General features: G+C 37.5%; 19 protein-coding genes and 3 long non-coding RNA genes across 31 annotated transcripts in view; 14 read left to right on the top strand and 8 right to left on the bottom strand.

Moving 5' to 3' along the window:
- LOC311083995 (protein NLRC3-like) overlaps positions 1-55,490 on the bottom strand; it is a 441,701-nt gene extending 386,211 nt beyond the window's left edge. Inside the window, exons 1-4 of one of the 2 annotated variants that reach the window (XM_084115780.1) lie at positions 55,300-55,490; positions 54,719-54,815; positions 50,696-50,809; positions 50,078-50,203 (exon numbers count right to left, since the gene is read on the bottom strand). In XM_084115780.1, coding sequence (XP_083971906.1) covers positions 50,078-50,203; positions 50,696-50,809; positions 54,719-54,768 — 290 coding nt within the window. In that variant the 5' untranslated portion in view covers positions 54,769-54,815; positions 55,300-55,490. The remainder of the gene's footprint in view (positions 1-50,077; positions 50,204-50,695; positions 50,810-54,718; positions 54,816-55,299) is intronic. The other variant, XM_084115781.1, reaches the window with a different exon arrangement.
- Positions 55,491-56,518: 1,028 nt separating this feature from the next.
- LOC311083951 lies at positions 56,519-57,986 on the top strand. Its single transcript, XR_014606397.1, has 2 exons — positions 56,519-56,772; positions 57,541-57,986. It is a non-coding gene; the product is annotated as an uncharacterized lncRNA (long non-coding RNA).
- Positions 57,987-58,695: 709 nt separating this feature from the next.
- On the top strand, positions 58,696-61,025 carry LOC311083834. Its single transcript, XR_014606369.1, has 3 exons — positions 58,696-59,227; positions 60,099-60,131; positions 60,910-61,025. It is a non-coding gene; the product is annotated as an uncharacterized lncRNA (long non-coding RNA).
- A 14,070-nt stretch (positions 61,026-75,095) lies between these two features.
- rilpl2 (Rab interacting lysosomal protein-like 2) lies at positions 75,096-80,990 on the top strand. 2 transcript variants are annotated; one of them, XM_084115793.1, is made up of 4 exons: positions 75,096-75,486; positions 77,445-77,596; positions 77,763-77,888; positions 79,529-80,990. In XM_084115793.1, exons 1-4 carry the CDS (start codon positions 75,190-75,192, stop codon positions 79,548-79,550), a joined length of 597 nt encoding a protein of 198 aa, XP_083971919.1. In that variant the 5' UTR covers positions 75,096-75,189; the 3' UTR covers positions 79,551-80,990. The 2 variants fall into 2 exon arrangements, with proteins under 2 accessions (XP_083971919.1, XP_083971920.1); XM_084115794.1 differs by having other exon boundaries at positions 75,103-75,463.
- A 145-nt stretch (positions 80,991-81,135) lies between these two features.
- Positions 81,136-86,431, bottom strand: kmt5ab (lysine methyltransferase 5Ab). The gene is made up of 8 exons (XM_084115784.1): positions 86,256-86,431; positions 85,964-86,040; positions 85,456-85,576; positions 85,210-85,372; positions 85,018-85,108; positions 84,766-84,825; positions 84,504-84,694; positions 81,136-81,931 (listed from the first exon to the last, which is right to left on the bottom strand). The coding sequence occupies exons 1-8, from the start codon at positions 86,263-86,265 to the stop codon at positions 81,721-81,723; spliced, it is 924 nt and encodes a 307-aa protein (XP_083971910.1). The 5' UTR covers positions 86,266-86,431; the 3' UTR covers positions 81,136-81,720.
- Positions 86,432-86,471: 40 nt separating this feature from the next.
- On the bottom strand, positions 86,472-88,836 carry mtrfr (mitochondrial translation release factor in rescue). Its single transcript, XM_084115795.1, has 2 exons — positions 88,382-88,836; positions 86,472-87,406 (listed from the first exon to the last, which is right to left on the bottom strand). Exons 1-2 carry the CDS (start codon positions 88,661-88,663, stop codon positions 87,182-87,184), a joined length of 507 nt encoding a protein of 168 aa, XP_083971921.1. The 5' UTR covers positions 88,664-88,836; the 3' UTR covers positions 86,472-87,181.
- A 3,349-nt stretch (positions 88,837-92,185) lies between these two features.
- Positions 92,186-100,405, bottom strand: arl6ip4 (ADP-ribosylation factor-like 6 interacting protein 4). 2 transcript variants are annotated; one of them, XM_084115778.1, is made up of 7 exons: positions 100,289-100,405; positions 98,271-98,407; positions 97,143-97,427; positions 95,812-95,929; positions 95,649-95,718; positions 93,361-93,567; positions 92,186-92,762 (listed from the first exon to the last, which is right to left on the bottom strand). In XM_084115778.1, the coding sequence occupies exons 2-6, from the start codon at positions 98,383-98,385 to the stop codon at positions 93,511-93,513; spliced, it is 645 nt and encodes a 214-aa protein (XP_083971904.1). In that variant the 5' UTR covers positions 98,386-98,407; positions 100,289-100,405; the 3' UTR covers positions 92,186-92,762; positions 93,361-93,510. The 2 variants fall into 2 exon arrangements, with proteins under 2 accessions (XP_083971904.1, XP_083971905.1); XM_084115779.1 differs by having other exon boundaries at positions 98,271-98,485; positions 100,289-100,404.
- Positions 100,406-101,072: 667 nt separating this feature from the next.
- mthfd2 (methylenetetrahydrofolate dehydrogenase (NADP+ dependent) 2, methenyltetrahydrofolate cyclohydrolase) lies at positions 101,073-110,788 on the bottom strand. The gene is made up of 8 exons (XM_084115767.1): positions 110,522-110,788; positions 108,373-108,557; positions 105,840-105,962; positions 104,593-104,745; positions 103,423-103,530; positions 103,252-103,344; positions 103,028-103,153; positions 101,073-101,960 (listed from the first exon to the last, which is right to left on the bottom strand). The coding sequence occupies exons 1-8, from the start codon at positions 110,599-110,601 to the stop codon at positions 101,812-101,814; spliced, it is 1,017 nt and encodes a 338-aa protein (XP_083971893.1). The 5' UTR covers positions 110,602-110,788; the 3' UTR covers positions 101,073-101,811.
- A 5-nt stretch (positions 110,789-110,793) lies between these two features.
- On the top strand, positions 110,794-115,343 carry mob1a (MOB kinase activator 1A). 2 transcript variants are annotated; one of them, XM_084115777.1, is made up of 6 exons: positions 110,794-111,211; positions 111,990-112,156; positions 112,239-112,332; positions 112,934-113,067; positions 113,161-113,324; positions 114,450-115,343. In XM_084115777.1, the coding sequence occupies exons 1-6, from the start codon at positions 111,198-111,200 to the stop codon at positions 114,525-114,527; spliced, it is 651 nt and encodes a 216-aa protein (XP_083971903.1). In that variant the 5' UTR covers positions 110,794-111,197; the 3' UTR covers positions 114,528-115,343. The 2 variants fall into 2 exon arrangements, with proteins under 2 accessions (XP_083971903.1, XP_083971902.1); XM_084115776.1 differs by having other exon boundaries at positions 111,047-111,211; positions 112,934-113,324.
- A 135-nt stretch (positions 115,344-115,478) lies between these two features.
- Positions 115,479-122,980, top strand: dguok (deoxyguanosine kinase; the record flags this gene model as incomplete). 2 transcript variants are annotated; one of them, XM_084115775.1, is made up of 7 exons in its annotated part: positions 115,479-115,620; positions 115,839-115,945; positions 116,967-117,163; positions 118,189-118,336; positions 119,308-119,423; positions 120,339-120,438; positions 122,432-122,980. In XM_084115775.1, the coding sequence occupies 7 exons, from the start codon at positions 115,479-115,481 to the stop codon at positions 122,456-122,458; spliced, it is 837 nt and encodes a 278-aa protein (XP_083971901.1). In that variant the 3' UTR covers positions 122,459-122,980. The 2 variants fall into 2 exon arrangements, with proteins under 2 accessions (XP_083971901.1, XP_083971900.1); XM_084115774.1 differs by having other exon boundaries at positions 116,964-117,163.
- Positions 122,906-130,942, bottom strand: gtf2h3 (general transcription factor IIH, polypeptide 3; the record flags this gene model as incomplete). 3 transcript variants are annotated; one of them, XM_084115772.1, is made up of 13 exons in its annotated part: positions 122,974-123,154; positions 123,249-123,285; positions 124,780-124,915; positions 124,994-125,062; positions 126,387-126,440; positions 126,536-126,610; positions 128,058-128,086; positions 128,289-128,318; positions 129,691-129,753; positions 129,941-130,071; positions 130,339-130,445; positions 130,554-130,633; positions 130,801-130,942. In XM_084115772.1, the coding sequence occupies 13 exons, from the start codon at positions 130,808-130,810 to the stop codon at positions 123,085-123,087; spliced, it is 891 nt and encodes a 296-aa protein (XP_083971898.1). In that variant the 3' UTR covers positions 122,974-123,084. The 3 variants fall into 3 exon arrangements, with proteins under 3 accessions (XP_083971896.1, XP_083971897.1, XP_083971898.1); XM_084115770.1 differs by lacking the exon at positions 130,801-130,942 and having other exon boundaries at positions 122,906-123,154; positions 130,554-130,649; XM_084115771.1 differs by lacking the exon at positions 130,801-130,942 and having other exon boundaries at positions 122,906-123,154; positions 129,691-129,750; positions 130,554-130,649.
- Positions 130,943-131,112: 170 nt separating this feature from the next.
- On the top strand, positions 131,113-140,731 carry eif2b1 (eukaryotic translation initiation factor 2B, subunit 1 alpha). 2 transcript variants are annotated; one of them, XM_084115769.1, is made up of 10 exons: positions 131,113-131,228; positions 131,310-131,449; positions 132,256-132,357; positions 133,849-133,985; positions 135,206-135,322; positions 135,821-135,933; positions 137,577-137,645; positions 137,745-137,820; positions 138,788-138,913; positions 140,471-140,731. In XM_084115769.1, exons 2-10 carry the CDS (start codon positions 131,437-131,439, stop codon positions 140,621-140,623), a joined length of 906 nt encoding a protein of 301 aa, XP_083971895.1. In that variant the 5' UTR covers positions 131,113-131,228; positions 131,310-131,436; the 3' UTR covers positions 140,624-140,731. The 2 variants fall into 2 exon arrangements, with proteins under 2 accessions (XP_083971895.1, XP_083971894.1); XM_084115768.1 differs by having other exon boundaries at positions 131,113-131,449.
- Positions 140,732-140,766: 35 nt separating this feature from the next.
- vps33a (VPS33A core subunit of CORVET and HOPS complexes) lies at positions 140,767-151,854 on the bottom strand. Its single transcript, XM_084115766.1, has 13 exons — positions 151,699-151,854; positions 151,407-151,472; positions 150,443-150,570; positions 150,057-150,240; positions 148,968-149,084; positions 148,113-148,284; positions 147,831-148,024; positions 146,811-146,937; positions 145,318-145,385; positions 144,432-144,569; positions 144,039-144,176; positions 142,429-142,597; positions 140,767-141,973 (listed from the first exon to the last, which is right to left on the bottom strand). Exons 1-13 carry the CDS (start codon positions 151,798-151,800, stop codon positions 141,780-141,782), a joined length of 1,797 nt encoding a protein of 598 aa, XP_083971892.1. The 5' UTR covers positions 151,801-151,854; the 3' UTR covers positions 140,767-141,779.
- A 168-nt stretch (positions 151,855-152,022) lies between these two features.
- On the top strand, positions 152,023-178,226 carry aldh2.2 (aldehyde dehydrogenase 2 family member, tandem duplicate 2). The gene is made up of 13 exons (XM_084115055.1): positions 152,023-152,413; positions 154,377-154,481; positions 161,291-161,431; positions 162,101-162,180; positions 163,402-163,513; positions 166,383-166,511; positions 169,549-169,662; positions 170,272-170,374; positions 171,073-171,257; positions 174,543-174,707; positions 177,049-177,206; positions 177,332-177,446; positions 177,697-178,226. Exons 1-13 carry the CDS (start codon positions 152,303-152,305, stop codon positions 177,727-177,729), a joined length of 1,551 nt encoding a protein of 516 aa, XP_083971181.1. The 5' UTR covers positions 152,023-152,302; the 3' UTR covers positions 177,730-178,226.
- Positions 178,227-179,445: 1,219 nt separating this feature from the next.
- mapkapk5 (MAPK activated protein kinase 5) lies at positions 179,446-201,906 on the top strand. The gene is made up of 14 exons (XM_084115765.1): positions 179,446-180,106; positions 185,971-186,044; positions 187,237-187,312; positions 187,812-187,909; positions 188,008-188,116; positions 189,853-189,942; positions 190,404-190,499; positions 191,222-191,302; positions 192,242-192,429; positions 193,096-193,216; positions 198,252-198,382; positions 199,060-199,175; positions 201,104-201,212; positions 201,613-201,906. The coding sequence occupies exons 1-14, from the start codon at positions 180,071-180,073 to the stop codon at positions 201,701-201,703; spliced, it is 1,416 nt and encodes a 471-aa protein (XP_083971891.1). The 5' UTR covers positions 179,446-180,070; the 3' UTR covers positions 201,704-201,906.
- Positions 201,907-207,514: 5,608 nt separating this feature from the next.
- Positions 207,515-214,112, top strand: kiss1rb (KISS1 receptor b). Its single transcript, XM_084113420.1, has 6 exons — positions 207,515-207,608; positions 209,600-209,876; positions 209,955-210,079; positions 210,312-210,447; positions 211,197-211,435; positions 213,109-214,112. The coding sequence occupies exons 2-6, from the start codon at positions 209,612-209,614 to the stop codon at positions 213,487-213,489; spliced, it is 1,146 nt and encodes a 381-aa protein (XP_083969546.1). The 5' UTR covers positions 207,515-207,608; positions 209,600-209,611; the 3' UTR covers positions 213,490-214,112.
- A 1,075-nt stretch (positions 214,113-215,187) lies between these two features.
- On the top strand, positions 215,188-217,707 carry LOC311083566 (dual specificity protein phosphatase 14). Of its 2 annotated transcripts, none has more exons than XM_084115181.1 (2): positions 215,188-215,785; positions 216,993-217,707. In XM_084115181.1, the coding sequence occupies exons 1-2, from the start codon at positions 215,733-215,735 to the stop codon at positions 217,540-217,542; spliced, it is 603 nt and encodes a 200-aa protein (XP_083971307.1). In that variant the 5' UTR covers positions 215,188-215,732; the 3' UTR covers positions 217,543-217,707. The 2 variants fall into 2 exon arrangements, with proteins under 2 accessions (XP_083971307.1, XP_083971308.1); XM_084115182.1 differs by having other exon boundaries at positions 215,670-215,781.
- Positions 217,708-220,544: 2,837 nt separating this feature from the next.
- Positions 220,545-225,354, bottom strand: LOC311082871. The gene is made up of 3 exons (XR_014606166.1): positions 225,215-225,354; positions 221,038-221,156; positions 220,545-220,682 (listed from the first exon to the last, which is right to left on the bottom strand). It is a non-coding gene; the product is annotated as an uncharacterized lncRNA (long non-coding RNA).
- On the top strand, positions 224,308-234,434 carry tmem116 (transmembrane protein 116). Its single transcript, XM_084114037.1, has 11 exons — positions 224,308-224,578; positions 224,923-224,969; positions 225,076-225,139; positions 225,226-225,354; positions 229,652-229,756; positions 229,866-229,915; positions 230,690-230,773; positions 231,664-231,799; positions 232,155-232,299; positions 233,206-233,285; positions 233,375-234,434. The coding sequence occupies exons 1-11, from the start codon at positions 224,513-224,515 to the stop codon at positions 233,555-233,557; spliced, it is 1,089 nt and encodes a 362-aa protein (XP_083970163.1). The 5' UTR covers positions 224,308-224,512; the 3' UTR covers positions 233,558-234,434.
- Positions 234,435-238,543: 4,109 nt separating this feature from the next.
- On the top strand, positions 238,544-248,771 carry psat1 (phosphoserine aminotransferase 1). The gene is made up of 9 exons (XM_084114028.1): positions 238,544-238,778; positions 240,150-240,210; positions 240,290-240,359; positions 240,882-241,087; positions 243,645-243,817; positions 244,243-244,412; positions 245,913-246,041; positions 246,554-246,691; positions 248,340-248,771. The coding sequence occupies exons 1-9, from the start codon at positions 238,722-238,724 to the stop codon at positions 248,440-248,442; spliced, it is 1,107 nt and encodes a 368-aa protein (XP_083970154.1). The 5' UTR covers positions 238,544-238,721; the 3' UTR covers positions 248,443-248,771.
- A 1,716-nt stretch (positions 248,772-250,487) lies between these two features.
- On the top strand, positions 250,488-283,991 carry tut7 (terminal uridylyl transferase 7). The gene is made up of 30 exons (XM_084113629.1): positions 250,488-250,769; positions 251,354-251,655; positions 252,556-252,659; positions 253,620-253,727; positions 253,820-253,997; positions 254,641-254,729; positions 255,350-255,401; positions 255,674-255,743; positions 256,399-256,525; positions 256,801-256,920; positions 257,857-257,982; positions 258,830-259,007; positions 260,032-260,360; positions 262,059-262,331; positions 262,887-263,037; positions 263,333-263,419; positions 263,963-264,063; positions 264,974-265,031; positions 265,353-265,456; positions 267,466-267,555; positions 268,167-268,280; positions 268,644-268,721; positions 268,936-269,113; positions 271,761-271,808; positions 275,620-275,711; positions 275,796-275,911; positions 278,722-278,903; positions 279,013-279,062; positions 279,168-279,234; positions 283,350-283,991. Exons 2-30 carry the CDS (start codon positions 251,361-251,363, stop codon positions 283,412-283,414), a joined length of 3,630 nt encoding a protein of 1,209 aa, XP_083969755.1. The 5' UTR covers positions 250,488-250,769; positions 251,354-251,360; the 3' UTR covers positions 283,415-283,991.
- A 2,962-nt stretch (positions 283,992-286,953) lies between these two features.
- The window catches only part of isca1 (iron-sulfur cluster assembly 1), a 3,273-nt gene continuing 1,868 nt past the window's right edge, over positions 286,954-288,358 (top strand). Inside the window, exon 1 of the mRNA XM_084115895.1 lies at positions 286,954-287,107. Coding sequence (XP_083972021.1) covers positions 287,027-287,107 — 81 coding nt within the window. The 5' untranslated portion in view covers positions 286,954-287,026. The remainder of the gene's footprint in view (positions 287,108-288,358) is intronic.

Raw genomic sequence — 288,358 nt, 5'->3', positions numbered from 1 at the left:
AGAAATCTCTCAATTTCATCAAAAAGTTCTTCATTTGTGTTCCGAAGATGAGTGAAAGTCTTACGGGTTTGGAACGACATGATGGAGAGTAATAAATGACAGAATTTTCTATTTTGGGTGAACTAACGTTACCTGTTTAATAATTATGCAATTATTATTTTAACCTACTTCAAAATATATAACAAGAATGAACACCTCAATAAAGTATAAAGTGCTAAAAACAAAACAAATGCCTGCTTGCTTTTTTCCTTTGCAGTACTTGCAGTAGCCTATATTAAGTTACATCAAAAATGAGTTTTTGTCGTCTTCCGGTCCTCAGTGTGGACTATTTTGGTCGTAACTTCAGTTTATGCACTTGGTCTTTTGGTGGGACATAATTAAAATAAAATGTGGTGGGTTGCTAATAAAATTTTGATACTCATTTGCAAGTAGGCCTATTGATAGTGTGCGGGAGTTCATTATTTTTTTTTGCACTTGGTCTTTTGAGATAATGACTATAGGCTTCATACTGTGTTGCGTATCTAGCTCACTAAGTGTTTACTTTACTTTTTTTATGGTGTAGCGCCTGTTTACACCTGGTCACTGCATACGTTTTTACTGATCAAAACGATTTCATGCGTTTTTACTGATCAAAACGATTCCATTTACACCTAGTCACATTGTGTGTTGTCGCAAAACTAAATCGGATCTTCTATTCCCGCGTTATATGCAGATTTAATGTAGGCCTAGTTCACGTCACCAAAATGACCAGGGGTGCGTTTCCCGAAAGCATCGTTGGCCAACTATGGTCGCAAGTTCATCGCAATGTCCATTGAACTCTATTGGTAACGAGGGAACTTGCGACCATAGTTGGCTAACGATGCTTTCGGGAAACGCACCCCAGATCAATAAAATGATCATCATAAGCTCATTTCAAAATCAGCGATAGGTAGGGTGACCAGATGAGATTGGCTGAAATTCGGGACGGGGGGGGGGGGTTGTTTGGGGAGGTTTTGGACGGACGGGGTGGGGGGGTGGGGGGGGGGTGTTGTTTGGGGAGGTTTTGGGGTAGTCCTACTATGATATTTGACTACATAGCCTATAATAAAATGAATTTTCACACCTGAACCAAACATATTTTTATTCAAAGATCAACAGTCTGTCATTAATATTTAGTCTGCCACAAAAAAAACAACATTAAAATCATGAACTCAAATGTCATTATGACCAAAAAAAAAAAAATTTGTAACAGTGCGTAAATCAGACATTCCAGGCTATAGTCTAATAAGCCTTATGCCAAAATTATTATTATGACAAAATTGTCGGTCATTAAATAAGAAAACTAAATAATTGTGTATATGATTTGCCTTGTGTAACCCAACATCAGACATTAGGCCGAAGTTTTTTTTTTAACACAGTGCCGCGACCATAGGTCACTCCTTTACTGGCTGCCTGCACATTCACTGTGCTCGCGGCTGCGACAACTCGCGCTCGCTTATCAATGCATTATAATTCGCGCCTACGGTATCTTTGTAGAACTTCAAAAAAAGACAAAAAAAAAAGATGCTGCAGCCAATGAGCAGCCGGCGGGGGCTGGCTGCAGGACGACTCAACCTCCACGGACAGTTTTTAATGTTTTATCAGACAATAACTACTCAAGAATTTGCTTTAGTATAATTTTCGGGACAATTAGGGCCGGATTCGGGATTCGGGACAACAGCTTAAATTTCGGGACTGTCCCGAATTTTTCGGGACATCTGGTCACCCTAGCGATAGGAGAGAGCGACAGCAGCACTGTAACCGTTAGCCTAATATCATTATTTTGTTTCTTTTTACTATTAATGAATATGATTGTGTGATGAGCGTCTACGACTTACTTTCACTTTAATTCGCGGCAGTTTGCGCGTTAGCTTGATGAATAGATCGCTCATCTGTCGTGATGCGTGTTGCAGTAGCGTCATCATATCTGGCTATAACATGACATATAGCCAATAACACGCTCTCACACGTTTATTTTTAGCACTGTTGGGAGGACTCTCTCACTTAAAATCCAGCAGTTCCCGCACATTCCCACACTATTTCAGTGATTGGCTCAATGGTTGCGAATCGTCGCTCCCATTTGAATAAAGTTAAGCACGTCATCAAATGTTCACATCACGCAGTTGCGACCCCGTCCTCTTGCTTGCTTTCCATGTGAAATCAATGCTATGCTTCGCTTCATCGCGCTGTTGTCTTCAGTGTATTGAGAACAGCCCGTCACTCGCGCACCGTGCTCGTAAATTATTTTTCAAGTTCGCACATAACTATTTTTAGGCGCAAATGCGAGTGAATTACTCGCACTGTAGAGCCCTGATATGGAGCTAGGCCTATATGTTTAGTCTTCCGCTTCTTGATTCTCGCGCCGCGCATTTGGTTGTCATGACAGTGACGTAGTTTAGAGCGGCACAAGGTCACGTTCATTTACACTGAACCAAAACAATATCAGACATCTCTGATACTAGTAGACGGTGGGCCGAGTCCGTCTATCTCGTAGTTGATAGTTACCCAGCAGCTGTCTGGCTCATTTTTTAAATTTGGCTGTATGAATAATTCACAAAAAGATACCGATTGTTTCCAACGTCAATTATTGCACATTAAAGTATAAAATAGATTTAATTTCGCTAGCTGATCACAAACATTGGCCGGAGTGAGATCCAATCAAAGCTTGTGTTGTTACCTTGTTGAATTGATTTGGCCAATCACGTTATTCGTTGAACCGGCGTCATTCTGAAGCCATGAGTCTACAACCCAACCTGGAGAGACCGGTGTATCTTGGCAAGACAACGTCAAGGTAAGATTTGTTTTACAATGATTATACACCCCTATATCTTAATGCTTTCATATAAGTTGTATTTAAAGACTGCAAGCTATACTTCGCCGTGAATATATGCGTTGTCGTTGATTAAAATGCAGTATTTTTTTTCTTTTCTTTTTATCTTGATGTATCTTTTCTGCATGTCTTTGTAAAGCGCTTTGAGATGCAACTTTTAAAGGCGCTATATAAAATAAAGTTTATTATTCTTATTCTTCTTATTAAGCTGAATTTAAGATTCTGATGATCTCAGACAAAATATTCACACACACACTTGGTGTTACTGAACCAGGTACAATTTACTTATATTTCTAGTGAGTAAATCAGCCATTTGAACTTTAAAAGAAAATATGATGATGAAAATCGTTAAAAAATATTCTTACCATAGTCTCTCCAGTTTATAATGTGGATCATCCTCTAGATCCTTTAACAGCTTCACTCCTGAGCCTCCTAGTTTATTCCCAGACAGACTCAGTTCTCTCAGGTGTGAGGGGTTTGATCTCAGAGCTGAAGCCAGAGCAGCACAACCTTCATCTGTGACACCACACTCCCTCAACCTGTAGAGAACAATGACACACATTAAGCCTATATCCAGAGATAAACACGACACTTAAAAAATAAATAACATAATGCTGTCATTATGAAATACTAGTGAAAAAATGCCCGTGCAAAATCAGTTTTTGTGTGTGTTTTTAGTAATTGTTGGTTTGGTGCCCGTGAAAGAGACTGTGAACGCATTGAATTCAGGGAGCAGGCTAGGTTACTACAAATGATGGCTGTGAATAAAATATAATAGTAAACAGTGTAGCTGACAGAGTGTTTATATCAGAATGTTTATTTTTAAACCACAACCTTCTTGGGGCTTCTTTTACTGGTATTTTTAACGATATCTTTTGCATTTCTCATCCAAACAACACCAAACTTGGCACTGCACTTACTCGTGCCCGTAGCGAGACACCTGTCAAGTTTGAAATCGGACTAACGGTTCGAGAGATATGCGAATAACAGACACACAGACAGACAGACAGACAGACAGACAGGCTACACAGTGAACTCCAAGCTAACAATGTCAAACTTGGCACTGCACTTACTCATGCCCGCAGCGAGACATCTGTCAAGTCTGAAATCCATAGGAATAACGGTTCGAGAGATATGCGAATAACACACACACACACACACACACACACACACAGAAAGACATTCCCGTAATTTATAGATAGATATAATATACAGAAGTAAACGGCGTAGGTGACTTACAGATTCAGTTAATATTCACAAATGAATAAGCGCGACGATTCAGGGAGCAGGCTACACAGTGAACTCCGAAAACATGCTACGCTTGTGAAAAATTTGTGAATAGGTTACTACCATAGACTGTAAAAAAAATATGGACGTAGTGTCCGTGACGTCACCCGTAGGTTTCTGAAGACCGTTTTTGAAGCCTAAAGTGGGCGTGGCCGACCGTCGCCATCTTGGCAGCGCGTCACTCCCGAATTTATTTATTTTTACAGTCAGACAATGAGCTGAGGTAACGTGACGGCTAACAGACAGCAGACAAACGGCTAATGTTGACTAATGACCACATCAGCGGGAATCCACCTGTCACTCAAAAGTGGACACCCTTAATTATGCAGAAATTTAAGGCTTAATATAATTTAAACGGATGAGTTATAAAAAAAATCACCCCCCTCACAGTTGTCATGAAGGGCAGAATTAGCTGTATAGACCACAGCCACTTTTTGCACCAGGCTGTAAACATGTTTTTTTTTCTGCTGTAAAGTTGGGCATTTTAACATGGGGGAGATACAGATTTGACTCACTTCTGCAGCCGGTCTCTAGTGGGCAGTTGGTTAATTGCCGTTTAATTCACTTCTGTGTTGGTTTCAAGAGAGAGACAGGGAGGTTGTCGCTTGGTTACTACAAATGATGGCCGTGAATAAAATATAATATTCAGAAGTAAACAGTATAGAGTGTTTATGTCAGAATGTTTATTTTTAAACCACAAACTTCTTGGGGCTTCTTTGACCGATACAACCCATAATGTCAGAATGTTTATTTTTAAACAACAACCTTCTAAAAATGATATATTTAACGATATATTTAGCATTTCTAATCCAAACAACGTCAAACTTGGCACTGCACTTGCTCGTGCCTCTAGCAAGACACCTGTCAAGTTTGAAATACATCAGACTAACGGTTCGAGAGATATGCGAATAACACACACACAGACAGACAGACAGACAGACAGACGTTTCTGTAATTTATAGATAGATATACAAATATTCATTAGAAACAAGTTGTTAAAGACATCAGTTATGATTAGGGGATTCAATATACAGTTTGTACAGTATAAAAATCATTATTTATATGGAAATGTGTGTGTGAGCTAATGTTTTTGTTTCATCTGACCATAGAACCCGTCACGTTTGAAGTTCCAGTAGTGTCAGTTACTTTTCAAATGTTCTATAGTCAGATGAAACAAAAACATTAGCTTTTTTGGCAGCAAACACTTAAGATGGGTTTGGTGCACACAGGGATAAAAAAGTACACCATGTGTAAAATGAAATACTCTGCTGTATCTTTAATGCTGTGGGCCTAATTTTCTGCTAGAGGTCCTGGACATCTTGTTCAGATACATGGCATCACGGATTCGATCAAATACCAACAGATAAAAAATCTAAACCTGACAGCCTGTGCTAGATATCTTATAACGGAGAACAGGATGGAGAGATTCTGTATGGAGGAATGGTCTCTGATCTCTTGTCAGGTGTTCTCCAAACTCATCAGGCATTATAGGAGAAAACTCAGAGCTGTTATCTTGGAAAAAAGAGGTTGCAAAAAGTATTTAATAAAAGGGGGCAAACAATTGTTCCCAACGTGTTTTGGAGAAAAACATTTATTTCATAATGTGATTTTCCCCCCACTTTCAATTATTTTACTTCAATGAAAGGTTAGATTTTTGCAAATTTTTTAAATAAAATATCAAAAGGATTAAAAATGCAGATTTATTTTTTACAGCCATATTTGATCATATTTACCAAGGGGGCAAACACTTTTTCACACCACTGTATAATTTTAGTTTATGTAATAAACTTTCAAACTTATTTAGTTCTTTATTGTCTCTTATTGAATAATAATTGCTATGCTTATAGATAATTATTGTTGTTATATGTGGGAAAAAGATTAGACAAGGGTTTAAAGAAAATCCAGAGCTTCCCATTCATATTTACGACATTAGCCGCTTTTGCACTGTCGGGCTGAATGGTTCTCATTGCATAACCATTCCATTCCGTGCCGATCCGGGTCAGCTGGTACGGTTACGGTTTCATTTTCCACTGTGGGTTTGACAGCAGCCGCTCTTTGGAATGTAACACAAACGCGTCAGTTGTTGCCTTGGTAACGTGGCGGTTTACTGATAATTAGGGCTGCACAATATATCGAAAAATTATCGTTATAATAATAGTATATGCGATATCCGTATCGCAGAGAGGTGCGATAAAGTGCATTTATTTTATGTGCCAAGCATTTGTGTGAGGCATGCATGCATAGGTTGTTTATCCAAATTCGACCAATCAAATGGGGCCTTACTATATTTATACCCGCCTCCCCAGTAGGTGCTATTATGCTATTGGCTAGATCGGGCCCAAAGGGGAACCTAGTGGCTCAGAGCAGAGAGTGGAAAATAAAAACTAATGGCGGGAGTAGAGACAAGCGAGGAAAATGACAACAGCGAAGAACCTGTGCTTAAAGAGAACTGTACGTCAGAAATATGGCAATATTTTGGCTTCAATGGAGAAGACGTGTCATAAATGCAGGTACTGTGTAAAGGGCCGTTCACATATCACGTCTAATGACCATGACCTACACGAGCTTGTGGAATTCTGAAAAGTTTAGACGTTCTCATCTCGTCATGGCATAGGCAGTCCTGGAAAAATGTGCTTCCATTTTGAGCGCGCCTGCATTTGAAATAACGAATTTGCACGCGCAACAAACGCGAAATGTGAACATAAGTGACGGTGTCACTAAGTCGTGCTGAAAAATTTTGGCCACGTCGAGAGGAAACTAATCTCCACTGTCATCTGGAACGCAACCTCAGGGAGCTATATGAAGACAATAACAGAGTCTCACAGACAACCATTAATCAAAGTGTTGCATGTGTAAGGTTAACTCCTTATGAAATAACTGAGATATTCTTCTGAAGATCAGAAGAATATCTATTAGCTTACATGTTTATTTTAGTATGATCATTACATATATAAATTATTTAAAAAACTTAATAAAAATAGCATTTCACTAGGGAAATATTATATCACAAGAAATATCGTTATCGCGATACTCAACAACATCGCATATTTTCCCAGTATCGTGCAGCCCTACTGATGATATGAGATGTAATTGCTTTTAATTTTATTATTGCTTTTAGTTCACTCAAAGAGTGTGCTTAACCAGCTACAGAGAAACTGGCAGCCAGGCAACAGAGAAGTGACCAATCCTGGCGACTTCACGGTTTCTACCAGCATGGTTCGGCTGAGGATTCATTACCATTATAAGAACCGTTCGGCCCGACGGAGAAAAAGCGACTATTGTGGAGGCGTTCATGTGCGTTCAACTCGTAAATGAACGCACCATATGAACACCATATGAGTGTTGAGTGATGTAATATCCCTTTCAAGTGGACGCGTGGAAGAGACGTGAGACTGAAAGCACTGAAAAGCCCTCGCGCTACTCATATGCTGAGAGAGAGATTAAGACAGTAGAGCTGCATAATTAATCTTTAAAATACTGTGATCTCCATTCAAACACCCACACGATCTTTCAATTTGTCTGTCTATTAAACCTTTGACAAAATCATGTCGCAACATTTTAAATCTGTGTTGGCGCTGCCTCTGACCCAGAGTGAGTTGTCATGGAACAGCTTCACAAAGGGTCTTTAAAACCTCATAATAGTATCGTGTGTGTGTGTGTGTGTGTGTGTGTGTGTGTGTGTGTGTGTGTGTGTGTGAGAGAGAGAGAATGTGTGTGTGTGTGAGTGTGCTTAATGTATTTGTAAACATTTTAAGGAACTCTTAATATTAATGTAATTAATGTCCAATAAAGGCTGTATTAAAGCACTTAATGCCATTTGCTGATTCTCCGTGACCTAATCTAGAGTGAGAACTATTTATGGTTAATAAGTTGTTTACAAAGCATTATCTAACTTTAAATAAGAGCTAATTAAACAATAATACTTACTGTGACAGAGAACCAAGAATTTGCTATTTGTATATAGTCTCTTAATATATTAACTACAGCTTATATACTATTATATACTATTCATTAACTATAAACTAATAGTTTGAAAATGATTTATATGCGCTGTGTTACTGTATACTTGTGATAAAGTGTTGCCATTATTTCAAACCGGTCTCATTAAGTGTAATTGTTCCTTTTGTATGTGATGGAGTGATTCTTCTTTTTCAAAAATAACACAAAATAAAGTAAAGATGAATTTGACTGATAGCATTATTATTATTATTATTTTCAAGATTTCCATAGATATGGTGATATATTGTTATTGTGTGTTATTTTGGCCATGATAATCATGTAGTGATAAATCTGATATGGTGACAGTCCTGGTTCAGGTGAAACACACACCACTTCCCTCTTTTCAGCTGCACACACACATTTTGAGGCAATGCTCAAGCTTTTACAAGGGTCTGTTTGCACAAGCATTACAAGGCAAGTTGATTTACAGCAAAGATTTGTAATTTAAAAAAAACTCTTCACTGTATCCTGCATCTGTTGTCTGGTTTGTAGTTCGTCCGGTTTATTTAACTGTTAGTTTTAATAATATATGAAGATGTAAATGTTCCTCTTCAGGGAGACTCCTCACCGCTGCCTTCTACCGCCGGCAGGATCTGACGGCTCAAGCTGGAGTCTGTCGCTGAACCACCGGATGGGGCTTACACCAAAGATATATTGTATACACTATCTACTGTACATATTAATCCTTATTCACTCCGAGTCTTTATGGCAGAGATGATCTTACCACAGTATCTCCAGTTTACAGTGAGGATTCTCCAGTACAGCAGAGAACAGCTTCACTCCTGAGTCTCCTAGTTTATTCCCAGACAGACTCAGTTCTCTCAGGTGTGAGGGGTTTGATCTCAGAGCTGAAGCCAGAGCAGCACAACCTTCATCTGTGACACCACAATCCCTCAACCTGTAGAGAACAATGACACACATTAAGCCTATATCCAGAGATAAACATGACACTTAAAAAATAAATAACATAATGCTGTCAATATGAAATATATACAAATATTCATTAGAAACAAGTTGTTAAAATATATCAGTTAGGATTAGGGGATTCAATATACAGTTTGTACAGTATAAAAATCATAATTTCTATGGAAAATCCCCATAAAACATGGAAACCCAACATGTGTGTGTGTGAGTGAGTGAGTGAGTGTGTAATTAATGTATTTGTAAACATTTTAAGGAACTTGTGTGTGTTAGGACTGGGAGGAAAAAATCGACTCCCCAAACTATCGCAAATTTTTGGTTCACGATTTATTCCAGAATCAATATTGATTCAAATTAAATTGCTTTAGTTTTGTCCTTGCTTATTGACGAGGTTGACAGAAGTTAGCCACTTTTGTTCCAACAGAGGATTTGTTATCATCATTTCAAGTGGACGCGTGGAAGAGACGTGAGACTGAATGCACTGAAAAGCCCTCGCGCTACTCATATGCTGAGAGAGAGATAAGACCGTAGAGCTGCACGATTCATCTTTAAATTTTTCACTCGATTCACTCGATACAATACTTCAAATGATCATAGAAGTACTGGGATAAAAGTTTAAAGTTCAAATATAAACACTGATGTCTACGATAGCGATCAAAATAGAGCAAATCAGCCTTTGATAGAAACAATCGCAAATCGCAATTCTTAAAAATCACAATACATATTGTATCGGCACCCAAGTATCGTGATAATATTGAATCAGGAGATAGGTGCATCATCCCAGCCCTAGTGTGTGTGTGTTTGTGTGTGTGTGTGTCTGTACATGTGTGAGCTTAATGTATTTGTAAACATTTTAAGGAACTCTTAATATTAATGTAATTATTGTCCAATAAAGGCTTTATTAAAGCACTTAATGACATTTTCTGATTCTCCGTGACCTAATCTAGAGTGAGAACTATTTATGGTTAATACATTGTTGACAAAGCATTATCTAAATTTTTACATAAGAGCCAATTAAACAATAATACTTGGTTAATTACAGTGACAGTGAACCAAGAATTTGCTAATTAACTACAGCTTATATACTATTATATATTATTCATTAACTATAAACTAATAGTTTAAAATGATTTATAAGCGCTGTGTTACTGTATACTTGTGATAAAGTGTAGGGCTGTAATCTCCCAGTCGATTATTGGTCGATACGCTCTGGCTCGACCCAAATTCTGATTGGTCGATTTTTTGCCGCGTTCATTTCATTAGTTTTGCCGCGTTTATTTCATCAGGTGGAAAGCACTAATTGCTAATGGGGGTGTAAGAATTGATAAATTAGGAAATTCCAGACAGTCTGTTTCGGGGGGTGACCAGACCCTGAGAGGACAAAAGGACCTCTCTGGAGATTACCATTTGAACTGGCTCTCATGCACCATCAAGACGAAGGTCTCACCTCCGAGTCATCCGAATCTACTTCTCTTTCCCTCTCCCCTCACCCCCTCTCTCTCATGCTCAGATGATCACCTGAATTCATCCAAGAAAATGTATAGTTTAATGTGAATGATTATCACCAGGGACGTGCACAGGAATTTTGAGGGGCAGTTGCTCTGACATGAAAAAAGGGCACCCCTGAAAAAACTCACGGGCTATATGAAGGACTGAGAATAACAGGGTCTTTATTAAAATATATATATATACAAAGAAGTAAAACACTGAAATACAGCACTCAATCACCTTAACTACTACTAATAATAACACAGATTTTATCAATAATAATGCCACTGACGATTCTGATTATCGATCCGATTCTTTAACGATTCTTCTTGATAGCACTGTGTGGAAAAATGTAGACAGTCATATGCTTTTCAAAAAAAACAAGTGGTTTTATTTATTTTAAAGCTTAAGCTTGAGTAAGCAAACTGTACCTTTTATGTAATTTATGTAATAACCTTATTGTAAAGTGTTACTGATTAGTTATACACCGATTCAGACGTCTCCTGAGTTCACTGTTGGAAAGATCAGTTGTTTTAACCATTCATTAAAATGAATCGGTTCAAAGGAGTCATTAGTTCGCGAATTGGACGTGTCGTGCGCGTTGTGTGATTATCCCAGCAGTTAGGACATGGACACGTCCAAGATTTGTGTCAACACAGAAAACATTTCATCACTGGATAGTTTTTTTTTTCCCCGTTTAATTAAAGTTTTGTTTTATGTCAGCTGAATGTCCGGAACGCGCTTTTCAGAGAAGATAAGGCAACTTATTTAGCACAATTCACACCCAGCGGTAATTCAGGAAAAAAAAAATTAAAAAATCTCCGAATGCTCCACATGAAACTTCCGACCGTGTCGATTTATTTTGATTAATATGTGCGAGGGAGAGAGAGCAAGACAGCGCTTAGTTTGGAGATGGTGAAGTCTTGTTTACACTTTCGCCTGGCTCCGAAGAGATAGAGTGCGTGCTCGCGACCGGCTCTCTCTCTCTCTCTGCTCGTTCTTTCAGTTAAAGATACGCCTTGTCACAAGCGCAGCAGTTCTACATTACTCACCGATCAAATAAGACTTTGGCGGGACAAAAAATCACTTTGGCGGGCGCTAAATCAAGTTCAATGCAGGAAAATTGCGCGAATTTAACTGAATAGTACAGGACCATGTACTCGCACAAATGCGACCACATAAAATTTTAACTCGCACATTCTCAAAAAATGGTCGCAGTCTGGAACCCTGATGATGATCGTTCGTTTGTTATACATCACAAACTCACCTTTCCCGACAACGTTGAGTCGTCTCACCCGACAACCGCGACAATCTCCTTCTAGGGCCGTTCATGCAGGCTCAGCTCAGGTGCCGGTCGCGTGCAGCGCTGCAGCCACGTAAACAGAGTTTGCCCTTCCCCTACTGACTTTCACTTTCGGTGCCCGAATGGAAGTGAATGAGGCTTTGCGATTTTTTTTATTTTTATATCTAGGCCTACGTGAAATTCTGCATCTATTGTAGGCCTACTTTTTATTTATTTATTTTTTCCCCCTCGGAAGGGCAAAGTGAGTGAGAAGGGCATATGGGCAGTTGCCCGGGCAACCTGAGCAACCCCCCTGTGCACGTCCCTGATTATCACAGAGTATTTTCATGTTTGGTATCATTTAAAATGTCACAGTGCGACTGGTACAATTGTCCTATTTCCAAATAAGTAAAACAAAAGGTAATAAGGTTTTTGAAGGTTTATGGATAACTAGCACACAAGGAGGGGTTGGCCTCTAGACAAATGGTCTCCCTACACCCAGAGGTGCTACCTCTGAATGCAAATTTCTTTTGTTAGCACATGTTTCCATGTGAAATAGGTTTGGCTATTTAATGAAATTCAGCAGGGAGTTCGGGGGCCTTTTCTGTACTTCAGATTGGTCTGCGAGGCTGAGAGAGAGAAATCTCTCAGCCTCATGTATTTCTTAAAGTTGGGTTTGCATGTTCTCTCTATTCCAGAGGATTTGATGTTTTGTATCGATTATCTTTGAATTGATTATGAAATTGGCATGATACATTTACCTGACATAATAAATTGTTACATTTGATTATTCTAACTGACTTTGATATTTTCATTGAAGAGTTAAACTGAATAGTCAAACATTCACTCATAATTAATGATCCACAGATATCATTAAAACCTTTTCATTTATGGAGTCAGATGAAATAAACGAGTAAATATATGATTAATATATTGCATTTAATCAAAAAATACTTTGCCTCGAGAAAAGGACAGGAACACGTTAAGACCTTCCGCGCTGGTCGGACGCCGGACTTTGGGCCGATGTAGCGCGAGCTTACAAGTGGTGACCTCGGCGACGTGATCTCCCAACACAGGCGAGCAACGTCCTTTCCGGCAGCAAAGTATTGGGATTTTGAAATCAACACGAGGTTTGAACATCTCTTTCTTCCGCCGCTATGGTAAGTAAACTTTTCTGCCCTTTATAGAAGTGTTGAAGAAATGTTTGCATTGTTTACGGGTCGGAATTCAAGCCCTTTGTTTAGAAACGTGATGCGGCAGCCAGATGAAGAATGAAAAACCTTGTGTATTAGATTTTAAAGATCTCCTTGTTTTGCCTAAGCAACAAGAAACGAAACCTAAAGTGAGAATAACATCTTCCAAATAATTAATAACTTGATGAAGAGCTGAAAAAATAAAGCCTAAAAGTTTTAAAATTAGCCGCATGTTTTCTCCATTGTTGTATTGGCTTTGTTTAAACACTAGCAAAACGTGATGAGAATGAGCAAACAACAGAAAGAAAAATCTAAGTTTGTAAACGATCGGGAAACATGTAATTGGATAAACGAAGAGGCAGATTGATGCATTGTTTATGAAAAGAAAATTTTGGGAAAACAGGATGATATGATTTACAGGCTAAAACTCAAATATCAAGGCTAATGCTAAATGCTATTGTCAATGCTAAGCCATGCTGCCCCCAAGGCTAATGATAAATGCTATTGTCAATGCTAAGCCATGCTGCGCCCAAGGCTAATGATAAATGCTATTGTTCATGTTGCTTTCAAAATGCTCAAGGCTATGCTAAATGCTAAAGCCATGCTGCGTCTAAGGCTAATGCTAAATGCTAAAGCCATGCTGCGTCCAAAACGATTAACCCTTGTTTTGTGTCACTGGCTGACTGGTAGGCCCAAAAGCCACATTGAAAACATTAATATCCTATACTAAACATAAACTAATCTTGACAAACTCTATATTAAACAAAAAGACAAGTCAATGCATTTGTTTAAAAGCAAGGTTGAGAAAAACAGGATGATGTGATGCATATTCCTGTTTGCAATGATTCTGTTTGGATTTTCAAATTTGTAGTTGTGCTTAACACATTGTGCTAGAACACACTTTATAGTTGTTTGTGCTACGAAAATGTGCACATAGGCTAGTTGAGTTTATTGCTTTACTGTAAGTGTTGTATAAAACACTTAGGTAAAAGGTTGTAGATGCCATGCATGCTAGGCCACGTGTCTTGTGTAAACTGGATTAAATATCAAGTGTGTTTGTTGAATTTGTTTGTCTCCTTGGTGGAAAACTCTGCTATTTTTGATATAGCTGCAGTAAAACCATAACAGGAGCATAGGATTGCCATGTGGCTACAATGTAAATCACAAGACAAAGAAATCTGAAAATCAGAAACCGCGAACGCATCTCATTAATTCCAAAACAAAAACCTTTTCATATTTAAGGCTTCAGAGAACGAAATATTGTCACGTTTGAACTCATTCTGGATTGCTCTGCAATTATTTTTCCCAAATAGATTACCGGATTCGTATATATTACCACAAGGTTGACAGAGATTAGTGACGGTTAATAACTGATATCAGGAAGTGTGCAGACTACTTGGATGAGAGGATGGGTTAGTTCGACTAAGATCAGCAAGATGCTGGTTGATCAACCTAGCTTGAATGCTTCCGATGACTTCTGTTCTAATTTAATGTTACTTTAATGTTGTGCGTGAACAATCACGGGCCTGGCTAATCCAAAGCTATTAAAGAGAAGTAAAGTTGATCTACTGGCATCTTTAATGGTGGCCAAAACCTACTAAAGTAAAACGGTTAAATTAAGTTCCTGAAGGGCATCCAAGGGGGCTACTGAATATATCTTTGATTGTTGCGCGTGGGAATTACGGCAAAATCCTAGATATTTATCCATTGACTCAGCTTCTGATCTTCGGGACTGACCACTTGTGTCGTGCATCCTTAGAAGAAGGACTGCAAAGCGATATAGTTTCCTTATCTATAAACGGAAAAATATAAAGTAAGAGTAAATAGAAGAATCAAATGTTAAAATTGCCATTTAAAAAGACTAAATGAGAAGAAAAGGTATTTGAAACCTAGCAAAGAAAAAAGAGAAACAGCAAATGTACATCTTATCAGCCCTGAGCCAAAAAAGCCTTTTCATATTAAAATGTATTGACATGATAAAGCAGTGGCGGTTCATTGAGTGTTAACAACGACAGAGTCCCTCATTGGCTTTCAGCCTGACCTGTGTTGCACATACAATGCACTGGCCAGTACGGCTGCGACTACAGGGCCAAATCTAAAATAAATCGTCTTTTGAAAAACAAACACTTTAACAAATAAGCCGTGCCAGAGACTCTTCAGAGACAAGAGACAATAATTGAATTTATATTCTTAAATATAATATAATTGCATTATAACTCGAATTATAATATACATTATATTAAAATCGCCAAGCAGAGCATTAATTGGAGAAGCGTGATATTTCATTGGTGTACTACCCAGTGCAGGAAGGGGAGGGGTGTGCTTTTATTTTTTGCCTTTAAAAAACACGGCTAGGAGTGTGGCACAGGTAATGGCACGCCAAATCATCCTTGACTGGGGTGCACCAACTGAATTGAATCTGATAAGTAAATTTACAAGGAGGGTGTGAATAGCAAACATCAGACAGAAGTACCGTAGCCTTTTGCAGGTCACAAAAGATCTACACTAACTAAATGTGCGAACGACACCATAGCAAATGCTAAGCAGGCAACCCACAGAATCTGGCTTTAATGAGAGCAACTTGAAGTAAAGCCATGAGCATTGACTCACTGGAACTCATAACACTACGAGTGATAAAAACTCTGATTAATCTCTAATGCTCAAAAGACACAGCAGACTGTGAAGGCTGAACTGCAAGAGCAGCTTCAAGTGTCACACAATGCACTGAAACAACAGCAATAATTCAGACCTGGTCAATGAAACTCGGTTTCCTGTGACAACTGGAATTAAAATTGCAATGGACATAATAATGGAGCAAGTAAAAGAATTCCACATGTCTGAATTTGAAGTTGTTGAAAATATCAGAATTAAATGTGGTTCTCTCTGCATTTGCTTCTGTCTCAGGTTTACTTCTGCAAATTCCTCGAAGGACGGACGCCAGGATGGGCCGGACCCCACCTGGATCAAGGCCAGGACAGTGGAATTGTTAGAACATAACCTCAGGAGATGGGTGAAAAGACACTTCAAGAGGCCATTCACATCTCACAATAGTACATCACTGAATAAATATGGCCTCCCAGTTTAGAACTGGAACTAAATTTGCTGCACAATTGTTATAGATTATATTCCACCCATCTCCTAGACATGAACACTGAACACACACCTCCCACACTACACATCATAAGAAGATAAAGATGACAGAGTCCAAAAGTGTCACTTCACTAAAGATCTACTGTCCATCTTCACACTAACAGATCCAGATAGCTTCACACACATAGGATGGTAAAGCTGATCCCATGATGACAGTCTAAAAGAGACACACATAGCATATGCTATTCACAACACACACTGCCAACTCATGGGAAAACACTGAAATATACATATGAATGGCTACAGTCTCACAGAGCAGCTGAAATGATAGTGTCTGTCAGTTATTATAATACATATGACAAAAACAATTGTCTAAATTATGTTGCATATTCCTCAAAAGTTCTTGTGATGATATCACTAGTTGACAACATAGTACTATTTTCGGAAATCATAGGCTATGATATTGCACAGATGCACATGATGCAACGCTGTCAGAGCCGACAGACTCGTGTGTCAGACTCATTTCAGTGCAAAATTAGGTAAAAAACTATTTAATATACTGCAAATAGCCTACTAGTTTTTGTGTTTATTTATAATTCACTTAGGTGGACAACAAGGCTAACAAGTACTGCGCACAGTGCGCAGCTAATTAATTTAACGTTATTTTTTCCTAATGTCATTTTTAGTCGATTTATAGTAAAAAATTTCAGGACTTCAGTCGACCAAGATTTTCTTTGGTTGATTACAGCCCTAATAAAGTGTTGCCATTATTTCAAACCGGTCGCATTAAGTGTAATTGTTCCTTTTGTATGTGATGGAGTGATTCTTCTTTTTCAAAAATAACACAAAATAAACAAAGTAAAGATGAATTTGACTGATAGCATTATTATTATTATTATTTTCAAGATTTCCATAGATATGGTGATATATTGTTATTGTGTGTTATTTTGGCCATGATAATCATGTAGTGATAAATCTGATATGGTGACAGCCCTGGTTCAGGTGAAACACACCACTTCCCTCTTTTCAGCTGCACACACACATTTTGAGGCAAAGCTCAAGCTTTTAAAAAGGGTCTGTTTGCACAAGCATTACAAGGCAAGTTGATTTACAGCAAACATTTGTAATTTAAAAAAACCTCTTCACTGTATCCTGCATCTGTTGTCTGGTTTGTAGTTCGTCCGGTTTATTTAACTGTTAGTTTTAATAATATAGTAAGATGTAAATGTTCCTCTTCAGGGAGACTCCTCACCGCTGCCTTCTACCGCCGGCAGGATCTGACGGTTCAAGCAGGAATCTGTCGCTGAACCACCGGATGGGGCTTACACCAAAGATATATTGTATACACTATCTACTGTACATATTAATCCTTATTCACTCCGAGTCTTTATGATAGAGTTGATCTTACCACAGTTTCTCCAGTTTACAGTGAGGATTCTCCAGTACAGCAGAGAACAGCTTCACTCCTGAGTCTCCTATTTTATTCCCAGACAGACTCAGTTCTCTCAGGTGTGAGGGGTTTGATCTCAGAGCTGAAGCCAGAGCAGCACAACCTTCATCTGTGACACCACACTCCATCAACCTGTAGAGAACAATGACACACATTAAAGCCTATATCCAGAGTTAAACATGACACTTAAAAAATAAATAACATAATGCTGTCAATATGAAATATCAAATATTCATTAGAAACAAGTTGGTAAACAATGTGTAATTAATGTATTTGTAAAAAATTTATGGAACTTGTGTGTTAGTACTGGGAGAAAAAAAAATCGACTCACCAAACTATTGAAATTTTTTAAAATATTTAACAATTTTAAAATATATTTTTTTTATATATTCTAAAATCAATATTGATTCAAATTAAATTGCTTTAGTGTTGTTGTAGTGAGTTTGACAAAAGTTAGCCACTTTTGTTCCAACAGAGGATTTGTTATCACCATTTCAAGTGGAAGAGACGTGAGACTGAAAGCACTGAAAAGCCCTCGCGCTACTCATATGCTGAGAGAGAGATAAGACAGTAGAGCTGCACGATTCATATTTAAAATACTGTGATCTCCATTCAAACACCCACACAATCTTCTTCCATTTTGTCTGTCTATTAAACCTTTCACAAAATCATTGAGTTTTTTTTTTTTTTTTTGCAACATATTTTTATTGAAAACTGAATCGAGTTACATAGAATTGACAACTTTTACAATTTAGATTTTAAACAGATAACAGAAAACAAGAAAAGAAAAAGACATAACCAAACCACCCCACCCCACCCCGGCTTACTTAAAATCATATACAAATATAAAATATAACAGGACTTAGTCTGGTAAGACTTGCAAGTCTGCAAAATATGATAGAAAAGGCTGCCAGATATAAAAAAAAACTTGTCAGTGTTTCCTCTCATTGCGTACTTAATTTTCTCAGGTTTTAAGAAATGCATAGCATCAGTAAGCCACTGTGAAACTGATGGAGGATTTGGAGATTTCCACTGTAAGAGAATTTGACATCTGGCCAATAAAGATGTGAATTTGAGAATTTCTTTCTGTGCCCAATTAAATCGATCTGATTTGTCTGGGGTCCCAAAAATAGCAATTAAGGGGCAAGGTTGAAGGTGTATTCCTATTATAATTGAAATTGTGTTGAAGAAACCAGACCAAAAGTTGTGTAACCGTGGACAAAGAAAAAACATGTGGCTCAAATGACAACATGGGTTAAGACATCGTTCACATTTATCCTCTACTCCAGGGAAAATTGCAGATAATCTTGCTTTGGAGAAATGGACCCTGTGTACAACCTTGAAATGAATCAGTACAAGACGTGCACAAGATGATACAGTACTCAGTCTATCAATGACCTCTTGCCACCACTCCTCACTGAATTGTTGTCCCAGTTCCTCCTCCCAAGCAGTCTTTGTTTTTGAATTTGTGTAGTTACAAAGATCCAGAATACAGTTATAAATTTCTGAAACAATCCCTCTTTGTTGTGGCTTAAAGTCAAGCAATCTATCCCATGGTTGTTGAGAAGGTAAGAAGGGAAAATTAGAAAAACTTTTTGAAACAAAGTGCCGAACTTGAAGGTACCTAAAGAAATGGTTCACAGGTAATCCATACAATGATGAAACATTGGTAAAACTTCCAAAGATACCATTGGAATACAAATCAGCAAAACAACGTATACCTTTGTTATGCCATATTAAAAAAGTAGAATCAAGAGATGAGGGAGGGAACAAATGATTCCTACACAGTGGACCACAAAATCATTGAGTTGTCATGAAACAGCTTAAATAGTACTGGGATAAAAGTAGGGTTGGGAATTTTCCGGTTCTGGTTCCAATTCATATAAAACATAATAAATAATAAAATTATTTATAATAATTATTTATAATTCATAATAAAACAGAAGTAAGGGGAAAATGCACAATCCTTTGTGTATTTATTTCTTATACTTGTCAAATGAGTTTAACAGACTGGTAATGTCAACAAATTCAACATTTAGCAATTTTTGTCTGTACATGTGTGAGCTTAATGTATTTGTAAACATTTTGAGCGAATTGCTTAAAGTTATTGAAACTTTAGAGCAGGAGTCACCAACCTGTCGATCGCAGTCGACAAGTCGATCTTGGAAGCATTTTAAGTCGATCGCGAAGAGTTTTCAAAATCAGAGAAAAAAAACAAACAATATTTTTATTCATTATTATTTATAAATTTGAAATTTATTTAATTAATTAATGAGAGCCTCCGCTGACTGCGCGCGCACCTCCCCAAAGAGACGATCGCATTTATACTTGACGCAACTGTTTTAGACTGAAAACCAGACTATACAACTGATTTAGACGCGCAAACTGGGTGCCGTTGTGATGAGATGTACTAATAATCGTCTGCTCGGGCAGATTCGGTTCAAAGTCGTGCATCTTCGGATGCGGAGGCGCGTGCGCTGTTACAATGACGTCATTTTTTGCCGCGCGCTGATAGTGTGCAATCACAGCCATCATATTGAATATATGTGCGGAGAGAGAATCTCATCTGAGCCCTCTGAGCGAGGGAGTATTGCTAGTTTGAAATCTGTTGGCTAATTGATAAAAGTGTATGTGTTTTATGTTGTTGAAAAAGGGAAAGAGAATCAGTGCTGTACATGATTGTTTTAGGCCTGTAATTGATTGATTATTGAGGTAATGAATGTAGGTCTGTAATTTGTGTGAAAATATTTTTGAAGAATTGAAGGATGACTGTTGTCATAATATTTTGTATGCTAGTTACACTAACCTGAGTATTTCCATTTTGAAGTGTTTGAAATATGTTTTAAAAGGGAAAGTGAAACAGTACATTATTGGCTTACGCCTGTAATTGACTGATTATTGTGTTTTTATATGAGTAATAAGCCTGTGGAAATACTTAATGTTATATTACTGTTGGAAATGTTGAATTATAGTTGACAGTTTGTATAGTTAAATAAATATTTTGCTAGTGACTAACAGGCAACAAAGAATGTCAAAGTAGAACTACATTGTGGCCTTGTTTTTTCATAATTTTTTGCTAGTAGATCTTGGTTTACATTTGGACTTTGGATGTGATCTTAGGCTTGAAAAGGTTGGTGACCACTGCTTTAGAGTGATTAAGAAGCATGGATAAATGAACAATAAGGAAGGGACGTGCCTGATGATTTAAAAACACATTAGAACTCAAATCGGCACTCACACAATGGCTTCTTGTGCCGCCTGACAGTGTGTTCCGCTTTGTGGCATTTTAATGGTCAAATACACACAAAATTACGTATTTATAGACAACTGCTGGTGTAATTATGCAGTTGTGGAGACGAATGATAATTCCAAAGCAATACATGCATATACACTACCAGTCAAATATTTTGGATCGGTAATATCTTTAAGGTTTTAAAAGAAGGCTGATTTTTTCCTTCTAAGAGAGTAAACTGTTACTCCGTAATTTATGGTCATACAGATAAAAGCAAGACATAATTTATAAATTTACAAAAGATATTCAGATTTTGTAAAATAACGAAAACAAACGGAATGTCTCTGTTTTCTTTATAGATTTTGGGAGCGCGCCACAATGAACTGAAACTCAGCACGTTTTCTTTCGTTTTTTAATCTGTAATATTTAAGTGAAATTTATTTCAGCCTTTTTTAGAAGAATCTGTCTAATATTTATTTTTCCCAACAAAACATCAAATAAATAGAAATAAAAAGGTTTTAGTTTAATTCAATTATACAAAAATATGACAAAATGGTCATGTCAAAGCTTTTTTTTTTGGCCCGCCACAACCTATCACAAGGTATGAAGTGATAGCTGCAGGGGCAAAAGCAAAAGAGAAAAGAAAAAGAAAATATATAAACTTATAGAACAGAAGGGGGGAGGTATGTGTCTGGTAATGTACACGGCTTGTAGTTATGTTTGTGTGGTATTAAGAAATGGCAAAAACGGGGACCAGGTGTCTTCAAAGGCTGATATTTGCTTCCTTCTGTGTGCATTGTGTTTCTCCATTGAAATGTATTCTGAGATTAAATTTGTCCAGTGATTGATATGGCAAGATTTCTTCGATTTCCAGTTTTGGAGAACTACTTTCTCAGCGACAGCTAGAGAGATGAGCAACAGATTCCTGTATTTTTGCGGGATATGGATTTCGGAAAAATCGCCTATGAGACAAAGTGTTGGTGATGATGGGATTCTGTGGCTCAGGATGGTGGACAGTGTCTCAGTGATTATAATCCAAAAAGAGTGAACTGGTTGGCAGTGCCACATGGCGTGCAAATAGTCGTCTGTGTTACCTATAGTGCATTGTGAACAGATATCGGTGTTGTGTAGGCCCATTTTGAACATTTTACTTTGGGTGATGTGAGTTCTGTGAATGACTTCATATTGTATAAGCTGCAGGTTTGTGTTATCGGTCATGAAAAATGTGTTCCTACAGATTTGTTCCCAGTACTCAGGGTTGGAAGAGACGGCCAGGTAGGTTTCCCACTTGGTTGTTGGGAGTGTTATTGTTGTGTTTTGGTTGGAAATCAATGTATATAGTTGGGAGGTTAATTTTTTGAAGTTATTCATTTTCATAATTTCTTCTATAAGCTGAGAAGGTTGTAATGTATTGTTGGTAAGTGTGGTTTTATCTTTAATTTGAAGTCTAAGTTGTTGATATTGAAGGAATTGTTCTCTCCCAACCCCATATTTCTGTGTGAGTGTGTTAAATGACATGAAATGGTGGTTCTCAAATAAGTGGTGAAGGTGTGTGATTCCTTTTTGTGCCCATGTGGGGAAATAAAGAGGTTTGTTCTGTATCATGAATTCTGGGTTGTGCCAGAGTGGGGTGAACTTGTTTAATTCTAGTGATGATTTTGTGATTTGGTTAGTTTTCCACCAGGCTGTCAGAGTTGAATGGATGGTAATGCGTTGGCAGAAGTTGGATTTCTTGATTGATTGTGAGTGGAAGGGGAGGTCTGCAACTGGGATATTTGTTAGTGATCGACCGATATATCGGTCGGCCAATAAATCGGGCCGATATTTGCGGGTTTGCGCGGCTGCTGCGTTCGCCGATAGTTTTTTCCCGGCATTAATTACAGACAGGTGTCCGCAGGCAGCTCTGTGTTGCTGGAGACGCTGCAGTTCACGTGCAGCCCATGCACTGCCCCTCCCACACAGAGTGCTGGAAGCCTCTTCAAGACAACGGTTAGTTTTAAACTTTCAAAGCATCGTTTAACTGTTTGACTTAGCTGAAATATTGCCATACACTTTGAAAGTGGAAACACGTTGCTCTATATGTGCGTGCAACTATAGCTAAGCAAGTTTGTGGGTCCAAATGGAAAACGCGAATGCCGAATGCCTCATCTATAAAACTGCTTGTCATTGTATTTAAGGAGCTGCAAATAGCTAAGTTTGAGGCTATCATGCATACTGCAGCTGTTACGAACACTGGTCATAGGATTAAATAATGCAGACGTTGTTCCGTGATTCCGTGATATTTGTGGGAGTTTTATTCAGCGACCACCTGGCTGAGGTTTGGACGTGTGCTCATAAAAGAAGCAACGCGGTTGCGACACGCATGCGATGCAGCGCGCTCGTTTGTCCCATAGACAGTATATAAACGGTTTGTCCAGGCGCTCCTATGCCGTGGTGAGATGAAAACATCTAAACTTTTCAGAATGCCGCAAGCGTACGCAGGTCATGTGACAAAAAACAACTGACCTTTCCATGACAACATCGAAAGCTCGGCCGAACAGCTGATCATAGCTGGACAGAGCGGGTTTTTATTTCTCATCTCCATAAATATACAGTGAGGAAAATAAGTATTTGAACACCCTGCTATTTTGCAAGTTCTCCCACTTAGAAATCATGGAGGGGTCTGAAATTGTCATCGTAGGTGCATGTCCACTGTGAGAGACATAATCAAAAAAAAAAAAATCCAGAAATCACAATGTATGATTTTTTAACTATTTATTTGTATGATACAGCTGCAAATAAGTATTTGAACACCTGAGAAAATAAATGTTAATATTTGGTACAGTAGCCTTTGTTTGCAATTACAGAGGTCAAACGTTTCCTGTAGTTTTTCACCAGGTTTGCACACACTGCAGGAAGGATTTTGGCCCACTCCTCCACACAGATCTTCTCTAGATCAGTCAGGTTTCTGGGCTGTCGCTGAGAAACACGGAGTTTGAGCTCCCACCAAAGATTCTCTATTGGGTTTAGGTCTGGAGACTGGCTAGGCCACGCCAGAACCTTGATATGCTTCTTACAGAGCCACTCCTTGGTTATCCTGGCTGTGTGCTTCGGGTCATTGTCATGTTGGAAGACCCAGCCTCGACCCATCTTCAATGCTCTAACTGAGGGAAGGAGGTTGTTCACCAAAATCTCGCAATACATGGCCCCGGTCATCCTCTCCTTAATACAGTGCAGTCGCCCTGTCCCATGTGCAGAAAAACACCCCCAAAGCATGATGCTACCACCCCCATGCTTCACAGTAGGGATGGTGTTCTTGGGATGGTACTCATCATTCTTCTTCCTCCAAACACGTTTAGTGGAATTATGACCAAAAAGTTCTATTTTGGTCTCATCTGACCACATGACTTTCTCCCATGACTCCTCTGGATCATCCAAATGGTCATTGGCAAACTTAAGACGGGCCTTGACATGTGCTGGTTTAAGCAGGGGAACCTTCCGTGCCATGCATGATTTCAAACCATGACGTCTTAGTGTATTACCAACAGTAACCTTGGAAACGGTGGTCCCAGCTCTTTTCAGGTCATTGACCAGCTCCTCCCGTGTAGTTCTGGGCTGATTTCTCACCTTTCTTAGGATCATTGAGACCCCACGAGGTGAGATCTTGCATGGAGCCCCAGTCCGAGGGAGATTGACAGTCATGTCCATTTTCTAATGATTGCTCCAACAGTGGACCTTTTTTCACCAAGCTGCTTGGCAATTTCCCCGTAGCCCTTTCCAGCCTTGTGGAGGTGTACAATTTTGTCTATAGTGTCTTTGGACAGCTCTTTGGTCTTGGCCATGTTAGTAGTTGGATTCTTACTGATTGTATGGGGTGGACAGGTGTCTTTATGCAGCTAACGACCTCAAACAGGTGCATCTAATTTAGGATAATAAATGGAGTGGAGGTGGACATTTTAAAGGCAGACTAACAGGTCTTTGAGGGGCAGAATTCTAGCTGATAGACAGGTGTTCAAATACTTATTTGCAGCTGTATCATACAAATAAATAGTTAAAAAATCATATATTGGGATTTCTGGATTTTTTTTTTTGATTATGACTCTCACAGTGGACATGCACCGACGATGACAATTTCAGACCCCTCCATGATTTCCAAGTGGGAGAACTTGCAAAATAGCAGGGTGTTCAAATACTTATTTTCCTCACTGTATGTAGTCGTAAAGGGCTAAAAATAAATTAATCCTTACTTCCTCGTCATCATGGAGTTCATGGTTGCATAGCAACGACAGACGTTTATTATGCTGCTTGCTTGTTGCTACTGTGTGCAATAGTGTAATTATTTTATTTATGGTTAAATATTTATTTTCAGAATTTTCAGCACTGAACTTTTTTTTTTTTACTTGTTCTACCTCACATTTTTTTTAATATTTGTCAATAAATGTTCCTTTTTTAAATTGAGACTTGTAATATTTGTTATCATCATTGTGTCATTTTAATGATTTAAATTGAGTGAGCAAAAGCAGTATCGGCTCCAAATATCGGCCCAAGAAAATTTGGCAGCCCGTATCGGTCATCGGCTAAGGCTGATGAAAAAAAATCGGTATCGGCATCGGCACTAAAAAATCCATATCGGTCGATCCCTAATATTTGTGCATTGGTTTTGTTCCAATTCCAGCCATGGGAAAATTATGCTTGTGTATATTGATCCATTTAACTAGGTACTGTAATTGATTTGCCAGGAAGTAGTGATGGAAGTTTGGTGCCTCAAGCCCCCCATGTGATTTTTTATTTTGTAGTGTTGAGAGTGATATTCTGGGTTTTTTGTTTTTCCAATAAAATTGTGTTGTTAATGAATTAAGAGTTTTGAACCATTTATCTGTAGGAGTGGTGGGGATCATAGAAAAAAGGTAGTTAATTTGGGGTAGGGTTTTCATTTTGACAGCAGCTATTCTTCCGATGAGTGTGAGTGGGTGTTTAGACCAGCGTTTATATTCGTCTTCAATTTTTTTTCAAATATTTCTTTTCAATATAAAGTACATCTTTCTCTTTTCTTTCTCTTTCGTTCATGTTTTGTCATTAATAATATTAAACAGAATTGTCAACTGAAATCTGCGCAGATTATCAAAAATACAACACATTTATAGGACATAACTTTTGCCAGTACAACTTGAATATTATTATTATCATATTCATAACTTTTCAATAACTTCGGTAGGCTGTACAACAAGGGATTGTAATTGGCTGCTTTTCCTGCAGAGAGCCGATCTCTGTTGATGCGTCTTAATTTTTTTATCGTTTGTTGGTAAAGGATGAGAGACCTTGGTTCCATGGAGCCTTGGAGCCATAGGTTCCCAACCACTGGTGTACACGAATCAATCAATAGATTAAAAATTACGTGAACTTTCGCGAACTGCCGTGACCCTGGGCTGGTCTGACAGGGTGGGGGGGGGGCGTGGCATCACGATGGTGGCTCTCCATCGTGATGTCGGTCAGCCATCATCGTCCATCGGCACAACCCTACCGGATGTTGCCTGTGTGAAGGTGGAGCGATGTGTCCTGAGCTCCAGAATCCCATGCATCATCTGAAAGTGGTAGTAAAATTGACTTGTTCCAGTTGATAGTGTAATGTGAGACAAGGGAGAATCTGCTGATAATATTGAACGTTTCTTGAAGTGATACTCGTGGGTTCTGTAAATAAAGTAAAAGATCATCTGCATATAAACTGATTTTGTGTTGTACGTTGTCTTCCTGAATTCCTTTGATTATGGTGTTTTGTCGTATTGCTGCTGCAAGCGGTTCAATGAAAATGGCAAAGAGGGAAGGCGAGAGTGGGCATCCCTGTCTGGTGCCCTGATGCAGTGTGAAACTCTGTGAAGTAATTCCGTTAGTGGTAATGGTGGCCCTGGGTGATGTGTACAGTATTTTAATCCAGTGGATAAACGACTCTCCAAAACCGAACTTGCGAAGTGTATTGAATAAAAGAGACCAGTTTACCTTATCGAAAGCTTTTTCTGCATCAAGTGAAATGATAATGGTTTTCTGTTGTCTTTCTTGTGCTATATTAAATAGGTTAAAAAGTCTGCGGACATTATCTGTGGCGTGTCTATTTTTTATGAAGCCTGTCTTGTCTGGATGAATGAGTGTGGGGGTGACTGTTTCTATTCTGGTTGCTAGTGCTTTGGTGATAATTTTTAAGTCAGTATTCAATAGTGAGAGAGGTCGGTAGCTAGAAGGGTGAGATGGATCTTTGTTGGGTTTTAGCAGTAATGTCATGGCTGCTGTATTCATGTGTGTGGGTATGGTAGATGTCAAAGCTTTTATTTTTTGAAAGTGGTCTTACATTTACACTACAGATTTTTGTGTGTGTCTTTTGTGGCATTACACTGCAGTTTTTAGCTTCAACATTCCAGTGTGTCCACCCTGATTCTTAACCACAACTGGAATAACTTTATGTTATTATGCCTATTTATCTATTTGTATTATATATTAGAGATGCGCGGTTGGCGGTTACAGCCGCGGACTCTGCGGATAAACCGTGGATCGGGCGGATGACGTGATGAAAAATAATATTTTAATTAAATTTGAATGGCGGGAGGTTGAACCAATCAAATGAAAAATATATGTATACATTGTTAAATATTGTTATCTGACTATACCTACATCCAAAAAAAAAAAATCGAGCACACTTTGAAATAGTCCAATTTTCATCAGGCAGTAATATGGCCTAGTCGAGTCTATGCAGACTGCTTGTTATTATCAGAGATGGCAACGTCGGCGAAGGAGGTACGTGACAAACTCAAAAAAGGAGAATTAAAAACAAAGGAAATAGAAGGTCAGAAAAGTGTTGCCTGGAATAAGTTTTACAAAGTGGTAAATCAGGATGACACCAGTGCAGGCTATGTAATTGGCAAAACCTGCAAAGCAGTTTATGTTCACGACAGCCACAAGACGGGTACGTCTAACATGTGAACATGCACTGTTGTGCGGTGGAATTTCATCGGAAATTTTTTTCAGAATGAATAGAGTCAGCGTTTCTTTAATATCGAGGCTCTATAGTTTATTGTATGATTGTTAGGCCTGTTGTTGGTATAAAATGAATTGCACTGTGCACTCTCCGCTCTCTTCCCGTGCATTCAAAATTAACGGGAGTCTTCAGAACAGGCTTGTCCTATAGTCGACACCCTGACATGACAGTGCGTATAGTTAATTAGCCTATAATGTAAATGGCTTGTTATTATGACCGCCGCTAGCATAGCTAGCGAAAGCGGTCATAAAGGGATTGTCAAAGTTTTTTTTTTTTTTTTTTTCGTCAATCTACTGAATTTTCCGTCAACGATACCAGGGACACCGAAACACCGGGGAACATGAAATTTGGTGGGCATGTAGCCCCACTAGACTTTTACGGAAAAATTTCGTTTGGTCCCCGGGGGCCACTCCCACCCCGCGCTGGGCCCCCCCAAACCCAAAAAATGCAGTTTTTCCTAAATAACTACCTGAACCGTGGCACCGAGGATGAAGAAATTTGCAAAGTATGTTGGTCTTAAGGGCCCACATCAACCTAGCTCATAATCGATTGTCAAAGTTTTTTAGTTTTTTTTTCCCGTCAATCTACTGAATTTTCCGTCAACGATACCAGGGACACCGAAACACCGGGGAACATGAAATTTGGTGGGCATGTAGCCCCACTAGACTTTTACGGAAAAATTTCGTTTGGTCCCCGGGGGCCACTCCCCCCCCGCGCTGGGCCCCCCCAAACCCAAAAAATGCAGTTTTTCCTAAATAACTACTTGAACCGTGGAACCGAGGATGAAGAAATTTGCAAAGTATGTTGGTCTTAAGGGCCCACATCAACCTAGCTCATAATCAATTGTCAAAGTTTTTTAGTTTTTTTTTCCCGTCAATCTACTGAATTTTCCGTCAACGATACCAGGGACACCGAAACACCGGGGAACATGAAATTTGGTGGGCATGTAGCCCCACTAGACTTTTACGGAAAAATTTCGTTTGGTCCCCGGGGGCCACTCCCCCCCCGCGCTGGGCCCCCCCAAACCCAAAAAATGCAGTTTTTCCTAAATAACTACTTGAACCGTGGAACCGAGGATGAAGAAATTTGCAAAGTATGTTGGTCTTAAGGGCCCACATCAACCTAGCTCATAATCAATTGTCAAAGTTTTTTAGTTTTTTTTTCCCGTCAATCTACTGAATTTTCCGTCAACGATACCAGGGACACCGAAACACCGGGGAACATGAAATTTGGTGGGCATGTAGCCCCACTAGACTTTTACGGAAAAATTTCGTTTGGTCCCCGGGGGCCACTCCCCCCCCGCGCTGGGCCCCCCCAAACCCAAAAAATGCAGTTTTTCCTAAATAACTACTTGAACCGTGGAACCGAGGATGAAGAAATTTTTATGGTATGTTGGTCTTAAGGGCCCACATCAACCTAGCCCATAATCACTCATTTGTGATTTGCGCCCCTCCCATAAAAAATGAAAATGCAATATTATTCTGCTTTAATCGCCCCTATCTTCAGTGGAGATGTTCAGAACTGCACCATATTTCATGTGTATGATTAACTTGACATCCTCTGGGGGTATGCTAAGTTTCGTAGAATTTCATCCATGGGGGGGTATAAAATAAATTCATTTATGTGCACATATAGTGACTGTACACTCATCGGCCTGTAGATGGTGCTGTTGAGCGAAGGGTTGCTGGTTTAGGATGATACTGTCACACACACACATGGAGGAATACAAACAAACGCAAGCATGCACACACACTGACATACACACGCACAGACACACACCCATACACACACATACAAATCCACATGCACAGACACACACACACAAACACAAACACACACTATTCTGTCCCTCTATGTTCTATAGTATTGTATTAGTTCGCTGGTGCATTTCTTTATTTTCCCACTTGGGGTCAGTATCTCCTTTAGTGTTTCTTTTGGGTTCTTCTTCATGGATTATAACGCGTGTTCTTCTCGGTGCTCTGTTGTGATGTGCTGACGCAGCAGGAAAAAAGTTTGTTACACGCGGTGTGAGAAAATGTCCGGAGGTCAGGTGTTGACATTCCTCACTCTTCTCAGTCCCCTTATATCTTTGGGAAGCTTGGACATGCCATAATCTGTAAGTTATTAGTGGCCAATTTTGTATTTCTAAATGTTTAGATACTTTTCTGGTACTTAATAGGTTATTTTAACTCTCTCAAACAAAAAGGTTGTTTGTGATCGAAGTCAAGCTAATGTTGCTAGCTTTTGTTTAGTATGTGGTTGTACAATATCTTATAAGTCAATGTGAACACAGCTTTTACTGAACTTAGGTCGTCAGGTTGTACATAGTACAGGTTGTTAAAAGTAAAACAGTAGCTTTTGTTGGGGGGGGGGCGGGGGCTTTAGTCCTACTATGATATTTGACTACATAGCCTATAATAAAATGAATTTTCACACCTGAACCAAACATATTTTTATTCAAAGATCAACAGTCTGTCATTAATATTTAGTCTGCCACAAAAAAACAACATTAAAATCATGAACTCAAATGTCATTATGACCAAAAAAAAAAAAAAAAAAATTTGTAACAGTGCGTAAATCAGACATTCCAGGCTATAGTCCAATAAGCCTTATGCCAAAATTATTATTATGACAAAATTGTCGGTCATTAAATAAGAAAACTAAATAATTGTGTATATGATTTGCCTTGTGTAACCCAACATCAGACATTAGGCCGAAGTTTTTTTTTTAACACAGTGCCGCGACCATAGGTCACTCCTTTACTGGCTGCCTGCACATTCACTGTGCTCGCGGCTGCGACAACTCGCGCTCGCTTATCAATGCATTATAATTCGCGCCTACGGTATCTTTGTAGAACTTCAAAAAAAGACAAAAAAAAAAGATGCTGCAGCCAATGAGCAGCCGGCGGGGGCTGGCTGCAGGACGACTCAACCTCCACGGACAGTTTTTAATGTTTTATCAGACAATAACTACTCAAGAATTTGCTTTAGTATAATTTTCGGGACAATTAGGGCCGGATTCGGGACAACAGCTTAAATTTCGGGACTGTCCCGAATTTTTCGGGACGTCTGGTCACCCTAATCTGTGCACTGAAACTGCAATTAACTGCAGTATATTCCCCAACCATGGTGGCAAACTGAATCATTTAAAGATGTATGCTGAGTCCCAATTCGCCTACTTATACTACGACCTAAAAGAATGTACTTTTTTTGTGAGGAAAAAGTACATACTTTTGAGTGTGTAGCAAAAGAGTATGCACGTTCTGGGACATACTTCGATGACGTCATGCAACGTGAACTTGAACGCGGTTGCCTGGTTACGCACACACACCTCGACTGTTAACAAAACATTTTACATTTCATTCATTCTTGTCCAATATCATTTTATTTACTATTCCCATCTTTTTTTCCTCAATACATTTACAATTTGAGGAGTGAAGCAGGGCGTCGTCGTAGATCAACCAGACGCAGGTCGTGAGGCGGCTGGTTCTGACGTTCATGTGCAAATGTGTGTACTGTGTAACGAAAGCTACTTATTTTCTGAGCTAAAATATTTAAAGTTTAAAGTGTAACTATTGTTTAACGTATTTTATACTTAATCTTATACTCTTAATCCTTATACTATCAATACTCTTACTCTTAATCTTATATAATACTTAAAAATACCCCGATGAAAATGAACCATGCTTTTACTATAGTAAAAGTGTATTAACCATGTTTCTTTGGTTGGACTGATAAAGTTAACATTTGTACAGCCACAGTATTACTACAAATAAGTCAGACAGAAACATCAAAATAAATACATAAAAAAGACACTTGAATGACACTGTATTAGAGCCTTTTTATTTATTGTTTTGTAGCCTGCAATGAGGCGCTCAGTATCTTCATCGGACCCTACAAGATAAACCCATTAATATTACGAGACATTAAAATATAACTTTTATTAGGGTTAAACTGAATTCTTACACTTAAAAACTGAGGGCGCATCCGCTGCTGCATCCGACTGCCAGGTTTACATCGTTTACACATCACCAGCACCATCACCGCAAAGCTCCTCCCTCCCGCACGCGATGGGTTGTGGGCAATATTAGCCGTTAGAGTGTGCATTGATCTGCACTTCGAATTCTAACCGGAAATAGTAGACCATCCGGGTATCTTTGGAACACTCATTTCAACATACTACGATTTGGGACGTACTAATTCTAGTTTTGCATACTATTTAGGACGGATAGTATGCGAATTGGGACTTGAGCAGTAATGTTGTGATTCTTATATCTTGAACTCTGATCACTTCAAGTATTTAAATTCACAGCAATGAGTCTTGGTTTGTTAAATAATGTATTTTATTGAAATTTGCTTGTATGTTCACAGTTTTACAATCAAAAGAGAGGTCTTCAGTAAAGACACTAAGAAGAAAACTGTGTCCTGTTATTCCTGGAACCACCTTCTCTTACTGTTTAGCTCGCTGCATAGGCTGAGTAGCCATACACTCAACCGAGGGCAGAAGACACACACGCACACACATGTACACACACACAGACACACACATGTACACACACACAGACACACACATGCACAAACACACATACACACACACACAGACAGACATGCACATACTACTACTTTTTTTAGGTATATACATAAACACGCAATACAGCCAAATTACTCCACGTCATTTATTTTTGTGGAAAGCCAGTGCAGGCCTGAGCGGCGGTCATATTTTGTACCACCATGCGGTACATCTAGTTTTATTCGAGCTTTCTATCTGTTTGCTAAAAAATAAAGTGAAATAGGCATTCATTAGTAGTAGGCTAAATAGCAGAATGTTGAAATGATGTGCCAAAATGCGTTTTCTATTAGGCTACAATGAAAATATTTTAAGTATCAGATAAGGTCAGGTTTGCCGAAGTGCGTTTAATTTAGGCTATTTATTTATTTTTGTCCCTGTGCGCAGATCGGAGACGGACTTCACTGCTGATATTCTGAGGTAAGAGCTTTCTAGTCTCACGGCTGTCATCAGCAGCGCCTTGCATGCCCAATCAGTGGATGGCGGGCGGGTGCGGTTTTGAAAATTGGTCAAAAACGTTGGTGCGGATGGATGGCGGACGGATGATGAGTTTTGTGATGCGGTTGCGGATGAAATAATAGCCCATCCGCGTATCTCTATTATATATTCAGAAGTCTCGGCCTAATAGTTCAGCCTGATCTCAAGGCAGTTTGTACGGTGGTGCATTGCTGCCATATACATATTATTTTTTCCACTCAATTATGTCTTAATAACGAGATGTTATGTCATTTTAACAACATCTTTTCTCGTAATAACAAGATGTGTGTAACGAGATGACATAAATGTGTGTGTGTGGCTGTGAGAAGAAGAGAGGGAGGGAGTGTGTGGGGCAGAGCAAGACAGGAGAGAGAGAGGGACGAGCAACAGTCATCTGTCAGCGGCCCATGCCGGCTCTCACTACATATCAGGGGGAAACTGGAGGATTTTACAGCGGACAGTGAAATTCCTACCAAATCATTGAACACAATCTAATTTCCCTTTAACAGTATAGATGTTTATATACATTCACTATAAATGCATCTATATAATAATAATAATTTTCTCATACAAATGTCATAAAAACGGTTGCGTAGATCACAAATCTACGTACCTTCAGGACAGATAGTGACAGAGAAGATAGAAATTCTCGTAGCTCTCCTCAGAAAAACGCTTGTTACACACACACATTTTGATTGTGTCTGTAGTTTCTGGCCAACCAAACGCCCGCAGCGAGTCTCAGCCTGACAGCATCACTGGGGAAGCCTGCAACACCCTCAACTCTTGCACCATGGACACACACACTTGCGACCCATGAACGCCTCTCTAAACTACTGCGTGATTTTGCAGTTTGAAGCGTCTGTCATGAAAAACAGAAATGTCTTCTCATAGGATAAGAACCTCCAGTCTCATTAATAATACACACACTGACGTGTCATCGATGTACTATAGTGCTTCTCCAGGTCATAATCTGTGACATTGACATGATGTAGACTTTAAACCTGGAGTAAATCTCTACAGTCTCCAGTTTCCCCCTAAAATTAAAATGAATGGACTGTGTTAATCCTGACTGTGCTGAGATTGAGTGTGTTTAAAGTAAAGGGTGTTAAATGTATATCACAATGTCAAAGTGTCAGAGATGGGAAGTAACGAAGTACAAATACTTAGATTTTTCAAATATTTTTACTTTACCATTTATTTTTGTGCCAACTTTTTACTTTTTATTTTTAACACAAATATCGGTATTTTCCACTACAAGACGACTCTACAGATTCGGCGGCATTCATTCGCAGCAAATCATTGCGGCTTGATGGCAGTAACGTTAGCACATAGTAGTATGGACGGCGACATTATTGAAAATGAAGAAAACGGAGATCCCAGAGATTCGGCAGACAAGCAGCAAGACATTCCCAATCATCCTTTGAGGTTTACATTTGATCACTTATGGTCTCTCTCTCCCTGTCCATCCCAGACACACACACCCGTTTTTTCACTCACTAACTGCACACACACAATTACGTTATGACACGTTATGCATTATAGAAGGTGTGTATATCTGTGCAATACACAATTACGTTATGACACGTTACGCATTACAGAAGGTCTGTATACCCTCGTTGCTCCCAAGTTCTGGAAGGGATTCAGGACAAATCCATGCACATCTACAGATTTGAGGGCATACATCACTTGCCATTTTTCTTTTGCTGGATGTCTATTTGCATATCAATAAAGATTTTTTTAATACAATGCACATTGAACTTTTATAGCACTTCAATTGTAAAAATTGTGAGCCTGACATATTACATTTATTTTTATTAGCACTCCATGTTCAAAGATTTACAAGCTGCCAGTTTATTTCTTATATGATACTGCCATCTAGTGGTTGTTAGTTGTAACTCTAAAAGTTTGGGGAACTTCTTAGGCTACGTCTACATTAATCCGGATACATTTGAAAACTGCGTTTTCATTTATAAACGCTCTCCATCCACACTAGCGTTTTCGGACGTTTCAATGTGGATGAGAAACTTTTGAAAAATGCCTAAATTCACCTTACTGCGCATGCGTAAAACCCCACAAAAGATCACTGATATGATTCAGATGGAAAAATAAATAAGTTATCGCGCAATTCTTCTGACAGGATAATTTTATTTAGTAAAATATCTCACCATTCACTGATGCGGTCTAGGTCACACGCAGACACCATATGTTTGGTTTAAAACATGACTGCTCTCATGTATTGCCGCAGGACAGCAAATGTGAGTAAATTCTGTCATCTTTTCAGGACTGTGATATGAAAAGTGTGCAATGAAGAATATTTTTAGCAACAGTGTAAAAGTGAATAGCACATAACAGGCACAATACTGGTATAAACATGAATATCTATTGGTACAATATGCGTCACATGCGTAAATTTACGTCATCGTTTTTAAATTCCACTGGTTTCACAGTCCACACTACAACGCGAAAAAGGCGTTTTCAAAATTCAAATGTATCCACTTTAGAGTGCGTTTTCAAAAAAGCTTTGTTTTCATTAATAAAAACGCCATCTCAGTGTGGACGGAAGGCCAAAACAGAGAGAAAAATATAAGTTTTCAAACGAAAATGTATTAGTGTGGACATGGCCTTAATTGGCCCTGGCCCTGGGGTCAGCGGTCGCTTCATCACCAGCTCGCTTTTTTTCTTATCAGTGTATAATACTCTGTTGATTTGAATCTTACATATAAGTGTTATACATCATTCGATCCTGTTAAGTGTCTATTCATTTGTGTATACTCACAGTAAAAACAAAGTGTTGTGCTTTTTGCCAAAATAAAGAAAAATAAACATGATGACAGTTCTGCTTTCTCTCTGTCAGTGAAGTCCATTCTGAAACGCGACTGAAAATAAACTAACTCAGCGAATACTCAGTCACACAGGCATAAAGCTTGAATTCTTTTATTTTAAATGAAGTAATTTATATAAAAAACAAATATTCGCAGTTTATGTAATCTGTATGAAAAGAGAGATGTCAGTCGTTCTCATTATAGCTCATTATCTGCTAATGTGAACACGCCCATGGAGAGCACGCGCTATTCAAACGCAAATGATCGGAGGCAATCCATGCAAACGGGTCAATGCGCACATCTGTTGGATAAAACACATCAAGTTAAAGAAACACATTCTTTACTTGTGGTACCCTCTCAGTGACACACCTGAATGAAAGGCTCATTATGTGGGTCATTGTCTTCTCATGTGTGAACCACATCATTATTCATGATCATTCACGCCCAGGCCCGTCGCGACAAGGCAAGCAAACCAAGCAATTGCTTGGGGCCCCGAGCTGGCCTGGGGCCCCAAGACAACGACTGGTTAAGAATAAAATGCAACGACAAACTGTGTGAGCGCCCCTTTGATAGTCAATGCAGTAAAGTGCAATGACACTGCCCTCAGTAGTCGCTGACAGCAGCCAGCCAACCACGTGATCTCTGCTGCCGGCAAAATACAAAACCTCCTCGGCAGTCATCATGAAGCGGAATTATGCTTCAGGAAGCCAGAAAAGAAAGAAGAGAAAGGTAAAACAAGATAGTGGTAAGTGATTAAATTACACTGGATAAAATAGCTCTACTTGTCTTGTACAAATGGTGTAATTTTGTAGCAGGTAGGCTAGCAAAAATATGTTTATGTTAGCTACCTGCCTGACGGCAAATGCTGCTTGTAACGAACAGTTTGTGCAACTTTTTTTTCGAACGGACAGAATATGGTTACATACTATAATATGTTTTTTTAACGGGATAAGGAAGATGCAGATCTGTTCCAGAATCACTGTTTATCGTATTTAATGACATGACATTGCTATAGCTTTGTAATAGGTTTTGATGAAAGTGGCACATGCTATACTAACTATTCCACCGTGATAATCTATTTAACAAATGGGGGTTAGGAAAACCACACAATAAATTCCGTGCATCAAACATTAGTTTGGGATGTTTTTAAGCATTGGTAGTTGTGAAAGCAGCTGCATCCCTTCCCTTCTAATATCAAAATATGGTTATTTAATCTTTAGTTAATTGTCATTTAACTGTTAGCAAACAGTCTTTTTACTTCATAAATGCTTTATAAACATTATTTAACCAGAAAGAGGCAGAGGAACATCATTTTTTCATAGCTTATCTTAATGTGCTAATGTCGGGATACGGTAGTGACAGTTTATGCAAATATGACATTATTTTTATAAGTTACCAATGGATCTTGAACAGTTACTTCAAGGTTACTGCAAATGTTCAATTGTTGAAAAAATTCAAAATTTTATGCACAGTATATGCAACAGCAGTATTTGCACTGTAAACATTTTTTATTTATATAAAGTGTGGGTGAACTATATGGCTATGCTGTGGTTCCTGTAGGCTTTGCGTGCATGCGTGCGTGCGGGGGTTGGGGGGGCCTCCATGTCCATTTTGCTTGGGGCCCCCAAATTCCTTCAAACGGCCCTGTTCACGCCCCCACGCATATTGCCTTTGCAAACAAAATGTGTCTTACAAAATTTAAATCAATGTATTGTGCCCTTATTTCAGAAACTTTGATTTTTTTTGTTTTTTCAATAACCATGCATAAACATTATTCTCTCGAAAATACAAACATGTACATACATGTTGCTCACATATTATGTGAGTGTAATGACACCTTTGCCATTAATATGTTTATAAACAACTGAAAAAAGCACAAATGTCAGGGCATGTCAAAACATCTCAAGGACCCCAAAAACCCCTTAGACCCCAGAGGGTTAATGTCTGTTTAGTAAATCATATTTTATCCGTTCCAGAAGCCATATTTGAGCACACACATACATGTAGATTCCTTTAAATGTTAAGGGCAAGATTAAAAAAGAGAGACTGGATCTGTGAATTCTCACAGAATCACAATTGAATTAATATCTTGCTACTCAGTCAGAATCTTATTAACCTGGAGTCCCAGTCTCTGTCACAATAATCATATATGTAATGTTTTAGGCCTCACACATCTGTTTAAAATGAAGGCAATGGCATATAAAGAACCTTTTTTCCATATCCACTTAAGTTTCTCAGATTGCACTCTAGTAACATTTGTGTGGTCCAGGCAGCTTTGCATAAAAAATGGTTGTCAAGGCTACTTTTACTTTTATACTTTAAGTAAATTTATATGCCTGTACTTTGTTACTAGAGTAAAGAAGTTAAATCAGTACTTCTACTTTTACCAGAGTATTTTTTAACACAAGAATCTGTACTTCTACTTGAGTACGGGAAGTGAGTACTTTTGCCATCTCTGCAAAGTGTGTTTTTCGGTGTGACTATCAGAACTGCAGAATCACCTTAATGAGGAGCAGCTCATGTGTTCAATCATTTACAGATCAAACACATGAACAATGACACACTCTTCACTCTCAGATCAAAACAGAAATCTTTGTTTTTCTTAATTGTGTTTATAATTTGTGCATTATCTATTTTTTTAAACAATGAATTCAATATATCAGTAAGTTTAACTGTTATTCTAGGAGAAAGATTATATAAAACTGATAAAATGAAATACATTGAAAACATCTGTTTTTTCACTAAATATAAATGTATTAGGCTAACATATAAATTAAATTTAAATTAATATAAAAAAAAGTCTACATATAAATGTTTATATACATACATTATAAATGCATATATTTTAAAATAAATTTCTCACACATATATCATATAAAAACGGTTAAGTAGATTACAAATCAGGTCAGATAGCTGGAGGGTTTAAAAGCGAAAGTGTGACTCATATTTTTTTTTTTTTGTTAAACCATTAATTTATAATGTTTAAGTAAGAACTGTTATGTTTTAACAGTGATGCTTGTTCTCAGTGTCACTTACCGAGCTGATCTAGTTGCTGTAACCACAGGCATCAGCTTCTGAAGAACTTCATCTCCAGTGTTCTGTGTGACACTAATTGAAAATAAAAAATAAATAAGTTAATTATTCATGCTAACAATAATAATAATAATTCATATCATAAGTAAATAATACATTATATCTTCCTAAATACCCTCAAATATTTTTTTTAATTACACACTGCTTTATAAAGGACATGTGAAAAAGTTGTTTTAGTATCTATAACTGTAGAAGCCTCTAGGGGCAAGAAAAAAAGTATTTTTGTACCTGCATCAGCAAATTATTTGTAAAAAAATTAAGCTTTAAACGAAATAATTCAAAACGAAAAGAAAAAGGCTACTCTCTGATTATGTAATCCATTATGTGTATTTCTATCTATTGGCGCGTTCACTACGAATATGGCAATCGTCAACTTCATATTTGCAGCCGACACTGTCAGAAAACACTACTTTATTAATAAAAATCAATGCACGCGTCACCGGATTTACAAATGCACATCTTGCTTGTTGCACGCACACATATGGGGCCCTATCTTGCACCCAGCGCAATTGACTTTGTACACCGACGTATGTATCATTCCTATTTTGCACCCGCGCAAAGCGCGCTTTTCCCTCCACAGAAGCACGTCGCTAAACTAGGGAATGAACTTGCGCTCCCTGGGCGGTTCAAAAAAGGAGGCGTGTTTCGGCGCAAACGTTCCCTCATGCTATTTTGCGGGTTTAGAAAACGTCTCCGGTTACTATCGTAACCTCGGTTCCCTGAGAGGCGGGAACGAGACATTACGTCACTGACGTATATGGGAACTCCTTCCTTCTCCATTTTCACTGAAATCTTATAGGCTAACGCCAGCTGGAGACAGCTGGCCAATTGACGCGAACATGCAAATGCTGACCGGTCCGCGGGCAGTATAAATAGCAAGGGCGCGACAATACGTCAGAATCAAGACTGAACGCTAGCACAGCTGATCAAACGGCGAGCACGGCGGCTGACGTGATGTCTCGTTCCCGCCTCTCAGGGAACCGAGGTTACGATAGTAACCGGAGACGTTCCCTTTCAAGGCGGTCACTTCGACATTACGTCACTGACGTATATGGGAACTGTATAGAATCCCGCCGTGAGCGCAGTGAAGATAAGCCCTGAACGGGGTCAAGCTACACTCCCACGAGAGACAACAGTTCTAAGCCAGCAGCGCCGCTAGGAGCACTCGAACTGATAGGCGAAACTAGACCAAGAAACGTCTGTTCCGACCTTACCAAGTTGCATATCCAATGCAATGAAGCGAAGGCTGCACTGGACAGGGCAGCACAATACCATAAGCACTCAAGCACGAGTTAACACAGTGTCGACGGCAATAGCGGTGACAGCTGCATAACCTTATAGCCATACACAGAGTTAACAGACATTGAAAACTACTGCGTAATGCAGAACAGCTATGTAACATTATAGTCATAACACAGAGTTAGCAGTAATGGTAACTCTGCATAATGCAGACTACTGCACAGCTGGTGGTAACAGTTCATGAGTACATGAATAAAACTCACCAAACCCACGACGCTATAGGCAGTGCATCAAACTTGAAACCCTGGCGAACATGTTCTGAGAAGACAGCCAGCATACCTAAATCCCGTAGGCATTAAGCCAACATTGCAAGCGTCGAATTCAGTGAGAAAGTCTCAGTATAAAACAGCACGTCCCTAGTACCATCCACCAAGCACACAAACAGCTAGTCAGACTGCTGCCTAGTGATCCACGCACATCTGCAAAGCCCTTACAGGGCCAACAGCACTCTGAGCATCAGCATCATGTGAGGCTGACGGTTTAGCAGAAGGCGGGCAGGGATCAATCTGTGCTCTGAACGGTGTAAGCGACTTCGGAACGCAGTTTGGTATCGGACTGAGAGTGACACTGCAGTCACCAGGTCCGAGACAATGCAAAATCTTTCACTTAGAATGAGCGTAGGTCTCCAAAGTGCTTCGCTGGGGCGAGAGCAGGTGGAAAGGCCATCTCAAGGAGAGCTCTCAGCACTTATTAGTGTGAAGTGTCTTGTTCAACTATGGACCCAGCAGCGGACACACAAGAAGGTTCCACAGCTTGGGGCTGGGGTGCCAATCGTGCCGATCGCCTGTAGAAGCAGGACCTTCCTGAGGGGGATTGTCATGGGGGAGCCCCATAACTCTCTCAGGTCCGTGAACCGGGGATGATAGGCCAGTAAGGGGGTCACGAGGAAACTGACACTCCCTTGTAGAACATAGCCGATGTTCTGTAGCCGATGTACAGAAGTGCAAATTAACACATAACTGAATGTACATAAACACAGTGCTAGTGGCCGTAGCGACAACAACTGTGAATATACGCAGTTAGATAATAGCTCCATAATAGCATAGCACCTCAGTAAGTACACAAACACAGTCGTAGCCGTAGCTAGAACTATGAGTATACGAGTTAGTACAGAATAGCCAGTTGCACTGAAGGAAACGGGGCAACATAACAGCGTAGCACATGTACGTAACAGCATCGGTCGCTGTAGCGCCAACTTAATATACACAGTAGCTCAGTATAGGCACTGAAGGATACGGGGCAACACCGCAGCATGAACACATCCATGTGCAAATAAAAGCAGCGCAGGTCGCCATATCGAGGGAGACTGTGAATATGCACAGTTCGATTGGGATAGCTAGTTGCACTAAGATACAGGGCAACATGACAGCATAACAAGTGCGTAAGAATAGCGCATCCATGTATGTACATAAATGCAGCGTAAGTCGCCATAGCGACAGAAACTGTGTAGAGACAGAAACTGAGATGCACAGTTAGATCAGGATGGCTAGCTGCACTGAAGGAAACGGGGCAGCATTACAGCATAACACATCTGTGTACGTACATACATCCAGAAACTGTGAATATGCACGGTTAGATTAGGATAGCTAGTTTTGCACTGAAGGAAACAGGGCAACAAAATAGCAAAAACACATCCTTGTACGTACATAAGTGCAGTGTAGTCGCCGTAGCGACAGAACTGTGAATATGCACAGTTAGATAGGACAGCTGGTTGTTGCACTGAAGGATAGAGGGCAACATAACAGCATAACACATCAGTGCGCACATTTAAAACATGCGTGTATAATGCAGCGCAAGTCGTCGAAGCGACCGAAACTGCATGAATATGCGCAGTTCAAACATAATAGTCAGTTATGTTGAAGAGCAACATAACAGCATAACGCTTTAGTGTGTACACAGATGCAGCGCAAGTCGCCGTAGCAACGACTGTGACTATGCACAGTTAGATAGGATAGCTAGTTGCACTGAAGGATATAGGGCAATGTGATAGCATAGTTACATTAATGTGTACAAAACACAGCGTCAGAGGCATAGCGACATCGACTGTGAATACGTAGTTAATCAGAATAGCCGGTTGCACTGAGGATACAGGGCAATATATAACGGCATAAATCATAGACACATATCAATGTACATAACACAGCGTCAGTGGCATCGCACAACAACTGTGAATACACATTAATCAGAGTAGCCAGTTGCACTGAGGAAACAGGGCAATATATAGCGGCGTAATCGTAACACATATCAGTGCATAGTGTGTACACAGCATCAGTTGCATCGCACAACAACTGTGAATACGTAGTAATCAGAATAGCCATTTGCACTGAAGGATACAGGGCAATATATAATGGCAAAAATCATAACACATATCAGTGTGTAGTGTGTACATAAACACAGCGTCAGTTGCATCGCACGACAACTGTGAATACGCACTGCGTAGTAATCAGAATAGCCATTTGCACTGAATGACACAGGGCAATATATAATGGCATAAATCATTACACATAACAGAGTGCGGTGTGTACGTAACACAGCGTCAGTTGCATCGCGCAACAACTGTGAATACGTAGTAGTCAGAATAGCCATTTGCACTGAAGGATACAGGGCAATATACAACGGCAAAATTCATAACACATATCAGTGTGCAGTGTGTACGTAAACACAGCGTCAGTTGCACCACGCAACAACTGTGAATACGTACTGCGTAGTAATCAGAATAGCCATTGCACTGAAGGATACAGGGCAATATACAACGGCAAAATTCATAACACATATCAGTGTGTATTGTGTACGTAACAGCGTCAGTTGCATCGCGCAACAACTGTGAATACGTAGCAGTCAGAATAGCCATTTGCACTGAAGGATACAGGGCAATATACAACGGCAAAATTCATAACACATATCAGTGTGCAGTGTGTACGTAAACACAGCGTCAGTTGCACCACGCAACAACTGTGAATACGCACTGCGTAGTAATCAGAATAGCCATTGCACTGAAGGATACAGGGCAATATACAACGGCAAAAATATAACACATATCAGTGTGTAGTGTGTACATAAACACAGTGTCAGTTGCATCGCGCAACAACTGTGAATACGCACTACGTAGTAATCAGAATAGCCAGTTGCACTGAAGGATACAGGGCAGCCTGACAACATAAGCTGTAAGCACATCAATATGTGATGTTACGTAGGCCCAGCGTCAACAGCATAAGCGGTAACGACTGCGCAACCCCGTAGTCAAAACTGACTAGAAGGGGGGTAAACACTCACCGGATTGCGGCTGTGCACTTTCCATTGTCAGAGCGGGGCGTCTAGAGACTCATAGCATCCGCACTTCCCTTTTAGACACGGAGCCATGGCCTTTGCCTCGTCTATCTTGATGCGCGTCTTGCGCACGACTATCCATAGGACGTCGTGGAAGACGGAGTCTTTCTTGAAGTAGCCTGGCTGAGATACCGGGCTAAGTATCCTTATCAACAGAGCCTATCGCGTCGAGTCCTTCTAGCGAGCCCGCGAAGAGGACCGGAGTGGCGACGGGCAGCGTCAACTCGTCTTAGGGCGGGAGAGGGCCCACCAGCGGCCTGCTGGCGGCAGTTGGCCTCATCCCCGCTGATGCCCGGGTTTATTCCCCTGAGGGCGCGCACTGTCCGGCACATGCCTGTCGTCCGTGAGTGCGGCCTCGGTTGATCCTTGTTAGGGTAGAGCGAGTCAATAGGACCCGCACATATCTGGCATGTAAGTTAGCAGCCATCGGATGCGGGGAGGAAACATGGTGAGTAACCTCTATTGCAACTTCCACGATGACTTCAGATAAGACTTTTAGCGTGAAGAAAGATTCTGACGTATTGTCGCGCCCTTGCTATTTATACTGCCCGCGGACCGGTCAGCATTTGCATGTTCGCGTCAATTGGCCAGCTGTCTCCAGCTGGCGTTAGCCTATAAGATTTCAGTGAAAATGGAGAAGGAAGGAGTTCCCATATACGTCAGTGACGTAATGTCGAAGTGACCGCCTTGAAAGGGAACAATTCCGCCACTAACCGAAATAAACTAGTTTAAAGTCAGTGGCGCGTTGCGCATGTTATTCATATGCTATTTTAAGGGCGCATGCTTGGCCATAATCAATGTAGCGTGTGCACAACGCGCATACACTTTGATTCTCTCATCTACACAGAAGCAGCAGTTTTCATTTTTGCAAATCATAGATAGATAGATAGATAGATAGATAGATAGATAGTTTATTATAAAAGCATACATCTAGCTTATACATTTGCCCAAATTATCATACGCCTGTTTAACCGAAGCTAATTTGGGTGTGTTTCTCCATCCCCAATGTCACTTCTCTGTGTTTTACGGCCCTGACGAGAACGCCGGTCTCCTCGGCTGTGAACCGCTCCTGGCGCGCCCCTGGCAAATCCGCCGTTATAATAGGAATTTGCTTTAGAACAAGCGCTCCTGCTCTTAAAGGGAATGTGAGATTACGCTCTGATTGGTTTATTTCACGTTACGCCCAAACCACACCTATGAATAATGAAGCTACTTCAGACCAACCCCTTTTAGATTTGCGCTGGGCGCAAGAGTCATTTATCCCGCCGGGAAAATAGCAACAGCGCCCAAGACCCGCCCACAAAGTTACTTGCGCTTTGCGCTTGACACTTGCGTTTCAGATCGTTAAAATAGGGCCCATTATGTCGGAATAACGAGATATCATGTTGAAATACAGTAACATTTTTATTCATAATACATCTTTTCTATTTGATTGAATGCTGAATGTTGCGCTTGTTCAATTTAATAAAATTAAAACTTTAATTGTGGTCATTAAAATAATTGAATATTAAATATTTAGTGGGCAAGTTTTGCTCATTTGCCCTCAGCACATGCGTTAAAAATTCTCTGGCGCTGCCGCTGGCCGTGACGGGACGAGCCGTGACAGGTCGAGCCATGACAGGTCGAGCCGGGACAGCCGCATATACCCGTGACAGGCGAGTATAGCCGTGACGGGTCGCGGGACAGCCACATATACCCGTGACAGGACGCGGGACAGCCGCATATCCGTGACGGGTCGTGGGACAGTCACATATACCCGTGACAGGACGCAGGACAGGTGAGTATAGCCGTGACAGGTCGCGGGACAGGCAAATATAGCCGTGACGGGTCGCGGGACAGCCACATATACCCGTGACAGGACGCGGGAAAGCCGCATATCCGTGACGGGTCGCGGGACAGTCACATATAGCCGTGACAGGACGCGGGACAGCCGCATATCCGTGACGGGTCGTGGGACAGTCACATATACCCGTGACAGGACGCGGGACAGCCGCATATCCGTGACGGGTCGTGGGACAGTCACATATAGCCGTGACGGGTCGCAGGACAGGTGAGTATAGCCGTGACAGGTCGCGGGACAGCCATATATACCCGTGACAGGACGCGGGAAAGCCGCATATCCGTGACGGGTCGCGGGACAGTCACATATAGCCGTGACAGGTCGCGGGACAGGTGAGTATAGCCATGACAGGTCGCGGGACAGGCGAGTATAGCCATGACATGTCGCGGGACAGCCGCATATACCCGTGACAGGTCGCGGGAAAGCCGCATATCTGTGACAGGTCGCGGGACAGTCGCATATAGCCATGACGGGTCGCGGGACAGTCGAGTATAGCCGTGACAGGTCGAGTGACAGGCGCATATAGCCGTGACGGGTCACGGGACAGGCACATATAGCCGTGACAGGTCGAGCGACAGGCGCATATAGCGGTGGCAGGTCGAGTGACAGGCACGTATAGCGGTGGCAGGTCAAGTGACAGGCGCGTATAGCGGTGGCAGGTCGCGGGACAGGCGCGTATAGCAGTGGCAGGTCGAGTGACAGGCGCATATAGCGGTGGCAGGTCGAGTGACAGGCGCGTATAGCGGTGACAGGTCGAGTGACAGGCGCATATAGCTGTGGCAGGTCGAGTGACAGGCGCATATAGCAGTGGCAAGTCGAGTGACAGGCGCATATAGCGGTGGCAGGTCGAGTGACAGGCGCGTATAGCGGTGACAGGTCGAGTGACAGGCGCATATAGCTGTGGCAGGTCGAGTGACAGGCGCATATAGCAGTGGCAGGTCGAGTGACAGGCGCATATAGCGGTGACAGGTCGAGTGACAGGCGCATATAGCTGTGGCAGGTCGAGTGACAGGCGCGTATAGCGGTGACAGGTCGAGTGACAGGCGCATATAGCTGTGGCAGGTCGAGTGACAGGCGCATATAGCAGTGGCAGGTCGAGTGACAGGCGCATATAGCGGTGACAGGTCGAGTGACAGGCGCATATAGCTGTGGCAGGTCGAGTGACAGGCGCATATAGCGGTGGCAGGTCGAGTGACAGGCGCATAAAGCCGTGACGGGTCGAGTAACAGGCGCATATAGCGGTGGCAGGTCGAGTGACAGGCACATATAGCGGTGGCAGGTCGAGTGACAGGCACATATAGCGGTGGCAGGTCGAGACGAGTGACAAGCGCCGGAAAGATTTTACCCTTACTTGATGAAATACAGTGAATGACCGCCGTCTGTGTCTCCCAGTGTCTTACATTATTGTCAGTTTAGTGTTCAGTGATTAATTTACACAGAAACAAAAGATAACATGTATGCCTTCATCTCCGAATACATTATCTGTGTCTTATATTTCATAATGAACTCAGATAAACTCAGTGCCGACTCGTTTTCCATCAGTTCTTTTACATGAATTAGAATGTGTGCAAAGGATTGTGGGAGATTGAAGAACACAAAGGATATACTTCAAAATCAGCTGAATTAAAGACACAAAATGAAGTCTGTCTTAAAAACATCCTTCTAACTGAGACGGCCTTCAGAGGCGCTTGATGACGTAGCAGTCGAGATATGCAGCCTTACTAGGACACAGCCATGGTTTGAGAAACACCTGCAAATTATGTACAATATCCCAGAAATCAATCTGTGTCCTGTGATTTAAACACCTCCGATCTCTTAGTTTCTCTTTGTTCATAATGTTTTAGACTGTAATGATTGTACTCAGTGTTACTTACTGATCATTTCTGTCTCCAATTAATCTCTTCAGTTCAAACATCTGCAGTGTCTTCTCTGAGGACAACAACACAAACACTAAAGCTGACCACTGAGACGAGGAGAGTTTCACATCACGTAATCCTCCAGACCTCATATGAGGTTGAGCTTCGTTCACTAGAGAAAGATCACCCAGTTCATTCAGACAGTGAAACAGATTGATGTATTTATCTGGAGAGAGATTCTCACTGATCTTTTCTTTAATATAGTCAACTGTTCTCTCATTGTTGTGAGAGCTGTTTGCTTTCTGTGTCTTTAGTCCTTGTAAGAGACTCTGATTAGACTTCACTGACAGACCCAGAAGGAAACGAAGGAAAAGGTCCAGATGCCCATTTTTACTGTCTAAAGCCTCATCCACAGCTCTCTGATGGAGATCAGATAGTGAAACTTTGTCTCCATTAGTTGGTTTGGTAATCTGGTCAAACACATTGATGTTATTGTTGATAAAGGAGAGATGCACATATAGAGCTGCTAGATGTTCCTGAATGCTCAGATGAACAAAGCAGAAGACTTTCCCCTGACACAAGCTCAACTCCTCTCTGAAGATCTGAGTGCACAATCCTGAGTAAACTGATGCTTCTGTCTCATCAATGCCACACTCTCTCAGGTCTTCCTCATAGAAGATCAGGTGGCCTTTCACAAGCTGCTGGAAAGCCAGTTTCCCCAGTTTGACAATCATGTCTTCATCTTTCACTTTCTTCTCATAGTTCTTCTCATGTTTGATGTTGGTCTGAATGAGCAGGAAGTGTGTGTACATTTGAGTGAGAGTCTTGGGAATCTCTCCTCTCTCTGCTTCACTCAAAATCTTCTCTAGAACAGTGGCTGAGATCCAGCAGAACACTGGGATGTGGCACATAATAAAGAGGCTCCTTGAGGACTTCAGGTGTGAGATGATCCTGTCGGCCAGACTCTGATCACTGATTCTCTTCCTGAAGTATTCCTCCTTCTGTGTGTCACTGAAGCCTCGTACCTCTGTCACTCGATGGACACACTCAGAGGGGACGAGATCTGCTGCTGCTGGTCTGGAGGTGATCCAGATGAGAGCCGAGGGAAGCAGATTCCCCACAATGAGGTTCGTCAGCAGCTCGTCCACTGAGGCTGATTCAGATTTATTACACAGTTTCACTTCGTTCTTAAAGTTCAGAGTCAGACGACACTCATCCAGACCATCAAAGATGAACAACACTTTATATTCATCACTGGATATTTCCATTTCTTTTGTTTCAGGGAAAAAGACATGAAGAAGATCTGAAAGACTGAGTGTTTTGTCCTTCATCAAGTTGAGCTCTCTGAAAGCGAGTGGAAATATGAACTGGACGTCCTGATTCTCTTTCCCTTCAGCCCAGTCCAGGATGAACTTCTGCACAGAGACTGTTTTTCCAATGCCAGCGACTCCCTTTGTCAGCACAGTTCTGATGGGTTTGTCTTGTCCAGGTAAAGGTCTAAAGATGTCACTGCATTTGATCGGTGTGTCCTCTGTTGCTGCTCTCCTGGATTGTGTCTCGATCTGTCTCACCTCATGCTCATTACTGATCTCTCCACTTTCACTCTCTGTGATGTAGAGCTCTGTGTAGATCTCATTCAGGAGTGTTGGGTTTCCCTGCTTTGATATTCCCTCATACAAACACTCAAACTTCTGTCTCAGATTTGATCTCAATGTGTTGAGGACTTCAGCAGGTTTAGAGTCATTGCTGTATGATTAAAATATCACATTATTACACAAGTTAGAGAAGTAAATAGCCATAATTTACAAAACTATTTATGGGACACAGAACATCATTAGGTTTCTGAAATGTGTTAATCATTAATCATGTGTTTGAGTGATTTGTGATGTGAATTGCAGCACCTAAAATTAAACAACGACAACAAAAGTCCTGCATTTTACCTGAAACCAGGATACATGCTTTCATTAAAGTCTTGTGGTTGAATCACAGGCTTGTACACAGTTTTGTTTTTAACTGGTCTGGATAGAAGGTTTGACCTTAAATCAGAATGAAGAGGGTTAAAAATCAGACACACTGATATTGATGTAATTGTGTCATTAACTGAGAGGCTGTTTACACCTGGCCACTTCATGCGTTTTCTCAGATCGGATAGCTATCCGATCGTGAAAAGACCAGGTGTAAATGCCCTCCGAAACGCATTCGAGACAGATTTGAATCCGATCGCTCAAACCACTTCAGGAGGTGGTCTGTGCCGCATTCCAGACGAAACTGGACAAGTGTAAATGCATCTGGTTGTTGAAACCACATATGTAAATTGTACTCCTCCCAAAAATGCTAAAAAAATAAATAAATAAACGTGTGAAAGCGTGTTATAGGCTATATGTAATGTTATAGCCAGATATGACGGCGCTACTGGAACACACATCACCGCAGATGAGAAGCTGAGCATCTATTCATTAAGCCAACGTGCAAACTATCGCAAATCAAAGTGAAAGTAAGTCGCAGACGCTTAACACACAATCATCATCATTAAAAGTAGTGAAACGAAATGATCTTACCAGGGCTGTTGCTGCTCTTGCGGTCTTTGATTTTGAAATTTTAGCTGATGATCAATAAAATGCAGCTCATATCTGTTGCTTTCGGTGACGTGCACTCCAATAAATCTGCATATAGCGCGGGAATTGAAGATCGTATTTAAATCCGTTTCGCAAAAACACATTTATGTGACCAGGTGTAATTGGAATCGTTTTGATAAATCAGATAGCTATCCGATCTGAGAAAACGCATGAAGTGGCCAGGTGTAAACAGCCCCTGAGTAACAAAAGCTTTTACAGTGAGTGAATGTATTAACAATACAATACATAGAGCTTTACACAAGAGCACAATGATAATCATTAATAGTGACTGAAACTAGCAAGATTGTAACTCATTAAACTGCTGTATATTAATAACAATTTCATAAAAATCAAATACAAGAAGCACATATTTTATAGAAATGATATACCTGAGATCAGACTGTTTGTCTCCACTCTTAAAGTTTAGTGGCGGATCCATAGAGCGGTTACTTTTCATAGACACACAGCTGGACTCTGGGTTTGATCTCTTCTGCTGGACTGAACTGGTTTCAAAACTAAGTAAAATATAAAGAATACAGACTTATAAAAGACCACATAAATGTTGTGTACTTTTGCTTTAATGTCTGTAACTGTTAACTCACTGGCTTGCAAATGTTAAGCATGATTCAACAATTATACCAAAGCGACTGAGAAAACAGGTAATATTACGAATTGGGAATTCAAAACAATCCAATTGAAATCAATTATAGAATTATAGAATGATTCAACTCAGGTGAACATCAACCACGATCACATGACTCTTTATCAAAGGCACAATGGAGGACGAAGGCTCAACTGACTAAAGAGACCAATGTTTTGCTGATCTTTAAAGATAAACCACCTTACTGTACTCTTGTAACGCCCAACTACTCCATTATATAAAGGTGGAAAAAATCTCAGCTTACACTTACTTGATGTCATTGCTAGTATTAGACTGACTGACAAAAATTATGACTCTAATTCAAAAGTGTCATACTATAAGCACATCTTTTATTGAAATTATATACCTGAGATCAGGCCGTTTGTCTCCACTCTTAAAGTTTAGTGGCGGATCCATAGAGCGGTTACTCTTCATAGACACACAGCTGGACTCTGGGTTTGAGCTCTTCTGATGGACTGAACTGGAACAGAGAACAGATTCAGTTTAATCCTTTAGATTACTGTGATTACATCCATCCAGCATCAAAAAGAACTTTGAGGAGGTAGTAATGTAATGTTTGTGTTATGTTGGTAAAAAATAGCGACTAGTTTCACTTTCAATGCATCAACTCACTCGTTTATTTCCCAGAACACAAAACAAAAACGCACACCTACGGTGGCCTCACAGTGTCAGAATGTGCAACGTAAAACAAGCATCCTGAATAGCAGAACTAGAACTGTATATATGTATACTGTATGTATTAAGTGAACACAACATCAGACATGTGAGCACGCAGTCCATTTTTCAGGGATTGGTTGAATCGTTCCACCCCTCCATTGGCTTGGGGGTGATAGACGGAGGTTCGGATATGGGTAACACCCTTGTTGGCGAGGAAGGTGGTGAACTCCAAGGACAGGAACTGAGGACCATTGTCCGTAATTGCACGAGGCAAGCCCCAGCGGGAAAACAGCTGGTCGAGAAAGTTGACCACAGCAGCAGAGGTAACCGTACCCATGGGAGCCACCTCAGGCCACTTGGAGTGCAGGTCGTAGACCACCACGAGGAACCTCTGATGGTGTGGCACATTGTACAGTTCACCACAGATATCAAGCTGCAAGTGGTCCCATGGTGCAGACGGCCAGCCTACTGGCTGTAGTGGAGTTGAAGCGGGTGGCCCAGTCTTCCCACTGGTGAGGCACGCCGCACAGGAGCGGATAAGTCCCTCCAGGTCACGGTCCATGGCGGGCCACCACACGACGTCACGGCACCGTTGTTTGGCTTTGACGATGCCGATGTGTCCCTGATGTGCCATTTGCAAGACACACCCTCTGAGGGCCACTGGGATGACAGCACAGAGGCCACAAGCGATGCAGGCCTGACCCCAGCATGACAGTTCATGCTTCACTCGATAGTATGGTTCCAGTTCTGGTGGGACGCGGGCAGGCCAACCATGTCTGATATAGTCACGAAGCATGCTGAAGACTGGCTCGGCTGCTGAGGCAGACTCCAGGTCACGGAGGGAGACCGTGTCCTTCAGTGGTGAGTGGACAAGGTGTACTACCTCCTCCTCATCCTCTGGAGAGACAGCAGAGCACTGGGTGGCGGCAGGGCAGGATTTTCTGCGCAAGAAAATCTGCTACAACATTAGTCTTGCCAGGCGTGAATTGTAACTGAAAGTCATACTGCTGCAGGCGGTCTGACCATCTGTAGAGGCGAAGTGGACATCAGGGCTGTCAGGGCCTGGTGGTCCGTCCGTAGGGTAAAAGACCGTCCATACAGGTACAAATGCCACCTCTCACACGCACGCTCACACGCCAAATGCAGGCGAGGGCCTCCCTCTCACCCACTGAGTATTTCTGCTTGGTGGGGCTGAGCGCCCGGGAGGCGAAGGCTACGGGCCTCTCCGCGCCGTCATGGAGCTGTGACAGAACGGCACCCAGAGCCACAGCAGATGCATCACAGGACACGAATGTGGGGCAGTCCAGCTGGAAGTGTGCCAGGATCGGAGACGTGGTGAGGAGACGCTTCAGTTCGTCAAACCCTGCCTGGCATTCAGAAGTCCAGGTCCAGGGAGCATCCTGCCTGAGCAGCATCCTTAGCGGGGCCGTGACAGAGGAGTACTGTGGCAGGAAACGCATGTAGTAGGCTGTCATCCCCAAGAACGAAGCCTATATATAGCGAGGCTGTCGTGGGGTTGGGGACTGCGCTGATGGCTGCCACATTCGACTGGAGAGGGGAGATACCATCTGCCGACACACGGAACCCGACAAAATCAATGGCCGGTGCGGAGAACGTACACTTCTCAGTGTTCAAGGTGACATGGTGGCGGCTGAGGGAGTCAAAGACCTGTTCCAGGCGGGCGTTGTGTGTTTCAACATCAGGCCCGTGTACCACAATATCGTCCAAATAGGCCACGGTACCGGGGCAGCTGGCGTGGATTGTGGACATGATCTTCTGGAAACAGCTTGGCGCTGAACTGAGCCCAAAAGGCATCCTCGTATAGCGGTACAGGCCAGTATGGGTGTTAAAAGCCGTCAGGTTCCGACTCTCCGGGTGCAGAGGGATTTGTAAGTAGCCCTGACGTAAGTCCAACTTAGAAAAGACCCGGGAGCCGTAGAAGTGGGTTGTGAGTTCTTCTGTCGTCGGAAGAGGGTACTTGTCAGGCACCACTGCCTTGTTGACCTGGCGAAGGTCGACGCAGACTCTCAGTCCACCTGACTTCTTCCTGGCAATGACGAGGTTGGACACCCACGGAGAGGCATCAATGGGTTCTCCTGGAGCTCCTGTGTAACGCCGTCCCACAGAGCCAGGGGAACACGCCGAAGGGGCTCAAAGATGAAAACAAGTCTCATACCTCTCACCTCATTCACACACAAACCACTCCTGGACCACAGCGTGCCTCCCGTGGTCCAGGAGTGGTTTGTGTGTGAATGAGGTGAGACACCCAAGGCCATTGAACAGTTCAGGCTGCCTTTGTTGCCTTGTAGTATTCGTGTTCCGTTGTTGTCCTGTAGGGTAAAACCAAGGCTGAGTAAGAGGTCAAGGCCCATGATGTTCTCACCGTGGCGTGTAATGTGGAATGGGAAGCGGTCCACAGTTGTAGAGGTGTAGCGAACTGGGAGGTAAATTAGGCCAACAACGTCGATTTTGCTGCGGCCGTAGCCACAGAGAGCAGTGGATGGGGGCTGCAGCTGTCTGTTTGGGAAGAGTAGGTTACAGGTGTCAACATTCAGCAGTGACACCTTGGCCCCAGTGTCGAGGAGAAGAGGAACACAGCGGCCATCCAGGTATACGGGGCACCTGGAGAAGGTCCCTGGGTGGGGGCCTATGGTGCGCACTGGCACCACCGGGTCATGTGACTGTTCAGAGTAGTCAGCCGGAGCAGACCGGCACCATTTAGCGAAGTGGTTAGGTTTCTGACAGCGTCTGCATGTTTGGCCCCTAGCAGGGCAGTCCTGAGCCCTTGTGGCATGACGGGTGGAGCCACAATTCCCACAGCGTCTCTGCTGGCGTGTTTGCTGGGGGCGCGCGACCTGTATAGCAGCAGGGTCAGCCAGGTTGTCTGAGCTTGATAGCTGTTGCACTGGCTGTTCAATAACGGCAGTATGAGACTTGTTTTCTGCTATTTTAGCAGCACATTGAGTTGCCGCCTCCACTTGTAAAGCGAGTGTTAATGCATCCTCAAGTGACAGTGTTGCATCTTTGAGTAACTACTCCTCCTGGACTCTGGGATTAGACGTTTTTTCAATGAGCTGGTCTCGAATAAGTTCATCCCTCATGACGCCGAAATTACAGCGCTGTGCTAAGGCTTTTAAATCTGCTACAAACTGCCTAGCAGACTCACCAGGGCACTGACATCTTTGTCTGAACTCCAGCCGCTGAAAGAGGATGTTCTGTGACTTCACAAAATGTCCAGTCAGAGCCGTAATTACAGCATTGTAAGTGTCCAGAGTACCATCGAGCGTGTTGAAAATCCTGTTCCCCTCCGCTCCCAGCAAGTGCAGTAGGATAGCGCGCTTCCTCGCGCTAGTGGCATTATCCAATCCAATAGCTAAAAGGTACAGTTCAAAAGACGTTCTCCACTGATTCCAAGGAACGACAGGTTCGCCAGGGAGGGGCAAAAAATAGTCCGGAGGTGGCAGAGAAAAAACTGGGGCATCAGCCATCCTCATCGCCAATGTTATGTTGGTAAAAAAAACACAACTATTTTCACTTTCAATGCATCAACTCACTCATTTATTTCCCGGAACACAAAACAAAAACGCACACCTACGGTGGCCTCACAGTGTCAGAATGTGCAACGTAAAACAAGCATCCTGAATAGCAGAACTAGAACTGTATATATGTATACTGTATGTATTACGTGAACACAACAGTTTGTTGAAAGTACCTGCATCCTGGAGAAAAATCTCCATCTCTGGATCCTTGTGAATCAGCCATGATGAAGCTGCAGGAGAATCTGATGAGTTTGATCTCCTCCACTGACTCTGAATGAAAAAGATTCAGACACTAAATTAAATGATTAAATTAAACAATCTTCATTATTTAGCTGAACATATCTGGAGTGAGGGAGAAAAAGGATCATGACATGTGACTGCGTTAACTCAAGCTCATTGGGCCTTTACACACACAAACAAGTCGACTGTTGGACTTAGAATTTTATGAAAAATAACTGACACCGAGAAACACTGATTGAACAAGTTCAGGTGAAAAAGAAAACAAACCCCGACCGACATCGACAGACACTGATCCGAGAAAAAAAAAGAAAACTGTTTGTTGCCGTTTGTGTGAATTGGCCTGTGTATGTTTACACATAAGCTAAACTTCTGAAGAATCACAAACATCACGAAACACAAAGGAAACATTGAAGTGAAAGATACCCTTTATTAAAGGTTTCATAAATCAAACAATCACGTAAAATGTCCTCCAGAGATTCATATTAATATGAGAAAGTCACACATGAACACTCACCTTGATCAAATTTTTACAAGATACAGGTTCTCAAATCCTCCAGCTTTAAAATCATAAAACTACACGTAAATTCCTTTATAATAGTTGATAAACACTTTGATGATCTGTTTTTGCTTAAAATGGCAGTGTGACGAGAGATAGAGACGTAGGCCGTTTTTCAATATGCAATTTTGTCTGTACTTTGTTCTTGTGGACTTGTGAAACGTCATCTGTCGCTGGCCAAGTACTGTTCTAGTTCAAAGTTCACATCTAGCCAAGTCCAGTTCATTTCCCCGGATGTGTTCTTGATCCGCCCCTTTTACCGAGGATGCATCGAGAGGTGAGGTGCGGAGTGGACTTGAGACTATGGGATGAATATACCCAGCAAGCAATAGCCGTCATTTCAACGTCTCGGTTAAATATAGACCCGATATAGTCCGTCTATGTGTAACCCACTTTTAGCCCAAATAACATTTAATCTGGATAAATATTTTTTTTTCCCAAAATAACTTGTGAGATGTATGATATTCCATCATGTAAGCAAAGTCAACTGTGATTACAAGTTGTTTGGTTTGCTTTATTTTACATGTTATATGTGTAGGCTGTGCGTAGCCACGATTTAGCTCGTATTCAGACCCGGCTATTGTAGCCCACTTTTAGTCAAAACTGATTAATTGTAGTTTTTTGCCAGGCAGTGCATGAAATGGTTGATATTCCATCATGTTCGCATTGGTAATGATATCTACAAGGTTCAATGTGTCATTTCATGACATGGTCGATCTGTAGTCACTATTTAGCTCCGAATTGGACGGGCTATATGCGGTCTGCTTTAGCCCACCTGGCGAAATCAAGGCAATCTGGTCTACGTACGGCTCGGCTATAGCCCTGATTCAGACCAGCGATATAGTATAAGAATATTAGTCTTAAAAATGTTTTCGCTCACACAGCTTAATGTTTGCTGTCACACATAAACATAACATTCATACACAATCTACGATATGACTGTCTATTATTTCCAATTAAATAAAATGCAATTGCATTTCTCAACCGCTAGATGGCACAATCGAAACACTACTGAGACATGGGCTGCGTTCGAAACCGCATACTTCCCTACTATTTAGTATGGGAAAAAGAGTAGGCGAGCGAAAAAGTATGTACGAATCCAAAAGAGTAGGCGAGAATTACCTGGGCGACGTACTAATTATCGCGAGATTCGGACTTAAGTGCGTTTGAATATGCCTACTTTCCTACTATATAGTAGGCGAAAACAGTACGTGAAGGAAGCAGTACGTTCGAAACATCGATATTCATAAAAGAGTAGGCGAGAAGTTCCCGGATGGCTTACTGATTCTGGACAGATTTTTGAGTGCTCAACCGATGGATACTCTTCTATCCCAGGAGGCCACGCGAGAGGATACGTCATAAAAAAGAAGAAGAAGGATAGGTCATACTCGAACGTGACGGAAAGGATGACGGACGAGACTGTTTTCAAATGTGAGTTTTACAAATCAAATGATCGCATGTGTTGAACTACTGTACAGTAAACTGTTGAATTGTTGAAGGTGTAAAGACGCTATATATTTGTGATTTTGCTGTAAATCACATTTTATTATGGGATAGGATGAGCAGCTTACATATAGCTAACAGAGAAGCTCCAGTAAGGACACATACGTCTCCAAAGTGGATTTGCATACATTTTAAACCGTATACATCTTAAATACAATTACTAAATGTCTATTTAATATCTGGCAAGAAACTCAAGAATTGCAGATTACTACGTCTAATAGACATGAAATAGGCATCTGAGTGATGTGTGCTATTATGTAGAACCAATCTATAAAGTAACTAAACATAAGTTATCTATTTTATTTGTCCATTAGTACTGTTGATAAATTAAGGAACATTTATGTAGGATAAAAAGTTAAAACAACCTCAACATGTAAATGTAGTGTTGAGCTCATAAATCACAGAGGTATGTGAGTCTCATGAAGCTGAATGCTGCCATCAAAGGCTTTGTGACATTACAGAAATGAATAACAACAACTATTTAAATATTAAGTTGTAGTTTATTTAAATTATTGTAATTTCAAACTGAGCTACTACAGCACTTTTCTGATTCTTGATTTCTGTGCATTTGCTGCACAGCTGTTGTGGTGGAGCAGGACCTGCAAGGAAAGATGATGGCGGCATTTGTGGAAAAAAAGCATTTTTGTCTTCTAAAAATAATGACTGCTTTTGTGTTATGTTTGTGCATTTTTGCAGCATCTGAAATGTCAGCAGACTGGTGTGAGTACTGAGGATGAGGAGCCCAGAGCTGAATCCTGGAGATGGTGCCATGGATGAGACCCTCCATCACTCCACCTGCCCTCATGAGACCCTCCATCACTCCACCTGCCCTTATTGCCTCAGATTGTGAAGCACAACACATCACGCAACAACCTCAGGCACGAGGGAACGGCTCACCTCTGGCGGTCAGCTGAGTCATCAGAATAAAGCCGCAGAATGGGAACCGCTGTGTTGAGATGGCAGAAGGATGTGGGGTTCAGCGCCTGTAGTCTACATACATGATTGTAGTTTGAATAAAGCTTTGTTTCATGTGTTGACTTGTATATGCATTTGTTTATTGTGTGATGGTGACTTTGATTCATTCTTTAACTAATTTATTAATATTTCTCATTGTTGTCAGTAAATAAAATACAATTAATTCATGCTTTATTTATTGTTTGAATGAAAATGTAGGTATGTTCGCTATATACACATCTAGAGTGTATTCATGCATAGCTATTTCAAATGACATACATTACATTTTGTTTGTTTTATTGAATTATATCATTTTCAGTAAAAAGTAATATAATTAATTGGTCAGCATTTATCGTTGTTATTATTGTATGTTTTGGGGTGGGATAGCAATGCAATTCGTTCTGGGGTAATATTAATTTTTAATAATGATACTTAAATTTTTCGAGTATAAAATCAACAGTTTTCTCCAATCTTCGCACAGCTGCCCTTTGTGCAGACATTACAAACGCTGAGGAAAACCGTTCTAGGTAGGGCTGTCGAGTTACTGATGTTATGAGGTATATGTGTATATATATCTATCTATCTATAGGCCTATATATATGTATATATATATATATATCATTCATGGGTTTGCAAACATGAGATTTTATACACAGGAAAAAACCTATAAGGTTGAATATCTAAATATATATTTTCTTAAATAATTAATTATATAATACATTTAAAAAATGCATTTTCTGTTATTTATAGGCCTGAGGGATGAAACGAGAGTTAAATTTAACAAGAAAAAGAGGAAAACATAAAGCAGTAAGCCACTTTTGCTTATGGATGAAAATATTTGGATATAAAATAAAGAAATTAACAACATTTAAGAGATGACAATTTTGGGATTTCGTAATAAAAATAAATATCGTTAAGGATAAAACGGTGGGTCACATTAGTAGGGTATAAGAACTTAAATCAACCCTAAATGTACTCACAAAATAAATGGGCAGCAGTTTCTTCAAAAAGTCCACAAAAGGAGCAAGTTTAATCAATATCATGATATTTACAGACAGATTAATTAAACGTGTCGTTCAAATCTTTTAAGTTGTTGCGCTTGTGATAACGCGTCGTAGGTCACATGATAACGTCAACATGGCAGATGTCCGGTTCTCATTCATACTCAACGAGATCTGGCTATAAAGTACCTACTCTTTTAGCGCTCGTTAAGTAAGTACTTATTGAAATTAAGTACCTACTCATTGAGTATGCGGTTTCGAACGCAGCCATGACTACTGGGACTACTGGCATTGCGCGACTAGATCACTTTAGCCAGATCTCGCGATACACATTTCCGCTATTTTCAATTTTATTTTACACGAGGCAACTGTTGGAGAGCAACGGGCGAGCAACACTCTGAAAACCTTCAAATTTCTACTTCGATCTTGTAAGTATACGTGTTATTTTTGTTATGTTCATTGTTTAAAGTTAGTTGTTATAATGTGTAGAAACCGTGACATTTTAACATTACCATTGCAGAGTACTATTTTTCTCCAACAAGTTAACGTTACCTGCACGTGTTATTGCAACTGTGTGCTCTTAATCTAAAATGTATCTAAATTCAAGGTGGTAAGCATGAAACTATGAAACTTATCATTAATATTTTTTATTATTATTAAAGATACCAATATATTTTTGTTTTTAGATTAGAGTAAGAAATAATAGTTTTTGATTTAATGCAAATTTTCAAACTATACTTTACATAAAACTTAACAGCAACATAGTGCAACATGAAAAGAAATTATAAAAACATATTTTTCCTTTCTGATTAATAATAGTGGCAAACAGTAAAGTCTTAAAATAATTAAAATATGCAGCATACATTAAGTTTTCAGTGAATTTGTTTTAGATATATGGTGCATAAAAACTGAATGCTGCTTCTCCATGTTTTGTTTTGTCTTTGGGGATATAAAAGTAGCTGGCTACTGTCCCAGATGACCTGAGAGGTCTGCTCTGGATGGTTCATAATGCATCAGATTATAAATTTACTTTGGCCTTAAAATGTTAATTAATTTAATAACCAGCTATAGTATTTTGATATGAATTATTTGACAGACAGATAGCCAGTGTAAAAACCTCAGAACTGGAGTGATGTAATCCACTTTATTTGATTTAAAGACACTGTTTATTGCAAATTATCCAGCAATCAGTCAACAAAGTACAGCAATTGAATATACAGAACACTTGTCAATGACTACCATTAAATGTCTTGTTACCAACATTCTTCAAAATATATATTTTTTGTGTGTGTTCAACAGAAGAAAGCCATACAGGTTTGGAACCAAGTGAAAGTGAGTAAATGCTTATATGATTTTTTTTTAAGTGAACTACCCCTATTAAGTATAATATATTTTTATGTTCATTAGAGTTATATGAGTAAGTGATAAAGAATGATTTATATGGATAGTTCACTTTGAAATTTTGGTATGTTTTAGCTTACCTCAAGGGCATCCAAGATGTAGGTGTCTTTGTTTCTGCAGTAGTTTCAATTTTGATATTTTTAGGTCAAACTGTTCTTGTCTGTCAGTCAGTCAGTCATATAATGCAGGTCTATATGTTTACTACCTGAAAGAGCACGATTGTTGTCACGATTTGTTATGATTTCTCTTACATTTGAGCGCGCTTTTTGATGTGCCTACATTTGTAATTAAAAAATTTTGGTCAGCAGGAAAAATTGTCTAACGAACAGTTCTGTTTAAAAATCCGTACTGAAATCGAACCGAAAGCCTCGTACAGAATGGTTCAATACGTGTATCGTTACACCCCTAAAATATATGTATGTATGTATATATATATATATATATATATATATATATATATATATAATTAGTGCATCACCATTATGCAGGTAAAAATTTTCAATTATTGATATTAATTTATTAATAATATTGATATAAATTATTGTCTATATTGATATAAATTATATAGTCTCAATCTATATTCTGTTAACTCTATATTGGCCACCTCTAGTGTGCATCCTAGCAAAAGTGAATGACTGTAATTAGTTAAAAATGATTGTCAACAATGCTTTTCTTGAGCAATAATATTTTTCTTTTTCTCATTTGGCAGACGCAGTGATGACCAACTTTCCTTCGGCGACTGAATGGGAAATAAAAAATGCAATTTCTGGTCATTTTAAACAAGCGCCAGGGAGAGCAGGGGGTGGTGGTTATGGATATAAAGCTAACAATTATTTGTTCATTTTTATGTTTGAATGTTGTCTAAGTTGTTAATATAATTGTTCTAAATAAATCCTTTATATTCAATTAATTTGGATGGATTTTCATTTATGAGAACCTGTTATATTTGAGTGAAAAGAATCCTTATGCCTCATTTTGTTGTCTATTACATGTATATGTAGTGTAATTGATGACAGGTCTATTCTTGGGCTATGGTTAGACGTAGGGATGGGAACCGAGAACCGGTTCTTCTTCAGAACCGGTGCCCAGTGAATCGATTCCTTGGAACCGTTAGTATGCCTGCTTAACGATTCCGCTTATCGGTTCCGCTCGTTCAAATGTGACACGACGTCACACACGTGCTGCGTTGTTTTGGTTCAGAACGTAGCAAACACTATGAGCAAACATGGCATCGAGGCAGAAGCGCTCTGACCGCGTCCTAACTACATGCGACGCGACGGCGCGACGCGATAAAAAGTATAATTTTCCATGTTAATCAAAGTTTAACCAGCCGCGACACGCGACGATTCTATTTGAAACGGATCCTATTTTACTGCGACGTCGCGCTGGAACAACAATCTCAAGTGTGGCAATGATAATATCAGGTACTATTTTTGTGCTTTATTTAATGTTAAAAGCGTGTATAAAGTGACTGAATATCATTTAGTGCTCCCAGCTTTGTAGCTGTAAAAACAACAATGGATAAGTCACATCAGATCTTGAAATTAAACAAATGGAAACAAAAACGTTCAAAATGTGAAGAAAACCCGTGTATTATTTGACAAAGATTGTTTTAGTAACTCAATAGCCTAATCCAAATGAGCACTGTTAATATTCCAAAAGACACAAGCTCTTCCTAAACTGTTTTCAGTCTGTGTTTTTAGTTTTTATGGCACATAAATGGCAGTTTTATTTATTTTTTTGTCTGGACCAATGAATGTGAAAATTGTCAATTTCCTAATCCTAAGGCACTCTTCTTGATAAACTTTCAAGGCACACACTAGTGTGCCATGGCATACTGGTTGAGAAACACTGCCCTAGGCTATAGGTCCCTGGACTTTACTTTGAGAAGTAGCTCACCTACTTTTAGGTTTGTTCTGAGGTTGCTACACATAATTTGTGTATACTCTGTGCTGTGTCTTCTGATCAGATATTAAAGCGAGTTAATACAAACAAATTTGTACTTATTCCCTCACCCAATAAGAATCGATAAGAGAATCGATAAGGAATCGGATCGATAAGCAATATCTATAATGGAATCGGAATCGTTAAATTCTTATCAATTCCCATCCCTAGTTAGACGTCTATTAGATTTTCACTGACAGCCCAAAATCAGCCTTGTTTTAGCCTAGACCCATATTAGACGTATATATGTAGTCGTTTAATAGCTGTCTAATTGATGACTAGTCTATTCTTGGGCTATGATTAGACGTCTATTAGACGTATAAATATAGTCATTCAACAGCTGTCTAATTGTCTATTCTTGGGCTATGGTTAGACGTCTATTAGACGTATATATGTAGTCATCCAATAGCTGTCTATTCTTGGGCTATGTTTAGACGTCTATTAGATTTTCACTGACAGCCCAAAATTAGCCTCGTTTTAGCCTAGACGTCTGGGCTGTGTTTTGACGGCTATTAGACGTCTATTAGACGCAAAATTGCTTGCTGGGTAGTATCAAAATGATTAACACGTGCAAACACACTTATCAATGAACTTGATACATGTTGCAGAAATGTTTTATCCATGCCTTTCAACTTGCGTGTGCAAAATTCAAAATTGAATGAATGTGAAGCAATTTGTACAAATAGAGACATTTTGTGAATACAAATGTTTTCCTTTGTATTAGTGTATCATAATTTGCGCATGCAACAAAGAAGATGTGCGTTTGTGGATCAGGTGACACGCGTGCATTCATTGACGTCTTTTCTGAGTCAATCTCATTTGGATTTTGAGACTTTCTTTTCGCTGTTTTTAAGCATTTCACAACCCACACACAAACAACAAATGAATAGGCATGGTGCTAATTATTAATGTGTGCACAACTACCCATCTATTTGACAAATTCACTAATGTGCGTCACTACAAAAACTAATACAATACAACTTGTGTGTGCAAAATCACATGAATGTGCAGCATTTTGTACAAATAGAGACATAGTTGTTAATACAAATCCTCGATTTTGTATTAATGTAGGCCAGAATTTGTTCATGCAACAAGTAAGATGTGTATTTGTGGATCAGGTGACACGCGTGCATTCATTGACTCGTTTCTTAGTCAATCCTATTTGATTCATTTGGATTTTGAGACTTTCATTTCGCCGGTTTAGCCCTGCACAATCCATACACAGTTGTCTGAGAAAACCTGCTACCACTAGATGGCAGTATTCTGCTAAAACAGACAACGGCACCGTAATCAAGTGTTCTTCCCCATTTAAGACGCTTAATGAGAGTGATATTGAAGCACCAAATTTAGTACACAATATAGGCCTACCTTATTAATAAAGCATACTTTATAGAGGCAAACAGATTGCATCAGATTATGAACAACACCCATAGAAAACCATTTTAAAACGCTAAACGTGCAATAGCGAGTTGCATGTTCAATAAGGTGTATGAGTTTAAATATCACGTCTTACTGCATTGACGTTAAGCTTTTTCTTTATAATATGCTCTATGGGAGGAAAACTATATAGCCTACAGACAAGAGCCTATATGAACGCGACGCGTGACGTTTCACATTAATGGCATTATGATACTATATTCATTTATAATCATTTTGATAGCCTACTATATTCATCGAGTGTGTGTGTGTGTGTGTGTGTGTGTGTGTGTGTGTTTGTGTGTGAGAGAGAGAGAGAGAGAGAGAGAGAGTGCGTGTGTGTGAGAGAGAGTGAGTGTGTGTGTGTGTGTGTGAGTGAGTGAGTGAGTGTGTGTGTGTGTGTGTGTGAGTGAGTGTGTGAGAGAGGGAGTGTCTGTGAGAATGTGTGTGAGAGTGTGTGTGTGTGTGAGAGAGAGAGAGAGAGGGAGAGGGAGAGAGAGGGAGAGTGCGCGCGCGTGTGTGTGTGTGTGTGTGTGTGAGAGAGAGAGGGAGCATTCAACCTCCCTCAAATATTCCACCTTTTCATCACCCGACTAGAGATGTACTCTGAGGCACGTGTGACAGTCGTTGCACTTGGCCATCGGGAGGCATTCCAACGCTCAAGATTCCCTGCTACAGAAAGCAATATTAAAGCGTCTGATATTTCTCAGGTGAAGAATAATTTTTAAATATGAATCATTATAAACTTGTCAGATCTTTTGCAAATTTGTCTGTAAGGGTTCCCACACCTTGGTTACACCTACATACACCCAGGGATGGGCAGTATTTCAGATACATGTATTTAAAATACGTATTTGAAATACAAAATACTATTTTGTATTTTAAAGCCTTTGGAAAAAATCAAATGTAATTTGTATTTAAATACATTTAAAGGGGTCATATAATGGTACATGCACTTTTACAAGTTGATTGTACTGAAATATGTGTTGGCAGTGCCTGTACACAACCATCATAAAATGATAAAAATCCATCCAGTGTTTTTTTTTAGTCTCCTTATATGTTTGACCCTCTCTGAAATCAAGCCGTTCGATTTTGTGACGTCACAAAATCGACGCCCCTCCCACTATTGTGATTGACAGCAGCGTTTCAACACAGACCCACCCTCGCTCGTGAGCGGGCTGTCTGTCATCATAGTGCATTGATATGCTGGAGAAAAATGGCGTCGTCTAAGCGATTGTGGCGTTCTGTTCTTGGGTGTAATAAGGAACACAGCAGTCATTTTGATGTTTTGATGGAATATTCCCAAAGCATTGACGCGGGGATTCCCTCGGGATTCCCCACGATCAACATCCATGCTATCATGTTTGCGCGAATCATTTCACCAGACTCGAGACTGCTTTACAAACGAGGGTCAGTATAAAACGTACTCGGTTACTAACGTAACCTCGGTTCTCTCTAGAAGAGGGAACGAGTACTGCGTTGAAAACGCTAGGGGAAAAACTCTTTTTTTCACTAAATACTGAAGCAAAAAATTATCCTTTAATTTTGAAATAATGTAAAGCGCATTGCAGCAGCACGCAGCCATGGGCGAGACGGCTCGCTCGCTCATTGGCTGCTCTGCGGCAACTGCATAAGCCTATCGAGCGAGGCCTGTGGTGACGTCAGGCCAATGAGGGCGCTTCGCGCCCTCCTCGCCACTTCCCGCCGAAACGGGCGTGGCTTAGTCCTATAAACGGAGCTCGAAAAGGCTGATTCACTGATTTTATTCATCGCCGAAGCGAACCAGAGTGAACCGTACGCACGGCCAGAAAACGCAGTACTCGTTCCCTCTTCTAGAGAGAACCGAGGTTACGTTAGTAACCGAGTACGTTCTCTTACGAGAGGTCTCTCGTACTGCGTTGAAAACGCTAGGGGAACCAGTGCAAAACGCCGTGCGTACTGTGATTAATCACCCATAAACCTGGAACCCAGGATTTATCAAGCATAAATCACTAGAGGGACTCACAGAGAGTCCTGGAACAGAAAGGGAACCCTTCTGCCCTTATATGGTGACGTCCACTGACGCAGTAACATGACATCACATAGACAAGGCGGGGAGCCTGAACTAATGTGGGAATATGTGGGTCTTACGCAATACTGCCCATATGATAGCCGGCAGCGCACTGCGCTCGCGGCCTCAGAGTCCTAATCAGACCACTGATTTGATTAAACTGACAATAGCTTAGCCTGTAGAGCGGGGACCTCTAGGTTATAAAACCTAATAAATGTAGACGGCGAGGCCCAGCCTGCCGCCATACATATGTCTTGTAAGGAAATCCCACTAGACCAAGCCCACGATGAGGCAACGCCTCTCGTGGAATGCGCTCTGACACCCAACGGGCACTGAAGACCCTTGGCAGTGTAAGCTAGCGCTATAGCATCGACTATCCATCTGGACAGGCTTTGTTTCGAAACAGCCATTCCCTTGGAACGTCCACTGAACGAGACAAATAGCTGCTCAGTCTGTCTAAAGACAGAAGAGCGAGACACATAAGCTCTCAGGGTCCTTACAGGGCAGAGAAAACTTGAGTCCCCTTCCTCGTCTGACACCGGCAGGGCAGACAGGGAGATAACCTGAGCCCGAAACGGTGTGTTGAGGGATTTTGGCACATAACCATGCCTAGGTTTGAGTATGACTCTCGAGTCACCTGGCCCAAACTCTAAGCACGCCGCGCTCACCGAGAGCGCGTGCAGGTCACCTACGCGCTTAACTGAAGCGAGAGCCAACAGAAACACTGTCTTGAATGACAGATGTTTGAGGCTAGCCGTTTGGATGGGCTCGAAAGGGGGACCTTTCATGGCCTCCAAAACTGTAGAGAGGTCCCACATAGGGACTGAAGGAGGTCTGGGAGGATTCAGCCTCCTCGCTCCCCTGAGGAAGCGGATGACTAGATCGTTCCTCCCTAATGACTGACCAAGCGTTGTTTCAGAGAACGCTGTAATAGCCGCCACATAGACTTTGAGCGTGGAAGGGGCTCTGCCCTTATCCAACAGCTCCTGTAGGAAGGAGAGAACCTCCGTCACCTCACAATCGAGGGGTGAAAAACCCCGAGCTGTGCACCAGCTGGAGAATACTGACCACTTTGAGGCGTAAAGCCGTCTGGTTGACGGTGCTCTAGCCTGAGTGATAGTGTTTAGCACCCTTATTGAGAGATCAGCGGGTACCCGTTGAGCGCCCACACGTGGAGGGACCACAACTCCGGGTGAGGATGCCAAATCGAACCCCTGGCCTGCGAGAGGAGGTCCCTCCTCAATGGCACTGGCCACGGGGCAGTGTCTGCTAGCTGCATCAGGACTGGAAACCACGGCTGGTTCATCCAGAGCGGCGCTACGAGCAGCACTGAGCATTTCGTTTCCCTGATCCGTTCTAACACCTGAGGCAGGAGGGAGACGGGGGGAAAAGCATAGAGCGGACAGCGCGGCCACGTTCGGGACAGCGCGCTCTCGCTCTTGGAAAAGAACGCGGGGCAGTGAGCGTTTTCGTGGGACGCGAACAGGTCCACCTCCGCTCTGCCGAATCTCTCCCACAACAGCCAGACTGTTTGCGGGTGTAGAGACCATTCGCTCGTAGGAATGTTGTTCCTGGACAGTCTGTCTGGACCCAGATTCTGGATCCCTGGCACATGCACTGCTCTCAGCGAGCGCAAGTTGCGCTGAGCCCATAAAAGGAGGCGTTCCGCCAGCCTGTACAGGTTTAAGGATGTGAGACCGCCCTGGCGATTTATATAGGACACCACAGACATGTTGTCCGAACGGACTAAGACGTGTTGGTCCTTGATTTGGGGACGAAAACGCGTCAGCGCGTTGTCCACTGCCATCATTTCCAGGCAGTTGATATGTTGGAGCTTTTCGCGTTCTGACCACAGGCCGAAAAACGCTCTGCCCTCGAGCAGCGCTCCCCATCCCGATGTGGAGGCGTCTGTCGACACCACTAACACTCTCGAGGAAGTCCCCAGGCTTACACCTGATTGGTACCAGTCGCTCGACTTCCAAGGTTTTAGAGCTTCCACACAGCTCTGATTGACCCTGAGACGCAGCCAACCGGATGCCCACGCTCTGCGCGGTACCCGCTCTTTCAACCAGAACTGCAGAGGGCGCATGCGGAGCAAGCCCAGCTGGAGAACTGATGATGCTGAGGCCATAAGACCTAGCATCCTCTGAAATTTCCTGAGCGTGACGGTCGCGCCGCAGCGAAAAAGTTTCGCCGTGCGCTGAATGTCTAGCACGCGCTGTGGTGACAGCCGCGCTATCATAGACTGTGAGTCCAGAACTGTGCCCAGAAGTCGTTTGACTGGGGTTCAGCGAACTCTTCGTCCAGTTGACTCTGAGACCAAGATTCTCGAGGTGATCGAGTAAAATGAGCTAGAATCAGCCAGTCGTCCAAATAGTTCAGCACTCGCATGCCTCTGAGTCTGAGAGGCGCGAGCGCTGCGTCCATGCACTTCGTAAATGTACGGGGTGCCAGGGATAAGCCGAACGGCAGGACTGTATACTGGTATGCCTGGCCCTCGAAAGCGAACCTCAAGTATCGCCTGTGACGTGACGCTATCTGTATTTGAAAATACGCGTCCTTCAGATCTATCGACATGAACCAGTCTCCTCTGCGAATTTGCGCGAATTTGCGCGAGGTCGTGAGCATTCTGAAACTGCGTTTCATTAATGCTTTGTTCAGCCGTCTTAGATCCAGTATGGGTCTGAAACCCCCGTCTTTCTTGGGAACCAGAAAATATCTGCTGTACAGCCCCTCTTCGCTTTGAGCCTGAGACACAGGCTCTATAGCCCCTTTGCTCAACAGTTTTGATATTTCGGCGCGAAGTAGGTGTGCTACTTCTGAATTCACCGTAGTCTCGACGCGCGCTGTGAAGCGGCGAAGACGTCGATAAAACTGTAGCGAGTAGCCTTTCTTTATAATGCCTAGCACCCATTCCGAAACCCCTGGAAGCGCTGCCCATGCGTCCGCATGGATGGCTAAGGGCTGGATGCGAAGCGCGCTCTGTTCGCTGGGCGACAGAGGTGCTTCGGTGTGCTGCAGCATAGGCGGGATGCCCGCGAAATTCGGGGCGGGGGGCGCGCTGATCACAGCGGGCAGAGCGCTCGTCCTCAACCCGACTACGGTGCTTAACCGAGTGAGGGAGGGCTGAGCGGGTCCCGGAGGACTCATGGTGTCTGTGAGTAAGTGTGGGCACGGGGAAGCGGGCACATTTACTGCTTTGGACGCGCTGTCTGCCTGAGCAGAGCGAGCGCGCACAGGTTTCGTTTTTACAGAAAACCTGTGACATGTGTGACATAGTGTTTGTGGGCACTGGGAAGTGGGCACGTTTACTATGTTGTTTGCGCGATCGACCTGAGTCGATTTTATGGGCGCGCGCCCTGTGTGAAGGGCTGTGCTTGTGTGTAGGGATGGGCACATAGGAGTGGGCATCAGCGCTACATTTATTGCACCATCGGCCGTGGCCGGAATACCAGAAAATACACTCTTTACAGGATTTATCTGGGTAGCCGTAAAAACGGCTTTTGTGTGCAGGCAAGCGGGCAACTGTACGGGCTTGCGCGTTGCAGAAGACGCTGAGACAGTTGCAATTCCTGGGACTGAAACAGCGGCACGCTTGGGTGAGAGTCCGGCCGCAGCGGGACTCACACACCGGCGCTTTCCTAGGCACGCTAGGATGTTTTCGGGGCTTCCGGTTTCACCACAATCCTCGGCCGCGGCCCACGGGGAGCGGGGCGACGGTTGGCAGAGCGAGAGCGGGGCCTCGAGCTGCGTTGCTGTCGGTGTTGCGACGAAGCAGCAGGAGGGGGAGGCTGTGGCTGAGAGCTCCGTGGGGCCGGTTTAGCACGGCTCGCTGAAGAGCTAGAGCGCTTCGGGAGGAAGTGCTTAAAGGCTTGAGACGCTTTCTGGACCTCGGCGAATCTCTCTACGAACTCGTTGACAGAGGATCCGAAGAGGCCGGCAGAAGATAGTGGGGCGTCGAGGAACGCGGTGCGCTCAGAATCAGCCATATCTGAGAGCGTTAGCCACAGATGTCTCTCAGCTACAGTGGCGGAAGCCATACACCGTCCCATGGCCTGTGCAGCGGACTTAGTAGCGCGGAGAGAAAGATCCGAAGCGCTCCTTAAGTCCGAGAGGCAGATCGCATCAGGTCCCATCTCATCCAGTCGACGGAGAAGATCTCCCTGAAAGATCTGCAGTGTAGCCATGGTGTGTAGTGCAGACGCGGCGGAGAAGATTCGCGCGAGCAGCGTCGACGTCATGCGGCAGAGGGCGGGCAAAGATGGGTCGCTATCGCCTGTTCCACCGGCGGAAGCGAATGGTAGCCTCTGTTTTTAGCATCGTCTAGCGTAGCGAATGCTGGTGAGACAGACGAACGTGTTCGAGCTGAGAAGGGAGCGCTCCAAGCCTTCGCAACTTCTTCATGAAGCTCAGGAAGAAAGGGGGCAGGCTTGGATTCCGGAGAAGTGCGCTCACCAGGGAGAAAGCTACCATCCAGTCGAGTCCGAGAAGGGGGCTCCGGAGCGGACCACTCAAGGCCGAGGCTCGCCGCGGCCAGCGAGAGTACACGCATCAGCTCCCTCTCGATGTTAGCTCTTCTGTTAGGTGTACGGGCAGGAAGCGCGAGATCCGCAGAGCTCGCCCAGTCTTCACTGCCCGAGGCTAACAGAGAGCACGAGTCATCATCCCCCGACGCGGCTTTAGAATCAGCTTCCTCTGCTGAAGCGGCGGCAGACAGCGGTCGCTGAGCATCAGGAAGTGATCCAGGCGAAACCGGTGAAGCAGGCGGGCGAACCGGCGAGCTTAGTCGGGCTGGAGAAGGCTCCGGGACCCGCTGAGAGCGGCGCTTCTTACGGCGCGGCAGTACAGCGGGAGATGCAGGCTCGGAGAATACTGCCAGGCGAGTCCTCAGAGTCACCATAGGCATAAGCTCGCAGTGAGGGCAGCCGCCGTCAGCGAGCGCGAGCGCTGCATGGTCTTCACCCAGGCAGGAGACACAGATGACATGACGGTCTCCCTCGCTGAGTGGGGCTCGGCACGAGCCGCATTTTGAAGGCATCTTGAAAAAGATGCGAGCTCTTTTACGAGTGTGTGTCGCAGGGCGAACACACACACACACAGAGAGTAAACAGAAAAAGGATATGGGCGCCGGAAAGCGCAGCAGGAACGGCAGTCGAAGGCGGCGTGGGCCAGCAGCTTCCGTGAGTGACTCGTCCCGCTGAAGTGCTTCTCAGACGACGCGTTGCTTCCTCTCGTGATCCAACGATGCGTGAGCTTCGCTGAAAAGATGAAAAATCAGTGAATCAGCCTTTTCGAGCTCCTTTTATAGGACTAAGCCACGCCCGTTTCGGCGGGAAGTGGCGAGGAGGGCGCGAAGCGCCCTCATTGGCCTGACGTCACCACAGGCCTCGCTCGATAGGCTTATGCAGTTGCCAATGAGCAGCCAATGAGCGAGCGAGCCGTCTCGCCCATGGCTGCGTGCTGCTGCAATGCGCTTTACATTATTTCAAAATGAAAGGATAATTTTTTGCTTCAGTATTTCGTGAAAAAAAGAGTTTTTCCCCTAGCGTTTTCAACGCAGTACGAGAGACCTCTCGTAAGAGAACTGGTTTTGCTAAGAAGCTGCTCCTGAAAAAAGGATCGGTACCAACTATTTGTGTTCGTGCTGCACCTCCAGAAGAACTGAAGTGAGTGTAACGTTTTATTAACCTTTATATTAATCTTTATATTACTCTTTGCAAATCGCTTGCTGCAGCTTCACGATGAATGCGGCTGTTTACACTCAGGGTACATTACGGCATGTTTTCTATGTACAACGTTCTCAATATAATTTATAATCCCACGTTTATAATGAACAATGCGTTATGGTTATTGTGTTATTATTACAAACGGTGTGCGCACAGAACAGAGGGGCGGGGTGAGCAAAGCTCATTATCATTTAAAGACACATGCACTTAAACGGCGTGCTGAAAACAGAGCTGTTTTTGACCAGGTAAAATGAGTGTTTTCTTACAATACTAATGAGAATTTTTAATTAAAGTATATTACAAACTTTTAATTTAGACCCTAAAGAATCATATTAGCTTGTACAAAAATGGCATTATATGACCCCTTTAAGATGAGTATTTTTGTATTTTCAAAATACATAAAATACTTTTTGCCAGTCAACCTCTTTATCAGGGTACTGAGTTTGTGCATCAACTAGTTCAGACATTCACTAGCTCAGCATTGGATCAGCATTTTTTTGTTTTCTTTTCTATTCTTTTCTTTTCTTTTTTATAAGGTGGGAATGTCATGATCAATTCTACTTGTTGATTAAAGTTAAAATAGTGCATTATTCACTTTAGTTACACATGAAAGAATAAAAGAAAGAATAGTTGATTTTTATCAACTAGCTTGTCAAATGTGTTTAAAGCATTACTGCATGTTAGGGCTGGGTGATATGATCATAGCGATGATATAAAGTTTGAATTGATGGAACTTTTTCTAAATCCTTTACATAGATGGGCCTATTTGTGGGGTAAGCAAATGTATCCGTGCAGCTTTTAGTGGGCAGGAATTACTGGAACGTTGGAGTGGAAAAAGAAGCATTGATGAATGATACACCACAAAAATCTTCAGCTTTTAGTTTTATTGTATATTAAAAAATAATAATCAAAAAGGGGTAAATAGTGTCAAATGAATCTAAATTAATTCTAATTTTAAATTTTAGATACACTTTCTAATTTTAATAAACTTATAGAAACAAATAAACTTAAAATAAACATAAAATTACTTAAAAAGCATTAAAAAAAAAACCTCAATATGATATTGAGAATTGTGAAACCATGATATTGTTACTGTGAAGTAAAATTGATATTTTGGTCATATCGCCCATCCACATTCTTTGCTAGATAGCAGAAAAGGTTCCCACAGTTTTACATACAGTATGATTTTTTTAATAGTGTTCACCACAAGTAATAGACTACATTGTAACCAGAAATAAGTATATAAATGGCTGCTATTTTGCATAAGTTTATTTGTAATTGCAAGAAAGAAAGAAAGACAGAGAGGGCAGAGATGAGGTTAGGAATGAAAAGTCAGTAGGCCTATGTAGTTTCTTCATTCACTGTGACCTATACATGCACTGGATGGCCAATTTCACACGTATTTTGTGTATTTTCAAAATACAAAATACTGTACTTGTATTTTAAATACATTTCCATGCATTTATGCCCATCTCTGCATACACCTAACTTCAAATTCAAGGACTTTCCAGATCCAATACCCTCAAATTCAAGGACTTAATGTGGGAACACATTTGTTATGTTAAACAACAAACGTTGAGGTTCCATCGTAGTATTTCGTGCGCGCGTGAACGTCATGGCAATGTAAAACACAAAGTACCTCACGTGGGAAACACTTAATGTGATGCGTAAATACATGTAACTAACGTAAATCAAGCAAGCTAGTGTGCATAGGCCACGAAATGTTGGCGAAATAGCACTGTTTCATCCGACCGGAGGGAATAATATGGAATTTTTTTCTAGAAAACTTCTTGCACAAAATAAATTCAAGCACTTTCAAGGACCTGTATCTCTGCATGTTTATTTTCCAAAACCTTCCAGGGCCTTGATTTATTTATTTTTCAGATTCACAAACTTTCAAGGATTTCAAGGACCCGTGGGAACCCTGCAAAAAGTATTCTCGTCGCTTGATAAACTTGTGGTTGAGCCACTGTAGTCACTTGGACAATTTTAAACATTGTCTTTACTAACTTTCTGGGCCGGCAAGTTTCAATTACAGAGAAGCCTATGGAGTAGTGAGACAGCTCTCAGATTTAATCAGAAATATCTTAATTTGTGTTCTGAAGATGAACAAAAGTCTTACGCGGTTGGAACAACATGAGGGAGAGTAATTACTGACAGAATTTTAATTTTTGGGTGAACTAACCCTCTAAGGTTTTTGGGCCAATCACATATTGCTGGCCAATCAGGGCACACCGTGCTATTCAGAAATTCTTGATGAGCTTTGTAAAAATCGACTCTTTTCAGAAAGGTGAAGCATAGAGGAGCAACAATGATGTATACAGTATGTGTTAAATAATCACTTTTTTTAACCTAAAACCACGTAAACACATTGCATTAAACTAAATACACTAAATAATGTTATTTTTTAGAAACATCATATGACCCCTTTAATGCCTTTTTCTGCATGACCATATTCTACGTCCCTTAATCCTACCTAAACTTAACAACTACCTTACTAATTATTAATAAGCAGTAATAAGAAGTTTATTGAGGCAAAAGTCATAGTTAACAGTAAGTTAATAGTGAGAATTGGACCCTAATCTACTTAAGCAACATTAATCAATTCACAACAGCAATGTACCACAATAGAAAAAGGCAGCAGTCTGACACACCAGCAGAGGAAAAACCTAATACACGCCTCAGTGAAGATCAGTGAGCATTTATCCTCCCTCTCTCCTCCAAGACCAAGAGCAGAGCAGTGAGAGCTTTCACCTGACACTACTTTACCTGAGACAAGAGAGAAAATGAATAGCTACTGCCACACAGTGGACTAACGCACACACATCAAGAGGAAACTTCTGAACCATGTCATTTTGTAAATTCAGTTAACCTTTTCATGAATAAAAGTGTGTATTTTATATATTATGCAAAAGCATATAAAGTTGTGCATATTTTCACAACTTTCACTTTTGTACAAAAACTAAATTAGCAAATGTTTCCATATCATCTGTACATGCTATCAGAAATATGTTATAATTTAGCAGTAAACAAACGCATACTGTGCTAATGAGCTACTGCCGCTCTGCTGAAGCGAAGTCCCAGAAAACGGCACAGGTTTTGTGATTTTGGCTAAAAACGGCATAATCATAATTTAAAGACCACTGAGAATGTTTAAAAATAGCTCAAAATATGATCGGAGTGGGACTTTAAAGGGATAGTACACCCGAAAATAAAAATTCTGTCATAATTTACTCACCCTCAAGTTGTTCCAAACATGTATGGATTTCTCTCTTCTGCTGAACACAAAAGAAAACAAGATATTGTGAATGTCTGTAACAAAACAGTTTATTGCCCCCATTGACTTCCATAGTATTCCGATCAACAAGTTTGGTTACCAAAATTCTTATCTTCTTTCATGTTCAGCAGAATAGATAAATACATTCATACAGGTTTGGAACAACTTGAGGGTTAGCTGTCCCTTTAAGCGAACATCTGTGTATAATATAATAATACAATTATATTGTGTGTATTTGTTGCCAAGTGCCAGCTGGTTCCGTTGAACAGCCTATAAATTGTATGACATTAACAAAATGTAAGCGTTTTCAAATTAAATTTTGCACAGAATTGTTCCACGGGATTGTTATGGAGATGTTAGCGGGAATAACAGTCACTCATGCTTTATTAACCGTGTTGTTCATGGAGCGACTCTGCCATTGGCTGGTTAACACGTCAATCAAACGCTCGAAGTTCCAGTAAAGTAGATGAGCCAGTTTGGAAGAGGAAGTTGTCGGGTAATTTGTGAATACAGTGGGACAGTGAGATCAGCTGGACTCGCCATATCTTTGGGAAAGTTACTGTGTTTTGAGACAGAATGGAAGGGCGACTGGACAGTTCACCCATGGAGGCTTTCGACAAGGACGTGCTGGAAATGACTGTTGAAGATGTTTATGACATTTCCTACGTGATCGGCAGAGATTTATTAAAAGTCAACACAGGTGGCCGGGAATTCTCGGATTTACAGTTCAAAATCGTCCGTGTGCTGGAGATGTTTGAGACAATGGTGAACAAGTACAATCTGTCGATGGAGGAGCTGAGGATGGAGATGGATAATATGAAGCGAGAGATGGACAGAGTTGTAGCAGAAGGTTCGAGTGGTAATACTAATAATGTGAGTGTGGGTTCATGTAATGTTAAAGTTCAGAACAAAATTCATAAGGCGTGTAGCCTATATATTAGTGCCGTCAAATCGATGCATAAAGTATGTGTGTGTATACTGTATATACACAGACATTCTTATATATTTCTGTTAATATACAGTAGCCTATACACACACATATATAAATATATTATATACTAGGCCAATATATTAGTGCTGTTAAATCGTGATTAATTGATATCATCTTAAATAAAAGTTTGTTTACGTGTGTGTGTGTGTGTATATATATATATAAATGTACTGTGTGTGTATGCTATATACACACAGACATAATATATAAATATAATAACATAACCTACACATCAGTGAGAGTATATGTCGTAATTTAAAATGGAAAAATGCTGTTTTATAGATGTTAGAAATGTCACTTTCAAACAAAGATTTGCTATCAAATAACACACCCAGGTTCCTAACTGATGACGAAGACGTAACAGAGCAGCTATCAAATGTTAGACCGTATTCTAGGTTATGTGTGTAGGTTTTTGGTTAAATAATTTAAATAACCTTTTTTTTTTTCAGAATTAAGTAGTAGGAAATTACTAGTCATCCAATTTTTTTATATCAACTATGCATTCCGTTAATTTTGTAAATTGGTTTCGTAAGGGCGCAAAGAAATATAGAGCTGAGTAACATCAGCTCAAAAGTGAAAACTAACACCATGCTTCCTAATGATATCTCCCAAGGGTAGCATGTACAAGATGAAAAGCAACGGTCCTAGTACTGAGCCTTGTGGTACACCGTACTGAACGTGTGATTGATAAGACATCTCTTTGTTTACTACTACAAACTGATAACGGTCAGATAAGTATGATTTAAACCATGCTAATGCAATTCGACTAATGCCAAAGTAATTTTCGAGTCTATTTAAAAGAATGTTGTGGTCGATAGTATCAAATGCAGCACTAAGATCCAGTAACACTAATGGAGAGATACAACCACGATCAGATGATAAGAGCAAATCATTTGTAACTATAATTAGAGGTGTCTCCGTTACGGTCTAAATCCTGACTGAAATCCTTGCAGATATAATTTCTTTCTAAAAAAGAACACAGTTGTGAGGATACTGCCTTTTCTAGTATTTTTTACCAAAAAGGGAGATTCAAGATCGGTCAGTTTTTAACTAGTTCTCTAGAATTACGTTTTTCTAATAAGAGGTTTAATAACAGCCAGCTTAAAAGTTTTTGGTACGTATCCTGATGACAATGATGAATTAATAATTTTAAGAAGAGGAGCTATGACTTCTAGAAGAATCTCTTTTAGTAGCTTAGTCAGTATAGGGTCTAACATGCATGTCGTTGATTTAGATGATTTAACTAGTTTAGATAATACTTTTCCAATGTCAAAGAATGAATGGACTTGTTCCTCAGGGCGTCTAGCATAAAGTCTGATGATACTGTAGTAGACGGTTTATTGGACTCTAACCCTAACCCATGGTTATAATTTTGTCTCTAATAGTATCAATCTTGCAAGTATAGAAAGTAATTACTGCTGTGCTGTTTAGAAATGTCTCAAGTTGAAGCTTTATTTCTCTTTCATTTAGCCACTGTATCAAATAAATACCTAGGGTTGTGTTTGCAAAGTAAGCACACCTAGCAGTTTTAATGCCTCTCTGTATGCAGTATCACTATCCTTCCATGCAATGCGAAATACCTCTAGTTTTGTTTTCTTCCAGTTTCTCATTATATAACTCAAAGGGATAGTGCACTCAAAAAGTTGTCATCATATACTCCTACATGTAAACATCATATACGTTACTAGTCTTATTGTGAACATCCATGCATATAGGCTATTTATTTTTTCAACCTTTTAATCTTGTAACAAACTTTTTTCTATTTCCAGTTTGTGCAAAAGCGTACTTATATATAATGCAATGTATGATTTATTTTATTATTATTATTATTCTTTTATAGGAAAGTATTGGGCCAAACAAACTAGTTGTGGACTTAAAAGACCCAAACAGACCAAGATTCACCATGCAGGAGTTAAAGGAGGTTCTGCAGGAGAGAAACAAACTCAAAGCTCAGCTTATGGTGGCCCAAGAGGAGCTACAGCTCTACAAGAGGTAAAGAGTTGATTGACAGGTTGGCTGAGAAAAAAGATATGAAAATGGAAGTTAGTAAGGTCCAATGTTCTTCCAAATACAAATTATTTTTCAGAAGACATGCATATAGATTTGGATTTACATGAGGTCAAATCTGAGGTAAATGTAGCATCTGATGTGCTTGCAGTGGGGTCCTCGGGTCAGAGCAAAGCATGGTGGAAATAAACCTGGACACGCTTCCGCAGTCAGAACCAGAACCCAAACCCTCCAGTATTATAGAGGAGAACAAAGAGAAGAGCACTATTCAGAAACTGTGAGTGTTTGCCAATTTCTGCACAATGCCATGTTTTGACCTCTGTGCATTTCCAGGTCTATCTTATTTTGATAATCAAATAATTAAACTTATCAAGTTTATTCAACCAAAAATAGGTATTAAAAATAGGGTTACACTTTATTTTGATAGACCACTTTCGACATTCTTCTCACTACAAGTAACTACATGTCAACTAACTCATTAATTTGCAACTACATGTCAACCAACTCTCATTACAGTATTAGTAGACTGTTAGGATGAGGTTTGGGTTAGAAGAATAAGTTGTAGTTGCAAAGTTACTTAAGCTCGGGTGCACACTGTGCGATTTATTATAGTCCTTTACGATTGTTGCTTGTCCGACTGTACGAACATGATCCTCGCTGTAAGCCATGTCACTCTGTAAGATCTCAGTTGTCATTAATGTCAGACTCTACGACTGTCAAGACGCATTAAAAATGGACGCACGCAAGAAAAGCTGTCCGGAGTTTTACATCATCAATCAATGACACGTTTGGTGATGTGAGCTGCGTTACACGCGCAATTGAACTGATGGATACAAAGAAATCTCTAACGTTAATTTTGGTCATGTCTTGAAAAATGACTACTAATACTCAAATGACAGTCAGGTGACGTCATTGCAAACGACATATATAGTACTTATAGTTAGTAGAATGTTTTAACTATCGAAATAAAGTTACCAAAAATAGTTGATATGATAGACAGTTTTAATCTTAGTCTTCAGTGTCACATGATCCTTCAGAAATTTTTTTCTTAAAAAATTTAAAAAATCTTAATTCTAAACTTTAGACCGCTATGTAAATGGCATTAAATACATATACATACCAGTATTGCAGGGCAGGTGTGTGTGTGTGTGTGTGTGTGTGTGTGTGTGTGTGTACCTGTAAAGTCTTGTAGAATTTCTTGACCTTTTTACATTTATTGAAGACTCATGTGAGTGGCTTTACCAGTTGTGGGAGGTTTGGACTCTTGCCCACTGGAGTTTGCCCATCTATCTCGAGTTAGTCATGTTCAGTTGAATCATTATGATGCATAGTGTTTCAAAACAGCTTTACAGAGTGACTGTATTTGTCAGTATAGCCTCACAAGGAATATGCTCTAATGTCTTTGAGTGCCAAGTGAGATAACCAAAGACAACTGTGACAAAGCTCCTCAAGATGGAGAGAAAAACTGAGAGAAACCCAAATTATGTCCAAATTACAATAATATTTAGCTCTGTAAGTAATAGAAGTCACATAGTCAATGAATAGAGCAAGTATGAATTCAGGCCTTGTGCATCTTGGCCAGTTGATGTGTCTGGGTCCTTGATAAACACGAGCAAAACAGACCATGGGAAAATGTATTTTGAGTTTGTCCTCTTGGTATTACATTCAAAATATTCACAAAATTCTAACACCTAACGTAAACTAATTAAAACTAAACTTATTTGGTGGTGTAAAATTCCAAAAGTTTATTGCATCACATTTCCGTCTCAAAGCATCAGTGAAAGTTTGTTAAAGATGTTTATGGCATTTCTCAGCATAGATTTATTAAGCTTATTTTCTACAAATGTCTTGCTCTGAAAAATAATGCATTTTTGGCTTCTTGCATTCTTGCTGACAAACCATTTCTCTCTTTTTCAGTTTCTCATTTCGACAAAAATAGTCATCTGCAAAACTTAACCAGGATTTACTACAACAAACCAAACACATCTGAAACAAGCCAGGCCCTTTCCAACAGAGCGAGGAGAGATGCGATGAAGTTACTTTTTTTTTACAATACTGACCCATTTCTGGCTGGAAATCCTTTGCCTAACTTCTACTCCTAGTTTTTAAATGAGTATGTTTTTATCTTGGTGTTTGTAACTGTTCTCACTTAGTTCATAATTGAGTGTGAAGCCAATCATGAATGAGTAATGTCAAAAACACAAATGTAACTAACATACATTTGCATTTTTACTACATACATTTTCATCACCATTCTTCCAGTACCCCAGTATGTTTTACTGTAATACTGTATGACATTACAATAATCAGTTTTAATCAGTCATGTTATAATTAGCACTAAGACACAGTTTAGAACTGATTTTGGTGATAATACTAAGCATATTATCTTAAATGCATTGATTTGCTCTCTTAGATCTTACTGAATTAGAAAACACCTTCAGACTGAATCTGTTGCAACGGTTGACAAGCTTTTGGACTGAAACTATCCATATGACTTTTGCATATCACTTTCTATTCCTAATTTCAATAAACTAGAGATTGTGGAGTTAAATTTAAGAGGTACTTCAACTATAATACTTTTTTATTTTTTGGTTAAGCACCTACCAGGTAACAATGTTTAATAAATCTCTTTAAGGAATATGAAGTTGTAAATTGTGGGCCATATGAATGTAAAACGTTGCAGTACTAGGCCTCTGGACAATAATGAAAGAGGGTTTTTTTTACCTGCAATGATATAAAAAAAATGCTGTTCTTAATATCTGGACCCTGTTGTTTATTCGTGGATTACTGAGTTATCCTGGATTTAACACTTAATATATTATTCATAAGCTTAAAATGATTTGATTTAATTTATTAAATGTAAACAAAAAAGAGAAGTATATGTATCTAGCTCTCTTGCACAAGAAATCAAATAATGTAAAATTATTTTCCTTGTTTGATCTGATATGTTCAACCTGTTGAAATGCGAGACGAATGACAAAATGAAAATCAAGTGTTATGCACCAGTTAAACAAACACATTTAATATCCAGCTTTCAGGCAGCTTTTGTTTTTATAAGGTCCAGAAAGTACTTGTTTGGCATGTGAAGATATTGAAATCAGTTGCTTGCTTTTTGCCTATTGGATGTTTCATATATAAAAATGTTTTTCTCATGTTTGAAATGCAATAAAAATCTTTGGTCACAAAAAAAAAGGATAATGACTGAATTATTTAATAACCAGTAATATTAATTTCCTTTAAGTGTTTACAGGGCTGTTTTCTAGCATTACGCTCCTTTACGTTGGCGCCTAACAATGGGTTTTATTAATAGGTTTTTATTTGGATTGCAATTAGGTTTATTTCAAGAATAAACAGAATAGTTTCATGATTAAATTGAACTGCCTAAAACAATCATTATACAAAGTGCATTTGCAGCTGAACATTAAACACCATTCATTTTTAAATAAACACACACGTGCTTATGTAATGCTGCAAATCCTTAAAAACTCAACTAAGGTTAAAGACAAAGGATTCAACAATCACAATTAAAAAAAGTGGTATAATTGCTTCACAATTAAACAATTTTGCCTATACAAAATGTACAGTAACTACCCATTTGAATATTCTCTTATCCTTAAAGTCAGAGACTGATATTCTTAAACATTACACATTAAAATGAATATTCACCCAAAACAAGAAGCCTTTGTCCTTTACTCACACTCGTGTCAATCCAAACATCTACACCGTACTCCTGTGCAAAACACGAATTATGATATTGTTTGATCCTTTTTGAAGCTTGAAAATTTGACTCCACTGACTGGACAAAAACAGCCAAAACATTCTTCAAACTATTTCATGTTTTCTTCTGAAGAAAACCAAGTCCTAAAAGTTTGGAACAACGCAAGTGTGAGTAAATTACATTGAGTGAACTTTCCCGGTTAGACAATTAGCTAAAACGGTTCACATCATTCAGCCTTAACCCAAGGTGTATTCGTTTAAAAGTTAGACTTTCATAAGAAATTCATTTTATGGTACGATCTATCACAGTCAAATATTTTGGCAACTCCAACATGTCATGTCCACAATACACTGCTCCATTAGACACGATCAGCAACTCTAGTAAGAGTGAATTATAGCTTGAGCCAAGGATGAGCAGCGAGGGCTTCTTTACTGCGGTCCCCGTAATCATACAGCAGCTCCTCGTCCTCCTCCAGGTCTCTGGAGGCCAGGAAGATGAGGTGAGGTGTGCCGTTTATAGCATGTAGTTTGGTCTGAAGGTTGCCATTTTTACTGTGGTTGATCAGTCGGCCCAGACGGTTGGTTTCTCTGGTAGCATCAACACTAGAAAAGTGCACAAGCAATTATACTTGGAATATAGAGAAATTATTTGCAAGTGAAAGCCTAACAAAATTTACAATCAATCAGTTTCTTTTATCCACTTCTGTCCTGATTTCTTCGAGGGGAGGGTCTATGGGCTTTATCAGATCTTTCGATCTAACGGACAAAAACTTGCACAATTTACATATGTGACCCTGGATTCCAGTGTTATGGACGTGACATTTGCAGTCAAAACTTGAAATATAAAATGCATTTAATACCAATATTTTGAAACGTCTGTTAATATATCCATACTCCCTTAAGAAAGGAGTCAAGACATTAGAAAAATATCAGTCAACACATGCGTTTTATATTTAATATGAGGGAAATACACGTGACGTGACACAAAAAATCTTTAACTTTTAGGTGGCAAAATATTTTTTAGTAATTCTATGAATTACACTGTGCAAACCAAAAGACATATACCCACCGGATGAATAAAGATCGGCCTCCACAGAACATAAAATATTATTTTTATTTTATTTTTCGTGTTCGCATTTATGTGAAAAAAAAACAAACAAAAAAACAAATGTTACGGGCGTGACAGTTCTCCATTACGGACATGACTGCTCTGAAAGCGACTTTAAAAATTTCACAGAGACCTCAAACAGAAAGCACAAAGCCTTTCTTTAAAGTGAATTTCGTTTTTTTATTAATTGTATCTTAATTTTAATCAATGTTTCATCTGGATTTAATAAATAAGAAGTAAATATAATAGAAAATAGATAATCATGACACGGAGGCGCGGGCGAGTGAACTGGACTCTTGTCTCATAAATGAACCGAAACTCAGCGTAAGGTATGCTACTTGCCTCACAGACCTGAGAAATATATAGAAAGCTTGAAATGTCTACTTTTAAACAGAACAATTCAAAACGAAGGAAAACAGACTGCTTTCTGCTTATGAAATGTGCATTTCTCTCTGGCGCGTCCTGAGAAGATCGCGACGCATCGTCAACTTCATCTTTGCAGTCGACACAGAAAACACTTGTTTATTAATAAACAATTAAAATATCTCCTTGCTATATTTTACATTAATAATCATTACTTTTGCCGTTTCTTTGTGACAGCTTTTAGATGCTTTGTTGGCAGCGCCACCCACATGTTGAACGAGTCACACCGCATCAGCACCGAAAACATGATTTTTTTCAAATCTAAAATCAAAAATCGTGATACGAACCGAATCGTAGGTTTGGTCTATCGTTACAGCCCTAGTAAGATGAGAAAGCAAGAGTTTATGGTTTAAAAAAAAACAAAAAAACAATGGCTATCTGAACATCTTTGCCAAGCGCAAACCAGTACAGAAGTAGGCTAATCAATAAATTATCGGGGAGGGTCATGCCTTTTTTCACAATCATTTTGGAGGGTCATAGAAAAATGTATTGCTGGCGAAGGGAGGGTCATGTCTTTTTTGACAACAGATCTCAAAACTCCTCCGGTGGCCCCTTAAATAAAAAACGAACAGTCCCTAAATGGACAACTTTAAAGGAGATTTTCTCAATGTTTAGATTTTTTTTTTGCACCCTCGGCCAAATATTGTCCTATCCTAACAAACCATACATCAATGGAAAGCTTATTTATTCAGCTTTCAGATGATGTATAAATCTCAATTTCAGAAAATTGACCCATGTGACTGGTTTTGTGGTCCAGGGTCACATAGGAACACAGACACAGCTTTCGTTTCTGCTCTGACAGCCACAAGATCATCCAAATGCTGAGAGTGTGTGTTAGAAATCAGGAATGCTGAGAGAACGTTGTGCTTGGTACGTTTTTCATCTTCAAACCAAACTTGGGTCTCCAGCCGACAAAGTTTAAATCCCGTCTGGCTAGAGCGCCTCCCATAATGTTTAGATGAATATGAATGGCCATTCAGAGATTCTTTACACCAGAATCTGAATTATATGAATTATAGGCCCTGTTTACACCTGGTTTTGTGATGCGTTTGTCAATCAGATCACAAATGGACGACATTAAATACAGGTGTAAACGGGGTCTAAAACATTTTGAGCTTGTCCACTTGAGGTATTCGATTGGATTGCTTTCGTAGTGTAAACGCTCATGTGGTCGAATGCGTTCGAACAGCCTCAAAAAGACGCTTACTCCGTCTACTGATTTAAAGCATTAACATTATGGGAAGTGCGCTAGCCAGACGGGATTTAAACTTTGGCTGGAAACCCAAGTTTGGTTTGAAGATGAAAAACGAACCCGTTTTCTCACCATTCCGGATTTCTAACACACACTCACAGCGTTCGGCGTCACCTCTAGGTGCGTGGCAGCTTATTTTTGTCCATTAGATCTAAAAAAAAAAAAAAAAAAAAATATTTATATAAAAAAATAATTAAAAAAAACACACACTTTATCCAAGAAAATGTGGTTAAATTCAAATTCAAGATTCACAAATTTCAAGGAACCTTGGATTTAAACACCAGGTGTAAACAGAGATGCGTCTCCCTCGTCTACTTGTGATCCGATCGACCAAAACACATTTAATACCTGTAAACAGGGCCATAAAAAAAATAAAACGTCCAAATACTCACCAGTAGGTTTTGTCGTGGTAGCGGAAGTAGTACATGTAGCAGCCCGTAGAGGGATCTTGAGCATACTGAGATTCTCTTGCTTTAGCATCGGCGATCTCTAACAGATCCCCATGGTACTCCACTACAAACTGGTCTTTCTTAAACGCCCTGTCTGCAAAAATCCCTCTTCCTTTTCCTTCAATACATTTCACCTGATTAAAAATAGCAGATGCTTAAACCAAGGAATGAAAGGTTTCACGTTACAACATTGTTAAAGGCTTACCTTGAGCCCCTCTTCCACATTGTTTCTGATGAGATCATCAATGTGCTGCTGCTTTTCACACTGTTGTAAAACAACATGCCCATATTTAGCATAAAAAAAAAAAGACGACATTCTGATTGAAAAATACCAGGTCAGAAATACTTTTTTTTAAATTAAAAATGGATAGATGGATGAATTGTTCACAATAAGAGCTATAACAGAAAAAAACTTTTTTTTTTACATTTTAAAACGCTTAACTAAGAGTTTACCAACCTTTAACTCAGCTTTGCTTTTCCTGCAACTTCGCCTAATAGGGTAATAATCTGTGACCTTTCGATTGAGTTCAGACTCTTTGCCTTTCAATCTGAAGAAAATAAGACAAATACACATGGTAAGATGATCCTGCTAACAAAAAAAGGGATGTGTAACAGCAAACTCGACAGACAAACAATTTATTAGACTTACTTCCGGTCTGTTGACTTTTCACCATTCATTCTTTGCCCAGATTTGGTTTGCTTCCTCGTCCCAGAATCTTTCTGAGGCGCATCAATCTGATCATTATGTGCACAATTAAGGATCTTGCCAGTGTTTTCTTGTTTCGGTGCATTGAGCTCATCAGCATCTTTGACTAGCCAAAGAAAGAAAAAAGTAATAAGTAAAACAACTTTGACCATGATAAATGTGCATCTTTAATACGATATAAACAAATACCTTCAGTTTGTTTGCTCGTGTCCGCTGCAGAATTGTCTTCTAATATTGGGATGAGTGGGTTATTACGTAGCGGCTTGTTTTGAGTCAGACAACCATGGATTGTGAGCTGAACTTGGCATGTCTGAGACACAAATAGGCATTTGATCAAATCAATAAATTAAGCAATATGCATTGTTAACTTGTTTAAAGGGATAGTTCACCAAAAAAATAAAATTGTCATCACTCCCCTTCATCATGTTGTTCCAAGCCTGTATGAGTTTGTTTCTTTTATTTGTTGTTGTTGAACACAAAAGACGACATTTTAAAGATGGTCGGAGATTGATTAACAAAAAGTAGGGAAAAAAATACAGTATGGAAATCAATGGGTGCCGTCAACTGTCTGATGAACAACATAAGGGTGAGTAAATGATGTCCATTTTTTTATTTTTGGTTGAACCATCCCTTTAAGCTGATCACAGATCGATCAGCAAGTAAAATACATTCAGGATTTCAGACGCATCTCTCCTACCGTTGGCTTTCCGTGTTTGTTTTCTTTAGCCTGTTCAGCTTTCTCGTCCCCAGGTCTTCGCTTGCTCGACTTTTTGCCTAATGAGTACATAAATAAAGCATAAATTATGCGTATGCATGCTGCGACTAACGTCGGGATTCGAGCTGCAAAAATTGACCGCAGAAAACGCGAATATAACGAAACAATATTAGATCGATTCTAATAATCACCGTTTTTCACAAGCAAACAGGTTCGCTAAACGGACGCACGTCTGTGAGTCACATTAATAATTTTTTTTATCTTATTATTTTACCTTTTCCCATCTTGGATTCGATTTCCAGCAACAAACAGATATGGTTATAAACAGCACAGCATGCTGAGATAAATAACTTGACGTCAGGCTGCCTGGGTTTTTAAATATCAATCGTAGCGTTCATTGGTCGAACTCTTGTAGAGTAGGCGTGTGATTGGTTTAAAAAACGCGGAAGCAGTCAACTACACGCGCCGTGCCTCCTGACGTACTTCCGGTATGATTTATTATTTATTTATTCATTCATTCATTTTTATTCAGTGCCAGAAGAACAAGAGGTATACTCGCATTATCACATTAACATTAGCTGCCAGGAAAAAAAAAGAAAGAAAAAAATTATATATACATAATTTCCAGTCCTTTCAAAGCATTAACGTTACATATTTTTGTGAAAAAAATAGCTTTTTCAAAAAAGTTTGCTTTGAGCCCACTTCTTTTTATGTATATGGTATTTTCCTAATAAAATAAATTACTGTATAATATATGTTGCTCTTTACATTATGTCATTCTCTGAGTATAAAAAAGCACATCAAATACAGTAATTTCTCACCCCTATTGTGAGGATAATGTTGGATGTATAAAGCAGATGTATGAATCAGCCTTTAGGTGCTGTTTGATTCTTGTTTATTGACCAGTTTAATACTTCAAACTTTGTGGACTCATCGACAAAAACCTTAGTTTTCATTTCAACAAAACAGGGACAAAACATACATTTGCTCACAAGCTTAAAAGTTTCCACTGAACACAGTTACAGTTTAGTTGATATAACAGTCAACCACTGTATCCAGGTCTCCGAATCATAATAAAGCCCCTGTTTCTTAATTTACAGATTACACTGTACACTAGTTCTGTCCATTGTGTTTAATTAATGATTAAAAAAAGGATGAAATCATGTGCACCTCAGCATTTCTCATCCTCTTGAATGAATCTCAGCATTTATCATCTTCTCGGTCTGAGCAGAGCATCTCCTTGAATCGTCTTTTTCTCTCCATGTTTTCATTTACTTTCTTCCGTTTGTCCTGTTTCCTTTGCATGGATTCCTTCTTTATTTTCAGCAGTTCACTTTCCTCACCCTTGTATGCGACGTCCAGTTTCTCACGTAAAATCTCTCGTGCTCGTTTTCTGTTCAAATCCACAGATCTGGTCTGGTGACACTGCAAGAGAATATGAGATCATTTTATTATAATAATATTTTGGTGAGATTAGGCATCACTGAGGGATTTGGGATAGTCAAGAAATAAATTACAATTAGATATACACTTTTATTGATTAAATATCTTTTGGAAAAACTGAGTTTCGTTTCATTTATGAGACGAACTCCAGTTCACGCACGCACCTCTGTGTCGTGATATCTATTATCTGGTTTACTTATTATTTATTAGGCTAAATCCAGGCAATTGGTTGATGAAACATTTTTTAAAATTAAGATACAATTATTACAAAACGAAATTCACTTAGAAAGGCTTTGTGCTTTCTGTTTGAGGTCTCTGTGGAAGTTTTAAAGCAGTCTCTATTAGTGCCGCTTTCAGAGCGCTGAACTGTCACTGTTTTTCCTCATAAATGTGAACACGAAAAATAAAATAAAATGAATATTTTATGCTCTGTGGAGAGCATAGTAGCTTGGAGAGTTTACATTAGTAAGCTACAGGACATCGTCTTTCGAAACATGACCTGCACGAAAGAGAAAAAAAAATACTGCGTCATTGTACCCAGCACTTCTGAAAATGCACTTGCGAATGCATCTCTGTCCCCAGCACATCTCAAACCAAACTGATGCTCATGCTAGAAATGCCTCCACATGTTGGAAGTTTAAGTTGCTGGCACTCATGCTATGTTCACGGTCGTCACGTGCACATAGGAAACACGCCACCCTATCGGCAAGGCTCATCGGCAGAAATATTCATATCGGCCGATGCCGATGATGGTCATTTAAAGCTTTTATCGGCCGATACCGATGTTGTGCCGATATCATCGTGCATCCCTAGATTTCATCAAAAAGATCTTCATTTGTGTTCCGAAGATGAACGAAAGTCTTACAGGTTTGAAACGACATGATGGTGAGTAATTAATGACATTTTTTATTTTTTTTATTAGGTGAACTATCCCTTTAAGATCATAAACGAGCTCACCTTCACGACGATTCCAGTGGGAACGTGTTTAAGCACGACGCAGTTGCTGGTTTTGTTGGTGGCTTGTCCTCCAGGGCCAGATCCCCGAACAAACTGTTCCTCAAGGTCTTCCTCGTGTAAAACTGGCAAGTCAATCTGGTATTTCTTACCAGCAGCGAAAACAAACGGCCATCTTATTAATCTCCAGTGTCGCTGTGGAGAAAGTAACGTCATTTGTCCAATGTTTATCATTCCCAACTTCAACTTCCAGACGGAGAAGAGCCGGTGACTGACTAAAGTCATCCTTCAAAGTTTCCCCTTGTAGAAACACATAAGGACTCGCTCGGCATATACAACCCAATTAAACGTATTCAAGTAACAAACCTGAAACGAAACTAGAGAAATATACACGGTACTACACATATTCCTTCTTCTTTTATGATGATTCACAGACTATGTGCACACTGCCATCTACTGGCCTGTTATACAATCAGAGATGTATGACCATGGACCACAAAACCAGTCACATGGGTCACTTTTTATTTATTTTATACACCACATGAAAGCTGAATAAATAAGCTTTCCATTGATGTATGGATTGTTATGATAGAACAATATTTGGTCGAGATACAACTATTGAAGATCTGGAATCTGAGGGTGCAAACAAATAGAAACACTGAGAAAATCTCCTTTAAAGTTGTTCATTTATGTTCACGATTGTGCTGCATTCACTCACAAAAATAAATGTTTTATATATTTACGGTAGGAAATTTACAAAATATCTTAATGGAACATGATCTTTACTGAATATCCTAATGATTTTTGGCATAAAAGAAAAAACTATAATTTTGACCCATACAATTTGTTGGCTATTGCCACAAATATACCCGTGCGACTCGTGACTGGTTTTGTGATCCAGGGTCACATTAATGTTTATAATATAATAATAGTTACTCACTGTGGTTATGTAATTATGTTGCTACATAATACTGTTTCTATTAATGCACTAACCTGTTTATAATCAAATCAAATAGATAATGACTTCATCATTATTTCAATTAACAATGTAACAATATATGAAAATAACAATTCATTATTTTACAAAAGCAATTTGCACTTTCCCTAAAGCCCTTGAACTATTATTGTTTAGTCTGAACTGCTGGGGCTTGTTTCAATAAGGAGGTTCAACCAACTCTGAGTTAAAACTTGAACTCTGAGTTGACTTACCCTGAGATGGGAAACTCTGAGTTTTTGGTTTCAGAACAGCTGAAATTAGTTCAATCAACTCTGAGTTGACTGACTCTGAGTTAAGCGCGTGCACCACAACTATAAAAAGCCATTATCAATGGAGCACAGATATTATGAGTCACCATGGCAACAGCGCCAGACAAAAAGAGGTCTTCATATTTCTCACCAGCAGAACTGGATGTGCTTCTGCAAGCATATGGAGAGTACAAACATTATTTCGTTTATAAGTTATAAGTTTACATTGTAATTACTGTTATACAGTGATGGGTGTAATTATTTACCAAGTAATCTAAATACTGTAATTTAATTAAAGGGATTACTCTTAATTCTTCTGTAATTTAAAGTTAAATCTGATGTAATTGTATTAGACTATAGAACAATTCTGTATAGGCTATTTAACATACATTTTTAAAAGTTATATTTTTAATGTAACCTTCTCCCTCTACACACTTTGGCCAATTCAAGAATAATTCATGCAATTGTATATTGTTTATTTGAAAGCATTAAAAGTGCAGTTTCTTGTCTCTCCTTGTATTGTTCAAGTGTTTAAGGTTGACATGGGATTTAGTAATTAGTAATAAGTAGACCAATAATTACTAAAGATATTCATTATTACATTAATCTAATTACACTGTTGAAGATGTCATTTGTAGTTAAATACAAGTAACTTACCCAAATGTTATAATATCAGAGGTGAAACTGGAAGAACAGTGTGTTATTCAACCTAATTTTAATTTTCATGTAGTTGCAATCCTGCAGGCATTAAAAGAACATGGCAGCAGCTGAAATTTAAATATAAAAACATAATTCAATCAGGTAAGGCTTGAGCATATCATGGGTGAAGGCTACCTGACTTTACAAACATGTGACATATTAAATAAGTAAAGCATCCAGTGTCTAGCAGTGCAGCAGCGTTTACGGCTGAGGGAATTCCTGGAGAGACTTCAGAGCCAGTCCCGAAGATCCAAGGGCCTCAAAAAATGTAAGAGGTTTACAAATGTGTTATTTTTTAAATGGGCTATTTTTGATATTTCCATTTATTTTACTTTGGGTTAGGATTTTTGTTGGTCCCAATAGATTCTGATGGTAATATCTGTCTTTTGGAGCCTCCTGTCCCAACAGAACCCCAGGCAGTTGTAAGTCGCCTACTCAATACACCAGAAATCATGACAAATAGTGTTATAAAGTGTACTCAACCAAATGCTCATCACATGGGGATAAAGAGTTTCTGCTGCCACAGAGAGGCCTACAGAGGTAATGTTAATATTATGTGTCTACACATCAAACAATCTACACATTCACATTTTTTCACATTTTTATGTGGAGTAGCCTAACGAATCTAAGTTTAAATCTAAGTATAAACAGGTATTCTTATCTCTCCCCCTGTGGAAGAACAGCAAGAGGACAGTCCATCAACTTCTGGTGCACAGATGAACAGTTCAGTGATTCTCAGTAAATGCCACAGTTTAATTCTGTAGAATTTGTTTAGAACTACATTATGTAACTCTAATCTACTACTGTGTTTTCAGTTGCCAGTTAAGGAGTTATATAGACTTCATCTTATTTAAAAAAAATAGCAATATTTTATTTATTAATAAAAGATTAATTTTATTAATAATAGGTGGTGTTTAAACACCACTTCCTCTTTAAAAAAGGGGAGGAGGCCGAAAGAAACTCTGGGTTTACTGAAGAAAACCTGCTCCCGACCAGGTTAGGTTCACAGAGTAAGTTACCATGGTAACTGACTCTGAGTATAAGTTACCTCTCTTTCTGAAACAGGCTTGACTTACTCTGCTTTCTCAGGTTTAACATGCCTCCCATTCTGAAACAGAAAACTCAAGAGTTTCCCTCATTTCAGGGTTAACATACTCAGAGTTTTCACTTAACCTCCTTTCTGAAACAGGCCCCTGAAGTGGATGTTGGTCAAGAAAACATCAGAAAATAACAAATAAATTAACACTTATGGACATGAAACATTATTTCCCAGCATTTATTCTGTCACTCCAATCAAGATGATGCATAGTATATAGAACTTCTATATAAGAAGAGGCGAGTATTGTAAAACTTACTGTATTTGAAATTGGATAAGTTTCTGTTAATAATCACCGACATTTTACGTTTCATATTTCCTGCATAATTTGGTTACACTTTATTTTAAGGTGTCATTGTTACAGTGTAATTATATATTTAAGTACTGAGTAATATTAACTAACTACATGTACTTACTATAGGGTTAGGGTAGGATTAGGATTTGGTTGAGGGTTAGTTGCATGTAATTATGCATAATTTACTCTTATTACTATGGTAAGTACATGTAACATATGTAACAAGGGCACTGTAAAATAAAGTATTACCCATAATTTCATACATACAAACTATATTTTGTTGGATCATCAGTAGGGACACTCATCTGAACGATTTCTGACCATAAACATGAGAGACGTCTGCAGTAACAATTCAACAAACACACTCTTATACAGGTTAAGATAATGCACTTATTCCTAAACATACTGTAAATTCAGTTTGAAATGTAGTGAATCCAGTTTTGATGCTTATTTTAAAGAAAGAAAACCAACATGCATAAAGGTATTTTATTGATGTCGCAGCAGTCCTCTGGTCTCATTAAAGGTAATACCATAAACTGATGCTGAGCTTTAATGGCAAAGAATACAATCAGACAGAAAATGACATTATTTACAAATAAATAAGCCATTAAAAAAGTCTTTTGCAATTTACAAATAAATGAGATACAGTCTCTTCCTGATTTGAAAGAACATCAAATATGCAAAGCCTCTTAGTTAGTTAAGACTAACTAGTTAGTTTCCTGTCAAGACTAAATATTTTTCAACCCCTACTTAGTCTGTATTTAACCTGAAAAATGAACGTCTGAGAGCAAAATATCATTCGCACACCACATTTAGTCGAGGGACAGAAATACAAAAGGACTAAGGAATTGTTGAATTCTTGTAGAAATGCAGAAGTCTTTGGATTGGCCAGGACTTGGTCATAAAGGATCAGTTCAATTCAGAATTAAAATTTCCTGATAATTTACTCTCCTCCACGTCATTCAAGATGTTCATGTCTTTCTTTCTTCAGTCGAAAAGAAATGAAGGTTTTTGAGGAAAACATTCCAGGATTTTTCTCCATATAGTGACTTCAATGGGGTCCAGTGGGTCGAAGGTCCAAATGTGAGTTTCAGTGCAGCTTCAAAGTCTCGACACGATCCAGCCGAGGAATAAGAGTCTTATCTAGACAAACCATCGCTCATTTTATAACAAAAATAAACATTTATAATATACTTTTTAACCACAAATGCTCGTCTTGCACTAGCTGTGCTGCGCCACACATTATGAAATCACGTTGAAAGGTCAAGCGTGACGTAGGCGGAAGAAAAAAGTGTTTACAAAGCGAATGTGCAAAGACTAAATCAAACCTCATTTACAAAAAAAAGGTAAATTAACGATGTCGGGCGGTTTTGAAGTTGGAGTAGAAAATGAGATGGAGTTTTTCGCCCCTACATTTCCCACCTACGTCGTGCGACCTTTAAACCTGATTACGTAATGCGGGAAGTCATGGACGTGCAAGACGAGCATTTGTGGTTAAAAAGTATATAAATGTTTATTTTTGTTATAAAATGTCCGCTGGTTTGTCTAGATGAGACTCTTATTCCTCGGCTGGATCGTGTCGAGACTTTGAAGCTGCACTGAAACTCACATTTGGACCTTCGACCCGCTGGACCCCATTGAAGACACTATATGGAGAACAATCCTGGAATGTTTTCCTCAAAAACCTTATTTTCTTTTCGACTGAAGAAAGAAAGACATGAACATCTTGGATGACGAGGTTATGATTAGGAAGTTTTAATTCTGAAGTGAACTAATCCTTTAAATTCGCCACTTTCGCTACCTGTTGATCCCCAGTCTCTTCTGGAAGGCATCACCATCGCCCTTAGTGGCTTGCTGTGTGAAAAACATCGAGACAACAATGACATGTCTCACAAAGTTGCAAAAAACATAAACCAGGGTTCCCACACCTTGGTTAACTTCAAACTCAAGGACCTTTCAAGGACTTTCCAGGTCCAATACCATCAAATTCAAGGACTTAATGTCGGGACACATTTCAAGAGAAAGCAAAGTTACATTGTGTTACCTTGTAAGATACATCGTTACAGTTTTCATGTGTCAAACTATGCATAAAATCTTTTTTTGCATTTATTTTTGGCCATATGACAGAGATCTGATCTTCTATAGACCTTTCTCACAACTTCCGTATTTGCGACCGGAAATACGCAATCGTCGTGGTAATCTTCTTCCGCAGCGGGCAAAACAAATGGCGCAAGCAACGAGCAAGAGTTATTGTAGCGTACCGGGCTGTTTTTGTTATTCCTAAAAGCAGCCACATCTATCGGTTTCATTCCTTCCCTCAGTTCCCTGTTGATGATGAAGTTCGACGGAAATGGATTCAGGCTATCCGGCGGGATGTTATTGATCCTGTGACGATCTTTTCTCCTTCTCATGTCACCATTCACTAACGCGCCATTGTGTGTGTGTGTGACGCTCCAGTCCAAATGTTAATTTTATTTTCTTTAGCCTTTTTGCCTTTGATTTATGTATTATGAAGTAGCTCCCCCTCTTTGTTGTTGTTGTTGTTTTCTGCTTGGTTAATACTTTTTTGTATATTGACAACATTTGTATACGCATAAATATTTTCTTTCCCCTACGAGAGTTTTGTATGTTGCTTTTTTTCCCCTAAAAATAAATTCACTAACGCGCCAGTTCAAGTTCAACTTTATTAAGATCCCTTGCGGGCAATTTGTATGCAGCGTAGTAGAAATATAACATATAGACAACAATATAAAACAGAATAAATAAGAACACACAACAGTAGGCTACAAATTCATTTAAAATACTAATATTTACCATTCTGAGTATTTAACACCAGGGACAATGATATCTGATTGCACCAGGGACAAATTAATATTTGTATCAATTGCTTTTCATCTTTTGTAGTCTAGCGAGAGCAGAATAGAGAACTTTGAGTGCAAAAAAATGTCACTTACCTAAGAGCATGATTAAGGACATAACGGTTGAATAAAACTGACAGACTTCTTTTTGGTATTCACACCAAAACGCAGTTTATTGTCAATAATAGTCCTAAATATTTATAACTTTCCACACACTCCACCTTCTCTCCTTTAATGAACGTATACTGGGAAGAATGAGCTTCAGTTCTGAAATCAATAGTCATATCTTTGATCGATAAATTCAGCTGCAGACAAGCATCACCACACCATTTAACAAAGTCATCAACAACTGGACCATGACAAGTTCATTTTTTTTCCCGAAGTTGTAAAGACTCTCTGATCCATTTTCTCTTGCCGGGTATGTTTTTCTGATATGTTGACGCTTGACAGGAACTCCGCTTCCACAACGATTACGTATTTCCGGTTATTGTGAGAAAGGTCTATTTGTGGTATTTCCGTTTTGCATAAAACTGAAGAATATTCGGTACATCCTCCTAAACTGTATTTTCAAATGATCTGATATTAACTTTTGCATGGTGTTTAATTAAAAGAGCTTAGGCTCATGTAGCCAGACTATTTTTGCAATGTTTCAGCGGTGTGTCTGTGAAACGTTGAGGTTCAATTGTAGTTGTTTTGTGCGCGCGTGAACGTCATGGCAACGTACAACACAAAGAACCTCACGCGGGAAACACTTAGCGTAACTTGCTAATGCGCGTAGCTAATATAAATCAAGCAAGCTAGTGTGCATAGGCCACGAAGTGTTGGTGAAATAACACATTAGCGGAACGAAGGGAATAATATGGAATTTTTTCCAGAAAACTTCTTGCACAAAATAAATTCAAGCAGTTTCAAGGACCTGTATCTGTGTGTGTTTATTTTAAAGAAGTTTCCAGGGCCTTGAAATCTTTTTTTCAGATTCACAAACTTTCAAGGATTTTTATGTTTTTTTATGTTAACCTGTATTTTCAAGGACCCGTGGGAACCCTGATAAACATAATGGTTCAGAAAGACACGCACCTTGTTGATGTCTTTGTGTCGCTCCTTGGTGACAATTTCTTCCAAAACTTCCCCATCGCCTCTTATGAGCCTGTGTGAACATTCATCATGTTAACGTTTCATTGTGTTGTGGATGTAGCAGGTTGATAGAAACTTATACTAAAGAGGGATTTAAGAGTTTAACCTGGTGCGCCCGGTCTCAGGGTCGACGACACGGCGGATGATGCTTTGCCTCGCATCGTATTCTTCCTTCGTCATCGGTCTCTTGGTGCAAAAACTGGCCTTCTGTTCGTCAGTCATGACTACAGGACGAGAGACGCAATTTTATCTCCAGAAAATGTTCAGCACAAAATTTCCAAACACACGTTTCAGTAAGAGTTTACAAAAAGGTTTAATTTGTTAATATTAGTTTACTACATTATTTGACAGGAATTCATGTTGAAAGGTAGGGCTGGGTAAAAGGTAGGGCTTTTTTAAAATTTTTTAATTGATTAAAGTCGGATTTAAGGCTTTTAAAGACCTTTTTCAAGACCTGCACAAATAAAATGAATACCATATCGGCAGGGTAGTGCAATGTCTAGGGAAACATTACATTGTTAACTATGATTTTTAAACAACTTTACAGTTCAGTTTTGACAAAAACAATAAGTTCTATAAAATCATAAACGTCACGTCAGCATTTTTTTTTAAAGTCCCACTGTGGTGAAAATCAGGCTTTTAATGTAGTTTAATGTCTATGTGATGTTTTTAATATGCTTTAAGACAAACCATGTGCAAATTCATAAGTCGACAGCATTGCTGAGTATTTCCTCCTTAAAACTGCAGTGAACCAAAGACAGTCTCAAAAACACGCTTTGAAATCGCTGGTGTTTCTGACGTCACAAACTACCTTGTAACCAATCAGATCAACGTGTGATCGTCAACCAGTAGATCTCTGAGCTGAGTGAGTGGAGGCGGGGCTCATTTGCATATTCATAGAACCACGTATACTAAATGAGGCAAGGGGGTCAAGTTACATTCAAGATATTTTAAGGCATGACAATTTATTTTTCAAGTAAAAAATTCTTAAATATGTAATTTTGGTGATAAAAGATGAGTTTTACGGGGTTAAATTATTGACTACAGGAGGACTTTAAGAAAAGGGACGATTGAAAAGTATAAATATTAATTTATACTGTGTAAAAATTCGAGTTGATTTTTGCATGGTCGCGCTGGATGAAAATGTAATTTCAGTCTCTGACAGTAGGTGGCGCTTATGAAACATCAGAAATATAGCGGTTACCCCAGTATAAACACGATTTGCGCGCCGTCTGAGAAGCGGATTTCTAGAAACGTGCTTCAGATGTGTGCGTGCACAAAACTTCTAGTTAACAAAGATTAATACTGTAACAAATGTATTGCTCATTGTTAGTTAATGTATTGACTAGCATTAAGTAATGGGACCTTGTTGTAAAGTGTTATCATAACTTATCTTTTTTTCCTTTAGGCATTAGTGTGTATTGCGTGAGCACGTACCGGGGCCGGGTTCTTTGGCTTCTTCATTCAGCCAGGTCTGCAGGAACGGTTGAAGCTGTTCTTCAGACACAGGAGTTGGTACAGACGCCGGCACTGCTTCTCTTTCAGCTTTCAGCGCTAACTTCTTTTGCCGCTTCTTTTCCTTCTTCTCCCTCTTCTTTTCACGCTTCAGTTTCTTTTCTTCTCGCCGTTTCTTTTTCTTCTTGGCCTTTTTTTCTCTGGATGAGGAAGTGGAGCTTGAAGACGATGAAGAGTTGGAGCGGCTTCTCTTCATCTTTTTCTTCTCTAATTTCAGACCAGAATTTGAGGCACATGTTATGAACACATTACAATTTGTTCATCTCTCAATCCTCATTGTATTGTATTGCATTGCATTATCTGCTTTTAAAATACAGAGCTTTAAAGGGGTGGTATAATGCCCTTTTCACAAGATGTAAAATAAGTTTTAGCTCAAAATACCCCACAGATATTTTTATACAGCATGTAAAAATTGTCACTTTTTGAGGGTGAGAAAAAACACACCGTTTTTATGTGTGTCCTTTTAAATGCAAATGAGCTGCTGCTCCCGGCACAGGGGGTGGAGCTTCAACAGCTTGAGTCTGTGTGTGTGAATGTGTGTGTGTGTGTGTGTTTGCAGCTTTGATTACCTCACACACACATGCACATTTCAAAACTTTTAGCCTTTTATGTTCAAACCGGAGTCAGACAATGATGGAGAGACTCAAGAAGAAGTGACGACATGTAGAAGCAACAGAACATTTCTGAATGGTTAGTTGATGAATTTATGTAGCTATGTGTAGTTATCTTCTAGCCATTGATTAGCATATTCTGTCTTGATAATCTATAAATCGTGTTCCGGGGGCGGGGTTTATGTAAATTCTAGGGTTGGTGATGTCACTAACCCGGGAGGAATGTCGTGTAGTCTCTACCAGCCGTTTGGTGTAGTCCTTAAAAAGCGATTTCTTTAAAAGCAAATATCTCCCTTTGCTTTAAACTTTGAGCGTTGTAACTTTGCAGATGTTGTTTATGTTCAAACAGTAACATTACACACTAACTAAAGTTAGAAAAGTGAAATCATAATCAACCACCCCTTTAACATGCATTACTGAGAGCAGCAGTTTCTCTCACCAGAGGAGCGTTCATGCTTCTTCTGGAGGCTTGGACTGGGTCTCCTGGCGCTTGACAATAACAAGCTCTGGGATTTGCTCTCTTCCTCGTGTCTTTCAGTGTCACTCCCTCCCATCAGTAATAATCGACTTGGCAAGCTGTCGGGAAAGTAGAGGTCCTGATTCGTTACTGTTTTAAAGCAGTATGATCTTGTAATGAATGCAATTGCTATAAATCTGCAGGTAAAAAAAAAAAGTGCAACATATATAAGTGCAAGTATAGAATTTGTATAACTTAACAATAAGGTTCAATTCGTTAACATTATCTAATACATTCATTTTCATATACTCAAAAAAAATAAGCTTTTTTTTTATTTACGTAATTTAATTAATAGTAAAATTCCATCAAATTGAATTAATGATTGTTCAAATTATTCAATTATGTAAGGATTTACATCCTATCTAATGTGGGTAAAAACATACGGGAAGCTAGGGGGAAATTCATTCAGTACAAAATAGTGCATAGATATTATTATACGCCATCCAGGCTTTACAGGATGGGGATAGCTAGGAATAATTTATGCTGGAAATGTAATGAAGAAGAGGGTACTTATTTACATATGATTTGGGAATGTTCTTTAGTTCGCCCATTCTGGAGTAAAATTCTAGCGGTACTTGAAGAGTGGATGGGGTCTAATTTACCTGTGGAACCACGATTATGCCTTCTTGGAGATAAATCAGTGATACCTAACATAACAAAAAATAAATTTACCCTTATCAAGAGTGGTTGTATTACAGCTGCCAGGATGATTTTACGGAATTGGAAATGTCCCAAAACCCCAGACCTTAAAGATTGGGTTGATGGGATGATTGAAATTGCTTCCTATGAGAGTATGTTGGGGAGACTGCATAATGAAGGAGAGATGAAAAAAACATGGGATCATTTTTGGCAGCATATAAAAATGGTGTGAATGAATAGGATTTCTGAATTGTCTCATTCACATGTGCTTTTGTTTTGGACATAATCCACTGATGGTGACTAATGTGGCTGAGTATGTAATGGCGAAGGTGATTACTAAACTATGTGATGATGTACTCCTAAGTTTTGTTCGTTGAACAATAAAAAATTTGAATTACAAAAAATTATGTAAGGATTATTCAATTCAATTTGATGGAATTTTACTATTAATTAAATTGCGTAAATCTTTTTAAAAAAGGCTTAATTTTTTTAGTGTAGGCTACAAATAATACTGTCATAATTACGACTGTCATAAATAATTACGACAGTCATAAAATTATGAGGAAAAATGAATCTATGTCATGATTGACTTTTTGTCATAATTTCGAGTTTTCATCTCATAATTATGATTCACAAAATATTTTAATATTATTATTATTTTTAAACTTGTGGCAGAAATTAGCTTCCATAAGTATGTGAGCAAGCAAAGTACGATAAATGTCTTAAGGAGCTACTTAAATGAATAACTTCAGATGGTTACTTCCAAGAAACGTATGGACAGTAAAGTGTGCGTGCAAGCATCGAGACAAACTGCATTGTATAAAGCGCATAACATTTACATTTACATTTAGTCATTTAGCAGACGCTTTTATCCAAAGCGACTTACAAAGTAGGACTAGATTAAGCGAGTCATCATGAAGAGGCAAAAAACAAAAAGCAGCGCAAGAAGTGCTCAAGATACAAAGTTCAGGCATTATTCTGAGTAGCATAAGGTTTTTTTTTTTTATGTGGTTAAGTGCTCACGGAAGAGATGGGTTTTCAGATGTTTTTTTATATAAATGTGACTTAAAGCTGGTTTAGCCGAGAGTTCCTCTGCACTGCCACCTGTCGTTATGAGGAACAATACAAAACTGGGGATACATCGTTATAAACTCCTCTCGAGAGCATAAATAAGGCTGTATAAACGCAGAAAGTGTGTATTGCAACAGGCCCGGAACTGCATGGCGTCTACTAATCTAATATCAAATCACATGCTTCATCTTAATTATAGTAACCAATAAATAACGCCCATTAATACTTACTCATCCACCAGTCCAGAATTCCTTTACTTTCTGCTTTCTAATAAGATCTTTAAACCTAAAGCCTGTAGAGAGCCTGTAGATAGCGTGCACTCCGCAGTAACAACAACAGAATGCCGGATATCCGGTTTCGTGATTTTTCAAAATTAAAGTTCCAGGCGTAAAAACTATTTTCATTTTTTCTATATATTTACAAAATAATCTTAATAATAATAATATACATTTAAGTTTTATACATTTAATACATTTTAGCAAAAAATGCTTAATTTTTTTTTAGTGTAGGCTACAAATAATACTATGTCATAATTACGACAGTCATAAATATTATGAGATTAAAAAATCGAAATTATAGGGGAAAGAGATTGACTTTTCTGTCATAATTTCAACTTTTCATTTCATAATTATGATTCACAAAATCTTTTACTATTATTATTATTATTATTTTTTTACTTGTGGCATTTTTTAAAACTTGTATACACACACACACACACACACACACACACACACACAACAAACTATATTATATATTCAAAAATATTCTTTACATTTACTTTTGTAAATGCATTTGGCTGATGGATTTATCCATAGTGACTCATATTGCATTCAAGGTACATTTTATAAGTTCATGCATGTCCTAGAAGTTAATCCTATAGCCTTTGCATTGCTGGCACCATGAACTACATGAATATTATAAATAAACTGCATAATCATAATGGAACGTTTGAACAAAACACTAATAAGGGATTAAAATACAAACAGGCTAATATAATTCAAATAAAACATAAGGTTGCGTATGATGCTTTTAATTTCATGTCTGGAAGGCATTACATGTTAGTATGCAAAACAGTTTTGATATCAGTAAGACATCAGAACATACAGCTAAAAAAAGCACCAACCTGCCCAGATTTTTCATCAAACTTTAGTCAAATTTTCTTTCAATCTCGATAGGGGATAAAATAAAGACATGATGTGTCAGTCAATTCAAATCACAAATCTTCCCTAGAGGAGTAAACCATCATTGCAAAGGTCATTTGGTCAGTTATCTTTCACGCTGACTCACAACTATTGACCCGTATTGGCCATGTGACTCTTTCAACACATTCACGTCTGCGCTGCAGGAACCTAAAGGTAAATGCAACAACACTGTCTTACCACTGACTGCAGTTGTACTAGAACATTTCTTATGTGTTTCTCATTAATAAATATGCTTCAAAACATCTGGCAATAACCTATTTTAATACTTAAACATACAAAATAGCTGAAAAAATGCAAAACTGTAACAGTGCATAAACAAAAGTTGAAATGTGTCTAATGCTTGGCAATGTAACTGAAAAGAATATACACTAAATAATATATATTTTGTTTAAAATATCCGAATGAAAAAGCACATTCGTTTTCTCAAACCCTTGAATATATATATATATGTTTATCTAAACAAAAATAGCATTTAAAGATTGCCTTTCCACCTGGAGATCCTCAAAATAAAGTGGGAGTGTGGAATGTGAAGCGAGCCGAGACCGAGGGTGTTATGAGGACGCTACCATCCGCACTCGCTGAGGGGGGGTTAAAATCACATTTTTTGCTGCCTTGATGGTATTTTTCATCAGCATGGCTACAGTCATTGGTCCAACACCGCCTGGGACTGGAGTGATGAAGCTGGCCTTCTTCCGAACACCTGTGGAGACCAATTACAAGTCATGTCAGAAAGCTCCTTACATGCAGATTTACAGTCAGACATTAGGAGAACAAACACCCCTCTTCATGTCGTCCCTTTAACTTATGCCTTGATTAAAATACATTTAGAAGAAGAACGGATATACTAAACTTACAATATTTTTTACTAAAAGGGATTGCAAGGCAGCAAAAGTTTTAGTTTAGCTTCTGCTGCAGAAGTATTGTCATGATTTAACTTCGTGTCAAGTTTATTTTTACCTGTTCAAGGTATCAACACACCAAAAAACATGGGTTTTGCTTAGTAAAAGGTGGTTATATTGCTAAATCGATATATTTAACATTGCATAATACAGTATGCAAGTATTTAAATGACATAATTCCAATCAATGCAAGTCAATAGGTTTTTTTCAAAGAATATTCAAACTTTTAAAGAGGATCTATTATCCCCTTTTACAAAGTCTTGATGTTGTTTTTAGTCTCTACTAGAACAGGTTTTCATGCTTGAATGTTGATTATTTCCCCCATATTCTCCATTGTTGCGGCTCCTCTCTTCCCAGTCTGTCATTAACGCTCGGTTTACTTCCTGTCTCTATGAAGCCCCTCCTTCTGAAAAGCACACTGTGCTCTGATTGGTCAGCTGGAGCAGTGTGTTGTGATTGGTCAAGCGCTTCGAGTTTGTTTGGGAAATGTCCCGCCCCTTTCCATAACCGCCAGTTTCAACACACTACTAACTCAACCAGGCCCCGCCCCTTTATTCTGCATATTAATTATTTAAATGAGGAATATTGTGACGTTTTCGTTCCTGGAAGAAACTCAAGACTACAATGGAGGCGTTTCAGAAGTTCAGAAACACTGACACTGATATAGAGAAGAACAGGAATTTTGCAGAGCTTTTTAATTCTCAAACAGCAACATTACACACTAAAGAAAGATGTGGTAAAAAATAAAATAAAATAAAAAATTCACCCAAGACTGATATTATAATATATTTACAGTTCAGAATCACTACTGTTACCTTCCAGGCACAAATACAGAAAAATCACACAACTAGTTGCGTTTCCTTCTTACCTTCAAAGTCCACGTCACCAACAAGTCTGTTTTTCCCAGTCAACGGGTCCAATATTCTGTTGATACCAACATCTATAACAGCGGCGCCCTCCTTGATCATATCAGCAGTGATGAGGTTAGGAATACCTGGAGGGATAATGGTGTTCGTCAATAAGCACCACACAGACACACATGGCGGCAAACATGCATTAAGATCAATTTAATCTGCAAATTGAAATTCGTACCTGCAGCAGCAACAATGATGTCCGCAATTTTTGTGTGCTGACGGAGCTGTTCTCTGGGAGTGTAACGGTGGGAGATGGTCACGGTCGCATCACCTGAAACAAAACAGGCAATTATATTAATGCCTAACCAAACCTCATCAGAAGCGCACGTGCTTTGCTTTATTTCCTCACCTCCCGGGCGTTCGTGTTTCCCGTCTGTGTGCAACAGCATTGCGATGGGCATGCCAACGTTCTTGGAGCGACCGGCCACCAACACATTCTTACCCAGCGTCTGTATGCCTACGGGAAACAAGATCCAGTGAACATAAGAACTCACAGCCGGGATCAATTTGCATCCAGTAACAACTGATATTTTATACCATGTTTGTTCTGCCTGAATATTTGACTCTGATTTCCATTCAAACTGTTTAAAGCACAGGGAGTTCCGGTCAGTTTAATCACGTTCTATATTAAAGGTGCAGTAAGTGATTGCACTTGTAGCCAATCAGCAGCAAGGGGCGTGTCCACTCATGAGGGGGAGGGGCCTGTGTTGCTTGTTAGGCCCCGTTTACACGTACATGGTTACTTTGAAAAACGGAGACATTTCCCTTCGTTTGGGCCCTTCGTTTACACGCAAACGAAGAATTCGCCTCTGAAAACGATTCTTTCTAAAAACTCCGGCCAGAGTGGAGATTTTGGAAAACCTCGTTTGCATGTAAACTGAGAAAAACAGAGTTTTAGGCAGTCGACGTCACAGTATGCGACAGAACTTGCACCTGCGTTAAAAGTGCGACCAGAAAGAGGAAGTGATTCGTTGCTGTTGTTGCTATTTTCGGGATTCTGATTGGCTAATGTGGGCTTGAGCTTCTCGTTACACTGCCACCTACAGGTTTGGCATGCTCTTGACGGCATATATACAAGGGTTCCTGTAAACTAACACTTTTCTGAAAATTTTAAAAAAGTACACCCCACTTTATTGATAGTATAGGCTTATGTTGAACTTTATTCTTGTACAAACAGACGCTGTATTAAGCAGTACAAAAAGTACTGAATGAAAATGTCTCTGAAAAGTCTATTTTTGACAAATATTGCATTTATTTCACTTCAGCTGTGGTAAAGTATGCAAACTATCACTATGTCTAAATATTTGTCAATGTTTTTGAGTTTGCGAGCAAAAGTTGTGTGCTTTTTGCGAGAAAATGCAAAGTTTTTCGGGGGATCATTTTTCCTCCCATCATGCCCCTTTATATTATTACTTGGGGTAAAATGTACGGCTTGTTAAAGAAAGCTATTTCTTTTCTACAGTGTCTAAAAGCTGCTGGGGTTTAAATTATGCTGTGCGATCAATAATGTGTTTCTCACCTGTCCGTTTTATAATCTCCCAAACTCCCCAGGGAGTGGCAGGCAACATAGTTGTCTGATCCAGGCACATGCGACCAACATTGACCACATGGAAACCATCAACATCTTTTCCTGGGCAGACGGCATTACACACCAGTCGCTCGTCAATGTGATCTGTGTAAGAGAGGGAACAATTAAAAAAAATTGTCTGGATAAAGCGTTTAAGTCCTTTTTAGAAACTGTAGCTCAAACTGGACAAAAAAATAAAAAAAATTAAAATATATATTCATAAATGACAGCGATTCGATTCTGTCTATTAAACCTTTGACAAGTCCGATCACAGTGAACATTCAGATCTGCGTTCTGACCCAGAGAGAGCAGATGTCATGTTTAGATGTGAAACAGCTTCACAAACAGTCTTTTCAAACACGCAGTATCATTATACAATAATTCTAATGATCACAGAAGTACTGGGATAAAAGTTTAAAGATTGTATCTAAACTAATTTTTACAGTAGTGATCAAAATAGAGTAAATCACCTTTTGCACAAAACTTGACACTTAAAATAATGATTACATCGTTACACCAGTAGGTGGCGACAAGTGACTTAAAAAATGAGTCACTGAATCATTCACTCAAGAGATTTGTTCAAAAATGCTGATTCATCCAGTAATGAAACAAGTGAAGTCTTTATGAGCGAATCATTCATTCAACCTGATTTTTTAAAAACATTTTAAAATTGACTGCAGCAATTAACATTTTGTCAGAATCTGTAGTAAATCACGTGTTATTTTGTTTAGATGTCTATTCAGAATTGTGGAAGAATCGTGATATCTTTTTGAAACCAAAAAAATCTTAATTTTCAATGTATCTATAATCGTGCAGCTATAACTATATGTATTAAACACATTTCTGTTAATTGAAATAAAGCAGACAAAAATAAAAGTAAAAATTAAATTAAAAAAAAGTACACTAAATGAAAATTAGAAATGTTGCCTTGGCAATAAACTGAAATAAGTTTAAGTTGGAGCATTTAAATTAATTACTGGAAATAGATCAAACTGAAACTAAACTAAAACTGAAATCAAACCTAAATAATAATATTTAAAAAAAGAAAGAAAGAAAGAAAGAAAGCACATAACAGAATTACTAAAAAAAGTAACTAAAATGAACATGAAAACTAAAAACCTAAAAATAAAAGCTAATACAAAATATTAATAAAACTAAAATGAGCGCTGGTTATGGGCAGTTGTCTTCGGTTAACCTACCAGGAAGTGGAAGCTGTACCAACAGACCATCGACTCTGTGATCAGAGTTGAGATTCTTGATAAGGTCGAGTAGCTCCTCCTCACTGATAGAAGAAGGCTTCAAGATGGTCTCGCTACTAATGCCTACAGAGAATAATACAGAACAATAAATCAATATAATGTAATGCAAAGATCAAGACAAAAGGCTGGATTACACATTTATGCTTTGACGAGTCGAGACTCTAGTTGCCAAAACTCACAAGGCCTGCAGATTTTGGACAGTCCCAGTTGGCACATTTCACGTGTAGTGAAAGACAGACACAGATTGTTTAGCTTTAGACTATAATTTCATCCAGTTGCAGGAAATCAAACTTGCTGGATATTTTGAGCTGATTTTAGACACGTTCAATTTCACGTCCGAAATTGCGTACTTTTTCTATATTGTTTTCACATGCTGCACTTCTCCTAGCATCGTGTTTCTGCATGAGCTTGTTGTGTTCTGAATGACTTAGAAGTAGCGTGTCTTTAGTTCATGATGCACAAAGTTGCAAGTGTATGATTCATAGCGTTTTAAAATCTGTAAAGAGTTTAAAAGTTATGTAGGGTATTCCAGCCTTAACACTAAAAAGCACTGAAGAAAACATGCATTTATGAGAAAATCTGAATGTACTAATGCCAATAGGGACCAATATAAGGCAAGGCAAGGCAAGGCAAGTTTATTTATATAGCACATTTCATACACTATGGCAATTCAAAGTGCTTTACATAGAAAGGAATAAAAATAAATCACAGAATAAAAGCAAAGAAAATTTAAACAGTTATTCAAAATGCTTTACATAGAAAGGAATTAAAATATCACACTATGGCAACTCAATGTGCTTTGCATAGAAAATAAGCACAAAATAAAAGCAAGGGAAATTAAAACCCTTATAAAAGGCCCCTCGCCAGCCTCAGGACCTGTAAGGAGTCATATGTACACTCAAAATAGATCTGCTCACTGTATTCAGCCAACAGCGGAAAGTGACACGCATCGCTTACATAGACATTTACAGCAATACCGAGTTCAGCAAGACCCACAGCTGCTGTTCAGAGACTATCCGCTCTGAGTAATATAAAGCATTAAAGGGATAGTTCACCTGAAAATGAAAATTCTGTCATCATTTACATAGATTTTCGTTCATCTTCCACACACAATTAAAAATTTTTTTAATGACATCTGAGACATTTTAGTCCCTCGATTTAAAATCCATGCAACCAAAACTTTGACACTTTAAAAGTGTCATGAAGACATCGTAAAACTAATCCATATTTATCCATATATATTTGAATTCAAGTCTTCTGAAGAGACTCGGCCGTTTTATATGATGAACAGATTGAATTCACGTTTTTGTTCACTTATAAATATTGATCAGCAAATGGACAGAGCACTCAAATATTGTTATTGGAATCTCAAATGTGCTTGGAAATCATATTTGATGTGCTCTGTGTCTCTTTGGAAGATTTGGATTCGTATGGATTACTTTTAAAACCACTTCTATGATATTTTGGTTTGTGTGGACTTTCAATGGAGGGACGGAAGACTCTCAGGTTTCATTAAAAATATATTTATTTGTGTTTCAAAGATTGTATCGACATGAGGGCAAGTTTTTGGTTGAACGAACCCTTTTAGCCTTTATATCAAACGGTTAAGAAAAGTGTCCAGACTTTTAACTGGTGGTGTATATGCCTCATTTAAAGTCCCCCTGTGGTGAAAATCAAGCTTTTAATGTTGTTTTTATGTTTATGTGTTGTTTTTAATATGCTTTAATACAAACCATGTGTAAATTCATAAGTCGACAGCATTGCTGAGTATTTTCTCCTTAAAACTGCAGTGAACCAAAGACAGTCTCAAAAACACGCTTTGAAATCGCTGGTGTTTGTGACGTCACAAACTACCTTGTAACCAATCAGATCAACGTGTGATCGTCAACCAGTGGATCTCTGAGCTGAGTGAGTGAGTGGAGGCGGGGCTCATTTGCATATTCATAGAACCACGTATACTAAATGAGGCAAGGCTGTAGAGTTACATTCAAGATATTTTAAAGCAAGACAATTGTTTTTTTTTACGGAAAAAACATTTAAATATGTAATTTTGGAGATAAGATGAGTTTTAAGGGATAAAATTACTGACTACAGGGGGACTTTAATTTTTTCCCACACAGATCCACGAAAAAGATTAAAAACACACTGTATTCTGCTGCCAGTCCAATAGATGGCGATGTCACTTTGTAAAGAAACACTACGCATCTATAGATTGAACACACATGCTCATGATGTCACGGTTTCCACAAATTGGTGTTTTTGTAGTTTACACAGAGACGATAACGGTATCGAATTCAATGCACTTTGAAACACTTTTTTGCATTTTCAAAACAAAAACACTGTTGTCATTTAAATGAACGGCCAAAACGGCCCTTAAAATCCCTTGACATATGATTGTACCGACGACAACCTTGTCTGGTTGAAACGTTACAGTTTATTAAAGTTTGACGGGAGCAGATAACTCATATCTTACCCACTTCCGCTGCGGCACGGGTCTTATTGAGAACGTACGAGTGACTGGCGGGATTGTCTCCCACTAACACTACGCTCAGGTGAGGTCTTCGGTTCCCGGCGGAGACCCACTCCTCCACATCGGCACGTGCCTCGTTGCGGATCTGACGGGCCAGCTTTCTGCCAGAGATGATCACAGCATCTTGTCTGGAAAACAAAAGGTCAATGATTGGAGGGCAAAATTTCACTACAAAGAACTACAATTTTGCTTCTGATCTGAACACTTTTTTTTTTTTTTTTCAGGTGAAATTTATCGGTAACACTTTACAATAAGGTTCATTAGTTAATGTATTAACTAACATGAACCAACCATACATCTGTTACTTTATTTGTTCATTTTTGTTAATGTTAGTTAATAAAAATACAGCTGTTCTTTGTTTGTTCATGTTAGTTCACAGTGCATTAACTAATGTTAACAAGATGTGAATTAAGTATTAGTAAATGTTGAAATTAACATTAACAAAGACTAATGAATGCTGTATACGTGCAGTTCATTACTAGTTCATGTTAACTAATGTTAACTAACGAACCTTATTGTAAAGTGTTACCAATTTATCTGTTCATACAATATCCTCAAACACTCCATGGCACCAGCGACTGACGCTGGGAGTCCCGGCTGTGGTCTAAAGATAAGCTCTGTGCTGGTGTGATTATAGACTCCTGTCTAAATAAAGACATATGGACAATAACTGAAGATAACAGGCCACATTGAAGAACGTCAGAGCATTCTTGCATCATTTGTAAAGAGAGACATCTAAATTGTTAAATGTAGGAGCCTTGATCCAATAGCAACAAAAATATATCTTTTTTTAATAATTAGTATACATAAGGCATAATATAGCAGTCAATGGAAATGTGTGAACATATCTTACTCTGCAGTTTTACATGATGCTTTGATGAGGCATATTTTTAATCAGAAGTCAAACTGTATGTAGAGCGATAGACATGGAGTCCTGGACAATGCGTGAACTGATAAAATGCATACTTTGAAATCTATGTTGATTTTGATAAAGGCATCTGCCAAAAGCGTAAATATAAACATTAAATGGCTGATCTTTAACCCGGACGACAACCGTTAACTATGGAAGATTTAAGAATCCACAAACTGTTTTCTCAAACAAAATTAGCTTTTCCCATGATCACAAATTTATTTTCTTGTGATCTCGACATAAAAGTTGATTACTTGAGAGTTGTTTTCGCTAGCTTTTTTTTATTTTCGACTGGTAACAAAAGACATCATTAAGCGCAATATAAATACTGCTTCTTCTTTTCTTTTTTTTAAACTACTTTATTTTACACAGAAAAAACTTTGAAAGTTGGCATGATAGTTTTTCTTCCCTATTGTGATGTTCATTCACGAGTAAAACGGCTTCACGATCAAGAAACAATGTAGGCGGGACTTGGATCACTGTGGCTTGCTATTGGTGGATCTCATGTGAGTGACAGGTAGTCCCGCCCACGCGCCAGTAAACACGTCATCAGAGATGAGATGTCCTTCCAAGAGTGGAATTTTTTTATTTATTTTTTTAGATTACGAGGGCACATGACTTAAAAAGAAATGTGCACGGATAAATAGTGATAATGGTCGATTTTGATTTCATAGTAACTTCAATTTACGCATGTATCACGTGTGTATAATGTTTTCAGCACAGCTAAATTAATTCCACTAAATCACTGACGACGCGGAGCATAAATTAAAACGGGTATGTGCTCAATTTGAGCCATCATGCGTAACGACCACTACAAATCATCCACACATGAGCACAGAAATTAGAAACTTGACGCCGGCTGCATGCAAGCAGTTTGTGACATTACATCAGCCGCGCGCGCTGATCGGGGGCGCGCGCGCAGATGAAGTGAACAACCGGCTTTTGTTACGTAACATAACCAAACCATCGAGAACGAGTCTCTCATGTGACATGCTTTTACATGAAATATGTATTACAATTACAACAGAGGTATAACTAATAAAGATTTACAGTTCAGTTCCGCTGTATATATGACAACCAGTTTATCGAGAGCGGATCAACACAGTGACACTCGTATCCCTTATTCTTATTCTATAACTTATTCTATAAACGACTGAGAGAGGACAGCTCTTGGACACTTACCTTGAAGATGACAAATGAAAACTACATGCCTGATGATGAAAATGCCGGCATAGTTTCCGCAACGCCCGGAGTGTAGCCATGGTGCTCAATATGAACAAATAAGAGTCAAATACTGAAAGCAGCTTAGTGACCCAAAACAGACCAGGTGGAAATACGGCAGAAATGTGTTCAGACTAACATCTAGAGTACGTTTTTAACCCCGATGCCCCTGTGCGTGGCTTTAGCGTCACTACATGATCCCCGATGAGAAACTAACTACCGCCCCTTAATTCAGAACGCGCATGCGCAGTGTAAATATAAGGTTTTGGCAATTGGCACACGGGGGGATTTTGACTTACAGACAGTTGTACTAATAATTGTTATGTAATTGTAGTTAAAAGTACCGAACAAAACCGTAACAATATCCGATTCGTATAGATGAGGAGGTTTTCCCCTTAGTCAGCACGTAACTTAAGCGTTTTATGCCTATGGTTTCATATCACTTTAGGGAACCAATCGTAGACATTTCCTGAATCTGTCTTCTACGCCTACTTATATCTTTCGTCTGTGAAACATCGAACTTCGAAGAGTAGGCCTACTTATAAATAGTGTTTAAAGGCCTTTGAGGATTAACTTTATCGCAGTAGAAATTCGTATCGCCTTATAAAAGTTTTAAGAGGGAAGAAAAGAAGCGGATATGAGTTTCTTGTTGTAAGTATTTAGCCGATGCGACTGTTTATACTTTCTTTTTCATAATCGCATATTGCAGATAATATGTAATGTGGAAGTGCACTCAGCAAAAAATAAACCAAATAATATTTCCGATAACATTAAACTTTTAAAACTAACAACATTTCCGGTCGACATCTGTTCCTGTGTTCGGAATATGGCGTAAACATATGCTCTGCTCAATACACAAGCACGAAAAGTTCCTTTAATTTGGATATGGAAGACTCGTGTGTATTTTTGCTTAGCAATCTACGATCCATCTTTTCTTTGAATGTGTATATTCGAGATTATTTGGGTTGGATATGTCTCTAACTTCATTTCTAGGTTGTAACATTAATACAAATTTATCTGTCTGACGTCATATTCTTTTTTTATAACATTGATTCCAAAAGTTTTTATTTTTCTCATACAACTTTTTATTTTACATGGAAAATATCACATTCATGTGACGAAATGGGCTAAGCATATTATATAACATTATAAGAAATGAACAAATATGGCACTGCTTAGATAATATTAAAAAGCCACTTTAACTTCTTCTTTTTTTTCTTTTTTCTTTTTTACTTCTGGCATACATTATTTTCCCCTAATACATCTCTATAAAAAGCATGAAAGTTTCGACTCAGCGTTTTTTGAATTGCAAATCTTCTTCTTTTCAGTTCTAGAGTTCCTTTGATATATATTGTGTAATAAATTTTAACCACATCTCTGCATTTTTCTCACTTGATGCAACATGTGACTTATTTTGTTATTATCATAGTGGAAACCGTTCATCAAAGACATTCAAGCCCAAGAAAAATATCCCAGAAGGCTCTCACCAGTATGAGCTTCTGAAGCATGCAGAGGCCACCTTAGGAAGCGGTAATCTTCGAGCCGCTGTGATGTTACCGGAGGGAGAAGACCTGAATGAATGGATTGCAGTCAATAGTGAGTGTGCATGGAAGTATTGTTGAGAAAATAATTGATTTAATCATGATTATAACATTTAATCCATACCTATTTATTTCAGCTGTGGACTTTTTCAACCAGATCAACATGCTCTATGGCACGATCACTGAATTCTGCACAGAAATCAGTTGCTCTGTTATGTCTGCAGGACCCAGGTACAATAATACAACGTCTCTTCAGTGCTTTAGTATTTTCCCTTCAACAAAATAACAAATGAATAGTAGGCTGAAATACTGGTAGCATTCATGAATTGTGCTGCCTTGTTCATTAAAACATAAACATTTATATATATATTTTTAAAGTAAGTTAGTTAAGTTAGTTTTTTACCAATTATTGTAGTAAAAGATTTTTTTTAACGTTGTTATGAGGTTGGTAAGTTTCAAAAGGCGAAAAAGGGAAATTATCTTCCATTAGAAGCACACCTTTAAGTTGCTTGGCACAAATACTGTTTTTATACACTGTCAAGTAAATTAATAGGGATTAAAAGTTTGTTTATATGTGTGTTTATATAATATGTGTGTGTACATATGTGTATATCTATATATGTATACACACACATATATAAACAAACTTTTATGTTAGAATCTTTTATTTAATCTTTATTATATATATATATATAATTTCAAATGTTCGATAAATTCATTTTTGATAAATGTTCAGTTTTTCATAAATAAATAAATAAATGAAGAGTATAAATGGTATACAAAAAAAATATTGTGTATAAAAAAATCTCTGTCTTGCCCGATATATCAATAGGTATGAATATCACTGGGCTGACGGGACCAACATCAAAAAACCCATCAAGTGTTCTGCGCCCAAGTACATCGACTACTTGATGACCTGGGTTCAGGATCAGCTGGATGACGAAACCCTCTTCCCCTCCAAGATCGGTTCGTTTGATCCATTCCACTTTGCAGTGCAACCTTTTTCACGCAGACTCGGCCAAAATAAAGAACTTCTCAAATTAACTTTACTCCTTCCAGGCGTTCCGTTTCCCAAGAACTTCATGTCCGTGGCGAAGACTATTCTGAAGCGTCTGTTCAGGGTTTATGCTCATATTTACCACCAGCACTTCGACTCGGTCATGCAGCTTCAGGAGGAAGCTCACCTCAACACCTCCTTCAAGCATTTCATCTTCTTTGTACAGGTCAGTGCATTAACACACATCCAGTAGATCCTGTCCACCTTACTCCTGACGAGCTCACTGCGTGTTGAATTATGGGTGCACTTCCGGTTTGGGGAACTTCCATTCAAAAAGGCTGAAACGAATCATTTCAAATCATAAGGTTGCCCTACAAATAAAGCTGATCGTCAATTTTCCTTCATGATTTATTTTCAGACATCATGAGAATAACGTAACACTTGGTATTTTAACGTGACATGTTATAACAAGAATATCTATGGCAAGACCTCTTTTCAGTCGCTGCTTTCTTTTCCTCATGATTATTTTCTTTTTTCCCTTTGCAATCCACTGTAAAAGTAGGAAAAAGGACAACATATGCTGCACATTTGTGGTCTATTCTCCCGAATTTAATTTACGATATATTCCATTAATAATTCACTGGAATGCACAAAGAATGTCTCGTTATTCTCCTCAAATCCTCACGTCTCTTTCCAGGTTTGTTTTCACAGGTAAATGCAATTTATAATCTGTCAAAATGGCAGAAATCACTTTGAAATAGTATCACGCAATGCTGAAGTTAATGAACATTTTTGATTAAGGCAACATAAGTTACATAATACAGATATACAGTATTTTAAGTGATATTTAACCGTCCGTTATTGCTGTGGAAAGACTCTGTGGCTTTTGGGGTTATTTGGTCTGTTGAAAGCACCTTGTTGATGCTTTTACACTTTTAAATTTCCTTTTAATGCTCGATGGTTGAAGGGTGAGTAGATTAATGTCATCTCATTGTGACTCTTTTTTAACGTATTGCGATAGAGCGAGCGTTTCACTGATTGTTTACATCTTAACAGAAGTTACACCCATAATTCACACAAAGAGTCATGGGGCGTAGGAATAAGGTGGATAGTTAGTTTTATTTAGAGTTTGAAAAGGCAGGATATTGAAGAACAAACCCCTGAAATGTATCAAACATAACACATACTCAAGAGAACCTTATGTACCTAATTAAAAACAAAACGGGTGGAGTAAAACAGATACACAGTGGGAGAGGTGCTGCATAGGTAACAGTATGTACCTGTGACGATTTCTTATAGTTTGGGCAAGACTCTTCTTGAACTGATTTCTGTTTTTGATTATTCTTTTTAGGAGTTCAATCTCATCGATCGCAGAGAGCTGGCACCCCTTCAGGACCTTATTGAGAAACTAGGCAGCAAGGATAGATAGAAACTGGTATTAATACCATATTCGGCAGCCTTAATGCATTTTCCAGAGAGCCTTTCTTTTTTCCTGTTCACTTTTTTGGAATCTGAGATTGCCTTTAGCGCACAGTGAAAGTCTTTGCAATATCTCAGCTGTGCTTCCCTAAAACTGTTTTTTCTGTTGTCAGTATTACACTGTAGCCCTTATTTTTGACATGTATTGGTGATGGACTGGGATATGAAACCATATCAGAGTTTAGTTTTTATGGGAGTACATCTAAAACCTGCTTTTTATAATGTTTCGGTGGAAAAAAAGAGAAAGGTTTATTTTTTTTATTTTTTTTTTATTGTTTTGTACAAGTTTGAAGACATGTTATTTTTTTTAATGTTTTCATTTCTTATGTGATTGCATGTTCAACAGTGAAGATTATTACAATACCTTTTACAAGAGTTGGATTTACATCCAGCAGTATTTCATGCTAAATTTTATTTTTCCTTTGTGATTTTTATTTGTTGTCACAATAATTTCTATCATGTTAGACCATCAGATTTTCTTGAAAAGCATTTTAACCTGTTAATATTTAGAATCTAGCCAATGAAGTTGGTAAAGATTCCCAAATGCTTTTTAAATTATGAAATGGTTATTCATTAATACTTGCTGAACTTTTTATCTTATTGAATTTTGCGTTGTTGGTATTTTAAGACATCTTACAAAAAGTGCACTGTAACAAGTATTGTATTAAAGGATTTTCTTTGTTCTTTTAACGTTGTTGTAAGTTTGGTAAGTTTCAAACTTTTTTTATTTTTGCGATTTGCCAATAAATAAAAAAAACTTTTATTTTGACATTTAACGTTCCTTAAAAAGGAAGAACTTTTATTTTGAAACTTACAACATTCCTTAACCGGAAGCACGCTTTTGCAAAGTTGCTGGGCGCAAATAAAATGGTCATAACGGTCTTGCATATGAATGATGTAAATGTTATTTTTCTGTAATATGTTAGGGTTGAGTGTGAGAAAGACAAAACGTCTTTTCTCGAGCTCTTCTCTTTACCGTTTGGCGCGCAAACAAATGAGTACAAGCGCTCAAATAAAGAGGGTTTCGATCGAAGGAAACATTGGTACGTTTTGTTTATATAAGTTATATTTTTACATTATTAATGCCTATACTTGTGGTAATGAGGTACGTAATGCAATTTAGAGAAAAAAAAATAGTTGATGAGTGTGTTTTAGTTGTGTGTAAATGTGTCTGGAATTTACTGTTACCAATGTTTTGGTAACATAAAGCCTTTTTTACCCTGCTAATAAAGTCTCATGTGTATCTCTTCTGAATCTCAAGCGGTCGGGAAGTCAACATTTGCCAGACTGTTAGAGAACACAGAACAGGACTGGGAAGTGATCGCAGAGCCCGTCAGCAAATGGCAAAATGTGGACCAAACCAACCAGGTCTGTGTAATAGACGTGTAATAGACATAAACTTAAAGTGATAGTTCACCCCAAAAATTAAAATACTGTCATTAATTACTCAACCTCGAGTCGTTCCAAACCCGTAAGACTTTCGTTGATCTTCAGAACACAAATGAAGATATTTTTGATAAAATCTGAGAGATTTCTGTCCCTCCATTGACAGCTACACAACTACCACTTTGACGCTTCAAAAAATTCATGAAGAGATTGTAAAACTAATCCATATGAATTAAGTGGTTTAGTCCAAATTTTCTGAAGAGACACGATCACTTTTATATGATGAACAGATTGAATTTCGGCTTTTTTCACATATAAACATTCATCAACTCACACATCAGTTGTGGTCAACAGAAGCTCAAGCATGTTCGCTTGACGTGCGAGAACCAATGAGGTTCATTCTCGTGTTACGCAGCACGTTTGAACTTCCTCAAGAACCAATGAGGTTCATTCTCACGTATCAAGCAGTTTCGGTTGAGCTTGTTTATGTCAGAAGAGATGTCGCTGCAAGAGGGAGGGAAATATATTTTGATACAAGATTAGGAGGCACATGAATAAAACAAAGAATGATGTGCACAGATAAATCATCTATAATAAATACTGCAATATTATAAAAAAAAAAAAAAGAAAGAAAAATGAGAATGTCCCGGAGAATTGTCTATTTTGATTTAATGGTGACCTTAGAGTGTGTTAGTGCACACCTATTTAATTTAATTAATCAATCAACAATACTATTGATCAGCATTACCAAACGTGGACGTTTTCCACTAGAAACAAGCATTGATGTATTATTTTAATTTAATACTGTGAAGCTGCTTTGATACAATCTGTATTGTGAAAAGCGCTATATAAATAAACTTGACTTGACTTGACCTATTGTTTTAATTCCTTTAAAATAAGTGCTTGGTTTGATATTCTTCTCTCTAATGAAGTGAGGCCTTCATCCAAAAACCTTTTGGTTCGACTGTTTAGCGTGTGCTTTGTCTTGTTTTCTGTGTAGCAGACCGAACACTGTCCTCAGCCGTCAACCAGTAACCTGTTACAGATGATGTATCATGATCCAAAACGCTGGTCCTACACTTTCCAGACCTTCTCCTGCATGAGTCGCATGCGCTCGCATCTTCAGCCGCTTTCTGCCGGATCCAGGAAGTCCTCGGGCTCGCCGGTGCGTGTGTACGAGCGCTCGGTCTACAGTGACAGGTGACGAAACTACAGTGTCAGTTAAAAAAATGTTTTATTACAGAAGTAAAACTCCAAAACTCCACAAAAAATCCTATAAACTGTCTTAACTTTAGGGCAACCCCAATGGTGTACTAACTTCAAAATTATTTTGAAAGCCAGCTGTAACTTAGTGTCAGTTAAAAATTCATATTTTCTGGCAATATTGATAATTACCTTTTTTTTATTGATAATTTTCAGAAATTACATTACTTCTTTTGATGGTCAGATCTTTTTAAATAAGATAAAATATTGTTCCTGTTATTAAATGCTAGAAAAGGAACATTTAGATTATTAGAGTATTTATTTATTAAGGTAGTAATTTAATTTAAAAGATTATACTTAAGTGTGAACTGAATGTAATATTTTTGGACACAAAGTTATAGTTTAATGTATATTAAATGCTGAACTTAAGTGTTTTTTGAGCCACTTAAGTACATCTTTATATGTAATTTCTTCTATTGTCTATTTAATATGGTTTAAGTGCACTACTGAATGTGCTGACAAGCATTTATGGTAAAGTTAAATATACTTTCATGTAATTTCTATTGAACTTGTATGGCATAAATTTAAAATATTTGTAATACTAATTACACATCTGTATAGTTGCAATTTAGTCCATTTAAAATATATGAACTTTAAATATTGAATAAAACAAATTATAATCAAGTACTTCACATGTGCTTTAGTATGTTAGTCAACATCAAAATAAGTGTACTTCAAAGCACGACAAAACATTTAAACAATGATTTAAGTTAATAGTGTAACTTGACATGATTACAAAGTGCACTTAAGTGTGTTAAGAAACTCTTTGTGCACTTAAGTGGCCTTTTATTTAATAGATATGTTATTATCTGCAAGTACAGGTTTTTAAAATATATACTTTTAAGATTTGATGTACAAGTGCACATTCAATACAGTTCAGCACGATTCTTTTTGTCAAAGGTATATTATGATTAAATATGTTCATTGTCACCATGTTCAGTGTGTATGTCCTCCTCTCTCAGGTACATCTTTGCTTTAAACATGTTTGAGCTCGGCTGTATAAACTCAACAGAGTGGGCTGTGTATCAGGATTGGCACTCGTTTCTGGTGGAGCAGTTTGGGCATCAAGTTCAGCTGGAAGGCATCATATATCTCCGAGCTTCTCCACAGGTCTGCACTGCTTTCATCAGGTCACAGTGATGATGACGATGATGATGATGGTCAAATATACACAGGTTTTATATGCTGTTTACGATTGTTCCAGTCATAGATGCTGATTGGTCTGTGCAGTGTTCAGCTCATGCTAAAGTGTACAATATAGGCTGTGTCTGAAACCTGATCAGTCAGCGAGTTCACATTTACAGAGTTCAGGGTTATTAGAATTAACTGGACCACAAAACCAGTCACATGGGTAAAAAAAATGTAAATTGAGATTTTACATCATATGAAAGCTGAATAAATAATGATTTCCATTGATGTGTGGTTTGTTAGGATAGGACAATATTTGGTCGAGATACAACTATTGAAAATCTGGAATCTGAGGGTGCAAAAAAATCAAAACACTGAGAAAATCTCCTTTAAAGTTGTTCATTTGTGTTGGCGATTGTGCTGCATTCACTCACAGAAATAATATTTTTATATATTTACGGTAGAAAATGTACAAAATATCTTTACCTAATATCCTAATCATTTTTGGCATAAAAATTGATCATTTTGACCCATACAATGTATTGTTGGCTATTGCCACAAATATACCCGTGCGACATGTGACTGGTTTTGTGATCCAGGGTCATAAATTATCTGATTATCTCTTCCCTGCCTGGGGATATCATAGTCAGCAAAGAATACATTTCTTTTTTTTAAGCATTCAGATGAAGGAATGTAGATCGATTGTGATCATGTGAATTGTTTCCTTCCATCATTTTTCAGCTCTCGGACACAACAGTGATTCAAAACACCTGTTGGCCAGAAATTAAGCTTAGTTTAAATGTCAGAAAACATCTATTTTTATTATTACATAAACATGTCTTGAGTGGTCTGTAAGTTGCTTCAGATATACGTGACTTCAGAATGAATAAATGTGAGGTTGATGGACTTGTTAGAATGAATAAGTTGCTGAATGTGAAGGTTGTGTTCTGCAGATCTGCATGGAGAGGTTAGGCAGAAGAGGTCGAGTGGAGGAACAGGGAATTCAGCTCGACTACCTCGAGAAACTCCACACACGACATGAAGACTGGCTCATCCACAAGACCACAAAGTGAGTAGGGAGGGGCGTATTGATATATAGATACTGACGTCGAGTATCGATACTACAGTGTGTGTGTTTTTACCAGTGATTTTGTTTATTTGACAAGAAATGTAATGCATACAATATGCATTGAATTGGATGAATAACCTATGTTAGTGATGTGTACCTTCTCTGATGTGTAGTGTATGACAGTAGTTAGCCTATTGTTCAAAAGCTTGGGCATAGTAAGATTTGTCTTGAAATTAATAGTTTTATTCAGCAAGGACGCATTAAATTGATCAGAAATGACAGTAAAGACATTTATAATTTTACCAGATTCTGTTTAAAAAAATGCTGCTCTTTTGAACTTTTTAATCATAAACAAATGCTGAAAACAACTAAAATCTAAAGCAGATCAACTGTTTTTAACACTAATAATAATCACAAATGTTTTTCTTGAGCATCAAATCATCATATTAGAATGATTTCTGAAGGATCATGTGACTGGAGTAATGATGCTGAAAATTCAGCTTTGATCACAGGAATAAATTACATTTTGCTATGTGTTCAAATGGCAAACGGTTATTTAAAATTGTAATAATTTCACAGTTTTTACTGTATTTTTTAACAAATAAATGCACCCTTTGTGAGCAGAAGAGACTTTAAAAAAAAAAAATACAACCCCCAAACTTGAATGCTAGTGTGTGTATTGCATTTTCTAATCTGAATTTTTACTGATATATAAATGTTGCTGATTCTAAATAATATTTTGTACACTGAACAGCCACCTTTGTTCATTTCTATAGCGGTTTATACGATACAGATTTTCAAAGCAGCTTTACAGCAGGAAAATAATGATCAATGATGCAAACAGAGTTCAATTCTGCTGTAAATCATCTCTAAAAGACATCAGTATTGTATTAGTGCTCTTCTTTCTTCACACAGGGTTCATTTCCAGCACCTGGCGAACGTGCCTGTGTTGGTTCTAGATGCGGAAGTGGAGTTTGAGAAGGACCTGAAAGTGCAGGACGATCTCTTAACAAAGGTAAGCCTTCCTCAGGAAAAAGACAGATTTTTAACATTATTAGATTTTTTTTGTGCATTTTCCTCACTTTTAAGTTGCTTTGAATAAAAGTGTCTGCTTATTGAATAAATATAAATGTACTTAAATGTGTTTTATTATATATATGAGTCATTCCACGAAACCGGTACGATTTGGACAAACACATTTTTGGATTTTTTACTTTTATGTATTACTTTTCTGAACAACCCACAATATTAATTACATGTTAAACTTCCAGAAAATCATATTTTCCCACCTCAGGCATCAAATCCCTATTATTATTGGTAATTATTTTAAGATATGGGCACTATTAGTCTTCAACCCCGTTATGGACACTATGGGAGCTCTCTGAATATGATTATAAAATATATTTGTAATGAAATCAACATTTTCCTAATCATATGTCCCTCACACTAATTCAGTAATTGTAAATGTAAAATTTACATATAATTTTACACTTATGCTATACTAAAGCCTGAAATGGGCACTTTTTGTGACAGCAACCTCATCATTTTTGATCAAAGATGTGGCTTAACTTCAGAATTTTAACTAAAATCAGTATTCTTATGATTGCTCTGAACATTTCTGACTAAGTTCAACAAACATTAAATTACTTATTCATAAACTTAAAAAAAATTAATAGAAATGTAGGTGTGACGGGGTTGAGACTAAGATTAACAGGGTTGAAGATGGTAACGGGGTTGAAGAGACAAATACAGCTAAACATATACATCGTTGTTTTTTTCTCAAATTCACTGAAAGATTTTCTATGACCACTGTATTTCATTATGTAACCAAGAAAAACAACATATAAATTGCAATTGCAACTCAGTTTTATTAACCCGACTGCAGGAAAAACAACAATAACTTTAAATACATTAGAACATTATAAACTGACTAAATAGGTCATCAAAATAAAACATATTACTTGTGTGCTTTTTTGATGTGTTTGTGTGTCTGTGCGAACATGTTTTTGTGTGTTTTTTTGCATGTGCGCGCGCTTCGTGGCAAAAAAGTAACGGGGTTGAGTGTGACGGGGTTGTGATTTTTTGCTTGAAAATGGCCACTGCTCTACATGTAGTGAACAACAAGAGAGTACATGGCATTCATTGTATTAATAAATCATGTATATTTTTGAAATAACAAAGATAATTTTCACAAGTAATAGAATTCTATCTTTATTTGATGTAACGGGGTTGAGTCGTTGAGCTTGACGACCACAATATCAGATTCTAAATAAGTTATAGTTATAAAAGAAGGTGGTAACTTGCCTGTGTCTACACACAGTGTTGTTCAGAAGACTTCTATGATGTTAATTCATGTTATTGATGTCACATATAAGGATCTGTTCATTAGTTTTATGGGGGAGAATGGTTTGTGTAACGGGGTTGAGGGATTACTGAGGGACGGAACTAAATAATGTGATTTTAATAAATAATCATGAATTTACTTAGAAAAAAAACATTACCAGCAAAAAAGCACAGATAGATATTCATGGGAATGGCAAAATGTATGGACTTTTTTCTAATTATATTATTCATATTCCAAGTACACTTTCAAAGAAGGCCATGAGGGACATGACAAAATAGGTGGTGTCAACTGAAAAACAAGATAATTTCTAATATAAAGATAATATGTATGTCATTATTTTTAAACTTTATTAAAGGAGACATTTCAATTGATACAAAAAGCTTTTAAGAATAGATTTTGGTGACCCAATAGGTAAAATACACTTAAAAACTTCAGAGGGACTCAAATCGTACCGGTTTCGTGGAATGACTCATATATACATAATATCTGTATCAAAAGTCATGATTCCCTTTCTTATTCCATGATGGTAACAAAAAAGCCGGAATTGAGAGATAAAAAAACACAATTACCTTTTTAATTGTTTTATTCCGTGGCAGAAACGAGCTTCAGTATGACGCGCTTCACAGGAGCAACGTATTGAGTTTATATTTTTCTCCTGATCTAGATCAGAAATTTTTTCAGTGATTTATAAACGGCATCGTGGGACCGAAGCCCAAGGATTGTTGTGCATGGGGCATTTCTCTTTAGGACAGAAAACGTCCAGCTGAGGATCCAATCGCAGAACTAAACGTTCTTTGCTGCAGAAGACCTTCATCTCGAATGTGGTTCTCAATGTTTACACAGAGTAAGTTGGTTGATGTCGGAGGTAGGGCACAGAAATAACACATGACCAATAATGGCTTACCGTCATTGCAGAAATACGTCATGAAAACTGTACTGTGACATTATATATGTTATGTTTTATAACCAGTTTAAGACCATACTGATATAAGTAGGATATTTCTTGTAATATTGTTAGTTGTTTTTAATTCTTAACTTATTTCAGTAAAGTTACATACCTAAATGTGTTTGTGGATTTCACTTCATTTCATGTGTGAAAGATATGAATGTGAAAAGTAGACCCTTTATTATTATTTTTTGTGTGTAAAAAAACATTTATTTATTGTGTGCGCTGCAATACCAAAACATGTTCAAATAAACATATCAAAATCTTTTTCTTTTTTTTTACAATTTCCCCTAAAGCTCAAATTACACAGTTAAAAAAGTATGCCATTCAACAAAATACACACATTTGTTGATGAGATAACCTGGATGTGATCAGTTTGCAGTTTTCACTTTCTTCTTCTTGGTTTTAGCCACCTGAGGCAGTGGCATTTTAAAAGCAGTCCTATAAACAAGAACACAAGAGCGTTTGTTAAAGGTTGCCCGAAACCACATGTTCTCTATTAGACACGTTTCAAAGCGATGTTTAAAAGACTCACTCGCATGTCGTGCAGATTGGACTGAAGTTACAGAATACTGGTGAACAAAAGGGAGGAAAAGATGCAAAACATGTTAGAAGATAACCCTGCTATGAAGGATCTTTAAGTTCAAGTTAATAGAAACATTTTCCAAAGGTCTATTTCTTGTGTCCGCAGCATCAAGTGACACGTCTTGATATCAGAGACCATATTAACAGATTACAGTATTCAGACTGTAAACATGAGCTGTGAAACTCCCTCAATTAAAGATTTCCATTTCAGTGCACGGTTTAAAACTGATGATAATCAGAGTGATTTCTGAAGGATCATATGAATAAAGACTGGAGTAATGATGCTGAAAATTCAGCTTTGATCACAGGAATACATTTCATTTTAAATAGGAAATATTTATTTTAAATTGTAATACTTGCTCAACACATGCACAGACACAAGAGTCTGAAATAGAGATGCACGATATATCGGCCACCATGTCAGACGATACATGTGACCCTGGACCACAAAACCAGTCACATGGGTCACAATTTTGAAATTGAGATTTATACATCATATGACTAGCCTGGCAAGCCAGACCTACATCAAGATGTTAGGTCTGGAAACTCACCATAGACGCGGCTCAATCCGAGGGGCGGGATAAACGGCTGTCTTTCAAATTCCCTCTGCACGCAATAGGACAGCGCTTAAACCAACCAGAGCGTTTTCCCAACAGCGGAGCTTAGTTGATAGATTCAACTTTTGCCATATCTGGCCGGCAAAACGACGAACACATCTTCCTTTTTTTAAGAATGACTTAAGTGCCGTTCTTTGCTCTTTTCTCAAAGAAAAACTAAACTCCAGAGTCGCGGCCAAAGCCGATTCGAAAGACCGTTGTTCTCCATCAGCAGCCGTCATTCTTTGTTTTCAAGTGGCAGCCGTAGCAACTCTGTCGTCATATGTTAAGCCCGCCCCCGCCTACTCTATACACGACGTGATTGGCCTGACCCAATTTAGGTTTTTGCAGCTAGAAGGTCTATTGAGAGTTGCTAGACCCACCTGGCTGCGAAATACATTTTGCTGCCGCTAGGGAGCATCTAGATTTCTAGGCTATCATATGACTACATCATATGCTGAATAAATAAGATTTCCATTGATGTATGGTTTGTATGTATGTATGTATGATAGGACAATATTTGGTCGAGATACAACTATTGAAAATCTGAGGGAGCAAAAAAAAAATCAAAACATTGAGAAAATCACCTTTAAAGTTGTGCATTAATGTTGGCGATTGTGCTGCATTCACTCACAAAAATACATGTTTTATATATTTACGGTAGGAAATTTACAAAATATCTTCATGGATCATGATCTTTACTTAATATCCTAGTGATTTTTGGCATAAAAGAAAAATCGATAATTTTGACCCATATTTGCCACAAATATACTCGTGCGACATGTGACTGGTTTTGTGATCTGAAACAAGCCTAAACCCACAAATGACTTCAAACATGTGTTTCTCCAAACCGATAATAAGCAATAAAGTGAAATGAAAACGTACTTGACAGGCACACTGAACAGACGTAGCCGATCTCAATAAGGTTGCGGTGGCAGAAGCAAGCGGCCCTGTAGTCCACGTGCACCGGAGGAGGCAACAACAGCTGAGACCGCTGCTCTGCGTCTGGCAGAAACACCCACTGACACACCAGACAACATGAGAACGTTCACAACACTGAATAACCTGCTACCATATGATGAACGTGCGAATATCTCACCAGCAAATACTGTGCCAGAGCAATCTTTTGGGGGATTCGGAGATACAAGCCTCCGGTAATGTCACAAGCCTGTTGAAAAACACAATCAAATCATATAATTCAGCTCTGTTGAAAACACTCAGAAACAATCAGTTTGACTGCACTTCAGCATCTGCAATGCTTGCTTTTCATCAGGGAACTCAATGAGCAATCATTAATGCATATGCAAATCTGTGCAAGACTCATGAATTTTGTTCAAACAAGTACCAATATAATAAACAGTGGTAACAAAATTGCTTCCGCTTCATGTCCTTGAAATAGTCGGTGGAAATTTGGACCATTAAATGGATATTTCACCCAAAAATTCAAATTCTCTCATTGTTTACTCGATCTCATGACATCTCCAGGGTACATGACTATTTCTTCAGATAAACACAAAGATTTTTAGTAGGGCTGCACAATATATCGAAATTATCAAAATATTGCAAATGTATATATCGCAAAGGCTTGCAATAACTGGGGTCATGAACAAAAAGACGAAGAGAAAATCACTGCTCTCGGCTGAATAACTTTTGTAGCTTTAATAAGAATCAGGATATATTTAATTCATACAGTGAAAACTAAGCAGTGTTTTATTTTTACATTTGATTATTCAGTTTCTGTTGTTTAATAACCCTAATGTAGGATAACCTGAAACCCTAAACCCAGTGATTTACACTGATGTTAAAATAACACTTCTTACGCTACAGTAAAACACTGATGTTCACTGTCAGAAGTTTAGGGATGTTTTCTTGTCACAAAAAGAATGTGAAACACATGTTGGTTATATCATTTTAAATATATTTTCAAGATAATTTAAGTTCATTTTGATTTTACACACTTTAAGCATTATCGTATCACATATCGAATATCGCAGTATTTAATGAGTTATCGCATTTTTCTTCAATATCGTGCAGCCCTAATTTTTAGGTAGGTGTGTATTTTTAACTACTATGATATACTATAATGATGTGTGTAGTTTTTCAAGCGTCAAACCAATATCCAAAGACATTATGTGGACTCACAGACTCAGAAAATCTTCCTTTGTGTTTATACATCGGGGATGAGTATAAACATATATATAAATATATATTTATACATGAGGGTGAGTAAATGATGAGAGAATTTTAATTTTTGGGTGGAATATCCCTTTAAGTCTAGATACATATTTAGCTTATTTCTTCATGCTGTCTGAACGATCGTTTGCGGCATTATTCAAATCGTTATCACTTTGCTTCACACTGATGTATCGTGTGTTATCATCATCATCATCATCTGTAGCTTTCTTAATAAAAGAAATATTTACTGTGTAATTTAAAAACGACATCAATAAAAGCAAGCGAGTAGCCTTAAACACTGCGATCAAACAAAATACCTGCTGCAATAGTCCTGAGTCGGTGTCCAACACACAGGCATCAATCAGGATATTCTTTATGAACAGGGAATAATGGAAGCATATGCATATCAATATCAGAAGAATACATAATTCAAATGTAAAGATGCTAGTTCAGTTGTTACCCTCACCTTCTTCTGCGCTGCAAAGATCATATTCATGAAGTTCATGTACTGTAATGTAGAATCCTCGGCAGCTTTTATGACCTGAGATAACAATCAGAGCGTGTTAATGCAGTTATAGAGCTGAACGCCGCAGTTATAGAGCTGAACGCCGCAGTTATACAGCTGAACGCCGCAGTTATACAGCTGAACGCAGCAGTTATAGAGCTGAACGCCGCAGTTATAGAGCTGAACGCCGCAGTTATACAGCTGAACGCCGCAGTTATAGAGCTGAACGCCGCAGTTATAGAGCTGAACGCCGCAGTTATAGAGCTGAACGCCGCAGTTATACAGCTGAACGCCGCAGTTATAGAGCTGAACGCCGCAGTTATACAGCTGAACGCCGCAGTTATACAGCTGAACGCCGCAGTTATACAGCTGAACGCCGCAGTTATAGAGCTGAACGCCGCAGTTATACAGCTGAACGCCGCAGTTATAGAGCTGAACGCCGCAGTTATACAGCTGAACGCCGCAGTTATAGAGCTGAACGCAGCAGTTATAGAGCTGAACGCCGCAGTTATAGAGCTGAACGCCGCAGTTATAGAGCTGAACGCCGCAGTTATAGAGCTGAACGCCGCAGTTATACAGCTGAACGCCGCAGTTATAGAGCTGAACGCCGCAGTTATACAGCTGAACGCCGCAGTTATAGAGCTGAACGCCGCAGTTATAGAGCTGAACTCCGCAGTTATACAGCTGAACGCCGCAGTTATACAGCTGAACGCCGCAGTTATAGAGCTGAACGCCGCAGTTATAGAGCTGAACGCAGCAGTTATACAGCTGAACGCTGCAGTTATACAGCTGAACGCCGCAGTTATAGAGCTGAACGCCGCAGTTATACAGCTGAACGCCGCAGTTATAGAGCTGAACGCCGCAGTTATACAGCTGAACGCCGCAGTTATAGAGCTGAACGCCGCAGTTATACAGCTGAACGCCGCAGTTATACAGCTGAACGCCGCAGTTATAGAGCTGAACGCCGCAGTTATACAGCTGAACGCCGCAGTTATAGAGCTGAACGCAGCAGTTATACGGCTGAACGCCGCAGTTATAGAGCTGAACGCAGCAGTTATACAGCTGAACGCCGCAGTTATAGAGCTGAACGCCGCAGTTATAGAGCTGAACGCCGCAGTTATACAGCTGAACGCCGCAGTTATAGAGCTGAACGCCGCAGTTATAGAGCTGAACGCCGCAGTTATAGAGCTGAACGCCGCAGTTATAGAGCTGAACGCCGCAGTTATACAGCTGAACGCCGCAGTTATAGAGCTGAACGCCGCAGTTATACAGCTGAACGCCGCAGTTATACAGCTGAACGCCGCAGTTATACAGCTGAACGCCGCAGTTATAGAGCTGAACGCCGCAGTTATACAGCTGAACGCCGCAGTTATACAGCTGAACGCCGCAGTTATACAGCTGAACGCCGCAGTTATAGAGCTGAACGCCGCAGTTATAGAGCTGAACGCTGCATGTGCGGCTGTAAAGCTAAAGAAGAGCTCACCAGAATCCTTGATTTCATGTCCTGTCCAGCTGGAAGTAAAACACACGAGAATTCAGTCCAAATATTAATTGCACTCAATAAAAATAATGAGATCTATTTAATTAAAGCTTTAGGAAATCTTAAATTCACACTGCTTTATAGAACTATCGCTCTATATGAATCATATAATATATGAATCATATGTGCTTGGTTTTCATTGCACCGTGGAAGAGATGATGACAGTGTGTTTACCTTGCACTTCCTTCGAGACTCGATGAATGTCTGAGAGTTGAAAATTAATGAAAGCTGGAGTGTGTAGTGTGCACATCATATCTTATTCACAAAATAAGCTGCACAATTAATCGAATTTGTAATCGCGATTACAATTACGGATTCCACAATTATGTAATCGCTCAAAGGCGCAATTAGAGAGAAAAAAACAGTGCACTTACATTATTCTGTGTGCTTAAGATGTGCGCGTGTTTTTTCTCTACAGCTTATCTTAAGTTTTTTTTTTCCTCCATTGTTTTAATTTTTGTTTTAGTATAACATTATAATACCATGCATATGCATGGTTTCATTAAAGCTGCAGTCCGTAGTTTTTCCTCTTTGTCGCCATCTCTGTTCGAAATCTGTAATTGCAGTTATTCGCGGAGTTATCAACTTTACGTGGGTTGTGCCTCGGCACGGCACAGCGCGGATGAATCCGATGTTTTGAGGAGAATGTGCGGCTGTCAGTCACCGCCGGTGTGGATACTGGCATTCACAATCACAGATTATACTTTATGGAAGTATGACCAACATAAGAGTTTTCACCAGAAAATATCATCTGAACAACATCCACTTTTGTTCCGACCAACTAAGGGGAAAAAAGCATTGCAGTAAACCACGCCGATTAAATCTAACGATCGCTTATCATATCACGTCAAACCGTGCAAATTATACTTTGTTCTCAAATTGTTAATGTTAACAACATCAGCATTGCGTGACATTTAATGCCCTTCCGATATTTGTCCTGGTTTTCGCAGTATCTTTTTTTTCTCTGAAGTCTTTTGCATTTTACAACAGGTGAATCTCCAGCTGGTGATTGTCTTTTGAACCTTTCTGGATCCGCCATCAAATTGATAAGTTTAATTATATCAAGTGTTGTGAGAAAAGGCTGTAAATCTCCACCTCCAACATCCTCACACTCATAGCCGACTAGCCGAGACTCTTCTTTATGTGGACAGATGTGACGTAATGACGCAAAGACATGCTCGAATTTCCAGTGGAAATCCACCAGTACCACTGGAGTTAAGAACATTATTACAAGCTTACCGTTTTGAATCGAGCGAAGGCAAGCAGAGAGTGTTGAACACTGGCTGGTTATGTACTCGCTCAAAAATATATTTTGGATAATTTTGAACCCAAAAAAGTAACGGACTGCAGCCTTAAATAAATTTGACATCTGAGGCTTAATGCTAGAGAAAAGCTATAAAAGTTTTTCAGGAAGAGTGTTTTCAAAACATCATTCAATGTAAATTGTGATAATCGTAATTAATAATCGCAATAACAATTTCAAGGGAATAATCAACAATTAGGATTTTTGTGATAATCGTGCAGCCCTAGTCTAAAGTGAAATAAAAAGGACCCAGTGGTCGTCAGTAGAGGATACAGCACAGAGCTCTGGAGAGAGAGACGGCCAGCAGCGAGTCTGTCTGATTCCCACTCACTTCTGCTGTTAAGAAGGAAAATAAACACAGTTATACTCTAGTAGTATCACCCAGAATGCACTGCAAATTAAACATGGCATTACATATTAGGCTAAATGCATCAAACCAATCAGCACAAGAAAAACATTAATCAAACCAAGTCATTTAGTTCCGTTAATCTGTATAATAACAATAAAATCTTTAAAATCTTACTTCTGTCCATGAGTTTCTTAATCTCTTCTGCAAAGAGATCATTGGTCGCGGACAGAAGCTCATATTTGCCGTCAGTGCTTCCGGATATTTCATCCCCTGGTTTCCACTGTTTACTGGGATATAGGAAGTGACTTGATGACAGAAAAAAAGAGTTTAGTTTTAGTATATGTTTGTAAACTATGGCCTGGTTTCACAGACAGGGCTTAGATTAAGCCAGGATTAGAACTTAGTTTAATTAGAGCATTTAAGTAGCGTTTATAAACAAAACAAAACATTAATGATGTGAATCTTGAGACAAAACAATGGCACTGACATATTTTAGGATATTTTAGTGTGTATATAAGTAATGTACAGTTGAGATGAGCAGGTTAACTATAAATGATCAGTTAAATGTCTACCTTTCATGATAAAGGTTTGCAATGATGGCTAGTTTGTTGGTTCTTGACATTACTAAATGTGCATTTGCCAGGACCATTAAAGCGTCCAAACATGTTGAAAGAGTGAACTGAAAGAAAGGAGGAAAAAGTTAATTTTATTGGGCAATAAGGATAATCTTGATAACGTTATGAATCAGGGTCAAAACCACATTCAATGAAGTAAAACCACACATTACCTTCGGCTCTCGTTGAGCTTGCTGACCCCACCAGACTGGGTTGACATCCAGCACCAGAACCAGAATATTAATTTCGTCTTCTGCAAACATGATCATTTTCATATATCACTCGGGTCATCATGTTTTGCATGTCTATTAAGAGCATCACAGCTCATGTGTTTCCAAAATTAAGATTCTTCGACCAATTTTTATGAAAAGTTGTTTTCTTGTTAACATTTCAAAAACGTTTTTTTTATGATTTACAAACCTGATGCCATTGCTGCGATTCCTATACCTCTACATCACTATAAACGGCCTTTCATTGATATTTTGATCCGATATGTTAACATTTGTGCCGTTCGGACGTCTCCTTCTGTGTATTCACTGTTAGGATGCGAACTAAATTAGCAGGTGCACAGCGCCACCTCCTGTGCGGGAGCGGGAAATATTCCATGCGTTTTATTATTTATTTGTTACATTTTTTTTTTGTATTTTTTATTTATATATTAATTCTTCCATTCATTCATTCAGTTTTACATCGCATTAGTAGCGTATAAATAAATGCATGCTGTTTTGCTCCAGTCCTGTAGGGGGCACATCAATGGTGGTACATCAATCCGTCTTAAAATAAGGGAAAAGAAGAAGAAGAAAGTGCACACTTGTTCACTGTAACGTTGCTAATTTGAAAGAAATACAGTAAATATAAAATAAACATTAATATGTTTGGCAAAGTCGCTAATCTAAAAAAAGTAAAATAAACATTATTCTGTTGATTAGGTCAGAATACTCCATCGGGTCAGTGTGAGTGTCATGAGGGAACATTGCATCAGCGAAGCGTCGTAAGAAAGAGAGAATTAAACTGTGAATCGCTCCTGAAACACATTTCTGAGCACTTTTCTTCAATATGGAAGAAAGAGGTGAGTTTTGAGAAGGTACTTATTAAAACCAATGCTGTGATGCTACATGCTATCTTGTTAGCATCTGTGTTCTAATCATCTTCCAGTTTATGAGCTGTACAATGTTATGTTCTTCATTCTGTGATGTTGTAAAAGGCTTTAGACAGATTTTACACATCTAGAGAAAGCGTTCATGGGAATAAGAAGATTTCCTCTTCGTTCAACCGGATATTATTATTATTACTGTATTTATTTATTTCAGGACAAGTATCACACATGTATTGATGATGATGATTGGACTGATGTGTGTTATGAAAGCTACATTTTATTAGGTCCTTTATTTATGTTTGGATATTCCTTTGTTTTATTCACTCACCTTTAATACATGACAGTAGTTGTTGTTGTTATTGCAATTTTTTTAAAGGATATATTAATAAATATTGATAATTGTAATTATTAATAGCTTTAATAGTTTAAATAAGTACATTAAATAGTTTAAATAATTAATTTGGCCCTAGATTCTGAATATAAATAACATTAAATTACACAAACGTTTGTAACACTTTACAATAAGGTCTCGTGCATTAGCCATTATGAACTAAAAATGAGCAATATAATTTTTTATTAATGTTAATTAACAAAAATACAGTTGTTCTTTGTTTGTTCATACTGTTAACAAAGTAAAACCTTACTGTAAAGTGTAAACATTTGACAGAAAAAAAAACAGAATCTTATTTATATTTTAATATGCCTTCAGAATGGGAGTTTAATGTTGTTCACTTGCAAGCCCAAAACTAAAATTAATCAACAAACGCGTTTCCTCGCAGAACTGGTGGAGTATTTCCGAGCGCAGATCCGAGAAGACCCAGACGTGGCTTCAGCGGTGGCTGCGATACGATCCCTGCTGGAGTTCCTGAAGAGAGATCAGAGTGAGTGTGCTCTGCGAGTGTGCTCTGCGTGTGTGTGTGTGTGTGTGTGTGTGTGTGTGTGTGTGTGTGTGTGAGTGTGAGTAAGTTGTGGACTAGAGGGTGACACGGGAGTGGATTTTCAAACCTCTCCCGTCCCACTCCCAGAAAAAAAATCCCGTCCCACTCCCACGAAAAAACATCTAATCCCGTCCCAATCCCAGAAGAATGACTCCTATTCCCTCCCACTCCCGTGTTGTGTTTTTTTGACAGGAATCTGTCAGTTACAGTAAAAAATAATGCATCACAATAAGTGTATTGTGATTGTCACTAACATTTTAGTAACTAAATTGATTTTTATTAGGTTTAGTGACAACATGTTACAATGTTTACATGGTACAATTTCTGGTAAGCTAGGTTTTTTTTATTATTTCAATTCAATTCAATTATTGTGATTTGATAAAATATTGACTCATTTGGATAAATATTAGGTAGGCTACACAAGATAGGCGTTATTTTTTCTCAAGAAAAAAACAACAACTCACCTAATGCTGTAAACATACAGAGAGCCCTATCAGCTGGTAGTAGGCTATTATTTAAGGTTAAAAATAACTCAAATTAAATATAATGCGTTTTTTTATTATTATAATAACAACTTTATTTAATGATACGAGTAAAAATATAATAAATATGTAGTATAGGACACATATTTAGCAAAATACTCTCTATAGCTTTTTTTTTTTTCTTGCCAACTACGTGCTATAGCCTATATTATGTTCATTAAATGGCTTTCCTGAGGTAAATGTGACATAATTGTTCTCCAGCTGTTATTGACCTCTTCACGCTGATGAAAAACACTGATTGATCGATATTATGTATGAGAAATATACATTTCGGTAAGTTGTACTGTATCTTTCAACAGTGTTCATTCGTGTTTTTTTACTATTAGCTAGTAGAGATGATCGGTTCACGTGCGCTAGCGATCTGTCACGTAACATTTACAAGCGCCAAAACGGTATTTATTGTTTGAATTTCGTAATAAAATTGACAGAATCTGAGAGCTGAGATTTTTTTTTATATCATAAGTAACCTGCTCTGTCTAGTCTGTCGGTCTCCGTGTCCTCTTTGCTTCGCGATTTTTCTGTGCGTGAGAAAATGGATGTAATGTGTGGCGTGAGAGCGTGTGAAAAGCGTGTGTCTCAAGCGTGTGAGGAGCACGTCATTCACTTTACCAGCCACACCAAAGCAAACAGGAGAGCATAAAGAGACAGGGCAAATATAATTTAGTTCAAAATTTAAATATAGAGTTTATTTATAGAAACTGTATATTTGTGTATAAAGTTGGGTATCATAGTTTTATTACAATTCCTGGTCCCGCCCACTCCCGCTGATATTTTTTCCTGTCCCGTCCCAATCCCGTGATTAATAGTGATTTTGTTTCCCATCCCGCGGGATTCCCGAAAAAATGTCAGCCCCTATTGTGGACGTGAACCGATGCTTGTCCTCCTCCTGCAGGCGAGACTATCCTGGGCCTGAGAGAGAACATGACGCAGGCCATCCATCGGCTGCAGGAGACGGACTCATCGGTGGCCGTGTCGTCGGGAGGAGAGCTGTTCCTGCGCTTCATCAGTCTGACCTCACTGGAGCATCCGGTCAGTTCAGCAGAGACGAGAGCATGTACTGGAGCAGCTCGGATCAGTAGTGCAGAACTAACCCTGTAAAGCCTGACATATTAAATAATCAGTGCTGTCAAATCGATTAATCGCATCTAACATAGAAGTTTGTAAATGTATAATATATGTGTGTGTGTGTGTGTGTGTGTATATATATATATATATATATATATATATATATATATATATATATATATATACACGCACATACACACACACACACACACATATATATATATATATATATATATATCACGATTAATTCATTTGACAGCACTAGAAATAGTAATAAGAAAAATAATAAATGTTTTAGGAAATGAAACCTAAAAGGTTAATTTAATGAACCTTTAAACAGTTTGCATGTGTGTTTAATGCTTTGAAACATCAGGCTTTTATGGCTCTGATAAAGTGAGGATACGAAGCTCAAACTCGAGGAGAAAACACCTTAATTTTATTAAAAAATATACAGTTTTCTTCAGCCGCTGATAAATCTATGGCCAAAAACTAAGATGAAATTCTGTGATGCTTGTAAAGTAAATCAGTGAAATATTTATAACACTAGCAGATGTAAAATGCATATAAATATCAGTCGTCACTATATATCTGCCAATAATATATCTTATTAAGATGATATTTAAATTTAAATTTATGATCAAAGCTCTGTATTTTTAAAACATAAAATGCAATGCAATACAATGATGATTGAGAGATGAACAAATAACCCTTCCTCAAAAGCCTGATGATCATATCTGAGACTCACATTTGAACATGTTTTTTTTTTCAAAAAAATGATAAATGAAATGAAGCTGCTTCAGTCCAGTTGAAATATTACTAACAATATAAAAGTTATTCTTATGTTTACTTTATAATAATCAGATTTCACTTTAAAAACACGTGAAGCACGAGCTGAAGGTGGACGTTTATTTATACTAAAAGGCCTTTTACTTGCCGAAAAAGTCTAAACTATCAATTAGACGACAGAAGGTGTGTAGAGGCCTTTAGAAATGTGCATATTGAATATGATTTATGTGCTTGTCAAAAAAATTCTGCTCGCTTATGAAATGAAAAATGTTAAAGTTGTTTTATTAATGCTCTTGAAAAGTTGTTTTATTAATGCTCTTGAAACGCTGTTATTATTTGCTCAGTTTTTTGTTCTGTCGCCGTGTGATTGACCTTGTGATGTTCGCTTTGTATCGCAGGATCTCTCACAGTGTAAGAACGTGATGATAGAGAGAGGTGAACTTTTCCTGAAGAAAATATCCCTCTCTAGAGGCAAAGTGGGTAAACTGTGCCACACCTTCATCAAAGATGGAGCCGTAAGTACAGTCGTTCCTAAAAGACACCATATGTGACCCTGGATCACAAAACCAGTCACATGTCGCACGGGTTTATTTGTGGCAATAGCCAACAATACATTGTAAGGGTCAAAATTATCTATTTTTCTTTTATGCCAAAAATCATTAGGATATTAAGTAAAGATCATGTTCCATGAAGATATTTAGTAAATTTCCTACCGTAAATAGATAAAACATTTATTTTTGTGAGTAAATGCAGCACTATCGCCAACATAAATGAACAACTTTAAAGGAGATTTTCTCAATGTTTCGATTTTTTGCACCCTCAGATTCCAGATGTTCAATAGTTGTATCTCGGCCAAATATTGTCCTATCCTAACAAACCATACATCCATGGAAAACTTATTTATTCAGCTTTCAGATGATGTATAATCTCAATTTAAAAAAATTGGTTTTGTGGTCCAGGGTCACATTTGTCATTATTTTGGACACTCTCTCATATCTGCCTTCCATTTGCAGAAAATCCTCACACACTCGTCATCCCGAGTGGTGTTAAAGGTTCTGGAAAATGCGGCAGCTGATAACAAACGTTTTACAGTATATGTCACTGAATCACAGCCGGATTCAGCAGGGTGAGTCTTCATCTCTGGCTGACAACATGCTCGCAGTGGGAAGTTCAGATCATTTTACTGACTCGGATCTTTGAATCTCGTTCATCAAAATGAACGAATCTTTTTTCGAGTCATTTCGTTCATTTCAGCAGAATGCATTTAAAATGTTACATGTTAGCCAAATTCCCCAAACACATCAAATGTTGATCGCATTTAGAATAAGAAAAAAATTGCAATGCAAGGAAAAGGCCAAATTATAAGAAACAGAAATGATAATTGATCTTGGTCTTCAGGGTATGCAGTCTGTTAGTTTACCTCACCTCCCGATCTGAGCCGTTCGTTCATCCCGTGACATCCTCATAAACTGAGCTTTGCAGTCTGTAGTACCAGATACAGAACTGATTAGTTCACGTTTTGAGTCTATCGACTTCGGGTTCGAGTAATTCGTTCATCACGTGACAAAAGACGAAAGGCTCAGAGAGATCTAGTGAACGGCTAGTGGGTGGGTTGTTTGAGTGTTAAGGAATCCCTGTATTGAATAATTAGTCTAGTTAAGGGTCATGTATATCACACATCCATCAGATTTGTTACTTGGTGATATACAGTATATGGGCACAAAAGTTGTGTCTCAAATGACATACTACACACTTTTACACTGTATTACATCATCCGGGGGCTTAAAATGCACTTTTTCTGTTAGGAATCTTCAGTGTGAACGCACTTCTTGCACTAGTTATACTGCAAAACGGCATAGAATAGTGCACAAGTATGCGAATTGGGACCCTGATTTACTAAGATCCCATATAAAATAATTTATTCATTTCAAACTATCAAATTAATGTGCATGTTTAATGGGCGTATTACAGGTGATATACTACGAATGTTTGCACAAATATGTTGGGCACACCCGCATTTAACAGAGGCATTTTGTAATTGCACCAAAAGAAACCAAGCCATTTTGGTGTACATTTTATATATATATATATATACAGTGCAGTGGTGCTTGAAGGTTTGTGAACCCCTTGCAGAATGTGCAAAATGTTAATTATTTTAACAAAATAAGTTATTTTTTAACACGTTTTTTTTTATTTAGTACCATCCTGGATAAGATATTATATGTAAAAGATGTTTACATATAGTCCACAAGACAAAAAATAGCTGAATTTATCAAATGAACCCTTGATTCTTAATACTGTGTGTTGTTACCTGGATGATCCGTGACTCTTTTCCAGCATCTTTTGCATATTTGAACCCTCTCCAGCAGTGACTGTATGATTCTGAGATTCATCTTTTCACACAGGACAACTGAGGGACTCAAACAGGACTCAAGGGCACATACACTTACGGGGTCATTTTTATAAATTCAGCTATTTTTTTTTCATCTTGTGGACTATATGTAAACATCTTTTATGTGAAATATCTTATTCAGAACGGTACTAAATAAAATAAAAAACATGCATTTTGTATGATCCCTCTTATATTGTTAAAATTTTTCACATATTTCACAAGGAGTTCACAAACTTTCAAGCACCACTGTGTGTGTGTGTGTGTGTGTGTGTGTGTATATGTATATACATTGCTATCAAAGTATGTGTGTATTTGTACATTGTTTATATAGTTTATGATGCAATCATTTATGAATGTTTTTTCGTATTGTCTCTTAGTGAACTTATGGCTCAAAAACTACGCAAACTCAATATACCCGTCACAATCGTGCTTGATGCTGCAGTCGGGTAAGCGTCTTAGTTTTGTCTTTACATCAAAGCTGTCATAGAACCTCTTAACTGATTCATTCTTGTACGACTCTGCCACTTGTGTGTGTGTGATTGTAGGTACATCATGGAGAAGGTAGACCTGGTAATCGTGGGCGCTGAGGGCGTTGTGGAGAGTGGCGGAGTTATAAACAAGGTCAGAAATACACACACACTTGTAGTCTTGATGTTTGCAGTTGTACTTAAGGCGAGACACTACTGGGAAATCCATCTTATGCAACGCAGAAGTAATCCGTTTTCTGTGAATGTGCGAGACTTCATAATCGCTAACAGGAAAACAACTAGAAGAATAACAAAGTGCAGTAAACCTGTTTGCACTACAAGTCAGTGCGTTTATAATTACGACAATACATTCAAATATCATGGTAAGAAACACCAGTTTGATGTATCTAGCAGTGTAAGGAGCCGTTTGTACAGCTTGTTTACCTTGACACATTCAATTTACAAACGCCCGTGCCGCTCTTACGTTGCGTTTTTACTACATGATTGTCGTGTAAATGCACCCTAAGACAACTGTTTTGTATAACAAGTTTAAATATGAAAATATGCAAATAATCCATCATCTAATTAAATATGCACTCATTTGCATACACTTCCTTTTAAAAACAAGTTCACAATTCTACTCGCTTGATTTTGTTGACGTGTATCCAAAGCTCCATAAATCAGAAAATACTGTCAACAGACAATAACAAATCATGTTTTTTAGCAATAACATATCATAGACTGTCAATACCCCTGTGTAAAAACCCTCAGAATGTAGACAGGATTAAAGCTGTAATGTTTGCTGTGTTTAAGAACTGCTAAAGTGGAGATTTCTGACTGAAATTAATTTAGAGAAATCATCCTTTAAGGATATGTATTTTAAAGGTAATCTACAGATGCAAATAGATAGTCTAATAAATGTGTCTCATGTGTGTTTTCTTTCCACTACTCTGAAAGAAGACGTGCTACAAAAGGGAAAAAAAGCCCAAAATCTCAAAATTGACCAGTGCCTAATAAAACAACGGTTTTTGCCTATAGTGTCTTGCCTTAAAACAAAATGCATTTATTTCTTACCATTCATTCCTTAGATTGATCAAGTTATTAATTCATTCATGTCCTAGATTGGCACCTATCAGATGGCTGTGTGTTCGAAGGCGCACAACAAACCATTTTATGTGGTGGCAGAAAGTTTTAAGTTTGTGCGACTCTACCCTCTTAACCAGCAAGACGTACCCGATAGATTCAAGGTAATGCTGCGTTCACGCCATGTCGTAATTTCGAGATGACGATATGTGACGTTGAAGCTGTTCACGTTCTCGGACTGAGAATTATTCCTTTCTATGTTATCAACACCTAAGATGAATCTGCAGTGGTCACATGGTACGAGTATGAGCTCTCAGAAAACTCCCAGTTTACAAGCTGTAATTCCGAGTTCTACGAGGACATGAACGCTTTTTACAAGTTGGAATCTCGTAATTACGACACACCTTAAAGGAGTAGTTCACTTTCAAGTGAATTCCCCCATGATTTACTCGCGCTCAAGCCATCCTAGGTGTACATGACATTCTTCTTTCAGATAAATACAATCTGAGTTATATTAAAAAATATCCTGGCTCTTCCAAGCTTTATAATGGCAGTGGATCGCAACCAACAGTTTGAAGCTCAAAAACGTGCATTCATCCGTCATAAACGAACTCCACACGGCTCCTGGGGTTAATAAAGGCCTTCTGAAGCAAAGCCATGCGTTTGTGTAAGAAAAATATTCATATTTAAAACTTTATAAAGTAAAATAACTAACTTCCGGACAAACGAACATACAGATTCGACTTAGAGATATTTCACCGCTGGTGAAAAGATGAATGTGTATTTAAATTGGGTCATTTATGTAGTAGAAATGTGAAATTATTTTAGAAGTTGGTGCCTTCTAGACTGAGAAAAGCCAGAAAATGTATTTTTGGCTCATGTGGATGAAAGACAACAACTCCCAGAATGCACTTGCTTCGCTGCCCTACGAGGACACTCCCAAGCCACGCCCACCGGTTACAGAGGGCCGTATCGGGAGAAATTATACAACTAGACTACTAGTCGACTCGAAACTGGAAAGACACCGTTTTGTCGTGAGATCCCCCTATGGGCGGGTTGAAGACATGCGGGACGAGCTCCTCCTACTGGCTGGAGTCTCTCGCCTCTGGACTAAAAAGCCTCATGCTAAAAGCTAAATGACCATTTTTGTGTCATCAGAGGTTTTTTTCTACACACAATACAGAAATCTCTCGTCTCAGGGGGACATGAGGGAGGGAAGCACGGTCACTCCAAAATACTACCGGGTTTCTACTGATACAAAGCTTAATGCTAATCGGAGAAGTATCCCTTTAAGTGTAAAGAGCAACTTGTGCGAGTAATGCGACGTACCGCTGATATGTACGCTATCTATTTGCACGGAAGTTAGAATTTTACTTTGTAACGTGTTAGATATTAATATTTTTCTTACACAAACGCATGGCTTTGCTTCAGAAGACCTTTATTAACCAGGAGCCGTGTGGAGTTCGTTTATGACGGATAGATGCACGTTTTTGAGCTTCACTCTGTTGGTTGCGATCCACTGCTATTATAAAGCTTGGAAGAGCCAGGATATTTTTTAATATAACTCAGATTATATACGTCTGAAAGAAGAATGTCATGTACACCTAGGATGGCTTAAGGGTGAGTAAATCATGGGCTAATTTTCATTTTAGTTTAAACACAAGAGTTCCACTTATTATACATAAATGGGTCCATAATATCTCTTTCTGTGCGTGTTTCAGTATAAAGCAGATATCCTGAAAACAGTGGATCTCAGCCAGGAGCACCCGCTGATCGACTACACCCCCCCGTCCCTCATCACGCTCCTCTTCACTGACCTCGGGGTGCTGACGCCCTCTGCCGTCAGCGACGAGCTCATCAAACTATACCTGTGATCAGCACTCTTCAGAGAGCATTTCCATCATCGCTCAAGTGTAAAGATTTCAGATGCACAGAAAACTGAAAGATCCTGGATTTCAGATTAAATTATCTGGTTGAAATGATTTTCATGTGCCCTTCATTTAGACAACTCACATGCTGTATTTATAAAACGGTTACATTTATTTTAAACGACTTCATACATTTACACATCATTACAAACTTGTTCTGTCATGCTGAGGTAATGAGGATGAAATAGGATCTATATGATATTAAATATCAGGTTTCTCAGAGCTACGAATAGTATAATAGGGATGCACAATATATCATCCACCTTACCAAGAAAATCTGGCCGATATATTAAAGCCAATAAATGTGTTATTTCCTTCAGCTGAGACACTTCAGATGTGCACTGTTCAACATGATGGTTTTAAATTGCTTGAAATATGATTGAAATCACTTCAAAAAAGGAAAATAGTTTAGTGCACCAAGTCTGTCGTATAGGCGACATAAAATTATAATGAGAACATCATTATAATTGTGTGCTTGGGTCATGGCTTTTACAGGTGAGACTTTTGTTTTTGTAATCAGGCTCTCAAAAATGATTTTTTTTTTTTTAGATTTATTACCCAATATATTGGTTATCAGCTTTCAAATATAAAGAATTATCCAGCCAAAATCTTCATATCGGGCCATCCCTTATTTATAAGGTGACGTGCACGATTGTTTGATGTTACAATACTTGCTATATGCGTGTATTAATAATATGCAGAGACAATTATAAGCAGGTTAGTTTACTTTTTATATATATACACAGTGGCTTGGAATGCATTTCAAAAAAGAAATTGCCAATAGATGCTAAAATTATTTATGGTGGCTTCTGGGAAAACATGCAGTCTGACAAATGAGGTAATAAACCACATTAGTATGTTTATACACTTACTGTATCTGTTGACACAAATCTTGCAGTTTGGATCAAAATGTTCAAAAACGTACATAAATTAGTATCGTAATGGGCAACAGACGTTTAAACCTTCCTCGTAAATCATCAAAAATGATACGAAAAACACAGCATCTGCAGTTTTATATAACTCGCATTACATGTATACATTAGCATTAGCGTCTGGGCTCGGGAGAGACGAGAGGACGTTCATCTGAGTAGCAGTGGCTTCTTTAAGGCAAGTTTTCCTCAGGATGGTCCATGAGAGACTTTATCCAGCTGGTCCCGTTGATCAGTTTGGTGGTTGCAATGATGTACTCAGTCCCAGAGTCCTCCATGTTAGACAAGAAGCGCAGAGCAGCGATTTCAGCGTACGTCACACCGCCGAGGAAGAAGACCAGGGTGGTTCTGTTTTCTCCTGGCTGACCTACAAATCAAAGAGAAATATCACAACCATATGTATGAAGACTTGGAAGTGTTTATTTCCCCAAATTTATTTACATAGCGCTTTCACAATACACATTGGTTCAAAGTGGCTTCACAGAGAAACATTGAGAAAACATGCTAAGTTCACATACTCATTTCTCTGAAAAACACTTCTACGCTCAGTTATTTTACTTTGCAATGTGTGTTTCCAGGCTGGAATGTTTGTTATTGTTTTGGTCTGTGATATTGCTCATTGCCAATTTGCCTAATTTCATTGTCCATTGCACTCGTTTGTGTTGCGTGTGCTTAAACTGGCAACCCGTGTGAGCGTCGAGTCTGAGGAGGCGGGAGAAACGACGATCTCCGGTATTGTGATTTGGACTGCAGTACCTGTTTCGACCACTAGTTGTCATTCTTACAGACTGCACCTTTAATAATGTGATGCTGATCGCTTACGCTTCTTGTGAAGGCCCGTGGGAACCTGCTGTCGCTCCTCAAAGTGTGGTCCGGGCAGGATCTTCAGCACCTCCTCGATGCTCCTCCAGCCGGGCCGGGCCAGAACCTGAGTCAGGCGCACACTGAGCGGGGCGTAGCCGCTGTACACGTACGAGATGTCGTTCGGGTTCTGAGGGACAGTGAACTCACATTAAACACTCCCAAACGCATGAGCAACACAGACGGCCTTGGAAGAGTCACCGTCAACTCACATATATATACATCAGTGGGGATTTCTTTAAGACTGCAAGGGAAGCTCGGCTTCCCCTATAATGTCAAAAAAATGAATGGTCAAATATGTACTATTGTGTTAACATTTTATTGACTAAAAATGCGTTAGAAAACGTTAGTTCGTTCAGAATCAGCTACATACAGCAGGTCGGCTGACTCGATTTCCTTCTCATACATTCCCGTAGCGTCACAGACAGTGCATTTCCATAGCATTTCCCTGTTGAAGCCCAGCGTCCATTGACTTCAATGGGGCTGCTCTGAACAGTTTTTTTCAGCGCTTCGAAACTAGACGGTCATTGGATAAATGCTGCGATTATGTCCCGCCCACGGACGCGTCTCTGGGGGTGAATGAGGAGTGGGCTGGCCCGGACTCCGGGCTTCCGCGTGATGATTGGAGGGGCTGCATCTCCTTTTGATTGGCAGCGATTTCATACAATAAAAAGTCGCTGACGCTGAAGCTATTCGAGTTCAGTCCCATCGCGGATTTTTCAAGTGATAGTCAAAAGACAAACTGCTGCTACCTCTTTCTTGGTATTTGCTTGTCGAAATTGCTAGCCATTTTTCATAATACATTTCACACAATTATACATTTATACCTTTATTATATTATTACAAAATATATGGGGATATTTGGTGGATATTTAATTTAATTTTATCAATCAATAAATTCCACTAGAAACAAACCTTGTTGTATTATTTTAATTTAATACTGTGAAGCTGCTTTGATACAATCTGTATTGTGAAAAGCGCTATACAAATATACTTGACTTATCCTATTATATTTTTTTATAATATTAGTAGTAATAATTAAAACAATAATTATTAAAATAATTAAAAATAGCCTATATATTATTAGTAGTATTATCATTATACTTTATTATATTATTATTTATACCTTTATTATATTATTACATTTATACAATTATACCTAACTCTGCTGGCCATTGAGAGGACACTGGTCAAGTCACTGGAAAAGACGCCTAGTTGGAACGATATAGGGTCACAGAGCATTTTCTTGAAAAGGAACGTTGGGCAGAATTTACGTATAAATAAATGGACAATTTTTATGATGTAGGCCGAAAATGAGCTTCCCCTCTTTGAAAGACCAGCAGCCGCCACTGATATACATATATATATATATATATATATATATATATATATATATATACACACACACACATATATTTGTTTAAATGACATCTGTTTGTTTGCACCTGAAAATAGCAACATTAGCTCAACTTTTCTGAGTTAAGGTTAGGTTCAGTACTCAGTTTGGGTCGGGCCTATTTTCAGTTATATAAAAACACTGAACCATACTGAAAATGAGTAGCAGGACAAACCTGTTCATTGGCGTCCTCCATCCATAGTTTGAGTGTTTTCCTGATTGTGGGGTAGTTGTTTCTCATGGTACTTTGAGGTTTGAGTAACCCAACCTTTTCCAAGTTCTTGAGGGTCAGAATGTGCTCGTATCCATACGTCTAAACCAACAAAGCACAAACATGTTTTTTTAAAACATTAAATTGTCTTAAGAGTCTCTCAGATTTAATCAGAAATATCTTAATTTGTATTCCGAAGATGAACAAAAGTCTTACGGGGTTGGAACAACATGAGGGAGAGTAATTACTGACAGAATCTTCATTTTTGGGTGAACTAACCCTTTAATGTGATTGGTTATCAAGACACATGTGATCCAAGTTGACTGTTATGCATTCACAAATAAAAGCGAGTCGTACCTGAAGGATCTCCTTCTTATAGTAGTCGAGGACTTTCTGCTTGAGGCCGTTGTTGCAGACGGACTGCATGCACACCAGCCGCAGGATCTTAATCAGCGGGTCTTTCTGAGCAATGCAGTCTTCTATATACGTGCTGACCTGAGCGTAAAATCACACGTGATCACGAGTGACGAGAAACACATTGAAACAAACCTTAAATATATTAAGTTCCCAGAGAATTAAAAAAAGTACAATGTTAAAAATGAATTATTTTATCATATTTCTAAGATCTTGTATGTTCAACTTCATTCTTTTCTGTTCGAACAATAATGAGTGCAGAGATGTTTATCATATTTATACTAATAATGCTTTCATTTATAAAACAAAGTGCATGTTCCCTCATGCAAGTCACCATGAAATCAAAATTGACAATTCTTTAAGGAATATTGAAGTATTTATTATAAATGTATTGATGTTCCTGGTAATCTTGAATCAGAGTAACATCATCTCTTCTCTGATGACGAGGGCGGGGCAACCTGTCACTCACATGAGATCCACCAATAGCAAACCACAACCATCCAATCAATTTCCCACAGACAAAATTAAGCCCCGCCCACATTTGTTCTTGTTCCAGAAGCGTTTCACTCGCATTTCAACTGAATATCGACTGTTTACTATTGTTTTTTTAAAGCTGCTTTATCGCAGAATTGAACTCTGTTTGCATCACTGAATCATGATTTTCCTGTTATCTCTGTAAAGCTGCTTTGAAACAATCTATACTGTATAAAGCGCTGTATAAATAAAGGTGACTTGACAATAGGGGGGGAAAAAACGAACGCAACTTGCGTTTTATGCCAGTTTTAAGTGACATTGCCTTTATGTTGGAATTATAAAGAAAACAAGGCACCTTGTCTGTGTCCACTCCAGTCATAAACTCTTGTTCAACCGTCAGACTCTCAAAGAAGGCTTCTGAGACTGAAACACAGGAGAGAATTCATTTAATTCTTGAACTGGTATTAATGTGAACTCACACCAGGTCCCATAATATTATCATTCACCACAGACCACGATTTCAACGCCTCCGGCAGTTTGTTAAACACCTTCACAGGGAAAACACTTTCAATGCAAGCCTAACAACACCATGAATGTTCAAAATGTGCAACTCACCATATTATTTAATATTGGGTCAAATTTAGCTGATTTCTAAACATTCTAAACATTTGATTATCTAAATAAATCAATTTTATATTTATTGGCCACTGCAATCATAAATCATAGAATATGAAACATTTTCTCTAAATGCTAATTCTTGACATCAGCAAAAGATTGATTACTTGCAGTAGAAATTCTAAAAAAATAAAATTCATTCGTAGCTTTAGAAATTCCACTTGACTGATTAACCGAATCTTCGTTAATCCTGTAAGTTTACAGGTTAAAGTTCATTGCACTAAAGGAAAGTAAAAAAAAGTTACATTTAAGATCAATCAGCAATTCTGTTTTCACAAGTAATAACAGCTATATTTAACGTAAGGCCAATGATTGTTATTAGCTGGTAATTCTACATTACTAGCCAGAGCCCCCTTTACTGACATAAATAGTAATTAGTATTAAAATAAACATACAATGTTTAAGATTTGCAAATTAATTTTCACATGTTGGATTCAGTACTAATGGATTAAATATATCATTACAGTGAAAAGTACTTTAGTATTTCTAAAAATAAAATTAAAAATAAATAAATAAAAAAGCTTTATTACACATGACATATCTCAAATTAAAAGGACCACCAATGAAAAACAAATTACAAATATAAAAAAAAAACATTTTTAAAAGTTATAATTATTTATATCATAAAAGGACATTTGCACTAGTCACAACGTAGTTATTGACTGATTTGTTTTTAAAAGGAGTTAATAATTCGACATCTGTAACTGCATTTGTGAGATGATCAGAGAGAGCTGTACAATTTTGCAGTTTGTCATATCAATACGTTTTAATTAATAGAAAAATCTTCCACAAAACATGTAAAAACTGATCTGTATTTTCTTATGTAATAATTCCATTGTTGATATCAGGAATTGTTACAACCTATTCATAATAATTGAGATCCTGCAAATGATTAAATGTTAAAAAGGTTTGTCATAATGGGCAAGAATCTAAATTATTCTTATTTGTGAGTTTTTACTATGTTTTTTTCCTGCACAGGTGATGTTTGGTAAACCCACTGTTAGCTGAACTGCACCTGCATTAAAATAAATATTTGCATCTTTGTAGACTAACGATGAAAGGTATTCATCAGAAACGAGTTGCAGTTGTTGTCTATGCTAACTGACAGCGGTCCACAGACCTCAAAATATTGCTTTTATTTCTGAACGTATGAATGATTGGTCTCAGACTCACTCGTTATGTCCTTGACGAGTTCAGCGATGGAGGTGTGGTTCGCCAGTGAGCTGCGAGCCGCCTGCATGTGCGGCAACTGGGAAACAAACTGTTTAATCTCCCCAACAGTTTTTGCATTGTGTCGTTCCTATCAGAGAGACGAGAAAACCAGCTTATTAATGACAAGAGTCTTCTTCTGCTCATCAAGAGTGCATTTACTTGCTCAAAAATACAGTAAAAACTGTAATATTGTGAAATATTATTACGGTTTAAAATAACTATAATAAATAATACATATAAATAAAATAAAGATATTTTAAAGTGTAATTTATTCCTGTGATCAAAGCTGAATTTTCAGCATCATTACTCCAGTCTTCAGTGTCGCATGATCCTTCAGAAATCATTCTAATATGATGATTTGCTGCTCAATTATCATCGGTGCTCAATTATTAATAACTGTTCTTATTATTATCAATGTTGAAAACAGTTTTTGCTGCTAAGGGTTTTTTGTGAAAACTGTTTAAAAAAAAATATTCAGGATTCTTTGATGAATAGAAAGATCAAAAGAACAGCATGTATATGAAATAGAAATTGCACATTATAAATGATTTTACTGTCACTTGAATCAATTTAATGCTTCCTTGTTGAATTAAACTATTTATTTCTGTTTTAAAAAAAAGAAAGATTGTAGTTACTCCAAATGTTTAAATGGTAGTGTATCACAGTTTCCACAGAAAAATTAAGCAGCTCAACTGTTTTCAACACTGATAATAATCATAAATGTTTCTTGAGCATCAAATCATCATATTAGAATGATTTCTGAAGGATCATGTGACACTGAAGACTGGAGTAATGATGCTTTGATCACAGGAATAAATCACATTTGAAATTATATTCACACAGAAAACAATTCTTAAAAATTGTAATACATCACAATCTTACAGTATCCTTCATCAAATAGACTTCTTTCTAAAACAATCTTTGCATTGCAACAGTGTATTTATTTTACATCAGTTTCTGCTTCACAAAAGCAGCACAAACCTCGAACGCGGCTGATATGACCTTGGCTTTCTTGCTGAGAGCCGCGCCGACAGCATTGAAGTTCTTGTCGCGTATTTCGGCATAAAGCTCCTCGGCTGAGTTGAGCTGCAGTTTTTTGGGCTCAGTGGGAAGATCTTTCCCACCTTCTCCCTGTTTCTTCTGCGCAAACTTCTCAGGGGGAAGCTTCACATAACCTGTCAAAGCAATGAGCAAACGAGAGCTTACACAGTCTTTAAATCATGTCTATATTTCGTGTCTGCACACATTCTTCAACTCATTTACCATTGGTGATGCCATAGATCTCATCGATAAGACCCTCGTAAGTAAGTTGAGTGGCTAATGGTGTCAGCAAGTCCACGTTACGATCCAACAGGAGAAGTGTGTCGAAAACAGGCAGGATTTGAGCATGACCAGCAAACTCTCTCTTCATCCGCAGCATCATGTTGGCCACATGCTGAGACACACAGCACAATGCCAGAACGCATCATCAAAGTGAAACAAATAAATAAAATAATATCTTTTTATACATCAGTGAAACGGAAAACAAAATTGTGTTTACCAAGCTACTACAAATTAGTATGGAGGCTTGTTTCCGCCACAGAATAAACACACAAAAAAAGGTAATTGCGAGAAATCTCAGAATTAAGAGTCCACATCTCGCGATTCAGATTTTTTATATTTATTGTGAGATATAAATTCACAATTGCAAGTTTTGAAGTCTGGATGAGAGATATAAAGTCGCAGTTGCGAATTGAGAAAATGGCAGAATAATGAAAACATTTTGGGTTTATATTTCGCAATTGAAAATAAAAGTCAGAATTGCGAGTTTCTCACAATAGCGAGAAAAAAGTCAGAATTAAAATGTCAGAATTGTGGGATAAAAAAAAAAAAAAAAAACACACTGCAAGAAAAAAGTCAGAATTGTGGGATATAAACTCACAATTGAGAAAAATGTCAGAATTGTGGGATAAAGTCAGAAATACATTATTATTTTATTCTGTGGAAACAAACTTCCATAAATATGCATCACTGAGGATGAACGAGATGCTAGAAATGACGTTTGCGAGATTCATGGCATCAGATGTTGGAAAAGAGCAGCCAAGATGGCGAAGTTGACACGAATGCTTTTCTACTCACCCTTGCACACTCTCCTTTGCCAAAGATCTGCGGTATCGTCCCGTAAAGCGCTTGCAAAGTCATGAGGCCCTTGGCAGCGTGATACAGGCTTGTCTGATCATTCTCTAAATAACACTCCTTCACAAAAGAAAAAAACAAGTTACATAAACGTTCATGGATATATATTGCATATAAAACTTATATTACATTTTTTTTCCTTACAGAACATCTGGGATGAGAAATACATTGGATCATCTGAGATAAGAAACTTTTTCTAATGATTATTCAAAAAGGCTATGACAAATAACAGCTGCTTTCCCAGAACCAAGAACAGAACAAAGTATGACAAACCTTTGCTGTTGTAAAGTCACACATTTTAGAATGAGACATTTTGGTAGCTTAGCTTTACTAAATCATGTTTTTTGAATATGGGGTCTAAAAATCTAAATAACAGAAAATCCAACTCTGATTAAAAAACAAATAAATAAAAGGAATTGTCCATATCAGACTATCCACAAGAAGAACTCAATTGCTCATAATATAATCCCATATGGCTGAATATGCCCATCAGAGACGGTATTTTGCATCCATGGATGTTTATAGCCAAAATCTGACTAACCTGACTCAGAAAACCTTCAGGATATGAACACAAACCCAGAATATATGTGGCATTAAAGGGGTGGTTGATTATTTCACTTTTCTAACTTTAGTTAGTGTGTAATGTTGCTGTTTGAGCATAAACAACATCTGCAAAGTTGTCTACATGTTGTCACTTCTTCTTGAGTCTCTCCATCTTTGTCTGACTCCACGGTTTGAACATAAAAGGCTAAAGTTTTTTACATTTTCAGTCTGTGTGAGGTAAAATGACACAAGCTCTTGTAGCTCCGCCTCCTGTGCCGGGAGCAGCAGCTCATTTGCATTTAAAGGGACACACACAAAAACTGTGCGTTTTTGCTCACCCTCAAAAAGTGACAACTTTAACAAGCTGTATAAAAATATCTGTGGGGTATTTTGAGCTAAAACTTCACACACACACTCTGGAGACATCAGAGACTTATTTTACATCTTGTGAAAAGGGCATTATACCACCCCTTTAAAACATTGTCTTACCCTAAATGAACTCTCAGACTCCATGGAAAGAAGGTCTCCATCATAAGGTATAAGGTCCAGAATGTACTCGTCGATGTTCGTGAAAGAGTTAAGAACCCCTTTCTCCTTCAGCCGCTGCTCGCACAGGAGACTCCGGCGAGGCACGAACAGAATATGGAAATCTCGGGGCTGTAATTTATCCTCACTGCAATGCAAATATTACCATCAGTATCATCATTACAATCACTATGACTGCCAGCAAACACTAGAACTAATAAAAACATCTGTTATGAAAGTTATTGTGGGAGCACCTATTGTCTCATATAGAAAGTCAGCACATTTTATGAAAAGTTCATAATACACTCTTTAAAATAAATTGTTTTTTTCTTTATAGAAATGAGACTTACCTTGCAACATTTTCTGCAATGATGTCCATCAACTCCAACCTCGGTCGGACAAAAAAGACAATATTCTTGACGGCAGCGGATGGTATACGACCCCCTTTGAGCGTGAACATTTTCTCGACCTCATGTTCCTTTTTAAAAAATTAAATTAAGACAATCACCGTCTTGACAAGGAATAAGAATAATATTTAAACCATGTAAATGGTAAGTAAAATGTAAAGGGCAAATGTCACCAGTGTTTTTGAAATTATATACATATAGACACAGTATAGTCTCTTGTGCTTATCAAGCCTGAATTTATTTGATCAAAAGTACAGAAAAAAATATGGTTTTCTATTTTAATAAACTTTAAAATATAATTGATTTATGTGATGCAAAGCTGAATTTTTAGCATCATTACTCCAGTCTTCAGTGTCACATGATCCTTCAGAAATCAATCTATGTGCTGATTTATTATCAATGTGATTTTTTTTTTATAATAACCTGTGATGCTTTTTCAGGATTATTTGATGAATAAAGAGTTAAAAAAAGAACAGCATTTATTTAAAATATAAATATTTTGAAACAATATACACTAACGTTCAAAAGTTTGGGGTCAGTGTTTTTTTCTGTCCTTTTCTGAAAGAAAGTATTAGTTTTATTTAACAATTATGTATTAAATTGATAAAGTGATAGTAAAGATTTGTTTTGTTAGAAAAGGTTTCTATTTGGAATAAATGCTGTTCTTCTTAACTTTTTGTTCATCTAAGAATCCTGAAGAAGAAGAAAAAAATCACAGGTTGCAAAAAAATATTAAGGAGCACAACTGTTTCCAACATTAATAACAACTGAGTATCAAATCAGCATATTAGAATGATTTCTGAATAATATTTCACAATATTACAGTTTTTTTCTGTATTTTTGATATATATATATACTCACTACAGTATGTGTGTATTTTTGGTACAACTTGTGTACAGTTTCTCACCTTCAAAAGGGAATATTGAGCAATTAACCCGAAAGGTCCAGTAAGATACTCGTCCCAAACAATGGCCTTATAAAGAACAACAACAACACCAACACATGAACTAAAGGATGACGACACGTTGCATGTCCATTACAGTATCGCTGAACAGTATTTGCAGTAATAATACTTGTTCAATACAACAATAACACAAAGTGCAGTTCAGATTCTTACAAGGGAAGTAGATTTGAATAAATGATAGAGTGACAGCAGAAGAATGACTACTCTGCATGCTTATTAAAGCAAAAAGCTTTACCTTGCTTCCCGAACATTTATCTAAAAATTCACGCAGGTCTTTTCGTGCAGCCTCTCTCAATATGTTTAGGTTTACTCTGCCACAAAACAAATGCGACGCCATATTCGTTAAATCGCAATCATATGACTTTCACGGCCTCACGATGTCACGTGATTCATCTTTCAAAATAAAAGCCAGCAGATGTAAATATTATTACTCCAGTCCCCAGTATAATTTTATACAATTTAATTATTTTTTAAATATCTATATTTTATTATAGGATTCGTTTGTTTTCTCAAAAAAATGGATTATGTTATTGTTATTGGATTAGTCACGAGGACTTTTACACGCACGTCAACACTTGTTGTTGCCAAGTCCACTAGTTTTCGACATTTGTTTTGCATGTCATTCCGAGTTATTTGTTGTAAAAAAATTGTCCTGATATAGATCTGAAAAAAGGGAATATACAAAAATCGTGAATGACTGTAGTGTTCTGTAAACGCGTGATAGTGGACTTACTGGTATTTAAACATTTGTTTCCTGTCAAAGATCTGGCAACCTCTCTGGCAGAAGCGAACGCGTTTGTGAAGTTCGAGTTCATCAGTTCAAGGCAAGCGAGTTCATAATGCTGCGCACGGTTTGTTCCCGAACTTTTCCACAAGTTTTTCGTATTTCAGCATGTCAGCATTCAACGATTCCTGCACCGAACATTCACCCAGACGTTCACTACAACAAGGTAATGGCCAAATGCTGGGAATGCACATGCATGTTTATTCTCATGCATAGGTAGGTTTAGTAAGTGACATGTCTCGTGTTGCTAATATTCTCACTCACGTCTTAATTAAACGTTTGCAATCGTATCATTACGCTGATAGTCGCGTAACATTTTCATGTCCCTCAAAGGTAACTTATCTGTCGTCGAATCGTTGCGTTTAAATGAATGTGTGTGTAGAAGACATTAGTTTAACTGGTTAAAAAACTTGGCATGTTTTCAAACCCCGCCTCCATCACGAAAGTGCCATTCCCTGTTTATCTTATCTTCTTATCTTTCCAGTCTCTCTCTCTCTCTCTCTCCATATATATATATATATATATATATATATATATATATATATATATATAATCGATGGTGAAGTTGGTCGGGATGTAGTACAAGTTTTTAATAAAAGTAAGAATTAAATTAGATTTTTTATTTTATAAAACTATGAAGAATATATAGAAATTTGAAAATGTATGGACTTGCAAAGAAATGTTGAGCTTTGTTAGAGATGGTGAATTAATTTTTGCTATATATCTTGAGTAAAGTGTATGTTCGTTAATTGTTTTTAAATTATTTAATAAAGTGTTATAAAATCTAAAAATCTCTCTCTTTATTTATATATACACACACACACACATACATATATATGTATGTGTGTGTGTGTGTTTGTATAGAGAGAGAGAGAGAGCATGAACAAATTGAACAAGTGTGGAAAATAAGGAAAATACAGTATATGTACTTTCAGTTGTGTGTGTGTGTGTGTGTGTGTGTGTGTGTGTGCGTGTGTGGGCGCGCTTCACTGTTTGGTCGACACTTCCCTCTTTTTGTGGCAGGAATAAACATATTTTATTGGATTGTCCTGGACTTATTACAAGCAGAATGCTCTTTTACAAAGTTACTTCACTTAAGGACATATTTAATGAGATTATGCCTGAAAAGGTTTTGGAATTTTTATCATGTGTTAATTTAAAAAATCTCATATAATATGACTTGCTGTGTTTAATTGTTTTGTTTTTTATTGTATTTATATGATATTTGTATTTTTGTAATTGTATTTTTGCCATGAAAATAGCTTTGAGTGCTGACATGGCATTAAATAAAATAATCTGAATCTGTGGCAGGAATTGATGTACTTTCCTGCTAGTGAAATGCAGTCTCTTTTTTCATTAAGTAAATATTGAGCTTGTACATCATTCATCAACTTTTTGAAGTTGGGACAAATAATTTCAAATTTGGGAAAGAAGTTTTTTCGAAATTTTAATATAATTAGGGCAGGTGGTTAAGAAGTGCAGCTCTGTTTTCATGTATTAAAGTTAGAATTGTCTATCTTTTTTAAAGTGAATTCTACATCAAAAATCTATTTAAAACAAATATTTATATGAATCTAAAAGAATACCATATATCCCTCCAAAACTGCACAAATGCATTGTAGAGTAAAAAGTTAAACATTAATAAAGCTACATGAGTAATATTACATTTGTTTTGTAGTTTTGTATCGTTACAACATCATGTTTTAAGATGAATGTGATGCTGATGCAGAGATTAAACTGAGTGTGTTGATTTCCAGAATAATATAGCTGTATAATATAACAGAATAATTTAACTAGTTGAGCAAAGATGCCACGTTGGTTGGTGATTATATCATAAATAATATTTAATGTTTTTGTTCACATTTATTTAGAAGATTTCACATTGTGTGGCATTACGTTTTAAGGCTACAGTAAAAAAAAAAATGCAATGTTGCTTTTTCACTGGAATATACTTGCAACAACGGAAATAGTTTTAACACTTATATCATATGACATTACATTATCTGATGATACATCACATTATGCAACAAGTTATTGCATACCACATTTTTCCTCCATGTCATGCATCCTTAGTTTTATCTGTCATAATTTACTGCCGGTGTCAATGTGCCTCTTTTCTCTCTCTGCAGATTTTCATTAACAATGAGTGGCACGACGCAGAAAGCAAGAAAACCTTTCCGACCATCAATCCTGCCACTGGTGAAGTTATCTGCCAAGTCGCAGAGGGGGATAAGGTAGATGTTTGAATTATTCATTTTATATAGAAAGAATAATACATGTCTTAAACCAACTGGTCTTGGCTGGAAAACTCCCAAGGATTTGGGCACTTTTCAGTTGGTAATGTCGTGTCTGGTTAAACCGGCTGAACGTCCAGATCTTTCTCTCTCTATACAATTCAATGAACAGGACTGAGCAACATGATAGCTTTGTGTAAGGAATAGACCTAAATCTGTGAAAATCTTTCACTTCAGTGACAAAAGTTTAAAATAATCAGGATTATTAGTATTTCTTATTAAGTTCTGTTTTACTGTAGATAATGTGGTAATGTATACGTTTGGGGACCCTTGTGTTACAGTGCAATCAATCTTTTATTATTTAAACATACAGAATAAGATGTATGTATGTATGTATGTATGTGTGTGTATATATATATATATATATATATATATATATATATATATATATATATATATATATATATATATATGTATATGTATGAAGAGTTCAGATGCAAAAGCCTCTAAGTGCCATCTGAAATGTTCTTCTAGAATGATCATTTTTATAAAGCTTGTATATTTAAGTTCAATAATTTCACTTAAATGGCAATGCAAATTACCTATTAATTGTCATTTAAGTGAAATTACTGAACTTAAATATACAAGCTTTATAAAAATGATCATTCTAGAAGAAAATTTCAGATGGCACTTCAGATGAACTCTTCATAGGGCAAAAGTGTCAATGTCAAGGAATATTTTATACAAACGACGTTCTAATCTGGTTTTTGCATGTTTAAAAAAAAAAAGGAAACGATGGATAAGTACAAATGATTATGTACATAACAGTAGTATTCGCCAGATGAAGTTGAAGAAGTCAACATGTAGAGCTCTTTTAAAAAATTCAAATCTAAAATCATACTTTATTTTATTTATTCATATTCTTATCTAGTTCTCTGTAAATGGGACATGAACATGACTTGAACAAACACCCTCCCCGCTCTCGCTCTCGCTCTCGCTGCGTCTGCTTTACTTTCCTACACCAGATGTAAACCAGGAGCTGGGATTAAAAATAGCTATGCATGTTTATTTAACACATATCAGATACACTGCTTATACCAAACGGACGTTACCTCTCAGACATAATGTAATAAGCATAACTGAATAAAGACGCAGGCACTGGCATGAACTCCACTGACACTGTGGAAATTAAACATGAAAATTTCAGTCTATGTTTCTTTATTCCCTGATGGCATGAATGAAGAACTAGAACCTTCCTGCTTTTTGTAAAGATATTTTTTTCTACTTTTTCTAGATTGTTTTTATACTTCTTTTTGTTTTTTTGTTGTTGCTATAATTGAATACTTGTAATATTTTGTCATGCATGCCAGTTATCAGACTCTTGAGCTCTACCTGTGATTGAGTTGTTGACCCCTAATTGCTAATTTACCAACAAAAGGGTGAAAGTTTGTTGCAGAGTGAGCACTGAAGATAGCAATGTGCTGAAACGTTTGCTCTTGTTCATTTGTTTTTAATTCATTTTGCACTTTTTGCACTATGCAATCCAGAAAAATAAATAAATAATGTTTTGTAGGGCTGTACAATATATAGAAATTATCGAAATATTGCATATGTATATATCGCCAGTGGTTAAATTGGGCCGGGGCTCTCCGGGGCTCAGCCCCGGCACATATGCCTGCTTGTTTGTGTCCTGATGTGCCTGTTTGCAGTCAGTTGCCTACTGGAAATTATGTGATGTCACATAAAATTTGATGAAAGTGATGCTTTTGAAAACCTATTTCTGATTATACACTGTAAAAATAAAAGGTGCCTGAAGGAACCTTTTGGGGTTCTTCACTTTGCCACACCGGCGGAACCATCTGTAGATCCTCTAGGCACCCTTTAAAAAGGGGCGGTTCTCTGAGGAACCACACAGGTTTCCTGAGGAACTCTTATATCAGGCACTGTGTGGAACCACTTTGGGTGCCTCCAGGAACCAAATTTCTTTTTAAAAAAAATTTAATTTCATGTTGTTACTATGGTTACTTTTGACTTCTATTATAATAAACAAATTGAACCAAATACAAAATAAGAATTGTTTATTACATATTTGATATTCATTTTTATACATACACTTCCATGCACATGGGAAAAAAAGCTAACTATAGATTAATATCAATGAATACACAAAAAATAGTATAATACATAAGCAACATGAATAATCAACCATGTATATACAATAGGCTATACAAGAAAAGACATCTCAATAAAATGCATGGAAACGCATATGTTCCACGAAATAAATCAATGTAAAAAATTACATTTTGATTAATTAAAAATGTCCATCTTTACTTAACTTTAAAACATTTGTGTTTCAGTCCGATGGTAAGTCTGACATCACTGTTTCCAAGTCCAAAAGCTATCGGATGCTATCGGATGCCAAAAACAAACAAACAGTGCTAATATGCACTCATTGTGCTGTAATATTCCTGAAAATTATGATCCTAACCTTTATCTCTATACCGAAATCTTAGATGGTTAGTTATTCAGATATTTTGAATCATAAAATGTTGAAGTCTGGGATGCCGTGAGACTGGACACTGTAATGTACACTATGGCTTTTGAAAAGCTTAAATGTGTGACTTGAATCAAGAGTGTTCATAAATGGTTGTTGAGTATTCTCATGAAACAAGATAGAGGAAGTAGAAGTAGAGGCTTCGACCCGAAAACAGTATTCCTTATGTCACAACAAGCAGAAAACATTTTCCATTATAACAGAGTTAAGGTGCAGTAAAATTATCTGTTGTTCTGTGAATGTTCATTGGTGAATTCCAGTCATTTCAATAAGAATTTACATGGTCAGCAATTTCGTTTGTGGTCAAAAATGTCACTATGGGACCAAGTTGGTGTGAGGTACTTAAAGAGTTAGAAAAGTGAAGAGGTGCCGCAGCTTCGATTTCCGTGTTTTTTTCCTCTGTTCTGGTGGATGGTCCAGGCACTTCAGTGATTTTCAGGTCTACAGGAGGATTTTTATTCTTGTTCAAACTTGTATTTCAGCTTACCGAAATCCCTGCAAAGTACAAAATTTACTGTTAGTAAGGTTATTAAAGTGATTATATAATTTCCTCAGCCTTGTGACGTTCCAAACCTGTTTGACTTTCTGTCTGTGGAACCCAAAAGCAGATCTCAGACATAATGCAACCCCAGTCACCGATCGCTTACCGATCACTGCATGAAACAAGCAGAAAACATTTGTGTAAATCATTCATGAAACCATTCTTATGTACACTTGTCTAGTTCAATTCAATGCAACAATTTATGTAAAAATGGTTAAGCTCCAAAAATGTCCCAGAAAAGATCCTAAAAATAATCAATGAGTTCACAACTCATGTGTTATGGGTTGTGTTGTAAGTCTTCTGAAGCCATAATAGCTTTTTCCCTTTTTTTTGTCGAAAAAGACTAGAAGTTATAACTTGAAGTTATAATTCAGAATTAAAATGTCTTATATTCAAATGCAAATGATAAAGATATAAGAAAAAAATGCATAGCATTATTTGTGAACCAAACCTAATATTATTTTTCTGAGTAACATGAATGAGATTTGAGAGCATGAGGGAAGATTTTCAGAGAATAACTGATTAAAAAAACACTAGTACACAGTCAAACAATACAATTTCACACAGAGAAAGTTCATAGTAATAAAGTACTTGCATGTGGTGCAGGTAACTTACTGTAATTCAATGTTGCCACTGAAATGTTCAGATTATTTTAGAAATGTAATGGTTGTTCTGGGGATACAAAAGAAAAAAAGCTGATTATTCACAACATAATATTTATTGACCAGTAAATGGCTTTAAAATTGTAACTTATTTGAGAGAATGGGGGCACATGTAGTAAGTAAAGTTAGGCTAAACAAAAACAGACCAAACTATATTAACCTGCTTTTGTTATTCATAACAAACGCCAATGACAGCAGGAATCAGCTAAATTATCTATATCAGCAATTTGACGACACAGTTGTACAGAATATGTTGAATTGAATGACTAAATCAATCTAAGACAATAAGTCAATAATTTCCATTTGTTCATTACATTAGATCAACGTAACGTTAGTTAGCATCGCGGCTAAAACCTTCATACCAGATACTGTGCAATAAACGAGTGGTAAACACTGTAAAAACGTAGTAATGTATAATAAATTTAATTTATATATATGTGTGTTTGAATATATAGTGAGTAGACTCTGTATTTATATTTATTTGCGAGTTTACAAACCTTGTAACGGAGAGCCGAACAAACGGCGGAAGCTTTGATGAGAGGAGCCGTTACTTTCAAACCCGATGACGTCAGTGGATGCTATTGTTGTTGCGCGCGAGCATCACTGAAGTGACGACAGCAGAGGAATAGCAGCAGTTTCGTGACAGAATAAAACTTTTCTCTTCTCTTCTTCTTCATATTATTAACATAAGAGATCTTCCAGGAACCACTTAAATGTTAAAAGATCTTCCAATAACCCTTTTATCGCATTCAGGTTCCTCTATTTTCCCCCAAAGCACTTCGAGGTCTCATGGTAATGAAAAGTTGACTCCAGAACCTCTGAACTAAATACAAAGTGCTTAAAGGATCCCATAAGTTCCAGCAAGAACCTCAAAGATTGTCAATGCTCCTCCAGTAACCCTACTATAGGAGAAAGAGCTTAGAGGCACCTAAATTACATTTGGAAGTTCCTTGAGAATCCAACAGGATATTTGAGGCTCCTTTACTTTTTACAGTGTAAATGAAAGATTTTTGAAATGGCATGTCTATTTTGTCTCGGCGGAGCTGAGATGAGAACAATCGGGACACGGCCGTATTCTTGTTCAGCTGCTTAATCTCGTTGTCAGTCGACCATGATCGCGCACCGCTCGCGCATGCCATGCGCATCTAGGTAGGCTAGCCTACTATTCAGAACTCCGACACGGATAAATGTACGCAGCAATATATAATGAATGTTCCTGGGAGATCCGTAGTTGCGCGGGATGTGGAAGCGCCGGAAAAGTTCCAGAACCTTCTACTGCCTTGAAAGAAAAAAAAAAAAAACCCTCAAGAGCTGCTGATCAATTTTGTCAAGTTCAGCACAACGTTGGTTGTACAAAAAGTGTCCTGGCCTTGAATGACAAGGTAAAGAAAATGTTTGGCACATTGTATGGGTCACTATATCATAACAAGGTAATACAATGTGTAATCAAGTGATGTCAATTACAGCGTTATGGACGTGACATTTGATTTGCAGTAAAAACTTATAAATATAAATTCTCAGAAAATGCATTTAATACCAATATATTGAAACTGTTTATATATCCATACTCCCTTAATAAAGGAGTCCAGACATTAGAAAAATATCAGTCTACACATGCGTTTTATATTTAATATGAGGGAAATAGGCTACACATGCCGAGGACGTGACACAAAAAATCTTTAACTTTTAGGTGGCAAATTTTTATTTTTTTTGTAATTCTGTGAATTACACTGCAAACCAAAGTAATACTGCCCACCGGATGAAGAAGGGTCGGCTCTCCACAGAACATAACATTAATTTTATTTTATTTTTCATGTTCGCATTTATGAGGAAAAAACAATGTTACGGACGTGAACGCTCTGAAAGCGGCACTAAAAGACTGTTTAAAACTTCCAGAGACCTAAAACAGAAAGCACAAAGCCTTTCTTTAAAATGAATTTCGTTTTGTATTAATTGTATCTTAATTTTAATCAATGCTTTTAGGTGCTTTATTGGCAGCGCCACCCTTACATGTTACATGAACGCGTCACCACCGCATCAGCACCGAAAACATGAGTAGAAATGTAGTGGAGTAGAAAGTATAATAATTGTTGCAAAATGTAACGAAGTAAAAGTCAGAAGTAGGCTATGCACTATTGATTCTACTTAAGTGAAGTACAGATACGTGAAAAATGTTTCTTTAAAATGTTACTTTTTTCAAAAAAATTTGTACTTCGTTACATTCCACCACTGCGGATTAACAGTAATGTAAATGCTAAATGTCCTAATAGGCTACCTGTTGATACTACAACAATGCAAAGTATATGCTCTTAACCTTGCAGTTTTTCACATATAATGTAAGACTCAATTTCTCCATTTATTTGCACAAAACTCTCCAGAAAATGCCATTTAATGTGTTTTTTTTTTTTTTATTCCAGGGGGGGCATACCCCCGGACCCCCCTTGGGAGAGCCCCCCCACATAATAAATCACAATTTAACCCCTGTATATCGCAATATGCATATCGCAACGACTTGCAATAACTGGGGTCATGAACAAAAGACGAAGAGAAAATCACTCGCTGCTCAAAATAACTTTTGTAGCTTTAATAAGAATCAGTATATATTTAATTCATTCAGTGAAATCTAAGCAGTGTTTTATTTTTACATTTGATTATTCAGTTTCTGTTGTTAAATAAACCTAATGTAGGATAACCTGAACCCCTAAACCCTGTGGTTTACACTGATGTTAAAATAACACTTCTTATAGTTATACTACAGTAAAACACTGATGTTCACTTTCAGAAGCTGTAGGGACGTTTTCTTGTCACAAAAAGAATGTGAAACACATGTAGGTTATATAATTTTAAATATATTTGAAAGATAATTTAAGTTTATTTTACACACTTTAAGCATTATCGTATCGCGTTATCGCATATCGCAATTTTCTTCAATATCGTGCAGCCCTAATGTTTTGATAGACTTCTGTAGTCTGTACTGAATTCAGTGTGCGGCCAGACACTGTCTTGCTCATTTTAGTCTGTTTCACTCCCATGTTTGTCGTTTTGCTTCCAGGCGGACGTGGAAAAAGCGGTCAAGGCTGCCAAAGATGCCTTCAAGCTCGGCTCTCCCTGGAGACGTATGGACGCGTCGGATCGCGGGCTGCTCTTGAGCCGACTGGCCGACTGCATCGAGAGAGATTCTGCCTATCTAGCTGTGAGTCTCTCAGACAACCTTTGACCTGTGTGCTGCCGTATAGACCCTGAGCTGATTTATTGTATGCATGAAAGCATATTTTTAGTAGCTTCTTGTCAATCAGAGCAGGCTCTCGGAAAGGCGGGGTTTAGAGAGACCGAATCCTTGATCGAACAGTTTCAGACACTGTGAGAAAAGAGCTGATGCTGTAATGTATCTTATGAAAGTGTGTTTTTTTTATTTTTTTTATTGTATCTTTCAATGCATGTAAACCTATTGTAGAAGAACTTCAAAACTTTAGTCTAAACACTTTGTTCTAAGTACAAGTTTTACTAGTTCAATATTAAGCTTCAAAGTGTTGTGTAATTGTTAAATAACTTGCTATAGTAATGACTATAAATCATGCATAATTACATGCAACTAATCCTAAACCAAACCCTAATCCTATAGTAAGTACAAGTAGTTAATACTACTCAAATAACAAGGACACCTTAAAATAAAGTGTAACCCAGAATTACTTTTGGTTCCTTGCTATAATTTCCACACTGTTAGTTCATGGGTCTTGTCATCCTCATTTTAAAAACTTATTTTTCATTGTTAAATGCAGTTTGAAACATATCAGTTATCCATATCTATAAAAAAATGACTCTGTTAAAATATGTTAAAATTATTTGTATTTTGTTTCAATAGGAACTAGAGACTCTTGACAATGGGAAGCCGTACGCGGTGTCCTACAGCGTGGACGTGCCCATGGTGGTCAAATGCTTGAGGTGAACTTTCTGTCCTCATGGTGATTTTACACAGTGTTTTCTACACTCGACATTTCCTTAATATTTGCATTACATTAGCGTCACATTGGATTTTATTCTAATATAACTCCGTTATCACTTGATTATTTGAAGTCCTGTTACTAATCAGTAACTTGTAAACTAATAAACTGAATGTGTTTCAAAATTTAAACCAGGTTTATAAATTTGTCATCAATAAATCCAGGTTAAATCTCATATATTTTAACTAACTGAATATTGCGTTTTCCACAACTAGCCATATTTTAACCATGTTCATACTTTTTAACTGAATAAATGTAATTGTTTTCACAATGAACAGATTTGTGCTGATTTTAAGCAATTTGAATAAGTGAATTTTTTAAATATAATTATTTAAATAAAATCAAATATTTTCAAATAGTTGATAAACTATGGCATAATTATTTGAGTTTAATTTATGTATGAATATCCAATTCAAGATTATTTCTTATAGCGCTTTTCACATTACATATTGTTTCAAAGCAGCTTTACAGAAAATATGCATCCCATTAAGTTTATTTAATTATGTGTAGTGTGTGTAATGGACGGATTTTTTTTTAATATGCAATTCAAATACATAAATCTAAATTTACTGCCTTAAATGTTTTAAGTACAATCAACTTGGCTATTTAAGTCATATCAACTTAAATTACTTTAAACTGACTTAAAATAAATAGTTTGACTTGTTTTGATGAGTAATGTAAAAAAATATATACATTTAATTTTTTTACAGTGTAGGCCTATTTTTTTTCTTGAGTGAGTTATATATTTATTTGTTGCATTGCATAATGAATCTCTTAGATGGTGATTCTGTTTTTGAGCTATTTTCATTCTTTTCAAAATAGAACAAAAAATATTTAGACAACAGAAATGGCATACACTACTGTATGTTGTGGTCTGCATCATATCGTGCGTTATCAAGCTTTATAATCTGTAATCCGATCTCAGTGGTTCCAAAGGTTGTTTATAGTGACTAGCGTGCATGTAAATCTGATAAAGGGTGAATTCAATCAGAAGCTCAGAACTCTTTTGTGTGCGTGTGTGTGTGCGTGCGTGTGTGTGCGCGTGCGTGTGTGTGTGTGTGTGTGTGCGTGTGTGTGTGTGCGTGTGTGTGTGTGCGTGTGTGTGTGTGCGTGTGTGTGTGTGCGCGTGTGTGTGTGTGTGTGTTGGTTGTTTGGTTTTTAGGTATTATGCTGGCTGGGCAGACAAATGGGAAGGGAAGACCATTCCAATTGATGGTGATTACTTTTGCTACACAAGGCATGAGCCCGTTGGAGTGTGTGGCCAAATTATCCCTGTAAGTAGATGCTTTTGGGATTTCAGAATGCAATGTGTATTTGCAGAGTAATACCATATACAGTCAAACCAAAAATTATTCAGACCTCAGATATAATTTTTGATATTTTTTTTACCTGTGAGTGCAGGACACTATAGTTAATTTATGTAAGTGAGGAGAGCAAAATAAAGTAAACGGTGAAATATTATACCCAAACATTTTTCATACAGTGACTACCAGTAAAATTTATAAAAATTTGGGACCAAAAATCATTCAGACACTTTGACCTGACCATGTTTTGCTGAAGTGTTTCTTCTTTAATTGCTAATGCGACCTTTTTACACCACAGACTGAACAAAATGAAGCATTGCTTGGTAATTTGTTGACCTAAATTGGCATTATCTAATTGTGTAGTTAAATTTAACAGCTGACAGATATTCAACATAATTCATCTGTGAGAGTCTAACAGAAGGATGGACAAAACCAGTGAAATATCAACTGATTTGATAACTCTGAGTTCTTGTCATATTTTATTGCCATCTTCTATCTATCTATAAATTACTGGAACGTCTTTCTGTCTGTGTGTCTGTTATTCGCATATCTCTCAAACCGTTAGTCCTATTCACCAACTAAACATGTCCTGTTCAATGCGTTCACAGTCTCTTTCACCGCCATCATTAGTAGCCTATTCACAAACTGTTTGCTCAAGCATATCGTTTTCTCGGAGTTCACTGTGTATCCTGCTCCCTCAGTCGTGTAGTTCAATTTTCCATATTTATTGTATGTCATTATGTATCAGTATTTGCTTTTTCTACCATGCACAAATAAAAATGTCACTGAACTTTTGCTGTGTAATTGTAACAATGAGCACTCAAACACACCAACCAACAATTACTAAAAACACATAAAAACTGATTTTGCACGGGCACTGCACTAGTTTTCTAAACTATAAGGGAGAGTAAGGGATAATGTACATTCAGCCGTTTTTTTCTCTCAAAATAATTAGACACGAAAAATATTGATCTGCGTTTAAAGACCTAATAAAATATTTCAAGTCAAACTCAACTTCTTAGTCCAGTCATTTTATGAAAAAAGGTTGAACAAATTGCAACAGAAGCAAACTCAACTGATTTTGTATCCTCAATATGTCCTGAGTAAGGAAAAAAAAGCCCATACCTATTCATACGCCTATGCATTCTCCTTCTTACTTGAATAGGATAAAAAATTTAACCTTTAGATATCACCATGAAAATTACTGAGTTGATTACTTACATCAAGACAAATAAAAATTGTATTACAAGTTTTTTTAAATTGTTTGTTAACATGGACAAACGGTGCATAATCTAATTACTTATGTGCTAATTTGCATAAATACCACAGCAGATCTAAACATTGGGTATAGCCAGGTGAAAATGTCTTGTTGAATCTTGTTGACATATAATAGTAAAATACTTAATATTAAGGTCTGAATGGAACCCATTTAGGCTATACCATGAGCATTAATACATACAGGCAGGAAGAAGTACTTTAAACCAGCCTTTATTCATTTTTAAGAGATGGGTTTGGGGCTGGGTCCGTGGGACTGTTTCTGGGGGACGAGTCTGAGGGAAGAACAGGAGACAATGGTAAGGAGAATGCAGAAGACAAAAGGTAAGTAAAATAAAAAGTGAATCCCCAGAAACAGTCCCACAGACCCAGCCCCAAACAATTAATAAAGGCTGGTTTAAAGTACTTCTTCCTGCCTGTATGTATTAATGCTCATGGGTAGCCGTAATGGGTTCCATTCAGACCTTAACATTAAGTATTTTACTGTTATATGTCAACAAGATTCAACAAGACATTTTCACCTGGCTATACCCAGTGTTTAGATCTGTTGTGGTATTTATGCAAATTAGCACATACGTAATTAGATTATGCACCGTTTGTCCATGTTAACAAACAATTTAAAAAAACTTGTAATACAATTTTTATTTGTCTTGATGTAAGTAATCAACTCAGTAATTTTCATGGTGATATCTAAAGGTTAAAATTTTTACCCTATTCAAGTAAGAAGAATGAATAGGCGTATGAATAGGCTATATTTGGGTCTGAGTTTGCTTCTGTTGCAATTTGTTCAAGGTTGACCCCCATTTTGGCTTAAAATGACTGGACTATCTATGGAGAGAGCCGTTACTAGCGTGGCAAGAGATACAGTATATACAGTCATACACAGCATTTCACCACTTAAATAATTATGGAGATAAGAGATATTGATTTCCGATTAAACTTTTTTTTTTTTTTTTTTTATCGTACTTATAGTACTGATATCATACTGATAGTCACGACATCACTAACCCTAAAATGTACATAAGCCCCGCCCCCTGAACACGATTTATTGACTATCAAGACAGAATATGCTAATCAATGACTAGAAGATAACTACACATCAGCTTCATAAATTCATCAACTAACCATTCAGAAATGTCCTGTTGCTTCTACATGTCGTCACTTCTTCTTGAGTCTCTCCATCATTGTCTGACTCCGGTTTGAACGTAAAAGGCTAAAAGTTTTAGAAATTTTCAGTGCATGTCAGTGTGAGGTAAAAGGACACAAGCTGTTGAAGCTCCGCCCCCTGTGCCGGGAGCAGCAGCTCATTTGCATTTAAAGGGACAGAAGTGACAATTTTAACATGCTATATAAAAATATCTGTGGGGTATTTTGAGCTAAAACTTCACACACACACTCTGGGGACATCAGAGAGTTATTTTACATCTTGTGAACAGGGCATTATACCACCCCTTTAAAAATAATTATATTGCGATATATATTGATATTGAATTATTGTCCAGCCATAGTTTGACTACTTCTGTCTTTTACATGTCGTCTTCTCTGTATTATGTGTTTCTCCCAGTGGAACTTCCCTCTGTTGATGCAGGCCTGGAAGCTCGGCCCGGCTCTGGCTACGGGAAACACGGTGGTGATGAAGGTGGCAGAGCAAACGCCACTCACGGCCCTTTACATCGCCAGCCTGATCAAGGAGGTGACTGGCATGCCTACTGTATATCTGCACACTGAGGAAAATCCTAGTTGCAAAATAATGTTTAAATCTTTTTTTTTATGCATAGTGCAGCAGGGATTACATTTTTCTAGGCCAACCTGGAAGTCGCATCACCTTAGTTCCCTCGAGAAAAACCCTATTTTCAATTGGCATTTGGATTATTGCAGAAAATAAGCTCTGTGACCAAGTTTATGATATTTTGTTCATCATGACACAACTTTAATGAATTTTGAAGCATAAATACAATCACCAGAAGTAAAAAGTTAAACATAGGCTATAAAGGAAATACACCATGGTCGCATGACTTCAACATCATCACTTCATCATCGTGTTTGTATAAAAAACAGTTTCCCTAAAAGTTTGAGTTAGAATAGTTTGTAAGAGTGATTATAAACACAATGAAGCTGTGAAATCGATTAGTGAGTGGATGAGTTTATCTGTTCAGTGTGATGATGTTTAATATCTCTGACAAGCTCTGTATATTTGCACTTAAAATAACACATTTCACTCTTTTTGTCCTGTATAGAGAGCTGCAGGGATGAAGTATTAATGTAAGAGGTTAGCATCACCCTGGTTCCCTTGCCAAAGACCCTATAGATTTATTTTTTCAGTTACTTTTGTATTATTGCAGAAAATAAGCTCTGTGACCAAAGAAAGTTTATGATTCTTAAATGTTTTATTCATCGTGATAATCTAAACACTACTTTTTATTTTGAAGACTAAATACAATCGGCAGAAGTAAAAAGCTAAACATAGGCTATAAAGGAACTACACCATGGTCACATGACTTCAACGAAAGTTTGGGTTGGAATAGTTTGCAAGAGCGTGATTATAAACTGTGAAAGTGACTAGCATGTAGTTGAGTTTATCTGTTTAATGTCCCTGTAGTGCCATTTAAACACTCGTTAGCCTTTTTCAAAACATGTGAAAGCTTTTAAAATTACAAGGGGTATTACTGATGTAATTTATGCTGTAGAATAAACCAGACTGAATCAAAAACACATTAAACTTCAGGACGGTGGAACCGGAGGTACTAAAATGCAACTCGTTTCCAGGTTTTGGCCTACAGAAATACGTCATCCCTGCTGCATCTATTGACAGTGTATAATTAATAGGGCTGTCACTTGCGATTATTTTGGTTATCGAGTAATCAGTCGATTATTTTGATGATTAATCGATTAATCCTATTTTTTGTGGTAATAAAAATAGACCTAAGCAAATAATACCCTTTAAAATGACTTAAAATACATGTATAATAACAATGAGGCAATAATATTTGGTTCAAATAAAGTATCAAAAGCAAGTTATCATATAGTTTTATAGAACAACACTGTTAAAATGTATATTATATTATATGCATAATATAAACAATCATCTTATGTACATTATGTATTATAACAAATGCCTACAGAGGGAGCCAACGGCCTGGTGTTGTTACACTCAACAGCAGATCAAATCCTTGTTTAATATTGGCCAAATGACATTTAAAGGTAGGGTATGTGATTTGCAAAACGGCCGGCAGATTTTGAAAATACACAACTCAAATGGTCCTACCTTCTTTCCTTTGACTTCACCCATTCAAAGAACATGGACATGGATGGGGGAGGGGGGTATGGTGCGACCGTTTGATTGACGCACTTACTGTCCAATGATTCTAGGTGGTCTTGGAAATGATTGGCTGGAGTTTTTCGAGTCCTGCCCGTTCCACAGATGATTAAATTGCTTAATTTTCTTTTCAGTGCTTCTAACTCAGTGGCTGTAAGTGGGTTAGGAATAGGATTTCAAGTGATTTTGAAAAAATGGACAAAAAAGAGAATCACATACCCCACCTTTAATTCAAATGTCCACTTAATCTTTAATATTTGGCCATTTCTTTAAAGAGGCTATATGCAACTTTTCCCCCAAAATAAACGTAACAATAGCCTTTTTATTTGACCATTTATGACTCAAACATCTCCTGATGAGCATACTGACACTTTGTCAGCTCACAGTGGGTGCACCTATAAGCCTGTATCCTATTTTTCCTATTTTCTGTCGGGTCGGATTTTTCGCGCGCTGTCTGCGGATGTGACGTCAAGCGCGTTCATGTTAAACGTTTCAGATCACTCTGCCACCACCGCTAGTCAGCAAACAAACTTAGTTTCTCAAACAATATATGTATTTGACTGTTCTTACCTCTGTAAACATAATGTTGACTTCTTTGCAGCGGATGACTTGTGAAGTGCGCACGTACGAGAGCGAGCAGAAAGGAAGAGCAGTTCCGTTTTTTGGCCACAGGTGTCAGTCGCGAGTTTAAATTTCAGAAAATCGCATGTAGCCTCTTTAAGATATAAATGTTACAGACACTGTAATTTCTTGAACAAGAACATGTGGGCATCAAAACATGCAAACTCAGAGCTAAGTTTAGATGTTTATTTTTAAATTGCGAAGAACCGTTCAACATATTTAGAAAAATATTGATGTTTTCTCCTGTGTAGGTTTATAAATGATTTACGTTACAAATCTGATGAAATGGCGCACATTGCGTTCCCAGGTGAATGTTATAAGCAACCCAGACTCAGAGCACATGCAGAGATGGAGTTTGAGACGCGCTTTACGCATGTAAATGATAACAGTTCATGTGGAGGAGCAGCATTTACTGTGAACAAAGCTGCTCTGAGATGCACGTAACCTACATGCATGTAAATAATGAAAGTGCATATTAAACATGCAGGGCATATATTTATTGAATTGAATCGCAACCTTTGTGAATTCACAATAGCACTATGCTATGGTTTTAATACATTGTGCAGCTTTAGAAAACATTGGAAGCCACTTTCCGGTATTCCAGGGACTTCTAAAAATTGAGTGCTCTAATTTAATAGAGGAATTGTGACAGCACTAATAATGAATATGTTAAGAAGGCTATAATAGTGAAGCCATACTCAGTGCACGATTGAACCCACCATCAAGTGCATGATCATTGTTATTTTGCTTAAACACCTAATCACCATCTTGAGTGTTTCCATGGTTTGTGTAGGTGGGATTCCCAGCTGGTGTTGTCAACATTATCCCAGGAATGGGTCCCACAGCCGGAGCAGCCATTGCTTCTCACATGGACGTAGACAAAATAGCATTCACTGGCTCCACTGAGGTAAGAGGTTTTTCTTCAATAATGGATATTTCTTGGATATGAAGTACAATACTGTACAACCTTGATAGAAATGATACTTTCTCTCAGTGTGTGCCATATAATATGTTGTAGGATTTCTTGTTCATACATCAAATCTTATTACAATATTTAATACTTAGTGTTTGGACATTTAAAATTGGCACACCATAGCAAAATATATAAATGACTGTCTAAGAGCAAATTAGTTCACAGTTTCTGTGAAGCATCTACTGTGTCTAAGACTTAATGTATGCACTTTTTGGTAAGAATGCCAATCTTAGTGAGTTTTTAAAGGTTTGTTTACCCAAAAATTCAATTCTGTCATAATTTACTCATTGTCATGTTGTTCTGAACCCAAAAAGCATTACATTTTGATTACCTAAAGTTCTAGACTAGCAATGGAGGGACAGAAATCTCTCAGGTTTCATTAAAAATATCTTCGATTGTGTTTTGAATATGAACAGAAGTCTTGTGTTTGGACATGGACATGAGGGTGAGTAATTAATGACAGAATTTTGGTATAGTGGGAACCCAAGAATTTAATTTAAATTGCAAATATAATATTGGTTTTGTCTTATTATGGTTGAATAGGTAGGTCACCTCATCCAGCGAGCCTCGAGTACGAGTAATCTGAAGAAGGTCACACTGGAGCTGGGGGGAAAGAGTCCAAACATCATTTTATCAGATGCTAATAGTGAGTTCATCTGTTTATCCTGACACCTGCAGCAGTTTTGACAGCTATTTTCCATAGAAAGTAGCTAAAGCCTGCTCAAAAGGTCTCTAAACTGTCGGCTCTTTACTTACTTTTTCTTGCTCATACACTGTATTTTAATATATAATATAAAGCTGTTCTCATTTACATATTTTCTGTCAGACAACAGAACAATAGTGACTGTCTACATGTTAACCAGCAGTCCAAAAAAGTTGCTAGATTTGTTGCTAGTCACTTTTTGACAAAAGTTGTGACATTGTCGCTAAATTCGTGGTTTCATCTTGTGGTTTATATTTCTATGGCTACTCAAAAGGGTCAATAATACATTTTATTACTATCATTTTATTATTTTTCCTGAGGTCCACTTATAATGTTAGTACAGTCATGATTTAGTAGTACATGACCTTTCCACTCTCTCCACCCTTTTAATTATGACTGTATGACTTTCTGTTTTGTTCAGAGAAGATTTCAAAGAAGGTTTCAACTGTTTTTGCCCATAAAATGAAAGCGAGTTTGGACCAACACTGGACACCAGTGACACCTAGACATTTTTCAAAATACCTACTTTTTGTGTTCCGCAGAAGAATGAAAGTCATATAGTCTTCGATTAAAAAAAAAATAGAAAGCAAAATTTGATTCCTCACATTTTTTAAATCTTTCTAATTCATGTATATTTGCAGTGGAAGAGGCAGTGGAGCAGTCCCATTTCGCCCTCTTCTTCAACCAAGGCCAGTGCTGTTGTGCAGGCTCTCGCACATACGTACAGGAGAGCATCTACAATGAGTTTGTTGAGCGAAGTGTGGAGAGAGCTAAGAAGAGGGTCGTGGGAGACCCGTTCGACTTGAAGACTGAACAGGGCCCACAGGTACAGCTCTTCGAGTTAGTTAGTTACTACATCTTTTGAGCACTGCATATGCAAATTGGTCGGGACAACTTTTCATAAATTGACATTATTAACTTCGGTAGGCTGTAGAACAAAGGATTTGTAACTCTTAGTTATGTGTCTGAATTTTCAATGATCATATTCTGATGAAGGGTGCTAATAATTTGGTAATTTAATTAGTTTAATTTGGCAAATGTTATGCAGCATTCTGTCTGGTATGATTTCATTGCATTTGCAGTTGTTGTGGGTTTCTTCTTACCATTAGGTAATTTCAGTTACCCATCCTGGTAATTAATTACAATTAACATTTAGTGCACTGTATTGTGGGTTCCTGTAGCGTTAATAGAGTGATTCTGACAATTTAATTTAGCTCAAAGGAATTATTAATCAATTTATAGGGAATTCGAAAGAATCACTTATTACGACCGAGCAAATGACTCGTTCAGGGTTCATCTGAACCGGCCGTAACTATCCGCTCTGCAGCAGATATAAATTTCCAAACTATAGTGAAACACTATAGTTAGCAGGGTAACTTAGATCAGCAGTTTAAGACATTAAATTTGTAAGCACATAACACAAGTAACACTTCTCTTTAAAATACAAACAAGACTTTATTGATTATTCTAACACATAAAGCTAATACCTAACACAAACACACGCACACACACATTCATACGAGTTGCAGAAAGGAAGAGAGTGAGGAAAGAGTGAGTTTAAGAGTGAGATGATGAAATCTCAGGATTCTATGCACTTATAAGACATGACCTGAAGAACCATCAATCATTAATTTAACCCTCCTTAGGCGGGTTATTAAATCAATACAATACACCAGTTCAGCTTTTAGTCTGGAGGCTACTTTCTTGTGTTGCGTAGGGATTCCCTTTTTGTTGGCGTAAAAGGGGGTTTCCTGGGTTTGTTCGTTGGTTGGTGTCCTCGTGCTTGAATAGATGTCTGGGGTGGCCAATCACGTGGTGTGCTGGCGGATGGATTGAAAGTCTTTGTCTGAAGCTGGTTTTGTCGAATCGTGGAACGAAACTTTGCCGCAAAACTTAACTTAGAACCGAGACTCACAACGGAAAAGAAAAGAACTAAGGAAAGAAAGAAAATTGAGACGAGAGTAGTTAGATGGCTTGAATGAAGCTGTTGAACCCGTTCTTCTGATCTTGATTTGGGTTCTTTGTCTGCGCGTCTACATGGTTACTTTTTCTTGAGAGAGAGCCCCCCTGGTTTATCTCTTCATCTCCCGCTGCATTTTTGTTCTGCACTAAACTTAAACTTTGTTCTGGTGTTAAGAGTTTAAACTCAAATGTCCGCCCAGCCTCCTGGATCAGTTCTGACCAATTAGACACTGTCTTTATTTAGGAGGTGGCGTTCTCTTCACTTCTTATCATAAATCAAGCTTATCTGTGCTCTCCTTACTCTCTAGCTCTAGCAGAGAGGAAAGAGGCCACAGTTTAGACATTATTACTATTATAAGAATACGGAACATTTCACACAGATTTCACTCAAGCCATCTTTTGAATCAAGAGCATAGGATCATACTGATGTGAAGCACGACACACTTTCATTCAAACACCTAATAGTTATACCAATTACATGAATTATATGGTATCTAAGCATATTAAACACACATATAAGTTGTAGACACAAAATAGAATCATGTAGTTGCATGATGTTTGATTATAAGTCCATCGAGAATTGTTCTGGGATGATTTTATCTATTGTTAAAGGGGCATTCCACCCATTTGAACATTGTTTTTTATTTAAAGTGGGTCATATATGTAGTCGAAATGTAAAATAAATTTTGAATTTGGTGCCTTCGTGACCGAGGAAAGACAAAAAATAACTTCATGACGCATTTGTATGAAAGACAACAACTCCCACAATGCACCACATTGCACAGCTCCGCAAGCCACTCCCACTAATCCAGAAAGCGCATATCTGCCTATAAGAGAAATCACTCTTCCCTCTACAAGGCTAGCTACCAACAGAGCTTGAAATTCATTTCACACAAAATGTCTAGTTAGTTGGCGAACTCATTAGTGCATTACTCCTCGTTTGTATTTCTTTCAAAAGGTGAATTATTGCATGGTACCGGGATGTTCAGTCAGAACATATGCGGTGCAAAGCTAGGATAGTTCACAACACAAACGTCCGTGTCCTCGTCTGATTCAGAGATTTCGTCCAGGAGAAATTGTCATCGTTGAAATTCTTTGCCGCAGACGGACTCTATCTCTGTGTTCGTAGTTGCATAGTGAGATCACCGGCGCCACCAGTCCGCCCTAACTCGAGCCAGTCCGGGCTCCTCGTCCGCGGCAGGCAGGTCTTCTGCCTCGGCTGCTCTTCGCTATAATACGGCTTGTAAAGGTAGCCACAAACACCTGATTCAAGCATCAGACTTCCGAAATCCTCTTCTTCTATATCATATTGAGCACTCTCCTCCGCTATTGTCATAACTTTACATCTGTCTCCACAGCGCCTGTTAGCTTAGCTTCAAACAAGATGGAGGATATTGCTTTCAGTTTCAGAGAGTAAAGTCCCACCCACTGATCTGTAATAGGTCTGTAGCGTGAGCGGGTCCCGCCCCCTGGGAAAGATGAGGAACGAGTGTCTGTAGTCTCAACAGAAATCCCCCCCTCTTACACTTCCTCCTACAATGACGCAAAATGACGATTTTTGCGTCATTGTAGGAGGAAGTGTAAGAGGTAAATAACGGATTTCTCCCGTCTCAGGGGAAAATGAGAGAGTGTTGCACGACCATTCAATAGTATGACTGGGTTTCTAACAATGCAAAGCTTAGTGCAAATGGGTGGAGTGTCCCTTTAAGGTAAAATCTCAGTTCTCGTGGTTTGAAGAGATTAGAACTCTGGTTTGGTCATTCAGAGGTCCTTAATGAGGAGGGGGTCTGGAATGTTGTGGGGTCCAGCAACTTCTGCTGTTATCTTGATCGGGCACTGAGTTGTGCCATCTCTGAGCCAATCATTCTTTTCCAAGCTATCTCACATTGACAAGTTCTTCCTTTAGTTTGGCCATAAAAGTTGGCTGGAGCCTTCTTTTATGGTTCTGGAATGTTGAGTTCTGTGTGGAGTTATGTTTGAACAAAACACCTGGAAGCTTCATTTGTGTTTGATTCGCACTCAGTCGTTACATTCCTTTGGTGTGAAAGCATCTTTAAAAGAACATCAATGTAACATATTTCTGAATCACTCAATCAAGATCATAGTTCTCTGATATCGCATCCATTAGTATTTCTTCTCTTTACTAAAGGTCGATGAGGAGCAGTTCCAGAAGATTCTTGGCTACATCAGCAGTGGGAAGCGTGAGGGAGCCAAGCTCATGTGTGGCGGGGGGGCGGCAGCTGATCGCGGTTACTTCATCCAGCCCACGATCTTCGGGGATGTTAAGGATGACATGACAATTGCTCGGGAGGAGGTGTGTGTGTTTAACCTTTTAACGCATTACTAGGGAAAGAGCCTTTCCATGCAGATCAACTTTTCAGCTCTCATTAAGCTTACTTTAGATTTCTAGTGGGATCTTTTTTCCAGATGTGCTTGTTTAATGTTTCCTGCTTAATAATCAGTCCTAACTAAATAATTGGTAATAACGACAGTGAATAAATATTAACAGAAATATCGAGTTCAGTCATGAAACTCTAGGGGGCGCAGGCTGATCAGACCTTTCCACGTAATCTGCAAGCAATCACATCATTACCACATGACACAAGCTGATTGGCCTCTGCTGATCCAGCAGCCAATGAGATTGCTTGAAAGGTTTTCAACGTTAAAATAGTCTGGTTCAGGGTTGGCTGTAAGCTTGTTATGCAGCGTACATCAGTTCCTCTGAACCCTCCACCTCCCCAGCTCCACCTGCCTAGATCTGCTACAGGATTTATATATGTCTATTTGTGCATCAGCAGCATATTTTACGCTATTTATTATAGTGTAAAATAAATAGTGTATAGTGTGTCTGTGTATCTATTAGATGTAGCAGCACAGTGTAGCAGATCTAATCCACAAAGACCAAATACATTAACATTGCAATATTCAATAACATGCTAAAACTATTCTGAGAGTTGTCATGATTGAAATAATTAGTATTAACTAAATACATTAGATGAGTAGAATTGTTGAGATTAAGAAATCCAGCCAACCTTTCGGTATATAATGATCATATGCAAAAATACATGTCTGCTTGTGCAAAAAATAAATACTATATATAACATTGTTGGTTCATGTTAGCTCTGGTCCATTAAATAATATGAACAGATACAATTTTTTAAATTTTAATAATGTATTAATAAATGTTGCAATTAACATTAATCAAGATTAATAAATGCTTTGGAATAATTTTTGCATTGCCAGTTGCGATTTTAGCCCCGATTTTGGTTCGCCGACAGGTTTTGAGAAATCGCAGACAAATCGGTGCTCGTTCACGCGAGTGACAATCACGCAGTGTGAATGAGCAAAGACGCGATCTGAGAGAATCACCGACGAGTCGCCGATGCCCGTGAGATATTTGGCATGCTAAATATCTGGACCTGTCGGCGATTCAAAATCCTGCTGTGTGAAAGTGTTCTGACTGAAAACTACATCGGCGATGACCGACAGCCAATGAGAGGGCAAGATACAGAGCAGCGGGGAGTTCGGGGAGGAGTTATAGGCCACAATATCAGTATAGTATTTTAATAGATATATTTACAATTATATCAAACAGAAACAAAGCACAAACATTTGCTTGACCAGCAGCAACAGCAGCACATTGCAAAATTATTTATTTACCCCCAACTCTCTTTGCAGAACACACAGTCCTTGCTCCCCTCGTCTTCCCAGCCATTTCCTCATACATAATATGTTTTTCTGGTAACACTTTACAATAAGGTTAATTAGTTAACTACATTAGTTAACATTAACTAATAATGAACTGCACTTATACAGCATTTGTTCATCTTTGTTAATGTTAATTTCAACATTTACTAATACTTTATTAAAATCTTGTTAACATTAGGTAATGCACTGTAAACTAACATGAACAAACAATGAACAGCTTTATTTTCATTAACTAACATTAACAAAGATTAACAAAAACGGTAGTAAATGTATTGCTCATTGTTAGTTCATGTTAGTTAATACATTTACTAATGTTTAATAAAGGAACCTTATTGTAAAGTGTTACCGTTTTTCTTTTTCTCCTTTTCGCTGCAAATCAGTGCACAGACAATTTGGATCGCAAGCTTCTTGCAGGCTATCATTTTTAATAACAATTTCAGTCTCGCGTGAGAACTGCGGTCTTATACGCACGCGGGATTTTGCGCTATTTCCGTATCACTTCTCGCGTGTGTTTGGTTGCGAAACGTAGTTTGCGGACCAGACAGAAGTTGTCGGCGATTCTTCCTCCTGAAAGTCATGCAGTGTGAAACCTCCTGTCGCCGATGCATCGTGCAGTGTGAACACACCAGCAACTGAATGTTACCCCAGATAGTCACGCAGTGTGAAAAGAACAGTAACCCGACTACTTTGAAAATCGTGCAGTCTGAACTCGGCTTAATGTTAACAAATAGAACCTTATTGTAAAGTGTTTCCAGAAATGTTTTGAATTAACATAAAACACCATTTTACATTGTTTATTTTCCCATGATATAATAATATTGCACATTTTATGGCATTCTGGTCTGTACACAGATGGATGAATGGATTCATGTTTATTTAGATTCTATAATATAAGATGTACATCTAGTAAAATGATATAACCTGCTATTCCCTTTCTTTGCTGTTAGATCTTTGGCCCTGTAATGCAGATTCTGAAGTTTAAATCTCTAGAAGAAGTGGTTGAGAGAGCCAACGACAGCAAATATGGCCTTGCAGCCGCTGTTTTTACCCAAAACATTGAAAAGGCCCATTACATATCCAATGGCCTGCGTGCTGGCACTGTGTGGTGAGTGTGTGAGGAGCTTATTATCTTAAAGAAAATAGATCTCTTGGATATTGGAATATTAGACCTCTTGCTGCATGCTGAAATGTGTTCACATCTGGCTTGTACTTGTGATTTGATTTGATCAGGATTAATTGTTATGACGTGTTCGGAGCGCAGGCTCCCTTCGGAGGCTACAAGGCCTCGGGAATCGGCCGTGAGTTAGGACAGTACGGACTGGACAACTACACCGAGGTCAAAACGGTAAGGTTCACTCATTATTCAGAATTCACTCATTGTAAACTTTAAATGTCGTGCTTTTATCTGGATTATAATCTAAAATAATCCCAAAGTGATCAAAATTCATATTAAAAGATGTCATGTAGGTTAAAGATATATTTATAAATGTGTTTATTTGTACATGCAGTGTTTTAGATGTGTATTTGGGCAACGATCTGTAAATTGCAGCTATCATTAACTATGCACTCAACTATGCAACTCTTTTCCTCCACAGGTTACAATTAAGGTTCCTCAGAAAAATTCATAAATGGAGAAATTAATTTAGAGAAGCCGTCATCTAACGATTAGAGTTGTGCCAGACATTATTGAAATGAACACTACTCTTTAAATCTATTTCATTAAATCAAATAATGTCTTAATGTGTACTGAAAAAAATATATATATACATACATATACATACATACATACATACATACATACATACATACATACATACATACATACGATTAGTACATAAAAAAATAAAGTTCTAACAGTGATAAGTTATAGAAGTTATTATGATTATCCACCTGAAAAAAAAGGTTCTGATTTTATTCTGTTTAATTCAAGCATATAGACAGCATAATTACCACAATTATTTGCATGAATAAGCTGATTTGTGTAATAAATGGTCCAATTCTTTTTATTAATTTTTCCATTTTTCTTCATTCATTTATTCTTAATTTGCATAAATATTTGTCCTTTTCTGATTATATTTTTTTTGTAATAACATGCAGAAGAAAATAAACGAATATCAAACAGTAACAGTCTCTGTGATTTTGCAGCATTTATTGTTAGATATATATGTTAGATATGATCTGATGACCTGAAAAAGAAACAAAAATAAATTTAAAAATGACTCATTTTATTTTGATTCACAGATTAAACTTTTTTATTTATGTATACTTTATATTTATTCATTTTAGAAACACTAACAATTTGTATTCTCTCCTTCATCACTAACACCATACTCTGGTAAATATGGTAAAACTAGTGTATTCTTAGAAGTGTCTTGGTTTTTGTGTTAATAGATGGATATGCTAATCATTAAATGCCATGATATTACTATAGGCAAATCCTATATTTGTTGTATTTGTTAATTTAATTAATTTTTGTGAAATTCCTAACATATATTTTGTGAATCTCATTCTATTTATTTGTGTTTTGTTTTTCGCAGTTGTTTTTTTGTGAATCTACTTTTCCAGATGGGAATCTATTTATCTGGAAATATGAAACTATTCTAACCCCGTATATTACTGTGGTAAAAACACAGTACCACTCACATTGTAATGATTGAATTGAACAAAACATTGACCGCTGTATAAAAAGGTGTTATTTTAGTATCATTGAGATACTATTATAGTTTGTATTGATATTTTTAATTTGTTTAAAAATGCTTTTTATGGTTTAAATCCCCTATATAGTGCACTATGTTCACAAGAAAATAGAAGATGTGAACAAGTGACTGATTTTGGCCATAGCATCTATTTATAATGTAAGGGGCGGAGCTTCAGATTCTAGAGAGCATTTGATTGGACAGAAAATCTGATGAGAAGCTGTACAGAGTACAGAGTGATGTCATCAAAATCATTGATCCGTATTGGAAGTAAGAGACTGTAAGTTTTGAATGCTTATATCTTCTAAATGCGAATTTTGTCATTGTTTTAGAGCACACTAGCTTATAGATAACAGTCAGTAAGACTAACATATTAAAAGTACTATAAGTCAAAAAACCTCAATTTTGATATCATGGGGACTTTAACTATGTATATATATATTTATTTTTTTTACTTTTTTTTTTTTAAATTGGATTCAAAGGTAATATAAAGTACAGTGTTATAAATATACATACATTAAAATATATATATATATATATATATATATAAAAAACAGGATTTACGATGCTGATGACCGTTAAAACACGTCATCATCACAGTCTGTGAAAGCCCGCGCTCCTCTCCGCTAGGGGGCGGAACGCGCCTGTATCGCTGCTTGCAGAATATGGCTTGTAATAAAGAAGAACAATCTTCCTCAGCTTTGGATCAAAGGTAGCACTAGCACATTAGCAAACAAGCCCAAGATAGTATTTGGTCTCTATGGTGCTTTTCAAAACACTGTAAAGCGCTGAACCCTGGACAGGCCAGCGACGTTATCAGAGATAGCACGCGCGTGAGACGTGATGAGTGCGAGAATTAGCATCTGCTGTGAACTCAAGCTACATAGCTAGCTGCTTCTAATAAGCATTACCTTTACCTCTTTTTTTGTCCTTCATCGGTTTAGTTGCTCAGTTGTCAACAACAGTGTAGTTAATACTGGTTGGAGGGACAGTAGCTTCAACGTTGGCTAGTCTGCGGTACTTTTGCCTGTGAATGTGTAAGATGTTAGCCGAACACGCATAGCCTTTCCTACTGTCTTGTGGAGTTTGATATTTAATGCCAGTTCTGACAAAGAAAAGCTCTGGTGTTCAAAAGTTTATCGGACAGCATGGGAATAATACATGAGACGGCATCTTAGCGCTTAGTAGACTTCGTTCAACATCACGATTTTGGTTAAAGATCGCTCCTGTACGAGCCTGTCGAAGCCAGAAAGAGAAGATCACGATCAACATCATGTCCGAAGACACCATCGTGGACAGGTTCATTAAGGTAAGCTGGCTAATCAATGTACAAAAAGTAAACAGTTCAGTCTGTCCATTTCTGTAACTTCTAATAACAGTATTTCCATTAAATGGCGAGTTCCACTAATGAACTGCTGTCTGTACATTGTCTTGCATGTCACACGGCTACTAACCTAAATAAATAAATCAGAACAGTGACATGACATCAATTTGAGTTAAAATTGTTTATCTGTGTATTATCTTAAAGATTCCACTAAGAAAAAAAATGTAATGAACAAAACAATCCCAGTAACAAGACCCACACTGTTGTAGTATTACAGTATGTTGATGTCATCTGAGGTCATGTTCACTGCAGTGCCTCACTGAGACGCACGGTGGCGCCACTCGCGTTTAATTATAATGGGAGTAGATTTGTCATTAGTCATATATATTAAAGTTAATGAATTAATACATGTAAACCTGAATTTGCTATATTAGTACAAGCGTCCTTTTCATAGTGTGATCATGCAATTAAAGGTAGGGTAGGCAATTTGTTTAAAGGTGCCCTAGAATTTGAAATTGAATTTATCTTGGCATAGTTAAATAACAAGAGTTCAGTACATGGACATGACGTACAGTGAGTCTCAAACACCATTGTTTTCTCCTTCTTATTTAAATCTCGTTTTTGAAAAACACCCCTGAAAAATATAATCTCCACATAACACCGACTGTGATGCAACAGTCGGGATCATTAATATGTACGCCTCCAAAAATTTGCATATGCCAGCCCATGTTCAAGGCCAGGCGGAACTGCGCAGCCGAATCATCGTCCGAATCATTTTTCTTCGAGAGACATCATGGCTTGCAAACGAGCGAAGCATGGCAGTTGCTCAGTGTTTGGATGTACAAATTAACACAAAGGTATTGTTTTAGTTTCCTTCATCCGAGCCTCTGAAGAACCAGTGGATTATGTGAATTATGTGAATCTCATGATTTCAAAGTCAGCTGCTCTAAAATTGCCAACTCTACCTTTAAAGGGGTGGTTGATTATGATTTCACTTTTCTAACTTTAGTTAGTGTGTAATGTTGCTGTTTGAGCATAAACAACATCTGCAAAGTTACAGCGCTCAAAGTTCAAAGCAAAGGGAGATATTTGCTTTTAAAGAAATTGCTTTTTAAGGACTACAACAAACGGCTGGTAGAGACTACACGACATTCCTCCCGGGTTAGTGACATCACTAACCCTAAAATTTACATAAACCCCGCCCCCGGGAATGTGATTTATAGATTATCAAGACAGAATATGCTAATCTATGACTAGAAGATAACTACACATAAAGTACAAAAATTCATCAATTAATCATTCTGTTGCTTTTACATGTTGTCACTTCTTCTTGAGTCTCTCCATCATTGTCTGACTCCGGTCTGAACATAAAAGGCTAAACGTTTTGAAATGTTCAGTGCATGTGTGTGTGAAGCTCTTGTAGCTCCGCCCCCTGTGCCGGGAGCAGCAGCTCATTTGCATTTAAAGGGACAGACACATAAACAGTGCGTTTTTGCTAACCCTCAAAAAGTGACAATTTTAACATGCTATATAAAAATATCTGTGGGGTATTTTGAGCTAAAACTTCACATACACACTCTGGAGACATCAGAGACTTATTTTACATCTTGTGAAAAGGGCATTATACCACCCCTTTAATGTACTGAGTAAAGCGGCTTCTGGGTAAATTGAGAATCACATTTATTTATATATATATATATATATATATATATATATATATATATATATATATATATATATATATAGTGATCACGATTCTCCCACGATTCTGAATACACAACTGAACAAAATATGTACTGTAATTTACTACTTGTTCTGACAAAATGTTAATTCCTTTTGTTAATAGTCTACATAGTCAAGTCTATATGCAGTCTATTTAAAACATAATTAATTTGAATAAAACTATTTTTATCGGTTGTTTGAATGAAAGATTCAGTGACTCACTTATAAATACTTGTTTCATTACTGGATGAATCAGTGTTTTTGAACGAGTGAATGATTCAGTGACAAATAGGCTACATTTTTTAAGTCACCTGTCGCCACCTACTGGTGTAACAATGTAATCTTTATTTGAAGCGTCAAGTTACTTTCAAAAGGTGATTTACTCTATTTTACCGTAGACATCAGCGTTTATATCCAGACTATAAACTTTTATCCCAGTAGGCTACTTGTTTTTTTGTATGTTTTTTGTAACAGAAATAATGATACTGTGTGGTTGAAAAGACCAATGCTGGGTAGATTACTGTCATTACTTACAAATTGTAGTTTGTTACTGATTCCAAATTGCATGACAAAAATTGTAATTAGTAACAAACCTTTAGGTAACTTTGATTACTTTTAGATTATTGGTTCTTTTTTTTTCTTTTTTTGAACATGATCCCATTGCAGCAAATAAGTTCAAAAGGGAGGTATGAATGAATAATCAACTTGTTGTTATAATTAATTATAAATATTTGCATCAGTTATCGAATTATCTTGATGTATCTTAATTAATACTACAATCAATGAATCTGTTTGTTCAGCGACCACTCAGTATTGATCATCTATCAATTCTGTGGCCACAGAAAAATAACTTTCTTAGCATGTAGCTGTGATCGCATCGTACGATACTTGCAGCGCCTTAGCCGTTGAACAGGCGTCCGGATGCAATCTCAGGAGAAAGTCTCGATGGCTCAGCAAGTCGATGGTGTTGAAGTTGCGACCAATGATGATGAACTTGCAGTGTGAGTTTGACTCTGTAATGGTCGAGGAAGATACAGTGGTTGTAACTTGAGGCCCCTCCGGCTGCGCTCCGGGGGAAAGGTCCCGCAGTCGGACTGGATGTCTCCACTCTTTTCACACGAACAGCAACCAGGAGGAGGAGGAGGAAGAGGAGAAGGGTCACTGGGACAGTGACCTTTAACTTCTGTGGAGGTCTCTCCTCCAGGGGGTCAGTGAGCCAATGTTAACTTAAACTTTCGAAGGAAAAGTTTATGACCCTTTGTCTTTGAGCATGGTGTTTTGCATATTAGAGTGGGCTGGCAATTTGTGTCCTTTCATACTTGACGAATTAATTTACTTTAAATAAATTATGAATTAACATAACAAGAAACAACGCTTGCTATGAGGAGGTGAAGTACACCAGTGTTTCTCAACTGGTGGTTCGGTCAAAGAAACGTGTTTTTTTTTTTTTTTCCTGAATCAAGACTTTTATTTTGAAAGATGTGCGTAAAAGCTGTTTTGACTCTTCTGTCAGACGCAGTAAAGAGTGAGTGCCTGATTCAGAGTTGTTGTCTGGCTACATGTCAGTGTATTCTATTATAACTTAATTTTCGTAACTTGTACAACGTCGCAGTTGAAAGTACCAATAAATTACGCAACTGGTACATGTTAGCTGTGAAGGAAGCAGGTTTGATGATCATTCTATTTATCATGATCAGTGTCCGTATGTTTTATTAAGTTCATGCTAGTATCGTGTATTTACCATGATAAAATACCACTTTATTTTTTTGCGTATGTTTTTAAATGACTATTGTGGCTCATACCAACTTACCTTTATTGTATTAACAAAAAAGCTACTTTGCGACTGCTGTTTAATTGCGTACAGTTAACGAGTATGTTTAGTTAAGTGGGACGGTAACGTTACTTGTTTTATAATATTTTATATATACAGTACTGTGCAAAAGTCTTACGGTGCGTGTCCACTACAGCGGCAAAAGTCCGCTCAGTGCCGCTGGCAACGCTGTAACGTCTCCGCTTTGGGGTGTGTCTGTTGCGAGTGTGTTTAATCTAAGTTTTTTTCAACACACGGACAGTATAATCATCAGCGATGCATGCGATTACATTTAGAAATAGACAAGCTTTGTTTCCAAATGCACCAAGCAAAGATATCCTTTCAATTTGATAAACTTTTATAAACCCAGCCAATATAATCACAATGAACACATCCAAAATAAAATCTTTAACATATTTATAACAACTGAAAAGGGTCTAATTTGTAAACAAAATGGTTTAAGCACTAAATCCAGCCTAAACTCCAGCACAATTTGCATATTTTTAAACTCAAAACAGACGTCACATCCCGAACCTCACAGCAATTGGCTGCCGACCGCGTTTTTCGCCTGATATTTGCATAAAGTCGAGAACTGCCCAACCTCTTGACGCTCTCGGTCGCTCTCAACGCTTTCTCCGGTCCGCTGTCAATCCCAAAATGCACTGCGCGAGCGTGAAGCTCAACTTCCATAGGAATGAATTGAAAACGCTCGCTTCGCTCCGCTCGCACCGTGCCAGTGGACACGCACCGTTAGGCCGTGTGTCCACCAAAGCGTTTTTTCACGCGGCTGGCGTGTTTTTTCAATTGTTTTCAATGGGAGCGCCGCGTTTTTAAAACGGCATGAGCGTAGCGAGGCGCTGAGCGTTTTTTTCACGCTGGAGCGCCGAGCGAACGCTGCGCTCATCACTGTCACTTTTTACCCAACCATCCAATCACAGTGGAGGAGGGGCGGGACTAATACCACACCGACCAACCGCCACATTCTGCTTGTACAACGTCAACAGACGACAACAACACGCATAATAACGGAACAAAATCATTTAAAACAAGAGCCAGAGAAAATACATTATATTGTATCGACATTGTTATGTAGAATCAACACAGAAACAAAATATGTGTGAAATGAGATACTAGTAACACTCTCGCGGATATTCCGTATCATAACAAGCAAAGTGTTTGAACTGAAAAAAATCCAGTAATCCAGTGAGATGTGTATGCACAAGGCCAGTCTGAAATGATCTCACCATCATCGAGTCCGTCTGTGATTACATGAAGAAACAGAAGAAACTGAGACAGACTAAATCCAGAAGAACTGCGGGAACGTCTCCGAGATGCTTGAAGAAACCTTCCTGCAAAGCTGTGAAAAGCACTGGCACTTGTTAAAATGCTGTAAAGTGAGAATGCTTTCAAAAATAAAATCACAAATTGAATTTATTTATGATTTAACTTCTATTAACTAATTCAAATCAATATATGGTGTAACGACCCTTTGCGTTTAAAACAGCTTTTGTCCAGGTACACTTAGGCATAGTTTTTCAGGTAGCTTTGCAGGAAGGTTAACATGTATTAACATGCCTAAGACTTTTGCACAGTACTGTATATATTTAGTAATTAGGTTTAAAAAACTTCTAAAAAAAAACAGGTCACAGTCTAATGCCCATGGGAAAATGTGGGTCCTGTGGTCAAACCAGTTGAGAACCACTGATGTACACCAATGTGTAGGGCATTAAATGAGGATTATTTTAATAGGAAGCTTGGTATAGATGAGGCTACATTAACAAGTGGTTCTATCATAAAGCATGCATAAAATGGTATACAATACAAAAGACAGTGATAATCTTACACACAATGTCCTGGAGATATGCATGTTCATTCATAGAAGGTTTGCGTATGAATTAATGGAAAGCAGTCATTTTTTATGGGCCTTGTGTGTCTTTTCTATGGCCTGTGCTTTTGCTTGTGGCCACCTTCCCCCACCTGGAGTCTCTGAGGTCCACGAGTTGATGGACTGGTGTCAGCCAGGGGGAAAAAAGCTGATAATGATGATCAGTGGAAGAGCAGACATCTCGGCGCCTGCTTGGACCTTTGCTTGTTACGGTCTTGAGGCGTCTGTTGGATTATTCATTAAATATAATGAATAATTGTGTGTGTCTGATTGGTCCAGATGCTACATCATGATTCCCAATGCAGAAACCACCCATTTCGAAACAATTACTACTTATAGAAAAATAATAAATTATATGTAATGCATAATATATAATAATTATTTGTACTATTTTGAACTTGTTCCTGAATGCTCTGTGTGTTCTTGTTATAGGAAACATCCATCCTGGAAGAGTATAACATCAACTGGACACAGAAGCTGGGAGCTGGGATCAGTGGTCCTGTGAGGTATGCGGTTATGCCCAATTTGAAGAGTATATTGTAAAGTCATATTTGTGTAAAATTACACAGGCAAAGAGTTGTGTGTGTTTTCCTGTAAACACCATAAACCTCCACTAGCAGATGTAGTTATTAGCCTCTCCCACTGTGGATGTAGGTGTGTGTTTTCAAAGTTAAGCCAAAATAGTTTTGGAGGATTGAAATCATAATTAGCACCGCTCTGAGAAGAAAGAAAGAAGTTTTGCTAAATATAAAAATGTCCACCTTCAGCTCGTGGTTTACATGTTTTTGCTGTGAAATCTTTACTGATTTTTATAACGCAAGTATAACTTTTGGTAACACTTTAGTTTAGGGTCCAATTCTCACTATTAACTAGTTGCTTATTAACATGCATATTACTATGATATTAGCTGTTTATTAGTACATATTAATGCCTTATTCTGCATGACCATATTCTGCATCTCTTAATCCTACCCAATACCTAAACTTAATAACCACCTTACTAACTATTAATAAGCAGTAATAAGGAGTTTATTAAGGCAGAAGTCGCAGTTAATAGTGAGAATTGGATCCTAATCTAAAGTACAGGTATGTTAGCAATATTCCAAGATGAACACTAACTTGACTGAAGCCAGTTTTTATCAGTTTTTAGAAACATCATGAGTATCAGACATGATCATCAGGCTTTTGAGGGTTTATTTGTTCATCTCTCAATCATCATTGTATTGCATTGCATTATGTTTTAAAACTACAGAGCTTTGATCATAAAACTGAACATTTAAATATCATCTTACTAAGATATATTATTGTCAGATAAAGTGACGACTGATATTTATATGCATTTTATGCAAGTTGCTGCTATTTTGTTATGTGTGATTTACAGTACAACATTTTATCTTACCTTTTTGCCATATAAATATCGGCAGCTGCACCAAATCTCAAATTTTTGCTCAGGTTGGGCCTCTGAATAATAATGAGTTATTTTTTTCCTCCTTGAGTTTCAGCTTCATATTCTCACTATATCGGACCTTTTATTAAATACGATACTCAAGAAAAAACACAAATGCAATTTTTTTTTTTTTTGTCAAAGTGTTAATTTAAAAAAAAAAAAAAAAGATTGTTTTTGTACTATTATTTATTTCATATGTCAGGCTTTACAGGGTTAAGACATGAACTGATTAATTGCTGTTTGTTTTTTCAGGGTATGTGTGAAGAAGTCGACACAAGAACGGTTTGCCCTAAAGATCTTGATTGACAGACCCAAAGCACGCAATGAGGTAATGAGCACTGTGTGCATGATTTGATTTCTTTTATTTGAAGAACTTGTCTTTCTTTTCATGTTAAAGGGATAGTTCACCCTAAAATGAAATTAGGTCATCATTTACTCACCCTGGTGTTGTTCTAATGTCAAACACCCTTGTTTCTTTTATGGACCTCAAAAGGATTTTTATATTTTTTTATGGCAGTGAATCAGCATCAAGCTTTAAAAAAAAAAAAAATGCAAAAGTATCAGAATGATCCTTTTGATCACAGGAGTGCGAACGGGACAATTTTTTTTATATAAATTGTCCTTTTGTGGTCCATTAAAGAAAGAAGGGCATACGATATTAGAACAACACTAGGATTTTATTTTTCCTAGTAAATGACTTAAATTTCATTTTAAAGTGAACTATCCCTTTAATAACAGCATCCATCTGTCCCTAGCAGTAATTTCAGACTTTACAGAACATCTTTAAATTCTCTGCTGTGAATTTTTTTTAAATTTTTTATTTGCAGGTTCGGCTTCATATGATGTGTGCCTCTCACACCAACATTGTTAAAATAATTGAGGTGTATGCCAACAGTGTACAGTTTCCTCATGAATCCAGTCCAAGGTAGTGGAGTCCAACATGTACAGTTTTAAGACAGTGTTTCGAATGATCTAACTACCTACAAATATAAATAATCTGTTTTCTTTACCTCTTTTTGAAAGGGCAAGGTTATTGATTGTCATGGAAATGATGGAAGGCGGTGAGTTGTTCCACAGAATCAGCCAGCACAAGCACTTTACAGAGAAGATGGCCAGCCAGGTCACGAAACAGGTACAGCAATGATAGTCCCTATAGGCTACGCTCACACTGCAAGCCTTAGTGCTCAATTCTGATATATCATATTTTATTATTATTTAAAAGAAAAACAAATGTGCACACATAATGTGCACACACAGAGCAGTACAGGTTCACACAGAGGATGATAACTATAACGATAAAGATAAATGTAGTTTTTAGGGATGCACCGATATGAAAATTTTGTCCGATACCGATAATTCTTTACATTTTAAGGCGAGACACTACAGGTGAATAGGGTAAAAGTTTTAACTAGCAGATATCACCATGAAACTTTCCCAGTTGATTACCTACATTAAGATGAGAAAAAAATTTATTACAAGTTTTCTGTAATTTAATGTTTAAATATGCAAATTAGGCAATATCTAATTAAATATGCGGTAATTTGTATATATTTTAAAAAACGAAATCTGAGTATTGGATAAATTAAAAATTATTTTTTCATTGTGTTCACATATTAGATGGGGAAAAAATTACAGAGGGATTTATGGATATCTACTTTTGTTATCCTGTAAATCAGAATATACTGTCAATAGCCTTAAAAATATGATTTTCGCCATGTTTTTTGGAATAAAATGTTATATAAATCAGGCTAGGCTAATCCCTCTGTAAATGTCTTCATAATATAACTAGGTACAAGACTGGAAAGTTTGGTGTATATAGGTGATATATATGATTTACAACAACAACTTTTGTTGAATTTACGCGAAATCTACAGACGCAAACAGACAAAGTGTAGTAAAATAAAGACCTAAATGTGTATTTTGGACTTTTTTTCACCACAGTCTGAAAGAAGACATGTTATTGAAGACAAATATCCAAAAATCTCAAAATTGACCAGTAAAAAAATCAATGTTTTTGCCTGCCGTGTCTCGCCTTAAAGCCGATAACCGATATATTGGCCGATAAATTTAAATTTCAAATTTTTATGTACTTTGAGAGCCTGAAGAGCTGAAGTACATAATCCATTATCTATCGGCTTTAATATATCGGACAAATTTTCTTATTGGAAAGATAACGTTAACATTAAAAATGACCATTTATCGGCCGATATCGATATGTGGTCGATATATCGTGCATCCCTAATAGTTTTGAACATCATTCTAAATGTAAAAGAATAGCAGAGTTCACACCACAACTATAACGATAACGACAGAGAAACAATATTGTTGGAATCCCTTTCAGATTTTTTTTTTTCCCAGCTGATGAACGATAAAAACATTGACAGCCAATCAGAATCCATCCTGCTTTAAAGAGCTCGAGCATTTAATGGCAAACCTGCAGTATGCGCTTATAATGAACAGAACGGTATTGTGCGTTGGTGTAGACGCTTATATACAGTAGTCAACATTTGAAGTGGATCAAATAAGTTCATTGAAGACAAGAACAGGTATTGTTCATAATTCATGTATAACTTTAATGAAAGGTTTTGATCCCCTTCAAATGTTGACTACTGTAGTTATCGTCATAGTTGTCTTTATTGTTCTTGTTCTCGGTGTGAACAGACCTTAAGGCCCTTTCAAATAACTCCAAAATTATTTTCATTTACATTATTATAAATAGTCTCTCTTCTTTTTGGCTGACTTATTAAAATTATTATTGAAATGGAACATTATAAACATCATAACTTGCACTGGAGACTTAAAATGCACTAAATCGAATGACCCATATTTGTATTAAATAGTTTGACGAGACTTCTGTCATTTTTACAGATAAGCCTTGCATTGCAACACTGTCATTCATTAAATATTGCACATCGAGACCTGAAACCGGAGAACCTGCTCTTCAAGGATAATTCCCTGGTAAGACCTGAAACCAAAATAATATTTTAATCCATTCATTAAAGTGTGACTGAATTGTTACACCAGGGATGATCTTGGTCATTTCTGACACCAGAATAGAAATGCTGCATATAAAAAAAACTGATATGTTTTAAATGCATATGATTTAATATGGAGTGTTTGTAGCTCATTAATATTCATATCTACATTAATAATTCATCTTACCACTGTTATTTTGTTGGTCAGAAATAGAGATATTGATAGATAACTCATTATATAATGTTATATCACAATCCATTTTTCATTTCCAGAATGCATGTGTTGTTACAATCCTAACCTATTTAAAATAAAATAAAATTAATCCTCATCCCGTAAATTATTTCTAGCTGTAAGATTGTTCTGAATTAAGCAAGTTATTCCAATAATCGGTAAGGATATTTTCCGGTATTATATCTTGAGTCATGTTTCTTGTGCCCCATCAGGACGCCCCTGTTAAACTGTGTGATTTTGGTTTTGCCAAAATCGACCAGGGTGATTTAATGACCCCACAGTTCACTCCATACTACGTAGCACCGCAGGTAAGACCTCACTGACCTCTTATAGATGTAAACCGTTCTTAACTCTTTACTTTTAAAGGGATCATACTGTATCAGCAATTCACATTTCCTTAATAGTTGAATTCAAAACTTCCTACCTGGTCTAAATTAATTTAACAACATAGGCTGGAAAAACGTCACAGGAATGAATAATAACACGTGCCTCCTCAAGTTTACACATCAATGTCTATTCATGATGGAGTAATAAATAAGAGAATCAGCTGGTCATTATTGCAAAATAATGTGATCACTAGAAAGAAGTGCATGTTTATTAATGACTGACTAGCTGTATTAATTATCCTACTTATTAGTCGGCTATTTACCTAATAGTTATGTAGAAATAAAATATTGATTTACGTTAAAAATTTATTATTTTAAGGCCTCTTCTGAAGAATACCGGTAGTTTGTCTGCTATTGAAACATATGAAACAGACCTAGCAACAAGAATATTACAGTAATATTAATACTTATGTCGTCTGTGGTCATTTTCACAGCAATCGATACCTGTCAATCAAGTTTGCTTCAATTTACCATGTTTGTGCATGTATGTGCACTGTTCACATGTGATTTAAATCTGATCGTCATATAAAGCAATAATCGGATTTAATTGTGTGTCTCTTCAGAAGACTTGAAATAAACCGCATGTATAAACAGCACAAAACATATTTCTTATGTGACGAATGTGATCTAACCTTCTCTAATAGGTGCTGGAGGCACAAAGACGGCACCAGAAAGAAAAGTCTGGAATTATACCTACCTCACCCACCCCTTACACGTACAACAAGGTATATGGCTTGTCCTTTAACCCTCAGGTGCTCATCGGTTGCTTTTGAATGGAAAATGTTATGCTTCGGCTTTCTAGAATTTTGTAATGTTATGAAACTTGGAAAAGCTGGAAACTTTTGGTACTGCGCCCAAACAAAATCTTACTGAAAGCTAGTTTTTTGAGATATCAACCTCAAATTTGGAAAAAAAAAATCTGCAGTTTTAGAGTAAAATGTTTTGGAAAATATATATTTCATGAATAAATAAAGTATTTTAGTGCATTTCTCATAATAAACTTCCCCTAAAAATACACAAACAAAAAATAGTAATAGTAAATAGTACTTAAATCTATCCTTTTTATTTAGCTTTTTATTATATTTCACTATTCATAATTAGACAACTGACTTGATGGCCACTGGTCGTTTTTAGTGACAGTGCAAATCTTCAAATTCTTGCCCACTATTTTATTCTTGCTGTACAGTTTTTGAACCCTTTGAAAATATCTGGATTTCAGTGTTTCTTACTCCTGAATTATTGTGTGGTGGTCATTATCACCTACAGTAACTCACAATTATAATCAAACATTTAGGCTGCTCCTAAAACAATTATAGAGGCAGAGAATATATATAAATAAAGTTTTCAATCAAATGGCCTTTGAATTTATAAATAAAATAGCTTTGCTACTGAAAGCTTCTCTTTTTTTTTTGGTCCTTTGGATCTTTTAGATAATCATTTTCAACAACCCCCAGTCAATGTGTAAACCAAGGATATTCTCATTAATATGCAAAGTCTGTTTGTCGCCACAGTTTCATGTGTAGCTCATAATATCATGCTTAAAAATGTCACACTTTTGGACTGCGATGGTCTACTCATGCAGCCTTTGTTCACAAGACTTATTGGCTGAAGGTGTTTAGCTTGCTAGCTCCTTGCTTCATTTTCATTTTCATTTTCGCTCGTAGAGCTGTGACCTGTGGTCCTTGGGGGTGATCGTCTACGTAATGCTCTGCGGATATCCTCCGTTTTACTCCAAACACCACAGCCGCACCATCCCAAAAGACATGCGCAAAAAAATCATGACGGGCAGCTTTGACTTCCCAGAGGAGGAGTGGAGTCAAATATCTGAAATGGCCAAGGACATTGTCCGCAAGTGAGTGTCTTTTCATTAACGTTATATTTTATTGAAACGTATTTTCTTCCGTATTCAAGTGCCAAAACGTGTATTGAATCTTTTACTTTTCTGTCTGGGAGTCAATGGCAGCAAATAAAAAAAAAATTCTGAAATTTGGCACGATTATCAGGGTGGATTTTAAAATCTTTTTTTGCCAATTTTAATGTCAGTTTCTGAAATCATCTAGTGCCACTAACAGTTCAGATTTTCACACACATTGTAGGAAATAACTTTTGAAGGGTGTAAAAACAATCGATTTTTCCCTTTGATTCCTTGTCACGCCGAGTTCAGTGATCGAGTTCAAGTCTACTGACAAAATCCTTCATACAGTACGTGTCATGACTTCGTCATTGGCAGAATACCCTTATCAGTTTAGTTGCCTGCACCACTGATTGGTTAAAAGTTGTAAGTAATTGTGATGCTACTGCTTGCATCTTAATTCTCAGTCGAGATTGTTAAAGTCATGGTTTTGAGGGAGAAATAATCTGGCCTCAACCGAATGAAAAGGAATAAGAGATCCAGAGTGCAATAAAGTAACTGTGTAAAATGAGAGATATTGTTACTCAGTTTTAGTGGTGTAAGCCAATGCTTTGTTTCTCACATTTTGTAGAAACAAGAAGATCTAACATATTGTGTTGCATTAAGGCTACTTAAAGTAAAGCCGGAGGAGAGACTAACCATAGAGGGAGTATTAGCCCATCCCTGGCTCAACTGCACTGAGGCACTGGACAATGTGCTTCCCTCTGCTCAAATGATGATGGACAAGGTGAGCTCCAAAGAAAGACGAGATTTAGGGTGTGTTCACACTTGGCAGGTTTAGTTTGATTAAAACAAACTCTGGTGCAATTGCTCTGTTTGTGCGGTTCATTTGAATAAGTGTGACGCTGCCACCTGAACCCTGGTGCGCATCAAACAAGTGGATCGGTGTCTCGGTCCGCCTCCAAACAATCTCTGAAGTTATGAAGTTTGACTGAAATATGAACGCAACACGGACCAAAGACAAGATGCGACCCTATAAAGGACAGAATGCTCAGGAACCGCGTCTCCTCGCAGCAGATCTTCATTTGTGTGTGTGACGGAGGGATTCCTGATGCTGTTTTTACTCCTTTACACATTTTATAAGCTCTCCGTAAGCTCTCAGCTGGTAAAAAAAACATCATATGCACACACACATAATTATTGGCACTCCTGGTAAATATGATCAAAGATGGCTGTAAAAAATATACCTGCATTGTTTATCCTTATGATCTTTCATTCAAACAATTTGCAAAAATTTCAATTTCATTGAAGTAAAAGAATTGAAAGTGGGGGGAAATCACATAATGAAATTAATGCTTTTCTCCAAAACACGTTGGCCACAGTTATTGGCTCCCTTTTATTAAATACTTTTTGCAACCTCCTTTTGCCAAGATAACAGCTCTGAGTCTTCTCCTATAATGCCGGATGAGTTTGGAGAACACCTGACCAGAGATCAGCGATCATTCCTCCATACAGAATCTCTCCAGATCCTTCAGGTTCACAGATCCATGTTGGCGCTTCTCCTCTTCAGTTCAGCCCACTCTTTTCTACAGGGTTCAGGTCAGGGACTGGGTTGGCCATGAAAAAAGCTTCTTTTTGTGCTCAGCGACACATTTTTGTGTTGATTTTGATTGTTTTGGATCGTTGTCCTAATGGAAGATCTACCCATAGATTTTTTTTATTTATTTTTTTTTTATTTGATTGAATCCATGATACCATGTTATCTGAAGAAGATGTCCAGGACCTCCAGCAAAAAAAAATAGGCCCACAACATTAAAGATCCAGCAGATTCGTAACATCTTTAGTTGATTGAAACTTCTTAATTATTGCACTGATTGTGGAAATGGGAATTTTCAATGCTTTAGTTATTTTCTTACAGCCACTTTCTATTTTGTGAAGCTCAACAATCTTTTGCTGCACATCAGAATTATATTCTTTGGTTTTACTCATATTTAAACTCCTGTGAAACAAAGTCAAAGCTAGACAATTTCATGTTTCTAGTCACCCTGGTGTGCTAAAAAAAAATTAATTACTAATGGGAATATACTTCAGAGATATTTTACTCATAAAAAAATTCTAGGGGTGCCAATAATTGTGGCCAATGTTTTGGAGAAAAACATTTATTTCATAATTTGATTTCCCCAACTTCCAATTCTTTTACTTCAATGAAAGGTTAGATTTTTGCAAAAAATTACTGCCATCTTTGATCATATTTACCAGGGGTGCCAATAATTCTGACCACAACTGTGCAACAAGTGCATTTAGCCCAGCACACAGCACTGTTTTGCATGCAAGTCCGTCGCAAAATATACGCCATAAAAGCCAAATGAAAAATGACGGTGTGAATGCTAAGTGAACCAATACTAAATGTGTCATTTTCTTTTTTTTGGTCCAGAGAGAACCAAACTACAAGTGTGAACACACAACCTAAAAGCCAGAAATGTAGTTTCTTCTTAGTTGAGTACTATCTGCCATTGTTTAATACTTATTGCAGACATAGCGGCATTTTAGAGGTAATGAATCAGTTGAACTTAACGAGCACCTTAACTTTAGAAGCTATGCTATGTAAGGTTTGGCAAGTATCTGCCACTCTGAAAGATCATTATATTCTAGGTTAACGAAAAAAACACATTGATTTTCTTGTAAAGACGTGCTGCTGCCGCCACTTGTGTTGTAATAACAGTTGGAAAATTAGCTTAAAGAAAGTGTCTATTTATATTTCTGTTGCAATTCTGTTTACATCTTTGACTACTTTGTGAAAGCAATGACCCATTGGTCTCACTTTATATTAAGTGTCTTTAACTACCATGTATGTACATTTAAAATAATAATTTGATACGATGCACTTATTGTGTGTATAAATGTTTTTATATTGGACTTATATATTTTTTCAAAATGTCATTACATCTATTTATTACATGGCTTGGTTGAATTCCAATGTAGAATGTGTAAGGAATAATTGACGACAGGCCGTTGAATTATTAGAAAAATAATGCACACCCGAGGTGGTAATGCGGTCACGACGCGAAGCGGAGTGGCCGTTCACCTCGGGTGTGCATTATTTTTCTAATAATTCAACGGCCTGAAGTCAATTATTCCGCTTATACTACAGTTACCACACCTCGAAACATTGTTCAGATTATGTATTTCAAGACGTCTGTAAAGTTTTTGTCATTAAAACGCTCTTGTATGTAGGACTAATTTCTTACGCATCTAATCCCATGCCTCCGTTGCTAATTCCAAAACGTCATTTTAGAGTTAGTAACGGAGGTTTGAGCCACTGATAGCAGACTAATGCTGGGGACACACGACTAGCAGACACATTCTCTGACTGTTTTCATCGCAGCATATTTTAAACACCGACTTTGAACACAGACTGAACGCGCTGAACACGCGTTTGGACATGATCAGTCATCATAAGAATCAAATAACATTCATAACCGGCCTTAAAGTGTGTCCCCGGCTTTATGCAGTTATTAATGCAGTTATTAGAGAGACATGTGCAATAATGAGACAGAAAAGCATGTGCGTCAATATTATTATTTATTTATTTATTTATTAATTCAATTCGTTTTAATTAATTCGTTAATTCTTTTGTTTCTATTATTGACATTGACAGATGACAGTAGACTAGCCAAATAAATGAAACACAAAGCCCGTTTAACAAGTAGGCCAATCAATAATTATTTATTTGTTAAATTATCTGCAATAAAAATCCGTGCTGCAGGACTATCCATTTATTTAGCCTATATTCAGTTTAATTTTCTATTGATTATAATATAGATAGGACTATATACTTTATTTATTAAAATTAAACTGCATGTTTCCATTGATTGTGAAGCTAGACATTGAAAATTGCAGATCAAGCGCATGGGGCTAAATGTTTTTTCTTGTTATGAATTGTATCCAATTTTCCGTTATTACAGTTAACTACGCGAAGTGATATGGAACTGTAATGCGGTCAAGACCTGCCTGGAACTACTTTAGCCGTGCGTTTCCCTGAAAATAATGCACACCTTAGAACGTTCATCAACCAATCAGATTCAAGCATTCAACGGCCCTGTAGTATAAGGTCTGATATTTCATGATGACAGAGCGCTGCGAAGTATAACACACCGTTGCCATGAAAAACAGAGCGTTGCTATGGACACAAGATTGATAACAACTGCCTCGCTCTACATTATCCCTTACATAATTCCCACCAAACTTGTGCCTAACCGTACCCATATCACACCTCAGTTGTAACACAAGTGTTCTGAACACAATAAGTACACTATACCCAAGATTATTTTTTTATAAGTGTATAGTTAAAGACACCTAAATATAAAGTGTGACCGTTCCATGATTTTGCCACCAAGTGGATGTGCCGGTTACTGCAGACAATTTCAGGCACATGCACAGACGAAGCACACGAATCAGCGTGTCAAAAGTTTGACTGTACTTAGACTTTACATCTAGACTTGACTGTAGACTCAGAAGTTTACTTCATGCGTATTGTGCATTAGATGCATTGTCAGTCACCCACACTAAATCTTGGGTTGTGATTTGCCATTGTTTGGCTACATTGCAGTAGCTCAGCAACATTTGCACTTCTATGAAAACAGTGTGCACTTCTACATATGATTCTGTTGCACTGGACGTCCATGTTATTGCCACCCTTTCCACCTTTAGTGATTCTAAGCCTTCGCTGTAGATCGTGGGAATTGTTGCCTCACTGAAATAGTGCTGATTAGTAATGGATGAAATGCATTACAATAAAGCATATGATTGTCCTGGTAATTTGCGCTTTCTGATTTTTGTGGAAGCTTTGATATTTGCTCAACAATTTTTTTGTGTGTGTGCAGGAATCAGACCTGAATGGTTTTTTTCTTTCTCTTTTTTAAACTCCAGCTCTGAGTGGAATAATGCATTAGTGCACACCCACTTTTTCAGTGGCGTTGGTTCCGGAAGTATTTTTTCCATTCATTTCTCCCATTCATTTCTCCCATAGGAGTTTCAAAAGAGTCTTTGTTAAAGCGTTATATATAAGCCATGAACCAATCCAGCCAGCTACGAGGTGAATCATAACATTACAAACTTTGATTGGAAGCAAAAAGGCATTTGAAAATCAGAAAAACCCAATGATATTAGACTCAGGTGATGGGTAATGTAGTTTTTCACCTCAAATTCTGCTGTTAAACCAGATTATTTTAAAAAATAAGCTGAAATAATGCTGGCTGACGGCTTCAACAGCAGCAAATATGGTATAACAACCGTTTAACAACCTCGTAGCTCACAGTAGGGCAGACTTTAAAGGTTTATAAGTTATTGTTAAACATCAATTTGCCTATGGAGAATAAGAATGGAGTTTTTACTTGTGGAACCCAACCGTTGCTCTATACAGGTGTTTTTCATCTCTACAGTGCAACACTGTTGTTGAACTGAACTGAATCAACACTTAACTGACTTGAGCATAGTTCATCAACTGAAACTAATTCAATTCAGCAATAAAGCAGCTCTACAGTTGACAAGTCTTATTATTCAGCTCAATTTAGATCAACTTAGTTTAATAACTTCTAGTGTTACAAAGGTGAGCACCCAGAATGGCTCTTCTCAAGGTTATTTTGCCCTTGATTTTTAAAACCAAAATGTGCCTCGTCGTGCAGAAGAAGTTAAAATCTGAACTTATTCTGAACTGTTGAACAAAGCAGTGCAATGCATCAGAATCCACTGCTGCACTGCTTATATGCATGCTCTTACTGTATGTGCATAATAAATATATGAGTTATTTATTGTTCATTCAGGCAGTTGTGGCTGGAATCCAACAGGCACATGCTGAGCAACTGGCCAACATGAGGATACAAGACCTCAATCTCAGTCTAAAGCCACTCAACTCCGTGAACAACCCCATTTTGAGAAAGAGAAAGCTACTTGGGTGAGTCTCTTCTTTTTGCTGTCTCACTGTTCAGTTAATTGAAAATAATTAATATTCGTAACAGTGGTTTTCATTTACAAGCTGGGAAAGGGAGTCCTTAAAGGGTTAGTTCACCCAAAATGCAAATTCTCTCATTATTTACTCGCCTTCATGTCGTTCCAAACCTTTAAGACCTTAATTCATCTTCGGAACACAAATTATGATGAAGAGATTTTTACCCCTTCATTGAAATGTGCAACCAAAACCCTGGCACTCGGTTTAATTCAAGTCTTCTGAAGAGACGCCATCACTTTATCTGATGAGCAGATTTAATTTAGCCTTTTATTCACATCAGCGAACAATATTTACAGCATTCAGATTTGGTCATGGATGCTGAAGCATGAGAACCAGTGAGGTTTGATCTTTTGCGTTAAGGAAGTATGGTTGAGCTTATGTTCTTGTTCGCTGATCAAATTAAATTAATTAAAATTAAAATAGACTTTCAAAAAGCGAATGGAGGGACAGAAATCTGTCAGATTTCATGAAAAATATCTTCGTGTTCCGAAGAGTAACAAAAGTCTAATGGGTTTGGAACGACATGAGGGTGAGTAAATGATGACAGAATTTAAATTTTTGGGTGAATTAACCCTTTAACAGGATTCACTTATAGATACATGCTTAATTTCTGCCTCATGCAGCACCAAACCTTGTGATGAACTTTTCATCAATGATCCAGAGAACGAGGCAGAGGACACCAACGTGGCTCTGGAAAAACTAAGGGATGTAATCGCACAGTGCATCTTACCACAGGCTGGTACGTACACACACACTCCATACACACACACACTCCTGCTGCTGGACATTGTTGGTATGTGGTGTTTACAATCCTCAGGTTATTCTTTCCTGAAGACTGAGACAGAAGATAATTGTTCAAGATTAGGCTATAAAGATCTAAAGAAACCGCAAATAGGAAAACAAGCAATATACACAAGTGGATGTTTTCAAGTAAAAACTCAAGTGCTACTGGAAATTTAAAGTCCCCCTGTAGTCAATAATTTTATCCCTTAAATCTCATCTTTGATCACCAAAATTATATATTTAAATGTTTTTCCCTTGAAGAAGAAAAAACAAACATCTTCCTGCCTTAAAATATCTTGAATGTAACTCGACACCCTTGCCTCATTTAGTATAAGCGGTTCTATGAATATGCAAATGAGCCCCGCCTCCACTCATTGGTTACAAGGTTGTTTGTGACGTCAGAAACACCAGCGATTTCAAAGTGTGTTTTTTCAAAGTGTGAATTTACACATGGTTTGTCTTAAAGCATATTAAAAACATTACATAGACATAAAAACAACATTAAAATTTAGATTTTCACCACAGGGGAACTTTAAGATAACATGCTTGAATACTGGTCATAACAAAAGATATTTGCCTCAGCAGTCCTTAAGGCCAGTTCACACCGCACAGACAAACACTATATAAATGCTTCATTCACGCAAATTCGCTTCATCACGTCACTCTGCATTGTGAGCACGCTTGTCACACGTCTACTTTTAAAATAATGAACTTGAGCGCGCAAAAGATGCGACGTGAGCGACCCCTAAAACAGCACACACACTCAATCACTCATTACTCGCACACTGTGTGGAAAGTTTAGCGTGCGCACACTACCGAATCATAAACAGGGCTCTCGTTCACGCCGTCTTGCACTTGAGCGGACATTTTCACACAAAATGGTGTCAAAAAATAGCGAGTATACTAATAAAAATTGTTGGTTACGTCTTAAATGAACATAAACAGTTGAGAAAGTAAATGTACGCGTGTCAGTATCAGTATATTAGACCCGTGCATTCGCTCTTAAAGTGACAGCAGCCTAATATTCCTGCTATTCACTGCTTTTGACTGAATTTACTTACTTTATTAATTTTCTGTACCTGAAAACTACCGTCAGTCTTTGTTACATTGTATTAATTTGTGCTTTTGCTTGTAATTTGATTATTTGTTCTTATTTTGTTACGGACTGTTTACTTGTATTTAATAATGTTTTAAATTTACATTAGTTAGGCTAGTAGTTTTAGCTGTGGTATTGAAACTGGAATGGAGAATTGTGAATTTTCACTGCTATCTAAAATGTTGATGTCATTACTGTTTCATGGCCGCATTGGCCGGTAAAAAAAATAAGTTTGGCTGGTACATTTTCTTAAAGTCCAACTGAAATCAAAATTGATCCTATTTACTTTGTTAGCGCATATTACTTCTTGTGGTCTTGTGGTGAACAATTAATCCGTGCAAGTTAAAACACATAAAAAAATAGTTTTCCGTCGTAATCTTTAATCAAAGTTTGAAAAGTTACTTCCGGTCTGGAATGGCGTCCCTTCTCTGATGACGTAGGTTTGACGGCTTGGTTTGGGAAACGCTTAACCACTCCCCTCAAACCGTTAGTCTGTAATGAGCGAGAGATGGAGAGGAGGAGCGCTAGAGTAAAACCCTGCCCTCTGTTCAATATTCCTTTTCACTGGGAAATACGTCACAGCACTGGAGAAAAGACGTTTGCAACTTCCGGTTCACGCGGACTTTAAGTCAACGGCCATTGACGTGTGTGTACACGTATACATATACATACCGGTATACATGTGTGTATATGTCTATGTGTGACTCTATAAGCTGCCTTATTAAGAAAAAACAACCGACAATGAAGTAAATTGTAGCACTTACAATATCTTTTTGTTGTTTTTACAGGTGACAATGAGGATGAGAAGTTAAATGAAGTCATGCATGAAGCGTGGCGCTTCAATCGAGATTGCAAGCTTCTCCGAGATGGATTGCAAGGGTTAAGTTGGGATGGTAGGTGTTCACTAGAAGTACACTGTGGTTGGTCAGATCAGTACTTTTTACAGTAAACTGAAATTGTGTGAATTTGAGGTAAGTGCTCATATCAACAGCTGAATTACTAATTTTATTTTTAATTACTAATAAAATCAAGCTTATGTTGTAGGATTTGGTTCAATGCAATGCAGCATCAGATCTGATCTCTGTTCTTTCACAATCTTAATTGTATTTTTTCTTTATACATTCTTTAAGTGTTTATGATGCTTTTTCTTTTGATTATTTTGTCAAGTAAAATGATTTTACTTCATTTTATTTCCATCCTTGGCCAATTAATTTCATAATTCATCTCAAAGGCCATCATTTCTGGATGGATTGACCGATCAATCAAGCATCGTCTGTTCTTCTTTCTTCACAGGTAGATCTTTTTCAGACAAAGTAGATCGCTTAAAGCTGGCTGAAATTGTCAAACAGGCCATTGAAGAAAAGACAAATTTACAAGACTCCCAATAGCAAGTGCTGACATTTTACTCACTTTTGTACTGTTCATTATAATTGTTATTAGGCATATGATTGCAAAACATCTTTTTGTATTAAATTGCAGACCTTTTTCCATGGTCGTGCTGTAGTCTGTTGTTTATCTCTAGCTGAAACCAAGTTGTTGTTGGTATGATTTGTTTTCACTACAGACTGCAGTAAAGAAATGTGTTTTAAAACATTGCAGCGTTTTCATTTCTGGGGAAATAGAAATGGAAGGGATCGCTCATAATGTTGTCTATATTAGATGACATTTTCTCAGTCATCTAATAAGTATGCAAATAAGATAATAGTTTGATTTAAAAAAAAATTAGCAAGCTAAATTGTTGTAATGCACAGTTTGGGAAACAGTTACATAAGGTTATTTATATTATTAAATATATTTTGTATATTGTAAATCTGAAAACACTTTTTTGTGTCAATCACAAAAACCTTTATATTTATATATACATACATACACACATTTTATATATATATATATATATATATATATATATATATATATATATTTATGTGTATATATGTGTGTGTGTATATATATATGTGTGTATATAAATATATATTTATGTGTATAGATATAGATATAGATAGTTATATAAAGCCGTAATGGGGCCAAATGAAATGCCAAAAAATCGATTGAAAATGTAATTGCGATGATGTTTGACTAAATGTGGCTCATACTGAATACAATGATAATTTTGTCATGCCATTTTTAACTCTTTTTTGAACTTCTACAGTATTCATCGCATCATTGATCTCACAAATGTATTTTATTGTAAGCATCCTCTGATAAATATTTTTGTACAAAACTAATACAACTTTCTAACCTCTTTGCCTCAAATCTTCTGATCAGTCACGGGAATTCAGCACAACCCTCACAGTGCATTATGGGTATTCTCAAGCCGTTGAGTGTGCATCGGTTGTACACTCGATCGTTATTGTGGTGCATTATGGGATTGAATGAGTGCGCTCGATAACGTCCACTATGGTTTCTGACACCACTACAAATCTCTGTCGTCTCATATAATGTCATATTTAAAGCTACACTGTGTAGGATTTTCTCCCATCTAGTGGTGAAATTGTTTATGACTACCAACTGAATATTACTTTCTAGCCCCTCCCATTCTGAGGGCGTTTTAACTCCTACGGTGGCCGTATTATTTCAAATCTGCCGGCAGTCTTGAGTAATCTCCCCCTCGCATTCGTCACGGTGCCACTGAGTGTCAAAACAGGAAAGGCGAAGCTTGAATTTCCAGGTATGTCCCTCTAATGTCCAGGCTAATGTATTTTCAAGATGTATTTTCCAGGCTAATGTATTTTCAAGATGTATTTTCCAGGCTAATGTATTTTCAAGATGGAGGCGCAACATGGCTGCCGCCATTCGGCCGACTCGCTCGTATATGTATTCTAAATGGCAGATTCTACGCTTACGAGAATACTTGATTAGTTGATAGAAGTAATTACACATTAATGAGCACATATCATTTTGAAAGAAAAAAGTGTTTTTTGCTAAGAATCAACTTTAAAAATTACACAGTGTAGCTTTAAGGGTATAGGGGGCGATTTCGGACACAGCCGTACAAATTCCTCAAATCTTGTAGCAGTAAGTTAGCATATCGAGCAGGATTCGGTTTTAACTGCTTTGAACACAAAGTGCTGGGAAATGATCAAGCAATACATAAAGTATTAAATGAAAAAGGTTTCTGTTTCTTCATGAAAACATCTGTGTATTTGATCTGTGATAAAGTACGCAAACTACGGGAAGCAGCAAGTGTCAACGTTTTCAACTCCTCCTCGACTACAAGCAGCAAATCTCACCGATCGGTTATCAAACACACATGATGTCTGTGGTTTTTGTCCATACAATAGTAGCCAGTGCATGGGGTCCAGTTTTAGATCCAATTGACTTTCATTGCATGAACAAAAATTCTCAAAATTCTCATCATTTGTGTTCTGCAGAAGAAAAAGTTATAGGCTACAGGTTTGGAACGACATAAAGGGTAAACCTCTTCGCAAGAAACCACAGCATGATCTTTGTGAATTAAGGCATCTTTACACAGCTGAGCTAAGGCTGCATAAAAGCAGAGCTGAGTGAGTGGAGACGGGGCTCATTTGCATATTCATAGAACCGCATGTACTAAATGAGGCAAGGGTGTCGAGTTACATTCAAGCTATTTTAAGACATGGGGAATTTTTTTTCAAGGAAAAAAACTTTAAATATGTCATTTTGGTGATCAAAGATGAGTTTTAAGGGATAAACTTATTCACCACAAGGGGGCTTTAATCATCGATCATGGAGCTCTTTCCTAATGATCGTAATCAGGTTAAAGACAAAAAATGTGCACAGCTATATACAACCTGAGGGGGTTTTACACAATTTTAAAAAACACTTCATACTAAAAAATGTAGCCTATGAGAAATGTTAAATGATTGCATAATACTTTCAAGTTTAACAGGTTATTTAAGTTTTTATTTCTAGTGATAAAGAACGTTTACAAGCTATTTAATTTTAGTATTAAAAATGAATTCAAACTAAATCCATGATGAGGAACCTTATGAAGCTCCTGACATAACTTACTATGGCTTTCAAGCAAGATTTTGAGTGAATTTAGGTTTCATATAATGCTGTGATCTACCTTTATTCCTGAGCCAGCTATTGTATATTTAATTTTTGATATATCAGGCATGCACAATAGGTTAATAGGTCCATGGCGTATCGAAAATATATTTATCTAGTGATTGCTGCATAACTGTAACGTGGCAGGCTGGAACATAGAAGGAAGCAGGATCCAAATGCAGCAGTAGTAGTACTTTTATTAAATAAACTAAAGACTAGACAGACTCAAATCTCAGGCATAGGAAACAGAACGGCACAACCAACATCTAACAACATCATGAACCCACAAACACTGTAACAAGACACATGGTTTAAATACAGAGACTAACAAGATAACAAGAGGGCGTGGTTAATCAGAAACACCTGGGGATACTAATAAACTAGAAAAACTACAAAGGACTACAAAACATGACACAGAACAGGAAATAACTAAAGTCCACACAAGACAAGGGAAACACCAGACAGGAATCATTACATAGCCCCCCACTTAAGGGGCGGATTCCAGAAGCTCCTCAGAAAACAATAGTCCAGGAGGGTGGTGGGTCGGAGGCGGATCTGGGGGGTGGGATGGAGGGCCAGGCCCGTGGAACGGAAGAGGGCCTGGAGACTGCGACAGGACGAGCTGTGCAGGCGGCCAGGGCGGAGACGACCCTTCAGGCAGCCAGGGCAGAGGAGACGACCCTTCAGGCGGCCAGGGAGGAGGCGACCCTTCGGCAGACCATGGCAGGGCCTTATTGCCCCCCCCCAAAATTTCCTTGGGGGCGTCCATGGGATCATGGGCAGGAACAGACACTGGCTCAGGAACAGAAACCAGCTCAGGAACAAACACCAGTTCAGGAAAAAACACTGGTTCAGGAACAGACTCCGGCTCAGGAACAGACTCCGGCTCAGGAACAGACTCCGGCTCAGGAACAGACTCCGGCTCAGGAACAGACTCCGGCTCAGGAACAGACTCCGGCTCAGGAACAGACTCCGGCTCAGGAATAGCCATCTTGTCCGGAGACACTGGCTGGGCGGCGGCCATCTTGTCCGAAGACACAGGCTCGGCGGTGGCGGCCATCTTGTCCGAAGACACAGGCTCGGCGGTGGCGGCCATCTTGTCCGGAGACACTGGCTTGGCAGAGACCATCTTGTCCGGAGACACTGGCTCGACTGCGGCCATCTTGTTTGGAGACACTGGCTCGGCGTGCGTGACCTGAACAGTCTCTGGATCGGCAGACGTGACGTGAACAGTCTCTGGATCGGCAGACGTGACGTGAACAGTCTCTGGATCGGCAGACGTGACGTGAACAGTCTCTGGATCGGCAGACGTGACGTGACAAGACTGCGGAATGAGGGCTAATGTGGGAGTACCACGTTTCTCTTCCGTGATCCCCACAGCATATCCCGAATCACTCAGTTGCAGGGCCAAGCCAATATAAAATCCTAAAGTGCCGTGGGGAGGGTGCAGTGGCATGGTTGACCAAAGTGGCTCTGATAACCCCCCTCTAAAAAATATCATGAGGCACAGGGGGTCAATAGGAGTAACATTTGCCAGATCGATAAAATCCTGTACATACTCCTCAATGGGCCGGTCTCCCTGACGGAGATGCATAATCCGTGCTACTGGATTCCTGGAGGTCATTGCTGCTGGATCCATGTTAGTGGTGGGTTCATCTGTAACGTGGCAGGCTGGAACATAGAAGGAAGCAGGATCCAAATGCAGCAGCAGTAGTACTTTTATTAAATAAACTAAAGACTAGACAGACTCAAAATCTCAGGCATAGGAAACAGAACGGCACAACCAACATCTAACAACATCATGAACCCACAAACACTGTAACAAGACACATGGTTTAAATACAGAGACTAACAAGCTAAACAAGATAACAAGAGGGCGTGGTTAATCAGAAACACCTGGGGATACTAATAGAAAAACTACAAAGGACTACAAAACATGACACAGAACAGGAAATAACTAAAGTCCACACAAGACAAGGGAAACACCAGACAGGAATCATTACAATAACAGACAATAAACTCATAGTACTAGACAACTGCAAGTTTCCTTATTTAAGTGTGTGTTGCTGGACATTAGCACAGCTGTGAGCTCACTACTACCCAGCGAACAAAGTTATGCTCTGAGAACGTTTTCCTAACATTCCATTTTGGTTGTGGGAATGTTGATTTGAAATTTTCTAAAAACGTGGAAATGTCCAGTTTGCTTAACGTTGCTGGAATGTTATCTTAATGTTAGCATAATGTTGCTGGAACCTTATCTTAAGGTTAGCGCAACGTTCTTTCCCCCAACCTTTTTATTAACAATACAACATTCAAAGAACGTTTATTTGGAACATTCCAAGAACATTAAAATGTCCACTTTCTTTAATGTTAAAATGTTATTTTAAGGTTAGAATAATGTTTCTGCACCATTCTTTCAACTTCGTTTTTTTTAACACAACCATGTGAATGATAAGTGCAGACACTTACAGCAAATCAAAGTTTCAAGTTTCCTTATTTGGTGTGTGTTGCTGGACATTAGCACAGCTGTGAGCTCACTACTACCCAGTTAACAAAGTTATGTTCTGAGAACGTTTTCCAAACATTCCATTTTGGTTGTGGGAACGTTGATTTGAAATTTCCTAAAAACGTGGAAATGTCCAGTTTGCATAACGTTGCTGGGACGTTATCTTAAGGTTAGTATGTTGCTAGGACGTTATCTTAAGGTTAGCATAACGTTCCTGCTACGTTCTTTCCCCCAATATTTTTATTAATAATACAACATTCAATGAACGTTTATTAGGAATATTCCAAAAACATTAAAATGTCCACTTTCTTTCATGTTAAAATGTTATTTTAAGGTTAGAATAATGTTTCTGCACCATTCTTTCAACTTTTTTTTATTTTTTATTAACACAACCATGTGAATTATAAGTGCAGAGTCTTACAGCAAATCAAAGTTTCAAGTTTCCTTATTTGGTGTGTGTTGCTGGACAGCTTTGAGCTCACTATCGCCTTGATCGCAGTTAACCAGGTCAATATTCACTAGTCTCTGAACTCTAGCTAAAAGTGCCAATATCAAATCACGATTGGTAGCATGACAAAATTGAACCCTTGTATTAAAAAAACCGTGTTTGCAGTGTTGGGTGTTTCGCTCCTCCCTGCGCGTGCTCGAGTCACTGCATGAGGAGATCTTCACTGACTCAGATTTAGCTTCACTTTGGACTGAAGGATGTTTTACGAAGAGTCTTTTCTTTCTAATAAGAGCAAAGGTTTTTAAAAGAGGTAAGCTAATATTGCATTTTATTATTTATATATAAATTCTTTCTTCAAATTTTGGGAAATGCCGTGAAAGTAGCACTATGTTAATGAAATTGTAGACTTGTATGATGCATTTAGGTCTATTTGGTAATTTGACTGTTTACTGTGCTCAAATTTTAAGTTGCTGTTGTTACAGTGTAATAACACAAACTATAGGGTCATGTATCATTTAGGGGTAACACTTTATATTAAACTGTCCTTGTTTGGGTGATTCTCCAACTACAGGCACTTTTGTGTCCCTGGCCTTTTTTTGTAAATAAATAAACAAACAAGTGCACAAATAAACTGTCATTATGAAGTTCATGCTCCAACATCCTAGTAACCACCAAATCTTGCCCCTTTCTTCTTTTAAAAATGCTTTTGCATGGCTGTTTATTAGCAGATTTTGCAGTTTTATGCTTGTCCCCAACCTAGACTGGCCCTCTTTGAATGTTAGAAAATTATATTAAAGGATCGATTTAAAAATATTTTTTAACATGTTTGTCTTAAGGACAAATAAAATAATATCATACCATCGAAATTCCATATGTATATCATAATTTTAAACTATTTTTGGAATGAAATACGTCTGACCCCAGGTTTTCCGTCATTTCCACCTCCATCAACAAAATCCACTTTAATAGATCCACCTTAAATATTTAATTTACTTGGTAATCATGGAAATAACAGTGGAAAGGACGTATTAGTTGAAGATGAAACTTCAGGCACATGTGCTCATCAGCACAAGAAAATAAATCAAGGTAACTCAAGCTTTTATACAGAGTATTTTTATTCAGCGTCATTTCCACCTTGGCTGTAGTTCAGTTGAATTATGTACAACAAATATGAAAATAATGTTTACATACATTGCATGTAATAACTCTAGTGGATAACAGTAAATCATGCATAATTACAATCAACAAACCCTAATCCTATAGTAAGTTGTTAACTAATATTAATCAGTAAATTAACTATAGCTACTACACTGTCATAAGGACATCTTAACATAAAGTGAGACTGATTTAGGGGTTAGCTGTTTGTAATTATGCATAATTTTCTGTTAATATAGTAACATGGACATGTCACAAATAAAATAAAGTGATACCAAAATGACTTCTTAAAAAGGTTTAATCAGTCTTTAAATTGTTATCTAATAAATATATCTAAAAATCCTTGAAACACAATACATTTCCTGGAAATATGAAGATATTGAGACCTGTTTTCATATAATGTTACTTTAATATGACTGGAGTTTTTTCATACTACACTGGCAGATTTTTGTTTCATTCGTAAGTATAAACCAGTTAAAAACAAGTGAAAAAGATAAAGATAAATTGTTAATAATATGATTTTTGCTCTGTATTATCTTTGTTTAACTGGTAAATGATAGTATATAATCTTATAAAAGATTATACTCATTAGTTATCATGATGATATGGAAGACTGTAAACAATATGATCTCACTGTGCTCTGAACATTGATATTGGAAGACTTACCGTAATGCATGCCATTGAAATGTACGTGTACACTATATGAACACCACGTTAAGTGAACTTAGCAATTGAAGTACACTATGTGAACAACAAGTTTAGTGAACTTGGCAGTTTAAGGACATTATACGAACACCATGTTAAGTGAACTTAATTCATTTAAGTAGTCTACATGAGCACCAAGTTAAGTGAACTTAATTTTTTAAGTACACTATATGGACACCCAGTTAAGTGAACTTGCTGTATGTCTTTAAGTACACTATATGGACACCCAGTTAAGTGAACTTGCTGTATGTCTTTAAGTACACTAAATGGACACCAAGTTAAGTGAACATGGCAGTTTAAGTAGAGTCTCCATGAGCACCAAGTTAAGTGAACTTAAGTAGAGTCTACATGTTATCATTTCAATGCATGCCATTCAAATAGCATAATGAACATGAACGCTTTTACTCAGAAAATGAACCTGAACATGTTTTTGCGTTTCAGGTTATTACTAGCATGGTGACGCATCTCTATCTAATGGCAGAAAGTAACAGGACCAGCGAGGCTCCAGAACTCATCTTGTGCAGTAATCAAGCAAAGATTCATGATTGTAACCAGTCAGATCCCATGAGATCTGAAAGCCCAGTGCCGCTGATGGACGCCTGGCTGGTCCCAGTGTTCTTCACCCTCATTATGTGTGTAGGCTTGGTGGGGAACTTCTTGGTCATCTATGTTGTCGTCAAAAACCAGCAGATGAAAACGGTTACGAACCTCTACATAGGTATAAGAGGTTTGTTTCTCAGAATATCATGTACAGTGCTTAACACATGGTTTTAATAAACACTCTTTTTCTCTTCAGTTAATCTCGCAACCACGGATATACTTTTCCTGGTTTGTTGTGTTCCTTTCACTGCCACTTTATACACTCTTCCTAGCTGGATATTTGGAGACTTCATGTGTCGGCTGGTCAATTATCTGCAACAGGTGAGAGCATTATCATTTTTCTATGTAGGAGAAAGGAGAAATGTCATGCACAAAATGCCATATTGTACATAAAGATCAATAATATTATTCATTACATGAGCAGAAATCTGGGCAAAATGCATTTATAACTGAATATGATGAATGTCTACACATGAAGCTCAACTGTTCTAGGCTAAACCCTACAGTAAATGCTGAATGTGTGATGTAGTTTTGTGTTTCTGACTGAGCTCAGGTAACGGCACAGGCAACCTGCATCACTTTATCAGCAATGAGTGTGGATCGATTTTATGTGACCGTCTACCCGCTGCAGTCTCTCCATCACCGAACACCACAGATGGCTCTGACTGTATGCACCACTATATGGATATGTATGAAAATCATTCCAATCAGTTTAAGTACAATCCCATATTAATCACTTTTGGGTTTTTTATCTTATTGTAGTTACACACTCATAAAAATAAAGGGGTAACACTTTACAATAAGGTGCATTAGCCATGAGCAATCCATTTGTTACAGTATTTATTAATCTTTGTTAATGTTAATAAAAATACAGCTGTTCATTGTTTGTTCATGTTAGTTCACAGTGCATTAACTAATGTTGATAGGATTTTAATAAAGTATTAGTAAATGTTGAAATTAACATTAACAAAGATTAATAAATGTTGTATAAGTGCACATTAATTTGTTCATGCTAACTGTTAACTAATTTTAACTAATGAACCTTATTGTAAAGTGTTACCAATAAAGGAGGTTTTCACCGAGGTGCCATAAAGAACCATTATTGGTTCCCCAGTGATCATTTCTGTAAAAAAATTTCTTAGTATGAAGAACATTTTAATTATCTAAAGAACCTTTTCTGCAATGGAATGGAGGTTCCGTGAATGTTAAAAGTTCTTTATAGAACCATCTATTCCAATAAAGAAGCTTTATTTTTAAGACTCTATGCTAATGGTGACTTAGCTTATGCTAATGGTATTGTAATTTCTCTGAGTTCATGATAACCGTTGTGCTACACCCATTTGGGTTATTTTGGTTTGAAGGAATGAATGGCTTTTATTTTCATAGTTTTTATTGGCTGTGGTCAAATAAATGATTATATTCATATGTTTTTACACAGTTTCTCTGCTGCTTTCGGTGCCGATCGCGCTGTATCAGCACACAGAGTCTTCGTTCTGGTTCGGTCCGCAGACGTACTGTACTGAGGCCTTTCCTTCTCTCGTTCATAAGAGAGCTTATATTCTTTACTCCTTCTTGGCTGTCTACTTGCTGCCTCTGATCACCATCTGCATGTGTTACACGTTCATGCTCAAACGCATGGGTCAAGCCACGGTGGAACCTGTTCATGGCTGTAACCAGGTGCTGGTGCTGGTACATTTCTGCATATTAAGTCAACTACATGATCACAAAGTTAAGTGAACTTAGTGTTAATGTAAACTGAACTTAAATTGCTAAGTGAACTTAATTCTGTAAGTACACTATATATGAACAACAAGGTAAGTGAACTTACCAATTTAAGTTCAGTTTACATTAACACTAAGTGAACTTACACTATATGAACACCAAGTTCAGTGAACTTAATTCTGTAAGTACACTATATGAACACCAAGTTCAGTGAACTTAATTCTGTAAGTACACTATATGAACACCAAGTTCAATGAACTTAATTCTGTAAGTACGCTAAATGAACACCAAGTTAAGTAAACTTAATTCTGTAAGTACACTATATGAACACCAAGTTCAATGAACTTAATTCTGTAAGTACGTTAAATGAACACCAAGTTAAGTAAACTTAATTCTGTAAGTACACTATATGAACACCAAGTTCAATGAACTTAATTCTGTAAGTACGCTAAATGAACACCAAGTTAAGTAAACTTAATTTTGTAAGTACACTATATGAACACCAAGTTCAGTGAAATTATGTAAGTACACTATATGAACACCAAGTTCAGTGAACTTAATTCTGTAAGTACACTATATGAACACCAAGTTCAATGAACTTAATTCTGTAAGTACGCTAAATGAACACCAAGTAAACTTAATTCTGTAAGTACACTATATGAACACCAAGTTCAATGAACTTAATTCTGCAAGTACGCTAAATGAACACCAAGTTCAGTGAAATTAATTCTGTAAGTACACTATATGAACACCCAAGTTCAGTGAACTTAGCAATTTAAGTTCAGTTTACATTAACACTAAGTGAACTTAATTCTGTAAGTACACTATATGAACACCAAGTTCAGTGAAATTAATTCTGTAAGTACACTATATAAACACCAAGTTCAGTGAACTTAGCAATTTAAGTTCAGTTTACATTACACTACGTGAACTTAATTCTGTAAGTACACTATATGAACATCAAGTTCAGTGAAATTAATTCTGTAAGTACGCTAAATGAACACCAAGTTCATTGAACTTAATTCTGTAAGTACGCTAAATGAACACCAAGTAAACTTAATTATGTAAGTACACTATGTGAACACCGAGTTAAGTGAACTCAATAATTTTAGTACGCTATGAACACAGAGTAAACTTAGCAATTTCAGTCAACATGAACACCAAGTTAAGTGAACTTAATTCTGTAAATACACTAATGAACACCTAGTTAAGTGATCATAGCAATTTTTGTAGTCTACATGAACATCGTGGGAATGTGGGACCAAAAATCATTCAGACACTTTGACCTGACCATGTTTTGCTGAAGTGTTTTTTCTTTAATTGCTAATGGACCTTTTTACACACAGACTGAACAAAATGAAGCATTGCTTGGTAATTTGTTGACCTAAATAGGTATTATTTAATTGTGTAGTTAAATTTAACAGCTGACAGATATTCAACATAATTCATCTGTGAGACAGTCTAACAGAAGGATGGACAAAACCAGTGAAATATCAACTGGTCTGATAACTCATATTCTACTATAGCAAATGAACTGTGATAATGTTGAAGGTGTCTGAATAAATGTTGGTTTGACTGTATATAAACCCATAATGAACCGTATTTGTCTGATGGTGTTTGTTTTCCAGCTGCAGACTGCAACAGAACGAGTGGAAGCCGTGCGGACGAGAGTCTCCAGAATGGTGGTTGTAATGGTTCTGCTGTTTATCGTCTGCTGGGGTCCAATTCAGATCCTGATCCTCTTACAAGCGTTCTGTTCTGAAGATGTCAGCCACAGTTATACGCTCTACAAACTCAAGATCTGGGCTCACTGCATGTCCTATTCCAATTCCTCCATAAACCCTGTGATTTACGCCTTCATGGGAGCCAACTTTAGAAAGGCCTTCAGAAGTGTGTTTCCTCTGATCTTCAAAAGGAGCGCACGAACAACCGAGCCGATAACCTATAACAGGGAGATGAACTTTCTTTCATCCCGGCCTCAAAGGATGCTTTGGACAGGTTATGCATAATTATACCTTTTATTGACAAAATCAATAACGCTTTATGAAGATGCCCTCCGATCAGAGTTATGGGACTGAAAGGTAAAAGGTAAAGAACCAAAATTATGTGATTAGAAGCACATCATTTTTGATTCAACTGGAACAAACTAACAATTCAAATTAAAACATTTATTTCTGAATACACTGACACTATGGGACTGAATGTATACACTTGGAAAATATATAGTTGGCTACTTATTACAGAAATGATACACTTTAAAAGAATGTACTTGGGTTTGAACTGAATGTTATGCTTTACAATGCATGTTACTTGCAATTAAATGAAAATGTATTAGTTAAAGGTCCCCTGTGGTGAAAATCAAGTTTTTAATGTTGTTTATATGTCTATGTGGTGTTTTTAATATGCTTTAAGACAAACCATGTGTAAATTCATAAGTCGACTCCATTGCTGAGTATTTTCTCCTTTAAACTGCAGTGAACCAAAGACAGTCTCAAAAACACGCTTTTGAAATCGCTGGTGTTTCTGACGTCACAAACTACCTTGTAACCAATCAGATCAACGTGTGATCGTCAACCAGTGGATCTCTGAGCTGAGTGAGTGAGTGGAGGCGGGGCTCGTTTGCATATTCATAGAAAACAATCCGAAAACAATTTTTATAACCATTGTAGTCTTCAAGGAAAGAGAATGGTAAAAAAAATAAAAAAATAACACAAACTGATCCCAATGAATAGAAATCAGATATAAAATGTTAAAATACCATTTTGACTATTTTGATTTGACAGCAACCGAGTGTGTTTCATCATGGATTGATCTGAAAGCATCAACAAAAAGTTTCATACATTCATTCATTCATTCATTCATTCATTTCTATACACACAAAGAGCATCAACAAACCTGTGTACAAGCCCTGTGGTTTTATATAGCCTACTCCTGAAATATGGGTGAAGAAAAATCATTGTTAAGATTTTTAAAAACCCAGCAGTAGCCTATATCAACACACTTAATCAGATGCTATCAACTGAAAAAATAATCAGCTAAAATATCACAATGATGGACTATCTGATTATTTTCTAGAACCTTAAGAGCATGTTTATCAACTAGGCCTATTGATGTTTTTAATGCTCACCATTAATCAGAGATGGACAAAGTACACAACTTCCTTGAGTGAAAGTAGCCTACATATACTACTGGTCAAATATTACGTTACAAGTAAATGTTGTAAAGACCGATTTTTACTTGAGTAAAAGTACAGAAGTAGCCTACTTGTTTTTAAAAGTACTTGAGTATCAAAAGTAAGAAAAGAAAATGTCAATGCATTGTTTTAGTATTGTTACATTGTTTTATGTAATACTAGCCTACCTTATGCCTCTGAATCTATGCCTGCCTAGCTACCCTCATATATCAATATCAAATTTATTTCTAGAACACAGTTCCAGTGAATGTGAGATTGAATAATGCACTCAATAACGTCCACAATAGACACCCAAATGGCTGTTCCCTCAAATAGTGCCCTATTTAAAGTTTTTTGGCTTTTAGTATGAATATGTTAGCCTTACTGTTATCTATAAGCTACGTGCTCCAAAACAATGACAAAATTCGCTTTTAGAAGACCAAACCCAACGTTGAAAATGAAAATCAGGTTGATGTCAGAATCAATGCCAGATTGACGTTAATCTCCAACGTTGGACAGACGTATTGTGGTTGAAAATGAAAAACGGGTGGACGTCAGAAACCAACATCAATCGGTTTCTGGCGTCAACCCGACTTTCATTTCCAACCAAAATCCAACGTCTGTTTAATTCTGACGTCAATCTGACGGGTTCAACCCGACTTTCATTTCCAACCAAAATCATCCCCTGACTGACGTACTTTCTACTCAAGGACCTTGACAGAAATGTAGTGGAGTAAAAAGTATGATTTGTCTTTCAAATGAAGTGAAGTTCAAGTAAAAAGTTTCCAGAAAAAATAATACTCAAGTAAAGTACAGAGAGGCTACTCAAAAAGTGTACTTAAGTACAGTAGCCTAGGCTACTCAAGTATATGTAGGCTACTTTGGTACTGTCCACCTCTGCCATTAATAGAGATAAATGGTTACAATGGTATTTTGTTTGGTTTTCTTCCTGGTTACGAGCTGCTTGTTAAGGTCAATAAAGACAGACAAATAGACAGATTCAATTATCATTTATTACTTATTGTTTATTGTTTTGCTGTTGAGTCTCAAGCCGACGGTGGGTGGCGCTGTGCGCGTGTGATGTCCCCGAGCCGCAGTGAGAAGAAGAAGAGCTCTTCAGACAGCAGTCGTGAGTAGGAATCATAAACTCGCTTATATTTTACTACCCTTTTTAAAGTTATTATAGCCCACGTATAAACGCGCTACAGACAGTAAAACATGACTCTTTAATTCAGCGTAAACTATCGATAACTACACTGACAGGTCGTAGATTTTAGATGATAAAAACTCCATATCACCGCTATCTGCCGTGTATGAAAGCATTCATATATTATAAGAGCATCAAAATTCAAAATTCCTCTTGAGTGTATCAGTGTCGAATAGATTTCAGTCACATAAAGCACTATGTGCAGTAGACAGCTTTATTATTCTGGCTTGACAAAAAATGTGCAACGTGAATGAGCCTTTGTGTTTCATATGAATGTGTTTTAGAGTTATAAAGATAAATTCCTATCTATCTATCTATCTATCTATCTATCTATCTATCTATCTATCTATCTATCTATCTATCTATCTGTCTGTCTGTCTGTCTGTCTGTCTACAATATCTGTCTGTCTGTCTATCTATCTATCTGTCTGTCTGTTTTTCTGTCTGTCTGTCTATCTGTCTGTCTGTCTGTCTGTCTGTCTACAATATCTGTCTGTCTATCTATCTGTCTGTCTGTCTACAATATCTATCTGTCTGTCTGTCTGTAATATCTGTCTGTCTGTCTGTCTACAATATCTGTCTATCTATCTGTCTGTCTGTCTGTCTGTCTGTCTGTAATATCTGTCTGTCTGTCTGTCTGTCTACAATATCTGTCTGTCTGTCTATCTATCTATCTATCTGTCTGTCTGTTTTTCTGTCTGTCTGTCTGTCTGTCTACAATATCTGTCTGTCTGTCTATCTATCTGTCTGTCTGTCTACAATATCTATCTGTCTGTCTGTAATATCTGTCTGTGTCTGTCTACAATATCTATCTGTCTGTCTGTCTAGCTGTCTGTCTGTCTACAATATCTGTCTGTCTGTCTATCTATCTATCTATCTGTCTGTCTGTTTTTCTGTCTGTCTGTCTATCTGTCTGTCTGTCTGTCTGTCTACAATATCTATCTGTCTGTCTGTCTATCTATCTGTCTGTCTGTCTACAATATCTATCTGTCTGTCTGTCTTTCAATCTGTATATCTGTGTCTGTGTGTGTTAGTCAAGCTTTCAGGCAAGCCAACACATAAAAGTTTATCATAACAAAGTATCCTCGTTTAGTTGTGATGTTTGCACTATTAATCTTGCTCGTTTGTTCCTAGTGTTCGGACCATGTCAGGGAGAGCAGGAGGACTCGGAGGGTTTGCTCAGGTCACGGACTGTTTGTACATCGGCAACGGCAAAACGGCGAACGACTCTTCAGTCATAAGCTCTCTCAACATCACATGTGTTATTAATGCAACTCAGGACATCAGAAACTCAAACATTCCCACGATCGATTATATGCACGTGTCCGTCTCCGATGATCCCGAATCCAGACTCACTGAGCACTTTGACGCAGTTGCTGATAAGATTCAGCAGGTTTGTGAAGAACATGGACGAGTCCTGGTTCACTGTAACGCAGGCGTCAGTCGCTCGGCGGCTCTGTGTCTGGCGTTCCTGATGAAACACTGTCATCACACACTAGCAGAGGCTCACACACGGCTCAAAGCTCAGAGACCCATCATCAGACCGAACGCCGGCTTCTGGAGGCAGCTCATCGAGTACGAGCGCAGAATACATGGAGGAAATACAGTCAGAATGATCAGCTCTCCTGTTGGAGACATTCCAGATTTATATGAGAGAGAAACAAGGGGATTGATTCCACTTTAGGAGAGGAAATGTTTGTGTTTCTTGTTATTTCATTCATATTTGAATGATTTTGAACATTTTTTGTTGGGCGTATCAACATTATGTTTGATTTTATAAGTTGTGGTGTTCTTTATAATTAAGTGTTTGTGATGTTATGCAATAAACAACCAGAAGATGGCAGAAGAATTCTTAGTTTGGCATGTTGATTGAAGTACAGTGACCCAACAAAATATGTGTATGCTTAAACCACACTTGAAAATGAGTTGCTGCGTTAGAGAACAAAACATAAACCTTGTAGCGTTAATTTTAAAGTAATTTTTATCCCTTAAAACTCATCTTTGATCACCAAAATTACATATTTAAAAGTTTTTTCTTCATGCCTGAAAATATCTTGAATGTAACTCGACACCCTTGCCTCATTTAGTATACGCGGTTCTATGAATATGCAAATGAGCCCCACCTCCACTCACTCACTCACTCAGCTCAGAGATCCACTGGTTGACGATCACACGTTGATCTGATTGTTTACAAGGTAGTTTGTGACGTCAGAAACACCAGCGATTTCAAAGCGTGTTTTTGAGACTGTCTTTGGTTCACTGCAGTTTTAAGGAGAAAATACTCAGCAATGGAGTCGACTTATGAATTTACACATGGTTTGTCTTAAAGCATATTAAAAACACCACATAGACACAAACAACATTAAAAGTTTGATTTTCACCACAGGGGGACTTGACAAGTTGTTTGTTCAAATTGACAAGTCTTATTTTTATGGTATATTGCAGTTTTTTTATTTAAATGATTTATCGTGCACATCATTTATTTATTTTTTATTCATGCTAATCTTGAATCAGAATAACTTCCCCTCCCTCTTGCAGTGACGACATCTCCTCCTCTGATGAAGGCGGGGACACCTGTCACTCACACGAGATCCACCAATAGCGAACCACAACCATCCAATCAATTCCCCACAGACAAAATCATTTCCTTGTTTTTTTTTTGTTTGTTTTTATTGAACATAGCAGCAAATACAGTTTAATCTACAATAACAATAGAATTATAAACAGTAGACAAATAGCAAGTTCAACAAAAAATGAAGTAAAAAAAATAAAATAATAATACATAGAAAAAAAAAAGAATTGATCCAGGGGTAACATATAAATTAATATAAATTCAATAGAGATAGAAATGCCTCGAGTCCCTTTTTGTTTTCATTATAAAAAAGCATAAATATTATACTTTGTGCACAATGTAACTGACTTTAAAAGCTTTGGCATTGTTGGAAGAAGAGATAGTACCCAAATAACATTTCACGTCATTGCAAAAAATAATAAAAAGAGGTTTGACAGACAAAAATTTACACTTGTGTACAAAAAAATTGGCTAGAAAAATAAATAGATTTACAAGAAAATACTTGTCATTTAGATTTTTGTCAGAGTTATAAAAACCAAATAAAACATCCTTAAACCCCAAAGAAAAATTGACTAATAAAGAAGCACGTACAAATAGACAACATTTCTTCCAAAAAGTAGCTACATGAACACACTCCCAAAAAAGGTGAGGTACAGACTCGTCTTCCACTCCACAGAAGGAGCATAGGGGATCCAACTCAGGAAACATTTTTTTGATAAAAAGATTGACTGGGTAAAAAAATCATTTCCTTGTTCGAGAAGCCGTTTCACTCGATATACGTCACAATCATAGGTCACAAAAGGGAAGAAAAGACTAGTGCAACTTCTGTTTCATGACGACTTTAAAGAGAAATAGCTCACTTCTCAAGCCAGACAGACCTGTGAGTTACACATCTGTGTGCACTGACTTCATACATCCACTAAAAATCATCTTGGAACTAGATCATTAAAATCTGAAGTTCAGAGAAAGCTCCAGCATCACTGGCTTGCAGATGCCATCTGGTTCAGTTTATGTGTTGGTCTGTGCAATAGCATTCAGACATTGCAATGTGGATTAAGTGTAAGATTGTTGTGGTTTACCAAGAATATTTTTGTACTAACAATATCCGTCCACAATAAAGTTCTATTGGAAGGCCCGAAAGGCAAATTCCTCTCATGAAAAAATTAAAATATGGCCCATACCTGTCAGTGTCAACCCTCCCGGTTTCCCCGGGATTCTCCCGTACTTAACCGTGCTATCCCGCTATCATCCCGTTTAAATATTTTCCCGTATTTCTCCCGTATTTTTAATCTTTCTATAAAAAAAGTTAAAAAAAAAAAAAAAAGCGTGAAGAAGAACAGCAGCATCCCGAGGAGGATGGACGAACGGAGACTACCGGTATGTAGGCTATGTAATGCATTATGTATGTAGCCTAATACAGAGATTATTATGTATTTATTTATGTTAATATCTGCGCAATTAATGTGTATTTAGCCTGCCTCTGTATACATATACATATAATTTTCCTTGAGGTTCACTTGTAATGTTAATAAAGTTTTTTGCACACACAGAACAAATATATATGTGGAAAAATGATAATCCCCCTTTTTAAGGGGCGGCTCCTTTAAGGCTTGTCATAAAATGACGCTGTCAGATCCAATGCAGTTGGCTGTTTCATCTTTCAACAAGCATAAAAAAACGAAACTAAACTTTTATTTGAACGATATTATACATCAAACCTTGGTTTTAGTCAGACAAGACAAATAAATGTTGTTTGTAAAAAAACAAACAATGAGCCTGGGTTAATAACGTTATAGCCTACATTTGATTTTTTTTTTTTTTTTGGCTCTGATGTGCTGAAATCAATTTTCATATCTGCGTGTGTGGTGCCTCAGTTTGAAACATTTATGTATTTTTAAGTTTTAAAATCTTAAAAAAGTCCTTTGCAATGAAGATCTAGCCTATATATACCTAGATTGTTTCATTGGCATTGGAATGTGTGTATTTCCACCAGCATTTTTACAGAGACACGTGGTGTAACAAGTGAAAATTCACACACACCCTGATGGTGAATATTTGATATGTGGCAATGGTGTGACGCGGCATGAAGATTACTTCCCTGGTTGATTTTTTTTTTTTAAAGGGTTTTATGGTCAGGTGACCTGGGCATTGTACAAATATTCCTGGTCCGGCCCATGAGGCTGTGCGGGGCTTTCCGTCTTCCTGCATTATGAATCTCCAATCTTCACAGTACTTTTCTATTGTCTGGTTTCCTGGTCCAAAAAAAACACACAGAAGTGAAAGTTATTCTGTGAAAGTTATGAAACTGGTATTGTTTTGGAGTGCTAGCAGATAATAACTTATTATAAAATTTTATGTTTATATAGAAGTCCATTTCTGACACATAAGGAAAAAAAATTAGATAAATTATGAGATTACACAATCTAAATGATGACATAAAAGACTTTTATCTCATAATGACTTTTTATCTCATAATTACGATTGACCCAAATATGATTTTTTTCTCTAATGTGGCGGAAACAGACTTCCATTCTTTAAGTATTTACCTCAAAATAAAAATAGAAGGTCTGTGCATTTAATATGTTTCATTGCAAATCTTAGTCTTACCTTAAATAGTGAGCACAATTGTTTTTCAGAACATCCAATAACCTTCATTTTGTTTTTAATATAGCCTACCGCTTTGTAAGCAGTGTATCGTGTTTCCAGCACACTTACTTCAGTGGAAACTGAAAAGGGAAGAGAGAAAAGGGGGTTTTATATTGCCATTTCATACAAATGTCATCTGTTTTGGATTCGATACTTCACAATAATGCCCCCCTGCTCGAGGCCAAATAAAGCAGACGTCTGTGACCTCTTTAACCTTATTATTTATTTATTTTCAAAGAAGACATGCAAATGTCTGATATTCCAAACACTAAATGTTTTCTGTATGAACCCTGTTGATCATACAGTTGGTCCAGTAATCTGGAAGGGAATATCATTAAATCCCTCTGACTATAGCTATATTGACTCCAGTGATCACTTTGGAAGAGCTCATGAACTCAGAATTGGGACGTGTAGCAGTTAATCAACCATATCAAGCACAAAAGAAGTCATTACTCCAAGAAAAGAGTTAGTCAGTGGTCTGAATGAGCAGAGTCTGCATACATACTGTTCAACCGTTTGGGCTCGCAAGATTTTTGAATGCTTTTATTTTTTAAATGACTATTGCAAACCCATTTATGACTCAAAAGAAAAAGGTTATGGTGAATATTAATTATGACATAAAAAGAAATTGAAAATTGAAACTGAAATGATGGCGTGAGTCATAAGTATTGCATAAAACTGTGAATTATGAGTTGAAATTATGACTTAAAAAGTAATAGTTTTCATGATGGGTCTATTTTCAGTGATCTGGACTGCAGGTGTAGAGCGTCTCTGTTGCAGCACATAAAGAATGAGGCCTGGCTTTGTCTTGCTTCCCAGGAAAGATGTCATCTTGATGTCAGTTTATGTCTCTACAATCCTGATATACTCCTCCACATCAGTGTTACCCTCACACACATGCGAGTCACTCGTGCCGTTTCCACTGATGCTCCTCCACTCATGACAGATGTTTGCTTCCCTGTCGCTGATGAAGTCTGGATGATCCCTTTCGTCTTTGGGACTGAGACCTCAATGTCCATTTCCCCAAAACTGGCTGAAACATGGACTCATCAGACCACAGCACACATTTACAGTGTTTCGGATCATCTGAGATGAGCCCGGGCTCAGAGAACTTTGAACTGATGTATAGTTCCTCCTTGAGTAACAGAGATTCGAGAGGCAGACTGTGTTCAGTGTTTTCCAAAGTTCTCCTGAGCACATGTGTCTGTATATAATACCGTAGCATGATGGTTTATCATGCAGTGCTGTCTGAGGGGTCAAAGGTCACGCACATGCCTTGCCCAACACAGACTCAGATTTCTCTGGATTCCCTGAATCTTTTCAAAATGTTATGTATTGTAGATGGTGAAAGACCTAAATACTTCGCAATCTTGCATTTTTGAATTGTTTGAGAATCATGATATCTCTCGTGATATTTGGCACACAGTAGTGAGCCATGAGGACCTTTCCTTGCAAAGACTGAGAATCTCCTTTTACACTCACGACACTCTCACCTATTACCAGTTCACCGGCTCATTGTGGACGGTTTCAAAACACTTTCATTTGGATACTCTAAAAACTTTTATTTTGCATTTGTTCCAACTGTGTTGCAGCTATTCAAATAAAAAATAAAAAAGATACATTTTTATAGTTACAAAATACAATTAATTTGGCCAGTAAAAACATAAAAAAAAATCTGTCTGTTCAAGAGATTCTTGATTTTAATGCATTTTACAAAATGTCTCTACTTTTTTGGAATTGCAGTTAAAATTTCATTTATTCCTGTGATCAAAGTTTCAAAGCTGAATTTTCAGCATCATTACTCCAGTCTTCAGTGTCACATGATCCTTCAGAAATCATTCTAATATGATGATTTGATGCTCAAGAAACATTTATGATTATTATCAATGTTAAAAACAGTTGTGCTGCTGCTTCATATTTTTGTGGACATTGACATTCAAGATTCTTTGATGAATAGAAAGTTCAGAAGAACAGAATTTATTTGAGATAGATTTGTAACATTATAAATGTCACTTTTATTCAATTTAATGCACCCTTGCTGAATAAAAGTAAATAAAATGTACTGACCCCAGACTTCTGAACAGTATGCATGCACATGAAATTGAAAATCAAAGACTGAAAGCCAACTATTGTGGCAGAGCAGTGAACCATGTGCATCTTGTCATACAACTATAACCATAAGATTGTTCCCAGTTTACGGTTTATATTGCTATACATTTGTTTGCATGAACGATCAAAGCTAAAAGTGCTCAAATGAAATGAGCAGGTTTGTTTGTGTGTGTTTTAATGGATAGGACGAAAGAAAGTGGGAGAAATGTGATGCTCAATCTGGACTCAAACCTGCATCATCATGTGTATGTGCACTGGATCTGTGAAACATTATGGATATGATACCTCACAGTGGCTGATATGAAGAAATGACAGAAACTCTCTTAGACAGCCTTCATAGGCAGTGCTTGTGTCCATTGTTCTCACGCATATACTGTCATTAATGAAGCCAGACATGGGTGAGGGATGTAGACCTCTGATGCTCATGAGAACCGACAGGCGAGAGAATGACATGAAATCTGTGAACTTTGAACGTCAGTCAGATCTAACTCTCCCTAACAACCGGACAAAACACAAAGTGAACATGTTTGATGTTTGGGCAGGTAAAATACTGAGCAATTATGTGAATGTAAATGTGCATGTCACAGTAAATAGATGCACAAGCAACCTGGATTCAGTTTAGACACTGATATATGTAGATCTTGTACATATTTCACAAGTCTGTGTTAATAAAAGATTATTCTTAAACTGCTGTGCTTTTGAGAATAAGGCCTAATTGTAAACAAATTAGTTTCAAGGTATACAGCCTAATAAATAAAAATAAAAAAAGGGTAGCAAGTCAACTAATAGGCTTATAATATAAAATAACGCGTTAGTTACTGATACTGAATCTTTCAGTTTTGTTGCCAGATCTGTTCATGCCTAAAGGATCCGCTGATTGTCATCACGATGCCAGTTTGGAACAACAGGCAGACAATTTTGGCCAAAAAACAGGACGCCCTTTTAAATAGAGACGATTGTGCGAGGCAAAACAGACAAAGCGCCAGTCTCATGCCATGATGCCTGGTGAAGCACGCCACGCTTAATGTACATTAAAATATGACGAATGTGTGACGCAATCAGATCCTAGCCAATCGCAATCGCGTTGTGATGCAGTGGGCGGGGCGCGCTGTTTTTATTTACAGGACTCGAGTTTGAGAAAGCACATTTTGTTACTTTCTAACTTCTGTGACTTTTTAAATGATTATTATTCTGGCATTTTCTGGTAGCAAATATACATTTGTTAGAACTGCTTTTTCTGTTGTTACATAAGGAAGGATTTCGAGTGGAATATAGGGCTCTAAGGTGGAATTAATTTATCACTAAATAGGCTGTTTAATATTGTAATATGGACTTTTTTGACCAAAATAAGTCACCGATTAACACCACCACACCGACTGACAACTGGACACCTGTAAGTACTTTTACAAAAATTGTACAACATAGTTAAACTATCGGCTGTGCTTCGGGCGCGCATGGTTCTCGTGCCCTTTTCACTATAGCTTTTTTCTTTAAATTATCTTTTTTAAATGACTAATAGTTTAAGGAATTTGAAAAGTAATAATAATTTCAAACACTAACGCAGATTCTTATTTAGCAAGTATAAATGAACCACTTCCAAACACTTCATATCTAGGTCATGCATTGTCATAAACTCATAAAATACTTATCTTGCATTTGATGCTCTACACATGCTTAAACTAAACACACACCGATTAAATACACTATTCTTCCTTTGTTTTTCTTGTCTTTTTAAAGGTATACTCTACAGTGCGATGTATTCAAATGACAATGGCCATCCTAAGGTAGGCTATCTATTTATTGTATCGTAGTTTTGCAGTCATTTAATAAATAGATACGTGTATTATGTCTTGTATACTTATTTATATGTGTTAATAATTTGCATCACAGCATTGTAGGTGCAGGCTCCATAATTGGATATGCCATTTATACAAGACTAGTAAAAAAACCAGAGGTAAGCCTCCATAGCTATTGGATTATTAACAATATGTTCATGCATGCAGATGTAATTTTGACCACAGAAACAAACCTGTGTTCCAGGTGCTGCCGTTGTTCTTGTTAAGTTTAACAGACCTGCTCTTAGCTCTGAGTTGGCTGGTTGGTGGTCTTCTCTTCACCCAGAACTGTAAAGCTTACAACATCTGCTACAACCTCCACATTGTGGAACAGGTACAAAACTGACACAATATCATGCCAAAATAATGTTTATCACATGCGAAAGAACAGTACTTCCTCTATATGCCTTTTTTTTTTACATGCAATGTTTTTGCATCATACTTCCACTTCCACAAATAAAGCCACATTGGAGCAGTCATATTTGATTGACTGCATCTGGAATCAAAAAAACAATCATATTACTAAGATGAGCATCCTTTTCAAACGTTTAAAGTGCTCCTGTTATGCTATTTTAAAGGTTTTGAGCCCTAATTTAGTTTTGCAGGTCTCTTACAATAGGTTTACATGCATCCATGGTCAAAAACACTTTAATTTTCTCATAATATACATTGCAGCATTAGCTCTTTTCTCACAGTGTCTGAAATGGTTCAATCAAGGATTCAGTCTCTCTAAACCCCGCCTTTCCGAGAGCCTGCTCTGCTCTGATTGGTCAGATGGGGAGCCAGTCTGTTGTGATTGGTCTACTTTGCTCTGATTGGTCAGACGGCACAGTCTGTTGTGATTGGTCGACTGCTTACTGCATGTATCTGAAACCAAACACATATTAGCATATCTGAATTTTCTCCTGTCAAGGAATGTTTTTAACAGACTGTTTTTTTTAACATTAAGAAGAAACAATATCATGTTACCAAAAATACCATAGTTTATTGGACGTGTACCATAGAAGTACCATGATATCGTTTGAAGATTTCTAGACTACCATAAAATAACCTGATATATGCATATTGTAATCATTTAGCATGGTACATAATCCCTTTTTCGAAGATGGAAGGTCTTTAGCCAATAAATTGTTGTGTAAATGCTAAAAAAAAAAAAAGTTTTAAAATACCAGTGAGGGAGTTTTTCTCTACTCTGCCAATGCTTTACAGGCCCAAACATGTGTCTCTCATTATTGAAGCCTGTGTGTTTTCCATTTTTATAAAATATCACAGAGAAGACAAGCATGTGTGCTAGACAGTTTCACTTCAAAAATGAGTTGTTCTCCGCTCAGACATGTTCAACAAACATGGAACTGGGACGAATGTGAAAAGGAAGTGGAGCAGCAAATTTGGTCCATATTCTTTGGCCAGATATAATGAGTTCTGCCCCACTTTTAAACTCCACACACACACTTGTTTATAGCAGTGGATTGTCATGGGTGTGAGTGGACGTCACTGCTCAGTAATGCGTGGAGGCAAAGTTCAGTCTGTTGTTTGGAAGTGGTTTGGTTTCCCGAGACTTTTAAGTAGAGCTGCACGATTAATCGTTAAAATATCGCGATCGGGATTCAAACACCCATGTGATCGTATTCCTAAATGACAGCGATTCGGCTCTGTCTATTAAACCTTTGACAAGTACGAGTATAGTGAACATTCAGATCTGCGTTCTGGCCCAGAGAGAGCAGGGGTCATGTACATGTATGAAAACGCTTCACAAACAGTCTTTTCAAGCGCACAGTATCATTATACAAGTACAAGTATACATTATACAAGTACTGGGATAAAAGTTTATAGATCGGCTATAAACACTGATGTCTATGGTAGTGATCAAAATAGAGTAAATCACCATTTGAATGTAACTTGACGCTTCAAATAATGATTGTATCGATTACATCGTTACACCAGTAGGTGGCGACAAGTGACTGTTAAAAAATGAGTCAATTGAATCATTCACTCAAGACAAGAGATTTGTTCAAAAACGCTGATTAGTTAGGTCTTTATGTGTGAGTCAACCTTTTTTTAAAAAAATAAAACATTTTAAATAGACTACAGCAATTAACATTTTGTGAGAATCTGTTCTAAATTACATGTTATTTTGTTTAGCTGACTATTCAGAATCGTGGGAGAATCGTGATCTCTATTTTAAACCAAAAAATCGTGATTCTCTATTTATCCAGTATCGTGCAGCTCTACTTTTAAGGCATTATAAGAACAAATCCTTTTTTTTTTTTTCATTAAAATTAAATTTGTTATTGGTTATGCTATTATAAACTAAGCTAGCTTGAAAAATAACATTGCATGAAATTGTGACACAAAGTAGCGTCATTTAATACGGACATGGTGAAGGGAAGAAATATGAGATGGGAGGAAAAAGTATACATCAGTGCTTTTGCGTTCTCTCGCAAATGTTTTGTGCGCACTTTTGAGTTCTTTGCAAAAGGTTTCTCTGGGGAAAGCAAAGGTTTTGTGAGAGAACGCAAAAGCATTAAAATATAATTTTTCTTCCCATCATTTTTTCCATCACCATGTCTTTTTAGGGGCTCCATAATTTTACACCATAAGTAAATAATCTCATTCCATTTTCTCAGTTTTTATATATATATTGTAGTGTTGGATGCATTTGTCAAGCTTATCAATTCAACATTATTACATAATTATAAGAAGAATCTATCAGAAAACCCCCCTGCTATTTGTGGAAAATGCTGTTTTTTTTCCACATTTGACACTATTTGCCAATCCTCCATGCAGTGAAAACGCCCTGAGTTTTGGAAAACCCTGCCCGAGGTCATGTGACACTCACCGATGAGTCACATCTAACCAGAAAGGCATGCATAAGTTTACTAGAATCATTTTACATTTTTAAGAGCTCATAGTGACTAATTAAAATGATCTGGTCTTTAATCAGTTCATGTTTTCTTCTTCTTTAGGGAACCACTAGAAGTGTAAAATATGTAAAACTATATCTGAATGTAATTTTCATCATGCATTAAGTGTTTTTTTATTTTAAGAGTATAATTAATAACAGGTATTAATCTATAACAACAGAATCATAATGAAAACTAAATCGTAGCATCCGATGAAAAAAAAATCCACATATTTTAATTAAAAAACTTAAGTTTAGTCGCTTTCTTAATTTTTTAAGTATAATCAAGTTGGTTGTACAAGTCATTATAACTTAAATCATATTAAACTGACTTAAAAATCCCTTCACATTCACCTTTGCATGAGCTTTAAGTGTTCCACTCAGTGTCATTGAGCATACAACACTGCACTGAATATGACACAGTGGCCGCTGACACATTTTGTAATAGCGCAATAGTGTACATAGTTTTGTGACTGTTAAAATCAGGCAAAACACACCTTGATCAAATATAACTAACAACTATAATCCTCTTTAAGTCAACTGTGCTCAAAGCAAAACAGAAAGGAAAACCATGTTGACTAGTTAGGCATTTCTAGATGAAGGATATTCTATCTTTAACAACATAAAGAAGTTGCTCAATCCTGGAATGACATGAATGTCAACAAATGTGCCTTAAGAAAAATGTGTGTTTTTCTAACCCTGGTCCTCGAGTCCCTTGTGTGAAAACAATGTGCACATATAGTGTCATTCAAACCTTAGAAGTATATTTAGAAAAAAGCTTTACTTGCAGATAATATAATATTAATAAGGCCACTTAAGTGTACTTAAAGAGAGTAAAGTATTTCTTAACACACTTAAGTGCACTTTGTAATCATGTCAAGTTAAAAGTTGAACATTAAAGTACATTTTAAATCATTATGTTTTAATAATGTTTTGTCCTGCTGTAAAGTATTTATTTTGATTAACATACTAAAGCACATGTAAAGTTCTGGATTATAATTTTAAATGTAGTTTGTTGTTTGATATTACTTTTAAAGTTAATATACTTTAAATGCACTAAGTTGCAACTTCATAATTATAAATGTGTAATTATAAATATATTTAAATACAAAACACACACGTTTGAATAGAAATTCCATTAAAGTATATTTTAATTTACCATAAATACTCGTAAGTACATTTAGCAGTACACTTCAACCATATTTCAGAGACAACAGATGTAATTATGAAATTACATATGATGTACTTAAAACTCTAAAGTTCAGCTAGCTGCATTTAATATATATATTTAAACGGTAATATATAAACTGTAATATATTTTAATTTAATTGCAATTAACATGCAGTCAAGCGTCCGAACACATTGCATTCAATTTGCAAATAAGCATATTATTTCCATAATAAATATTCTTTTTAAAAGTATACGTTGTCACCTGAGGTTTCTGTTTTACCTGTGTTAGTTCTTGTTTCATTTGTCTCTGTTCATTAGTCGTCCCATTTGTTTCCATGGTTACTCATTTGTTAATTGATTATTAACCGCACCTGTTCCTTGTTTTCTCCCTTCACTGAGTCTGTGTATTTACAGTCCTCCTGCGTCTGTTGTTTTGTAATGTCATTAAATAAAGAGAGACATGGGTTACAGTATTGTGACAACATGGTTCAACCTCTGAGATTAGAATGTGTAACTAATTAAACTTCATTAACTTCTGCCTTTGACTTTCATCCCACAGACTCTTTATATGGCCTCCTTCTTTTACACGCTGCACTATGTTTGGGTGCTTTACGCTGGGCTGAGCAGAAAGTATTACAGGAGACTGAACGGGCTCCCAGCCGAGGTATTCAGTTCATCATTATCGTCATGTTAATGAAGGAAATAAAGCAGCAGAATGTAGTCTTTTATTTTACTGTAAATGCTGGCAATACTGATTCGCCTGTTTATTTCAGAATCCAGCAAGAGCCAGAAGTTGCAGATGTCTGGCCCCAGTACTGTCGTGGTGAGTACACTGAACATCATCGGAATAAAAACATCACTGAAACTGATATTAAATATAGATGGAGCAACATCATTTTTGTAATGAAATTATAAAACAAGTTTGAATGCACTTTATTTTACAGTATTGCACTTTATTTTACAGTACGTGCACTTATGAGTACTTACCTAAGACTATAATACAAAAAAAAATTCTTGAGAAAGCCTGACCATAAAGTTTGAAGAAGTTTTGATAGATGGGTAGATTGATTGCTAGGGCGTTATGTCGTTAGCATGTTTTAACACAGTGTTAACTCATTTCTAACATAACATATTGCTAGCATGTTTCAACCATCAATTAGCAAATTCCACATTTTAACACTTTCTTAGCATGAATTAGCACATTGCTAATCTTTTCGCATGTTGCTAGCACGATTTATACATTGCTAACATGTTGCTAACATAATTTAATATGTTTCTAGCATGAATTAGCACATTACTAGCATGTTATTATCAACATATTTTTAGCAGGAATTAGCATGTTACTAACATGTTTTTTTTTCTAGCATAGCGACTAAAACCGCAAATATTTTTTTTTAAACTGAAATAAAGTATAAAAAAACCTGAAACTTTTGAAATTTCAGCTAGTTGCCAGTATGCACAGTACACATTCAAGCAATATTAAACGTTTTTATAATCCTGCATAAAATATAGGGCACAAAACCATGCACGATAAAACTGAAAATGTGATATTAACAGATTTTAGGAATATAATGTCTGTCCTGATCTCTCCACACAGTCTTTTGCCTTTGATACTCACAGCGCCCGTCTTCGTGGCAGGAAATGTGTTTCGATGTTACACAAACTTCACCGAGCCCTACAGGTCAGTCTCACCATATTCTCACATCTGATTAATAAACGGTTGTTTCTCATTACTTCATCATCATAAATTCACTTATTTGAATCATAAAGTCATAAAGTCTTATTTGAATGAGCTTATTGTTATTAAACACTTATTACATACAATTCAGTTGTTATAGCTGACTATAGTTTAGTTGTTTGTGTGGGTCTAATGAACAATCTATGGAAGCTTGTTTTTGCCACAGAATAAAAAATTTAAAAGGTAATTGCGACTTTATATCTCACAATAATTATTACTTTTTTTCTCACAATTGCGAGTTTACATCACGCAATTGTGACTTTTTATCTTAGAATTGCATTTTATAATGTCGCAATAGTGTTATAAAGTCAGAATTGTGAGATATAAAGACTCAATTGTGAGAAATAATCTTGCAATTCTGACTTTATAACACGCAATTGGGAGTTATAAATTCAGAATTGCATGACATAAAGTCGCAATTGCGTGTTTTAAAGCCAGAATTGCGAGATAAAGTCACATTTTGAGTTTATATCTTGCAATTCTGACTTTATAACATGTAATTGCGACTTTATATCTCGCAATTCTGAGAAATAAAGTTAGAATTGCGAGATGTAAACTTACAATTGTGAGATAAAAATCTTAATTATCTTTTAAAATGTTTTATTCTGTGGCGGAAACAAGCTTCCATAACAATCAGCTGGTCATTATAGCGAATAAAAAAATAAAATAAAATAAAAACACAATAAAATATATGGATTTGAGTTGTAATTGTATTAAAGCACCACAGAAGAACATTGGTCAGTTGTGCAGTTGAATAGCCAGAACGATGCGCCTGACCAATCAGAATCCAGCGTTCCAGACAGTTGTTTAATCTGATGCCGATTGTCTTCCAGATGTTTGCTGATGCACACAGGGGCTGTTTATCTCACCTCATATGTAACAGCAGAAGTCACAGCATGTGTTGTCATTCAAAACTATTGCATGGCCATTTTCCTCTTCACCTTCCTTCTAACCTTCATCGGCATCACGGTGAGCTTCAGCATCTCATTTCTGAGCAATTTATGATTCAAATGTACACTGCTGTTCAAGCATTTCAACAGTAATATTGTGAAATATTATTAAATAACTGAATATATTTTAAAACGTAATTTATTCCTGTGATCAAAGCTGAACTTTCAGCATCTCCAGTGTCACGTGATCCTTCAGAAATCATTCTAATATGATGATTTGCTGCTCAAGAAACATTTGTGATTATTATCAGTGTTGAAAACAGTTGTGCTGCTTCATATTTTTCTGATAGATATAATAGTTCACAATATTATTGCATGTACAGTGTTCTCTCAGAAAGGCATGTGACTCATCGTATTGTACCTGTGTGTTTCAGATTCTGATGTGTAAAGCTCGCTCGCTGTACAAGCGTGTCGTCACGTCTCAGGGGTTTTTCGGTGACCATCACTGGGCAACTCTGCGGCTCCTGGAGCGACGGATGCTGCTCTATCCCTCCGCTTTCTTCTTCTGCTGGGGTCCGGGTGAGCACACGATACCGCAAAACACTGATTTACTAACAGCTTTAGATTTGGACAAGTGAATAATTAGCGTAGTCAGGATTTACTAAAGACATGCAGTGAAACATTAGCGCTGAAAAGGTGTGGACAGGGTTATTTTTGCGGCTGACCTTATTGCATATGCATTTGAGTTTCCCTTTCAGACGCAAAATTTATGTGAGGAGAGTATTTAAATGAAACATGCAAGGTGATTTACTAAGGTTTGCACTGGTCAATTTACTGGTATTTGCACCATTATTAATCTTAAACCAGTCGCTAATTTGCGCTGCTCTGTAGCTTTCCTGTAGCTCAAACAGTAGAGCGTTGGTGCTTGCAACGCCAAGGTCATGGGTTTGATTCCCAGGGAAAGCATAAGAATGTAAAATGTGTATCTTGAAATGCAATGTAAGTCGCTTTGTATAAAAGCGTCTGCCAAATGCATTAATGTAAATGTGTTGGTCATTATGAATCTGTGTTCTTTAATTTGTGTGTCATCATTAGATCACATGCAGAACTTTATATACAGTATAACTTTATAACTATATATATATATATAATATCAATAAAAAATTTTTTTTCAATCTCATATATTTTAACTAATTAAATATAGCTTGTTCCACAGCTAGCCATATTTTAACCATGTTTATTCTTTTTAATTGAATTCATTTTTCACAATTAATAGATTTATGCTGAATCTAAGTAATAAAATAAACATGAATAAAATACATTTTTATAAAAGTATTTTTTAAATATAAATAATAATAATCGAAATGCATGGAAGTTTTATATGCAATTCGAGTACAAAATCTTACATTTGAGTGAAGTAGTGAAATAAATCTACAGCTAAACACCATCTTTTCATGTTTTTTAATGCTCTCTTGTTTATTTCAGCAATATTACTGGCCACTCTGATGATGGTGAAACCGGACATAATCGAGGGAAGGATGGGAGTCGTTCTCTACATCCTCCAGGTTCGCCAAAATACATATTAGCTCCTGCAGCAATAATCGCTTTACCCTTGCATGCAAGTGTAAAACAGTTGTGATCTTGTCCTCCTCAGGCCTTAACCTCTGCATCTCAAGGTCTTCTGAACTGCCTGGTGTACGGCTGGACTCAACAACACTTCCGCTCTCTGAGCAGCAGCACCGTACGCGACGCAAACACACAGACTCCTCTGTTACGCTCACAGAAGCCAAACTACGCCTCTCTGCGTTCTGCTGCGTCACTCACTAATTTTGTCTGACACACACACACACACACACGCATGTACTTCTATGCATTGGGCAGATGCTTTAAATCAAAGCGACTTGTAGTGCATTCAAGATTTTACCAGTGGAGTCGAACCCATGAGAGACTGGAGTCAGTACAACACACACACACACACACACTGCTGTGTCAGAAAAACTCTCCTCATGAAGACTGAAACCAGCTAAGCCTCAGTGTGCTCCTTCATGCGTGAAGTTCAACAGACGTGTTTGGTTTTGATGTCGCAGCTGAAGCAGTTTGTCTCGATATTACCGACCCCAGATGGCAGAGATGGATCCATGCTCACTCACTCACAAACTGAAACGCTAGCTAAACTTTTCTTTTTTTCTACCTTGGTTTTTGATCATGAGATTTCAGAAGCTGCACCTGCTACTGAGAGATCAACTGTTTCATCATCCAGTGTTTGCAATATGACGTGCTGAAAGGTTTCAGATCACGGCGGACTAGCGACATGTAAAAAAGGGAAAGACCGAAGGGAGATTACAGCCATGGGAAACAGCTCTGAAACAGGATCTGAGAGGACGAAGCTACTTCTTTCCATCCAAAACACAATGCGCTGAATCCACCTACACACTGGCTAGTGATGCTGGGGTCACTTACACACACAAATAATTTCCTCTTGTTGAACAATGTACAAAAAAAAGCTGTGAGCAGTGCTTCTCAATGGCTATTATTGAAGAATACGCACAGCTGATGAGAAATTATTTGCATGTACTTGTCAAGATAGTTGCACTGAACCATGGGAATAAGCTTTTTGCTTGAGATGGAAATGGAAAACTTGAAAATATACGGGAAATATTTCGAAATTGTGATTTCCAGGCTTGGAAAAATAAATGAACTCTTTGTTCCAAACCAATAAGTCTTTTGTTTAACATAAATTAAGATATTTTTAATAAAACCTGAGATTACAATCTGTCCCTCCATTGAAAGTCCATGCAACCAAACCTTTGATAAATGGGTTAAATGTGGTTTAATCAAAGTCTTCTAGAGAGAAACGATCACTTTACATCAAAAAGCAGATTTACAGGTTTTTATTCACATATAAACTTTGATCAACACACATAGAGCCATAGGCATAATTTGCGGGTGGGACGGGTGGGAGTCAGAGCGCATCAAATATGGTTTTCAGAAGTTCAAACACGCAAGAACAAACCTTATGAATAACTATGACAATCTCTCCATGGACTTTTTTTTAGCGTCAACGTTTTTTTGTTGTGTAAACTTTCAGTGGAGGGACAGAAATCTCAGGTTTCATTAAAAATATCTTGATTTTTGTTTTGAAGATGAAAGAAATTCTTATGGATTGTGGGTGAATTAGTGTAAAGTCATGGGAACTTCTGTAGTTGGTAACATTTTCCAGTTATGCTCTGTTCTAAAATATTTCATTGACTAGAAACGGGTCTTATAAAATTTTAGGTCGCACTTAAATTTTCAGTACATGCACTTTCAATGTACTTACAGTGTACTTACCCACAAAAGTACTGAGTAATGTAAGGTACAGTAACTACATGGGCTAATGTTAGGTTCAGGGTTATCAGTTACTACAATAACTACATAGTATGTTCATGCGAAACAGGATTGTAAAAAAAAGGTGCTACCAAATTTGAAGTCCTTGTTCAGTAATTACAAACAGCTGGAAAAGTCATGTAAAATTCACAGTTTAAAAGTGTGTGGATACTGTTTTGTAAATACACCTATATGTGTGGTGTCATAATCAACATGCTGCACCTCTTTTCCCATTTTAGTTTGGCTTAGGAGAATTGTTTTCCCATGACAGAATGACTTAAGTTTCAATTTAAGTGTTTCATTTCTGAGTGCTTTTGTATTGTAAATATGTTTGTACATAGCTATTAAGTGTTGAATGAAAATTTCAATAAAATCTAAATAAGTGTTGATATTTTGGGATGGTTGATTTCAGCTTCTACTGAGTTTTTTTTGTTTTGTTTGCAGATCAGCTTTTTAGACAACCACGATTATAGTATCTCGATTATAGGTTGATGATAACTCTGTATTTATAACTCTCTGCAAAATGCTGCCACCTGCTGAATCTACTGCATTACACTTCACGGCTCTCTAGGCAACGTTTTCTATTTATCACCTGTTAAAAATAGTCTCTACAGAAAAAAACATACATAGGCCTAATGGAAGTAAAAGAAATAATAAATAAAATCCCCAAGGAAAGGCCACAGTGAACTAATGTGTTTTGAGATGTAGTGAGTTTTGGATTGGGAATGTAATGGCTAAATCACTTTCTTTTGTAGAATCATGTTTCAACTTTGTTTGTCAATACATTTATAGGCAATGTGTTACATGTATGATCTGTGTTTCCCCCCTTCATTGTGTTTTTGGTTCAGTCCTGTTTCCTAGTGTTCCATGATTGTTCTAATTAGTCATGTCTATCACCTGTGCATTGGCCTCATTAGTTATCTTGTTAGTCCCTGTGTATTTATACCTTGTGTTCTCCTTCGGTCTTTGTCCGTTATCGTCAGTGTGAGTGTTTGGTGTTTCTCCTGAGAGTTTGATTAATAAAAGTTATTTTTTACCTATTCCTCGTCTCCATGAGCTTTGTCCTACAGGTAACGTGACACAATGGGGGCTAAAACTATATTGAACCCCATTAAAGGATTAGTTCACCCCAAAATGAAAATTTCCTAATACCTGTTTACAATGCGACCGTATAGGAGGATAGTTCAAATAGTATTGTTTGCTATTATATATATAGTAATAGTATTCAGTGAATATGAATAGTAGCCTATATTAATAACATTCTGATGAATATGAATGGTAGTTCAAATAGTATTGCCGGTGCCGGCGTGACCTTTCAACGTGATGACGTAGTTCATCAGCTCAATCTGAAATATTGAAGGTAAAAAGTCTATAAATTATAAAAACATTTTTTAAATGACCTATCATTTCACTAGATAACAACCTCTTCTTCAACTGAGATCGCGTACAGCCCGTTTAAACACTTTTGAAACTGCATTGATTTGGACTTAAAAATGATGGTAACCAATGAAGTCCATTGTTAGAAGAAAAATCCAGAAATGTTTTCCTCAAAAAACATAATTTCTCTCCCACTGAGGAAAGAAAGACATGGATATCTTGGATGGCATTGGGGTGAGTAAATTATTTTACAAAATTTTCATTTTGGGGTGAACTAATCCTTTAAGTGAGAAGGGAATATATATGCCAGTAGAAGTTCTCAACCAAGGGATGGGGGCACTATACGGGGCCTCATTATATCTTAAAGAGTTATTCACCCAAAAATGTAAATTCTGTCATAATTTACTCGCCCTCATGTCATTCCAAACCTGTAAGACTTTCGTTCATCTTCAGAAAACAAAAGAAGATCTTTTTGATGAAATCTGAGAGCTTTCTGTCCCTCCATTGACAGCTACGCAACTACTTTCAAGCTTCATAAAAGTATTAAAGATATCATTAAAGTAATACATGTGACTCCAGTGGATTAACCTCAGTTTTATGAAGCGATTCAAGTGCTTTGTTTGGCAAAAAAGCCCATAATTTACCACTTTATTTACGAAATATTAATCTCTGACATGCCTTCATGCGTCAACACAACGCGCACGCGTCATGGTGCTCTCCTGAACGCACGTTGGAGATTCGAAAATTTAGGTCATGAAAAAAAAAAAAAAAAAAAAAAACACACACACACACATATATATATATAAAATATATAATAAAAATAAATGCCTTTCCCATTACAGATCTGATCAGACCGGAAGGCGTTTTTTTTTTTTTAAATGAAAAATATTTGTAAAATGGAATTAAAATGTCTAACGTGTGTTTAATAATAATACAGTGTTTATCGGTTATGTTTAGGGGTAGTGGAGGGCTTTATGGTATTTAATAAGGTTGCATCCATTTAATAATTTAATAATAATCATTTACACTATGTTATTATTGCATTGGCCTACTGTAATGTCCAACAACACTGAGGTGCAAATAGTATCTGCCACTATTTATAATAGCATCTACTACACGTATTGGAAAGAAAATTATATTTTTACGTTGTGTAAATAGAATCTATCGGTATTCTCATTTAGTGTAAATCTATTAGTAATTATCTATTCTTACACTTTTTTGTGAATGTATTGAATGTGCACAATCTACAACTAATAGTTAGTGTTAAAAAGTAGTGATAAATGAAATGAAAATTTCAAAGTAGCTTTTAAGTAGTTAGTTTGTTTATAATGTTCTTGCACCTTTTGCGCATGTTTTGGATGCATACCCCATGATTGTGTTTAATTTAATTTTTAAAAATGTATCAACAATTAAACAATGAATCGACAAAAACATGGACTGTATGCCGATTATTTATATAGATGTAGCCTACTGTTGTATTTTATTAAAGTAAAAAAAAGATGAATTGAGGCAAACTTTACTGGCTAACCAAAAACAAACCATAAAAAATAATGTTCTAAAAACCAAAAAATTACGTTCTGAGAACCAAAAATTGTTAGCTGGGATGGAATAGAATCTAGTTGCTAATACACTGCAAATAGCCACTGTCTTTCTTTAGCGATGTCTTTACTACCTTTCTGGGGCTTGAAAGTGGTAGTCCCTCAATGGAGGGACAGAAGTCGCTCATATTTAATTTAAAAGATCTTCATTTGTGTTCTGAAAATGAACGAAAGTCTATGAGGGCGAGTAATTAATGACAGAATTTTAATTTTTGGGTGAACGATCCCTTTAAAATAAAGGCTGACTTACGACTTTTTAGCCATGTTTTTGGCACAAAGTTACCGTTGGATCATGATCTGAGTGATCTTGCTGGATTTGATTTAGTTATATTTAAAGATTTGCAAAGAACCGTCATGAATGTTTCCTAGTCTTGCAAAGAGATAACTTACTGAAGCTCATGAATATTTAATGCGCTCAAATGTACGAGTCAATCACAGCAACGTCACAACCGCAGCATCCAATCAAACAGCCGCAAGCAGACATTCCGGAAACCGCGAGCCAATGAAAACAAGCAGGAGACTTGCACATTAGGGGTGATCATGTGTAAACAGAATAATAGTGCCTGTTGAAATCACTAACAGAGAAGTAGGTCAAGTTGCGGTGTTTCAGAAAGATTTAATTCATCCCACCACGGTCATCTGCGCAGCTTTATTTAAAATATGGAGAAGAAACAGACCATCAATTTTGGAGCGGGACCGGCTAAACTTCCACAGTCGGTAAGTGCATCAGTAATTTAGGAATGTTTTTGTTTTTTTAATGTATATATTTTTGGTTAAAGTTTTGTTTACGCGTCATCGCGTTTGTAGAGTAAAAGCAGTGCTGCGTGACATCATATCAGTACGATTACATCATCTTTATCAGTAACAAACCACAGAAAAGAGTGCATGCACACTTTTATAATACTGTAGTGCGCATGCAAAACTTGTTTTATGATACTGTAGTGTGCAAAACCGTTGTGCATCATTTGGGATGCAGGCTTTGGATGCGCTGTAAGCATTAAAATAATGCTGTTAGCAGTTCTGCTGGTCTAGAGATGCATGCATGTGCAATGTTGCATCAGCCACAACTTGGCATTCAGAGTCGCCTGTGGACTGAAGAGTGCCAAGTCTTGTCCAACTCAGTAGATGCTAACAATTACAATTATACATTCAAACTCTCGATTCAGAGATCATATACATACCAAAGAGAGTATTGTAAGGACTTGGTAAAGAGTGGACATGTCTTGATTTGTTATGAAAAATGTAAAACAGGTTATTCTGCGTGTCTCTGAATACGTTTTTGAATCAATCCTTTGCTTCTAATCAGTAGCTTGCCTTTTCTCATTAGATAACTAACCTAACTCTCTAACTGTGAATGAAGTGGTTGTTTACTCCAGAAATTCAGGTTTAATTGCCTCTCCAGTGTCCGTGTGCCCAGTTTTGCATTTTTGAGCCTGCTAACTGATTGCCTAATCCTAACTGCACCCCCACCCTCTCGACAATGAGGAATGCAACCTAGTGATGGGGAGTCGACTCCAAAAGACTCGATTCTTCGACTCTTAAAGTGATAATTCACCCAAAAAATTAAAAATCTGTCATCATTGGAAGGATTTAATAAAGATAGTTTAACAGCCTACATTCAGTGTTTAATAATGACGGCAATCTTGTATTCTTATTGCCGACGCAGTTTCGACTTGAAGTAAATGGAGCAAATTGAGTCGATTCTGGGAGTCGTAAATCAAAGTTAACTCTGAAAAAACCCTGAAATCGAGCAGATTGTGCGATACCAGCAATATATTCATGTGGTGTGATGTAGTTTGAGGCTTGATTTTATTAACCTACCTACCCTAAACAATTAACCCTAAACCTACCCTTAAAACAATGCAAATATAGTGTTGGTAGCACAATCTGATAAGTAGCATTATAGCTTTTACTGATTGCATGGGTTGTTTCCCATTGGTTTCATAAGTGTCCAACATGTCCATCCTTTTATCTGGCTTTTTGGTCACAAACAGAAAGACTTTCATTCAAAAGTCAATTCTAAAGACCCTCTATTTATGGTAGTTTTACTGTTTTAATATAAAAAGTTATTTTATATTTCATTCCTAGGTTTTACTCCAAGCACAGAAGGAGCTGCTGGATTACAGTGGCACCGGGATAAGCATTCTTGGTAATGATCTGCGTTATAAATATATATATAAGCTTACATGTGCAATGCAGGTGTTTATGTCTCTTTATATCTTATCCAGAAATGAGCCACAGGTCGTCGGATTTCACCAAGATCTTAAATAATACTGAAAACCTTCTCCGTGAGCTTCTGTGAGTGTTTACCTTTCATGAAACTATCCCTCAGTTGGAGATTAAAGGACAAATCCAGTGAAAAATGAACCTGGGGTTAATTAACACATGGTTACCGAGTCGATCGTTCCCTGCGATGTGTTTTCATGAAAATCGAATTTAAAGAGTTTTATCTTTAAAAACAGATTAGCTCATTTAACTTATTAAACTGTCTGTACACTTACAAAGTTCTCAATGCTTCGGTTTGCATGTAGGGACCCTCATTATGATACTGTGTTAGTGTGAGGCTATTTTGAGCCTTGTTAGTGGTATTAACTAGCGATTTACTTTTACTTACTCTGTGCCCCATATACTAGCGTTATAAGATCATCTGTTTTTAAAGATAAAACTCTTTACATTCGATTTTCATGAAAACGCATCGCAGGGAACGATCGACTCGGTAACCATGTGTTAATTAACCCCAGGTTCATTTTTCACTGGATTTGTCCTTTAATGTCTTTCATTCATATTCCATAACAAATGTACATTTTTCACACTGAATAGGAACGTACCTGAAAACTATAAGATACTGTTCCTGCAAGGCGGAGGCTCGGGACAGTTCAGTGGCGTTCCTCTGAATCTGATTGGTCTGAAAGAGGACAGGTGTGCAGATTACCTGGTCACGGGGACGTGGTCTGCGAAGGCGGCCAAAGAGGCAGAGAAGTACGGGAAAGTGAACGTGATCCATCCAAAACTGGATAGTTACACCAGTGAGTAATCAGAGTATAGCAAACGGTTTTTAATTGCTGAAAGGTGCTTTTTGTGTCAGTCCTGTGAAATCTGTTCAAGCTATCCTGCATATTTTGCACTCTTTCGAAAGCATCGCTCTACCCTTTGTAAAAAAGAAGCACACTTTAGCAATAGTTTAAAAAAATAGTATTTAACGTACATTAAAACTTTATACTTACAATTATATTCAAGACACTTGACTGCATGTTAATTGCAATTCAATTAAAATGTATTCTAGTTTAAATTTATATTAAATGCATTTAGCTGGTTTTTTTTTACCCACTTCAGTAGACTTTAAATGCATCTTATATATCATTTCATAATTTGTCTCTGAAATATGGTCTGCTGAATGTCCCGACAAGCAATTATGTAAACTAAAATATACTTGTATATATATAATATAATTTCTACTGCATTTAAATGTATCTGTAACCACACATTTGTAATAATGTACCGGTAGTTGCAATTTAAAATATTAACTTTAAGTGTAATATTGAATAACACACTACATTTAAAACTACAGTCCAGTACTTTAGTATGTTAGTCGACTCATCAAAATAATTATAAGTGTACTTTTTTTCAGCCCTCATCCTTCCCTTGCACTTTGTAACAAATCTTTCCCTCGCGGGTCAAAATGACCCGAAGCCCTAAAAATTTTTTTTTTTAAATGTTGTCCAGAAAGCTTATTTAATTTCATTTTTATCTTTTTTGCTATTTATTAATGCAATTTTGGGGATTTTGTTGTGTTATTTTATTATTTTATTTACTTTTAAATTACTAGATTTGATCAATAAATTATAAATGAATAATAATTTAAGAACATTCCTCACATACTTTCAACTTAAATTCAAAATAACTCCATCCATAGTCTCGCGTAGCCAGACCTTCAGACTGACGGCTGAAGGTCTGGAATTCATAGCAGCTTTCTTTGGCCAAGGCCCGCCCATAAGGCCGTTTGACCGACATGTCAAACAACCAATTACAGTTCGTTTCATTCAGCGTCACGTTTCGGGGCGTGGAAATGTCCCCACAACAACAGACCGGCGTGCAACAAGTCAGTCAGCATAGAAAATCAAAGAAGGAGAAGAAAACAAGATAGATAGGAGGGGACACACAACTAGTAAAATTGGATCTGCTGGGAATCCTTCTAAATGCTGACAAAGGGTCGGCCAGGCTTGGAAAATAATACTCTTCCCAAATCCCGTCGGCAAACAGGCTAAAATATCTCTTTTTGTCTCCACTAAGTGCCTCAAACAAAACTCCTGGACATCTCTTAAAGAGTCTATGCCGTGAACCTCGCATACTTTTGAGAATCCTACGTTTAGCTGATCTTGATAAATGCTCATTGTCACTCATGTAAACACAACAGTTTTTCTTCCGCAATCACGTCTGCGCTTTGTTTCCCGGCGGACCGAAAATAAACGCGACACTCGCGCCCCCCGGAAATCCGATAAAATTCAACCAATCAGATGACGACTTCGACATTCCTGAAGTGTTTCCAGTTAAGTGTACCATATGCATCAGACGTTTAGCCAACGTTCCGTGGGCGTGACGTCTGAGGCTGAGACTACTCCATCCATAACCCTTTTAATTCAGCTCAAAATATCTTGCATTGGGTGTCTTTGCCGACCTCTTGTGGGAAAATAATAATATAACATGATATTTCATGACTCTTGCCACTAGATGGCCTTATAGCTCTATATGGAGCAAATTAGCGGTTCCTCTGGGTCCTAAAGTCAGTTTCTCTTTAGTATGCATTCAGATACACATGTAGACATTTATAAATAATAAAAAAAATTGATAAAGTTTTAGTTTTTTATTTATTTATTGAATTTTGATACTTTTTAGGTTTTTCTATACTGAAGCATTCCTTGCATTCCATTCATTCCTATGGGGGGCAAATTTCTTTATTTCTTTATTTTCAAGGATAACCCCTTGAGATGCACCATCTCATTTTCGAGGGGGTCCTTTACATTACAAAGAAACCAACATCAAAATGGAAAATCATAATTAAAGGAAATACAACACAAGACTATAACAAACGTTTAAATACAGTAACATTCACATTCATATACACGCACGCACTAACAATGCTCCCACAAAATTGACCCGCGTCGTTAAATTTCAACCACAAAACTCCTCGAATTCATTCAATTCTTTTTTGTGTATTCGTGGTTCAAGTGCGACAAAAGTCCTGGGGTCTTGAACCCCTCTGATGAACACTCAATTGTAAAAAAAAAAAAAGAAAAAAAAAAAGAGTTGACCCGAGGGAAGGATGTTAAAGAGAGTACACGTACAACTTTTAAAAAGTGCACTTTGTAATAATGAAAAATTAGAATTAAAATAAAAAAAAATTGTTGTGCTTGAAGTACACTTAAGTGGCCTTTTATTTTAATATTATATTATCTGCAAGAAAAGTTTTAAAAAGAAATATGTACACCACAAGTGCACATGCAGTACATTTTTTTCACGAGGGGCTGCAGACTTTTGACTCTTCTCACATGACCTCTAGTGATGCATCAATCTTTGTTTTCTCAGAAATCCCAGACAGCAGCACCTGGTCACTGAATCCTTCGGCTTCGTACGTCTATTATTGCTGCAACGAGACGGTGCACGGCGTGGAGTTCAACTTCATCCCCGACACCAAAGGAGTGGTCCTCGTCAGTGACATGTCATCCAACTTCCTCTCCAGGCCGGTAGATGTGTCAAAGGTCGGTGATCGTTCTCAGAAAAAAAACAATCCAAGGCACTCGAGTAAATTGTTTTTAGAAAAATATAAAAAGCCTTTATTCTTTCATGGCTTAGGTATTTTAAAGGTGCTGTATGTAACCTTTTCACTCTACTAAAGCATAAAAATACCATATTATGTTTGCATATATTGCATATATATCTCCGGTATTTTGAATTGGACTGCAGTACCTATTTCGACCACTAGTTGTCATTCTTACAGACTGCACCTTTAAAAACAGGTGACGAGCAATCATTAGTCATCATTGGTGATGAATCTTCAGCTAACGTTTGGTATCCTAAAATATCCTTTATCATAAACGTGGCACTGCAGTATTATCTGTAGTTCTACTCTGATATCAAAAGTGAATTGCTAGTTAAGGCCGTGCGTGTCTGTGCATTTCCACAGTTCGGTCTGATATTTGCTGGCGCGCAGAAGAATGTTGGGTGTGCGGGTGTGACTGTTGTCATTGTCAGAGAGGATTTGATGGGCAAGGCTTTGAACGAGTGCCCGATTATCCTGGACTATCAGGTGCAGGCCGGCAATAACTCCGTCTACAACACTCCTTCATGCTTCAGGTGTGTCTTTTCTTTGTTCATCATGTTGTGTTTCTGTAGTCTTCATGAATCACTAATGCATATGTCAAGTGAAAACTTGCCAAACAAGCAGCAGTGGACTTTTGACTGACTTGATGTAGAGAGTTCAGGATCAGGATGATTTTTAAGGTTCTTATTCTCACCCTAGACAGCATTTATGTGATCAAAAATACAGTAAAATCATTAATATTGTGAAATGCTAGTATAATTTAAAATAACTGTTTTATATGTGAATAAAATGTCATTTAATCCTATGATCAAAGACCCTTCATAAATCATTCTAATGTGCTGATTTGATGCTCCGTCATTATCAGTTATTATTGGTGCTCAATTATTTATAATGGTTCTTATTTTTATCAATGTTGAAAAATATTTTTGCTGCTTAATATTTTTGTGGTACATTTATTTTCTGGATTCTTTAATAAATAGAAAGTTTAAAAGGACATCGTTTATGTGAAATATAAATCTTTTGTAACATTATAAATGTCTTTCCCTCCTGAATAAAGTATTATTATTATTTATTTTAATTTATATTACTTACTCCAAACCTTTGAATGGAAGTGTATGATATTGAAGCTTGTTTCCGCCACAGAATAAAAAATAAAAAAGGTAATTTATCCCACAATTCAGACTTTTTTTCCTCACTAATTATATAGTAGGAATTGTGAGATAAAAAGTAGCAATTATCTTTTAAATTGTTTTATTATATGACGGAAACAACCTTCCATAGGTTCATGATTTAAAAACACACACATTTAAAAAAATTTTTATTTTATTTTCAACACTGATAATAATCAGATTTCTTGATCATCATATCATCATATTAGAATGATTTCTGAAGGATCATGTGACACTGAAGACTAATGATGCTGAAAGTTCAGCTTTGATAATATAATATATAGAAAGCAGTTATTTTGATTTGTAATAATATTTCACAATATTACTGTTTTACTGTATTTTTGATCAAATAAACGCAGCCTTGGTGAGCAGAAGAAACTTCTTTCAAAAACATTAACAATTGTGACCGTTCGTGTGTGTATTATGCAATAATAACTATAATGAACAATTATTCTAAGTTCATAAGTCTAACTTTAGACTATTTATGATTGTCAAGAAATATAGCAACTTGGTGCTATTAATAATCAATAATTTAGTTAATAGAATTGAGTGAATATCCAACATTTTGTACAATAGCTTTAATTGCATACAGTCAGACACATTTACATTGGTTTTGCCGTTTTTAATAAGGATTAATGGCTTTGTTTGGATCAAACCACAGTCTTATGGCTCATTTCAAGATATGTTTGCAGAGCCACCACACAGATCAATCATTCCAGGAAGAATCCTAGTTGATCAAATGTTACAAAGACAATACAATACTCTCCTTTCCTAAGTTCAGCAGGAGTCCCTTTATCTTTTAGTGTGTGCCTAATAGACTCCTCAACGTTCCATCAAAGTAATGATGATAATGTGTGTGTGCAGTATTTACATCATGGGTTTGGTTCTGGAGTGGATCAGGAACAGCGGAGGAGCAGATGCAATGGAGCGGCTCAACAAGCAGAAATCTGACATCGTCTATGACATCATCAACCACTCCAATGGATTCTACTCGTCAGTGATCCGAGATTCTGACTCAGTCACATTTTAGATAACAACTTTGCAGATAAATATGTAATCTTCTTGTACAGAAGGTTATTCTTAATGCATAATATTGAAACGGTCAACTTTTTAATATTTAATCCATTATATGAAGTTAATCTTTAAGTTAATATAATAAAAAATAGGAAAAAATTATTATTATGAACTTTTCAGTAAACAAGACTTTACATATATATATATATATATATATATATATATATATATATATATATATATATATATATATATATTGGCAGATATTATATTATCTGCCCTTTTGGCAGATATTTTTTCTTATTTTAAACAAACTTATTTTGACACATTTGTCAGAAAACAAGACTTTGCTTTCCAAGTAAATGTATCTTGATTTAAGAATATTTAGATATTTGTGCTGGAAACCAAGACACACATTCTAAGGAAGACAACTGATCTCTGTTCAGACATTTTTTGTCAAAATGACTTCTTGCCCTTCTCCCACTTCTCAGATGCCCTGTGGACGTGGCGTGTCGAAGCCGCATGAACGTTCCCTTCCGCATCGGAAAGAAGGAAGGAGATGAAAGTCTTGAGAAGTCGTTCCTGGACGGCGCCTCTAAACTTGGCATGATCTCTCTTAAAGGACACAGGTGTTGTATGAAAATTAGGAAAATATAACGTTTTGTTTTTCTAATTCATGCAATCTTATAGTAATTGCACACTAGTTTATCAACACACATTTTCTTTTGTTTTTATGGAGGAGTAATGCTGCACAAACACTCCTGATGTGTCTGTCAAATGTACTGACAAGCGTTTATGATAAACTAAAATATGTTGTTTTATTGAAACTTCTATGCTGTGAATTTAATTATTAAATTGCTCATCATTACAAATCTAATGAAAAATATATTGACTTTAAAATTAATATTGAAGAACACCCTACAGTACTTTATATGTGCTTTAGGGGCCGTTTACACGACACTAAAAACTGAAAACTTTTTATGCGCTTTGGCCGTTCATTTAAATGACAGCGTGTTTTGGGGCCTGAAAATGCAAGCTTTCGAAAACGGGTTTCAAAGTTCAAGTTTTTGAAAACGATAACGTTACCGTCTCCATGTAAACTACAAAACGTGAATTAGTGAAAACGGTGACGTCATGCACGTGTGTTACATGTTTAGTCTAACGGCATTGCGTGTACAATAAGCTGTTTAAAACGTGCAATCACCCAATCAATTTTAAGCATCCATGGTATAATCAAACATCTAGTGGAGCTCTCTCTGAATATGCATTTATTTGTCATTTTAACTGTTGGAAAAAGAGTGCAAAAGTGGACTTCAAAGATTTCTTATCTTGTTGCGCCCTCTATAGGCCATGATCAGCGACTAGTTGACGTCAAGGCCCCCTGAAATCAAAATTTCAGTTTTTTTTGCTTTTAGTATGAATATGTTAGCCTTAAGGTTATGAATAAGCGTGTGTGTGTTCCTAAACAATGACAAAATTGGCATTTAGGAAATATAAGCGTTCAAAACTTAGTCTCTCACTTCCGCTAAAATGGATCACTGATTTTTATGACATTACACAGACTTCAGCTTCTCATCACATCTTCTGTCTAATCAAATGCTCTCTAGAATCTAAAGCTCCGCCCCCTATGCTATAAATACCACCTGGCAAAAGCGACCATCACGGAGCAATATGTGTTGGAGATGTGTGTTCGGTTGCTCAAACGCTCGAGTTTTATTTCGTTTTCCAACTCTATGTTGGTTAAGAATAAAATGGCTAAGATTTATTCACACCTCTACTATTGAATCCAATGTATCATCAGCGTTCGGATTCACTTACATGGTGCTGTCAAGTACGACTCGCAATCTGTGAGGTAAACTAAACGCTATTGGCTATTTGAAAAGGGGAGGAGCCTTCTTTTTTTTGTTTTTTTTACATTTTTCTGTTTCAGTGGAAATCACGTCAACACATCATACAAAGCTGCGCATGCCAATGCACTTCAGTGGGCCTTTAAAGCATCATGGCAGAGCATTAAAGTCAACTAGTCTGTTCAACCCCTACAAAGCAACCGTTGCAAATCCATTTGTCCATCCTATGAGAAGTAAACAAGTAAACACGAGTGCTTGGGTGTATGTCATAAATTGAACATGGCATCAGTTTACATCAGCGTATTCTTCTGTTACACACTCAAAAATATGTATTTTTTCTTCACAAAAACAGCACATACTAGTATAAGTAAGCGAATTAGGAGGCAGCGTGTGTTTCTCATGTGTCTCACGACTCTTTCACTGTTCTCAGGTCTGTCGGTGGCATCCGAGCTTCCTTGTACAATGCGGTGACTGTTGAAGATGTGAAGGCTCTTGCAGCCCACATGGAAGAATTCCGCAAGAATCACCAGTAGCTTAAAGGCCTTTTTTTGCAACTTGGATTCAAAAGGGTTTCTTGATTGTGACACTAACAGGGTTTACTGCAACACGTTGTAGCAGATGAATGGAATATAACAAAAACTCTAATTCTAACTCTAAAAAAAAAGCAGATTGTTGTCGTTGCATAATGTTCTTTTTTTTTAACTGACCCTTTTATTCAAACTCTACTGTGCCTTAATGCTTGTAAAATTGTGATAGAATTGTATTCCAAAACATTCCATGTTTCACTAATGTAAATGTATGTTATCAGTGACTAAATACTGTGATACAAGCTAAAAGAAAATAAAACACTTCTAAAATGCTCTACACTGCAGTGTTTATTACCGAGGAGAGATTTTTAAGTTAAATTAACATGCATTATGGATATTACTGTATGATTTAGAAAATAAATATTCTTAAAAAAACAGTACTGTGGTGGTACCATGGTGCTGAAGGAATACCGTATTTATGTACCATAAACTTGTATGCTACCTTAAAGGAACACTCCACCGTTTTTTGAAATAGGGCTTATTCACCGTCTTTCCCACATTTAGATAGGTGGGCAAATGCATTTTTGTCTCAGTGCATGCATTGTTTTAGTTTGACAGGGTCGGCGCTAGCTTAGTTTAGCATAATGAATGGAATCCTTTGTTGCCAGCTAGCATGGCCTGAGTAAAAGTGATATATAAAAAAAAAAACCCCAGCTAATTACTTCTTGTGGCCTGCGTATTCACAACAAGTGCAAATAGCGATGCAGATTAACACTAGGCGATTTCCTATGCAGATATTGACTTGGGACTATATTAGGGGGAAGCACAGGCGAAGCACTGCTACTTGGGCGCAGAGATAACGCCCAAGTAGCAGTGCTTTGCCTGTGCTTCCCCCTAATATAGTCCTTAATATATAAGTCAATATCTGCCTAGGAAATCGCCTAGTGTTAATCTGCATCGCTATTTGTACTTGTTGTGAATACGCAGGCCACAAGAAGTAATTAGGTTTTTTTATTTATTTTTTTTATATCACTTTTACTCAGGACATGCTAGCTGGCAACAAAGGATTCCATTCATTATGCTAAGCTAAGCTAGCGCCGACCCTGTCAAACTAAAACAATGCATGCACTGAGACAAAAATGCATTTGCCCACCTATCTAAATGCAGGAAAGAAGGTGAATAAGCCCTATTTCAAAAAACGGTGGAGTGTTCCTTTAAAGAGCATCTTGGTACTGAAATCCTACATGTTTACAATTATTAGTGCTGTGCTTTTGCTATATTAATAAAAGTATTTGTATGTGGCAGTGTTTATTCAGCTTTGGAGTATTGTATTCTCTTGTAGCAACTTGAATGTTTGTTCAAGGATTGTTGAATCCAAACGAAAGTTTTACCTCCATTTAAATATCCATTGTGACTTGGATTGCCAAGTCTGCTGTTTTCCTGTGGATTTGGGCTACTTTTAAATTGTTGCCCTAGGTTGATTTTTTTTTTAACATACTGCATAAATTATGTTTGACAGAATTTTTATTATCTACCCAAGCGTAAGGATATTTTTGTGTGGAAGGGACACTGGTCCTAATTTATGAAACTGTGGATTGCATAACAGTGACTAAAATATGTATTATAGGTAAGGGAGTGGCATAATCTGAATTTCGTTATTTAGGCTAGTTTAATTGGTCAATCTGCTGGTTGTGATTAGCTCTGATACACTGATCTAGCAACTTTTTCTACTGCTAAAAACACAAATTAGTTCAAAGGAAAATTAGTTGAAAAGGAGTCTCGATGCTGTTGGTTTGCTGCATGTTTTAGAGAATTGCAATCCGGTCAAATGATTCAATAAAAAGGTTTTCAAACTGGGGGGCCGCAAAGGAGTGCTAGGGGGTCCGTGGAGTGTAAAAGTGTTTTTTTTTTTAAATAAACACATTAATTAAATAAATAAATACATAAGACATCTACATTACAGCACAGTAATATAGTGAGTAGAAAAAGCTTTTATTTTGAAAAAGAAGCTTTTTTTTTGGAATCACATAGAACCCGGAAGTTGAAAGTGCAAACATCGTATAGAATATTACCAATTTCAGTATCAAAAGACAAGTTTGTTACTTAAAACCAAGTTATTAAAATCATAATTTATCTACGTTTGATTAAGAGTTAAATGCCAAAATGTCATGCTCTTATTAACTGTTGAACGTCAGATGATTTGACAGAAAAGTCGACGGAAGTGACATAGGTTCAGAATCAGACGAACACCTGCATGTTACAGTGTCCAGACAACTCACGGGAATCAAAGATGTCGCGCTCGTGTTTATAAAGCAAGACTGTTGTTAGATTGGGTGAGTTTGGCATGATCACGTTAAACGGGCTGTTGTGTTTTTCCTGTCAGTTTGACTCGTGTATGACACGGCAGTTTTCACGAGCTGCTCTTTGTCCTCGAGCAGAAGCTGCCGTTACACAGGAACTCTACGTGTGTTATAATTCACCATTTCATACTTTCATACACGCAGAAATATTACGCTATCTGATCTTTGATCCATATATAAATAATCCACACTGTCACAGTCAAAATTGAGTCCAATTGAAATATCGTAATTCTTTGAATTCCAATAGACTCACTAAACATTGAATCCACATCAACATTCATTAAATGATTGTTAATAAATACTTGTGAATTAAAACTTAGGATTATTATTAATCATCACTTTATGGGTTTTATGAAACCTCATAATCAAAATTGCTGTGAAGGTGGCACTTTATAACTGGGATTTTATTCTTATTCCTTCCATATTAATCTTGTTTGTTTCAAGTCACCTTCATTTATATAGTGCGTTTAACAATATAGACTGTTTCAAAGCATCTTTACAGTGATAATATGAAATTAAATTAACAGTTTGTTTTGGTTTCCCACCTATAAATCCAGATCCACAATGGCTGATAGGGGAAACCGTAAGTTCTCTCCGCGATACAGGAGGCAGAAGGAAGCCGATGAAGCCGAGAGCTGGAGGAGCCCGTTGGGACGCGATCATGTGAGCCATGAACGCAGTTACAGCCCGAAAGCGAAGTGGGGTCACGGTCGAGCCGGTGAAAGTGACGGGAATAGAAGAGGCAAAGCCTCGCTGCCTGAGGGAAGAGTGTTTGGACAGAGTCCTTCTCACCAGGAACGAGTCCAGAGAGGTTCTCCTGCGGAGCGGAGGAACTGGAGAGAACGACGAGACAGACATGGTAAAGAAATAGGGATGCCCGATATAAAAAAATTCTTTATATTTGAAAGCCGATAACCGATATATTGGCCTATAAATCTAAATCCAAATTTTTATATAATTTTTGAGAGCCTGATTACAAAAAGTCTCACCATTAAAAGCCATGGCCCAAGCACACAATTATAATGTTCTCATTATAATTTTATATAGCCGATACGACAGACTTGTGCTTGTTGCACTTAAAGGGATGGTTCGGAGTAAAATCAATCTAGGGTCCTTTGCACCATGACATCAAGCCAAACACCCCCCAGAAGCCTTTTTCCCCTTGGTTGAACATTATTAAAGTTAGAGCTTATTTAGAGAGATCAGCCGGATGTCTTAGTGCAGGCGCTAATGGATCCAATGATGTATCTCGGAAATTACCCCACTAATAATGCCCAGAATGGTACCAAACTTCTACAGTCGTACAAATAGGTTCTGTACTCATAAAACGAGGCATTGGAAAGTTTGTAAGTACATCAGGAGTTTATTTAAATAACACTTGCCTGACGGCTAATGCTACCGCTAACCCGGACGTCGACGTCACTTCAGTGATTTGGGAAAAGTCCTGGCAGAAAGTGATGCATGAGGATGTAGTGTAACGATGAATTATTATTTTTTCTGAAGTATTGACAACTTAGTGTTAACTAATAATTGTTGCAAACTGGTACAACCAACAAAATATTAGTGCATTCCTGGAACTGGGCGTCGTTACACTACATCCTTACGCATCGCTTTCTGTTTCTGTTTTCAATGAACATATATCGGCCGATACCGATATGGTGGCCGATATATCGTGCATCCTTAATAAGAAGTTATCGTGTAATTATGGAATTAGATTGAAATGTAGCTAATATCTGTCTACCTCTCGTTTGTCTCTCAGACAGCCTGCAGAAGAGGATGGTGTCGATTGAAAGCTGCCTCACCAGACGGGACGTCTTACAGCTGTGCCTGGAAGCCGAAGGCAGTGATTGTGACCAGAAAGAGGTTCGGAAAGTTATAGACTCACCGGTTAGGCAATTTAAATAGTGTTCTCGGCAAAATGTCATGATTTAGAAAAGAGAAAAACTATTCTGTGGTTTAGGAATACCGTATTTATGTACCATAATCTTTACATTGGTACTTTAAAGAGTATCTCGGTATTACAATCCTACATGTTTACAATTATTAGAGCTGTGTTTTTACTATTAAAGCATAAATTCAGTGGCTTAATATGCTTCCATTTGAAAGTTTATGGTCAGGCTCTGTTTGTAATATCACATTTACTGTAATTCACTTACAGTAAAATTGTGAAATATTTGTATAATTTAAAATAACTTCTATTCTGTTGAATATATTGTAAAATGTAATTTATTCCTGAGATCAAAGCTGAATTTTCAGCATCATTACTCCAGTCTTCAGTGTCACATGATCCTTCAGAAATCAGTTTAATATGATGATTTGCTGCTCAAGAAACATTTCTGATTATTATTATCAGTGTTGAAAACAGTTTTTGCTGCATCAGATTTTTGTGGAACCTGTGAAACATTTTATTTTTCAGGATTCCTTGATGAATATAAATTTATGTAGTTGAAATTAGGCCTGTGAAACAATTAATCACATCCAAAATAAAAGTTTGTGTATACATAATATATATGTGTGTGTGTAATGTGTATATATAAATACACATGCATGCATATTTTAAAAATATTGCATGTGTGTGTGTATATATATATATATATATATATATATATATATATATATATATATATATATATATATATTTCTTAATATAGACATGCATGCATTTTGGATGTGATTAATCATTTCACAGCCCAGTCTTTAATGTCACTTTTGATCAATGTAATGCGTCCTTGATGAATAAAAGTATTAATTTCTTCCACAAAACAAACAAACTTTGTGCATTGATCATATTTGTCGATGTAATCTGATTTTGTTTCTTTTTAGTCAAGCATCAGCCTGAAGTTCAGATGTGATAAATGTAAGGTGTTCTGTGAAGACGTCTCTCCAGCGCTCGCTCACATCAGAGAGAGATCCCACAGGAAGAAAGCCAAGGCGAGGAGTCAGATTACAAAATGATGATCAAGCTGTCAGGCTCACACTGCTGTGCTGGTCATTCATGTCTGACATGTGTCTCCTCTCTACAGGAGCTGCAGAAGCTGGCGCTGCTGTTGAACATCCCGCCTCCTGGAAAAGCCCAGTGTCATTTAATCAGCTCTGCGCTGGAAAGTGTGGTCAATGAGTTTGGATTGAACGATCAGGATTTAGAACAACGCCAAAATATTCTCGCTCTCGTTCAGAAAGTCCTTCAGCCTTTCCTTCCAGGTATTTAACAGTGTAAAGCTCATTGAATCCTTCATTTGATGCTTTTTAGAGCTGCACGATTCTGGAGAATCACATTAAGAATCACAATTTTATTGTCTAAAATAGAGATGATGAACATGATTCTGAATAAACAATTTAACAAAATAATATGTAATTTACTTATTAAAAAAAAAAAGTTTAATTTGAATCATTTAAACTTTTTTTTTACATTCATTAAGACTTCACATATAATTACTGGATGAATCATTGTTTTTGATGATTCAATGACAAATACATTTTTTAACAGTCACTTGTCGCCACCTACTGGTGTAACGATGTAATCAATACAATATTTATTTGCAGCGTCAAGTGACTTTCAGAAGGTGATTTGCTCTAATTTGTTCGCAGTGTTTATATCAGAACTATAAACTTTTATCCCAGTACTTCTGTAATAATTTGAAGTATCGTAAGACAGAAATAATGATACAGTGTGTTTGCGAAGCTGTTTAATACCTGTACATGACAACAACTGCTCTCTCTGGGTGAATGTTCTTACTCGTCAAAGCTATAATAGACAGAGCTGAATCACTGTCAATGAGATTGCGATCTTTTAATGATTAATTGTGCAGCTCCTCCATGCATTTTGCTCTGTTTCCCCCTTCAGAATGCCAGTTCAGGTTATATGGATCTTCCTCCACCAAGTTCGGCTTCAAAGATTCTGATGTGAACATTGATGTGAAGTTTCCATCCCATGTGAGTATGAAGTGCTTATTAGAAATATTCTCACAATTGACCTTTTACATCTGATGGCTTTGTCTTCTAAGGTTGATCACTTTATATTTACTGTCATTTTTTATTTGATCTTGTTTCCTTTTTTGAAGTTACATTTGTGTCTGTATTAAGAAATTCTAGCTAGACTGTGCACAACATCTTGATTAAAGCTAGCATGAAGTGAACTTTACTCTCTTCAGTTGTTAATACAGGCTTCACAAAGCAATATTTATTAAGGCTCTTATCAGACTTAGAGCCATTATTGGCTCAAACCCCTGATACGAGCTAATTATCGCTGACATTTAGACACAGTGTTAAAGTTTGCTGTGTGAGTGTGTGTACACTATGATAGCTAACACATAAACCATGGCATATGCAGTTTAAAAGCCTTTAAGTAAGGGATAATCCACGGCTAGATGTGCATTAAATGATTTTAACGTATAACATGGAGGCCAAGAACTTCCCGAGTGCGTTCAAATCGTTTAATGCTCAGCTAGCCGTGGATTTGGGTGACGTTTTACAAAAATGATTTTTTTGCAATAATAATCTTGAAGTTTGGTCAATAATTGTTTTGTAATTAAGAAAAATAAATCTCTCATCAGTTCCAGCATCCTGATATTCTGCTCGTGGCTCAAGAGCATCTCTCTAAAAGTGGTAAGTTGAAAAGCAGTGACAGCAAATAAAAATTGTGTGTTATATTTGGCCATGGTGAAAAGAAACAGGGTATTGAGTGTCGAGACACACTGATGCTGAAATTTTGGCCAAAAAATAGTTATGTTTTGTTATGACTGAAAATATAAAAGCAATATAGATCAAATAAAAAAGCGTGATATATGCATAAAAGTATTCACAAAAAAGCACCCACCGATATAGAATAACAATGGTATGTTTTCATTTTTCTCACTGTTTTATTTTCATAATTGCAGATCTTTTTGTCAATGTGGAGGGAGACTTCCATAGGAGGATGCCTGTAGTCGTGTGCAGAGAGAAATCAAGGTCTGTTTCCTTGCTTATTATTCTTTTACAACGTAAATATGAAGCTAATAACTGCATTTAAATGTGTATATATATAGTTTTTTATGTTGTTTTATTGTATTTTTTTAAAATGTGCACTAATGTCGAAAGGTTTTTCGAGTCAGTAAGATTTAAAAAAAATAATAATAATAATGTTTATTCATCATTATTCATGCATTAAATTGATCAAAAGTGACAGTAAAGGCATCTTCAATGTTACAAAAAATCTATTTCATATAAATGTGTTTATTCTGAACTTTATTAATCAAAGGATCCTAGAAAAATATAAAGCAGCACAACTGTTTTCAACATTGATAATAATCAGAAATGTTTCTTGAGCATCAAGTCAGCATATTAAATGATTTCTGAAGGATCATGTGACATTGAAGAAAATTTAGCTTTGATTACAGGAATAAATAATATATTCACATAGAAAACTTCTTTTTTTAAATTGTAATGTCACTATTTTTACTGTATTTTTTATCAAATAAATTCAGCCTTTGTGAGTTCTTTCAAAAACATTTGTAATGGAAGTTCATGTTAAATTCATTGACAGAGGAATAGTTGTCTTTTTTTAAACGGCTTTAAACTTATGTTATATGATTTGTTTTTTTAATCTCTTTTTGATCTTTTGAAGTGGTCTGATCTGCAAAGTCAGTGCAGGCAATGAAAGTGCATGCATAACAACAGCATACTTGACCGAGATGGCGAGTCTGGAAGCGCAGCTCATCCCGCTGATCATATGCTTCAGATTCTGGGCTAAGGTGAGACTGATGTGCTCAGTGTTATCTGTCCTAATAGACACTCTGTAGGTTTTTACAGCCAAGTTTAAAATGCAGAATTGCATGTTTTGTTTACTATGGTTCTCAGTGTTGTCTGAAACATGACACATGGTATGTTAGTTCAATATAATATTGCATGGATTTAATAGGTAGCATTTTTACTGTACAGTGAAACAGCATAAAGAACTGTAAAGCTCTGCATGCTTTATATAAATATCCTCATAATATGTGATGGTTTTTTTGTTTGTGTAAATTAGATTTGTTGTGTAGACCAGATGGAAGAAGGTGGACTTCCGTCCTACTGCTTTACCCTCATGGTCATCAGCTTCTTGCAACGACGCAAGGAACCCGTCTTACCTTCATACCTCGAGCACGTGGTGTGTGATTCAACATTAATGCATCATTTATTCAAGTTTATAGGACCAATGCCTGATTATTGCATCTGGATCCTTTTGGAGAGGTAACCTGAGATAATCTGCAGTCAGCCGGTCATTATTGCAAAAATAAATTAAACCCCGACACTGTAATCAAGACGCAGACCCTAATGCAATACTTATCCCGTTTATTACACAGATACTCATCTCATGAATAAATATGTGAAATTAAAGTTTGAAATACAACCTGAATTATTATTTGATAACACTTGCATTTATATATAATCCATAACTGAGGTTACAATTATTCATGAGATCATATGATGCATAATAAGGTGCATGCATAATTAATGCATTAAAAATACTTTTATAATGCATTATAAATGAAGGATTTAAATAGTGTTACCAATATATTGGACATGACCAGTTTTACAGTTTAATGATCAACATACAAACAAGTATTTTACCAGGGAATGCTGCAACTGACCAATCACAATCAAGTATTTCAGAAAGCACTGTAATGAACTAGGTGTGTGTGATATTGGCAAAAAGTGTATATATATATATTTAAAAGTTTTACAAAATGGCGTGATATTGTTTAAATATTTCATAGAAATTTGAGACAAACTCTCGAACTACATCATGCAGTGAAAGTGATATCACTCTCAAGGCCTGTTTTTTTGTTGTTGTTGTTTTAAGTTTTTGACATACTTGATAACATCATTAAATTATCATAGACGATACATATCGCACACCTCTATAATGAACTACAGAATGGCATTACTACTGAGAACCCCACCCATAAGAAAACTTAAACTAGATCATTTAGAAAATTGTTCATGTTTGTTCTGGAAATTCCTGTGAGAAATGGTTTTCATTGTGAAGTAGTTTAATTAGTTTTATTTCCGCTGCAGAGACTGATGTTGTGTCTTGTTTTAGGGTTTGCATGTGAGTAAACTGAAGAGTTTCTCCATCACCGGGGTTGAGAAAGGACACGTGCTTTGGGTGTACGATCCAACCTCAAACGATTCACAAGATAAAGACAAACTCATCAAGAAGGGGAAGGTCAGTGTGTTCCCAGTTATTCATGTATTGTGCATCAAAAGGTTTCATTTGAAGACAGTTTTTAGCTCAAGCCAAAAGAAAGTCAACAAAACCACTACTGTGCTTCATGGAAGCTTGTTTTTGCCACGAAATAAAAACTGTAATTGCATCATTTTATCTCACAATTGACTTTTTGCTCACAATTATGATTTATAATGCAAATTAGCTGTTAGCTATCTCTGGTGCAATTGTTTAAATTGTGCGCTGTCCCAGTCAAATAAACAGTAAAATAATAAATAATAATGTCAGAATTACGAGGTTAAAAACTCGCAATTGTGAGAAAATAGATCAGAGTTGCAAGTTTATATCTCGCAATTCTGACTTTATTCCTCAGAATTGTGATTAAATAGCCCTATTCGGATGAGACTAGTTTTCATGGAGAAATTCGTGTTTTACGGGTGTACTTTGCGATTTTAATCCTGTCCGAATCTGACAAGTGAGTGTTTTTCACACACAACCTCAGAATAAATTCCAGGGCAAATTACCCACAGTTTTTCAGCGAATTCAACGATCCTCTGAGAAATCGAATCCCGTCCGAAATCGAACACAATCTTGCATGTTGAACACTAGACCGCAGATGACCCTCTGTAACTCCCGCGTCTAGAAAACACACACTCACACACTCCCACCTCTAATAAACACACTAGCATAGTCCCGTCCAAATCAGGACATGAAATCAAAAAAATTATTGCGAGATGGAAAAAGTCGCAGTTAACTTTTATTTTGTATTCCTTGGCGGAAACAAGCTTCCATAGTATTTTTTTAACCGATTGGTTCATTGTTTTGATTTGTTTGTTTTCCTGAATAGTCTCCACTGGTTTTCAAAGACCGAAGTCCTCCTGTACAGCTGGGGAAGCTTTGGGTCGAGTTACTGCGATATTATTCACTGGAATTTCAAATACCCGAGAAAGTCATTAGCGTGCGCACAAACGGTGACTTATGGCGGGATCTGAAAGACTGGCCCAAAAAGAGGATTGCAATAGAAGGTATACATGGCATCATGTGACCTAGTTCTTTTTTTATATACAGGTGAAACTCGAAAAAATTAGAATATCTTGCAAAAGTTCATGTATTTCAGTAATTCAAATTAAAAGGTGAAACTAATATATTTAGTATATATAACTATATACATATGCATGATTATACTTTTCAGAGGGCCGACATTTCTGTATATAAAATCCTTTTTTTTACTGATTTCATGTAATATTCAAATTTTCTGAGATTTTGAATGTGGGGTTTTCATAAGCTGTGAGCAATAATCATAAAAATTATAACTTTTGCACGATATTCTAATTCTTCGAGTTTCACCTGTACACTACCAACAGTTTTGGATCTGTAAGATTTTTTATGTTTTTAAAAGTCTCTTCTGCTCACCAAGGCTGCACTTATTTAATTAAAAATACAAAAAAACCCAGTAATATTGTGAAATATTATTACAATTTAAAACAGCCGTTTTCAATGTGAATATATAGTAAAATGTAATTTATTCCTGTGATCAAAGTTAAATTTTCAGCATCATTACTCCAGTCTTCAGTGTCACATGATCCTTCAGAAATCATTCTGATATGATGATTTGATGCTAAAGAAACATTTATGATTTTTATCAATGTTGAAAACAGTTATGTACAATTTTTATTTTAGGATTCTTTGATGAATAGAAAGTTACAAAGAACAGCATTTATCTGAAATAGAATCTTTTGTAGCATTATAAATGTCTTTACTGTAACTTTTGATCAATTTAATTCAACAATATAGAGTAATGATGCTGAAAATCCAGCTTTGATCACAGGAATAAATTACATTTTAAAATATATTAAAATAGAAAACATTATCATAATATTTAACAATATTATTGTTTATTTTTTTGCATTTTTAATCAAATAAATGCAGCCTTGGTGAACAGAAGAGACTGATTTTAAAAACATCTTACCGATCCAAAACTCTTGACTGGTAGTGTACGTCTGCCTACATATGAGACATATCAATACTTATCTCTGTTTTCTTTCTCAGATCCATTCGCCGTCCAGAGGAACGTGGCTCGGACGTTGAGTAGTCAGATGATGTTTGACTATATGTGTCATTGTCTCAAAACAACCTATAAGTACTTTGCTTCTTCTCCAAAAAGCAAAGTTGGGAAAGTCCGTTCAAACAGTCAAACTGATAAATCCGTGAATCACGTCGATGCGGTGAAGAAAAGCAAGAAAGTGCCAGCTAAGGATTTGAACAGATCCCGTGCGAGATCCAGTCCACATAGTACTGAAGATCTGGAAGACTCTGACTATATGATTGAGCTGGAGCAGGACGATGAGGAAGAGGCCGACTCTGACGCAGAGACTGAGGTGTGCAAAGCGCGTAAATACAGTAGTCATCATTTGAAGTGGATCAAAAAATTTCATCGAAGTTGTCCTAAGAAATTCATGTATAACTTTGATGAAATTTTTTTTATCCACTTCAAATGTTGACTACTGTAGATTGAGAAGAAATAGTCTTCTTTTCATCATGCAGTTGAGTTTGTGAACAGCTCTGAAATCAAGGAAAATTAGATCTTCATATGATACCCTTGAATTTTTATGCATTAGAGTTTATCGGGTACATTTTTCTTCTCACCCTCTAGTGCTCTTTGTGTGTCGGTCAAAAATGACCAAATTTATTTACTTTTTCAATGAAATGAATGTACTATATTTTAATAATATATTTGATAATGTTTTTTTTATTAAAAAAAATTGTAGTATACTAAATTATATTTATGCTGTATTTATAATCCATTTATTCACTTTTTGAGCATAGACCTGAAAATTAAATTTCCAATTTAAACTGTCGTAAACCTTGAATGCTTTAGAGCACAGACTTAAGTTTGATGTCTTTTCTAAGACGACACTTGGCAGATTATTGCTGAAGTGAAAAAAGTTTTAAAAAGTAACAGAATTTTATGTGTATTATGAAAAATGCACAAAAATATTATTTTACATTGTTATGTGAAGTATGTTTTTTCAAAATCACGTTTTACTCTAAAACTGCAAGAAAATCAAAGCCATAAATCTAAACGAGTTGTTTTCCAAATTTGAGGTTGATATCTCAAAAAATGAGCTTTCAGTAAGATTTTGTTTGGCCGCAGTGCCAAAAGTTTCCACAAAATAAAAATTTCCAATGTGTTCATTTTTGACCGCGAGGAGCACAAGTGTGACTATTTTTTAGAACCTCATAACCTTTTCTAATCATGTCCATGTTCACATAGCACATGCCAAAACCTTTACCAAGTTTCGTACCATTCCAATGAAGTAAAAAAAAACAACATAAAAACATTTGTAAATTTTTTTTTTAGGTGCCGAAGAGCACCTAAGGAAATCTGTTTTCCAGTTAAAGGTGCTCTAAGCGATGTCACGTGTTTTTTAGGCCGAAACATTTTTTGTCACTAGCAAACATCTCCTCACTATCCGCTAGCTGCCTGTCCCCTGAACACACTGTAAAAAACCACGGTCTCTGTAGACAGCCCAGGCTCCACAAACGGCAACAAAAACAAACTGGCCCAGCCTGGACCACGAAACATAACAAACAGTGTTCCAGCCAATAACCGACAAGAATGATGTGGGTTTGGGGTGGGGGGTTAGTGCGCGCGTGCACATGAAGGGTGGTGTGGGGGGTGGAGGAGAGAGAAGCACGAAGAGGGAAGTTTGCTAGAGGAGAGATGTCCTAGACAACGACTAACGTTAGAATTATATTCTCTTGAATTTTGATATGGCCGACACACGACCAAAGAGACGACGTTACGATGAACAAATAACAAAGAAGAGGGAAAAAGGAGAATTCGAAAGAAGGAAAGAAGTCCCGAATTTACATCGGAAAAGCACGGAAGGGAGGGGGAGGGGACGGGATGAGGAGGAGGGAGGGTCGAGCTAGCCTCCGTTTTGTTTGACAAGAAGTGACGACACCCAACATCGCTTAGAGCACCTTTAAAATAAGACAAAAATTTCAGCTAAATGTGAAATACTGAAGAATTAGTTCTGAGTTGAAATTAAATTGAGTGTGCACATTTGTAGGGTGAAGAAGAAGATGAGGAAGATGACGACGATGATGACATCGAGCTCGATGAATCTGGAGGTGATCCTTCTGGCGACGAGATCTTCCCCTTCGACCGGGAGACGAGTGACGATGTGGGATCCGATATAGGCGATCCCGAGGATGCAGCATCTGTCCAAATCAGGCCAAAAGCAGAGCGCTCCAAATCTGAATCTGAATCGCCTGCAGGAACGCAGTTGGACCTTGAAGGCGTTCATTATGTCTTCACCAAGAGGGTTTTCAGCGATGGCAAGGTAAATATGCATTCTCATATTCATGGTTTGCATGTCTATGTGAGACCATCCAAACTTGATATTAAATGTAAAATGTACTAATGTTTGGGATTGTTGCCAGATATGCCAATTGTTGAGAATGCAATATTAAAATGCCTCTATTATGCTATTTTAAAGGCTCCTACATGCATCCAGGGTCAAAAAACACTTTAATTTTCTCATAATATACATTACAGCATCAGCTCTAAACCCCGCCTTTCTGAGAACCTGCTCTGATCTGATTGGTCTGACGGCCCAGTCTGTTGTGATTGGTGATTGGAGACTATAACTCCATTTATCTGTACTTTGATCTTTGAAACTTTGTAGACATTTTTTACTTTCACAAACAACTATATTACACACGACATGAAAGATAATATCCGAAAAAGCATAATAGGGGCACTTTAAATGTTTCTTTTGACATTTTAATGATGTCTTTTAACTTTATTGTGAATTCATGCGTCTGCATTTCCAGCACCAGTCTTTCACCATTGAATGTGGTTCATGGTGACAAATTATCCATTTTTTTTCTGTTAGTCCCCCATTGTGATATGTGGCCTTTGCAAGAGTGACGGACATTCAAAACAGGACTGTCCCGAGGACTTCAAGCGAGTGGAGTTAAAGCGCCTTCCACCCATGACTCTAGACTTCCTGAAGATCCTCAATGAAGTCTGTGAGCAATGCTACCGTAAGTACGCGGTGGATATATTTTGACGTGAAGACATTCTGTAACCTTTTCCTTTATTGTAGTGAACTCAACCTGAGGATGAAATGTAGACTGGTAATTCTGTTATGGGAAGATACATACTTACACCTTTTATGACACTATGATTTTTTTTACATGTGCACATTGTTGCATACATCTTTTTTTATTTACATGCATCTTTCTTTGTTTTTATTAAATGTTAAAATCTAGCTAGCGCTTACATTTTTGCATGTAGCTTCACTGATTCAATAAAAATGATTGCATTTATTGCATTTAGGTGACTTTGCACCAGATGATGTGGAGGTGAAAGTCAGAGAACACATTTTACAAGACTTTGAGACTTACCTGAGAGATCAAGTGCCAGGTAATGCCGCTTGGTGAAACTGTTTAGAATCTAAGTATGTAAAGTTTGGTATTTTTCCATTTAAATGCGCTGAGAGATTTCTTCTTCTGTATTGCTGCATGACACTTTGTCCACAAATAAACAAAATGGCGAATCAGAACAATTTGCTTAATATACACCTCATTAGAGCAGTGAGATTCCACTTGATTTTAAGCTGGATATCTAAATTTTTGCTAAATTCAGCCTTTTAGTCTATTTTGTCAAAGACTGTTTGGTAACACTTTATTTTGCAGTGCCCTTGTTACATATGTTACATGCACTTACCATAGTAATAACAGTAAAATATGCATAATTACATGCAACTAACCCTCAACCAAACCCTAATCCTAACCTAACCCTATAGTAAGTACATGTAGTTGCTTAATACTACTCAGCATTTAATTATATAATTAAACTGTAACGATGACACCTTAAAATAAAGTGTAACCGACTGTTTTATATGTATTTAATGAGAGGACTGTACAGATGCTTATTTGTTGAAGTGTATTTTTATTTATTTATCAGGAGCCAAGTTGGCTTTGTTTGGTTCATCCAAGAATGGGTTTGGCTTTAAACAGAGTGACTTGGACATCTGCATGACTCTAGAAGGCCAGGACACAGCAGCGGTAATGTCCCAAGACTCTTTCTACACAAGGTCGCAAACATGCATTAAATTGAGCAAAAGTGATGTTAAAGATATTCATAATGTTACATAAGATTTCTATTTTAAAAAAATGCTGTTTTTTTTAAACTTTCTGATCCTGAATACTGAAGAAATGCAAAAATATGAAGCAGCACAACTTTGTTTTCAACATTGATGATAATCAGAAATGTTTCTTGAGCAGCAAATCATCATATGTGACCCTGGACCACAAAACCAGTCTTATGGGTAATTTTTTTAAAATTGAGATTTATACATCATCTGAAAGCTGAATACATAATCTTTCCATTGATGTATGGTTTGTTAGGATAGGACAATATTGAGTAAATCGCCTTTAAAGTTGTCCATTTCTATTGGCGATAGTGCTGCATCCATTCACAAAAATAAATGTTTTAAATATTTACGGTAGGAAATTTACAAAATATCTTCATGGAACATGATCTTTACTTAATATCCTAATGATTTTTGGCATAAAAGAAAAATCTATAATTTTGACCCATGCAATTTTTTGTTGGCTATTGCCACAAATAAACCCGTGCAACATAATACTGGTTTTGTGATCCAGGGTCACATATTCGCATGATTTCTGAAGGATCATGTGACACTGAAGACTGGAGTAATGATGCTGAAAATTCAACTTTGATCAAATTAGTTTTTAAAATACATTCACACAGAAAACAGTTGTTTTGAACTGTAATAATATTTCTGTTTGTGTTGTATTTTTGATCAAATAAATGCAGTCTTGTTGAGCAGAAGAGACTTCTTTCAAAAACGTGAAGCTGATGAACAGATTGCATAAACTATTTATGCACTGTGAACTATTTATACCCTGTATTTTGTGTTCATTAAGTTTCCTAATCTGGTTCCTCTGATAGGGCTTGGACTACATGGCTGTTATTGAGAGCCTGGCCAAAGCTCTACGGAAACACCATGGTAAGGTTATTTTTTTAATTTTTTTTTGGGTGTGTGATTGTGAAATTGCCTGTTGTTTGCGCTAGGCACTCATTTCATTCAGTAATCCTGTTTTGTATTGTTCACTATTAAATAGATTTGACATTTTTAGGAAGGGAAAGACTGTCTTATACATTGTCTTCTCTCAGAAGCTCTAATCTTCTGACTGATAAATGAAATGACAAAGACTGCCAAATCTCTGTACGCCTCAGGCAACATCCGTTTACTTTAAATGCTTGTTTTTCAAATAAATCAGTGCTTTTGTTTTACACCCATGTCTATTTATCCATCCATTCATTTTAGGCCTGAGAAACATCCTACCTATTACTACTGCAAAAGTCCCAATTGTGAAGTTTTACCATGCCAAAACTGGACTAGAGGGAGATATAAGCTTGTACAATACACTGGTGAGAGAATAATTCTGTTGCATTATTTTTACACGTCAAAACTTGAACGTTTTTTAGTGGAAGTTTAAACCATTGCGATTGTTAATAGCGTTACAATTTTATAAGTTGAAAGCCCTCTTTACATATTTGCTAAAGTTATGGCATTATGGATTGTAGCTCATTCCTTATCGGCGATGTTTAAACTTCAATATTTTGGCAAAAGACAAGTACTTGTTTGGCTTTCTTCAAAAGGATCAAAACAAAAGATCTGCCCTATGTTTAACTATTCCGTTCATTTGCAAAATATAACAGCAATGTTTGATAAAAAATAATCTTCGTCAGGCACACATACACAGGCAACACTCAGATTCAAACACAATTGTGGTCAGATACAATCTGTTGGCAATCAAGATCAATCATCTTTGTGATCATTCAATTATAGCAGACTTAATGTGAACACATCACTAGGTCAAATGTCATTGTCCTACTTATTAAAGGGGTGATATAATGGCGTTTCCACAAGATGTAAAATAAGTCTCTGATGTCCCCAGAGTGTGTATGTGAAGTTTTAGCTCAAAATACCCCACAGATATTTTTATACAGCATGTTAAAATTGTCACTTTTTGAGGGTTAGCAAAAACGCACCGTTTTGTGTCTGTTCCTTTAAATGCAAATGAGCTGCTGCTCCCGGCACAGGGGGCGGAGCTACAACAGCTTGCAGTCATGCACTGAAAATTTCAAAGACTTTTAGCCTTTTATGTTCAAACCGGAGTCAGACAATGATGGAGAGACTCAAGATGAAGTGACAACATGTAGAAGCAACAGGACATTTCTGAATGGTTAGTTGATGAATTTATGAAGCTGATGTGAAGTTATCTTCTAGTCATTGATTAGCATATTCTGTCTTGATAATATATAAATTGTGTTCAGGGGGTGGGGTTTATGTAAATATTAGGGTTGGTGATGTCACTAACCCGGGAGGAATGTGGTGTAGTCTCTACCAGCCGTTTGTTGTAGTCCTTAAACTATTTCTTTAAAAGCAAATATCTCCCTTTGCTTTGAACTTTGAGCGTCGTAACTTTGCAGATGTTGTTTATGCTCAAACAGCAACATTACACACTAACTAAAGTTAGAAAAGTGAAATCATAATCAACCACCCCTTTAAAACTCAAAACAAACACTGAACTAATCGCATTTCAAAAGCAATGCAGTAAAGCTCCAGAAACACAGACAGACAATAAAAAGATTCAAATAGATTATATTCAAGACAAAAGTTAGAAAACTAATAATTAAATTTCACATATTTAAAATACTGTCAGTGTCAATTTGGATATTCAATGTGAAAATATATTTAAAATTACAAACTTTAATGTTAGGTGTGACAGAATAAAAAAAAAAAAAAGTATGATCGACATCCCTAATTAAATTCATGGTTTGGCAATCCTCATTCTTTAGTTTAGTAAGTTTAGTGTACAACTTGGACACAAAATTAAATTGAAAAAGTTTGGGGGGGGAAATCCTATCTTAATTTATGCATCTTTTATAAAAATAAATGTGTGTATATATATATATATATTATATATATATATATATATATATATATATATATATATATATATATATATATATATATATATATATATATATATATATATATATATATATATATATAAAAATTGAACTAACCCTGTACCTTTAAAACCCATATTACGTCTAAGTAGTTCACTTATATTACTCAGTACAGCAACACTTTATTTTACAGTACAATAGTAATTACATGTACCATGTAACATAGACAATTGCCATATATTGTGCATAATTACATGCAACTAACCTTACAAACACACCCTAACCCTACAGTATGTACATGTAGTTTATTATTATTACTCAGTACTTAAATGTAAAATTACACTGTACCACGAACACCTTAAAATAAAGAATAAAGTGATACCCTCAATTCTTCCTCGTGTAAATACACTGCAAGTCCACAAACAAAGTGCAACCAAGATTTTTCTGTTTTGTTTCCTTAGGCTTTGCACAACACACAGTTACTGGCGTCTTATGCTGCAATTGACGCTCGGGTGAAGATCCTCTGCTACGTCATGAAAGTGTTCTCCAAGGTAAGTTCGACACATTCATGAACTGATGTCATTATTGCTTCAGTCATAGAGATCGTAGTCAGTGGCCAAGCCTGAAACTTGAATGAGAAAGAATCCTGAAAGTTGCTTTTGGTGAAAAGATGAAGGACGAAACATACATTAGCATGCATACATCTTCACACTTGATACACCGTGATAACAGGCATCAGTTTTACTGAATCAATTCCAGCGTGAGTCTCATCCTTTAGAAGTGCATCAAAGTCTTCTCAACATGAACAACTCAAACCAAACTCTTCTAGTCTCAGCTTTAACTACAGTGTTTGAGGGTCAAAGTTGACGTTGTTCACAGGCAGCCAAAGAAGAGCACAGACTGGCATTATGCAGATTTAACACAAACCTACATGTTCAGCAGGAATCAAGACTGGAATTACTGACGACTCGTTTCAGTTCAGAATCACTTCCGTCTTTTAGGAGACAAGAACTCCATTTATCTGCACTTTGATCTTTGAAACTTTGCAGACATTTTACTTTCACAAAAAGCTATATAACACATGAAAATAAAGGTAATATCTGAAAGAGTATAATAGTGGCACTTTAACATATTGATGATCTTGATGATGTTTGTCTTTCAGGTGTGTGACATCGGCGATGCATCTCGTGGTAGTCTTTCTTCGTATGCGTACACTCTAATGGTCCTTTACTTCCTTCAACAAAGAAGCCCGGCTGTTATCCCAGTTCTCCAAGAGGTGTCGTTCTTGACTATTATAACCTTTTCAATGAAAGTTACTTATAATAAATTATTTTGTGTAAATGAAACACCAAAAATCAATTCTTAATTAATTAAAAACATTTTATTCCTACTTTCATGTAATTTAGAAGTGCATGTTCCCTAGTGCATAACCCAATAAATATATTTCTATAATTCTGATATTTCAACATAAACAATATGTGAATATAGGTTAAAATGGGACTTATTTCTCTCCCTTTTTGTGTGTATTCTTCTATATTGCTAAAAGTCATCAAGGACATCCGAATCTACTGTATTATGGGATGAGATTGATGTAAAACATACATTCACTCTGAATTAATTTTGGATTTGTCTTTCGTAGATCTATGAAGGCGAGAAGAAGCCAGTAGTCCTTGTAGATGGCTGGGATGTTCATTTCTTTAAGGATTTGAAGAACTTGGTGAGTGAGGTCCAAAAAAACAACAACAACAAAAAAAACATTGCAAGTTGTATTATTATTTTTTTATTTTACAGTTAATTGTAACAAGTTATAGATTGATTTTTAGATCGGATTTTTTTTTTTTTTATAATCTATGAAACGTGTAGCACAAAACCCATGTCTCAGACTTATTTTGTAATGGTTGTTAAGCCTGGGACTGTTGCTCATTCCTCAGCATAAACACTGGCCGGAGTACAGGAAGAACAGGGAGTCAGTCGGGCAGCTGTGGCTCGGCCTGCTGCAGTTTTACACAGAGACGTTTGACTTCAAGGAGTCTGTCATCTGTATCCGCAGAAAAGAGCCTCTCACCACCTTCAAGAAGCAATGGACCTCCAAACATCTGGCCATCGAGGGTAAGACCAAGAAATAAACTGACCTGGCAAAAATCAGGCCAAGAACCTGTAAGGGTGGATTCCTGCAGTGGTTCAAGCTGCACGACTGCCGAATGACTAAAGAAACGTTATTAGCAAGATGGTAGAAAACTGCACATTTCTTGTCTGTTCCACCCACTGCCACTTATACCAGCGACGGAAATAAGCGCAGTTACAATAGCTTAATATGTGGGAGAGCGTTACTGTAGAGAGTGACAATATTGTATTGCAATTTGTAGCACTTCAAAGTCAATAGCAAATCAAAACTAGTTAGCACATTAGTTGTAATTGAAAAGGTTTAATGACAAAATATGGTTACACTTAAAACAGTTACAAAATAGATGTATGAGATGATGATAACTTATATTATTAATTGTACCCAGCATATATGTAAAAATGTTACCAGAGAGAGAGAGGAAGAGGAAGGAGGTAAAGAGAAAGGGACCCAGAGAAGAAGAGAGCCAGAGCATCAAAGAGACAGAGCAACAGTTTCAATCTTCTTTTATCCTTTCCTAGACCATGTGACTAAAACCCAGATGTGAGACATTCAAACTGACCAATCAGATAATTACACTTCCCCCACTGTACTAAAGGTGTGACAATTCATCGACCCCCAAAGTACAAACATGTTGGCCTACAGGCCTAGATCACTATCAGCCCCTCTGTGCCTTCAGGAACTCCAAATGGTCCTTGTGGTGGAAAGAGGGGGTGGAAACCGTAAAGCAAATATCTTTGTTCATTTAAAATATCTTGGATTATTTTCAATCCTACAAACCTATGAATATGCAGCGGTAACTAGTGTTGGGTATCGTTTGAATCGGTTCCTAATTCCGATTCTTTCGGGTTAAAAACAAAACTATCATTAACATTTATTCTAAGTCTTATTGCAAAACATTTCTTTGTAGCTGAATACCATGAACAAAAATGAACGGGCTAAAGAACACTGAGGAACTTTTGCCTATGGTTTAAAAATACCATAGCAAACACAACTAATATAAATTTCAAGAATTATTAAAGACAAGTAAACACTCAGTAATTAAAAAAGAACAAATAAACAAATTAGCAATCGCACAAATAAATACAACTGAACAAAGATATGATTGAAATAAACAGTGTTAAGGTATTCAGGTACAGAAACTGATCAGATTTAAAATAACACTGCACTGAATAAATAAAATAAATAAATAAAATATACATTACAAATATAGTTACAATAGTTATTGTGTCAAGAACAAAGAACAATTTTCTCATTGTCTTTTGTTGTTTGATTAACGTTATTATAGAGACGGCCGCAGGAATATTAGGCTGCTGTCACTTTAAGAGCTGAACGAGTCCAATATACTGATACACATGCGTATTCTTTGTTAACTGTTTACGTTCACTTAAGAAAACCGACTGTTTATGAGGATATTTTGACATTTTTGTGTGTATTTGTCCGTTCAAGTGCAAAAAGACACGGAAGAGAACTCGGTTCAGTATCGCGCAGTATACGGTATGAGAGGCGGCTTTCTGTGCGCTCGTTTCAGATGTGTGTGCAGCTCAGAAAACCGTGCGCGAGTCTTCTTGTGCTTGAATGGTTTAAGTCATATTAAAATGCACCCAAGGGAATCAATAAGAGGAATCGAAATTTTAATTTAATAACATGTATCTGATAACTTAAGTATCCGAATTTTTGATTCCCAACCCTAACGGTAACATGTTGCAGGTAGAGGTCTGCACGGGCTTTAAACTGCAGCCCGAACCCGGCCCGTACCCGCGATCATTTAACCCGACCCGACCCGACCCGACCATTACATTTACATGTTAAGCCCGAACCCGAGGTCCACTCTATTTCTCACAGCAAATAAATACCATTTTTGAGAGAGAGAGCCTGTGTGTCTGTGGTCTGTGTAGCCTATGCACACATTGCACATCGAGAAGAAAGCGAAAACATTGCAAAGCGAGAAGAAACCGCTCTGGATGAAATGTGAATTTTAAAACAAATTAAATGAACAACAGCAATAACTTAAATAAAAGTGCTTTTAAAAAAACACATTTCATTTGTATATATATATAAACAAACGAAATGTTTTTTTTATAAGAGATAAAAGTGATATAAAATATTTTTTTTATTTAAAAAAAATAAAAGTGCTTTTAAAAAAAACATTTCGTTTGTGTGTATATATATATTATATATATATATATATATATATATAATATATATATATATATATACAAACGAAATGTTTTTTTTAAGCACTTTTATTTAAAATATTATTTTAAAATATTAGCGAGAAGAAACCGCTATGCACACACTGCACATCATGCGCACGCAACTTTCTCTCTCTTGCGTGCCGGTCACCACAACACAGCAAGCAGGCAAAGCACACGGCACGCAAACTATATATAGCCTATGTAGTTTTTGTTAGTTACAAACCCGAACCCGAGGCTGTTCAATAAACATTAACCTGAACCCGACCCGAAACCCGCACATTTTTCGGGACCCGTCGGGCTCGGGTCGGGTAGCAGACCTCTAGTTGCAGGTAGTGTAATTTACATTTTGAAAATTATTTTTTACTTGGACATTCCTCAACGCTGTATGTGGTGTAAGATTGTAGCTGATCATTTTTCTTTCTCTTTCCTCTTTTAGATCCCTTTGATTTGAGTCATAATCTTGGAGCTGGTCTCTCACGGAGAAGTATGTCGTGTTTTTCTCTTTTACTCTTTTACTGTTGCTGGTATTATCCTTCATACAAACCCTACCTTTCATTGTCTCTGTTTGCATTTGCACTATATAATGTGATATTTCCAATTATCAGAGTAAGGACTTAATCACGGCAAGAAGTTTACATGATACGAGCCGCAAACCCCTTCACTTGCGTTTACATGCAGTTTTCATCATTCTGATTATTCGCTAAGAATTGTGGTTATTTTACTGCTATTCTTCACATACCCCAATGCCCAGCACAGATGATGAACTCGCATGGAGTCGGTGTGTTACTGGTCAAGCTTTTCTAACTCACACGAATTTATTTGGCAGTTCTTTGGTATCCAGCCTCAGTAATTTTTTAGGTGAAGGGCCTAATTTCAATGTTTCAATGTTTTTGACCATCAATATACTGTATTGTATTTATGTCACGTGACTTTGTGAACACAAACTTTCTTCAGCACCACTCATGTTCATGCACACTTAGGTCAGAGTGGAATAGATGCGATTTACATGCCTGTTTACTGCGATTAAAATTGCCATACGTCACATTTTTACTATGGTTATGGTTTAAGCTTAATAGCATCAATTTAATAAAAGTATTGAGTTTACATAAGGTGAAGTTTAATCGCGATATTGCCTAAATCTTGTAATCGCATTATGAGGGTGCATGTAAATGTAGTCTCGTTGCATTACATGACGTAACTTTATTGAACTTCAGTTTTAAATGTATAAACCTTTATCCACTGTACTTAGATGAAACATCTGCATTGTTTGATTGTTTAAACTATTCAGATTTATATCTCCATCAGCAACTTTTTGTGTTCCAACCACATTATGTAATAATAGTAAATGGTTATATATTTCTAAGTAGTCAACCATTCTAAAGGCTTGTTGTTCACACCAAGAACGATAACTATAAAGATAACGATAACTATATTAGCGTCCACACCAGCAGACGACATCATTCTGTTTATTTTAAGTGCGCTCTGCAGTCGTCTGCCGCTTTAAAGGCAGGGTAGGTAGGAATGGTCTAAAAAAATTCTTTTTCAAATTTGTTTAAACTTTATGTACATATCAATACATAATTAAAATGTAAGTACTCTGAAAAAGAAAGTATAAAAATCGAGTGTCTGTAGACCTCTCAGGACTGTTTTAAAGACAGTTCATTATTTCCATTCACTCCACCCCCTCCCTTCTGGGCTCCTTCCAAAGCCACGCCCCCAAAACACATGAACGCGCGACTCCAACCGCTGAGCTGAAGACGCATTATTTACCTGAGACAAGCAGAGAGGAAGGAGCACAGTGCATGTAGTGACATCATGTCAGAATCACATGTAATAAAAAAATCTAACGCTAATTGCTTATGAATATAAACAAATAAGATGTATTTTAGTACTCACTATCAAGCTAGCATATTGATATTGGTAAATTTAAAATATATATTTTTTGATTCGCTAACGAGCTAGTTATATAAGCTAAAAACAGGTTGCATTGATACACTTTTTTACATTACCATCAGTAATATTGTGATGAAGATGAATTTCGTGTAAGATTCATAACATATATGGTGTTCTGCATGTAGGGGTGGGAGATATTGACAAAAATGAATATCTCGATATTTTTTTCCAATATCTAGATATCGATATTCAGGCGATATTTTTGCCATCCTTCAAAGAAATGTGAGCAAACTGGCAAAGAAGGTCCAGTTGGTCTTTTGACTTGCTGCATTTGACCTATATTATACTAGGCTATAGAAAAAAACAATAAAGGAGCTAACTAAACAGAATCTGTGGCAGCCCCTACTTTTTCCACTTACAAAAAAAACAAAAAAAAAACTTAACTAGGCACTTCTTGCAACAGTGATTATTAAATCAAACAACAATATGGTTGATGATCAATTCAAAGTAAAAAAAAAATAACATTTTCAAAACGGTATAAATCCATTCATTTTTCCCCCAAAACGCTATAAATCCATCTTTTTTTTTTTTTTTTTCTAAATTTATGGTTTGTCTTTTTAAAAAAGTTTTTGTCTTTTATTTTTCGTGTTTGCATTTATGAAGAAAAAACAATATTACTTGACAGTTCTCCATTATGGACGCGAGCGCTCTGAAAGCTGCACTAAGACTTTCAAACTTTAACAGAGACCTCAAAACAGAAAGCACAAAGCCTTTCTTTAAAACGAATTTCGTTTTGTATTAATTGTATCTTAATTTTAATATATTTTTTTTTTCATTAATTCATTAATATTTTCATTCCTGGATTAAATACATAAAGTAAATATAGGCTATCAATCACAACATAAGGTGCTTGAACTGGAGATTATATCATCGTGAACCGAACCGTAGCCTCGCCTCACAGGCCTAAAAAATGTGGAATATATTTACAGAAATCTGGTTCTAAACAAAACCATCCAAAACAAAATAAAACTATGTAGCCTAATAAATGTGCATTTCTCCGGTGCATGCGTTCACTAGCCTACTGCGAAGATCGCGAGTCAAATATCGTCAACTTCATCTTTGCAGCCGACACAGAAATTAATAAACAATTAAAATGTCTTATTGCAATATTTTACACATTCATAATCATTACTTTTGCTGGTTCTTTGAGGCAGCTTTTTAGGTTTATGGCGTTTTGGAAAAGAGCTCTTCACGTACAAACATCGTTTCACCAAGGCACAGCAGCCCTTCAGCACATAAGAACAAAAAGAGAAAAAGCACGGACTTACTAATTACGAAACTTTGATGTGGTTGAACAGGTGAAACAGTCACAAATTCCTCTGCAACTCAAACATTCTCAGTACGAGTTATGAAGGAAGAGAACAGCATTTCAGTTTTCAGCGCGTCCTCCTTTGATTGCTGTGTTGTGACTGGAAAAGTGCATGCAGGAGCACATGCGCAAAATGTAGGTTTGTAAAATGTCCTTTTGTAAAATAAAAAATAATTTTAGGGCGAAGCAGAGGAGGTCGTGCAAGAGGCCGTGGCGTGCAACTAGGGTCCGAGGAAGTAGAGGCTGAGGACGGGGTGGTCGCTGGAAAGCCACGATGATATTGACACGCGTTTTATTTCTTTGATTATCCAAAGACTTTTTGTTCATTACCTTTTCTTGTACTGTCTTCTTTTTTTGCCTTGTTTGCCTTCACTAACTGCATGCCGGTAATGTGAATTTTGATTGCTCTTTCTCTGCCATTGTTTTGCTATTCCTAGGTTCCGTGCCTCTCGAATTCCTCAAATCAAACGTGCGCGCGCAAGTGGGCAGATCCCGTGGCAAAAGGGTGGTTGCCATGGTTGCGAGAGAGAGTGACAGTCGCCTAAGCCAATCCTTTGATTCGTCCCGAATCGAAATAATGAGCTGTGTTTAATACAGATTAAACGGTCTAGAGTCACTTGATTTTTATACTCTTTTTTTCAGAGTACTTACATTTTAATTATGTATTGATATATATAGAAAGTTTTAACAAATTTGGATCTTTTATTTTTATATAGTCCTACCTACCCTGCCTTTAAATGCTCGAGCTCTTTAAAGCAGGATGGATTCTGATTGGCTGTCAATGTTTTTATTGTTCATCAGCTGGAAAAAAATTAGTTCTGAAAGTGATTTCAACGATTTAATTTCTCTGTGCCATTATAGTTGTGATGTGCACTCTCGTTCGATGAACGATATCTTTATCTTTATAGTTATTGTCCTTGATGTGAACGGGCCTTTACTTCCTACATTTTTAAAGATAAATGACGTTTGATCTTGCCATCTAATGCAATGAATGTGTTTTTTCCCTGTGTCTGGTTGTGTTTTATGTTTACAGTGGCAAGCTTCATCATGAAGGCCTTCATCAACGCCCGCAGAGTTTTCGGCACCCCTGTCCGAGTCTTTCCACCAGAGTATTCAAATAAAATGGTTTGTGTCCTTTACCTTGAGCATGTCAATTCTGTAAGACGCCTCACAAGTCGAAGTTATTGTGCTCAAATTCACTGTTTGCAGGAGTACTTTTTCGACCCAGAGGTGCTGACTGAGGGCAAGCTCGCACCCAATGACCGCTGCTGCCGCATTTGTGGGAAGATTGGACATTTTATGAAAGACTGTCCGATGCGAAAGAGGTAATTCAGCACAAGAACTATTGTAGAATAACTTTAACTTCAGTTATTGTTCATACTGAACACTACTTAATTTTAAACATTCTTTTCTGTATTTCATGCGACGATGATCCATAGAGAATCTTAACTACTGTTTAGAAGTTTGGGGCCTGTAAGATTTCTTTTTTTTTTTAAAGGTGCTCTAAGTGATGTTGGGTGACGTCACTTCTTGTTGACGTTCAAAGTATTGTCAAACAAAACGGAGGCTAGCTCGACCCTCCCTCCTCCTCATCCCGTCCCTTCAGTGCTTCCTGAAACAGTCATGAACCATTTAGAAAAACCAAACTGGATTTACCCGCCTGTCCAGCAAAAACAGAGCTTCCTGAATGTTGGATTGGAAGTCCTTCTGCCGGCAGAGTTCTCGCCATCTTTTGAACGCTTTTCCGATGTAAATTCGGGACTTTGCGCGTTCCTTCTCCTTTTCCCTCTTCTTTATTTGTTCATCGGAACGTCGTCTCTTTGGTCGTGCGTCGGCCATATCAAAATTCTCAAGGATATACATTTTTAACGTTAGTCGTTGTTGTTGTCTAGGACATCTCACCTCTAGCTAACTTCCCTCTTCGTGCTTCTCTCTCCTCCATTCCCCACACCCCCCTTCATGTGCACGTGCACTAACCCCCCCACCCCCAAATCATTCTTGTCGGTTATTGGCTGGAACACTGTTTATGTTTTGTGGTCCAGGCTGGGCCAGTTTGTTTTTGTTGCCGTTTGTGGAGCCTGGGCTGTCTACAGAGACCGTGTTTTTTTACAGTGTGTTCAGGAGACAGGCAGCTAGCGGATAGTGAGGAGAAAAACGCGTGACATCGCTTAGAGCACCTTTAAATAATTGTAATATTTTTGTTCCGCAAGGATATATAAAATTGATGAAAAAAGTGACAGACAGTAAAGACATTTTACATGTTACAAAGAATTTCTATTTCAAATAAATGCTGTTCTTTTGAACTTTCTATTCATTATAGAATCTTGGGGGGGAAAGTATGACGTTTCCACAAAAATATGAAGCAGCACAACTGTTTTCAACATTTATAATAATCAGAAATGTTTCTTGGGCACCAAATCATCATATTAGAATAATTTCTGAAGGATCATGAGACACTGAAGACTGGAGTAATGATGCTGAAACTTAAGCTTTGATCACAGGAATAAATTACATTTTAAAATATATTTACATAAACAGTTTTTTAAAATTGTAATATTTCACACTGTTTTTACTGTTTTTTTAATCAAATAAATGCAGCCTTGGTGAGCAGAAGAGACTTCTTTCACAAACATTAAAAAATCTTACTGACCCCAAACTTTTGAACAGTAGTGTGCTTTTGCACATTAGAACAGAATAAAATCCTTATTAAAGGTGCAGTAAGTGATTTCTGAGAAACACTGTTGATATTAAATCAACCCAGACAAACACACCCCTCCTTTTATTGCTCCGCCCCCAAAATGCTTGAACACTCAATTCAAGAGTGGATGTTTTTTTTATCATAGCAGAAGGGAAGCAAAATAATGCTTCACGTAAAATAAAGTGTAGATGACAAATGACAGTGAAGAACAAGAAATGAACAAAGTACACAAGTGTATATCCAAGCAAGAGTTGGTTGTTAGTCACCAACAGCAGACAAACAATGACTCTCAAAATTGTCTTCTTACTAGAGCTAACATTACAATAGCAGCATATCTTGGTTCTGGGAAACAGCAAGTGGACACGCCCCCTATTGCTGATTGGCTCACTCTTGTCTCCTCACCCATCTTGAGTGGACACGCCCCCTACTGCTGATCGGCTCACTCTCTCTCCTCCCCAATCATGAGTGGACACGCCCCCTACTGCTGATTGGCTCGCTCACTCTCCTCCCCAATCATGAGTGGACACGCCCCCTACTGCTGATCGGCTCACTCTCTCTCCTCCCCAATCATGAGTGGACACGCCCCCTACTGTTGATCGGCTCACTCTCTTCTCCCCAATCATGAGTGGACATGATTGGGGAGCCTATTGGGGAGTGGACCCTATTGCTGATCGGCTCACTCTCTCTCCTCCCCAATCATGAGTGGACACGCCCCCTACTGCTGATCGGCTCACTCTCTCTCCTCCCCAATCATGAGTGGACACGCCCCCTACTGCTGATCGGCTCACTCTCTCTCCTCCCCCATCATGAGTGGACACGCCCCCTACTGCTGATCGGCTCACTCTCTCTCCTCCCCAATCATGAGTGGACACGCCCCCTACTGCTGATCGGCTCACTCTCTCTCCTCCCCAATCATGAGTGGACACGCCCCCTACTGTTGATCGGCTCACTCTCTTCTCCCCAATCATGAGTGGACATGATTGGGGAGCCTATTGGGGAGTGGACCCTATTGCTGATCGGCTCACTCTCTCTCCTCCCCAATCATGAGTGGACACGCCCCCTACTGCTGATCGGCTCACTCTCTCTCCTCCCCAATCATGAGTGGACACGCCCCCTACTGCTGATCGGCTCACTCTCTCTCCTCCCCAATCATGAGTGGACACGCCCCCTACTGCTGATCGGCTCACTCTCTCTCCTCCCCAATCATGAGTGGACACGCCCCCTACTGCTGATCGGCTCACTCTCTCTCCTCCCCCATCATGAGTGGACACGCCCCCTACTGCTGATTGGCTACAAGTGTGTTGTGCTGCTCGGTCCAATCCACTTTCAACAGCGTTTCTCAGAAATCACTTACTGCACCTTTAAATCAGACATTTGGTGCTTTTAGTTTGATTTGGTTCATTGTTAATAATTTTTTTGTTTCAATGGTATACTTAGACAAAGACGTGACAATGCTGATGGATTCTTCAGTGGACGTGATGTAAACAGAGCCACCAAAGGCATGATGGACGACAGCCCTTACAGGGATGGACGGTGGCGCCAGAGAGAGGAGAAATGCTGTTATCTGTGCGGCTCCAACGCTCACATCAAGAAGGACTGCCCGCTGTCCAAGTCTTTAGGTAGCTGCGCTCATCACATTGTTTAAAGTGTATTTGGTTCTGCTGGAATTAACCAAGTGATGCGATTTGGTCAAGAATCACGCAGTCATTCATGTATTTCTCTTTGCAGAATCCTCCCCGACCACATACCAAAGAAGTCCTGCATCAGACAGGGACAAAGTATGTCAGTTATCGTCTTAATCACAGTTATCATTATGCATGAACACTGTAGTTTTGCCTAGGAATTAAACAAAGAACTCATTGGATCTCTTGTTGTGTCTGCAGGACAGTCCTCAACAGGACAGGAGAAAGAAGCGCAAAGCAAAGAAGATGATTTTGGGTCCTGAAACAGGTGAGTACCCTACATGAGTGCATGGTGATCTATGCAGTGCAGAAACTTTGCAAACAGTCGATTCCTATGGATCTATCAAAGGCGTAATTTGCGGGTGGGACATGTCCCCACCACTTTTTCTCAGGGTCGATATTGTCCCCACCACTTTTTGAAACAATCCGAAGCACGGATGTACCTAAAACAAATAAATAAAACATTTTCAGTTAACTAGCAGAGCATTAATTTAGTTCGTTATTAAATAAGAGACGATCTAGCACTAAAATGTGTTGTTTTTGAAATCATGCTTGGTGCCGCTGTGATCAGTGGCGCGGATACAGCACACCGTCTCCGTTCACACGGAGCGTTTTAGGATGGGACGATTACCGGTTTCACTATAAACCACGATAAAATGCACTGACGGTTAGTAATATCGTTTAAAATTTAATTATCATTAAAACCGTGTTTGATTATCGCGATTTTAGATCCTGTTCAGCCAGCAACAGTCTGATGCAGGCGCAGCGCGCAATGTTGTTGTTTTTTTTTATTCAAGAAGGAATTGCGGAAGGCAGTGACCGTGCTCGGGAGATTTTTCTGCCTTTTAAGAGAACCAATTCTGAGGTGTGGTCATATTTTGGCTTTAACAAAAATCCTGAGGGAAACTTAATCGAGGATGGTCACCCTGTCAGCTCTAACATGCACAAGAAAGTAGCCGAGTCGTCTTGTGTGACCATTACCCACTGTTGTATAGCGAACGCAAGGCAAGTTAACTTTGACCTCAATACCAAAACTACTAGGAAATAATTGGGCATAAAATGTTGTTTTAAGTTTAACTATTTTATATCAATCACTTGAAATAAACGTGAAGCTTCCGCAAAAAAAAGTTCGCACCAAGTGGCTTTGAGCCAAAGACGAACGAACAAGTTCAAACAAGACTATGTGACATTTAAGGGATAATAATTTATATTCATTATACACTTATTACACCGATTTTTTTTTAGCACATAATTACGGGGACATTGAATTGAGATTAATGTTTTAAATCTTACCTGTTTATAAATCCATTACAGCGTACAAAAACAATCGTTCAGACAAGATGATCATCACAACAATATTATCAAACTCTGTAAACAATAAATCAACTCTGATTTAATTTTAAAATACAATTAAAAACGGAGACGGCAAGTTGTATTTGAATGAAACGAGAGAGCGCGTCCATTGTGATCATGGTGTAACGTCTGTCAGAGAGTTTGAATACTAACGTTACCCAGATACAAGACAGTGCAAATGAACTGGTAACGTTAGTTCCACGAGACTTTTATAGATGTTTTCTCTCAGTTAAGCGCACACTTCACATACATGTCGAAGAGCGAATGTTAAAAGGGAAAATAAAACACTCTAAAACACGCTACAAATCAAAGTGGAAGTAAACACATTATAATAAAACAACGGTCAGCAGTAGAGGTCATCTTCCTCTTTGCGCGAGCAATCTCACTCTCCCTGTGCGTGCGCGCTCACATAAAACCAGCATGCATACAATAACGTACGCCATAGAAGAAGTTATCTTAAAGGCACATCAACATTCATGTCATGAACACTACTTAACACTAGGCGGCCGTTACAATGGATGTGCGCGGTGTTATAATGCATTGCTATTGACGACCGTCATTATAAGGAAGGAAATACCACATAATAGAATCTTGCTTTAAAAAGTGCATAGAGCTGCTTGTTTTATTTGTTGTTTGTTGATTTTCAAATATTAAACTTCTTGAAATGTCTTCAGTGTGATCATCAACTCTTTTTGAAAAACTTTCATCTCGTTTTAACAAAACCGTGATAATATTGATAATCGCGATAATTTTGGTCACTATAATCGTGATATAAAATTTTCATACCGTCCCATCCCTAGTGCTAACAATATATTATATTAGTAGATCGCATTAAGACAAATTAAACCCAACGTAACGTTACTATTGAAATTGATTTCTAGACATCGCCACTGGGATCTATTCACACCAGACATGAACATCCGTCCAGGGTTATTATCGTTAACTAAGGGGCCATTTACACAACACCACTTTCGACTACAAAATGAAAAATAATGCGTTTTGGCCGTTCATTTACACAACAACAGCGTTTGTTAGGGGGAAAAAATGCTACCTTTTGAAAACGTGTTTCAAAGTGCAAGTTTGTGAAAACATTCTATCGTCTATCGTCTAAAACTGTGAATCTGTGAAAACGGTGACGTCATGTGCATGTGTATTACGCGTTCAGTCTATAGACGCGTAGTGTTTCTTTACAAAGTGACATCGCCATCTACTGGCCTGGCTGCAGAAAACAGTGTTTTTAATCTTTTTTGCAGATCCGTGTGAATTGAGATCGTTTTACAATGTTGTCTGTATATTAATGATAATAAAATGACACTGCATTCGTCTAAAGACAGACACATTTTTAGGGATTTTTTTGTTGTTTGTTTTCCATAAAGAAAACTGACCAAACATTGAAATACAAGCTTTTGGTCCTTTTTTTGAAGCAACTGCTGATACACAATCCAGCGCATTGGTCACTCCATAGCTGTTTTTCTGACACATCAGACATGAAGCTGCTGTTGACATTGCTTAATGTACACTCACTGGCCACTTTATTAGGTACACCTTGCTAATACTCCATATTGACGATAGAATCACACAGTCACAACAGGAGAATCACAGAATCTCCTGTTCCTCCACATCCCAAAGCTGCTCTACTGGTTTGAGATCTGGTGACTGGAGGCTGTTTGAGTTTAGTGAACTCACTGTCATGTTCAAGAAACCAGTTTGAGATGATTTGAGACAGCGTGTTATCCTGCTGGAAGTGTCCATCAGAAGAGGGTCATAAAGGACTGGACATGGTCAGTAACACACTTCAGGTCGGCTGTGGTGTTTAAGACTCAGGTGGAACTGAGAGGCCCAAAGTGTGTCAAGAAAATATATAACACACAGTTACACACCAGCAGCCTGAACCGCTGATACAACGCAGGATGATCCACGCTTTCATGTTGTTTACACTGAACCCTGACCCGACCATCTGAACGTCACTGCAGAAATCCAGACTCAGGTTGGACGTGTTGAGCGTTCAGAGATTGGTGTGTGTTCAGAGACGCTCTTCTGCTTCAAGGTTGGACGTGTTGAGCGTTCAGAGATTGGTGTGTGTTCAGAGACGCTCTTCTGCTTCAAGGTTGGACGTGTTGAGCGTTCAGAGATTGGTGTGTGTTCAGAGACGCTCTTCTGCTTCAAGGTTGGACGTGTTGAGCGTTCAGAGATTGGTGTGTGTTCAGAGACGCTCTTCTGCTTCAAGGTTTGATGTGTTGAGCGTTCAGAGATTGGTGTGTGTTCAGAGACGCTCTTCTGCTTCAAGGTTGGACGTGTTGAGCGTTCAGAGATTGGTGTGTGTTCAGAGACGCTCTTCTGCTTCAAGGTTGGACATGTTGAGCGTTCAGAGATTGGTGTGTGTTCAGAGACGCTCTTCTGCTTCAAGGTTGGACGTGTTGAGCGTTCAGAGATTGGTGTGTGTTCAGAGACGCTCTTCTGCTTCAAGGTTGGACATGTTGAGCGTTCAGAGATTGGTGTGTGTTCAGAGACGCTCTTCTGCTTCAAGGTTGGACGTGTTGAGCGTTCAGAGATTGGTGTGTGTTCAGAGATGCTCTTCTGCAGACCTCGGTCGTATCGAGTGTTTATTTGAGTTACTCTTGCATTTCTATCAGCTGAACCAGTCTGGTCATTCTCCTCTGACCTCTGACATCAACACTGCATTTATCCCACAGAACTGACGCTCACTGGATATTTTCTCTTTTTCGGATCATTCTCGGTAAACCCTAGAGATGGTTATGTGTGAAAATCTCAGTAGATCAGATGAAATACTCAGACCAGCCCGTCTGGCACCAACAACCATGTCACACTCAGTCACTTAAATCACTTTCTTCTTCATTCTGATGCTCAGTCTGAACTTCAGCAGATCGTCTTGATCATCTCTAAATACACAGAGTTGCTGCATGTGATTTGCTGATTAAAAATTTGTGTTGTAATAAAGTGGCCGGTGAATGTAAAATTGATAATGTCCTGTTATCACATAATCCATGCTGTTTCTCCATCATATTGTAGGTAGTCTTGCCAACAGACACGCTTCTGTAACTGCGTCTGTGGAGAAGTGGAGCCCCTTCAAGTAAAGCTGTGAAATGAGCCATCACCGGTTTCTGATCTCCGACAGCCTGAGTCCAGTATTACCCTGAACCCCAGTTAGAACACCTTGATCAATGTGCCTTTTACAGGTGTCTAATTTTTAGTTCTGTTCTTTCTAATTGTGGAATGAACTTGATGTTTCTCATTTTATCTGTTTTTATTTTTTTTTAAATTGAGAGTCTAGTTGATTACCTTTGTCATTTAGATTGTAGCGCCATTGTGTGTTTTTGAATTTGCTTGAATAGTTTTAGTAACAAAAATTTGCACGATCGTGCGTCTTGTGTGTGTGTTCCAAGAAGCATTTTATTTTGTATAAAAATGTACATAAAGAAACGTCGGCTGGGGTCTGTGTATTTACAGTGATGCTAATGTTAATGCAGGTTAATTGTTGAGCTTTTCAGTTCGACTGGGCTTGGTTTTATTTGTTATGCTTTATTGTATAATTTATAGCAGTATTTTGTTTTTGCTGATTGAATTGCATATGTTTCTCGAAGAAGGCTACACTGCCTACCTTGCATTCGCTGCAATGTCAATAAACAAAATGAATTCCCTCCATAATAGTAATTCAACTCTTGTCTTTTTTTTTTTGACAATAAATGGATTTTGTCATAATGAGGTCTCTGCACTTTGCGTTTTTGTAATGACTTTTACATTTTTCATATTTGCCCGTGTGTTTAACTTCTGCAGTGTGTTTTAATGGCAGACATTTGGTATTGCCACAATGTTTGTTAAACATTCATGAGAAAAGTTAGTGCACCCCATAAAAAGTGTTTAACATACAGGTATTGGATTGAAAATAGACCAATGTTATCAAATCACCTGCATTATGATATATGATGTATTGTGATTTGTACAACTTAAATAAAAAAAATGGTCACTTGTGTGGAAAAGTTAGTCCACCCCACTGGCAATCTGTTCAGGCTGGATCGTCCCACCAAATCCCACTCAAGAAGAGCATATTGCAAGATGGGATCAAGGGATCTACAGACAAGTTGAAGTGAATGTGCAAGGCAACCATCCTTTAAAAGACCGTTATCTGAAAATCAATATATATATATTGATTGATGGGGTTAATTTCCATTTGTATATCAGGTACCAATTCTAAGAATTTATAGATTTAAGCGATTATTTTAGTGGATATTTAACTGGCCTTTCTGAGTCCATGCAGGACATAGTTATTTATATAGATATACTGTATAAACACATCGAGAATGTCTGTTTATTAGCAGTTTTATTAATATTGTGAATTTCCTTTTATTATAATGTTTTCATGTCAATTTTAGTTTAATTTTTTAGTCATTTTGTTGTGTGCTTTTGTCATTTTATTTTATATTTTTTAAATATTGCTTAATTTACTTTTGCTAGTTCTAGTTATTTATTTCCGTTTAATAATTGTAGTACTTCAACTTATTTCAGTTTATGGTCGAGGCAACATTTCTAAGGTCCTTTTAGTTAAATTGCTTCAACTAATATTTATATTATATTTTTATTTCAGCCTAATTTCAATAAACAGAAATGGTTTTAAGTTTCATTTAACGATATGACCCTGGGCCCGTATCCCTAAAGATTCTGAGAATCCTCTCAGAGAGCTCCTAACTTAACCTAAAAATTCCTTGCCAGGAGTTTTAGCTTAGAAGTGATTCCAGAACATTTTCAGTGAACTCAGAGCAAGGAATGGATGGAAAATCCTATCTTAGTGAGGAGGTGTGGTTGACCCCGTTGCTAGGTATGAGTCATCATTTCAAAAGCCGTGATTGGTTGATCCTACAAGTTTGATGAAAATGAACTTTTGGTGATAATGAGCAAAGGATGTACCCTCAAATCAATAAACATAATTATACACTCTAATCTTATGCAGACTGTAATTGTAAATAATATTTCACATTCAAGAAAATATCTGGAAAATGAATAGTAAGCTGTAGGGGTTATAGCCTAACATTAGAATCTAAAATATGTGAAAACTTAAGCTCATTACACCCTGTTCAAATAATGATTCGTGTCTTATTTGCTCATATTAATATCCTAGCTGGCATATTTTGTACTTTCACTCCCATATGGACCCCATTGAAAACAAGATGGCCTATCTCAAGGGGCTGTCCTTAATGAAGTAGAAATTGCAACGTTACAACTCAGTGTGGTCTTAACGAGGGTAACACGGCTCAGTCCAATCTGTAGCGTCTCAATAATTCCCTGTCATCCAGTGTTTGCAGGACATCTCTCCTGCCTCCTCTGTTGGCCATTTTGTGCAGCTGCTTAGGGGAACTCCTAAGCCACTAAAAGTCCTCTTCCCTGCTCTTAGCAGATCTCGCCTTAGGAGCCCTTTTAAGCGCTAGGAATCTTGAGGAATAGCTTTTATATTAACTGGGATTTTCGTGTCACTTTTAGGGGAAATTCTAAGAAAACGTCATGACTCTGAGAATTTTCTTAGAATTTGGCCGCTAGGAGCCACTTTTTGCACAAAAATTCTTTAGGGATACGGGCCCTGGTTATTAGAATCAAATGCAACTATTACAATAAAGTATTTTTCTCACGTTTACGCAACTTTTAAATAATAATTTTCTAGAATCATTCAGCACTTTATAATCATATCCCAGAAAAATTTAAACAAAATTTTTTTTCAATCACCAATAAATTTTGGGGTTTCAGGATTTTTTTTTAACCAAAATTTGTATAAAGATGATTTTCAACTATGTTATGAAAGATATAACGGAATGAATTGATACACCATTTCACTTTATGCAATATGTGGGTAAAATGGTCATAGATTAATATTAGGCTACCATTCAATGCAATGTATCTATACACTGTATCTAATTTGCACATTAATGTGTTCTTGGATCAACATTTAATGAAAAAAGAAGTGTAATAATTGGAGTAATAATTAGCAACATTTTAATAATATCTAATATTTCATAGGAATATTGATGTATAATTTATTTCCACATTCACTTGTTGTGTCTCCCAAAATGCCTGATAAACATGATTTAAGTCCTGATTTCCTCTACAGTGGACATTATGAAATCAATGCCCTGTTCTGTAACAGAAAGTCATTTTTTGATTTGAAACCCCATAACGTTTTCCTGAGATGTTGGTTTATGAAATACAATTTGAAAAGTAGTCCGATTTCAATTATAATTACAATATATTATCATATTTCCATAAGAGTGCTACATTTGATCACTAAATGAATGTCAGTCATTTTTAAAGACCAAGGAGAAGTTGTTTTCATGGTGAAACCTCCAAACATTTGTTATCTCTGAAAAGTCCTGAATGTGCTCTTTACAGGACACCCAGGTTGTGACATCATGTATGATGTCAGAGAAATTCACTTAAATATAATGTCCACTACAGTGGAAATAAATCTATTCCTGGGTCCCAGGAAGATATAATCAGTACGTCCTCTTTATCTTTACGTAAAAATTAGTTGCGTAATTTCATCCGTCTCATGGCGGTTTTAAAGTCTTGAATAACGGTTACTCATAGGCTGTATAAGCTGTCAATCAAATAACCAACCAATCCTGTGCGTTCTGTGGGGAGGGCGTTCCTTGCATTACCGCTGGTGTTTACATCCGAATACGAAGTGCTTAAGTAACTTCAACATGTCAGCCTCCATAGCACGGGCGACTGTAAGGGCGGTTAGCAGACGGAAAATACTGCCAACAAGAGCCGCTTTAACCCTGGTGAGTGTTGACTCCGTTTTCAACACCATGACGAGACCGAACAAACATTTAGTTCTCAAATACTTGACATAGCATACATGACAGATGCGTTTAGCCGTAGCCAGAGCTCGGATATCTGATTAATAACGGTATAATAATAGACAACGTCGTCAATTCTGAGACATTCGGATGGATATTCAAACGTAAGAGCAGGTTATTGCAATGTGGTTGAGTTGTTTCAGTTAATTTTGCCGTGAAGGTCAGTGTTTGGGCAGGTTAGCCGTTAGCAGATGCTTGGAGATCGTATCAAGCGCTTAATGATGTTTATGTAATTTACTAACATCAGATCCTTCTAGATGTGCCTCGTCGTGCCCTTCAAATATAACGTTACTTTTGTAAAGTTGTTGTCATTCACACTACTTGTTTGTCTTGTCCGGGTGAATAGGAGCAGTTGTTCAGGGTAAAGTCAGGGCAGCAGGATCTTATCCATGTTGCTGTGATCAGATAACACGCTTATAATTTAGGTTTGTTGATAATCTCACGAATTTCAGCATTCCACTGCTGTAACACAAATGTTTACTGAGTAACCTACGTGCTAAAGTTGTTTAATGTTTATACAATCAGTGATTTAAATCAACATTACTGCGCATGCGCAGATGGCACTGTTTGACGCTATTTACACATGTAGTTGCTGTCAAAGCAGTTTTAACAATCTTAACTATGTGTGATACAATGTTTGCAATCAGGATCCAGACATTTAGCATATGCTCTTTATCTAAAACGATTTCCAGTAGACTTGTGTTGTGTACTGTACTTGCTCTGCGGTAAATCGCTGAGTCATTTTAAGTTTTGCTGACACTTATGTATTATTGTTTTATGCGTGGCAAAAAAAAAAAAAAAAAATATTAACACTAGTTTTGCGTTAAAGGTCTTAAACCATCAAACTTCCTTCATCACTATCAGCCTTGATATTTACTGACTCCCATACATGTGGGTTTCCATTGTCAATGAAAACTCTGACGAACCCTAGTATTTACGTTTGCTATATGGATAGATAGATAGATAGATAGATAGATAGATAGATAGATAGATAGATAGATAGCATCTTCAAGAACATGGAGTCACATGTGAGTGTCCAGACGTCACACAAAGTGCTTTAATCTGGATGGTTTAATGTATTAGATAGTTTGTGTCCAGTCTCCTGTAATTCACCAGACATCAACACCTCCACATACTTTGAGAAGTTGTTTGCAACTGAAGTGGAATTATTGA

Source organism: Abramis brama, assembly GCF_963993115.1.
Source record: "Abramis brama genome assembly, chromosome: 5".
Lineage (NCBI taxonomy): Eukaryota > Metazoa > Chordata > Actinopteri > Cypriniformes > Leuciscidae > Abramis > Abramis brama.
This window is presented reverse-complemented; position numbering and strand designations above follow the sequence as displayed.

Excerpts from the sequence above, each read along its gene's own strand:
- rilpl2 (XM_084115793.1), top strand. The coding sequence starts at position 75,190 with ATGGAAGGGCGACTGGACAGTTCACCCATGGAGGCTTTCGACAAGGAC. Across the intron at positions 75,487-77,444 it reads CGAGTGGTAATACTAATAAT|GAAAGTATTGGGCCAAACAA; the intron begins GTGAGTGTGGGT and ends ATTCTTTTATAG. Across the intron at positions 77,889-79,528 it reads AAGAGCACTATTCAGAAACT|TTTCTCATTTCGACAAAAAT; the intron begins GTGAGTGTTTGC and ends TCTCTTTTTCAG.
- kmt5ab (XM_084115784.1), bottom strand. Across the intron at positions 85,577-85,963 it reads ACAAACACGGAAAGCCAACG|ACATGCCAAGTTCAGCTCAC; the intron begins GTAGGAGAGATG and ends TTTGTGTCTCAG. Across the intron at positions 85,373-85,455 it reads CACGAGCAAACAAACTGAAG|TCAAAGATGCTGATGAGCTC; the intron begins GTATTTGTTTAT and ends TTCTTTGGCTAG.
- mtrfr (XM_084115795.1), bottom strand. The coding sequence starts at position 88,663 with ATGACTTTAGTCAGTCACCGGCTCTTCTCCGTCTGGAAGTTGAAGTTG. Across the intron at positions 87,407-88,381 it reads CCACTGGAATCGTCGTGAAG|TGTCACCAGACCAGATCTGT; the intron begins GTGAGCTCGTTT and ends ATTCTCTTGCAG.
- arl6ip4 (XM_084115778.1), bottom strand. The coding sequence starts at position 98,385 with ATGGGAGGGAGTGACACTGAAAGACACGAGGAAGAGAGCAAATCCCAG. Across the intron at positions 95,719-95,811 it reads CCTGAGACCGGGCGCACCAG|GCTCATAAGAGGCGATGGGG; the intron begins GTTAAACTCTTA and ends ATGTTCACACAG. Across the intron at positions 93,568-95,648 it reads GACACAAAGACATCAACAAG|CAAGCCACTAAGGGCGATGG; the intron begins GTGCGTGTCTTT and ends TTTTTCACACAG.
- mthfd2 (XM_084115767.1), bottom strand. The coding sequence starts at position 110,601 with ATGGCTACACTCCGGGCGTTGCGGAAACTATGCCGGCATTTTCATCAT. Across the intron at positions 103,531-104,592 it reads GGAGATTATAAAACGGACAG|GCATACAGACGCTGGGTAAG; the intron begins GTGAGAAACACA and ends TGTTTCCCGTAG. Across the intron at positions 103,345-103,422 it reads GAAACACGAACGCCCGGGAG|GTGATGCGACCGTGACCATC; the intron begins GTGAGGAAATAA and ends GTTTTGTTTCAG.
- mob1a (XM_084115776.1), top strand. Across the intron at positions 112,157-112,238 it reads TGAATGGATTGCAGTCAATA|CTGTGGACTTTTTCAACCAG; the intron begins GTGAGTGTGCAT and ends TATTTATTTCAG. Across the intron at positions 112,333-112,933 it reads GTTATGTCTGCAGGACCCAG|GTATGAATATCACTGGGCTG; the intron begins GTACAATAATAC and ends ATATATCAATAG.
- eif2b1 (XM_084115769.1), top strand. Across the intron at positions 135,323-135,820 it reads CCTTCATCAAAGATGGAGCC|AAAATCCTCACACACTCGTC; the intron begins GTAAGTACAGTC and ends TTCCATTTGCAG. Across the intron at positions 135,934-137,576 it reads TCACAGCCGGATTCAGCAGG|TGAACTTATGGCTCAAAAAC; the intron begins GTGAGTCTTCAT and ends ATTGTCTCTTAG.
- vps33a (XM_084115766.1), bottom strand. The coding sequence starts at position 151,800 with ATGGCGTCGCATTTGTTTTGTGGCAGAGTAAACCTAAACATATTGAGA. Across the intron at positions 144,570-145,317 it reads CTGGAGTGGACACAGACAAG|GTCAGCACGTATATAGAAGA; the intron begins GTGCCTTGTTTT and ends TTTTACGCTCAG. Across the intron at positions 144,177-144,431 it reads ATAAGAAGGAGATCCTTCAG|ACGTATGGATACGAGCACAT; the intron begins GTACGACTCGCT and ends TTGTTGGTTTAG.
- aldh2.2 (XM_084115055.1), top strand. The coding sequence starts at position 152,303 with ATGCTGCGCACGGTTTGTTCCCGAACTTTTCCACAAGTTTTTCGTATT. Across the intron at positions 162,181-163,401 it reads ATGGTGGTCAAATGCTTGAG|GTATTATGCTGGCTGGGCAG; the intron begins GTGAACTTTCTG and ends TTTGGTTTTTAG. Across the intron at positions 177,207-177,331 it reads CTGCGTGCTGGCACTGTGTG|GATTAATTGTTATGACGTGT; the intron begins GTGAGTGTGTGA and ends TGATTTGATCAG.
- mapkapk5 (XM_084115765.1), top strand. The coding sequence starts at position 180,071 with ATGTCCGAAGACACCATCGTGGACAGGTTCATTAAG. Across the intron at positions 188,117-189,852 it reads CCAGCCAGGTCACGAAACAG|ATAAGCCTTGCATTGCAACA; the intron begins GTACAGCAATGA and ends TCATTTTTACAG. Across the intron at positions 191,303-192,241 it reads CCCCTTACACGTACAACAAG|AGCTGTGACCTGTGGTCCTT; the intron begins GTATATGGCTTG and ends TTTCGCTCGTAG.
- kiss1rb (XM_084113420.1), top strand. The coding sequence starts at position 209,612 with ATGGTGACGCATCTCTATCTAATGGCAGAAAGTAACAGGACCAGCGAG. Across the intron at positions 209,877-209,954 it reads GGTTACGAACCTCTACATAG|TTAATCTCGCAACCACGGAT; the intron begins GTATAAGAGGTT and ends TTTTCTCTTCAG. Across the intron at positions 211,436-213,108 it reads CTGTTCATGGCTGTAACCAG|CTGCAGACTGCAACAGAACG; the intron begins GTGCTGGTGCTG and ends TTTGTTTTCCAG.
- LOC311083566 (XM_084115181.1), top strand. The coding sequence starts at position 215,733 with ATGTCCCCGAGCCGCAGTGAGAAGAAGAAGAGCTCTTCAGACAGCAGT. Across the intron at positions 215,786-216,992 it reads TCTTCAGACAGCAGTCGTGA|TGTTCGGACCATGTCAGGGA; the intron begins GTAGGAATCATA and ends GTTTGTTCCTAG.
- tmem116 (XM_084114037.1), top strand. The coding sequence starts at position 224,513 with ATGGACTTTTTTGACCAAAATAAGTCACCGATTAACACCACCACACCG. Across the intron at positions 225,355-229,651 it reads ACCTCCACATTGTGGAACAG|ACTCTTTATATGGCCTCCTT; the intron begins GTACAAAACTGA and ends TTCATCCCACAG. Across the intron at positions 232,300-233,205 it reads CTTCTTCTGCTGGGGTCCGG|CAATATTACTGGCCACTCTG; the intron begins GTGAGCACACGA and ends TGTTTATTTCAG.
- psat1 (XM_084114028.1), top strand. The coding sequence starts at position 238,722 with ATGGAGAAGAAACAGACCATCAATTTTGGAGCGGGACCGGCTAAACTT. Across the intron at positions 243,818-244,242 it reads GGCCGGTAGATGTGTCAAAG|TTCGGTCTGATATTTGCTGG; the intron begins GTCGGTGATCGT and ends GCATTTCCACAG. Across the intron at positions 246,042-246,553 it reads CACTCCAATGGATTCTACTC|ATGCCCTGTGGACGTGGCGT; the intron begins GTCAGTGATCCG and ends CCCACTTCTCAG.
- tut7 (XM_084113629.1), top strand. The coding sequence starts at position 251,361 with ATGGCTGATAGGGGAAACCGTAAGTTCTCTCCGCGATACAGGAGGCAG. Across the intron at positions 268,281-268,643 it reads TTATCCCAGTTCTCCAAGAG|ATCTATGAAGGCGAGAAGAA; the intron begins GTGTCGTTCTTG and ends TGTCTTTCGTAG. Across the intron at positions 279,235-283,349 it reads GATTTTGGGTCCTGAAACAG|GTAGTCTTGCCAACAGACAC; the intron begins GTGAGTACCCTA and ends ATCATATTGTAG.